General features: G+C 49.8%; 5 protein-coding genes across 8 annotated transcripts; 3 read left to right on the top strand and 2 right to left on the bottom strand.

Annotated features, from left to right (window-relative positions):
* Window positions 1-19,227: 19,227 nt before the first annotated feature.
* Window positions 19,228-35,090, top strand: POGLUT1 (protein O-glucosyltransferase 1). Of its 2 annotated transcripts, XM_072885710.1 has the most exons (11): window positions 19,228-19,350; window positions 19,871-19,961; window positions 22,638-22,781; window positions 23,219-23,354; window positions 25,943-26,064; window positions 27,615-27,674; window positions 28,705-28,804; window positions 29,580-29,638; window positions 31,760-31,927; window positions 32,459-32,515; window positions 33,147-35,090. In XM_072885710.1, the coding sequence occupies exons 1-11, from the start codon at window positions 19,266-19,268 to the stop codon at window positions 33,301-33,303; spliced, it is 1,179 nt and encodes a 392-aa protein (XP_072741811.1). In that variant the 5' UTR covers window positions 19,228-19,265; the 3' UTR covers window positions 33,304-35,090. The 2 variants fall into 2 exon arrangements, with proteins under 2 accessions (XP_072741811.1, XP_072741821.1); XM_072885720.1 differs by lacking the exons at window positions 19,228-19,350; window positions 19,871-19,961 and adding an exon at window positions 22,133-22,292.
* A 268-nt stretch (window positions 35,091-35,358) lies between these two features.
* On the top strand, window positions 35,359-43,253 carry TIMMDC1 (translocase of inner mitochondrial membrane domain containing 1). Its single transcript, XM_072885756.1, has 7 exons — window positions 35,359-35,517; window positions 35,655-35,820; window positions 37,149-37,237; window positions 39,122-39,189; window positions 40,085-40,163; window positions 41,593-41,703; window positions 42,274-43,253. Exons 1-7 carry the CDS (start codon window positions 35,423-35,425, stop codon window positions 42,371-42,373), a joined length of 708 nt encoding a protein of 235 aa, XP_072741857.1. The 5' UTR covers window positions 35,359-35,422; the 3' UTR covers window positions 42,374-43,253.
* Window positions 43,254-45,008: 1,755 nt separating this feature from the next.
* LOC140662356 (T-lymphocyte activation antigen CD80-like) lies at window positions 45,009-71,398 on the bottom strand. 2 transcript variants are annotated; one of them, XM_072885734.1, is made up of 7 exons: window positions 71,129-71,398; window positions 70,869-70,975; window positions 57,709-58,047; window positions 54,766-55,047; window positions 52,647-52,772; window positions 49,558-49,681; window positions 45,009-47,631 (listed from the first exon to the last, which is right to left on the bottom strand). In XM_072885734.1, exons 2-6 carry the CDS (start codon window positions 70,954-70,956, stop codon window positions 49,575-49,577), a joined length of 942 nt encoding a protein of 313 aa, XP_072741835.1. In that variant the 5' UTR covers window positions 70,957-70,975; window positions 71,129-71,398; the 3' UTR covers window positions 45,009-47,631; window positions 49,558-49,574. The 2 variants fall into 2 exon arrangements, with proteins under 2 accessions (XP_072741835.1, XP_072741843.1); XM_072885742.1 differs by having other exon boundaries at window positions 45,009-47,601.
* Window positions 71,399-88,043: 16,645 nt separating this feature from the next.
* Window positions 88,044-98,485, top strand: ADPRH (ADP-ribosylarginine hydrolase). Its single transcript, XM_072885698.1, has 4 exons — window positions 88,044-88,430; window positions 89,180-89,526; window positions 95,949-96,309; window positions 96,955-98,485. Exons 1-4 carry the CDS (start codon window positions 88,045-88,047, stop codon window positions 97,340-97,342), a joined length of 1,482 nt encoding a protein of 493 aa, XP_072741799.1. The 5' UTR covers window position 88,044; the 3' UTR covers window positions 97,343-98,485.
* Window positions 98,486-98,770: 285 nt separating this feature from the next.
* IGSF3 (immunoglobulin superfamily member 3) lies at window positions 98,771-200,818 on the bottom strand. 2 transcript variants are annotated; one of them, XM_072885676.1, is made up of 10 exons: window positions 200,363-200,818; window positions 172,301-172,678; window positions 136,886-137,296; window positions 135,625-136,014; window positions 133,534-133,935; window positions 129,486-129,890; window positions 110,884-111,294; window positions 108,711-109,118; window positions 102,552-102,983; window positions 98,771-101,739 (listed from the first exon to the last, which is right to left on the bottom strand). In XM_072885676.1, exons 1-10 carry the CDS (start codon window positions 200,403-200,405, stop codon window positions 101,489-101,491), a joined length of 3,531 nt encoding a protein of 1,176 aa, XP_072741777.1. In that variant the 5' UTR covers window positions 200,406-200,818; the 3' UTR covers window positions 98,771-101,488. The 2 variants fall into 2 exon arrangements, with proteins under 2 accessions (XP_072741777.1, XP_072741786.1); XM_072885685.1 differs by lacking the exon at window positions 133,534-133,935.
* Window positions 200,819-284,849: the final 84,031 nt, after the last annotated feature.

Below are 284,849 nucleotides of genomic sequence, written 5' to 3'. Positions count from 1 at the left end.
GGTGCTCTCCTTTCCTCCTGAAAGGTCCTCCCATCAGTATCCGGCCCGGGCATCTCAGATGACCCTGAACTAAACCAGCTCAAAACATCAGTACAACCACCCACCAAATCTCATTCACGCTGGATTTCAAATCTCATTATGATCCGAAAAAGCACAGGCAAGAATTCACAGTTTCGTTATCGTCCCTAGTATTTCCAGCACGAATGCATTCAAAATACCGCAAGAGAAATGGTGCCTCAGCACACTGACATATGGCAGGAACAGAAAAAGCTGCTCCGGTGCAATTGTTCAGCTCCATTTCATGGAGAGAGCTGCACAGAGGGAGGGCTGCGTGGCGGGGAGAGAAACAGAGAAACACGCCAGGCTACACAGAGCTGACGGAGGGAGCGGGAGGAAATGGAGAGGCAGGCGGAGAGGACAGCGAGAGACAAATGCAACTCAACGGGGGGGGCAGCAGCAACGACACCGCCCGCAAAGAAAAAAGGACAGAAAAAAGGGGGGAAATTGCAAGGGGAAAAAGGAAGAAAAAGAGGAAAAAGGGGAGGAAGGGGGGAGGAGAGAGGGGGGAAAGGGAGACGCCAGGTGCGCGCACCCCGCCCTCCCGGGTGCCCGCGGCAGCACCAGCGCGCAGGGCCGCTCCGGCCGCGCCGCCGCGCGGGAGGCGGGACCGCGCCTGCCCCTGCCGGCCCCGCCGCGGCGCGGGGCGCCCCCTGCTGGGCTGCGGGGCGCGGGCGGGCGGCACGGCCGGGCCTGCCCCAGCCCGGGAGCCCCTCGGGCCCGGCCCGCCCCGCCGCCGCACCCCCACCTCGGCCGGGCCCCCTCTCCCGCAGAGCCGCGGTGGGCGCCCCGCTGCTTTCTGCCTTCTCGCCCCATAGCTTGTCCTGGCGGTGTGCCGCACCTGCCTCCTATGGCTTCTCCAGACCAAGGGCCGGCATCTCCTCTCCTGCGGCACCTGCGGCAGGAGGACCTCCCGCTGCTTTTTCAGAGCACGGTAGCTGCAAATTGCTGCCCAAATCTGGGAAGTGTCTGGAGCCCCGGTTACCCAGGAAGGGGAACGGGACGGATACAGGAGCCCCGGTTACCCAGGAAGGGGAACTTTTGGAGAAGTAAGACCCTCCTCAAGGGCAGTGAAATGGAAACCCAGCTTTTCTGGGGAGATATGGAGAGAGTTAAGGTATCCCTTTTGCTATACAGGCAACGTAGCACCACCACCAGAGAGTAAGGAAGGGGCTGCCTGAGGAAGACGGACACAAGCTTGCAGCCCACATCAGTGGCAGACCTCAGCCTGCCCCGTACCCTTGCTCTCAGCACATGTATTGCAAGGATGATCCATGGGATCATCCCGTGGGATGAGGGCCGTGAAGCCCGGGCAAGGGACTTGGGGACTGTGGTGAAAAAGGCCACCAGAACTGAACAGGTCTTACTCCTACCATGGTGGGGAGGGGCATCTTCACTTACAGGGATAACACGAGGTGGCCAAGGTCTCTTGAATCATTACCCAAGTAGTACAAGCTTTGTGCCTTTTCATTTTATTTATTTTTTTCCCTCTTTGTGTAAGGGACTTCCTCACTACTCCTCCTCCAAGCAACGCGAGTAATTTGAGAGGCCGGTTCATCCCCGCAGGACGAGAATCGCCCTCAGCCCGGTGCTGGGTGCCCTTGTGCTGGGCGTCGGGCGCAGCAGCAGCAGCAGCAGCAGCAGCAGCAGCAGCAGCAGCGTGGTTAACTGCCCCCCGAGGCCCTCCCGCCTGGGTGCAAAGTGAAGAAGGCAACTGCCTGTTTACAGTGGGAGGGTGCAAATTAGCCTTCTGGGAGAGCCGTGCTGCTAATTTCCCCACAGCTCCGGGTTGGGCGAGGCGGGGAGAGACCTCCAGCTGAGGAAAACAACCAGGAAGGCAAGTATCTGCCATTTCCTAGGGGAAAGGATTCAGAGAACTGTCTGAGTCTATTAGCTGATGCTGGTTCCTGTGGAGAGATGGTGGCACACCGGTTTACTTCAAATAGTCTGTTTTCATCTCTAATACCACCTTCCAGCATTCAAACCCAGCCACATAAAACTCCCTCCCTGCTACCTTCTACAGCGTGTCTCTCGCCAACGATTTTATTTTCATAACAGGAGACCTGAAGCGGGGTTTGCAGTAAATGAAAAGAACCGTGTCCATTTGCATGGTTGCATAATCACATTATACAGGGATCTTTCAGATGCTGGAGAGCAGAGCGAGAGAGAGAGAAAAGTGGGATGTCATGAGCGGGAGCTAAAAGCCAGATCTCTTGATGAGATCAAGGAATAGATGCAAAGTCAGTCAGATGGAGAAATGTCTGGATAGCTCTTCCAAACGGCGAGAGTCGCAGGCTTAGCTCGGAACATAAACAAAGCAAGATGTTTCTGGGGGTTGGGCTAGGTTTTGTATAAACTCTGTTTCCTCTTCCATCATTGAAACCGGATGAGAAGAAGAGCCTGTAGCCAGGATCCTTTGCCTCTCTGCTGAGGGTTTACACAGGGCTCAATTCCCAGGGCAGCCAGGCCAGGACCTTTCACCACTGCAGACTGAAAGAAAAATCACTCCTGTCCGTGCTGCTGAATGAGAAGCTGAAGCTGAGCATCGCTGAGGAGCAGTATTATGTATTCCAGAATACATGCTTTCCTCTTACTAAATGGTAATTCACCAGCACTGGCAATTTTCCTTTTCGGATTCCCCAGTGACTGTCAGTTAGCCCAAGCCTCAGCCCGGAGTCACCAGAACCGCAGCCCTCTGAGACGGAAAGCATCACTCAAAACATAAACACTATTAAACCAAAATGGCAAATTTTCACAGAAATGAAATATTCTCTGGAACAAGGGAAACCAAAACCAGGCAAGTGTAGCATGTCCTTTCTAAGGATGAGAAATTTATTTTGAAACCTAGCATCACCCATGTACTTTCCGGTTACCTTAAAATTCCTGTCTCCCCTCCCTTACCCCGTTATTTGTTCTGATGTCAGTAGCAGGAGGGTAAGAACATCTCCACAAACATTTCATGGTCCACTTTGTAATTCAAGTACTTCTGCGAAATTTTTAAAATCTAGGACATCTACCCATCCAAACCATTTGAAATGTTTAACCATCTGAAGGATTTCTCAGCTGCTTCCTCGAGTGTGAAGTCAAACATCGCTTATCCTGCGGAAAAGGGAGAGTGGGAGGACATGTTTTTCACATGTTGTACCTCCTCGCCTCCTTTGCACAGTCTGATTTCTTGCTCACGGAGTAGGTAACGAATACAGTATTTAAAGGAGATGTGTCCTCAGCCAGAGAGGACAAGGGAGCCACAGGTGCCCAATCTAAATTAACTGTCTTACCCCTAGGTGCAAAGCTGTCATCACCAGCCCCGAACCTGTTACACGGAATAAAAGGCTAACGTGAGAGGCACAAGAGAGCCTTCCCTCCCCGGGCAACCTGCAGCATATGGCAGCGGGAGCCTGCAGGATTTCCAGTGGCACGAAGCACGACTGCCAGGGGCTGCCTTCCCTTTGACGCTTGGGCCTTTTTGCAGCATTCGGGAAGTGTGAAGAGGCAACAGGCGAAATGCAAACCTGGCCCGCTGTGCTCACATTAAATTCCTCGACATGTGGTGTTTCATGCGAGTGGGATAGCTGTCAGACATTGCCTCTTGAGGACACGTTCCTCAGTGGGCTCGGGCTGCTCAGAAAATCCTGGATTCCTCCCCCAAGCCAGGCAGCTCCCAGTTACCTGTCTCTGCACCACTGTGCTAGGTTCTGCCTGCTGCAACTGCACCGTGAAAATTGGGGCATTTATCTGTACCTCTGTGCTCAACGTAGACACAGCTTAGCTAAGTGTATCTCCTTTCACATCCTTACCACAGCTGCGAACTCCCAAGAGAAGCACCTAAACCTCCCAGGGACTGTGAACAACCCCAAGGGTGGGACTGAAAAGTAAGCTGAGAGGGGTATGTCCACAGAGCACGCTGCCATGAAGGGGAGGGATACCTGAGTTACCCACAAATGAACTCTTCCAGGCTCTGGAAGCAGCCTAGGAGGTACATACAGATGCTGCTTGCGGCTGCAAGCCACCTGACATAAAACATGATGCTTTTGGAACTAAAAAGGATAGGAACTAAAGGATAGGAACTAAAAAGGATAACAGATTTTGCAGGAAGTAACATATTGCAAACGCATTGCTTGAGATGTGAGGGGCCAAGTTACCTGCAACACAAAGGTGAATAGGACCTTTGCATCAAATTTCCTACTAGTTTTCTGGCTGGGATGTCAAGAGGAGGAATGAGACAGTATTTTTTCATTATAAGAATCTTCCTTTTTGGCCTGGACTGTGCCACATACACCTTATACACTGAAACAGGGATCAGGTACTAAGTAGGGGAAAGCTCTAAGCAGGACTCAGTGAGAGACCTTTTGAAGCTGCTACAAAGAGCTAACATCCCAGGAAGCTCATACCATGCCCCAGGCGAAGGGGTTAGCCTGAAGTTACGAAGGCACAGAAGTGAGGAGGAAAGGTGATTTACTTTGCCTCTGCATTGCTCAGAGGCTTCTGCTCTACTAGTGGCTGAGCATGTCTTCTGGGTGGCACCCATGAAACCGGTACAGAAGAGCACAAGGAACAGGCTCACTCCAATCAAAGCACGATCCACGTAGAGAGCAGCTTTTGCTGCAGCAGCAGTCCGGGCAGGAGACTTTCAGTAGCAGCAGGGCACCCCAGACGTACTGAGCTGTTAGCAATTGCTGATGGCTAAGGCTGACATTAGGAAAGCACATACCAAGGAGCTCACCAAGCGACACAGCCATAGAAATTCTTCCCACTGCAAACTAGCCATCTTGTTCATGATACACAAGTAGTGTAAACACCAGCAGACAGCTACAAAATCATCATAAGCCACGAAAACCAGCAGGACAGACTCCGTGCCAGGATAAGTCACAGTGAATCAGAGCTGCATGATGCGGCCAGCGTAGGAAATGGTTTTCCTGTTTCGAAAACCTTTGCCAGCGTAGCTGGAACAGAGGTAGGCAAATAGCAAATGTCTATGAGACAAACTGCCAAGGGAATAACACTTGGGTGTACTGGATCAGCTCTAAAATTGAGCACTTTCCTCATTAGTGCCACTGCAAAGATCACCAAAACCACCAGGAAGAGTAACACCTGAAGGGAGAGGTGGCATGGAAAGCCTAGGAAAATGAATACCATTGTCAAGGTTTGATTTCCCATTTATGCAATGATTATTTTTTTTTTAATCTACTGGCAAAAAGGATGCAAAAAAATTATCAGTGTGTAGACAGTGGGAATATCCTGTGGAAAAAACCTTAGCTTTTCTAAAGAAGTTTCCAAACAATGGGCCAGATCTCCTTCAAAGTGACATTTAATCAGAAGAAAGAAATGGAGCTACTCAGATTTAGTAAGGAAGTGATCCTATTGTTCTAATGTTATTTTGTTTTACTGATGTTATGAGAAATTGGCTCCTTCTGGTTTGGATTCTTCCAGACTGGCACAGGACAGATACAACAAATGAAGAACGCCAGTAGGACTATAAATGGAATAGAACTGTAGTTTCTACACTTAGTTATGCCTGTATCTCACATACCAGAACAAAAAAAAGGCGAAGGGGGGGAGCTATGTTGACATGGAGTTAGGGCTGAGAGTATGTGTTAGTAAATTTAGGCTTAAGATACATCCCAGAGCACTGTAAACCCTCAGAGCTTAGCCTTAACTTAAAAAAAAAAAAAAAAGAAATACCATACTCTGGAAATGCAGAGCTAAGTGCACCCAAAAGAATGTGATTTTGTTCTACAGTGCCACCGTTGACCAAGAGCATGATTGTAGTTAAGTCATGTTGACATTTGAAGCCAAGGACCCTACCCTCTCCTGCCAGCCACCATGGTAATTCCCCATGGCAGTGGGAATCCACCTCTGCATTTTCAGATATCTCCCTCTTTGGATGCCTCTTAGGTTTAACCTTGAGCCTGCATTGCAAAATTTCCATTCGTAGCACATCAGTTAGTTACTTCCATCCACCCACAACAGTCTTCTATCAAGTTTACATATCAATATATTTTCCAAATCTTTTCCATAATTTAAACATTTGAATATTCCCAAAGATACACGTTTCATAAGAGATGAGCTCTGCCACGTCAAAGATCTCATGCTCACCGATTCCAACCTGTCTCAATAAAAACACTCATGGGTATTTATTTTACTTAACCTTAAAGCAAAGCAGCTCAGCTTTGTTGTGTAGACGGTCCTTATATTTTCTTGTTTTTGTGAATTTGTATACAGATAAACAACATTCAGGATCCGACATTTCACTTTGATTGCAAGTTGCTGTAATTAAGAACCAAAGCTTTATGAATTTTAATCATCAGCTGTAAGTGGTACATTATCTCTAGTTCACAATGAAAGCAATCAAGTGGACAAGATATTTTTAGAGACATTACTGTGGTAATATTACATTAAGTAGCGGTTAGTACACTATTTTCACACCCAGTGATTTCACACATTAATGCGGCTATAGATCAGCGTTAATGACAAGAGAAAGTTATTTTTCAAGTAGTATGAGAAGGGTGGTTAAAAGAGCTACTGGGGATTTACACTTCAGCAGCAGGAGGGGCACCTCAGCAGGGCTGCAGCTGAAGACGCTCCAGCAGCAGGGGCTGCTTCCATTTTTCCTGGAGACCGAGGCAGAAGCCCCCGTTGTCCCGAATGGATATGGGTTAGTGACAGGGGCAGCATTTTCTCCCTGCTTCTTGGGAGGGAAAGAAGGACAGGACGGGAGAGCAAGACAAAGCACCCCAATACTGGCACTTAACCCCAAAGCTGGTGAGAGAAATAACATACCACATCTTGCCCAAGGCTGCCACTTCAGCAACAAAATGCTTCCTCCTTTCAAGGAGGGCACAGTAAAGAACAAATCAGAAACACCCTACGGCTTAAAGGAAAAAAGGGCAGGGATTCTGGCACATTTTAAAGTTTCAGTGTATGCTACTCCACATGGATACGACAACACTGTCTAGATAAACCTGTAAATACAGACATCTCTGCTTTCAAGGCAGGAGGGACTAACGCACAAAGCACACAGCCCCAAAAGGAGCACATTTAAGGTACTATTGTCTCGCCGAAGGATACCAGTTCATCCAAAAATAATTTGCCTGAAACTAGAGCTAATGGGAAATGCTGTTCTGGGAAGGAGAAATTCTTCCTTCCTCCTCGAGTCTCAGATCTGGGATAATAGGAGAAGCTCCAGCAGCCTCACCCCATACCTGCAGGCCCTTTTATTTTACTGCAGAGATCCTACGAGGGTGGCAGGGCTGGGATTCAGAGAGCTCAGCAGCTAGTTGTACCAGAGAGAGAGTATGCTACATTGTCTGGGTGTCACGGTGGCAGACAGCTGTTGTCACAACATCTCGAATTCTGTTGGAAAAGCCCTCACATAAAGCCAGTTCAGCTGCACAGAAGGTGGCAGTCGAGAGGCTGACACCTCTGCAGCCAGAACTTGCCGATACCAGCATCATGGCAGCACTTTGCAATTCCAGTTCAAACCACCTCGTTATGCAGGCCAGCTGTTGACGACAGGTTATTTGGAATATGTATATGGCATCCAGATGCAGTGATATAATGGCCTCTTTTGCTACTCTCCCTCACACAGCACCAGTTACATCCCAGTAACAGGTCAGCCCTCAAATTCGGTCCAGAATTGTTGGATGTTAGTATAGAAAGATTGGACCACTACTGCTCTGTGATATAGAGAAGCAGTATGGAAATACCCATCAGACTTTATGTACACGTTAAAATGTCCCTTACAATGTTTTCCTTCTTACTTTTGTTATAGGGTAACCCAAGCAGCTCTGCCACAGAATAACCTGAAGTCGGAGCACAAGCAGAGCTCCAGGTTTCGCACCCCAAAGTAAGAGAGGAATCCAACATTTGAGCAATCGGTAATGCTCTCTGACCTACTCATAAACTAAAGAATTATTTCTTTCTCAGGATCCTATAGATGCCTTCAGAAAGCAGTGTTTAACTACATATTGGGGGCCTATCAGACAGACTACATTCACAGAAGTGTCTCTGCAGTGCACACAAACACTGTTACAACTTGGAAAAAAAGGATGTTGAAATAAGAAATAGACAGAACAGGAAAAGATCTGCCTGAGAAGCTGAGAAAAATACACGCTGTTAATATACCTATACAGAAAAATCCAATATGCTCTTTGCTCATTGCCTAGTTTTTGAGGCTCTGCTGGGTTGTGTCCATGTGGAGAAGAAATCAGTTGCATCTGCAAAGCGTTTCTTGATACACAGCCTCTGTCTTTTGTTCCAGTCCCGTTTCCCTACACACTGTGGAAACACATGAAGACAGGCAGTTTCCCTGTACAGAAACTGGAGTCTGCCTTTGGAGCAAGCAATGTCTCTTGTCCCTTGCCAGGCCATGCTCCCAGCTCTTCCCACAGCCCTTCCTAGCAGCAGCTCCCCAGCTCCCCATCCCCTGTTTTTCAAACAGGTTGTTTGAAACTAATGGCTTACCTTGTGCTCAGGGCTGTGGCTTGGGGCACCGGCTTCATCTGTGTCCTCTCCCACTATGAGAAAGAAAATGCAATTGCTTCATCATTAGGTCAGAGTGGGGATGATTTACACATCCATCTTTGCCTGTAATTAAAAACAGATAATGATAGGAAAACATCAACAATAAAAATAATAATAATGGATAAAGTGTACAACTGAGTGAGAGCATTCCTAATTATGTATCCAGACCTGTACATATAGAAAGGTCTGCACTTACATCACATCGGGCTTTCTTCACTGCTTCCTTTTGCCTTTCCAGAGTTAGTTATGTGTAAAATGCTAATTTGGCATCAGTTGGCACATGTAGAGGTGTCTCTGCTAAGTGTGAGAGACACAGGGAACAGACACCTTTCTCTCATTCCCTTACATCAAAATGCAAATTCCTCCTTTGGACTTCTGTACAAACTGGGACTTAAGTCAGTGCCCTGTTTCTGATGGTGCCACACATGGATGCTTTGGAGGGATATGTAAGAATGTCCCCAAGAATCACAAAACCATTGAGGTGAGAAGTGACCTCTGAAAATTGCCTAGTTCAACCCTGGTCAAAGCAGGGTCAACTAGAGCAGGTTGCTTAGGGCTGTATCCAGTCAGATTTTTAATATCTTCATGGATGGAGCCTGCAACATCTCTGGACACCTGTTCCAGTGTTCAACCCCTTGTCACAGTAAAAAGGGGGAAAAAAGTGTTTTCTTATGATCAGACAGAGCTTCTTGTGTTTCAGCTTGTGCCTGTTGCCTCTTGTCCTTTCACTGTATACCATGGAGAAGAGTCTGGCTCTGTCTTCTTTACTGCCCCCCCATCAGGCATTTATACACATTGATGAGATCCCCCTGAGCCTTCCCTTCTCCAGGCTGGACAGTCCCAGCCATCTCAGCCTTTCGCCATTTAAGAAACGCTCCAAGCCCTTAATCATCTTTCTGGCCCTTTGCTGGACTAGTTCCAGTAGCCCATGTCCATCTCATACTGGGGAGCCCAGGACAGGACACCACTCCAGATGTGACTCACCAGTGCTGAGCAGAGGAGAAGGATCACCTCCCTTGACCTGCTGGTGATGCTCTTCCTAATGCAGCCCAGGAGCTGTTGGCCTTCTTTGCCACAAGAGCACATTTCTGGCTCATGTTCAACTTGGTGTCCACCAGGACCCACAGGTCCTTCTCTGCAAAGCTGCTTTCCATCCTCTCAGCCCCCGGCCTGTACTGGTGGCATGGGGTTATTCCTGCCCAGGGACAGAGCTTGGCATTTCCCTTTGTTGAACTTCACGAGACTCCCGTTGGACCGTTTCTCCAGCCTGTTGAGATCCCTTTGAACGGCAACACAATCATTTGGAATAATCTGCCTTCTGCAGAGCGTTCTTCCTGATACCAAAAAGTTAGAGGTTGGTTTAAATCTTGAAGGTACAAGGCATCATTCCCTTGAAAAATTCAAACACTCCTCTTGGTCATTTGAATGTCTAAGCACCCTTAGAAGTATGTCTGAGAAGTACTTAGCTACATGCAGATCAATGTACCATCAGTATGAGATCACTGTATGACTCAAAAGTCAAAAGTAGCAAATCATGAGAGCTTTTTTTCAAAGAAATAAAACCTTTAAGGAATTGCCAAGCTTTCTATAGAGGTCATACCTGTTCCAAAAGACTTAAATCCACAGGTTTTTTTCAACGATCTGCTGAGACTATTTCTGTAACACTCCAGCTTTAAGGCCAGGAGGTGTCTTGGCCTGGTAGCTGTCTGGCAGGGTGCCATAAATACTTAAAGAATTTCCTTGAGCAGATCATCTCCCTTTAAATGTTTATGGATTTTACAGCTAGAGCACGGATCTTCTACAATCTATGAGTAAATTCTGCTGTTAGGCATATTCTACACTTCCCCAGCCTTTGGAGACTTTTCTTTGTAAAAGATTTTAAACTTGGAACATTTCACAATCTGTGAAAGCAAATTGTTCTTGATTGTCAGTTGGGGGAGAGGGAAATTTCATACCCAGTGATGTTACTACTACTTCTCCATCGAACTGGAGAGATGCATCAAGCTAGATTTTTGTAGAGAACTCTCCCAAAACTTGTATAATTCAATATTTTCATTAATGACAAGAATGAAGGAACAGAGGCTGAGCTTATTAAACTTTTAGATGGCACCTTGCTGGGAGGGGCTGCAAATATGTTAGTATTCAAAACAGCTTTGATTATCTGAGAAGGTCTGGGAAAAAAAAGATGTTATTCAAAAAAGACATGCAAAATTCTACAGTTACTTAGGAAAAATCAGCTATTCAAATGTAGTAGACAGGGGTAGGACTAGCTACACGGGAGCTACAATGCCAGCATTGGAAGACAGGATTTGGACTTACCATGGAAGCAAGCCCAAAATGAGCCAAAAATTCCTACAAGTCTGAGCAGGCTCCGTCACTGCAAGTCTTTAAGAAAAGAGCAAATGTTGGTCAAGAATGACAGATGCAGCTACCCATGCTATCGGATAGAGGGATGGACTAGAAGGCATGCCAATGCATCTTTCAGTCCTACCTTCTGAGTTTTCAGTGATACTGTATTTGACAAGAAGAAAAGTTTCACTGCTTGTTTCAGACTGGTGAGCGTCTCTGAGCCATGCCCTATCATCACTGACAGACCGTCTCTGTATCCCTTTTAAGACAGATCTAGCCCTCTAACAATAGGAGATAACAAGAAAACAACAACTACTGCTTTTGGAAGTCTCTTCCAGAAGCTTTTATCTCTGATCAGTAAAAGCCTTTCTCAAATTTTCTACCTAAATAGAGTCAAAATAAGTCTCTACCTTTTCTCTTTTATTCCCCTTACTTTAATTAGCACTTGTCCCCACGCTTCCTACTTCTCTTCTAGTTTTCTCAATATATTTCAGTAACCAACAATGCTATCAGGACAGGATTTATCTTTGAATAAGCCAAGTGCTTTTAGCCTTGTGGGTACTCTACATAAGACAGCTGCTTGCAGCACATGGTCTAAGGGCTTGGATTCCTAGCCCAAGGATATTCTTTCCAGTCCTGTTACAAGAAGATGTCCTAGGTTGCTGTAGAGGAGTACAAGCCGTCTGTTGAACTCTGTGCCAACTGTTTCAGATCTCTTCTGGATGCATGCATCTCTTGCTCCTCAGATCTTCAATAGCTGGTAATTGTTCACCCTTTATAAACTGTAGGGTTTACCTGACAGGTAAAGTACAACTATTATTTTTGTAGCACAGGCAGCGCAGGGGGTACTCTGAGGCCATGTGTTCAAATTGCTAGCTTAGTGCCTGCTACAGATTGGCGATTCGTCTACAGGAAAACAAAGACAATAAGGAATGTACCTTATGGTCTGCAATGGCCTTGAAAGCTTTTGAAATCTCTGGTGTCTCTGATGACCCTTCTATAATTTCCTTATTCTTTCCCAATCTCCTTCCATGTGTCTCACCTTTTATTTTTCCAAATGCGGATAGAGACTGATCACCTTTTTCTACAACCATCCCCTTTCCTGTTGGTGATAGCTCATTCAAGGTGGCCAAGTCCCTGAACTGCTCTCTAACCATCTGCTCTATAAGAACGTCAGAGTAAGCTGTGATGCTCTGATGTTACAGCCAACGTGCTCGTCATTTAAATAGTGTAGTGGGATGCAAAGTTGCAGTGGAAGACTCAATGTCTAAAAGAGAAGTTCAGTTCTGATAACTGTTCAAGTAAATGGAACTCTAATAGGGATTAAGTTAGCCTAAAGACTTTCCTCATGGCAAATAGTTCTCAGAAAGCAGGTTGCTCTCTCCCCTCCACTCACATCAATACGGGTACTGAAGAATCCATCTGGTTCACAGACCAAAAGGTGTGCCCGACCTGAAAGAAGCCTACCACAAGCAAGAGGCTTAGTGAGAGGAAGGATTTTTTAAACCCTGGAGAAGTTCTGATTTCAATTTGCTTCTCCCTGATTTTAATACAAGCTTTAGCTGAACCAGAAAGAACATTCTAGATGTTGAGCTAAGAGGGGTATCACCAGGAAGGGAAGATGCTACTCCTGGGAAGACATGAACTAGTAATGCTTTGGAGACCTTCCTATGCTATTAGGTATGGAATAAGAAGTTGTCCATCTTACTCCCACTTGAGACCCAGCTCCTATAAAGTTTGAGGAAACTAAACTAATCACCATTAGAAAACAAGGGTCAGTAAGTGATAATTAAGTAGCTTGGGGATCTATTAAAAAAACTTTAGAAATCAATGTTTACACTATGTAGTTACAAATTAGCTGCAATGGGCATTGTTAAGAAACCATTTGTATAAGACAAACACTGAACGTGTGCACATTAGAAGAGTTCTCCCATGATTAGAAATCACAGCACAACTCATTTTATCCCATCCCTAAATTAGAAACCTAATGCCTCAGTTTATTAGCAGAAGGAAATTCTATTACATTCAAGCAATGTTAAGACACAGAAAAGCACAATTTTTGTGCAGCTCTGCAAAAAAAGTAGTTGGACAAAGCTGCTCACAATTACAATTCAATGCTTCAATGATTTAACAACTTGAATGAATTAACTTCTATGGAGTCACAAACATCTAGGAATTCTCCAGCGATGATGGTCTTCAGGAAACAAAGTAGCTGAAGCAATGACACTGGTAGTGACAAGTGCTGGGACTTTAGGAGGAACTAGAGCCCTCTCAACACTCAGCACTTTGTACGTGAACACACCATTTGTTGCCCGTTGAATTAGCACGTAAGAGCTCCCATATTCCACGTTGTTCAGGAACTACTCCTAACCAGGAACCCCAAAGAGCTTTGCATTAATCGCTGTCTGAGCTCTAGCTGATCGGTGCTGTTCAGTGTGAGCCTCTGCACAAAGGCAGCTCCTCTGAGAGCTTCTGAAAGGTGCAGGTCCCCAAAGCTTCTCTGGGGAGCCAAGTTCAATTACACCCAACTAATGGACAATGGCAAGTACATACAAGCTGTCTGCCCCCCCTAATAAACGTCCTGTTGTCCCAGATGTCCCGTGTTGTCACCTGTGTCCTCTGTAAAACCTGTACCATGGTTGGTTAGCAAAAAGCCTACTACTTCTAGCTGCTTGGCTTTCTGGAGTACAGCCACTCTAACCTGAGACCACCACTGTGAAAGGCAGCAATTTACACTCTCCCGCTGCCCTCTGGAATTTGGGAAATGTGAATCTATTTCTCCACAGCACGTACTGCCTACAACAACCACTTCACATGATCACAAAGTCTCCACAGAGCATACCCCATCTGTAATTGTTGTTTCTTGCTGTTACTATGCATCTATATCACTTGTGAAACACTGCCAATCCCAGACTACAAAATCATACTACGTTTTTGTTCCACTTTTTCTGTTTACTTTATCTCACCCAACCCACCCGTACTATGATATCAGTTTCTGCTAGCACAGATGTGACAATCCACTGCAACTGAGTAGTGCCAGAAGTGCAACAGATTGACACTGCCCCCTTTCTGGCAGTATTTCGACATTGCTTTCCACCAGCCTGGTAGGTTTGGGCACTGGGCATTAGCTGCAATACACATAAGCTTGTACTGAACTGTAGTCCATTGACAGACATTATTGTTATGTATCTGAAATCGACTGTTGGCAGATACAAGCGACCTGCTCCCTTATAATGCTGTAGTGCCTTCCGGTAAAGACTACCCAGCATATGAAAATGGCTGCTCAGGACTCCCACATCAAGCTGATGCAAGCCTACTTCCTTAACATCCTTCTAGAGGGTGAGTGTTTTCCACCAGCACGCACTCCTCCATTTAACATCACTTGTATTTCTGACTATTGAGGGAGGCAGAGATGTCTCGCACTGCCTTCAGGCTCTAAATGACTTTCTGTATCTTTATTTTCCTGCAACACTTCAAGGATCAGTTTTCTTCATGCCTCAGAGAAGTGGTATCTAAATCGTTTTAAACTGAAACAGGGACAGAATAAGCTGTGCAAATCATTTTCTAGTAGAACCTTAATTACATCCTGCAGTGTCTCGTCCTCAGCAAACCACTAGCAATAAAAGTCTGCATTTCATTTGAGAACCGACAGGGCTGGGTTTTTCTGTTTTGTTTTCCCCAATTGACATATACATAATCTAGCCTGGGACTTTGTTCCACAGCATTTTTGTCAAAGGCACTAGAGAGTATGCCTGCAACTACTAAATCTTTCTCAGGTTCGCATTCAATTTGCAAGTTATACAACTGCAGCTAAAGAAAGAGACGTTCTGTTTGCAGGAAGGTGTTTGCCAGATCCCCACTGGCAATGGCAAAAAGTGATTTATGATCAGTTTTAGTTAACATGGCCTCTGAAACAGATTTTAAAAAGTCTTTACAGCCATGGCCTAATGCCAAAGCCTTTTCTATAGGAATATACTCAATTTTAGCTTGTGTTGATGCCCTGTGATGCAACTGCAAAGGCAAATGGGTCCAAAAATTAAATACGTCCTCTTCATGAGGCAAAGGGCCTGATACGTTCCAAATCTACCAGATCCCACCATGCTCCACCATTACAAATCTATGCCTTTTCAGTTTGTTGTTTGTGCAGGGGTGTTGATGACTTTTAATCCCTCAGTTCATTCTTCTGTACAAAACAAGAATCCTCCATTTTCTGAACTCCTCCAAGAAAGGTGGATTCGTCTGTTCCCTTTTTAGGAGTACAAATAAAAAGACTTAAATATAGTCCTGGCCCCCCGTTTATATGTGCACTTACACATACAGTTCACACTAAACAGGTGTCCTTCTTCCCTTTTGGGGCTGCTACACTCTGTTGCCATTATGAAAAATTCTTTATAATACTGTCATCACTGCCATGAGCACAGGCATCCCCTGGCACATACAAATTCCTCAAGCGATGAAACCACTGCAGTTCTTCCATCTTCTCTCAGGCATCAGATGTAGTTGGTTTGTGTTGTTCCCACAGCATGCACAAGTACTTAAACTTTGACCTCAGGCTTGAGCTATAGACGCCTTGCCCACTTTTTCTTGGATCCTCCATTGTTTCCATTGCCTTCACAAACCCTCAGGCTGGGCTGAGGGCTGGGTTACTGACTTCCTTCACTGGCAGACTCACATGGGGTTTCACCAAGACCAACTCTGGGATCTCCTGCACTTGTTTTGCCCTGTCCAACTCAGCTGTTCTGCAGGCCCTGCAGAGTCTTAGTTTTAGCCTTAGTTCATGACCCCAGCCTTTACTGGGTGTCATATTCTGGTACTACACTTCCCATGCAGTACTCCAGTTGCTGTAACAGTTTCATAATTAGCCTCCTTTGCATAAAATAATTGAATATTAAATACCAAACATCCCCAAGCCAGGTACTGAGGATGTGGCCAGCTTTCCTGAATTCTGCAGGCACAGTCCAACACTTCCACAGGGCTGAGTTTTACAGGACACAGCTGAGAGACAAAGGGAAAAGAAGCTCCATGAGGAGCTCACCAACAGCAAACAATCTTGACTCTCTAGAAGTCGTGTGGCTTCTTACGGGAAAGACTGGGCTCAGCCCCAGAAGCCCTGGTAATGTCAACCACAGATTTTGAACTTCAGCAGCCTGTATAGCTTCTCTCCTCCCTTCGCTGAGCGTTGAGACTATCTAAGCCTTTTGCAGTGGCCTAGCCCCACTGATGATCAAGCACGAAAGCTATAAGAGCCACACATCAGCTACCTCACAACTATTGGAAGCTTCATTTATAATGTCTGGGCGTTTCCCCTTTTACTAGCATCACCTTTTCTACCTGCAAATAAACCTCCTCTAGTTGTCCATACTTCTGGAGAACTGCAGTGCAGGTAGGATGGCCATTCTTCATAAGAAAAAATTGCCATTCTTTGGGGAGTTCAGAAAACCTAGGACTTCCATTTAGCACAAAAGGATGAATTAAGGGAGAAAAGCCACCACGAGCACCCCTGCACAAGCAGACAGTAGTAATTAGAAAAGGCAGACCACAGCTCTGAGGGAAAGACAAGATCTAGAAAGCACGTTTCCTTTAGCTCAGTCTTATAACCAGCTTAAAGAACCAAACTCTTTCCCAAGCATCCTTCTTCTAACCTATGTTGAATATGTAAAGCAAGGACACCAAACTTACAGCCAAGTGATTTTCCACTCCAGGCACATGGAACATGATGAAAGTAAATTTGTGGGTGTTTGTGCTTGATTTGGCAGAGAAAAAAAATGAGGGAGGGATTGTGTTTGAGGGAGGGTATCAAAGATCAGAGCCAGATGCTCCTGCACAGAGCTCTGGATTTGCAGGAAATTAAGAAGGTAGAGAAGGTGAGGTAAAGGCTGTGTTTGAAGTGAGAGTCAAGGGGTTCTGAAGCTTACAACCATCCAAGGTGTTCGGATGCATGCCAAAACCACACCACAGTGGCCTGGGGTGCTTTCATTATACAAAGCCTGGGAGAGCAGAAGCTGTAAATGTAGCTTCAAAAGAAGCTTCATCTTAAAGTCTTAGCTCTCAGGGCCTATTAAACATTTATGCTGACTACCACTCCTACTCTTTGCCTCAGAGAAAGCACCCGAAATAACCTTTGCTACAGAGTGAACTACTACAGCTCTACTGGCTGTGTACAAGACTAGCGGGGAGCTGTGAGAAACAACCAGAAATGGTGTTGGAACAGCGTGCTGATGTCTCTATTCAGTCAGCCGGGAAAGAAGCAGGAAAATCTGGTCTGGAACCTGAGAGGGAAGACAGAAAACTGTGCTAGAAATATTGGGTAGATTAGCCATGTAGAGATGGCTAAGACTGAGTGAGGCCAGTGGAGGCAAATATAAATATCTAAGAGAATCGGCAATTTTTGCTTTTACCTTACTTAAGGTTCACACTTTTTTGGGGTAGTCTTCAGACCAGCCTCCAGTTTTGGATCTCTGACTACTGCAGCTGTGAGAGAGACTGCAGAGGAAAAGGAAGAAAGCAGACCCTATGCAGAAATCAAAAGGAAGACAGAGGAACTCTAGGAGAAGATGGAAAGGAGGGATTAATTCCCCTGATTTGCTTAAAAATTCTTTGGCTGTGCAACAGGAGTTTAGGATGAGGCAGCCAAAAGTACTCAAGGTTTTCGCTCTAGGAAGCTGTTACTACTAATAGCAGATAATACACACAACATTCACTTATTCCCTCATCCGTCACTTAGACAATCACCCAGTTACCCAGTTGGAGGACAACCCCAGCTGTATACTCAGCAAAGGGTTGTGCTGACACTCTAGCAGCTTCCAAGTGGGTGTTCAGGAAGTCCCTCAAAGTCATTTATTTCAGCGGATGTACACATAACCCTGCAGTCTTTCTCTGCATATAGCAGCCCCTGCCCTACAGTCACACAGCCCGCAGTTGATAACGGCCTTCACTTGTAGCCTTGCACAGATTGAGCAGGCACTTGGTGCCCGGAGTTTATCAGCTCTTGCAGATTCAGCAGGACTACCAGTCTCTAGAATTTATCAGTCCTCGGGAAACCTTCATGCTCCTTCTCAGCACATGCTTTTCCTCTTTGGTCTGTTTTCTGGTAACTATTTCTCCACCCAAACCTACGGATTCCTACAGGACCAATTCAGTTTCACACAAAAGAGGCCTTTATGACAAGTTGAGTTGGTGGCTTTTGGGGCTAATCACTCAGCCTTCATGCTGTAGGTACAAACTTAACATAAATGTGGTTCCTTCTTGTTAACGAGTAGCCACAGCACCTCCTCCTGGAATCCAGAACCACCAAGCTGGATCTGGGCTAGGAAAGATGGAGGTTTAGTGTTCACCATTTAATACATAGACCCCACGAGCACAGGACAGGCCTTCCCACACTCAGCCTAGGGAAGAAACATTGATCGACTGGTCTGGATTCATGTTAGGACAGTGTCTGCTTAGCCCCATCCTTTCTTACCTACGTTAATTTGGCTGCTTATCAGCATGGTTATTACATCCAGCACCGGGTTAATGAGCCTGTTTCCTGAAGGCTGACTCAAACGCTAAGTGGAGGGTAGTTTTGAAGACTGTATTATTAGAAACCATTTTGCAAAGAGAAGGTCCTACGTGTTATGTTGATGGCACTCAACCACCAATTCTCAATCCTGCTGTTTCTCTTCTTTCTTGTGGTCCACATCCCTGAAGCTGCAGAGAAGTTTATACAAATCAATCTAAACCTTTATACCATAATGATGAGATTCATGGCTTAATCCTAGATGATCAAATTGAATCGGGCCTTGGCAACAGCAAGGTCGGGCCAGGAGAAGGAGCCTCGTACAGGTTGGACAAAATGCTTGATGAATTCAGATGTCCAGGGAAGTCATCCGTCCCTCCCCCAAAACTCCAAAGGAAGCGAGGGCCACCAGGTATGCAAGACCTGCATAAGGCTCGTGGGACTCCTGAGGCGCACACGAGCGGAGCTAGGAGATTATTTGGAGCGACTATCACAGATGCACACTCAGATCTGCTCTGGGCAGTGGATATTTTTGCAGCACAGTCCCCATCTACTTTAGGCCCCCTCACGCCAGTGCCTTTATTTCCGTCAGGTACAAAAGCCGTCTGCGGTCACGACGTGGCCCCCGCGGGGGTCCCCCCACACGCAGCCCTTGAGTGGGGAGGGACAGTGCCGCCGCTGAGCCGCCGCGGGAACTACAGCTCCCATCAAGCGCTACCGCCGCCATCTTTGTGCGGGGCTGGCCACGACGGCCGCCATCTTTGGTTGGGGCATCACCCCCTCTACCCGCGCCCGCCGGCAGCGCATCGCGCATGCGCAGGGCGGTGCTGGCGGCGGCGGCATGGGGCGGGCGGCGGTGGCCCTCTGCGCGCTGGCGGTGGCCGCCGTGTGGCGACTGGAGCCGGCCGCGGCGGGTGGCCCGGCAGGTGAGCGGCGCTCGGGGTCCCTCACGTCGCCCGGGCGTGCGGGTGTTGCCAGGGGAGGGGGAACGGGACGCGGCTTTGCGGCCGGTGCGGAGGGTCCGTGGCCCGGGTGGGAGCCCGCGCATCCTGTGAGGGCGCCGAGGGAGTGTCCCCTCCTCCTCCTCCGCCCGGCCGGGCAGCTCCCCCGGCACCCCGGGACGGCCCCCGGGCTGCAAGGGAAGCCGGGAGGAGCCTCCGGCTCCTCCCGGCTTCCCTTGCAGCCCGGGGGCCGTCCCGGGGTGCCCCACCCACTGCCCCTTCCCCGGTCCCCCTCAGCTGGGTGGCCCCGCTCCTTGCCCGTGACGGCTCTTCTTTCCCCCGCTTGCTTTAGGCACGCTCTGGTTGGGCTGCATGGACTGGAGCAGGACTGGAGCGTGGTGCATTGCTATGCCTAGCTGGACCAGAAATCGTGTTCAGCTCCCACTAGTTGCTCTGGTAGTTTAATAGATTAATTCCTTTGACTTTTCCATCCTGTGTATTTTAGATGCCAAATGGAAAACAATAACTGACCAAATCAAGAAAGCAGTGGAAGTCTATAAGCCGTGTGTAAAGGAGAATTGCAGCTGCCACCAAAGGTGAGAGACTGGTTTCCTTGTGACTGCACAGGCCTCTGGCCATGAGAGGGAATACTTTTGCCAGCACTGATGGCTGGGAATTAGCTGTAGAATATTTGGGCTCTAAAGCATCACATCTGCAGCCATCATAGGTCATGGTGCTTGCAACAGAGAGGTTATTCATGGCACTGTGTGAAACTGGTTGCGCTCCGTAGTTCCAATAGAAGGTGTGTCCACCTGCAAACTGATCGCTCTCCTTGTTGTCCTCTGTGATTGAACAACAAACACTATGTTAGCATCTCATATATGATCACACAATAAACCTATACACAGTTGGTGATATTTCTGTGTTAACAATCCGCTTCTGCCTTCTCTCTCAGTGTAATGTTGCTAACAAGCCTTTCTCATGGGCTTTTAAAAGTGGAAGAAATCAAGTATGCACAAAATATTTTAAAATAGCTAGATTAAGAGAGATTGTTACAGAACACAGATTCATTTAGTGTGACAGTGTGTTGTACTTTGCTCACTCCCTGTGCTTGGACAAGGCTTCCAGTGGAAGAGGGGAGGGGAGAATTGGAGGAGTGCTCTTTCTAGGGAGTTTAGCTCACTGCTTGTGAGAATTGAAGTGGCAGTGGATATTTAACTACCTGATTTTCACGTGACCGAATATGATCCAAGAGGAGCTCATTCAGGAAGACATGAGTCCTGTTTATTTTTTTATAACTATGGAGCATTATGCAAAATGCCAGGACTCTGCCTAATCTTCCTACAGTGATACAGTGCAGAGAGCTGGAGACTTGTATGTGGATGCAAGATCACTGTAGGCGGTACAAGTGTACACATAGCCAAACCAAACTTCCCTTCTGTTCCCACTAGTAGAGCATGACTGCAGCATGGAGAATATTACAGGTGCATAGGTCATCACTGTTATGTGGGTAGCGACTGTAGGACTGGGTTTTTCTGGTATCTTTAAACAGTGTTTTTATTTAAAGGGGAAGAGGGAATACAGGGAAGAGTCAAAATATTCTTTTGTCCTTAAGATTTGGATTCCAAATGCAGAAACACAGATGCCCAACTTTAAGCCTCCTATTTAAAAAATACCAGGTGTGCTCACTCATTTTGGGGGTGAGAAGAGTGCTATATCGGCTTTTAATATCAGACGAGTCGTGTTGGGCAACTGTTTGTACACTCTGTTTGGAGTTTTTGATCTTCATTGCTCTGGAAATATTGATAAGGGAAAATCTCTTCTAGTTTAGCCTTCCAGGCTTTTTCCTCAGTTCCAGTTCAGATACAGCCTAAAGACATCTCCTAATCTTTAAACATACACTCCACCATCTCCTGCCCACCTTTGGGAAGAACAGCTTCCCAAGTGGTTACAACCTCCAAACCTGCTTCAGAACATGATAGGCAATAGTAACATGATGTTATGGTTGCTGTGGGGCTTGAAACCTAATTTTCACTAAATTTTCCCTGTATAACAGATTCTACTTGTGTCTAGCCTTCTGTGACTCAGTGGCCAAGACTGGACGGTCCGAACTTTTTTGTTGCTACCTTTCAGTTGTCACTTAGGTTACAATGACATGGATGTGCCATAAAACTGCAACTTTCTTCCTGTTCTCAAGCTCATTACATTTGCATCCCTGCCAGACTGCTTATCCTGTGGTCAGTCCATCTGCACAATGGCAATTCTTTATGTAGTTTTACTGTTTTCTACCTGATTACAAAATAGCAGAATCCTGGAGGTTGGAGGGGACCTCTTGAGATCATTAAGTCCAACACCTCTGCGCAAGTGGGGTTGCCAGGACTGTGTCCAGTCAGGTTTTGAACATCTCAAAGGACAGAGACTCCACCGCCTCTCTCGGCAACTTGTGCCAGTGTTTGGCCACCTTCAGAGTAGGATCACCCCTACAGTGTTGTACTGTTGTACTAAACCAAGGCATTGATGCAGTGTCTACCAAAAAGTGGGGAGGACGTCTCCATGGCTGTTACAATCTGACAGTGTTCATTAACCGCTCCAAGCAGTTATACCTGAGGACCTTTAGACTAGATTTATTATGATCCTTCTTTTGCATCCTTCTTTTGCATTTGCCTGTATACCTTAGGTTTATGCTTTCATACTGCATTCCTGGAGCTCACTGGTGATGTGCAAGATGTCACAGAACACATGCTACATAGGCCTCTCCTCCTGGGCTGGCTTTCACTGCACGCAGCATTATTTGGTGATGCTGCTCCTTGTGACTACACTCTTACCTTCTTTTTTATGTCTAAACAGCATGATATTGTCTGAGGAGTTTGGTCTTGGTGTGGCTCATCATTCATGGAAGGCCAGAGCACAAGCTTCGCAACTCAAAGGTTAAGTGAGCTGAAGGCTTTTACTTATAACCTGCCAGGGTATGTAAGGTCCTTTCTGGGAGAGTAACTAGAGTTGTCCATGTTGATTTAGCCTCAGAGTCCTGTGCTGGGCTTTCTGTTCGGGCAAACAGCACATAGATGGTCAAAGAGTGAAGCTTGGATCTTTGAGTCTCTGAGTAACAGCTCTTCCAAGTGACTTAAATTCTCCATTATGCCACATGTAGCAGAGCTCCTGGAAGCTACACGGAGCTTGTTTTAGCTAGAAGTCTGTTCTGTATACTGCAGTAATTTAATGCACAGTATCCTCCCTGTTGTACATAATAATGGCTGATTGTTTTGTTTCAGTGTCTGGAAGCAGGACCTGGCTCCTTTTCAAGGTGGCATTTCCAAGGAGATAATATCAGATGTGGTGAGCCGGAAGCTCGGGACACACTACCAAATCATTAAGAACAAATTGTACCGTGAGCAGGACTGCTTGTTCCCTGCAAGGTAAGAGCTGTGCAGGAGATCTCATCTCCCTAGCTGGGGCACAGGAGTACTTCCAAATCTGCCAAGTTGAAAGTCACTGGGCACAATGATATTTCAGAGGTCTGAATTCCTTATCGGAGCAGGAGCCTAGAAAATTAGGTAAGAGGCTTAAATGTAGCAAGAGGTAAGTGTCATTGTTGCACTTCAGGATACAAAGGGTTGGTTGGTTGTGGGATCTCAAAGCTGCAGATCAGGCCAGATTTAACAGGATGGGTTGCTTCGTCGGTGTCTGTCCTGCATTGGGGCTTAAAGGCTGCTATAGGCAGTTCTCAGCCTGCATCGTGGTATGGCTCAGACTCACCGTCTCTTCTGCTCCTGTGCAGAGGGAAAGGCCTGCAAGAGACTGCAGGATTCTGCCTTCTCCTTATAGCTCTTTGCCATGTGTCGTTTCTCCACAGATGCAGTGGAGTTGAGCACTTCCTTCTGGGGATCATCAACCGCCTCCCTGACATGGAAATGGTGATCAATGTGCGAGACTACCCCCAGGTCCCCAAGTGGATGAAACCCATTATCCCAGTCTTCTCCTTCAGTAAGGTGCGCATACCTTTAAAAGCTGAGCATTTCTGAGACATGCATGTCCTCCTTTCTCTTGGGAACGTATTTTTGAGGATGGTTCCCCACAGGTTTTCTGTGTGTCAAAATTGCTTGCTCTTTTTTGCACCTTATGTTTCCTTTTGCTTCCAGTTTTCTGGCAGACAGACTTACAGATTTATTCAATAGAACAGTTTTTTTCCCCTCATTAGCTCCTCTTCCAGGTCAAAAAATGTACCTCTGCCACAGTGGAATGATGTACAGCTGGATGCAATATGTGCCAGCATCGCTGTCATTTGCTACAATGCCTCTGTTAAAATTCTAGCTGTAGTTTATCAGCATTGTTAAGGATTTTTGATCATCAGTCAGCTGTCATACAGTTAATCTCATTTAATATGAACATTTGAGTCCTCTCTTTTGGTACCACAGATAAGTGTTTCTTATCTTCTTTTCTGTAATATTCCTGTCTCTTGTGAACCCTTTTCCCCTGGATTCCCTTTTCCATCTCCAAACCATGCACATGCAGGCAGAGGTGCACACACAGAGACATTAGTTCTCCGTGTCTCTCTTCCCAGACTGGGGAGCCCTCCCATGTGTTTTCCTGCCTCTCCCATTGTTAAACCTGACTGTAGCATAGTGTCTCATCCTTTCCAACAAAATACCGTTACACCTCAAGCTTCAGCTAATCTTGCTTTACCTTAGCGTACGCCCAATGTGCCCAAATCCTGCACCCTCACTACCTAACCCTGATTGTGATCCTGTCCTTGGCTGAAGCCCAGCAGACAGTAAAATGCAAAAAGAAGCAATAAACCATTTGCTCTTGCTAGTTCAGGTGCTATTCTGTTTTGGCTAACTTGTAGCATCTTACCCAGGTCTTCAGCTCATGCAGTCTGAACCCTGATACAATCGATAACTATTGCCTAGTCTATTAGTCTATCGCCTAAAACTCTCTCTAGAATTTCAGTACAGCATTGCAAGCGCTGTCATTCAAAAACCATGTTCACTGCCAGATGTTATAGTAAAGCTAGCTGTCTTGCCCCTTGGCCATCACACAGCCTTAACTCTAGCCAGCAGAACCCAAACTGATGCAGAGCAGGTTGCAGGAGTTTAATCTTTGCAGCCGTATTCATCATCCTGCCCCTGGGTGCCTTGCAGGACCCTGCAAGAAACTGAGTTCTCCAGTCACTGTTGTCCAATATCTGAACTGTAACCTCAGCTCTATCCTTAACTGAAAGCCAGTGAGCCAAGCACAGTTCACATTTAACCAGCCAGTGTTATTCCCTACCAGAATGAGGAAGACTCCAGGATGCTGGTCCAGGGTCCTTTCTAAGGCTGAAAGCATAAGGGATTGCAGGATTGTCCAGTTTGGCATCTTGCAAGGCCGACCTGCAAGGTGGTGGTGGAGCTATCATGGTTTGTTATCAATGCTTGTTTATAGCAAGACTGAGAAGGAGCAGATCACAGAAGCACACACTCATTTAAGTTGGAAGGGACCTTGAGGTCACGTAGTCCAGCACCTCACTCGGAGCAGGACCAACTAGGTCAGGGTGCTCCAGGCTGTGTCCTGCCCAGTCCTGAGCATCCCTGAAGACAGGGTGGCCACAGCCAGTGTTTGACCTCCCTCAGAATGAAAACACGTTTCCCAATATCTAATTGGAATTTCCCTTCTTGTAATCAAAGCCCGTCCTGTTGCCTCTCATTCTGCACTTCTGTCTGTCTTCTGTTCTGACAATGTCCTGTTGTCTCTGCACTTCTGAAAAGAGTCTACCTCCATCTTCTCTGAACTCTCTCATTAGGCAATAGGAGACAGCATTTAGATTCCCCCAAGCCTCCTATTCCTGTGCATGAACAAACCCAGTCCTCAGCCCCTGTTTATATGTCATGTGCACCAACCTCCTAGCTACCTTGGTGGCCTTGGACTCTCTCCAGTATCTCCAGGTGACAGATAGATGGATAATTGGATAGGAAGTTTATTACTAGTGCAAGGAAGTGGCCCATAGTCTGGTTTCATGAAAGGGTTTACCCTTACTTAAGTGCTGGTCTTCCCTCTGATTATATGGGAGTTTAAGCATCCAAATAGGAGTGAGGAACTGAAATTCTTACATGACCTCGGTATTTGTTACAGTGAATTGTTAAGTGATCTCTAGGAAGGCTGGAATGAACTGAAGTGTTGGAAACCTAAATGTCAAAGTGTCTATAAGTGCCTCTATCTCCAAGGAGATAATAATGCCAGCATTTGTAGCTACATATAGCTACAAGTCTTTAGAAAGGTGAGTGGAGCTCAGGTCTTCCGCTGTTTACTAATCAGCTATATCATGGATCTCTTTTGTTATTTTCTAACATGAAAGTCCCATGTTGTCCTGCAGCAAGACGTAGACTTTTTAAAATCATTGAAACATTTCAATATTGGGTTGTCTTCACATGAACCCCAGCAACACCGTGGTGACTGCAAAACTCTTGTGGCTGCTTATGGATCAGTAATGGAGAAAGCCAACAGAACTCCCAGAAGGGACGTTTATTACTGGCAGGCCCAGTCAGTAAACTGATGTAGATATTACCCTTATTCTTACATTACTCTTCTTTTTCTTAAGACACCTGAATACAATGATATCATGTATCCTGCCTGGACATTTTGGGAAGGAGGACCGGCTGTTTGGCCAATTTACCCAACAGGTTTAGGGCGCTGGGACCTTATGAGAGAGGACCTCAGAAGGTATGTTTTGGAAATGGTTATGTGGAGGGGGAGGTTTAATGGAAGACAAACTTACAGTAAAAGCCATGTAGCACTGGGCAGCATTAGGGCAACGTTGAAATCTAAGGCTGTAGGTCTCTTGGCCTGTGATCTGTCCTGCTGCCTCTCATTAACTACATACAGCCTCACTGCTGTATAAGAATTCTCCATGGAAACCTTGGATGATGTAACTAAAAGTTATAATTAGCTTGTCTGTTTCCACCACTTTAGTAAGGAATGCAGAGGACAAAGTATACACATTCTTCATGCTATCAGGGCCAGATTACTATCATTTTTGCTGGGTTAGGGTTTGTCAATAAAGCAGCAGTTATCTTTTGCCTGCAGAAATCTCCCCTGACACATGGAAATATTTTCCTTTGTTTCCAACGACTTCTCTAAGAGCTGTGGTTTGTTTTTTACTGCAGGGATGATCCAGGATGTTTGTATAAGCTACTGGAAGGGTAAAGGAAAGCCTCCTTTAGATCTGCTTTTACTTGAGTATTGTTGTGCAATAGAGAAACCTAGAATCATTCCCAAGAATCAAGAGTCATTACTGGGCTTGAGAGTAAGACAGAAGACATTTCTGACTGGGAGTCTTTCCTTTGGCAGGATCTTTGACTATTAGCAGCATAAGGGGCTGTTTCCCGTAGAAAGTGACAAAGTGTGCAACAGTGAGTGAATGTAGAAACGTAACAAGAAAAAAAACACTTTGGTGTCAATCACTTGACATCAGAATGCAAGGCTGAATGTTTCCCTCTTCAAAATCTGAAGATCTATGGGACTAATCATAGCTGAAGCCTAATGTGATATAATATAATGAAGGTCCAAGGCATTTACTTACCCTTTCTTTCCCAGTGAACCCCCCTTGTGTCACTGGGTTACAAGCAGATGCAGAGCTTGACCTGTGCAGATCAGTTTGGGGATCAGGACCTACATGTCAAGCTAGGTGAAACAAAAAAGTGCAACAAAGAGTTCCTCAGAGGGAGGCAGGTGACTGCACTGACAGAAATAAAAGATGTGCTCAGCTATTTTGAAGGACTCATTTAGATTTAAAATGAAAGTTATCTGGGAAAACAATGAACCCCTGTGTTTTAAGTGCAAAACGCTAGGCAGGTTTTTTTGTTTGTTGTTGTTAGTTGGATTTTTTTTTTTAATGGGAAATGGCAGTGGTTAGAAACTAGTAATTTTGCACTATCCATATTCAATGAAGTACAGAAAAATAAAGCAATAATGCAAAAAGTGGATGCAAATTTTAGGTAAATTTTAATACCCTTAAAGATTTGGTGAGGGGGTTGTGTGTAATTCACTGTTTTGGCTGAAAAGTAGCCTATGTCATGTTGCCTTAAACACAATATTCACAGGAAAACCTGTTTCCTTGGACCTGGCTGAGAGTTTTTTCTGCTGTAATGAAGAAAGTGATTTCCATCAAAAATGAAGAATAATAAAAAGAGATCATGCTGTGAAAACTGATGAGAGCACTGTTTCATGGTTATATTAAATCATTTATTGCCATGTATAAACAATATTTTCAGATCTGCAGAAAAATGGCCATGGATGAAAAAAATCTCTAAAGGATATTTCCGAGGATCCAGGTGAGCATATTTTCCTATAGCAGAAGATTCTACCAAAATATGCCATGACAGCTGTCTGTATGCAGAAATTGCTGTATCTCCAAGACCTAAACAAATGTAACCCAGAGTGTATTTTTTAAAAGTAAGGAAAGCAAGACATTTTGTACAGCAGCATTTCACCATTAGTGATTCTCCATAAGAATTGCCATTTGCAACTAGTTTATTATAAAAGTCTAATACTGGAAACAGAAGTTTTGATGGATTTGCTACGTTACTTCTTAATGGGTAAAACTGTCACACTAGGAACCAGCTTGTTTTGTTCTGTGAAGGGAACTGCAGGTGCATGATACAAATTTAAAGATTTGATATTGATGTGCATGCTTCTTGCCAGTGTGAATACTTTATTCGCTGTGCAAGTGCTCAGCAGTGAATCAACAAGTATTCTTGCATTAAATTACCTGAGTGGTGGGGGATAAGAGAGTAGATTATTTTTGCCCTCTCTCCAGTGACAGTTTGAAAAGAGTGTTAACCCCTACTCCTTGTTGTTCCTCCTCCATCCCCAATAGGGATGGATTTGATATCTTACTAGGTAGGCTCAGGAGATGATGAGGACTGAGTCTCAGGGATGTCATAACCTTGTTTATCAGTGGTGTTTTAAATTAGTGTCAGAGGGATCAAGTGCTGAAAATGCTTAGTATCTCTTAGCTCTCTCTCTGACTTGGAAGGGAGTTAAAATATTTGGCACCCATCAGGATAAGGCCTGAAGGAAACAACATTTGTGCTGATTTGTCCTGGGAATTGCTTAAATAATACTATTAAATATTCAGTAAGTGAAATAAAGAAACGTGGCCTCAAATAATCTCAGTACACATAACGCATTCTTTTCTGCTAGTATACCCTCAGACAGAAATACACTGTATGGTAGGCACTTAATGTTTTCGGGGCACACAGGGAGGTCAGCCTCATAAAGGGGCAGGGTCTTGAGTCCTGTAGTTTGTTAGGTGTGTTGGGTCGTGTGGATTGGCAATTACTGATAGCATTTCTTTCGCAGAACGAGCCCTGAGAGAGATCCCCTCATTCTGCTGTCCCGAGAAAACCCAGAACTTGTTGATGCTGAGTACACTAAAAACCAGGCTTGGAAATCTGAGAAGGTGCGTGGGTGTTGTCTGTCTCCTGAGTGTGAAGACCAGAAAGGGTAGCATTGCAAGACGGCTTTGATGATTGAGATGCGTCTTGTTGGAGAGTTGTGGGTGATCCTCTAGAGTGGGGAGGCTTGTAGTTCTCTTGATGGCTGCATCTCTCTGATGGATGAAAGGAAGGAGTCTCTAGAGCCTGGCAGGCCAAACATTTTTCTTCCATCTACACTTTTTGTTCAGGGAAACCAGCACACGTTAAGAAAATGAACCTGTGCCAATCCCCTCGTCTTCCATTACAACAAAATTAGCCAAATCTTCCCCTTGTAGCCCCAAGCTGCCTGTGTGGTGTTGTCAGTCTTTTCAAACCTTTTTCTGTCATTTCCATTTCTTGGTCTTGTTGTTGATTACTTTCTGATAACTTTTTAGTTCCATACTTAGTTTACAGTCCAGCTCTTTCCAGACAGTATTGGCTAATCCAGTTACACTTGGCTTCACATAGTCCATTGTGCCAAGCTGTTCTCCATTCTGTAGCTGCCAACTAAACATTATCATTTAATGTGTTTGTGCTGGCGTTTGCTTACAGGCAGTATGTAATTTACTGAACTTTTTTTCTTGTTTGAAGGGCTGGGAATTCTTCATAATGATTGTAAAAAGCCCACCAGAGAAGGTTTTCTCAGAAGTGGGAATGGAGGGTTTTGAGACTTCAGCTTTGTTTCTAACTGAGAAGGAAAACAAATATGAAATCACCATATAAAGCTTACTGATTTTTTTTAATTCTCTTTATTTTAAGGACACCTTAGGAAAGCCTCCTGCAAAGGAAATTCCACTGGTTGATCACTGCAAATACAAGTAAGAGTTTTGATTAGTAAAGCTGTTCAAGGGCTATGGGTTATTTCTTTCCTTGCATGGTGTAAAGTCTCATTTTATTTTAAGGTCTAATTCCAGCAACCAGCTCCATGCAGACAAGAAAGCTTATGAACAGACTTAAGGCAGTTGCAAATTTGGGAGCTTAGCATGGCCTCTTTCAGTGTCAGCTTTCCCCTGTCGGGTTAGGAGAAATAAAGTGCTTTGTGGAAAGTAAAGGTCTTAGATCACTAATAAACATATAGATTGAAAATTTTATTTTAATCAAAAAGGCTTTCTATCAATTTTTTTTTCTATTCTTGTACCAAGCTGTGTGTTCAAAATTATTTTTTCAGTGCTACAGTGATAGCATTACTGTCTTCAAAGACATAACGAACTAAAGAATCATGTCTTCATATGCATACTGGGGCAAGTGTTGCCACTGGATGTATACAGTAAAAGAGAGAACCTGAAATATGATTGAGCAGATATAGTATTGATTCATACTTTGTATGTTGTTTGGGAGAATGTGGTTTTGATTTACAAAGGTTTTTATTTTTAACTACTTTAGGGAGGGAGTTTTGGTGTAATATTCTTGTGGGTTTCTGTGTTAAAAAAAAAATAAAATATAAACTCGTAGTGTGTATGCACTTGTATGTCTGATGTTGTGCTTTTTCTTTTGCTTTAAAATTACCTAGTTACGATCCTACCAGCTAGAATCTGCTGATATAAAACTCAGTCATTTGGCTGGATCTGTGTTTTTGTGCAAATGTGATGGACTTGTCTCATTTTGTATTTCACTAGACTGTTGCCCAGATTTCTGCCTTCTGTTACACATAGACTTCCCAACTCCTGATGCTTCCGAAGTCCCTCGTACAGTATGGGCTGAGACATTCTCACACACTTTTGTTGTAGCCCAGGGTCTGGTAGGGTCAACATGAACTTCTCGCTTCTTCCTTCAGCGTAGGTGCTATAGCAGGCTGTCTGAGAGCAGCCCTCAGTGACTTGGCTGAGGTCACGGATGGTGGGAGCCATGTCTGGAATTGGACAGAGGCATTTTCTCACTTCCAGACCACTGTTCTTGTTACATCTCTAAATGTATTTGTTCAGTTCCTAATATAACGAGCTCCTAATCCCTGCCTTGAGCTCCTAGGTAATACAAAGAATGCAAAATACTTGTCACTTACGGCTGAACTAAGTTTAGCTGTAATTCCCATCTCACCCCAAATATATATAATATATAATCCCCATCTCACCCAAAATAGCTTCATTAAAGGAAGAACTCCCTTCCCCCAGCCTAAAATGCTTGACTTCAAAGATCAGTTATATGTACTGAGGGGTTTTACCCACAGGAAAAACAGCTTTCCATATAATTGGAGAAATGTGGGTTTAAAAAAGCAAGCAACTAAGCAAACAAACATCCCTCTGAGATACAGTTTGCTAAGAGAAATCCCCCACCAGTCAAGCCCACTTTACTAACTTGGCAGAAAATACTGAAAACAAAATTGTGGATTCTTTGTTATCTGCAAAGTCCATCTGTTGTGTGCTAGCCTGTTTAACCTCCTAGGGTTGCATTCCCAAGTTAATATGAAACAATTAGATTCAGATTAAAGCATGATCCCAAAGGAAAAAAGAAAAACGAAAAACCAACTGAGATAGATGTGGCAAAGCAGAGCAATGAACAGAAAAGCTCACTGCAAGACAACAGAGAACTGGGAAAAAGCTCCTTGTGGTAACAGTCTCTGAAGTGTAGAGTCACAGGGTCAGCGTCCATGTTGTGACCTTCCATGCCTTGTTGACAGTTGTCCGTGAGGCTTCTTTTGGTTTGTTGCGGGCAGGTGTCATTATCAGAGGTAAAGCAGCACGCCTTGATTTTCTCCCTCAGTTTTGACAGGCAGCAGAAACTCACCTAGCACATCCTTAACTTCAGCTCACCTTTCCTGTGAGGAGCTTCAGATAAATGTCTTCCCTTTGTTTTAGTGACTGGTGCTCTCAGTGTGAGGGAGACCCCCCCAGCTGCTCCCTGTGAGGCAAGGCTGACTACTACTCAGAGCCCGTTTTCTTAGTGCATTTCCTCACAAAATGCCAGGTGTAATCAGGTCCATCTCTTTGCTTCTTCTTCTAAAGGTATCTGTTTAATTTCCGGGGAGTGGCTGCCAGTTTCCGGTTGAAACACCTTTTCTTGTGTGGTTCACTCGTCTTTCATGTTGGAGAAGAGTGGTTGGAGTTCTTCTACCCCCAGCTGAAGCCTTGGGTCCACTACATCCCAGTCCGATCAGACCTCTCGAACGTCAGGTGTGAGACCCCAAGTGTGCTTAGTGGAGCATTGCATGCCACAGGAAAACTGCTGCTGTGTTTGGGAAGGTGGTTTGGTTTGTATTGCACTAGGAAGTGCCTCCACTCCTAGGCATCAGACGAAGGCTCTTGGAGGTCATGTTCTTTTCTCTTTATTACTGTCCCCAAAGAATCCTTTGCTCATATTACTTAGAGAGTACAGTTTCACTGGGGTATGGAGGTCTATCACCCTCACTGAAATCAGCAGGCACGAGGCACTTACATTTGCAAGTGGGCCCTGCAGCACGGATAAGGGAAAGTGGAACGTATCGCTGGGGCAAAAATGTGTTAGCTCCCAGATTTCAGCATGCTGTCCAGAACTGATACAGAACAACTGAGAATGGCAGGTTTCTTCTGTGCTCTGAAATGAGGAGCACCAGTCCCTTGCTCAGTTGTAGATCCTTAATCTCATCCTCCGCAATAGTTTAGCGAAGGGACAGTGTTCTCCATTGAGCTAGTTGTTTCACAGCATTTTTTTGGTCTTCATTTTAGGGAGCTGTTGCAATTTGTAAAGGAAAATGATGCCATAGCACAAGAAATTTCAGAGAGGTAAGTTGTGTGTCCTTTCTGGCTATCGGGTAGTCTTCTTCCAAAGCATTTTCTTATGCAGCTTTTGAAAGGGTTAGCTATCAAAGGCAGCCTAGTATTAATAGGGTGCAGTATAACTTGATATTCTGCAATAACAGCAGGAGGGTTGGAGAACTCATAACAAGCAGCGGTAGAATGGGAGAACAAGATTATTTGCTGAGGTCTTTGGTTCAGATGTGACTCATGTCAGGAACCCCACTGAAAGCTATCAGAAGTTGGGAGCTTTCGTCTCGGTGTGAGGTGAGTTGACCCCTGGGAACTGTCTGCGTTACAAGCATTATGTATCCAGGCTGGCAGCGACTGGCTTCTGAAGCAGCACGCATCAGTGCTGCTCAGGCTGTATCTGATATGTGAAATCTGATATTTATTATCCCAGATAACAAATACCATCTTGAGGATAACAAAAGCACTGCAACTGTCAGAGCTGTGAGCGTGAATGAAAAGTGTGAAATTAAAATAGACAGTACAGAGCAGTGCATGTTGTTCCTCATTTGAAACACAGAAGAGTGAAAGTTGATATACATATAAAACAAAACCAAAGACTCTTGTAGGAACTGGAAATTGGTTCTGACTGTGCCTTGTGTGTCTCTAGGGGACGCCAATTCATCACCGAGCACTTGCAGATGGAGGATGTCTCTTGCTACTGGGAGCATCTGCTGTCTGAATATTCCCAAGCCTTGACTTACAAAGTGAAAAGGAGGAAGAGCTACAGCGAGATCACTTCTGAATGGCTGAAAACAGAACTGTAGAGACTTCTCTGTTTTTTCTCTTCAGCTCAAACTGATCTCTGTGGAAATCTGAAGATCAGTGTATCTTCTTTCTTGTTCTCTCAGACTTCTTATCCTTTACACTAGAGCTACAGAGAACGGCAATAGGCTAACTTTGAAATTGCTCCCATACAGTGGGACTGGTTATACTGTCGCCGTAAGAACATTAAGTAGAATGTTGGATTATGGCTATTTAATGGGGTGGTTATGCTCATCTCTGGAAGAGGGTTGTTAGCATTTGGGACTTAGTTGCTACCTGTCTCAGAATGATCCTAAATCCCATTCGGTCAACGAGAAGCCTTTCTGTTCGTTTTACTGGACTTTTTACTAAGTCCTGTGTACTCGTGAGCGAGGTATGCAGACTGTCGGCTACACTCAGCTGGGAGATATGTGCCCCTTTTTTTGTAGATGGTCAATGTTTTCTCACCTGTGTGATAGCACTTGGGATATTAGGTGTTCTCTGACAGAAGCAGGTACTGGGATTTGGGGTAATCTTTTTAGATGGCTTAGAGCGTAATTTTCTGATGTTTATGGCAGGTTTTTAAAGAGGTTGATGGTAAGGCTTTGATGTGCCATCGAAAGGACAAATGATCCTTGCACAGTTGAACTACCTACCTCATAGGGGAGCGGCCAGTGATGATGATGTTGCTGCAGTGCTAAGCCTGAGTAGCAGACAGCCAAGCAGTTGGCAACTGAGATAAAGATGGTTCATCCTCTGACAGATGAGCTGGCTGCCTGTACAGCCATGCAGAACTGAGCCCTTATTAACAAGCTCTTCCTGGTCGACTGGCCAGACATCCTTAAGAACCCAGAGAAAGTATATGTGAAGTTAGTCAGCTCTTCTTTTTTCCAGGTGTTCACAGGTTCTTTGCTCTGATCCCCTTCTGTAATCTTTCTAGGGTTGCTTTTTTGTTTTTTTGCTGGGGTTTTTTTTGAGGCTGGTAACACGTCTGCTCACTTCAGTATTCACTTTTCTTTCCCACAGCAGTTACACTCCTTTTCTCATCTCCTTCAGTCTGGTTGAGGGAATGTCTTCAGCCACACAGTGGCAGCTACTCCTCACATTACTCACTTTGAGTTCAGTCACAGGTTGCTTGTGCTCACTGTATTTACGCCCACTACAGGCTGCTCAGCTCCGACAGAGTGCAATTTCTGAAATGCTCTGTGGCCCCTGAGTTGAGAGGCCTGGTAGGAGGCAGCATCTTCTCTGGCACCCAGGCAGATGCTCAGAAGAGCGTGGGCAGCAGCGCGGGATCCCAGGAGGGCTGCTGCCTCCCAGGTGAGCACCCTTGATGATAAAGCGGCCTCAAGGCAGCACATTAATGGAGGAGAATGATAGCAACAGCTCCTGGACTCCTCTGCAGTCAGTTTGGATCAGAGAAGAAGAAAACACTACAAGGAACAATAACGCTAAGTGCACCTACGCACTTATGTGCTTATGCAGAGGCCTCGCAGCGCTGCCAAGCCCTGGCACGGGGATGTAACTGCCAGACCTATTCGTCAAGTGCTGGTGGCCGGAGCAGCGTGCCAGTTCCGTGCCTGGGTTATCCCAGCTTGCAAAGGAAACAAATGGGGGTATTAAAATGGCCTGTTTTCCGAGGAAAAGAACTGTGCAAGAGTGGAAGCAGTTTTCTGGTTTTGTGTTTTTAGTCAATGGAGACAGAGTACTCTGAGAAACTGGAGCGGCTATGTTGAGTATCTTTAAACCGTTTTTAATGAAGTGCTTTTGGAATAAAACAAACGAAAATCAAGTTTTGTTGGATGTGTCATTGCTTAATCAGAATGGCAATAAAAGATGTGGATGGCCCCCAGATCTTTTATTACTGAGGCAGCGAAGCGTCTCTTTCTGTTTTTCCTCTTTCACAGTAATACTTGGGCTGTCTCTGCTTCCGCGGCGGGAACCTTCCTCCGGTCCCTCGCCTGTGCGCGCTGCGGGCTTTTCAGCCCGATTCCTGTTTTTCCCGCGTTGCCCTTAGCAGAGAGGAGCACACCCCCGCCCGGGCGCGCTCCCGCCGCTCGGGGCCGCGCCGCGCCGTGCCCCGCCGGGGGGCAGGGGGCGCTGCCGCGCCCGCCCAGCGCTGCCGCGGCGCCGGGCAGGGCCATGGCGGAGGGGGTCGGCGCTCAGTCGCAGTGGGGCCGCCCCGCGCCGCCGCCGCAGACGGGCTGGGAGCGCCTCAGTGAGCTCTGGCGCCGCGAGTGAGGGCCGGGCCGGGCCGGGCCGGGCCGGGAGGGGAGGGCGGCGGGGCGCTGCGGGCGGGCGCTGGGCCCAGCGCTGCCTGCGGGCCCCCCGTGCCTCTCCCGGCCGAGCCCAGAGCCCTGCCCTTCCCTTGCAGCGAGCGGGAGCGGTACCCGGAGGAAACGGTGAACATCCTCAAGTCGGCCTTCACCGGGGGGGTCGTCGGCTGGGTGTACGGCGGGCTGCCGGCCTTCTACCACGCCCGGAAGGCCTTCATCGACGGGAGCCACGGGGAGCTCTTCCAGAACCGCGCCGATGCGGTGGTAGGAGCCCCTGCGCCGGCCCGGCCCGGCCCAGCCCACCCGCGAAGGCGGGAGAGCCGCTGCGCAGGGGGGGTTGCACGGGGGGGAGCGGCCGGGGTTCCCGCCGGGGGAGCGCTGGGCATCGCCCGCCGCTCCAGGGGCCGAAGCGTCCCCGGGCCTACCGGGGAAGCCTGCCCAGAGCCTCCGCGGGCATGCGGGGCGAGGCACCTTGTGGAGGCTCCGGTCGCGGAGGAAGTTGGCGTTGGAGCCTGGGGTTTGTGGTGACACGAGAGTCGGTAGGAGAGCAAGGACCTCCTTTCAGTGAGGTGCGTGACGGGCGACTCTGAGTGGGTGTTAAACGGCTACGTAATCCATATGTCTTGGAAAGTCTTTTGGCTTTTAAGTTCTAGTGTGTTGGCAAGAGACTTCACTCCCTAGTGTCAAACCGGTGGTGTCCTCTTACGCGCCCGAGTTCGTGTAAGACCATTTGAAATTCTTTTAGCTTGTCGCTACACCTCACAGCAAAGAACATTTGCGACATTTCATAGCTGTGTCAGGAGTTTGTTCTTCAATTAAAGTGTTGGTTACCTGGATTATTAGGAAAAAAACCCTTTAAAAATCTGCCTAATTTTGTTTACATCATTCACTATTTAGATTTGGCCCCAATGTAGCGGCCTGCAAAGTGTCGGTGCCTGGCTTCACTCTGTCCTTCTGCTCGCTCTCTTGTGTATCTGCACCCGGGCTCAGCACTGACACCACAGGCACTGGAAGAGAGAATTTATTTCCTTTCATGGTATTAACCGGAATATTTTTAATTTTTATGAAGCTTCTCTTTATCACATCTTTTTAAAAGCTGCTTATTGCCAAACTTTTAAGCGCCAGTGCTAAACTGCAGAGCTTGATGGTCTCTTAACATTTAAAGTAGGTGGTTATTATTTACTTATTATGGTTGTTCTTTATTAGTGGTTATTATTTAGTAATACTTATGACCTCATAATAATGAAGAACTAGTTTCTAGTTTGTCCCCCCTTTCTTCTTCTCCACTGCTCTCCTGTACTGTCCTCGGAAAGCTCTCCCTGCCCCCCAGATGTGTTTCAGCACCGGGATTAGAAAGACCGGTTGACGTTACAAACTGGAATTAATTCTTGGTTTTCCTGTTGGTGGCTGGGGCGAGCGTGACCAGCTTTCCCTCTGAAGGTGACCGACTTGATCCCTAAGGGTCAGGGTATCATTCCCAAGTGACATCAGTCCCACGACCTGCCACGAATACCCCAGATCACAGCGGGCTGGTGGTGCTGGCGAGGAGGAGCAGGGCTGTGGTCTCTAACCTGTCTGCTTTCTCCCCCTAGCAATCTGCGCATCGTGCTGGTCTCAGGAGTTTCATCCGCTACGGCTGGCGCTGGAGCTGGAGAGTAGCCACTTTTGTGACAATATTCAAGTAAGTGTTTCCCAGTGGTAGTGGGAGAAGAGCTGGCTTACGCTGAAGCATGAGTGGCAAGGAGCCCTTTGTGCCGGCAGCGCTCGCAGCTCCTTGAGAGACTCCTGGTGATTGATTGAGGCTCAAAGCATTGTGCTAACAGTGAGTCTGATTGATAAGGCGTGAACATGAAGAGGATTTAACCTTTTATATTTATTCCAGAATTCAAATCTTCTAATGAACCAACACAAAAACTAAAACTGGAAAAGCCCTGTTCCTTGCATCTAATCCATGCTGTTGTTGACTTGCGTACTGCTCTTCCCTGTACTTGACGGCTTCTTTCTGCTTTTGCTTCATCTCTTTCTTTGCATTTTTCTCTGGGAGAGTGTTACAGTGTGTTGGCTGTTTCTGGAAGAGCTTTCTATCCCATGCTAATTTTTCTCCTTTTTGCTATGTCTCATTACTGCTAGTTTGTATACACTAGCATTACTCACAATTCTTTGTTCTTGTCCTCAAATGCTTGCAGATGATCGTCTTGTTATTAAGCAGTTGCTGAACATCAGACCTACCAGTTGTATGTACCTCTTTAGGCCTTCAAATTTTTCCTACATACACAACCAATGCAGAGGTAGTGTTCTATTTCCCTGATTTTCTCCCCCAGATGTGTCAGTGTATTTCTGACAATACAGCAACAAACTAAGCACGCTCTTCCGAATAATGCCCTTTTAAACTAGGAATATCTCCTTCCCTGACATTCAGAGGGGTAGATTTATGTGTAGTCCTAGACCTGCATTGACTATATCTGCAGGTATGTTCTGTTTAAATTCCCCTTCTGCTTTTAAGATACCAGCAGTATTGACTAGCATTATGTTAGATTTCTGTCTCCCTAATTTTTTTGTTCCTTTCTGAATTTCCTCCTTGATCTCTCTTGGTTTCTTTGGCTCCTTTTGGTTTAGTATCTGTTCTTAGGTTTAGTTAGCATACCGTTTGCTTTGTCTCCTGGAGCTTTTGATTTCTTTAGGTTTTCCTGGGCTTGACATGTAACCTCGTCATCTTCCACCAGATGTCTCCCCCGCAGTCAGATCATCCCCCTTTTTCACCACCCCTTTGTAAAAGGCTTTGAGAGAAGATATTTGCCACTCAGCATTAATTGTTTCTGTAAAGTGCAAGTTGAAGATTTCGTTGCGGTTGTGCGAATTTTGAGTTTTGCAGTTGAAAACCAGATTGTTTAGTTCTACCTTGTACAAAGGCTAGGGTGACGTTACAGCGTTGGGAAGGAGAGGAAGATCACTGTTGACTTGCAGATGTCATGCAGGAGGCTCACTAAAGTGCTGGGGAGGATGTGGCTGCTGAACTGAGAACAGAGCATGGTCTGGGGTTTAACTGATGCTTTTGGAGGAGGTGGTGTACCTACCCTGGTGGGAAATCTCATGCTGCAAGAGTAGGTGACCCTGCTGACATCATGAGTGTGACTTAGCTCTAGGGGTGGGGACTGTCTACATCAGGCAAGATCTTACTGACACACAGATTCAGCTTCTGGGGGTAAAGGCACTACGTCAAGACTGACCGACTGACAGGACCTTTTCATTGCTCAGTTCCTTTTATCCTTGAATATATGATGGAAAAAAATATCCTTGATTAAAAAGGAAAAGAAAGAATATCCCAGATCCAGGCAGGGGATCCTGGTGTTCCCCGGCCTCTGGCTCTGCAGCTGCCTGCAATAAAGTCACAGAAATCAAGGCACTTGTGGCTGGCGCGTGTGCGCTCTGGACAGATGGGCAACAAGGCAGTGAGAGGCAACCTGAGGGTTGGCTTAATGAAATCCAGCTTTATTTTGGGCTATGTTTTGCTACCTGTCTTTTTCCATGTGCAACTGCTGACTTCTTCTGTGCCTTATCTTTGCAGCATGGTGAGCACTGGTCTGTCTGTGTACCGCAATAAAACCACCATCAGTAATTTTGTTTCGGCAGGAGGTAAGACTGCTATAACCTTGTGTACTTTTCCCTTTATGAGCAAGGGTCATAAGCGGAAAAGCATAAGCAGAAATCTCTGTCTCTTGGATTTGAGCGGGTCTCTAGCTTCTGTGCTCCTCGGTTTTGTTTCCTGTTCTACCGACTGCCGTTGTGACTTTGCTCTGTTGTTTAACTGCCGCGTGCCTTTATTTGTAACAGAGGGATATCAGTGCAATTCTGAAACCATTGGGGAGTTTTGCGGTTATCAGTTCATCTTCAAAATACTTGCTGGAGTTTTTTGGGTGAAAAATGCTTGTGTAGGGTAAAGGCAACACTTGGTGCATAACCTGCTCTTATAAGTACCCATTTAGCAGGGAAAGCATTCCTTATTTCCACTCTTTATAACAGTTCAGTATGCTGTTTATAAACTACCTTTTTCATGCTAAGTTTTGCATGTCTGCTTTTGGCAACAGGGCTCTGGGTAAGTGATCTGCCTGTTCAGTTTTACAGGCTTTATTGCCCTTACAGTTGGATATGTGTTTTACTGATCTTTTCTGCCTTACATGGCAGCTACTATTATTAGCTGTTGTTGAATAGAAAAAAAAGGGGGGGAGGGATCATGCTCCAGCCTGGAGAGCGCTCGGTTTTACTTTCATAGATACTTTTACTTCTTAGCATTTCTTGGGGAGTTTTTCTGAAGCAGAAGGAGCTTTGTGCAATGTTTTAGTGCAGAGACCATGGTGACGGTATGGTGAGGGTCCCTCCCGCTGGCCACGGTGCTTGGTTTCTGCTCTGTTAAAAGTAGATAGATGTCAGCTCACGGAGAGGAGAAATGCAGCAAAGCAGCTCCTTCCATCTGTTTGTGATGGCTGGTGGGGGGCTGTTTGTGGTTTCAGTGGGTTTGTGGTTTTTTTAGCCTTCACAGGAGCCCTTTTCAGAATGCACTTGGGCCTGCAGGGACTGGCAGGCGGCTTCGTGTTCGGAACAGCATTTGGGTGAGTTGCGACTGCTGCTGATGAGTGATCGAGACACAGCTACTTTTTAAGGGTGTTTGTTAGACGGTGGCCTCACACACCAAGCCTTGAATCATAGGTGGGGCTACAGAAGCTTCCCTTCCTCTCTTGCCTTGAGGGATTTTCTGTATCTCTCTTGGGACCTCAGGACGATGACTTTTCTTCCAACCTTTAAACTGTTTTTTTTTCCTTCTTTTTTTCTTGCTTTGTGTTTTGCTGCTTCCTCAGTGATAAGAACTCGGTGCTCTCAATAGAGCATCTTACTTGCTGCTATTTGCTTCTTAGAGGAGACACTAACTACTGTTAAATAGGAAATTATGAGTATGGGTTATAGACATGTCTCCTGTCCCCCTTTCCTTGGTGTGGTCACTGATGAGCCCAATGGTTGTACACAGAACTGATGGACATCTGTATTGAGGAACTGTGTTGTCTGTGGGTAAAGGCAGGAGTGTAAGAGACAGCTTCGGGGCTCCCTTCTCACCTTCATCAGCAACTGCTCCTGTAGCAGCTCAGAATCCAGAGGGCGCACAAGGGGTGTTGGATGTCATGATGACACCTTTTGAAGAAGGGGCACCCTGGGAACTGCCAGCCCCTAGGTTAGGAATCTGTGTAAAAATGATTTTTTTACAAAATAAGCTCCATCAAAGCCAAAATGTGGAGCAGCATCCATTAGGAAATGCTGAGGAAGAAGCTGCGTGGTTGGGCTGCGCAACCCAAGGCTGTAAGGTGGCACATCTCTTCGTGTATGTCTTGCAGTCATGTATCTCCTTAAGCTTGCTGGGGCGTGGAGGAACCCATGGTTCTCTCTCCTGAGCTCTGTCCATCAGGACAATGAGCTCTTAACTCAGCAGAAGTCTGGCTTTTCAAGCAGAACTGGGATTTCTTCTCAAATTACCGACTTGTGACTATTCTCACAAGTGAATTTGGGGATCCTGCCCGGACAAGAGGATGAGCTTTATATGTGCTACTTAGCACCGTCAGGATGGTGTCAGCTGTGGGTATGCCTGGAAGCAGACAAGGGAACTTTACCAATGAAAACACAAGTACCTCCAGAGCTGGACAGAAGCTAAGCAGGGGTGTGACTGTCTAAATTATGGGTTAGGTGATCTACAGGGGTTGTTTGGGCACCTCAGATCCTTCCACCCCTTTGCCCTATGTGTGCCTGTCAATGAGTAAATTCAAAATATGTTATCGAAGGGGCTACAGTGCTGTGTTTGGTGGCTGACACTAGAACAGGAGTACCTTAGTCTGTGGTGTGATGTGAGTATTGGGGCACATTACGTTCTGCTGAGTGGAGCTCTGGTGGCTGCCCCCCCCTCCCCCCCCCGCATGCTCCTTTTGCCAATGCTGGTAAGTTATTACTGTTGTGTGTCCCCTGGATGACTTGTGACTTTTCTGCTTCCTCCTCTAGGATCCCTGCAGGAGGCCTCTTAATGATAATGCAGAAGCTTACTGGTGAGACCTTGCAGGAGAAGAGAAATCGTGAGCGCAGGGAGCTGTATGAACAGAAGTTAGCAGAGTGGTAAGGAACAGCTCTGCCTGTTCAAGTCTTTGGCTGGAAGTGTGTCTAGGTCTGTGTGGTTCAAACATTTAAAGAAACCATGACACACTAGGTTTTCTAAACCTCAGTTCTTCTGCTCTTGCTTTTTGGTGTGTTTCACATACCAGTCTGAGAACTGCTGATTTAGTCTTCCCAGCCTTAGATGTTGCTGCTTATTTTGTAACAAAGTATTTTGTTCAAAATTCATGCCCTGCCCCGGCCCAGTAACTCTGCATCAGTTTTTCACTTTCGCAGTGGCCGAGAAGACAAGCAGGACAAGCACATTAGTATTTCTTTACCAAAATTGAGAGAGGCAAGAACTCTGGTTTTTCCTTCATTGCTGCCTTCTTTCCATCCCTGTTAAAGAGAGGAAAGAAGGATAGCTGGAGGCTTTGGGGAGAAAAGGCTATCACAGTGGTTGTGTGACTTACTAAAACTCACACATAGTGCCAGTTCTAGAAGAAACTTTTCAAGGGTTGGGATTCTGCAGTGATGCCTTTGTCAGGAGGATACACGCATAAAATTACTTTGCGCTCTCTCTTCTCTCGTTAGGCAGTCCAGGCTCAGTGTGACTGAAGTCTTAGGCCAAACGGAAAGCAACGCCCAGGGAGGATCGGAGACAGAGAGAGCAAGAGAATCTAGGAGCTACTGAGTCTTCCCCAGATCTCTGTTGTAAGCAGCTACAAAGTATTTTGATTCTGCTTGTAAAAGTCTTCAGTCAAGGTGTCATGGAAGTCTTCTGTGAACGCAGTTATATCGTGTGCACTTGAGAAAAAGCATTTTGCGAAAAACATTGTTCGTGGATGCATATCACTACACAAGAGCTTGGAAGGGCCAAACCTGTTTCACCTGAGAAGGTGGAAATGCAGACTCTGCAGACTAGGAAGCATCATCTAGGTTTGGCAGGGGGTGAGGGCAGCCCCAGAGCCTTGTCTAGAACCCATTTCACTGCTGAAAATGTCCAAACCTCCAGCGATGTAGAAATATTCAAGGTAAAGGAGCCTGTGAATAGTTTGGATGCTAAAGGTACCCTGATTCCAAAAGCTAATTATGCTCTGGTGAAAGCTGCTCTTCACACAGCACCTGAAGAACTTGCTGTCAAAGCGCAATACAGGCAGCACCAGAGCAAGTGGTTCTCTTCCTCTTGCCATCCCCGTCCCACAGCTTGACTTGGCCTGGCTGGGACTGATGCTGTTTTGCTGACAGTGGTTTCTTCAGGCTTTTTGCAGAAAAACACACTTGGTTCCCACGGTAGTTGGGGTATTTTGCAATCAATGTTGAGGCAGGGTGGAGGAGCTGGGAATGATACGGAAATACCCTGAAAAAGACAAGTTTTGGGTTCCTCAATAGAAGTGTGGCTGAGGGGGCCACAGAAAGGATGACTTGTTTCTGGTGGTGATGGAAGAATTGGCACTGTGGACAGTTTTAACAACAATAAAAAGGCCTCTAATTTCATTTGAAGGTTGGAAATTAGGGGATTACCTTTGGGGGAAATGTGGTTCAAGACACTCAATAAAGCCATCTAGCAGTGGTGACTGTGTCCGTAAGCTCTTTGTTAGTACAGTATGTACTTTATGTGAGTACAGTATTTGCATTGGAGAAACGGACTTGAGCAATAGCCCATGAGAAGAGCTCTATCTAAGATCCCACCAGCGAGCCATGAAGTCCGGTGGCGGTGTCAGACATTCTTCTATCCGGGCAGTAACAAAGGCAGGAGCCAGCAGAGTGACAGCTCTGTTTATTATTTTGTACCAGAGATCAACTCTTAAGGCATAGCTGTTACCTATGGGTAGGGCTGAAGTTAACGTAATAATGGTCTGTACCCATCACCATTTCCCTCAAAGCAGGTCAGAATTCTGGTCCCCTTTCTTTGCTGGAGTTTTTTCTCCTATTATTAAAGAGAATTACATCCAGGCAGGGGGTTTGGGTCTCCTTCCCACAAGAAAAGAGTAGTCAGTCTGTTCTGGTTGAATGCTTTTCTCTGTTACAGCTGATTACTGTTGATTGAAATATGAACAGTTGATTCCACAGAGCGTATTCCACCCACCCAAAGCAGATTTTTGGCACAGCTTGCTTCCAAGAAGGTGGTGTGTTTTCTGACTTCTGAAACGAGCATTTTATTTTTTTAAGCACCTCAGTGTAGTTCATTTTTCCATTGAAGAAATAGTTGTGCTTCGGGGTTGTCATCAACCCACTTTGATCTTCTATGTGTAAAAGTGAAGGATCTGAATAAGCAGAGGTATGGATATGTCTCTCCCCTTCCTGTTTTAAGCTCTGCATGCATTGGTGACAGTAGTGTTATTGTCCTCTGCCCCTCAAAAAACCAAAACAGCAGGCCTTTCTGAGTCACATTTTTGCTATTGTGGTTACACAGTGATGTTATATCTCCCCCCCCGCCCCCTTTTTGTTTGCTGTTACACCCCTCTTACCTGTACAGCAGTTCTGCTGACATTTAGCTGTGCCATTACTCAATCTTTCTCTATTCCTATGTAGTGGTATTTGATTTGATGTCTAAAGAATACTAATTTTCTTGTGTCTGACCATTGATGCAGGGATGTTGTTCCACGGGAGGGTAGGCAGAGCCAAGGTGTAGCAGTTGTGTGGATTTCCTCTCCATGTAAGGAAGGAAGATGTCCTAGATGTCCTTACGCTGCACATTAGCAAGGGGAAGCAGAGACTTCCATCTACACTCAAGATTAGCCACCATTTTTTCACTCCGTGTTCTGCTGAATTTAGTTCCCTGCACTTCCTCATTTCTTGTATTCAAAGTCACTGTCCAAACGGGGAGTGAAGAGTTGGTTCAGAGCTTATTTTTTAAATACAAATGCAAGGGATTTTTCACACCCCCACTCCCCCCCCGCAAAAGCACAGCACTGAAGTTACTGGTCCTCCACGTTCAGAGTAGGTAACACACGTAGCAGGGATACAGTGAGACCATCTTACAGTGGATTTTGCTTTTGCAGAGAACCTCCCTTTTTGGGAGGGAGAAGGAAGACCTGTTGCAAATGCGTGTCGAGCACCATAGCTACGCCGCTCAGTTAATCCCTGACAAATTGACAGACATGAGGTATGTGGAAGTTACAAGCTGGGTACCTGAGTGCCATTTTGTCACTGCTGTTGAGCACACCGAACAGAGCTGTGTCTTGATGCCAGCTGTACCTGTTAGAGCTTTGTCAACCAGCTGTATCACCTACCTTGCTGCTACACAGCGTATGTTTTTTAGCAGCTGCAAAATGGTGGCTGGGGCTCATGTGGGTAATTGAAAGGCTCTACCACTTCCCAGCACATAGAACAGACATCTTTTATTACTGAGGAAAGGAAACTGAGTTTACTGTTTATTTTTTAATACAATTAAAGGAGAAACCCCTGGAAAAAATGTTACATTCAAAGTACCTGTGATAAACAGAGAAGCTCACCTGGTACAAAGACCCAGGTATTAAGCTGAAAAGGTCTCACAGAAACCATTTGTGTGCAATTCACTGAATACAGCATAAGGCAATAGAAAACATGATTCATAGTATAAGTGCTTAAGGAAAAAAATAAACCAAATAACGTGCCCATCAAGAATATGAAAACAAACTGATGCTAGACATACTTGTCAGTGAAACTTTTTGTTTCCTTAGAAGAAGTTACTTAAAGTGTCACAGGAGTCTGTTGTGATGTAGAAAGGTTTGGCACAGTGCAAAAGACAAACCCTGCTCCAGGAGGCTGTGCAATCATCAGTCAGGAGCAGAAGTAGAGCATGGGATAGTCAGAGGGAAAACATCGTGCCAGAACTACTATCAGAGCTGTGGTGTGGTTGGTAAGGTGGCAATGCATCGTCTTCATAGCAGGGAAGGAAGCACAATGTTGAAAATGAGCAAAGTAAATACAAAGAGAGTGTGTTCAGCCTGCAAGAAGCTAGTAGTTTGTGCCGGAAAGAACAAGCATAGATTGAAAGAAAAGGAAACTTGAAAAATATGAAAACACCATTGCCCATGCACTAAGTCCTGCAATAAGGTCAAGCTGCCTTCTGGAAACACTGCTTTCTGTGTCACCTATGTTCTGCTTGCAGCCAGAATGCAGAAGTGCAGAGTATTAGTTTCCTTATCACCCACCTTATCTCCTTTTCTCTGTCAAAAGACCCTCCATAAGAATGTTCTGAAGTTCCCATTTCACTTCATACAATGGGAAAGCAGTAAAAAAGCTGATGGGGCAGCATGACTCTGCAGGAGTAGAAAGGGAGCAGTGTCTTATTTTTTACTACTTGGCACTTGATCCCTTAGCCTCTCATAGCTCAATCCTCTACAAACCGCTTTTAGTCCTCTTGTTTCCTCCAGCAATTTCTCTCTCAATATAGCTGCTAGAAAAAAGTGACATGGATGGAATATTTCTTTGCTGTGTCCTAGCAAGATAAACAGCTCAAGCAACAAAACATCCCACAAAGAGAACGGCATGGTGCTTTCAGACTTTGGTCTGCCCTGCTAACTGCACACATGGATAGAGCAGTAAGGGAATGGGTACAGCTTGCAGTGGGACAGAGCAAAAGGGAAAAACAAACCTGTCAAACTCAGGGCAGGGTTGAGTCAGGTTAGTATGCAGAGCTGCTTAGGAAGCTTGTTGGGGTTTGGAGCTTTTTCCTCTTTTCCCCTCAAAATGAGAAACCACTTTTTCCTACACAGTAGGCAAGAATATCACCCAGATCAGATGAGTCCTATCCAACGTTAGCATCCTGTAGGGCACTTCTTTCAAGTCCTGGCTGGCTAGAGAGAACGCTGGCAGAAAGCAGCACCATTCAACGCAAAGAAAATCTCTATGTTGCTGTGAGACTCCCAAGAAGCTGGCGAGCCTACCCTAACAAGTATTCCTAGGCAAATGTACAAACAAAAGCAGACCTATGTTTATGAAGCAAGGCCCTGAGTTACATTTCATTACAGTAGATACATGTGAGATAACCACTGAGTGTTACAGAAATGTAAATGGGGATTGGCAAGTGTGGGTAGGAAGGAATGCATATAAAAGCTTGTACATGTGTATGCACAAAGGTGGGCACACTCACACGCACCACCACCAGCAGCCTGCGCTGTGTCAGATGTGCTCCTGTATCTCTGAGTAATTTAATGGATGAACTGTGTCCTGGTACCTGGGTTGGCGAGGCCATCCTTTCAGGAGAGAAAGGTTATGAGAACTTCTGTCACTGCTGTAGATAAGCAATATTAGTTAGCTGTTACGTGTGCCGTCAGTATGTATCATTCCCTAAAAAGTCTCATAGCACTGAAAATAAGCATGAGGCATATAGTCCCACCTCAAGGTGCTTTTTAATGAAAAGTGTGTGCATTATTGCCTCTTTAGGGGAGAAGTGACATATATCTGTAATGGTCAAGTCCAAATCCAAAGTCTTCCAGCACAAAGAACAGTGCTGGCAGATAACCCGTGCGAGGCTGAATATAAAAGAAGTTTTAGCTGCTCCCAGTCGCAACATGGAGGCACAGCCTGACGAGATTGTGTGTCGGGGTCTGGGGTCTCCCAAAGGCCAGCTCTGTGTTACTAAAGGGGTAGGTGGGCGTGGGCTACCTGCTAGGGCTCAGCAGGCCCCCTGATTTTCATAGAGGCAGCATCAAAGCCAGAGGATCCCAAACTCTTGAACTGGTGTGTCGATGCCGACGACGCTGCTCTTCTGCCCCATTGCAGGAACATGGAGGGTCCTCCCAGCTGGAATTCCAGCGACCCCGTTGTAACGAGATCACCCCACTGCTTCTGTGGCACAGGTGGGGTTTTGTATTCATTCACACAAGATTTTGTTGTCAGTCTTCTTGAGCAGAGTTTTCTACTGCTGTCATCCCCTTTCAGAGCGCCAAAGGGTCAATGCAATAAGCATTGCTGTACAACGAACAGTGGGAACTGCAGTGCGGAATACACAGGATAAGAAACCTGAGGGACCCAAAGAAAAAATTTTACTGATTTCTCCCCCCCTTCTTCTTAGTCCTAAACATAAGCCAGAATGTTGCAGAGCCAAGACAAACGGGGATCACCTGCGATAGCCCTCCACAAGAGGGCTCCTATTACAGTAAAGACAGAGCTGTTCAGAGCTAGACAGCTCAAGACAGGCACTACAGTCAGCTACAGACTGGCTCAATGCTTACTGTGAAAACCTCTGGACCATACAGAGGTGCTATCCCTCTGCGAAGTGAGGATGACTAATGAATGTGCTACCGTATTTAAGCAGCAATAGGACATGGCTCAGCGCATCACGCAGTTACAAGATGACAGTCAGCCACTAAGGAAGCACAGCTTCCATCCCTGTCCACAGTCAGCAGCCATTCCCGGCGCTGGAGCTGGGAAACACCAGCCACTTGCAGAAAAAGCCTGGCAAACTTTTATGACAAAAGAGGAATGTGGCAGAATGGATTTATTCAGTAGGTGAACTCCCACCACTCCCATCGCAAAACCCCCCAGAATTCATGCTAACCAAGGCTCTAGTATCTGTTCCAGATAGGGCCTTCCCCAGAGGAAAACATGAGTGGGTGGTCAAGTTTGGAAATGAGACGAGTGGCCTGAATGATAGTTTCCCCTCCTTTCCATCTCAAACATGTTAAGCTTTTAGATTACTGCAACGCACAGTGTGACAAATTCATGACTTCTAGGACTCTACAGCTGTTACCCTGGCAATTCAGCATGCTGTAGTGAGAGTAGGAAACGCACCCACCTGGATAATGATGCGAATAAGAACAGTTAGCTGCTAATCTTTCCTTAAGTCTCTTGACTTGAAAAATGTCTTTTTGGAGGACACAGCCCTGAATGCAGCTGAGCTTTCAAGCCAAAATGAATATAATGCTTTGTAGTCATAAAACTTTGCTAAGCCAGACTTTTCCCCAGCCCATCCTTCACAACACCTCATTATCAAACGTAACTCCTTTTAAAATACTAGTCTTTCCTGGGCAAGTCTTAGAGGGGAAACTTTTCCTGCTCCATTCCTCCAGCTGCTGAAGGGAATGGAGGTATCTCAGAAGTGGACTGGCATTGCTAATCTTACTGGGAAAGCTGGAGTTGTTCTCCTGTTGTTCACCTCTCCCTCACCACCATTTGGTCAATCCTTCATTTCTATCATCAGTGATGTTCCCATGTTTATGCATCAGATCAGGCACGTGGCTCACAGGGCATCAGCCAGAAATCACCTCTAGGGGATGAAGCCAAAGCCACATGTGGGACCTGTAGTAGTGATGAGCTACTGACAAATGAGTCCAACAGGACAGGAACGAAAAGACTGCCCAGTTCTTAGTTGGGAGGCTCAAAAAATTAGCACACGGGCAGTGGCAGGAGATGTCATTGCAGATCTTGACAGATGGATGACCGTGCTACAAACCCACCTCTCAGATATTAACCAGCTTCCTCACACAGGTTCAGAGGAGACACTGACAGTCAAAAGTTGTCAAATGTTCCTTTTCTTTCATCTCTCTTCATCCCCATTTAGTCCCTAAAAATTTATGTTAATTAAGGAAATGAATGCCACAAAAACTTGCACGACATCCATGCAGGGCCCATTCTGTGGAGAAAGCAGCTTAGCAGCCCAGGAAATTTGGTCCTCTAACATCTATCACTAGATTCATTTCTAGAAATTCGAAATAACCCAAACAAAGCAATGCCCACAAGCAACATGAGCATTATTCCTCTAGTTACCTGACCAGGAAACACCATGTGTCTGAGCTGGCAATAGGGCCCTACTACTTTTATTTACCCTAAAGGACAGCACACACTGATATTAAAAGCCATACATGGTTTTGTGAGCTAACATCTCATGAGAATCTAATAGTATTTGAGATGCTATTTTGCCAGGAGAAGAATAGGGAAGAAAACTACCTGCAAATGCGATCTGGTCATACAGATGATGTTTGAGATGTCACTTTAGAGCTCACAGGTGGCTTCATACATTCTTTCACACCCTCTTCCACTGAATCCTGAGGCTTACGACAGTGAGAACAGACTGAAAAAGAAGATCCCTCATTAGTATTTGGAATTCCAGAAGACATAAAAGTGCTGAATCCAAATGCCTCCTTCAACAAAGTAAAGTATAACTGAGAGTGGGAAGAAAGGAGAGAAGAAATTAAAGAAAAAGAAATCTTTTAGGTCCAGTTACCCCTATTTTTCCTTGGCAGGACCCATCCTTGCAGTGCATCTGTATATGGCTGGCCCATAGCCATAGTCTGATCTGATAGAAAGCTCTGTTTTATATAAATGTTATCTATGTAGCGTCATATGGATAAAACAGTTCTTATTAGCACATGGCTAGGACCTCAGTCTGGCACAAAGACAGATTGCTACATGCTAAGATAAGGTCAGAAGGGAAATAATGGTAAAAGTTACATGTCACTAAATGCAGTTTACCAAGCGAGTGAAAGAACACTGGTGTTAGAACCAGCCAACCAACTCTTTTCAGTGCTTTAAAAGGAGTTCAGATTAAAAAGGTCCCCTTAGTATCTCAGCATCTATGAATGACTTTTGTTTTAATAATTCCAGTTGAATCTCTGTGTGCTATTACAGCAAATTGTACTTGCACAAATTTTGCAACATGGATCCTAAGCTTGACCTCTAATCTTGGTCTAATCTTGGTGCTTTGCATTAAATTAACTGAAAAGCCAAAAAAAAAAAAATCTAGAGAGTTTCCATTCTTAAATTACTGCAAAGATAGGCTGTGAGCTCCTCAAAGTAGGGGGCTGTGAACCTCAACAAAGCATCTACATGTTTTGGTCACCACCACAATCACACATCTGAGAACTCTTATTTCCGTTTTGCTCTATCTTTCTATTCTTCCCTCCCACACTTCAGCTCTTTGAAGCATGGCTTTTTGAGCTCAGAAACCGCTCTTAGCATCAAGGCAGCTCCCGACTCAGCTTTCCATATGCCAGAACAGAGGCGCTCTCAGACCTATTCTGAGCTCCCACAATAGCTCTTGAAAGGTGACCTGTAGCAACACCAGCAGGAAGCACTCTTAGGACAGATATCTCCCTTCCCAGACAGGTGGCAATGCACAGCAGCACCGAAATGTGACAACTGTACAAACTGGGAAGTGGGATTGAAGCTCTAGCTTCAGTTTCTTACAGTATACGCCTGGTCTGGAAAGTGGCTGTACAAAATAGCACCACCTGACTCGGCAAATCTACTCCCTGTGCATATTGGGAAAATGGGACTGAAAGGGAAGTTCCAGTTTATGCAGCAATGTCCCATGTGGTTGCAGGTGATCACATTCTACCACATTGGTATGCTTTTTATATCTACTTTAAAAGCAATTTGGTTTCTATATAAAAGGCTATCTCAGAATGCTCCAGAATCTTACTAATTTAATGGTAAGGAACCTTTTAATTTCCAGCCTATATTTGTTTAGAGCCAAATCTTCCAATTCCAGATAATTTTCTCCTATAATTAGAAGTTCATTATCCACGCAGGTAACAGCACAGGCTGTGATCAGCTGTGACTTTCTTGGTTTCAACCTGCTTGCTGCTTTCCCATTGACATAGCCCCAGGGAACAGCAGGGGAGAACCAGGGGTGTCATAGGGGCACATGAGTGGAAAATGAGTAGGTGCACAGGTGTAGCCAAGAGCCACTGCCTTCCAGAAGCTTCCTTTCTTTGTGGTAAGACACCAAAAGAAAATTAGCCCAGCCTGACTCAGTGGTCACAGTGGTTTTTTGAAAGGGCGTGGTTGGTGAGGAAGGGTAAAGAAAAATAGTAATGCTACCTCCACACCTCTGACTTGGAGGTGAACTTGTCTGAAGTTGAAATAGAGGTAGCAGAAAACACAAGCATGACAAACTTACAAGTGTCCCTAAGTGAACCGAGTCCCTGCTACCTAGCAAATAACGTCTTTCCAACGGGGGATACCACTGCAACCGTGATGAGCGAAGACGCAGACTGGTGACTTCTGGTTTAAGTGGGCTGAACATAGAGCATTCAGTGTGGGATTCTTGTCTCCAGACTTGACTTCCCCAGTAACCTGACAGAACTTGATTGGGTGATATTTATAACATGTTGCAAGGCCTACTGTCTTTCTCCAGGACTGATTTTCAAAGCCGCTAACAGGGTGTGGATAGGACATCTACTGCTGTTGACTTTCAATACTGGCTGGATGCCTAGCTGCCTTTATAAATCCATTAGGTGCCTACCCACGTCTTTAGGGGCTTTCTGGCTAGGTCAGCTTAGACATGATTAGGAGCAACAGCTAACAGATGAGATTTTTTTGAGTCACACACACAAAAAAAATCTACTCGGCTGCCAGCTAACCCTGAAATGCTTGAGGTCCCCTTTGCCATTGAAAAACTCCTGGAGACATGTCTGGAGTTACTGAAGACTTCATAGGGTGGGACAGGGCACTTCACCTGTGCCATTTTTGGCCACACAAAGGTGACAAATCCATCTCTCCTGATTGGGGTTCTCCTAAAAGTGGGACATTGCTATGCTTAAGTCCTTTCTGTGGCCCTAGCACTATGTATTTTTGTAACTTTGGCTCTGTGACTTTTCTGAGGGATTGTCTAAGTAGAGTGTGTAGAGAGATCCCATTTTGAAACTGTCAGTGCACAGCTGTATCTATTATGATCACCAAGATTCTTGGCATCTTCAAGCATCTTAATACATAAAAATGGATCTTTTTGAATCTTTTCAGTTCTGTATACCCCTGATTTTGGAAATATTCTGATCTACTGTCAAAACTCCCTATCACCCCTTCACTCTCAAACCTGAACCCTAGTGCTGCCTGCACACAAAATGTAGGAAAGTCCTGAGCTGGACTTAGATTTTGTGACAGTAGATGCTGCATGAAAAAAAAAAAAAAAAAAGGAAATGAGAAGAAGGTACAAAAATACCTAGTGTGTCAGTATAGTTTCTATAAATGTGTATTTTACACAGAAACTCCACAAGCAGTAAGAGACTGTTTCTTGAAAAAGGAGCTACACTTACCATGCCTTGAGAGGTATCTTGCTGCTAGGGCGATAGCCAAAAGGAAGATGATAATGATGATACTGGAGGCAGTAATGACATTATAAGGTGGAGGCACAGTAGGGACAATGCAGTACTTTGTTTTTTCTGAGACAGAGAAATAAAACATAAATAAAGGGCCCAACAACATTTTGGCATTTTCATGTAAGAGTAGGTATGTGAATTTTGGTGGTTCTGGACAAATTCTAACTCAGATATTCAGCCTGAAAATTCCCCTAGTCAATAAACAGACAAAGCTGGCACCTAAATTTCTTCAATTCCCCCACATTTGTTATGTGCTGAAATTTTTAACACATCCACAGAATCTGAAATGCTGGGTCTTTGTCCAGAACAGGACTGAGACAGGCAGTATTTAAAAACACATAAGCTGTTTTTAAAGAAACTGGTTAGGCTTGGTGGAAAAGCCTGAGTCCCTATCTAGAAAACTTCCATTCTCAAAGGTACTCTGGAGTTTTTCTTACTGTTTTCACCAGATGTATGCCTGCTGAATTCACAGGTGATGGAGAATGATGCATTAAACAGACTAGAATAGACTTTTTTCTGCATGGCAGGAAAAGAGTGTTGTGGCAGAGTTCAGTTTCAGTGGATCTGGAGCCTTTGGCTTTTCACCACTGGAGATGACCATTCTGCCACTAGGACATTAGAGTAGATAATGGGCAGTTCTTGTACAGTACAGGAAAACACTAATTCAACAGGAGCACGTTCATAGATCTTCAGATTTTCATCATCTGCATCTGGCACAATTATTCAACTTCTAAGACACTAGCCTGATCCACTGTACAATCTTCCCCTCCACTGTAGGGTTTGCCTGCTACGTTTACCAGAGGCTGCATTCTGTCTGGAACTCTGTGTTCATGGAAGACTCGTTTGGAGGACCATTTCCATCATACCAAAATTGGAGTGGTTCAGCATCTTAAAAATCAAAAAGTGGGGGTTTTGCAACTGCTGTTCTCACTTTTGATTGCACCGTCCTCTGAGAATCTGTGTGACAACAGTGTATTACTATTATTACTTTTTTTGTTACTCGCCTTTTCTATGTAGTATGATATTCATAACCTTCTTCCATTACTGTCTCTAGGGACATTATGCACTATACATCCAGCAATAACCAATATTCATAAAGCACTAGTTTCTGGCATTCATCCTGAAGCTGAATGGCACCTCTCCTCACAAGCCCCTTTGATTTTAGTAAGGTTGATGAATAACATACCTTGATGAATAAGGTACAATTCCCTAGGAAAAAATAGCACTTCTCTAGCTTTCCTTGAAGGTGCCCTTATCTCTACAGTGAAAACATCAAACCCAGAGACATTTCAGAATACTTTTTTGGTAACAACATAAAAAAAAATCCTTTTGGCTTTAAGAATTTTCTTGCAAATCCCCTTCGACTGCAAAACATCTGGACTGTACTGTGCTGCCTTCCCTCATGCTGTTTCCACTTGTGCCTCAAGCTTTTCAAAGCACAGACTTATCTATTATGTTATCACTTTTAAGCCACGCACAGCGATGGAATTTTTCTCTGTATGAGTTAACCCTATATTAAATATGTGTATGAAAGCAGAATTTTGTCTAGACCCCAGCCGACAGTTTTCTGTCACTGAAGCAGGAACAAACATGCTTGTTAAATGAGGAAATTCTTTTTAAGTGCAACCTGTGTCTTTTAAGGCACACACATTTCTCAAGTCACTCCATTCGAATACCAGGTCTGTGCCACACAACTGGCAGCAAGACCGTGCTGGTACAGAGGGGCACTGAATGGTGGCAACCCCAACCTGTGGGAGCCACCGAGGCTGACATCATGAGATCACAACGGGATCCAGTTGCCCTCTCAGCCCAGCTGTGACTCTTAGTAAAGCATCAGGAAGGCAGAGCTGTCTCTGCTTGTCAGTCACTGGCGTAACTCTCCTCTCCCACCCCTGCTGTCTTACAGCCTTTGAAATATTTTGGTGTGCAGCTCACAGGCAGGGTCATTGGGTCATCCTTGCATGAACAGATACACAAAATCTACCGCTTTCTCAGAGAGGCAACTCAGCAGATTCAACAAAATGGTTTTGTAACACAAGCTATTAATAAAACCTACTCAGAAGCAAACTGGTGGACTTGATAAAGCCATTGTATTCAACGGAGCAAGTGAAGCTGACGTCTTTGGTCACGTTGAGCCACAGTTCACCAGTGACGTTGTACAGGCTGAGGCTGGACTTGGACACCCAGCTGTCATTCCACACCACGGACACATTGTTGAGGGCTCCAGAGATTTTGGGTTTGGGGAAACCTCCATGAGAAGAACATTTTACCACCACCTCAGTCGAGTCACAAGAATTAGTAGATACTCTTGCTGTTATGTTCGGCTTACTGAAGTCAGCTGAAGCAAGAAACATTTAGTTACCATTCTGTCAGATTACAGTGAGAGCTGCAGTCCTGATCACCCATGGTCAAAGCAAAGACTCCCCCACAGGGCATTCTTCCTCTATCATAATCTATTTGGCCTTTCTTGTGCCTTAGTGTTCTCCCCACGGCCTTGATGGGATATGGCCTTGGCCTTTGCTGCTTCTCCTCCTGGGCAGTACACAGACTTCATGACCCCACCCTTCCCAATGCCGCCATTTCTCTCTACATACAGCAGTTTGTGGAACAACAGAAGGAATCATAAAACAGGTAGGAAAAATACAGGACTGAATAAAAATCTGTATTACAGACAATGGTAGACAATTTCCTTTTCCCTCCCTTATTAGTCCCTTCCCAGCCAGAAGCTCACAGAGGTTCCATCTCTGCTGGGAAAGGAAGCAAGTCACATGTTGGTGTCTCAGCCAGTATGGCCAGCAAGAGACCGAATTACCTTTTCTGCATGAGAGCCCTTCCAGAAGGCGCAGCTGAGAGCAAGACCCAGTCATACTAGTCATTACAAAAATGCATAGCAATACACAGGTCCTCTCAGACCATGCTCTCACTGGACTTTTTTCACATTGCCAAAGACAGTTTTCAGAGGTTTCCCACCCAGACAGCTTGGTCAGATGTATTGCTGTAAGTGTTTGCGCGGCTGCATGGTGAAATCGATGAGACGACTAATATGAGTGAAGAAGGCGAAGAAAGGTGGTGTCATTTTTAGCCTGCTTCCCCTTGCCAATCTGGTTCATTGTGTTACTGTAAACAGTTACATTGGTACAACTGAGGATGCCCACGGGTTGTAATAAACAGCCCAGGGTGAGAAGGAGGAGGAGGCAAGGGGTGACAAAGGAGCTATTTAAGGCAACTCTCCCACTGGAAAAATTTCCATGGGACCACACCTTTAGAAAGAGAGGCACCAGTCAGAAAAAAATCAGCATGTGGCTTCCTGGTGGGTGTAAGTCACATCAACACCACTTCTGCCAAAGAGACCAAATTCTCCCTCCCACCTCTGCCAGCTGTAGGTCCGTAGCCTGCACACCCCCTCAGGCGCTAGCCCCAGCCATGGCAAGGCCAGGCAGAGAGCTGCAGCAGGTTGCTCAACTCACTGCAAAATGACCCTTTTCGGAGCAGCTAAGGTTTTGTCTGCGATTGCACGCTGCCTGACTCACTGTTTGACCACATGGCTGCTGGGATTAAGGCAGACAGCCTTGCAATCATAGCATGTCTTCCACAGCTTATGCTGACCACAAACCTGTGGTCTAGGCTACCGGGTAACTAGTGAAAGAAACTTGCTCAACATTGCACAGCCAACCAGTGGCAGACAAGCAGAGACCAGGATTTCCTTCCAGGCCCACTATCTGTTGAGCAATATGGCATTGACATCCAGTCTGGAAAGTTCTTTCAAACATCCCAGCTGACTTCACTAAGGCTCCCGGATCAGTCACCAGGGAGTAACACCTTTCTGCCTCTCTCAGGGTAGCCTGATTCCAGCAGGGGCAAGGGGAGCTTTCCCCTTCCTGATCCCCACAATAACTGATCCCACTTTTCCAAAGGGAGCAGAAGTCTACCACAATTATTACAATTGGCCTGTTAAGACAGCTAGGGGATTTCTGGAAGGAAAGAAACTGGAGTATTTGCAGGGAGGAAAAGAGATTCATTGTTTCACATTTTTCATGCAGTTTACTCCTCAGCCCTCACAGCTAGAGAGGGTGCTGGCAGTGCACTTCCCTTTTTTCATATCAGTTCCCAGAAAGATCACTAAATTTATCTCCTTGCACGTATGCCCACCACGCCTCAGACCGGCAGGCAATGGCCAAACCTCAGGAGCTTGGTTTTTTTTGCTGACGAATCTCATTCCAGATGGGGAATGCTCATTCACTGGCTTGTCTGGAAGATTCCTGGAACTCTCTGCTGCTGAAGGTATTCAAATGTATGTATATATTTATGTATGTTACCAGTATCTCTGCCTTTGGTTGAAACCAACCGCCACAAAAACAGTGGTAGAAATGGAAAATAATGTCAACGGAACTTTTTGTAGCCTCCAAGAAAAGATTCAGATTCATTTTGAGCAAAGGAACTCGGGTTGTTTCTTTAAGGTAAAAAGCCTCAAATCTCCATCTGAGTTCAGCATTAGGTTGTGGAGCGGCAGTGTACCCAGCAAGCTGGCCAGGCCCCCGGAGAGCCTGGGCTCCCAAGGGGTTGGATGCAGGGCTGGGATGCTGCTGTGGCCACAGAGAAGCAATGCCACCCCATTCCTCTTTCTGCTAGGACGCTTCCTGTGCACCAAGGACTTGGTCTCTGCTTTGCCCAAAAGACAGCAGGGGGCAGAGGTGGCCTAGGGCACCCACCAGCAGTGGTACCTGGGGAGGGATCCGGGGAGGTATCCTTGCCCAAGAGGGAGGCATCAAGGGGAGGAAGATGAGAAAGGCGAATTTTCTGTACCTGGGGTAGCTGTGGAAAGGTAAGGAGGGAGGCTGCTAGAATGGAAATACAGGGGCCTTAACACACCTTCCAGCACTCTTTTAGGTTTCCTGATGAAAGTCTATCTGCTACACTATGACTAAAGCTTGGAGGAGTGTCTCTTACCCCCAGAGGTTGGCACCAGAAAGCCCCAAGTGTTGGGAGGCAATCCACCTACCTGTAACAAAGAGGGTGACAGGCTCATCACACACAACAACTGAGTTCTGTGAAAATCTGAGGTGCTGAACTACACACTGGTAAGGACCATTGTCCAGGATTTCCACAGGGTAGATCCACAGCGTGAGGTTCCTGTCATCCATCTCTGTCCGGTTCTCATACCGCTCGTGCTCAGAGATCTTCTTCCCCTCTGCGTAGGCAAGCACTACCTCCGTGGTGTTCTTCTGCCAGTAGACCCGGTAATTTTGTAGACTTTCTGAGCTGGGAATTTCATGACAACATGGCAGGCCGACTTTTTCCCCCGCTTTGCTCTTGACTACTTTCTTCTCCAGAGCACAGCCTGTAGGAGGGGGGCAAAGCAAAAGTCAGTGAGACAGTGGTATAGCCTTGTGTCAGGATCTGCAGCGCAGAGCTCACCTCTTTTGGCTCTGTCTGTACCTGCTAATGTACCTCATCACCCACCAAGCTGTTTACAACATCAGCTCTGCACTGAGGGGAGGCCTACCTTGGCATTGCCTTTTACATGATGCTCCAGTCCTACTTAGGACCCCGAGCTAGTGGGCACACAATGATTTCTGCATGGATTACTGAAGGCAAATGCAGGAGAGTTACCTGCCTGAACAGAAATTTTGCTGGCCCCTTGAAAGAACCACACCTCAGAGTAAAGAATTGCCATTATTCATGTAAAGGGATGAAAACATACATGCCCAAACTGCTGTCTCTCTGCTCTCCCTTTTCAGAGCTCAGTGTTTTGAAAGTCTGTGTCACCCTCCGGTGGGTTCCATGCATGCCAGACAGGGCCACAATGGACTATTAGTTTGGGGGTTTTGGTTTTTTTTTGGAAGGGTTTTTCTTGTAAAAGAAAAAAACTCAAACCTTTCAAGATCCCAGAAGCTAGAAGCAACCCTACAATGACAAACAAAGGTTACAGCCACACTGTCATCAGTCTCCTAGTATTAGCAAATGAAGAATTTTGCCTAGTCTAGCTAAGACAAATTTATATTTGCGAAGGCCCATGGGCCTCCCTTGGGATTACTTGCAAACAGCATAGGCATTCCCTAACTCCTGCCCAGCGACCATGTCGGTGCCATACCCACTATACAGGCACGTGCTTACAATAAAAAGCTGAGGCCCTTGCAAGGGGGAAATTCAGTACAACTTTGACCAGGTTAGCAGTAACCCCCCTGCTTCGCACTCTGACTTCTATGCACGTGGCTCCTGTGATCAGCCCTGCTTTCCCACTCCCCTTCCTCTTTCCAGCAGGTAGGCGCTCGCAGGGGCCAGGACCTGACACGCAAGGGAACAGCCTAGCAAGGAGCTCCTGCTGTTGCTGGAAGAGTGACCCAGTACTGACACGCTATCCTGTGCTGCAGCAAGGCCAGGGCAGATGGTTGGGCTTTCGCCTGGGTTTGTGTAACCTTCAGGATGATGCTTATCCCTGCGCACCCTGCTTGTTAGTCCAGAAGGTTGAGTTGCTTTACATTTGCCCTGCTTGCCTCAGCCTCACTACCTTAGCACCCATCTCCAGTAGTGGAAGGGGGATACCGATCTGTTGCACCCCACTGATTGAGAGCAGAAAACCAAAGAAATAGCCAGCCTCAGGGCAGAGAAGATTCAAATTCCTGCTTCCTTCCCTGCAGAACAGATCTCAGTAAACATGTCTGAGAGAGAAAGCAGGAAAGTCCTGACCAGGCAGTCTGTCACTGATGGGGAGAGTGCCGCATCAGCTGAGGTGAGACCCCATGTGCAAAGCCTCAGCCTGAAGCGTGAACTGAACGCTTGACAAAGCTGAGCCTAAGAACTGCCACCCACCCCCAGAAAAATCTGGCTGATGCTGGCTCACATGTTATCATCACTGCTAACGCCTAACCGCAGCCACGCTGTACACAGGCACAAGAGTGCAGCGCTCAGGGTGTGACCAGGGTGCTGTGACATTCATATTCAGCTGAAGTGTCCAAGATAGCCACAAGCTCGTTGCCCACCAGGGCTTGTTTGCTTAGAGGTGACTCACAGCCCTTTGGGATGCCGTCGCACAGCCGGCAGCGAGACCCCTGCAGCACGCTGACCTGTGTCCAGCGGTACACCCTTTGCAGTCCTCCAGCTGCTGGTGTTGGAGGGAGGCAAGCAGATGCTCAGGCAGTGCCCTGGCACAGCCTGATCTTGGGGCAGCATTGGGGCTGCCTGATGAAGCTTAGCCCAGGCAGAGAGCCTGGGACAGAACGTGAAATAAGTTCTCACCCCTGTGACACACCTACCCCTGTCCCACCCACATGCTTGACATGAAATCCATAGGAAACACCCTGAAAAATACTGGGGAGGTCCTGGCAACATTATGGAATGCTTTAATACTAATTAAATAGAATATGTAATCAAATGAGCGACTTCTCATTTAACTGGTTTCCCTCCACTCAGCCACTTCATTGGTCTTCCAAAGGGAAAGATTCAAACACAATTCCCCCCCACCCCCCAAACCTGTACTTCCCCTTATAATGCATCACAGACCATGAGCAACCAGACTGGCGCAGACCAGGAGCCCACTCAGCCCGCTGACCTGTATCAGCCAGCAACTGGTAGCAAAATGGTAGAAAAACCAGTTCTTCCACACTGCACAGAATAAGAACTGCCATGCCCTGCCAAGCTTTGGCAGTCATGAATTTAGGGATTTCTTGACACTGGCAGTTTAATCCCTACTGCTAGACCTACCCTTCACTAAGAGATCTTGCCCCTTCAGGAAAGCACATATATTTTTGGTTTCCACAACATCCTGTGACCATGAGTTACATGGTTTGATTACATGCTGTGAGAAAAAGCATTTCCTTCTGTTCACCTTAAAAGCAGCCCACTTCAGGCTGTGATTCTTGAAGTTCCTTCTCCTGCGTGTCTGCATGCATTTGTGTGTGTGTTTTTTCCCTCAACCACATCTTCATTTGTTCTCATAGTTCAGCTCTTACTATTGTTGGAGAGATTCACAAGAGCAGCCAGTCAAACTTTGGGATTGTGGAGCCTGATAAAGATAATTTTCTATTTTCTTTTGCAGCAATAGGGGAAGAGTAGGCGTACAGTAAATGTCAGGGTGACATCGCATCATAAGTTGCACGAGGTTCTCCACGCCTTGCCCCTAAGAGTCTCCTTTGCAACCAAAAGGAGAACAAAAACCTCCTCGGCAGTACATGTGCAGGGGTTGGAAACTCCTGCTGATGTCACATCTACCCTTAAAAGGCTCTGCACCCTTGAAACTGCAACCTGAATGCTGCAAGGCTGAAGGAACCAAAGTCCACAAAGAGTCATTCAGCCCCACAAAAGTCCCCTTTCACTTTAAAGGTGAACTGCAAAGCAAAAATGAAAATTCAGTTCTGTCCCATTTCTGTGCTGAATGCTCTCCGTAACCAGGCTGTGGGGGAGGTATCCACCGTGGAAATAATTTTTAATTACTTTTCTAGAAAAAAAGATCCCTCCTCTTCCTACGTCCCCTGAAGCCCACCCGCTCCCTTGCTGTGCATGCACGTTACTCCGTCACTGGAAGCCCATGGTGTGTGGCAGTGCTCAGCTGATGAAAGGGCTGACTTTCTGTTACTCGGGCAGAAAAACGTTTCGTTCAAACTATGCCTGTGCTGCAGATGCCCCACATGGCAGGGCTAAATGAGAACAGAAAGGTGAGTGTAGAGGAAACCTGTCCTTTCTTGTTTGCTCCGAGAGTCAGCAAGCAGGAGAGCTATTGAGCCTGTATCTCTATTTACTTCACTCCTTGCCCAAGCCGTGTTTCAGACAGCTTGGTTATCCTGGCCACGCATACAGTCAGGCCATATGGGAGAGCAGATTGCCTCTGGGACAGAAGTCCTGCAGAGACATTTGACTGTAAAAGCAGTAAAAGACCATGCCATGCTTTAGAGAAGCAGCGCTGAACTGTTGGAAACCTTCAGATTAATTCCTGGTGAACGGAAACCCCAAAGCCATTCTCTTTCCCCTCAGTTTCCATTTCTCTGCCCTTCTGAACTGCTTTGCCTTTTTTTGATCTTACCTTGTGTCACCTTGCTTCGCACACAACCCACAAAGCAATGTACATGAAGGGAAAGGTCCTTCTTGGTGGACCTGGAGCCCCCCCCTCGCCCCATGTAAGCAGCAGGTAAGGCAGTGGATCTGCACATTTTTTCGACCGATAGTCCTACAAAAAGCTCCAAGGCGTATTGTTGGTGGCCCTCCAAAACCGGGAGGGTCAAAACAGCCTTGCGTTGCTTTTTTCCATAAGGTCCCCTATTTATCTTTGCAACAGCAGCTAGTCTCTCTACTCTTAAATTATGGCATCACTGATTTTCCCTAGGACTATGCACCTGGGATTCCTGCTCTGCTGGGGCACTGACACCTTTCTTGCCCTCTGCCTGCACATGGGCTGGAGAAAGGGACTTCAAGCAGCTCTGGGAGCTGGTGGACACCATGTTGTGGTGAGGCAAGGGCACTTCTGGTTACCAGGCTGTGCCAGCTGAGGAAAACATGTCTCGTGGAGCTGTGGCTTTCTCCTAGCGGCCGTCCCCTGGGGTCAGTGCAGGAATCACACCCGACAGTCCCCAGGTAGTTCTGCAGCTCAGGCCCCTCATTTAGAGTGAGCAGCACATTTACCCCAAACTTGCAGGATTTATCCTTTGAGGACAATGCTGTATTTTGTGGGGATTTACAAGCAAGACAGATAATCAGTTGAAAATCTGAGAAATTTTGAGAAGTCGAGTCTTTAAAGGACCAGACACTCTTCATTGCTCTTTTCTTTACCCCTTACTGGTGATATTACCAGTGAGGAATCAGATTTTCCCAAAGCTTTCCATGGAGTTAAAATTCACCAAATGTCCTGTGCTACACTGGAATACATGAAGAAGTGCTTTGTATTTAAGCTAAATCAGTGTTGTGACACTGTGAATACGCTGATCACAGAAAAGACCCCATTAGATGCCCAGATAAGTTCTATGTGGAGACATCATGACATTTCAGCAGTGCATAAAATCATTTCCTTCCTCTGTGTTTTGCTGTAAAGACCCCATGAAAGGAGAAAGATGGGATGAAACAGAGAAAAGTGGGTGCTGGCAGGCCCTGCTGGCCATCCTCTTTAAGGAATCTGTGACTGCATATTAACCTGGGCATGAGTGCCTGGCAAGCCTCCTAGGCTCCTTCTACCCAGACTCCAGCAAGTGGAGGCATGCAAAGGCAGGTCTCAGCATGCAGGGAAAGGAGGAGCAGCCCCTTCCCCTTGCACAACCCCAAGCCCAACCTTCTGCTCACAAACCACAGGCCTGCTGCTACCCTTCAGCTTCTCTAGGCTGCTCTGGCAAAGCAAAGCAAAGCAACTGCAAACCCAGTTTGCTTCGCTTATGTCACGGTGACCTCTTGCAAGGTCATGTTCCTTTACTCATCCCAAATGCGGTGAGAAAGAGGAGCAGAAGAGAAGGCGTCCTGAAGAAAAACAGCGACGCACTTCATTCGGCAGCAGTTCCCCTCAGTCTCGCTTCCCTGTACCCACTCACGCTAGTCAAGCACACCTGCGGCCATTAAGTAACAGGATTAATCCTAGTTTACGATGATGTCATGGCTTGCCTGAGTTAGGGAAACAGTTTAAAGAGGTTTTTCTAAAAGTTCAGCTCTGCTTGCTTCTATGCTGTAACCTCGGGGCGCCCTGCTTGGAGTGGTATAGCAAGGGCATGGCACCCCTTACATGGCTTTATGCACTTCCCATCTTCACATTGCCACATTCCTCCTAAACAAAACAGTAACCTTGGTTCACCCAGCTCTATACTGCGTGATTTGGCCACGATTATAATATCCCCACAGTGTTTTGGTGCCCAGCTCCTTCAGCAGCCTTTGTTCCATTTTAATGCTGTTTTGTTTCACATGCAAAGCCTTGAGTGAAGAAATCCTTGAAATCATGAAGCAGCTGTGAAACCAGATGACACCTTTCTGCATCTATAGACAGAAAGACAGCCCATCTTTGGGGGTGCGCACTAATCCCTTTTTTTTTTTCCAGCAGCATGTTAACTTGAGGCCTTATTGATGACAAATGAAATTATCAATCTTATTTGTCTCCCTGAGCATAGTTTGATAAGCAGTGATGCACTGTAGGTAACACTCATTTTAGAGTGGTTCACAGGGCGCTCTCATCACTTGTTGGTGTCCGATGTGGTCCCAGTTTCTTAGACATACATTACTCCCACTGAAGCTCTCCCTCCAACTACGGTTTGCTTTGCAGCTTGCAGACCAAATGCTCTGCTTTCTCCAGTCTTAATCGCTGCTCACCAGAAAGCAGATTTCACTCACCCCTGATAGCCTTTTGCCACGAAAGCCAGCAAGGCAACCCAGCCAGATGGGGAATGAAAGGAAGTGCCATTACTGAGTCACAACTCTGTCAAAAACCTGGCTTCAAAGGGAAGGAAACTCCATTAATCACGAAAAAATTCCATGATCTGCAATTAGCAACTGAGAAGACTAAAGGGAATCTGAAATACTTTGGTAAAGGGGCTCACTGCAGCACTGGGGCAGCTCCAGCCAGCCGGTACCCTCCTTCTTGCTCCTGCCGGTGCCCAGCTCGTGTTTCGGTACTTCTTGAGATAAAGATCTACTGCTTTCTGAGTCACCACTGCCCCAGCTGGGACAAGCCCACTGCCTGGGTATGTCCAGTCTGCTTTGTTTATAACACGAGTAAGATTGCAACTCTTTGCAAGTCAGTTTCTGGCACTAGCCAGGAGGTCAGATCCAAGCAAGGAGCTGGAGATGAGATGCCAAAGTACTTGGGGGTGAGGACTATATAGTGTCTTAAGATCGTCCTCTTTGCTGCGGAACCCTCCACATGGGTGTTGCTCAGGGAGGAGAGGAAGGAGAGCTTGCTTATCTCCCCTGCTGCATACCGGCGATGGGGACAGAAGGATGTCTTTTACTTGGGCAAAGAAGCGAAGGGAAGAGTCTTTCTGAACCTCCCCCTTTCTCTGTTCCAAGCGCGCGGAGTGGGTTACCCCGCTAGAATAAAAAAGGGCAGGGGGAGACACTAAATCTGGATGTCCTCAGAGGATTTGCATATTTTAGTTCCTTTCAAGATCAAATTCCTGCAGCTGGCTCAGCACTCTTACGATTTCCCAGTCTGGAGGCAGAAACTAGATGTGGCAGTTGCGTAAGACAGGCCTTTGGGGGAGATTTGTCGCACACAAAGACAGAAATGAATTTGTTAATTTTTCCCCCTGCAGACTCTGTCCCTTGCTGACTGGATCACTTTGCACTTCCTCTATATTTATCTCCCAGCTGAATATGTTTTCAGATCGTTTTCCTAATTCCTCCAGTACCACTACCATGCATACTGCTGTCCTTGCAACACAGCTTTTGAAGCTGAGGTCCTCCCCACTGCTTAAGGCCCCAGTTTTCTTCAGTGCTTGCTAAATCTCACTGCCTTGTGTGCTCCCCAACTAGCCAGCCAACTCTTGGAACTAATAGAAGGTGAAAGTGCCCAGTAATCAGGAAAATCAAGTATAACACCTCTCACATAAGCCCACTCAAAATTAGAAAAATGACAATTTTTTTGTTTTTGCTTCCAAAGTACTTGCCCACAGTCATAGCAATATTCACTAGCGGCCCTAACAATGCTACAGGCCTGCCAGCCGTTATCTTGTTACAAAAGCCTGGTCCCTGCTTGGGCACTAACTCACAAACGCTCTGTAGACAACGACCTTGACAATAACCCCGTGGCTGGAAGACTGCCTGGAGGAAAGATTAAACAGCGCTATATAAGAGCGCAGCATGGTGAATGGCAATTAACTGAACGATGACTAAGAAAACGAGACCAAAGCAGTCCAGAGGTGTCTGAAAGCTACAAAAGCTGCAGAGGGAGTGAAATGAGAGACTTGGGCAGGGGCCGCTGGAGGTACCGGCTGGGAGCATTGCAGGGCAGGGTGGCATGGGGAAGGGGCTCTCTTGGCTGGCAGGAAGCAGCATCTGATGGTGAGGTCTGTTCAGACTGAAGCACTTCCCCCACCGCAGGGATGAAATCCTTGTCTGCCAGGCATTTAAAACTACACTGGAGGGTACTTGCTTTGGGGAGAGCAGCGGTGCACAGAGAGACTTGCCTCGATAGTCTTTTCTAACAACTTTTTATATGATACGGTGGCGTTCTGGGCTTGCCAAAAGGTGAACGTCTGTGTGAATGTCTGAGTGCTGTATAGCTAGATATGCCACCATTAGCCAGCAGTCAGCACTTTTATTTTCAGCCAGGGAGTCCCCTGGGACCAATGATATTTTAAAAGCATAACAGTGAAAAAGCAGAAGCAAAGCCTGTGGCATTTCCGTGTTGGGAAAGATTTACATATTCTCAAATGACCTCCTGAGACTCCCAATGGTGATGTCCCTCTAAGGGGACAGAACAGCTACAATTAAACATAAAGTTCATCTATTTAAAAACAAAACCGACCTCCTTTCGCCAAGCAAACAGACTTTGCTGCGCTCAGCACATTTGCCTTGCCACCTCATGAAAAATACCACATCTACATGCGCCCAGCACTTATAGTAGGAAACACATGTTAAAAAGGAAGGAGAGCTTCTCTGAACATGGAAATTCTCCTCCAGCCTGGCACAACCTCGGGGTGCAGCCAGACGACAAACTGGCACTGATCTCATGCCTTCCCCACATGAGCACTGGGGATCTGGCTTCCCCTTCCCTTCCAACCTCATGTGTTCCCAGTGCTTTCCTTTTAGGGCTTTCCAGGGGCTGGTTTAATACGCCACATTGGTGTAAAACAAGGGGGAAAAAAAGAAACTTTCTGCTAAGCTAGAAGGCGAATTAGATCATCCAACGATCAGACACGTACCAGAACTAGTGCAAAGGAGGGGAGGATCACATAGCCAGAGCAGAGGAGAGAGGAGCAGGATTGCACCTTTCCATGGCAGTGACCTGTTTGGCCCCCTCAGCTGTGCTGCCTGTCTGCATCCCCCTCCGGGGTACACAGCATCGGGTGTAAAAGCAAACTGGCACTGAAGAGAGGGGGCTGACCCCCACAAAAAACTAACTCATCACAAGCGAGGCAGGGGGATAACTCCATCAGTGGCAGCCTTCATGTATGTCAGATTAATTACGCCCATTAAACCACACTTGTAACTCAGATTTGAGGCAGCAACGAGCACGAAAGGTGTGAGGACATACAGGGTGGCAACTTCTGCTGGCAACCTACAGCAGTGTGTAAAAACTTCAGCCCCAACCTTTGCATATTTAAATGCAGGAATGTCTGACATTCACATTGCAAAAAGGTTACGAATGTCTCAGCAATCCAAGAAATGCAATAAAGTTGTTGCCCTCAGACTACTGTGAGCTCACCGGACATCTGGGTTCATTCTGATCTAACTGGAAAAAGGAAACAATGTGGGTGAAAGGAATGTCTGACCAGTAGCTTTACAAACTCAGAATGCAGGCATATAACTGTATTTTGACTGTGTAAGAACATAGCTTGTCTATATTTAATTTTCTGTGCTTTTTTCTAAAGAATTCTTTCATTTAAAAAAACACAACAGAAGAAGCAAAACAGAGTCTATAAGCAAAAGCAGGAGCCTTTAGTTGGGTTTCTGTTTCTCCCGACAAGCTGTTACAGCAGGTTTCACTCTATATAGACAGACAGAAAAAGGAGTTCCTTAGTTCCGCTGCTCCAAAGACATTTCTTTTCTGCATGTCTGGAACAGGAGGAGACAAAAACTCATCCGAAAAAAAGAAAGTGAAAAACCTGCTGAAGGCAGCTAGAGCAATAAGACAGAAACTCAATTTGCATCCAGTGATAAAGTGGGCAAATCTAGTACGTAAAGAAAAATTTCTGCCATCTCCGCCACGAAATCTGCCCTAGGCACAACCCATACCGGAGCTGGCATGGAAATTAGCCACCAAGAACCTAAAGCTCATTCCTAGACACTTCAGTATTTCGGGGTGGCCACAAAACAGGGAATCTTTCTCGTTCTCCACCCTTTGTCCCTTGCTGAAACCCAGCTCCACTCCGAGCTCTTTATTGTCAGTAACACGCAAGAGGGGATTCCCAGGGTGAATTACTTGTGAGCCATCACTCACTCTCAATGCAGAGGGAAGTGGCTATTCCCCCCCGTCCCAACTCTCCAATAACTCAGAAAAGCTGTAGGGATTTTCCTCAAAACTTCCCAAAAAATTTCACCACTGGGAAGAAACCAAGAACTAGACAGTCCCCAGTGAGATGAAAAGACTCCAGGGAAGCCTAAAAGGAATACTCCATGGACAAAAAACAGGCTCGCTGGGGCCCTGCAATCAGTGCCTACACCATGTTTGCCACAGGACAGGGAAAGGTCGTACTGGGTGACTTCTAGCAACATCTTCCTGATAGAACAAACTGAGACTGAGAACATCCTGATATTCGTAGGTAGGTGTGAAGGTGCAATGGCAGGAGGAAAAACAAGCCCATGGGGATACTGGCAATGTGTTCAGACAGTAAATAAATACGTTTGTGCTGTAATCAAGGCTGTTCTGCCACTTTTCCACTGTGCTGAGACAGCAAAGTGTTCATGCATATCACTGCCTCCAGCAGCAGATGACATCTCAGAAGCAGCTCTAAATTACACTGGCATTCCAGTGGGTCACCTCAGGTGAACCCCAGAGTAGCAAAATTAAATTCAAGGGGAAACAAATGTATCTATGTAGCTTGGGCATACGCAATTTCCTATGAAATACAACCTTCAAATCATCCTTTTTAGTTAAGACCCTCTTAAAGCCTTCTTCTACTACTTTGTAAAAATTCAGCCTGGCATTCCCTATATTACTATTTCACTCATGTAGGGCATATGGAGAGCACCTGCTTTCATCCTAGCGTGCCACTTGACCTTTCGGAGCGCTATGGCATGGAGGTGTGTGAGCACCAGAACACCTGGGCTAAACCCAAGGATGCAAGATGTAGACACAGGCTCTGGGTGCCAGCTTTGACTGTGCCTTGATGTGGTCATGACCAGTCCCACGAGGTCAGTTCTGTGAATGCTGGCCTTGGTGACTCACTTAACAATGTGTGGGAAGTCACTGGCAGGGCCATGGCAAACTCCCTTTCTGGGCTTCACCATTTTGCCACGACAAGGTCAAAAGCTGGTCCTTGTGGTCCCTGTGGGTGACCTAGGGAAGGCATCACCTACAAGTGCCAGTAAAGCTTTTAAAACCACTCATTTGTGGGTACTGTAGCACGTATTTTCAAGGGTCACTAACATAGGAATACCTCTTTTTGCAGAGAAAGGCGGCAGGGTGTGTACACGTGCATACAGAGGGAGAAAAGAAAGCATATCAGATATGTTGTCCTTGTCAGCCTGCCAAGCAACCCACTCCCGAGGCACCAGGACTTCCACAGACTCATTGTGCGGGAAGCATCTAACAATTATGCCCCAAAAGCTGATATAATGCTTTTAAAAAACCTTTTTTTCCCCACTCTGCCTCTTGCAGAATTAAACCCCAGAATTTTGTGGTTGATCAGATTTGGAGAAATAAGTCTTCTCAGCAACAGGATGACCAAACCCTGCTGGCATATGGATTTGTGCCTTGTGTTTCCTAGCCCAGACGCCTCTCCCCACGCCTCCCGGCCCATTCCCAAGCCTTCGGTGGTGCCACGCTCCTTACAGCCCCCTCGCTGCTGCTTCCTGCCCTTTCTGTTGGCTGGGCATGAGGAGGGGCAGCATGGGCTCTGGCTGTTCAGGTGCTACCCGTGGCTAGCCAGGGGCTTCCATGCAGTGGGCGAGAATGCCACATCTCTGCCAGCTCTGCCTCCCTGTCAAACTTGGTTGAAACTGGGCAGGGGATTCGAAAGTTATCAGCAGGGGCCTAAAGAAACAGATGAAGAGATGGAAAGCAGGATAAACTATCATTCCCTTAGTAAGCCATATCAAAAAAAAGTACAACTATAGGAACACCTAGTTTTCTATTATCAAACTCCTATTTCTAGTACTGGATATCAGCATGCATCAGACTGTTATATCCAAGCATTGCCCATCTTTGGTCTTGGAATAGGCATCCTTTTTAGAGAAACTACATGACTGGCTAATTACCACATGCTTATAATTACATTAATAACATACCACAAGCTCTTACAGTACAGAGAGAGAAACAGCTCTGCACATTAGATTGCTCGCCCATTGCAGTATGGGCAAACATACATCTGTGCTTGACACGTGCTTCACAAGCGCAGAGGGAGGGGAAGGAGTGTGGGGGAAGACAGGAGAGCAGAGATCTCACAAGTGGCATTTGAGGTGGTTGCTTTCTTTACAAGTGAGCTCTGCAATTCAACCCCTGTTAAATTCTCTGAGTTTTGTTTTAAGATTCTGAGACTGAAACGCAAAATGAAACTCAGCATCAACTATCTACCAGTTTCACAACATCAGCATGAAAACTCCTAATTTTGCATCACTGGATTTTTAATCAAAGCCCGTGTTTGCTCCAGAGTATTGTTAGCTGCAATGAAACACCAAAATTGCCAATAAGCACAACGTATTTTGCATCCACAACGAATCCCAGCTGAGAAGTGAGTTTTGTGTGATTTCAAGGTTAACATTTCACACAGCTGAGGAGACTCGTCCCAAGCCTCTTGAGGTCAGGGGGGGCCTTGTGGACTTCAGCAAGTTTTGCAGTAGGACCTTGGAGAAGGATGGGGGAAAGCCATTGCAGTCCTCTGATGGGGACTTGTGTTGTTGGAGAAAGCACTCGCCGTGTGCTGCATGGGTGGCAGAGAGCCCTCCAGCCCACCACCCTGCCCTGTCTTCGCCACCATGCACTCACTTTTCGCCATCCAAAAAACTCCAGAAACTGCCCTGCCACCGAAGCTGAGGCCCAAGGGGTTGCACCACATGCTCACTGTGGACATCAGCCACCCCGAAAACAGCCTCCTCGCTCTCACTCCGGCTGGGATGGGTGACCACCTCACCCCTCTGGGAGCCGGCAGCCCGACACGACCGGCCCGGGGAGCTGAGACCTCACGGGTCATCAGCACTCGCCACCATGGTTAGCAAGCCAGCCACCCCCAAACCCTGGCCCAGCCGCAGCCCTGGCAGAAGACACCAGAAGGAGTGCCCTGGGGGCCACCCTCCCCCAAAGACCGGCAGGCGGGCACTGCCACCCGCTTGGGCCCAGCACCCCCCTCCCGCGCTCCCACGCCGGCCGCTCCTGCTTACCTAAACTAAGGCAGAGCAGCACGAAGAGCCCGAGCCCCAGCCACCTCCGCAAGGCCAGCGCCGGCGGGGCGGCGGGCAGGCACGCCATCCTTCCTGTAGCTCCTGGGCTGGGAGGAGAGGGGGACACGGTTAGGGGAACGGCGCCCGAGGAGCCACAGCACCCGCCGCCGTACCCCGCTCCTTCCTGCCCGCTGCCGCCCCGAAAAAACACGACCTCAAGCCCGGCCCGCCCCGCTTCCCTCCCCGGTGCCCCGGGGTACCTGCGGCTTCCCCGGGCGAGCGGCCCCGAGGCCACCCCCTGAGGCGGGGAGGAGGCAGGGGGCTCAGTGCCGGGCCATAGGCGCCCGGCTTCTGCCGCAGGACCGCGGAGACGCTCACTCCCCACCGGGGCGCGGCGGGAAGACCGGGCGGCGGGCGGGCGCTCGGCCTCATAAGTCGCCTTACGCCCGCCCACGGCTTCCTCGCGGGACGTGCGTAAGGTGCCGCGCCCGCCGCCTCCGCCGCCTAGGGCCGGGGGCCGGGGGCCGGGGCGGGGGCCGCCGCCGCCGCCGCCGCCGCCGCCGCCGCCGCCGCCGCCGCCGCCGCCCCTCTCAGCGCCGGTGTGGTGGATGCGTCCCCGGCGAGGGGGCAGGGGCTTCGGGTGAGGGGGCAGGAAAGGGCCCTCCCGCGGCTGGCGGGCGTCGAGCCTAAGTGTCGTGGCAGCACCGGCGCCCGTGGGGCTTCTCAGGTTGGAGTTTAAAATGCAACTAAGTCAAATGCTCCTGTGGGAATAATCCTGTACAATGATATTTGACATTAACCCCCCACACACACCATCCTTTCAGGCCCAGCTGGATGTCGTCCGTCAAGTTCAGTTACATAAAGAAAATTTTAAAAAGACCGCCGAAGCTGCATGTGTTGGCCGTCATGGCCGAGCAGCCGGACAGGGAGCAGCCGCCGGACATGTCACCAGGCCCAAACGGGCCGGGGAGAGCATCCATCAGCCCCGGCAGGAGAGGCGGAGGGAGCGCTTGCCTTCCCAGCGCCGGGTCCTCCTTCTCCAGGAGGCACCCACCGCTCGCCCATGGCACCCACCACCAGCCCCTTCCTCCCGCTGCCTGGCTTGCCCCGGCTCTGGGGACAGGGCAGGGGAGAGGCACGGCCTGTCCTTCCTCGAAAGCCTGGAAGGGCAGAGCCCTCACAAACCCGAGCGGCCAAACAAAACTAGTCTGAAGCAAACCCTCAGCAGAAAAACAAACCGCTTGGTAATTAAGAGCCCGAGGGAGTAAACATGTGCTAAGTGATGTAGATTTGTACAGATACTGCACACCCTCCTGCAGAATAAAACAAACCCCGGTATAGTGTAAGGAGTTATATTTAGCCGTAATAACCACAGCGAGAGGGTTACACACCAATGAAAACCTGATTTTCTTCAAGGGTAAAAAATAAAGTGCAAATGCAAATGAAGATTAAAATCATTTATTTGAATGCAGATTTCTGGCTTGCTGATTTAAATTACTTTGATTTAAAGCAAATGCATCCTTTTTATCAGAAATGATGTGCCACTATGTTCCCGTTTTTCTTCAGTATAGCCGCCTTGGATTAGGTGGAGTAGATGTATTGATGTGGAAGTGAACTGGGCTTATTGGATCGTAATACAAATCAGAGTTTTATTTTCACATGACTAACCAGGTAATATTCTATAGAGAAATCAAACGTCAGAACAAGAACAGGTTACAACTTTTCTGTAGAGAAAAAAGTTATGCTGTATGAAACAGCAGAGAAGAGTTTGCCATTGAGTCACACTGGGACTCTGTGTCTCCGTTGTAGGGTTTCTAGCACACGTGTTTGGTGATTCGGGCTCTGATTTAAATCCTGTACATTTGTACTCTGCCCATGCATTTTCTAACAGGACCACCAGCACAGTTTGCAAATGCAGATGACACTAGGACCATGTGTTTACATACAAGTGTTTTCATGCTACTCAGAGAAAAAAAAAATACCATGACTATATCATTCATCCATTGCTTCCCCAAGTCACAGTCCCAGCTCTCAAGCCACCGATCCATCCTCCCCTCACTGCATGTCCCATACGGCTGTGCAGCGTTTTAGGCAAACAGGGACCGTACCTCTCTGCAAGTCAAATGGGCCCATGCACTTTCTGCTCCTAGTCTAATCATGTATCCTGCATCATTACAGAGTTACTGGCAACCCTGTTATAGCTGTACAGTTTACCATCTCAATTCCATTTTAAATTCAAGCTTTTTTTTTTTTTTTTAACTATTTCTGCCATTAGCATATTACAACCAGAAAGAAACTGCAGCCTTTTAAATTCACCTCCGCATTTCTTGCTTGGGGTTTAATCCTGCTCTTAGATGAGCAGTCCCAGGGAAAGCGATTGAGCTCATCAGCTGCCAGTCTGTAGCAATCATACCCCTTCTTACCCACAGAGAAACCCAGGGCAGCTATTCGCTTCATTAAGGCTGCCTAGGTTTTAGATAGACAGCTAATCTCATGGGTACTATTCTCGGTCAGAGCTCCTTCTCTTTTTCTAGGTATCATGGCTCTTGGTATCTTCTCCTTTGGCGAGCTCCCTGATTGCAAGGAGACTGCAGTAACAGAAAGAGCGTAGCGGCCAAGTGCTTTGTTCTGCTTTGATCAGAGGCAGAAGTCATAATTTTTCCATCACTGAAAGTTTCCCTAAGCACATATCCTTGATTCTTGGAAGCCATCTCTTCAAGGGAATCGGTATTATGCATCCTTAGGTTGCTAACAAAGTTGAAGGCCTCGTACATATTGAAGTCACAGTTCAGAAGAGACCCGTTATATGAGCACTGTAGCGGGTACTGTAAGCCCACTAATTCACAGAGAAATCCCCATAGGAATAAGCTTTCTTGCACACTTTAATAGGCTTTCAGCATTTCACCTATATGTGCTCCAGAAACAGGTTTAAATGGGTAGAAGAAGCATTGCAGCCTGAAAAGGGAAGCTTCTATTTAATAAGAAAGGGCTTTTAAATTCTGCTAAAAACAATTACTGTGGAAAAGAGGAAGATGTGAGAGCATCACACCCCCCACATTTTTCCTTTGCTTTCACACAAAATCATTAGGAAAAAAGCAGAAAAGACAAGTGAAATTTTGCAGCGTATGTACTATGTAGAGGAAATTAATTTCACTAATCAGCACTTGTGGTAGAAATCCTTTGCACTCAAAGGGAAAGCTGTTCAAATATGTTGCTGCTAGATTTCTCCTGCAGACCCATTGCCATCACCAACTTCTTCCAAAATGGCAGAGCCACCGCTGCAGAAACGCAATTCCAGTGCAGTCAAACATCATTATTTTGAACATTTAGTGACTGGTAAAACCAAAAAAAAACCAACCTCCCCCTTTTTCTCAGTCGACATCTCAGAGAAATATCAGAAAGGGCAGAACTGGGTAAATACTGAAAACCAAAACACAGCACCGACTCTCCGGTGAGGATTCATAATTTCATTTCCTCCTGCAGAACTGTGATCCCTTTTATTGGTTTTAATGCAAACAGACATTCCCATCTGCATTAATCTGAACTAAAAGCACATCTGCACGCTTTTAATACAAGAATGTCCAGGTAGAATGGGAAGTATCCAAGATGTGTTTCCAGAGATGTACATCACCAAAAAATGGTTGTGCAAGTGCCCTAAAAACATCTTTGTCAGAGAAATGATCCCATTGCAAAGCAGAGTAACATTTTTAGGAAGTTTTTTTCATAGAATCATGGAATCATTTAGGTTGGAAAAGAGCTTTAAGATCATCAAGTCCAACCATTAACCTAGCACTGCCAAGTCCACCACTAAACCATGTCCCTAAGCACCACGTCTACACGTCTTTTAAACACCTCCAGGGATGGAGACTCAACCACTTCCCTGGGCAGCCTGTTCCAGTGCTTGACAGCCCATTTGGTGAAGAAATTTTTCCTGATATTGAATCTAAACCTCCCTTGGCACAACTTGAGGCCATTTCCTCTTGTCCTGTCAGCATTTGATGGTTCCAATACCAGCATGTGGAACACGAGGTATATGGAGTAAAAAACTGAATTCAGCTGATAACACTCATCTGTTCACCAGTGGAAGTAAATGACGCCCTTTTTTTTTCCTGTAAGAGAAGGACAGAAGGCAGCCTTACCAAAGAGGTCCCAGCATCCCGAGAAGTTAAGTTGTTGACACAAAGATAGACTGTCTCTTACACAATGTCAATAACAAAATAAAAAACCATGTGAGGAAAGAGGAAAATCCAACAGTTTCAGGTTACAGAAAATCACTTTCATCCTGCAAAAGAAAATAACAATAACAAAAACCCCACAGCTCAAGAGATTTCTTGTTCTTGTTTTTCCCCCTAGGCGTCCCCAACCTTCAGACTGTAAAGCTGGCAAGATTTGAAGAAGTTAAATGCTTCATCTCAGCACAGATTAGAGCTCAAGTGTGGTCTTGTTTATAGAAAAAAAAAAGAGGACTTTCAGGAAACAAGGGCAGGTTTCACTTGCGCAACCTGCTTTCAGCACAGCAGGACAGACAGCACCAACCCCTCAGAGCATGGGAGGGAGCCTCCTCCTCTTGTGCCCTGGACCCTTCACTGAGAGGCCTCAAAACTACTTTAATCCAAAGATGCTGCTGGGTGATGGCCCACTTCAAGGGGTTTGGCGTTTGATGTGCAATGGTGCTCAGGCCAACTGAAGGAGGAAACCTGGGGCAGTGTCCCCGTGCTGGGCTCAGTCCTCTCCCTGTGTTCAGCAAAGGTTGCTCGTGTTTGCTGGGGATGCCTCCCCTGGCATCATCCCCTAGGTATGGCGCTCCTCCACCACCCTGGGCCCAAGGAAGTCCTCACTGGACCTGTAAAAGCCATTTTAAACCTGGAAGATGGGCTCAGAGCCAGAGTTTGCACCCTTCCCCTGTACAGTGTTCTGGGCTTGGTGCACCGTTGTTCTGCAGCCCATCGAGCGTGATGCACGCTCCAGAGATCAGCGGTCCTCTGGCCTTCAAGAGTGGTTTGTATGCTGTGGCAGGCCTTTCAGAGAGCTAAGAGCTTTGCAATCAGATAACATCCAAGTTAGCAGACAGACTGTTTCCCATTATCACTCAGCTAGTCAAATCCACAGATTCCTTAGCTCGGTAATCTGAAGGGCCAAACTGCCCTCGTAAGACCAAGGCAGAGAGTCACAGCTACCAAAGTGTGCTGGGGACGGGACAAGTATCACAAGAACAGTGCCCAGCTAGGACCAGAGTCCAGCAATGCCCAGGGCATGCAGCACTGCTTGGCACTGGGCTGGCCATGCACAGACAGATAACGTGCTGTAATGACATGGCGCATTAGAAAGCACAGGTAGTATGTCTGCTGTGCCACGGTAAGTCAGCATGGCAAAGTTAAAAAAATCTTCTGAACTCAGGAACAGAGAGGGGGAAATGTGGGAAATTAATTCAAGTAAAGTAAATGCAAAATGCACCCACACTGTTTGGCAAGTGTAATCGGGATTACTGCGTGATTACATCCCGATTACTGCGTGAATATTTGATTTTTACTGCTCAAAGCATCAGGGCTTCTTGCCAAAAACAAAGTTGCCTTAATAATCTGGGATTAACCTTCTTCAGTTACCCTCACAGCAAACTTCTGTACAGGACCCACTTGATCACTGTACACTGTTGTTGTGAGGCATCACTGTTTGTGTACCCACCACGCAGAAGCCCAGCATGCTTATGTGGTCCACACAGGAAAGAGCGAGTGGGTCGCTGGCCCACAGCATGCAAGCTGGCACTCACAGTTGCCCTCATCCACCCCCTGCCCCCCAGGCTAGTTCCTGCAAGCTCTTCCCTTGCAGCAGAGGTGGCTCATCTGCTCATAAAGGAGAAACCGACCTCCCACGGTTTCCACCCCAGTGTGTGAAGATAGAGCAGCAGATAGATACGCTGGTTCTCCTCAACAAAGCAAGCTGCGCTGCCTGCAATGGCTGTGCCAGCCCTCCCTGCCAGGGAGTCACAGCCCTCGGCAGTAGCAGGCTGTGAAGAAGACACAGGGATGATTTTTTGTTTAACATTTGCACGAGCTATTGCAGCACATGGGTGGCTCAAACTCTGCCGCTGGCTGTACTGTGCTGTAAGTTACTATTTGTGCTGGTTTCTTTGTAGGCTTCTGCTGGCTGAAAAGGGGCTGAGAGCCTTGGTCCTGTTTTCACAAGCAGCTTAGGCTGCCAGGGCATGGCAGCTCTGCGGGGGGGAGCATGACTGTGGCTGAGATGGCCTCATCCTGACTACCCTCACTGTGGCCCCAGGACAGGGAGCAGGGACAACACGGCACCACATGCAGCAGCACTGGCTGCCGCACCGGGCGAGCGATCAGGTAGACCCTGCTGAAACGCAGCACCTGGTAGTACATGCTGGGCTGTATTTTCCTTTTTTTTGTGCTACTACGTGGGAGAGATGTAAATGCAGCAATGAGCAAGCATTGAAGAGGGACCTGCCTGACCTCAGAGGGCTGCTGCTGCGTGGTGTTGCACGTTTACAGCGTGGTCCCTGCCCTGTTCTCCTGCCTCAGAGGGCTGCTGGAGCCCTGCCTCTTCTGGCAGGCAGGGCACCTGTGCTCCCTGCTCTGGGTGTTAGCAGTGCCCGAGTGCAGCTGAGGACAGCCGGGTCCCTGGAAAGCCTGCCTAATCAGGCATTTTGCTATTTGGCACAAGTGACTGCATCATGGGGAAGATGATTTTCAATCTGGTTCCTATCCAGATAGGACAGTATTCCTCTGTGTTACCTGGGGAACAGAGCCTGCCCTTGCATTCCCTGGGGAAAAAAGTGTAAGGCTCTGAGCTGGCTTCAGAGTGGACCACATGGAGGAAAGGTCTGAGGACTTCAGTTCTAGAGGTTTTGCAGAGGTCCACGGAAGTTCAAGCTCTCCTAGTCATAAAACCACAGTGACAATGAGAAACTGGCACAGTGCAAATGTAAGCAAGTAAATGTTTAAGCATGTGTGTCAACATGATGATGTGCAGATATGAAAATGCTTGTGTAAAATGAATGAATCAAGGTATGAAGTAGCATGTTTGAGAAGTAGCTCTTTAGATCTGCCTTGTACATGAGGTCTGCTGGGCATTTGTCCTGGCAACTTGGGGAATTTGTCAATATGACTAAGGGCTCACAACCTGTAAGTGGGTTTTGCTCGTCAGAATGTTGTTTTGATTTTAGTAATCCACAGTTGATTCACATGGTGCTTGGTTTCTAAGATCCAGGCTTGCAAAAATCCCAAGAATTACTTCCATACGGTTGATCAGAGAGAGGAACAAATCTCACCCTGAAACATTTATCCCTCAGTGCCCCCTCGGAATCTCGTTCAACACACTAACCCAGCAAAGAAAATAAATAAAATCAACTTGCTTTTCTTGGCCATCTTTGTGAGTTGCATCAATTTACTGGAATATCAGACGAGCCCAAGAACCAGCATCAGCAGCAGGATCTGGTGGGCTGAGGGCAGAGAGAAGGGACAGGTCCCTGTTGGCAAAAGCCGGGCATTAAATCAGCTCTGACTGTTGTACGTAATATCACCCAAACCATTGTGTTCAGACCTCTCCTGTCTTTGAGAGTGGAGTAAGGCAAATCACACCCCGTGCCCACGAAGAGCATGTAAATGAGGAGTTAATGAGAATCGATGAGCATGCTGCTACCTCACAGCCCAGCTTCCTACCTGCAATTTCCCCATATGGACAAGCACAGTGTTTGCAAGTGTGAATACCATTCTGACACAGATTTGTATATATAATGCAACACTGATTTCAATAGGAGTCACGCCTGAAGAACAGAATTATACCCTCTGTTAAAAGCAGAGCTGAAAGCACTACCTGTGATCAGTGCTGCTAGGCATTGTTATCCTCTGCTTTGGTTGTGGTTAGGCTTCATTTTAAAGGCATTAGCCCTGCTGGGATGAAATGTTATATACCAGATATGGTTTAGACTGATCTATTTAAAAAATCTGCCAAAAAAAAGAAAAGAAACATCTATTTCTAAGACTAACAGTAAGAAAATAAGAAGCTTTTTTTCCTTGTGCGGAGGTTGTGCCTGTGTGTCCTTACCAGGCTCTGGCTTGTTTCTGCGCTGGAATAAGACATTAAATGATCAGAAGAGCATTGTCAGGGACCCTGCTTTTTCCGACCCTACAAAAAAATATGCCCATATGTGTGTTAAAAAGCAGCATTAGCTGGTTCCAGCTTACATGTGCTCAGCAGAGGGATCAGTACAGAAAGCCTCCAAAGCCTCCATCTGCAGTAAGGTTGTGCTGGCAACCTGCGGACTGGCCACTCCTCACATTGGAGTAGTTTTCTTGCCAAACACAACATTTTTTGGCAGATTTGCTTATTTAGAGACAGCTATGTATCTGTTCTTGCTGATGCATCCGCTGACATAGCTCACTAGTGTACACACAAATCAGACGGCAACATGGGAAGTGCAAATTCAGGGCTTTCAGGAAGCAAAGCTCAAAAGGACTCAATTCCAGAAACCTGCCACGTTGACATTTGAAGGTGGGAGGGGGAGTTCAGGAGAAAACAAACAAACGCAAAAGCCCCCAAAGCCTAAAACAAGAACCAAACCCAAAAACATTTGAACCTCAAACCTAAATGTGGTGTCCAGCTTTGGTTTGTTTCTTTTCCCTTCGAACATAAAAAAAGAGTAATTTTCTGTAAGTGTGAGCCATGGGACTTCCCCGTTTACATGGGTATCACACGTTTTTGACGGAAACCCTCGGACCTCTGGGGCACAGGTACCTTTTACTTGGTTGTGCCTTCCTTCAGAGGCACCATCCACTGGCTGTGAGGCTCAGGTGAGCCTGTCTGTTCAATTCAGCTCCTCCACCAATATATCTCGTCTTCCACTTTGGGCACTGGGACAGGGCGAACACCGAGGGGAGGCCTGAGATCTAAACGTGTTCATGAAAAGCCACGAGAGGAGACAAAGCGATCCCGTGGCACAGGTGCTGTGTTTGGCCTGTTTGGCAGGTGTGCTGCCTGTGCCCATATACACACAGGTTCCCTCTCTGGCATCCCACAGCTGAGCCCTGGTTTTCAGAAGTTTCCAACCTTCAGAAGAAGGCTGCACCATGGTGAGGACCTTCAGAAGAAGGTTGCAAGCACCACCAGCAACCCTAGGATTGCCTTTGGAAATAAGCCTGAAGCAAGCAGGTCTGGAAGAGCTTTCCCAAGCACCCAGCCCTGTGTCCCTACTACTGCGGGAAAGACCTACCCCTGGGTAAGGTGGCACACTGAGCAGCGGACACCTGGCATCCCCAGCCCTGATGGGTGAGTGTGGCTTTGCAGTGGGCTCGCGGGGAGGTGCAGGCTCAGACTCGCTGTCCCCATGCCCTGGTGAGACACCGGCACTGTGCATTTTCCAGCATCAGCACCCTGCTGTCACTGCCATGGAGCCTCTCCCACCCAGCAGCCATGTCCCTGCACACCTCTGGGCGCTGGTCATGCCTTTTTTATCTCTCCCCACACAGTGGGCTCTCCCCCCAGCCTGGCCCTCTCTGCCCTCTCCTCTGTCAGCCTGGCAGGGCTGCCCAGAGCCACCCTGCATGCCCACTGCAGGGGCCCTGCACCTCCATAGCCACCCAAAGGTTCCTTTAAACCAGCTGGGGAGATCTCACCTGTGGTCACCTTCTTCTTTTTCTCAACTACACTATGGTGAGCACTCATCATCAGTCAATCAAAACTCTGCTTCCTCTATAATTTCCGAATGGCAGGGGACAAGCTGGGAGCACTATGTCTTACAGCTACCCTCTGCACACGCAAGCCTGCGCTTTGTGCTGCTGACTTTCATCCTGTTTCCCCTATTCCAGTCCTCGGTGTCACCAGCTCTTCTTGTGCTGTAGCCTGAGCGATCTCTGCAGTGACTAGCCCTTCAAATCTGACCGAATATGATTAGAACTTGTTTTCCTGCTGGGTAAACAAGATCACCCCTTTGAGGAGCATCGTTAATAACCCCTTTCCACCCTGCTTGCTTCCCTTGAGGCACAACCTCCTGACATCCTTTCTTTAGGTAAATCCTTACAACGCTCACATAATCCCCTGCTTCTCCAGCTTAATGGCTTTGCCTATAGCACTGTAAGGACTGCCTTTTTGAAGTCCTCCGTCTACGTAGTCGATTGTCTTATCAAAATAAACCTACTACGATAGCCTGGCATGAGATAGCCTTGGTAAACTCATTTTGCACTTTATCTCATTTCCCATTTACCGAGGTCAGGCTAGTTGGCTGCTTGGAGATCCCAGCTTACATACCTCTCTAGCCTTGGTTTTTTAATGATAGCAATGACCTTTGCTATGCTCCTCTCCACTGGTAGAAATTCTTGCCACTGGACCATGTTTTCACATGCCAGTTCCTGAACTTGGGGATTATGTTGCCCCTCATTTCCGCCTACCACCACCCACACATACAACTGTCCCCTTTTCAGCAAGGAGTGCAATCAACTCTTCCGGTTTGCTTCTTCCTGGCCATGGCACAAGGTGCCTACGGGTTCCTCATACCAGCCTTGTTTATGGCTGGACACATTTGTGTCTGTCCAAGTGTGGCCTCACAGGTTTCACTATTGCAGCCAAGACAACTTAAGCCATGCATGGCTAGGTTACATCGAAGCAGCTGGCATGTCAGGGATATTCAGTGGAAAAAATGTGAAGGCTCTGGAGACGGAGGATTGGATAAGCAACATTTCACTTCTCAAACACCAGTCCCAGTGCAAGCAGATGACTGAACAGCATGCAAAAAGATCTCACACTCCTCTGCCTCTTACAGCCCCCCAGCTACTCCAGCACGATGGCTGCTTTGACAGACCGGAGACCAACATGATTCCCACACCCAGCAAACACCTGCTCTGACACAAAGCCTGACCCCTGAGCTCATGCTCTTGTCACATCCGTGTCAAGCAAGAAGATGTCCTGCGGTCCCACTGCTGAGGGTTTGGGGTGGAACACAGTGAAGGGGTCTTCGATACAGAACAAAAGCGCAAGTGTTATTTTATCCTCTGCTCCAAGCAGAAGTGACTGCTCGGAGGCGGTGCAGAGCCACTGTCATTGGGGGGTTATGGACCGCAGCAATACTGGACCTACAAGAGGGGCAGCATCCTTATTCCCATGCCTCTTTCTGTCTCCTGGAGTTGTGATTTTCTTAACTTTCAACTGACTTCTGACAACATGTGGTCTGACATGTATCACCAATCAAATATGTTTGTTTTTTTCCCCAAACCAGATCCTCTTACACTGTCTTGCAGCTTTGTGCAGCCACATACCTGGCAGATCAGTGACAGACCATCTCCTCCCAGATCTCAAATGATATCTCAGTTTTAAGAGCAAGAGCTTTCACAGTTAGCAGCTTCCTTTGCCTAGCGATTGCTGTCAGGAGCTTGCCCGTCCTTTCTGCCTGACCAGGGCCATTATGGGAACACACCAGAGGCCTAACCACAGCACAGCGGTGTCTTTGGCGGCTTCCTCCAAAGGCTTCATTCCCCTGCGAGTTTGGGTATGTGCATGGGGTGAGGGTGAAGCCGGAAGAGAGGAGGCCAGCAGTCGATGTCCTTACAACACCTCCCCGCTCGTCCTTCCAGGAGGACGTCTCCATGCATCAAGGCAATGTCACCATTGAATTGCATCACACCGAGTGCGTAAGTACAGAAGGGAAGCAGGCAGATACTTTTAAGCCTTGTTAGGCCAATGGCTAAAACAGAGCATTCAGTGGTCTTGTTCATATGTTCCTCTTCGGTCACACACCAGCACTTCCCAATTCTCTGAAATCCAATTCATGAAGAATGAAATGCAGAAGTAACCTTTCAAATGTCATGTTTTGCTGTCCCTAAGCCCCTTCCCACTAATTCTCATGCCCCTTGGTTCTTTTGGTATATGGCCAAAAGTAGGAGTCATACCCAGGAACAGCAGTGTTTTAGAGGGAGCTGGTGAAGAAACAGCCAGAAGAGAAAGGCAGGAGAGAAGGCTCAGGTCTAACCCAGCATCAGAGAAATCCCTGTGGTGGAAAATAACCACCCAATCAAGTAACTCAAAGCCACTACAGGGCTTTTCCTAACCTTTCATACCTAGGATTTTGCCTAGTCTCAGTTTAAGTCATTCAAGCTGAGGAAAGCCATCCTTCAGCCTGGCAGGTCCTGTGCTGTAAGCACTCCCCGATAAGCTAACGGGAATTTCTGAGCACCATTCCCATCCGCCTGCCTCCCCAGACCTCAGCTGGCACCTCCACCTCTTCCTCACTCAAGTTTAGCTCTCATGCCTGTACGCAACCTGTGATTTCCTTAGACAGCTTGAACACACTTGCAGCTTGCTGGCAGAAGAAAGAGAAGACCTTACTCCCCAGCCTTGTTCCTTTCCCACCCTTAGTTTTACGCTCTCTCTCACTTTCACCTAACTCTATTTTGGCAAGATGAAGGGCCAAATGGGCTTTATGCTGCAGGTGGATGACCCTCATAGCAGGAGGTGGATGCATGCAGCTGGGAGGAGGGAAAGCTGGAGGGAAAGAGGAGGACCACTAGTTTTTGGAGGGGCCCAGTAGTTAATCTACCTCCGCTGTAGTGTGGAAGCACTCATTGCCTGTGTGAACCAGACATGCTTGGCCACATCTGCTGCTGTTGCAACACCAGGAGCCTCAGCAAAGCTACCATCGGGATTGTGAGACGCACTGTGTTCTCTGTCCCAGAAGGCTGAATGCCCTCTCCTGTGGCTATTCTTCATGTTCCTTGCACCTGACATATCTTTTCTACAGCACAGCCTGCAATTATGTTCCCCAGACTGTATCTTTTCACACAGAAAGAAGAAACCTGCTCTCAAAGTGGAAAGCACGTTTAATACTTTAAATATTGCTGCTTCTGCAATGCAGGAAAAGCATCGCATTTCAAAACCTCTAGAATGATGAAACCTCCTCCCCTCCCATCGCCAAGCGGCTGGCCACATTTAACCCACACATCCTACTACGGCTTATCTTCATTGGCAAGTGCCAAGAACCTCCAAATTTAGCCTGCTGGTGGCTGTGAGGTGAGTTGAGAGTGGCTGTAAGGCAGGCTTGATGGGCCCCTCTGCTTGCAGGCACAACTCCCCTCCGATGGGCTCCCCTGGTCCCCACGATACACTCAGGAAGTACACGGATGCAACTGCCAGCAGCTCACAGAAAGAAAGCAGCAGAAGGGACAGCAACGCGGGCCCACAGACACCTTCACCCTGCAGGTGGGGAGCACAGTGCCAGCACTGGCACACAACTGAAAATGAAAATGCCACTTGATTTACATCAAGGAGCAACCAGCCTGCCAGCCCTGGAGCCTCAGATCTGCTGCTCAAGCCAAACCCCAGGTCCACAGGAGCCGGCCAGGATTGCTTCACTGCATGCCCAGGCTCAAAAGCAGGACTGGCAGCCTGCTGGGCAGGTCCCGGTCCCTACGCACTCCCGTTTACCAACAAGCCAACTATAAACCTAATGGAGGGGCAGTGAAGATGAGTTTGCAGTTCCTTCTGCCAGATGTGGACGTGGGAGAGGTGATCACAGCCCTCAGCTCACCCAAGAAATGTTCCCTGTGTCACTGACCTTGCGGGCTGTCCCAGGTAGGCACTGCAGTGCCCCTCTGTCTGTGGTAAAGCAGTTATCCTGCTTATCTTCTACCCTGCAGAATTATGGTTATTTGAAACAGTTAGACTCGGTGGGGTTTTTTGTATTTTTTAATTTTTTCTTTTTAAATCTATGTTAAAGAGGGCTTTTAGAAGCATCCTGGGGAGAGTGGCAGGTGCCACAATGCACAGATCACACTAATTTTCCACTGTTTCCCTTTTGCTCTGGGCAGCGAGTCAGACCCTCTCTTGGAGAGTTTGTGGAAGAAGGCAAGACTGGACAGAAAGAGGCAGGTATTTCTTCAGTGAAGTCTGGTTTCTCAATTAAGAGGCCAAAGTCCACTATTCCCTGAAACCAAGTTGGGCACCCAGAGGCACCTCCTCTGCTACCATCTCCAAAACTTGTTTCAGCCATGCCCTTCAAAACGTCTCTCACTATTCCCCAAATATGCCCACGCACGATCCCACGTCCAGGCAAAAGCATCTTTGCAACTGGCTTCCCCCAGGCACGGGCTGTGTTTGCAGCCAAGGCTCTCGCCGTCTTTTTCAGCCGTGCTTCCCTGGACAGGACGGAGGGAGGCGAGGGCCCCCCACGTCGTTACCACGGGAAGTCAGGCAACAAGTGAGGGTCACCACCCCACTCGGGTTAGCTGGAGAAACCGAGGCAGAAAGCGCCCTGCTGTGCCTAGGGTGAAGGAAGCGCAGAGCCAGAAGCACCTGCTGCCGCGGGTGCCCATCCCCTGCTGCAAACGCCCAGCCAGCGCGAGCGCAGCAGCCCCGAGCATCCTGCAGCAGCGAGCGCTTCCCTCGCACGTGCGTGCGGGGTCATGCGCCGCTGCCTCGCCAGCAATCGCTGCCCAGGCTCCCCACAGCGAGCCGGCCAGGTCCCGAGCAGACCTCACGTGGCATTTGCTGCCCCTGTTTTGAATGCCCCTGTTATAGCGTATTATTATTTACTGGCCAGTGACAAAGACAGACACGCACCTGGGGACTGAGAGTTAGGGTAAGCCCAGAAATATTCCCCACACAAAAAAATGCCTGCTGTCATTACAGAGAAAAAAGCGCTATTAAAAGAATGAGAGACTGTTAAGAGGTTGGCACTGGTCCAAAGCGAACACACTTGAGGGCCCCAGAAGATCCCTTGGAAAGTCACCTTTGAACCTGGGGGCCAAAGAGAAGATGAATAGGAGAGGTGAAAAAAGAGAATTCTGGATGTTCCCTTGCCGTCCCATTTTGGGGGCAGCTGTAGGATCTAGAACAGGGGCACTGCCGTGTTAAGGAGGGTACACGGTGCATTTTTAATGTTCACCTTCTTCCAGTCTTGGCCTGAAGGCCTCATGTAGTTCTGAGGAAATGTCCCACAGGGTCTAAACCAGGACATAGCTCCAGCGCTGCGATGCTACCCTTCGCAGCCCCTCCAAATAGGAGCCCTCAACCCTGGGCTCATCTAGAAAGGCGTATTTTTTTAGTCAGAAAGAATTACCCTTTTTTTCCAGATGAATATGAAGGAAAATTCTGAGTCTAAGTGAGTGCTAACCACAGGGTCCAACACATGGCAGGGGCATGTCAGCGAGCTGCTCCAAGGCGGTACTTTCCAGAAGGCATATCCTGGCCATTCGTCGACCACAGCCTAAATTTTCATTAAAAAAAAAAACAACAAAAACCCCAGAAAGGTGCAACATAGTGAGCCTTTAACTCTTTGCATGGCTTAGCACCAGAAGGCCATCCTTGCCAAGCGGGTGCAGTCGTGCCCACCTCCCTGTGCCATGGGGTGAGTCAGGGCAACGCTGCCCTGCACCATCTCGGAGCTGGAGGTGCTCCCCGACGGAGAGGGCTCTCCTCGCCCACCTCGTGAGCATCCCGTGGGACTCGCACAAGGAGATCCCTTTGGGATCAAAGCATGCATTTGAACCTAAAAGCTGCTGCCCTCCCCACCCCATGTTTGCAGGCTCCTGCTGATGGCTCCTCCTGATGGCTCGTCGTCCGCCGTCTGTCAGCGAGGGGCCCTCGATGTTTTTCTGTAACCCATCTCAGATGTCACTTAACGCCAATGCATGGCGTGGTTTCAGTTTTTAGGAAGCTGAAAGAGCTCAGGAACCAGGAAACAATGACGAGATCCAAAGACCTCAGTGCCGTACGAATTTTGTGCTGATGCAGAGGTGTTCTCCCATTTTCCTGTCCCTTTGTGGAACGCTGCAACTTTCCTCTCCGCTCCTCTGCCCTTTGGGCTGCAGCAGAAGCCCTTCCTCACAGATAGCCAGCCAAAAGCAGGAGGGTTTTTCCCCTCTTGCAGGCCTAAACCTTAGGAGAGAAAAACCCCGCCTTGCTTTTAAGCGCTGCACCAACCTGAGTAAATTCAGAGCCATTCTATATAAAACAGAACGAAGCAGAGAAGCAGAAAAGGTCAGCAGGCACTGCTGGCGGTGCCGAGACACCGGCAGCTTCTTTTCCCACTTCCTTTTCTGTTACTATTTTCTCTACCAGATGCTTCTCAAACGCCACGCTTGCAGCGGGGTGCAGAAGAGCAGTAGATATCTGAATGGGCACTGCATACCGAACTGCCGCAGCCGCTGGGGCGGGCGCTCCGGCACAGCCCTGCGCTCTCAGCTACCTGAAATCCCCCAGGGCCCCGCTCCAGCCCCCCACTCTCACTTGCCCCCAAATTCCCCAGGGACTCTGCTCTGACCCAGCGCTACATTCGTGATTGCCCTGAAATCCCGCAGGGCTGCAGCTCAAAAACTACCACCGCTTTTTCTCATGAGCACGGGGGGATTTTTTTTTTTTCCCTTCGTGTAAGAGGCGCTGGTACCTTCTGGGGTGAACCAGGGCTCTGGAGAGCTGGCGTGTGGCATGTCAAGTGGCCACCAGTCGGTAAAAAGGTTTGGCCTCCACAAAACACAGCCTGAGCCATGCTCAGTCCTTGTATTTTTGCTCCTGCTTTCGGCTGCTGTCCCTTCCCTGCCCATTCACTAGGTGCCCTCAGCCTCCTAACCACCACCATCATTAAAAATAAGGGACAAAGCAAGGCAACGGCATCATCAAGCGCCTCAAGACGCAATGTAAAGCAGCACCACTGAACATGGCAAAGACTAGCCCTGGTTTGGAGGAGGCTGGGGTCACCCGGGGGCTGAGCTGGGCCGTGGGGGGCTGCAGGGAGAGCGCTGCCCCGAAACTCCGAGGGATGGAGCAGGCACGTAGGCAAAGACTCCCGGTAATGGCTGGACACTCCGCTCAGGCTGCAGTGAGTGAATGCTGAAAAAGCTGAAAGAGAAACCAAGGCTGACAAACGATGGGGAACCCCCCCAAGGTCTGCCCCCGGCGCAGACCCCGAGCGGGGCCCACAGGCTGGCTGTGCTCCCTCACAGGAGGCGGCTGCCCCCGGCCGCGACTCGGCCTGGAGGACGGGGACTGCTCGTGAAACTAGTGAACGGTTTCAACAGAAAAAGCAGGGGAAATGCTGAAAGCGCCTTTCATTATTATTTTTTTTTTAAATAAAATATTTCATTTCCATGTGGTGATTTCACTTCCATGTGGCAGCTTCATTTCCGAGTTGACTGTTGTGCCTCCGAGGGCACCAACAAAAGAGACAATCCCGAAAATGAAAGAAAACACCGCGCTCATTCCCGAGCTCCCGGCCCTGCGGCCGGGGACCGAGCCCTCCGCCCGCGCAGGGGGCAGCGCGGCCGCGACACGGCGGCAGCGGGCCGGGGGGCGGGGGAGAGCTGGGGCCGGCCGCGGGCCGTGCCACGATCCTCCGGGAGCGACACCGCCGGCGCCGGCTGGCAAGGAGGTGCCTCGGCCACCGCCGGGCCGGTCGCCCCGCCCCGGGAGGCCGCGGAGCGGGAGGGCGGGCGAAGGCGCCTCAGGCAGGCATCGGCCGCCGAGGCCTAAGAACGTCCCGCCGCGCCGGATGTCCCCGGGGAGCCGCCAGTCGCTCCCGAGGCGGGGCAGGCCCCGGCGGCCTCTGCTCGCAGGACTGGCTGCGTAAGTACCCGCCGGGGCCGGGAAGAGGCCGCCTCCCCCGGCGGCGCGGAGCCCCGGCTGGCCCTCGGCCGGCCCCGCCGTCCTTCCCCGCCTCCGCCTCTCCCAAGCAAAAGAGCCCCGCCGTGAGGCGCAGCAAACCCCGAGGAGGAGCGTGGTTTTTTGGGGGAGGCAGCCCTGAAAATACCCGCCGGGGTAGCCAGCTCTGCTGTACCAGCGCCCGCCGTTGTAGCCGGCCTGCGGAGCAGGGGCAAGCATTGCCCAGAGCCCCTGTGCTTGCCGCCTCTGCCAGGCCCTGCTAAAAGGGACGAGCTCTGCCTTGTTATCCCCAGGGTGCGACACTGCTGGGGGCTGATCTGACCTTCTTGATCGTGTTGTGGGCTGCACTCAAAAAAGTGGTGAACATGGGTACGGTCACATAACCTGCACGTGTTCCTGCCGTCCTGCCCTTGCTTTTCGGTCTTTGACCTGGCTACAACAGGCAGCGTCGTCCTGGGCTGCTGCCGCTGCCCCGGGAGGACATGGCCGGCTGCGCCTGGCCCAGGGCAGGGCCGCCCGGCAGCTGCCACACGCTTACTGGTGGGTGCACGTGGCCTGAGGTCTGTGGGGAAGCACGTGCTTTGAAGGAATATATCTTCTGATGGAGACGCAGGTGCTAGGCTGGGTATCCAGCCTGCTGGAGCTTAGCAGTAGAGGCTCGTACTGAACTGGGAAAGCTTTTATTTTCAATTTCCCTCTCTTTTTTTGTGTAGTGTTTTCTGCATTGAAGCAGTCCTGGGGCAAAAATTGTGTCCTAAGGCGATGGAAAACTATGTGGCGTCGATGGTGCTGAGCGCAGTTGGTGACACGCTGGGCTATTACAATGGGAAATGGGAGTTCCTGCAGAGCGGCCCAGCCATCCACAAGGAGCTGGCAGAGATGGGGGGACTCGGCAACCTCAGCATCCAAGGTTGGAAAGTCAGTGATGATACAGTGATGCACTTGGCCACGGCCGAAGCCCTGGTAGCTGCTGGGAAAAACCCAAGTTTAGAGCATCTCTATTCCCTGATTGCAAAGAACTACAAGGAGTGCATGAATGACATGAAGGGCAGAGCTCCAGGTAACCCCTCTATAATGCTGTCTGGGCAGGGCTGTCCTCTTGCTAATGTCTCTCCCTTTCCTGCAGCTTGGAGCTGAGGCTGGCCCTGGCTCTGCTTTTGTCTGTTTATAGCATTAATCGTATTTCATGTAAAGGCAAAAGTTTTCCACACTCAGTACCTATTTCAGGATGAACTAAAGAGAATAGAATAAGGCAAGTTGAAGTGGTTTGGGCTTCTCTGAACCAGACGAAAAAGATACTATTTTGCCCATGTTTACAAAACATTCTTACAGGCGTGTTTGAGGCCTGGCCTTGAACTCAGTGGAGGGATGCTGGCTTTTGCGCTGAGGATGTGTCTTTTCCTATACTCAATGGATGAAAACCGCGAATTCAACCACGTATAATGCGCACCCAGAGATGCTGTGCTAAAGCAACACATTTAAACAGAGAATGAATATAGAACTTCCCATAATAAATGCAATAAATTGCACATAAAATATATTCAAAGGCACAAAGATCCTTGCTTGGAATAATTAAGTTTCTTAAACCCAAAGTCTGCTTTTGGCTAGCTCTGCATGTCTGCTTTCTGTGCCAGAACAGTCAGGCCACAATCGCCTTTTCTGAACCCTGTACTTCCATCATCTCTCTTTTCTCTGCATAGACACAGTGGTGCTGAGTTTGGGTCACAGGCAGCAGGGGATGGCAGTGTGTGGCAGCTTTGAGGAAGGGCGCCTTGACAGGCTGCAGTAGCCAAACCGTATGCAACGTATTCCTGTAGTTCCTAGTTCACCCAGGCCTGCTGACCCAGCTCTTCCCTGAGGACCCTGTTTCTCTGCGCTCATGGCCCAGCCTCTTCTGGATGCTTGAATTAAACTTAAATTCGAGCTACTGAGGCTGGGCCTCTGATTTGACTAGTGCAGGCCAGCGTGAAGTATCCAAGAAACTCTCAAATTCAGCAATCCTATGCAAAGTTTATACATTGAAAAGAAATTGCCTAGACATGCGTATTTGGAGTGGCCAGAATATATCAAGAATGTTCTGGCTTGACATTAAACATGGGAAAGGCCAAATCCTGCATTGCTCTCTTAGGGTCACTAAGCATAGTGTGACAGAGCTGTGCATTTCCAAGGTAAACCAGGCTGGAAACTCAAGCAGGAATTTATTCTGCTTACCTTTCCACAGTGACCTCCTATCCTCATGTAAAGAACTAAACTATCAGTATTCTTTAACACAGATAGTCTCAGTTGTTGGAGTAGCCTAATTAATAAAATATTTAGGAAGGCGTAACAATGCTTGCCAGGATAGCAGAAGTTGGCAGGTTAAACTTCGAGAGACTCACTGCTGTTTTGACAAAGGAGCATCTTGTAGTTCCCCCAGCTGATGGGGTCTGCCAAGGTGGACTAACCACAGCTGGCAGTGAGACAGCACCTGGAAGCTATTTTTGCCTCCGCTGTCTAAGCTTGGTGGCTAAAACCTGAGATGAAAAGGAGAAGAACCTAAAATTTAGATGTTAGTAATTAACTAACTGCAGCACACCTGCTGCAGTCCTTCTGTGAGTAACTGAACTGCAGTATGCCCAAAAGCAGTTCCTATTTGGAAGGGAAGGATTTTAACGTACATTTGCTATGGACACTAATTGGAGTGACAAGGAAAGGTCAGGTTATCTAGCTAAACAAAGAAATGCAACTTCTTTAGTGGGTCCGTGAACACTTAACCTTGTAAAATTTTGGGGAAAGGGGGTAAAGTAATGTGGAAAAAAATGGAAGTCTGTTGGGAATGTTCTTGCAACAGCGTTCTGGAGTGCTTCTGCTGCAGCTGCAGGAAGGGTGCTCAGCTCTGAGAGCTTAAATCCTGACACTTTACAGCGTAATGGCCACTGATGTACTACCAAAGGGAATACCTAATCCATATCCTGAAAAGCTGTCTGCAGTCTGGAGTCTCCATGCCATATTGATGAATCCTAATGACAGAAGTTGCATGTCAGTAACTTCTTTTGGCACTTCAGAGTAAATGGCATTAACTGAGAACATAACCCAAGGTGATGCTGTTCTGGCCGAAGTAAGTTCTCACCAGGGAATTGCAGCTCTTAAGGCTGAGAATGGAAAGTTGCTGCTGCAGCTTTCACCCAACAGAGAAGAGATTCCCCCAGAACAGTGGGGGAAAGTCACATTGCTCGCCCACGCAAGGGAGTCCAGACCTGAAAACCAAAACCCGCAGTAACAAAGGGATTCCCACAACGTTATGAGTCACCAGACAGTGATGGCAGGGTCCCTCAAGTATGCAGCCCCAGGAGAGAACTCACTGTCTTAATTCAATGGCAAATTAATCCCTACATCCATTATTGCTCTTTGTGATGTGCCACAGCCCCAAATTCATTGTTCTTCGCAGATAACGAAGCCAATGAATTAAGCAACATAAGCATGGCCATATTTCTTTCTTCATGGTACAACTACATCTGCCTCCACAGCTCTCCAGGAAACCTTGTGCTTCAAAACTCTGTCTTTCGGCCCAAGTCCTCTCCCTGTGGAATTATTTACTACTATGTGGTTGTTTTAACTCACCTTTTTTATGTGTATTGATTGATCCCAAACAACTATTATTGTCTGTGCTTATGAAGAGTCTAAATAAATGGAACGGAAGCCTATTCTAGAAGTAGTGTCCAGTTGTACTTGAAACTTTTTCCGGTTGTCTTTCTTCACACACTGCTTTTTGCTTGTATTTCTTCTTTCCTTAGACCAGTACCCTTCTCAGGTTACTTTTAGTTTGTTATTGTTAGTACAAAGAATCCCCCAGGATTTGGTGGATTTCCGAAACAGAATTTCCTGACTTAAAAACACCTACAGCAATTTTTTTAAAAACCTGTTTATAAAAAAAGACCTGACAATGTGATTTCAGCTTAGTCTTCCTAAATCGGCTTTCAAATGTTTTAATATGTTAACTGTTTAAAAGCATGAAGATCATACTTGTCATACTTCATAAATCACAAGAGTCTTAGCTGTTGTATACTGGTTTGTTTTGCACTTTTTTTTTTTCATTTGCAGGTTATCAGTAGTCATCTGAAGTAATACGCACAGGTTTAAAGCTGCAAGTAAATTGTTATTGCAAAATAACCACTCCTTCCTTACAGTTTAAGCCTTGTCATCTTCCTCGTTTTCTTTTGACTAAAGTTAATGCAAGAACGATCTCACTTTCTATCAGGGACTGAGTTGCCTGCTCTCACCTTCCCAAACACGTGCTGTCTTTCTCACAGTTCCAGCAAGATTACAGAGTTTGTTTTGCTTTTGTTATGCAGATTTTGATTTTAAGCTACCCTCGTCTCTTTGCTCTCCCCCCATCCCCTTGTCTTTCTGGCAGAAGGTCTGTTTTACCAGGAACATATGAATAGGGTAGTCGGCACAGCTTTTTAAAAATGTGGCTTTGTTTGACAGGTTCTTTTAAATGTCCTATTATAGGTCATAAAGGCAATGCTTAGTATAGTTAGATTTTTGAAAAAATGCCTCAATTTTCTGTTAATCATCATAAAGTTGGAAATTATACTGATATCCCTCTTAACGATTTTGATACGTAGCAGCCAGCACTGAATTAATAAACTACATGAAAAGCAGATTTAGAGGCCTGAACACGTTCCCGCTTTGAGACATCACAAAACCAAACTCCCAGGCAGTTCAGTTAGAGGTTGGTGGTGATCAGTCCTGGCAGAGCCTGGTGCTGCCCACACCAAATGCTCTGCCTACTGCTTCTTCCAGTAGAGAAACACGGCCCCGCAATTTTCACTCCGTAAATCACCGGGAAGAAGGATGTGTGAGGAACATCTGGACTGATCCAGAGGTTGGCTGGCCATGTGGCACTGCAAAACCAGGAGGTCTCATCTACTGGGAAGGGTGTGATGGGGGCTGGTGTGCCGGCATAGCAGGCATGGATGAGGCTGGGGAAACAGCAGGTCTGGTTCATGCCTGCATCACGCTGTGGGGAATTCATGAGAGCTGAAGTGGCCCGACGTTGTGGGTTGTGCTGTTTGGCAACCTGTTTTTTCCTGTGGGGGAGACTTGCATAGGCCATTTCCATTCTCAAAGCTGATTTCAGTTGACAGGCTTGCGGGGCAAATAGCCTGACAGCCGCAGGACCGAGCTGCTTTTTCAGTTTGAGACAACCGTTCACGGGGAGCTGGTCCACCCATTCATGCTGCACAGGGGGCTGTATCCTGCACCGATCTAATAAGCCTATAATGTAACAACACTGTCTGAAAAGAAATACGCTAAAGACACTTAGACCAGAACTATAAAAGGATCCATGTGACCTTATTCCTGACAGCAGCCAGCCATTATTTATTTTTAGCACATGTCCAGAAGCCAATCTTAAAGCTGTACTTGGATGTGGAGGTATTTCGGTTACATGGGTGCTGTAAATGCTGTGTGCAGGTAAAACAGAGTGCCATATACCAAATCCTACTGCCAAGCGTATACATGAAAGTGCAGAAGTGAACAGCAGTGCAGAGTACTTAGTGCAGTACCTAGCTGTGATTAGCAAGCTCCCAGATCATGGTGATTGAATTGCAGAGTTATGTGAAGTTTCTAGACTAGGCTTCTTCCTTGCTACTCTGTTCTACTTAGTTTGACTTTCAAAGTAACAGAGCACCTGCAAGTTTATCAGCTACCTGTCCCGGTTAGGCAGCAAAGTATAGGAGCAATGGTCTAATTTGGGTGCATGAGCATGTCAACTACTGCTGTTACCCTATGTGTCTGAGAGATGACTAGGCATGCTGTGGTTAGGAGAAGACTAGTCTTTTGAGTCCACTTTTGCCGTTGTCCAACACATTAAAACTTAAATGAAGCTGCTTGAAACCTGCCCTTGATTTGCCTTTCTGCTGGAAAGGAAATATTTAAGATTTGGCCAGAAGAGAAGACTAGAAGAAAAAGGCAAGGTAGAAGAGAATCAAAGATAATTTAATGTTTCAGCTTGTTTCCTCTTCCTTGCACACAAGCATTTGGGCTTAGCTCTCAAAATTTGTCATGGTCTTGGCTGGGGAAGCTGCCTGGGCTCTGAAATTTGGATGTTTGTGCAGATGGCTTTAGCCTATGAATGTGCTGGACTAACAAGTGAGTTTCTGAAGAAGCAGCACTGGAAGAAGCAGAGCCATTTCTTTAAAAAGTAAATAGCAGAACTGTGAAGGAGATAGTGGTGGGCAAGGAGGAGGTATGGTGTGGCTTCCCACCAGAAGAGAGGCAAAATTGGACTAGGGTGTCAGCTCGGAGCAGGAGAAAACTGAGGAAGAGGGGCAAAGTATATACAGTCTTGAATAGCATGGAGCATGAAAAGTCGTTATTTCTTGTGATGTAAGAATTAGAGGGGAATTTAAGGAAATTGTCAAATGTCAGTTTAAAACAAAAGGAAATGCTTTGCAAAACAAAATCGTGGCTCTGGTTACCATGGGATGTTAAAGGAGTCTGAAGGCATTAATGGGTTCAAGCTAAGGGGACCAGTTCATGGTGGCTAGGTCCACTGGGGGTTATTGAAGACAGCATTGTGGATCCATCTTCTGACTCAAGCAGGCTGTGCTCCTCTGTCTGCTGGAAGCCAGGTGGGTCTTCTTGGGGAAACATTGTACTTGCCTCATTTTTTATAGTCTTTCCATAGCTATCTGTTAGAGGCTGTGTTTGGAGACAAGCTAGTGGGCTGGACAAACCTTTGGTCTGACCTAGTACAGTTGTTCTTCAACTTATTGAAGAGGAGTACAGGAAAGCCACTTACACAGCCCATGTTGTGGTGAGGGAGATACTACATTCATCGCTTTCTGACAAACTTAAACTGCAGCAAGGGAGATCTGTAAAACATTTCGTATCAGTGAGGCAATGGGAAAGATTCCTGGGGAGCATGTGGGGTCACCATCTTTAAAGGGTCCTGTAAAGAGGCTAAACAACTGTCAGGAAAAATCACAGAGGTACTTAGGCATGCCTTGGATCAGAGATCGATGTGATCTGATGGCCCTCCAAACCTCCTTTGTATTTATATAGGTCTATCTAGATATCTAGATATATGCGTACATAATATACCTAATACATATAGCATATATGTTTTATAGATAAGTTATTAAATAAATAACATGAAATGTAAATATAAACAATGTCAATTACATAAATCAGCAGTGGAATGTTTTTTACTCCTCTAGACTTTTAAATTATTTTCACAAACAGGCATTATCAGGTCTGCTTGGGAATATGCAGGATGCAGCAGCAATTTAAGGCAAGAAACATGTGTGAGCAGACAACCGATGTTTTTACAGGGAAGCCCGCATCCCTTACAGAGAGTAACATTTCCTTCCCTGCTACGCTGCCTCTCTTCACTTGGTTCCTGAGCTATGTGACCCTGTCGCCTACCAACGCATGTTTCTGTTTCTTTCTTTTCTTTCCTCTCTTTCTCTCTCGGGCTCTGCTGCTCCTGTCCAGGTGCCATGTGTAAGGAAAGCGCGCTGAGGCTGGATCCGGGGCGGCCAGACGGCTGGAGGATCCCGTTCAGCCCCCGGGCGGGAGGCTGCGGGGCCGCCATGCGCTCCATGTGCATCGGGCTGCGTTTCCGCCACCCCACTGAGCTGGACACCCTGGTGCAAGTCAGCATCGAGAGCGGCCGAATGACCCACCACCATCCCACCGGCTACCTGGGGTCCCTGGCTTCGGCCCTCTTCACGGCTTTCGCAGTGAATGGCGTGCCCCCCCCGGCCTGGGGGAAGGGGCTGCTGGAGGTGCTGCCACGGGCAAAAGCTTACGTGCGGGACACGGGCTTCTTCGTGGAGGAGAACATGGGGCAATGGTGAGCTGCGCTCCCAGCACCGGGTTTTATTAAAATTAAAATGAATTCCCCCAGGGGAAAAATAGCTCTAACTTATTTTAAAAAAAAAAAAAAGTCAGATTGTGTTTGGGTCATGTAGTTGTGACATTTTTTGGATCCAGTATGAGGTAGCTGGACTTGTCATCTCAAGCAACTGTGAGCTGATGAAAGATGGGAAGCAAGGCTGGGGAACAGCACCAGGCTTAGGGTTGAGCTCAGTTTGAAAGTTATAACCAAATCTGGCTGCAGATTCAGTGTGGCTCCGTGCGTAGGGGCACACACAGACAGGGGTAGAGGTACTCTGAATTTGGGAGGATGACTCAGTTCTCGCTCTGAGCCTTTGAATCCTGTGCAGCACGACAGTAGCAGGTGCTGGGCTGCCTTCTCCCATGTGGCTGGAGGGAGGGGAAATCTAACTCACTGAAACATGTCCTTGTGCCTCTTACTGTAAATCATGACCCTAGTTTGACAAACGGGGGACGCCTACTATTTTGCCGAGCCATCGCTCTGGGCTCTTGACGTGGCATGTTTTCAGCTGGCACCCGGAGCGCCTGCGGCGAGCTCGGGCATATGCTTCTGCTGTGGGACGTCTCTTACAGCCCCTCCATCTGGTCTCCTGTTTTGCAGGCATTACTTTGAAGAGCAATGGGAAAAATACCTGGCGAAGAGAGGCATATCAAACAGGGTCTCGGCGCCCACCTTCCCCCCCAAGTACGGTGTGGAAGAGAGAGACTCATTTTACACCTCCCTCAGCTACGATGGCTGGGGGGGCAGCAGCGGGCACGACGCCCCCATGATCGCTTACGACGCGTTGCTGGGCGCAGGGGACTCCTGGGCAGAGCTGGCTCACCGGGCTTTCTTCCACGGGGGCGACAGCGACTCCACCGCTGCCATTGCGGCCTGCTGGTGGGGGGCCATGTACGGCTTCCGGGGGGTCAGTGCCTCCCTCTACGCCCACCTGGAGTACAGGGACCGCCTGGAGCAGGTGGCCAAGGACTTGTACCGCATTGCCTAGGCGGAGGGCAGCAGGACCCCCCAGGGGCGCGCTTACCCCACCTGCCGCCCCTCGCTCACTCAACGTTTTGCAAAGTCCGTTTGCAAACCCGCTGGATTACAGCATGTGCATGTAAGCCAGAGCCAGGCCTGTTTTTTCTGTTTGTGTGTGTTAGCTTCAGCGGGGAGGCCATTTTGGAGCTAGCAGCTTGGGGCTTGTGGGCAGTGGGTGGGGGAAAGCAGTTACAAGGGGGTTTGATGGGAGCATGCAACGGTGCGTCTGTCCCTCGAGCAGCCGAGCCCTGGGACATCCCTGCTTGTCAGCACGGTGGCTGCACGTCGTCTGGTCCTCAAGGGGAGCGGGAGCACTGCAGCATTGCTAGCGATGCTCCAGCAGTAGGACAGGCAGCAAAACCCACACAGCAAAAACCACACAAACGTGGGTCCTGCCTATACGAGCGTGTCAGAGGGGGTCAGGGATGCACACCTGACCGTAGGGAGCATACATGGGCTGGCAGAGATGCCTCCCGGCAAACCCATGATGGCTAGCCCACACTCGCCACTCTGTACTGCTGATGGGGAGTGCTGGGGACACCACTTGCCAGCTAGCACTGAACATGTGTAAAGCTAAAACCTCTGCTCCTTAGCACAGAGATTATAGCAGGTACAGCCCAAGACAACCTACTGGGGATGGGGGGAACAAACAGCCAGTTGTGTTCGGGGACAACAGAGTCTTCTCATACAATTATTTTGGTAGAGGATATTTTTTTGTTTTAAATGAATGTGGAAAAAACCCAAACCCAACCTGACAGCTGCGTCAGCAGTGCATTTTGCACCATTTCACAGCACTTTTTCTATACAGGTAAGAATGTATCACGCTACTTCCCTAATTCAGTTAATGGGGGAGTTCAAGACTACTGAACAACAAGTGGGTGATGAGAATTAAAGGGTTGCATTTTACATCAACTTAAGCAACGTCTGTAGTGATCTTTGTTCTTCTGCTTACATCAAGGTTACTAACGAGTATTCGCTTAACATTTGCTATGGATAATTCTATTAAAAATATGGTTTTTTTCTTCAAATCCATACTATGACACAGCAAAGTACTTACTATTTTCAGAGCAATTTCAAAAATGGTGTATCCCATTCAATAAATAGACCTGACATGCCTCTGTTAAATGTTATATTCTGTTATGGGATGAATTAAGGGATGGGAGAGTATGAAGAGCCAGTGGGTGCAAGGTGTCTGCAAGCTCCAGCCTGCAAGAGACAGGAGATGCACGACTGGGGCGGGAGGAGAATTGATGCATCAGGGAATAGGGGTGGCGGGAGAGGGAGAGGCTGCCTAAAAGGGGGAGCGGGCTTAGGAGTTCAGCACACCTTTATGCAGGGAGTGCACATAAAGGCATAATGAAAGCCCAAAACTGACAAAAACCAGCAGCAACAGGAATCACAATTTCAACACAGTTTACTACAGCTCTCAGGTGTGTTGTATAAAACATGTTTTAGTGCAACATAGTACAAAGTTTTTGTTGTTTTTCTTTTTTTTTTTAAAAAAAACCCAAACGTTTTTCCACATCATGCATGGATAGGGTATCTCTCTTTCTTCTCAGGTTTGTTACAGAAAGTTACAGCAGAGAGAGTGGTTTGAAAAGCTTTGTGTTAAAACTTGTTACAGGAAGAGTCTGCCTTATAAAAACAGAAGTTTGAGACTGGGCAACACACTGCCAGAGCAACGGAGAAATGTCACCGGCAAGGTACATTCAGGGACCACCGTGGGAGCCGCTCCCCAGGAAAGCCTGGGCTTGCTGCAGGAACTGCTGGGCTGGGAAGGGGCCCATTTTGGCCAGAGGGACAGGGCCACGGGACAGCCCTCCAGGAGAGCCTTGCTCTGGGACAGACAGGCTGGAGAGGAGGAGCGTGGCTCAGACACAGTACACTGCTCTCCCAGGAAAGAACGGCTCCTGCCGACTTAATTTTATCTTTTTTCCTTTAAAGCTGAAATGAGTTGCAGTTCCTGCCCGGGAGCAGTATGTACAGGAGATACTACATTTACAAAACAATATCCACTGGCTGCAGCTGCTACTGTTTGTGCCTCGGTTCTTCATTTCCATTCACTTCTCATCCCACTCCTCTCTTTGCAGACGCCTTATCCAGAAAGGGAAGACAAGTATGTGGGTGTGTGATACATATATATATATATATATATAGGAGTGTGATATTATGCATATGCTGGAGCCAGTAAGCAGTTACGTCTTGAGGAGGCAGACTTCGCAGAGGGATGAGTGAAATTTGGGTTTCCCAGCGGAAGAAGAAACCAATGCCGTTTGGTGGATGAGCAGAGGTGGCTGACTTCGAATGCCCTGGCACAGGGTGGTCTGCGGCCACATGGGTCCTCTCCCAGCTGGGAGAGAGGATGTGCGGTGCAGATCTCCCACCCGAGGCTTCGCCAACTCTGAAACATCAAGGCATCAAGGTCTAACCGACGAGTGCTACAGAGCATCTGCTGAGGTCCCCTTCTCTTCACAAAGGGCAGTCCAGCCCTCCTTGAAGAGGACGGCGGCTGTGGGTATGGCACCTCTCACACGAGGCGGGGCTTCAGCCACGCTGCAAAAAATAAATGGCCGGATTTGCCAGGAAGACATCAAGGAAGACAACAAAAGGCCATTTTTGGCAAACATTTTCTTCCGCCAGACGTAACGCTTTGGGCGTATGGGGGAGGAGGCGGTTTCCTCCACAGGACAGGGCAGGGGTACTTGGCATTACGGGGTACGGGAGCTCAGGTGTCCCACATGGAGACAGCCCTGGTTTGGTTCGCGAGAGCCATATCTTTCACAGAAAGAACAGCATTTCCTGCCACAGTGACTGCCTATGACAAGAGCAGGTGACTTTGCCAGGAGGGGGAGCTTACGGAGGAATGGTTTCTCCTCCTAAAGCCCCAGGAACAAAAAATGGCAGATGCACACACACATGCAGGGGAAGATTTCTCTTGGCCCAAGGGGACAGGGAAGCCCCCAGGGCGCCGATGCGGTGCAGGCTCCTTGCCTTGTCCAAGCTCACGTCAGGAAGTAGTGCAAGCTGTGGGGAAACTCGTGACACGTGGTGGTTAATTGCATGTCCCCGCTGCTTGGCGTGGCTGCAACTGGGCTCCTTGGCTGAACCATCCAGGGGCCGTGAACCCAACTCGTGGAGCTTCCCCTTTCCCCCTTTCTAGAGTCATTACTTTGGTCATGTTGAAGTCTTCAGAGACTGGATCCAGCCACCGGTCCCCAGGCGACTGGGGCACAGAGGGGACTCGCCTTGTCAGAGGTGGCAGCATGGACACCAGGGAGGAGCATGACTCTGGTCAGCTGGACCATACGAGGACCCCCTGCTACCAAAAAAGTCAGGGCTTTCAGCTGTCTTCCTTCCATCCCCCCCTTCAGTTCCTGGAGACAAACTAAATTGCTTTTGTCCTGACTGCAAGCGCACTGAATATTCAGTCTCTCCAAGACGGGGAATGCTCCCAAAAGGTGAATTGCCCCCTCCTGAGAGAACAGTAAGATGGAGGCAAGAAGATGCTGAGGCTACAGCCAGTCTTTGAGATGAACCTTCCGACAGCCCAGCTAACCCACTCCGGAGGTGGACCTGGCTTTGTCTGCTTTGGAAGAGGGAGGAGCTAGCTCGGCGCACCTTGGGAAAATACCTTCTTCACCATGGCACCAAGTCTGAGGAGGAAAACCACGGTCTGTTTTGGAAAGCATATACATTTACTTCCAAAGAGATTGTCCCAGGACCAAAAGCCCCCTCGGAACTCCTTGCTGTGTGGAGGGTGGGGGAAGCCTACAGTTCTTGGAGTGACCGAAAAAGAAATGACAACAAAAAAGTAACAGCCCAAAGGACAGCAACTGACAGGAGCAAAATTAATCCAAGGGGAACATCCACTATGTACAGCAAGCACAGGGACCCTCCGTCCATCGGGGTGATGGGGTGCGTTCCCACAGGCGCTGGAGAAAGCCTCGGACCTTCCTGTCCCCGCTGGCTGGGCGCTCCGCAGAGCTCAGCCGTTGTGCCGGAGCACAGACACTGAAACAAATGCAACAAGAACAACAAAAACCACTCTGTTCCTTAGTGTTCCTGGTGTGTCTGTTTTCTCTCTCTGCGCGTCCCCCCAGGCGCCTCTGCCTCTTTAGTCTATGGTTCCTGGGTGGATGCTGAGGACCGGCGGCTCTAGGCAAGTGGGAGAGTAGTTGAGGTGAGGCTCTTTGATCCACAGCAAGGGGACCCCGTTCTTGCCCTCCGAGTTCTTGCTGGAGTTTCGGCTCTTGAACCGCACCAGGAGGATGGTGATGATCAAGATGCCGAAGATGGGGAAGGGGTAGAAGAACACAAAGTAGAAGAGGGCATCGTTGGAGCAGATGACAGACTGCAGGGTGGAGCCTGGAAAGAGACACAGGACAGTCACATTTCACAGCTTCTCTGCAACGCATGGCCTACAAACTTCTTCAAAAAAATAAAAAACAGATGCTCATTAATCTGTGTCAATGCAGGAAGTGAGGCTCCGAGAAAAATCCAATATACCGAAACACCAAAAATCCAAAATACCAATATTGGTAAACAGAGCAGCAGAAAAAAGCTATTGCAGGGCATGTTTTGGCTTTATTCCCCACCAAGAGTTTCATGAGCGCTAGAGAGAGTCCTCCCTGGTGTGGATTTTCTGATATCTTATAAAGCAGGGAGCCTTGCAAAGCATCGTTTCCCTCAGCGGTGGTACAGAGAGGCAGCACCCAAGGGTATCTCCCTTAAGAGCCCACAAAGCTGTCATGACCTCAGCTATCTCTGGGGCCTCTAGACCATCAGATGGCTTCAAGAATTACTGGGAGAAGACCCTTGGGCCACAGCCTGTGCCCTTGTGCAGAGCTAAGCCAACTTCCAGGGTGTTTCCCAAAGGGAAAGGCTAAACCGCAGTGGGGGTCAATGTCCACCCCCCGCTGACCTGGGACACACCAGGCAGTAAGTGCTGTGGGATGGGCAGCCCCAGCATGGAGCTAAGCACAGCGCAGACGTGCAAGCCCAGCCAAGAGCTGGGCTACAAGCCACTGAACTGATTTGAAAAGCACCAGCACCACAGATTTGCCCCGGTGCAGGCAAGACCCAGTCCCACTCACTCCTTGGCCTTTTTATCCTGCTTGAACCAAAGACGCAGGGGATGCCAGGGCCATGGCCCCAGGAGGCTCATCGCCTCTTCTCACCTGCATCCTGCACGTGAACAGCGACCGTCCCCGACTCCTCCTCCGCCAGCCGGTACCACACACCGTTGGGGTCTGCCAGCCACTCCTCCACGCGGCACGAGTAGTTGCCTGTGTCGGCACCGCCGGCCTGCAGCACCGTCAGCCGGAAGAGCACAGCCGAGAGCCTCTGGAAGCGCAGGCGGCCCTCCCAGCGACCAGCCTCGGGGCTGAAGACGGCGTCGGGGCCCACACTCAGCACTGCCTCCCTCTCCTCCTCCTCCTCCTCATCCTCCTCCACACGGCCGCCTGACTCTTTGGCCCGCAGGTTATACCACGTCACTGCAAAGTGGGACTCCGGGCTGGAGCGGGACAGGATGCTGCAGTCCAGCGGAAAGGACTCCTTCTCCTGCACCGTGAGGTTGGCGGTGGCCGTGTCCACCTGCAAGGTGGGATCTGAGATGACAAAAGGGGAGAGGTGAGCGCTGAGCAAAATGCTATTGTCAAAGCCACCCTGCCCCAGTGCAAACTGACCGTCACGACTCCAGTGCTGGGCACGATCCAAACAAAACCCAAAGGCTTGATGCAGCCAAGTCCCACCAGTACCTCTGTGGTCAACCCTGCAGACGCAGCAACCGCTCACCTCACCTCACCTCACCACACACCACCTGCTGCGTGGTCAAACAAGAGCTGGCTGCGAGCGCCGTGCGACCCCCCTGCCCATGCAGACCCTCACACCAACTAACGGGCACGTGTGTGAGAGGAGGAAGCTGCTGCAGCTCATCCAGACGTGCTACAAGAACATGTCAGGAAATACTGAGGTTTGGTGCATGCGCTGACTACTCCCCAGCTACCGGTGCAAAGAGCATTGCACTCCATGCTTATTTTTTTACTTGAGAGTGCTCAAAGGACTTGAAAAGGAGATGAAGTTTTCCAGCAATTTGGGAAGTTATTTAGGTAAGAGGTTCCTCCATGGAGATGTCCTCGGCACAGACACAGCAAGGACACTTCCAAAAGTCTCCCTCTTGTTTTTTTTTTTCTCTAGTGCTTGCTGCAAGGCTAAAGAGATGTTTTTACCTGAGACACAGCGGCCAGAACCCCAGATGAGTTGATTAAAGGCTGACTTCAAGAGCAATTAACATTTGGTTTAGTCATTTTGCCAGGGAACACATTCTCCTGGGACTGCAATCAGTCCAGATCTAAGCTTTCAGTTAAAGATTAAAAGGCCCTTTCCAACGTGGGAGCTGAGCAGGAAGGGCAAGCCAATAGCTCACTGAAGAGAGAGGCGCTTTCTCCTCCAGCGAAGATAGCTGGGCAAGCCCTCCCTTGCACAGACCCTGGGTGTCCCTGCAGGAGGGGGCTGCTGTCCCCCAGCTCTTATCAGCTGCCGGGCTGCTGTTCCCAGTGGGGCTTCCCATTATAGCACCTGACTGACACTTTTTAAGTGGTCCCATAAGGAAAATCTTCATTAAGGCCAGAGCTCTTCAGGCCGTAGGCAACATGAGTGTTTTCAGTTCACGTCCTTCCCGGGAAGACCCCTGCGCAGACACAGGAATGAGGTAAGTCCTGAGATTTCGGGGACTACTGAGGTAAAAAGGAGGAAGGGAAAGAAATGGCTTGTCAAAACCAACACAAAGCCTCCCTGTCCTGGTTTCGGCTGGGATAGAGTTGATTTTCTTCCTAGTAGCTGGTACAGTGCTGTGTTTTGGACTTAGAATGAGAATAATGTTGATTGATAACACACTGACGGTTTAGTTGTTGCTGAGCAGTGCTTACACTAAGTCAAGGACTTTTCAGCTTCTCATACTGCCCTGCCAGCGAGTAGGCTGGAGGTGCACAAGAAGCTGGGAGGGGACACAAACAGGACAGCTGACCTCAACTGGCCAAAGGGCCAGCTGGCCAAAGGGCCATACCATACGACATCATGCTGAACAAAAAAACTGGGGGCAGTTGGCCAGGGGGCTGTGGCTGCTGCTCGGGAGCTGTCTGGGCATCGGTCAGCAGGTGGTGAGCAACTGCATTGTGCATCACTTGTTTTGTATATTCTTTTATCATTATTATTATTTTCCCTTCCTTTTCTGTCCTATTCAATTGTCTTTATCTCAGCCCATGAGTTTTACCTTTTATTCTGATTCTCTCCCCCATCCCACTGCGGGGGAGTGAGTGAATGGCTGTGTGGTGCTTAGCTGCCTGCTGGGTTAACCCACAACACTCCCCACCTCAGCAGGTTAAGCAGAAAGAGGAGAACTGCTGTCTGAAGGTGCTGAGAGGTTTTTTTTTCCCCCCTTTGCTCATGATTATAGTCCTGAAAGATGAGCATGGAGATTCTCACCAATGAGACATGAGTCACAAGCAAGTTTAGTCATTTTGTTAAGTGCTGGCTGCTACGAAAGAAAAACAAACAACAACAAAGCACTTTTAGAAAAGAAAAATCTTGAATTACTGCACCCAACTCCCTCTCTCCTTCCCACTCCACATCCTTCTGCAATTCAAAATGAGCCTCAAGGACTTCCCCTGCTGTTCATTCCTCCCTCCATCAGGGCTGGCAATTCTCAGCCTGGATGAAGAGCTGCACTTACAACCGTGTGGGCATGCAGGGCACAGGGATTGCCTGGGGAGGGGTCTCTGCTCAAGCCATCTTGGCCAGCAAGATTTCCCAAGCAAGGACCTGGTGGATAAGGGCTATGCTGTCCCCTGAGAGAGCTCCTCCTTCATAGTACAAATCTTCTCTGCCGGGAATGACCACTAAAACCTTCCCAGAATCTTACCCTTTTGCCAGCTCCGTTGCAGAGTTATGAGGCTGACACCTCGCTGGAACGGGCAGGCATAAATTACCACCGCAGCACTTGCAGAGTGGTTGCTTTACATGCTGGAAAGTAGCCAGCAAATGAAGACCATAACTGTTATTTGACCTACAGCCTTTAAGACAGACATTTAATCTTGAGTGATATGTCTCAAAAACTAGGGGATCTGTATTTTCCAAGGTAAACTGTCTTTGCAGCTTATCTGTTGTTAAAACAGATGAAACTTAGCAGAGTACCCTGGGAATCTGCTTGTGAGGGCTTATGAGTCCACGAGTGCTGGTCAGTCTTTAAGAACCACCTTTTAGAAGCTCAGGCAATTCCACCGTGTCATAAGTCAAGTAAGCGGGGCAGAAGAGCAGCTTGGCTGAACAGGGAAATCCTCGTGGAGCTCAAGAGGAAAAAGAAATTGTATGATCTCTGGAAGCAAGGTCAGGCTTTGCAGGAAGATTACAGAGCTGTGGTTTGTATATGGAGGGAGAAGACATGAAAGGCCAAAGCTCAGTTAGAGTTGAAACTGGCCAGTGTTGTGTCAGCTAACAAGAAGGGCTTTTTTAAGTATGTTAATACCAAGAGGAGGTCTAAAGAAAACACTGGACCGATACTTGTTGAAGATGGTCACCTAATAGGGATGAAGAAAAAGCGGAGGCATTCAATGCTTTTTTTTGCCTCAGTCTTTAATAATACTGATAGACCTTGGGCTGCCCTGTCCCCTGAGTCAGAGGACCACGAGTGTGGAAACAGTGACTTTCCATTTGTGGACACTGAAATTGTAATGGACCAGCTGTATCAGCTGAACGTTCACAAGTCCATGGGGCCTGATGGGATTCAGCCCAGAGTACTGAAGGAGCTAGCGGATGTTATGGCAGGACCCCTCTTGATCATCATCCAAAGGCCTTGGGACTCAGGGGAGGTCTCTGCTGACTGGGAGCTAGCCAATGTTATTACAAGTTACACGAAGGGCATGAGGGATGACCCAAGAAACTACAGACCTGTTAGTCTAACCTCAGTTCCTGGAAAAATTATGGACAAGATTATACTGGGTACTACTGAAAGGCTTTTAAAGAATAATGCAATCATCAGGCACAGTCAACATGCATTCACAAAGGGAAAGTCCTGTTCAACTTATTTAATATCCTTCTACAATAATGCCACCCGCCCAGTGGATGAAGGGAAGGCGGTGGATGTAGTTTTTCTGGATTTTAGTAAGGCTTTTGACACTGTTCCTCACAGCACCCTTCCAACTGTCCAACTGTGGGATGAGTGGGTTCATGGTGCGCTGGGTGAAGATCTGGCTGAAGGGCAGAGCTCAAAGGCTGCATCTGGCTGGTGACCAGTCACCAGCAGTGTTTCTCAGGGTTCAATTCCAGAGCCAGTTCTGTTCAATATATTTATCAAAGATCTGGATGCAGGAGTTGAATGCACCATTAGCAAGTTTGCTGATGATACCAAACTGGGAGGTGCTGTTGACTCTCTTGAGGGACAAGAGGCCTTGCAGAGGGATCTAGACAGATTGGAGCATTGGGCTTTAAATAATGGGATGAAATTTAACAACTCCAAATTGCCAGATTCTGCACCTGGGATGGAGTAACGCTGGGCACAAGTATAAATTGGGAGAGGAGTGGCAGGATATCAGTCTTGCAGAAAGAGATCTAGGGGTGCTGGTTGACAGCAGGCTCAATATGAGTCAGCAGTGTGCCCTGGCAGCCAAGAGGGCAAACCACATCCTGGGGTGCATCAAACACAGCATAACCAGCCAGTCAAAAGAGGTGATTATCCCACTGTATGCAGCGTTGGTGTGGCCTCACCTCGAGTCCTGTGTGCAGTTCTGGGCCCCACAATGTAAGAAGCATGTTCAGGTCCTTGAATGCGTCCAGGGGAGGGCAACAAAGCTGGTGAAGGGGCTGGAAGGAACGTCCTATGAGGAGCGGCTAAGGACTTGGAGTTTGTCTAGTTTGGAGAAAAGGAGGCTGAGGGGCGACCTCATTGCTCTCCACAGCTTCCTGAGAAGGGGACGTGGAGAGGGAGGTGCTGAGCTCTTCTCCCTGGTAGCCAGTGATAGGATGCGTGGGAATGGATCAAAGCTGCATTAGAGGAGGTTTAGACTGGACATTAGGAAGCATTTCTTTACCGAGAGGGTGGTCAAACACTGGAACAGGCTTCCTAGAGAGGTGGTCGATGCCCCAAGCCCTTCAGTGTTTAAGAGGCATTTGGACAATGCCCTCAATAACATGCTTCAGCTGTTGGTCAGCCTGAAGTGGTCAGGCAGTTGGACTAGATGATCATTGTAGGTCCCTTCCAATTGAAATTATTCTATTCTATTCTATTCACTTCACAGCCCTTCGAAACTGGAGTTTCCTCCCTGGTTTGAACTTCTGTAGCACGTTTCCCCATGAGATGCTGAAAAGAACAAGAAGCACCTGCGGCAATCCCTGATGCCTGCCTCCCTGTGTCTAGGCACAGCCAAAACGGTGGTGTTAGGCAGCAGGATCACCCTGAACCACTATCACCAGCAAGACGGTGGCCAGGAAGCCTGCAAGTACCCCCTTGTCCATACAGAGGCAGGCTCCTCATAGTCAACTCCTGCCCCACCAAGACGCCTGAGCCCTCGTCCCAGCTGACAGACGAACCCTTGGAGCTGCACACCCCGCACCTGCTTCCTCACCCGCAGAATGGGAAGCAGCAGCATGAGAAACTGCCTGGACACCAGCAAGGGTCTCGACCTCTGCTGCCCTCTTTTCATGCAAGGACCTTGCCCCTGGGGTGCACACCTGGGAAGCACAGATAGCTTCTCCCATCTCATTCAGGACAAGAGGAAATGGCCTCAAGTTGCGCCAGACTGGATATTAGGAATTTTTACTTCACTGAAAGGGTTGTCCAGCATTGGAACAGGCTGCCCAGGGAAGTGGTTGAGTCACCATCCCTGGAGGTATTTATAAGACGTTTGGATGAGGTGCTTAGGGCCATGGTGTAGTGGTGGTCTTGGCAGTGTTAGGTTTACAGTTGGACTCTACGATCTTAAAGGTCTTTTCCAACCTATACGATTCTGTGATTCTGTGATTCTCAATCAAAATGTGAATAAAATCGGAAGCCTATCCTATTGAATCTGCCAAAAGTGCTGTAAAAACCATAGATTTGCAGATGCAGTGGTGACAAAATCCCAAGCCCATCCAGCTGTGTTTGCAGGACTTGCTCTATGCTCCTCCCAGAAAAGCAAGGGTGGACCCAAGAAGACGTGCAAGAAAGCATCAGCACAGTCTGTAGCACAGCAGTCCTGCCCTCTGCCCAGACCCACTGTCGAGGACAGACAGATGCTGACTCATGTGTTCGGTCCAAGAGGGCAGAGTGCTGCTCAAAGCTGTTGGCATGAGATCCTCCTCACCTGGCTGCTTGACGGTGAGGGTGATGAGTCCGGAGAGGTCCTCTGCCCGCTTGTACCAGCGGTCGCTGGGGTCGAGAAGCCACTCCTCCACGCGGCAGTCGTAGGCCCCACTGTCCCGCACAGTGGCATTTTGGATGGAGAGGAGGTAGAGACCCGGGGACGGGCTCTCCAGGTGCAGCCGGTTCCGCAGGTCGCCCAGCGCCGCCAGGTCCCCGTAGCGCAGGGTGCTCTGCCGGCTCAGCCGGGCCACCGCCTCCTTCTCTGGGTGGCCCGGCCGCCAGACGTACCACTCCACTGAGAGCTGGGACGCGGGGCTGGTCCTGCTGCTGACAAGGCACTCCAGGGTCACCCACTGGTTCTCCAGCACCGTGATGTTCTTGTGGGTCTGGTTCACCTGCAGGCGGTTATCTACGGGAAAAGGCCATTAGAAATGCAAGGTGACCAAGGGCTGCAAGGGTCCTTTGTCTACCCACAAGCCCTTCCCACATGGCCACGATCCTGGGGTGTGATGGAAGAAATGAGGAAGGGGAGGAAAAAAAAAAAGATGGGGAAGAAAAAAAAAAAAGGAGCAAAAGAAAAGAGGACTTGTGTTTTTTAGGATCTTCTGAAAATCTCAGGCTAGCCACCAACAATGCCCCATTCAGCACAGGAAACTGGAAACCCACAATCTCCTAGTAGGACCTGCGGGGTCCTAAGTGCACAGACACCTTGTGAAGGGAGGTCACACCTCAATCTTTTCCCATCTTCCTCCTGGGGCAGGGCAGTAGCCCGGTCACACAGCGACCAGTAAGCCCTCCTGTTGCGGGAAAAGGGAAGAAGGCAAGGCGCAGAATGGACATCTGATTATAGGGAACCACCACTGCAAAATGAGAAGTGGCGTGAGGGCAGTCACACATGGTGTTTTGCTGCCTTGGGAATGTCCCTGGGTTTTGCTCCACAATTTCATTGATACATGGGGGGGGGGTGGCTGCAATCAGCTCTTTTATCTGAAATGACGTGTTGTACACTCCTAACTCCTTCACGACTTCCTTCCAGGGGCACAGTCTGGACTTCCCTGTTATGGCTGCTGCAGCAAGCGATGGGCACCGAACTTCCCAGAGAGAGGTGGGCAATGCAAAGGAGGGGACAGATCACAGCTCCCCGCTCCCTGACCGCCCCACAGCCATCTCAGGACTTTGCAGACAGAAACAAGGAGCTGGGACCGGCAGCGAGTGGCACGCTCTGGCCTGCTGTGCTCCCTGCGCAACCAGGCAAAGCTGTGCTGGGGACCATACTCAATATCCCTCTCGCACCCCCATCCACAGAGCTTGTGTCTAGCCAGCCAAATCTAGACAGAGAAAATGCATTAAGCATCCTAGTCCAGCCCTGCTGTCCAGGTGTGTCCCTCCCACCTGAGGGATTTTATCCTCCAGAAACAGGCAGCCGGAGCAAGTGGGGACAAGGCAGGCTTCCTTGTGAAGTACCGATGCTCTGCCTCAGCAGCACACAGAGGGTGCAGGCTGCTCTCAGAGACAGTGCTTGCCTCCCTACCTCCCCCCTTTGCACAAAATGAGGGCTCTGTCCCCAGCTTGTGGGGGCCATCTTTAGCTCCTCCATCAGCCCCCCCTTACCAGTGATGTCCGCTGCCACGGAAACAACCAGCAGAGCAGACTTCTCCTTTCCTGGCAGCCAGCTCCCCACCTCATTAAACTCATTACTTGCATCTCATGTGCACAGCGCAGAGGGAAAAGAGACAAGGCTCCCCGCGCCTGCCAGGATACAGGCACAGAGTAAAATTAAACTGTGTGCAAAACATAAAAATGCTTTCCCAGGCAGGCACACATCAGTTCTCTCAGTAGGTCGCTAGTCGACACTCTTGCTACGTGATGCTCTTGAAGATAAAGAAACCTAGCTGGATACAGAGGCCCTTTAGATTGTGGGGGATGGACAACCTTCACGTGGGGACACTGAAATGCAAGCCAACCCAGCCTAAATGGACGAGGGTCACATCAAAGGGGGAAAACGTCCCTCTTCGTGCAGGGACGTGCAGGCATAAGGATGCAAGGAGGGGGTGACAAGGCTGGAGCGGAAAGAAGAGCAGGAGATCCCTGTTGCCCCAGAAAAGCTCGTCAAGCTCACGAGCCGTGCACAAGAGCCGATGCCAAGAGGACCCCACCGGTGTGGCATGTGGTACCTGGCTGCTTGACAGTGACCTCTGTCCGCCCCGACACCTCCTCCGCCAGCTTGTACCAGGCGTGGTTGGGGCTGAGCAGCCACTCCTCCACGTGGCAGTAGTAGCTGCCGCTGTCTCGCACCTCCGCCCGCTGCACCGTCAGGCTGAAGAGCCCCCCTGACGCCGAGCGCTCGAACTGTAGCCGGCCCCGCAGTCCCTCCTCCTCTGCGTAGGTGCCGTACTCAAAGGCCGAGCTGTGGGTGGTCTTCAGGATGAGCTTGCCGTCGGCGTCAGAGGGCTTGTGGACGTACCACAGCACGGCGAAGTGCGAGTCGGGGCTGGTCTGGGATTTCACCGAGCAGTTGAGGGGGATGGGCCGGTTCTCCACCAGAGTGATGCTCCGCTTCGACTTGCTCACCTGCAGCTTGGTCACTGTGAGGGAGGAACAGAGAAGGATGAGGAGAGGTGGGTCATTAACATAGAAAAGAAACTCACCTGGTTTGGGGAGGACCAGAGAGTCCTCCCCCCGCTGCAGGCATGGCTGCTCTTGCCTGGGTCCTACTTGCACTGGACCTTTAAGACAAAGGTGTTGAGGTGTTCTCCTACCAAATCTTCTCTCTTCTTTCACCCCCTGCTCTACTCCTGGATCCTCTCCCACCATGTCCCTCAGCAAGAGGCTGCTTTTTCACAGTTTGTCCTTTCTCTTTCCTAATTCACCATGGTGTAAGGCACCAAACCTCGAAAGAAGACTACACCCAAACTCAGTGAGTTTTTTCATGGTGAAATCATACCACGTGCATGTCAGGGCAATGAACTGTTGACCAGTTCCAGAGAAAACCATTTCTAGGAAGGGTGAATTAAACGAGACTCTACTGCTGACACGTCAGCCACCTCAGTGACACGTAACCCACAGACACACAATAGCTAGGGGAGCAAATGCAGGCACAACTGGAAAAGAAGAGTGAGCACCAGACTGGAAAGGATCAGCAGGGAGCAAGCTCTGCTCCAGCAGCCAGGAGATCTGGCTCCAGGTCCACCACAGACTGCACAGCCCGGGACAAGCCACAGGCACGTCACCTCCCTTGGCTTCCCAAGCGCAACTGCACTTCCCACACGGGTAGCTCAGCAGTCACACAGCGTCGAGGATGACATGGCAGTGTCATTAGCCCTTGTCCCTTGGAGAGACACAGGAGACACAAGGAGAGACGCACCAGTTTCCGATTCCTCTCTCCCTGCAGGAGCAAGAGATAAAGCCTCCGCTGCATGTGCTCAGGCTGTGCCTGTCCTACAAGCCTTGACCCAGGGCATTCCCGTCTGCAGGGGAGGACACGAAGCGCCCTCCTGTGACACTTGTGCTTGGCGTGCCCTGGAGCCCTGCCGGCCGCAGGCCCGAGGAGAGGAGCAGCTCCCAGCCGGCCACAGCGCTCCTCCCAGCAGCTCTGCCACCACCGCCCCTCCTTCGTCTCTCCTGCACGACCACCACCTCCTCTCCAACGCGACGACGCAGGATGCCCAGATCTGACAGCTCAAAGGGATGAGCCCTTGGCTGAGCGTGCAGCACAACACATTACCCAGGACATCGGAGCACAGTCAGGAAAATGGCGGGGGGGGTGGGTGGTGTTCCCAGGGACGGGGGCAGCGTGCGAGGGGGTCCGGCAGGCAGCAGGTCCCCCCAGCACCCCTCCAAGCAGAGCCCCTTCCCGGTGCACCCTGCGACGGCAAGCACCGCTGCTCAGGCATGGCTTATACAGGGTGTCCCGACAACCGGTGGGTCTTCAACAGGCCGAGAGGCAGAAGGTGGGTACCCCAGTCCTGCTCCAGCCCAAGCCCTCCCGCTGCCTCACCTGGCAGCTCCCCTCTGAAAGGGGGCATGCTGCCTTGCTGCCGGGTGAGGGGATTCTGCTGACAACTGGTAAATCTCTTTACAAAACCTAGCGAGTGCCCTGGGCACGAGTGGCACCACAGAAGTGTGGTACCACAGGCACAGACAACTGGAGGCTGCCGGGGGAGCTGTGCCCATCCGCACCCTGGAAACCCGTCCCACACATCCTGTGTTTGCAGGGAAGCAAGGCTGTCTCCCCTCTCTCACTGAAGCATGGGCTCCTCTCTTTGCATCACACTTTGCTTCCAGCTTCCCCTGGGCCCCAGGGTCTCGGATGCCTGTCGGCACAAGTGATGAGTGACGGGGCGGAGGGAGAGGACGGGCACAGGCAAACAACACCAAATGGGAGGGAGGAACTCCCACCACAGCGACGCTTTCTGCTCTAACACAGCATCTGAGCTAGGCATCCTAGTAATGCATTAGACGTTCCCCTGGAGCCTGGATTGCCCGTGGCTTTAATCAGTATGCTAATAAAGACTCGATGGCTGTGTTATGGGTATGGCACACAGACAGTGGAGGGAGGGAAGGAGGGAAATAGTCCCTTGTTCTTCCTCCCCGCGGACTTCAACCTAATGGAGAGATTTAGCATCACCCTGTTGTATTTCTGCTGTAGCCCAGACACACTCCTTCCCCTTTGTTTCACTTCAGGACAGCAGCCTTAGCCACCCCACCCACACTCGTCCCACCTTTTTGGCTCACCATTGGTTAAGAAAGGTTATTTCAAGCATTAATCAATCTTCCGAGTCCCTGGGAGATGAACCAATAAAGGGGAAGGTGATTCTCAGCAGTTTCCTTTCTCCCCCAGCCCCCTTTCCAAACAGTTTATTTTTAATTGGTACTGGATTATTTTCTGCAACCGTTACTAAGGAAACCTCTGTTACTATAGCAACCGTGTATGTTAAGTCAGGAGCCCTATATCTATTAAAATGCAGTATATACACATGCTGCGTGTGGCGGGGTTGCTCAATATCAACACATACACACACGCAGCAAGCCAGGGTACGCACAGACCGGAGCTGCTGAGATGCAAGCATCCCTCCCAGTGCTCTTCCACATCGCAGCACATCCAGGAGACGAAAATGAGGACGACAGGAACGGAATATTTTTCAACCTGGTGTTTGGGGCAACCGACCTACACCTCGTACATGACAGATGTATGTCACTGAAGCAGTGAGGGCTTGTTCCCGGACCATAATCACGGCAATTCTCACTGCGTACAAACAGCATGGACCCCTGAGGTCATCCAAGGGCTTTTGGATAGCCTCTGTGCAGCTCTTCCTGCTTCCATTTGACACTTGGGAAGAAGATGTCTTCTTTTGTGGGGGTGAGGGTGATGGAGAAGAAATCTTATTAACTCCAACAGAAATGAGATCTTAAATTCCACGTGCACACCCCCAGCCCTCCAAGCCCTCCCTGGCAGCCATTGCAGCCAGTGTTCAGGAATTTGCCCACGCATGCACAGAGTCCCCCAAATCTTGATGAGACGATCACTTCTACTGCTGCTACCACTGGGAGCAGCAGGTCCTGGCAGGGAATTACAGGTCTTCCCTTTGCTAGACTGCACATGCTCGCACAGGTTCATAACACCATGTGCGAAGTTTCGTCTAGATTAGAGGTATCGGTGATATATAATGACACCCCTGCCAATGCACTCCTCATCTAACATGACTTATTTTCCTAACAGAGGCACACCACAGAAGGTGCAAGTGCAGGTTTTGTTTCCCTCCTACAGAATTAGAGAGGACATTCTCAGTCTTTTCCAATCTGTGAACACCAAATGCTTCCCCATCCAGGCACCAGCTCCTGCACAGTAAATGCGCACCTACCTCTTCTTCATTACCTTTTGCAGATCCTATAGAAATAATTCACGGCTTTTACAGACCACAGGCTGAAAACTGCTGAGTTGGAAACACTGTGGCACACAGGTTACCTTGGGGCAGCTTCACCTCCGGGCTGCAGGCTGGTTTGCTTGCTCACGCAGGGCAGAGATCCTCTGCTCACACTCTGCTTAAGACACGGGAAGCTTTGTGGGGCTGCTCACACTTCTGGTCTCCCACAGGGGGAGAGGAGGGGAGGACCATCAGCCACCATTCACAGATATGTAAACTAATCCAAAAAGCTCATCTTGCACTTAGGAACAACGATTTTAAAAAAAATTTAAAAATCCTGAAGTCAGGGGTCCAGGGTGATGGTGATGCTAATGGTACAATACAATGCCAGGGAGTCCATCTCTTTCCATCCTGGTGGTAAGTCTACTCCAGCGCAAAGCAGGTCTCACTATGCCCCGTGCAGCTTGCCAGGTCATGTTTAAAGATGCCTGCATGACAGAAATGATTGTAGCTGCTGGTGCATGAGTGAGATTGCAAGAAGACTGACACCTTAGGCGCTCAGCCAGCCAAACTTTGCCCTCCTGACATGGGGGAAACTCCCTTTCCTGGCTTGGGGATTTGCCTGGGCAGAGAGCCAGGAAAGGGCTTGGCCTTCAAATGCTGAGTTGATCCAGTCTGCCCCAGGGGCTGGGGTTTCAGTGTGTCAGGGCAGGGCTGCTCCAGCCCTCTGTCAAGCAGCGGAGGCAGTGGGAGCAGCGATGTGAACAGGCACGGTTGCACAGCATTTTCTTCTGCACTGTCAAGAGGCTGATGTTCTCTTAACAGCCTCCCTAACATCTGCTTAGTGAGGGAAACAGGTGCATGTGTCTAGGTGAAGTTATCGTGCATATCATCTGCAAACCATAATCCTGTTGCCACAATGTCTCCTGGCTCCCTGGAGGGTGCCAGTGAAGAGGATATCATACCTTGATGTACTGTAATTGGCCCTACATATGCTATTAAGGCTTTCGGTTTACGCTGGCAACAAGTCATGGTTACAACCCTCGTATTTTTTTTAAGCTAGCCTGGTCTCCCAGCCCCTGTGAAGCCATGCAACCTGTGTGAAGAACGTGCGCAGGCGCTGAACTCTGCAGTGGTGCTTGGGCAGGGGCCCTGCAGGCAGCACCGGGACAGAAGACATCAGCTCTCCGATGGCATGGAGACACACTCTCCCGCACCGCTGAGGGCATCCCACCACATCTGCTGGAGGAGCTCCGGGAGGTTCAACGTGTGATGACTCGCGCTGGAGCCTGGCCAGGACACGGGGGATGTTACATGCCTTTTAGGGTGGAGAGGCTGGCAAAGACGCTAGGTGTCCACAGCAAGCCCATACATTTACTAGACACCTCACTTCACAGACTGTCCTCCAGCATCACAGTCCCTTTGCACTAACTCCCAGGCTGAGGAAAATGTCCCCACGCATTTGCAGGGACACGCATTGTCTCAGGACACCTGCGGCAGCCTCCGGTCCTCAAAGCTTGCACCTCTGGGCTGGGGGGCCAGGTCAGACACACCTTACAACCACAGCAGGCTACGACATGGCTAGCTGCTCTCCAAGCTGATAGGTATGGTAGGGGTTTTCTACACGCCATCAAGCAGGCAATCAGTCTCCTCAAGCTGGGCATGTGGTAAGCAGAGTTATACAAATATTTGGGGGAAGGGAAAGCAGTCATCAGAGGAGGAGGATAGAGGCAGTGACATGATTTCACAGCTTTTCTGCTGACTTGCTGCAGTGGTGAAGCCACTTGGCTCCCTCCCCTCTGTTTCCTAATCATCAAGCAGGGGTTACAACACTTACCTTTACCAAAGCACTTTCCAATGTGTACCTGAAAATGCTGTGATAAGAAGATGCTCTGTCTCAGACTCCTTACATCATCTTCCCTTGTAGGCAGCAAGAAAATACAACAGCAGGAGTTCACTTCCCACCTGGGAGCCACTATTACCAAGTCCTGGGAATGGCGATGTTTAATTGCAGCTGAAGATACCCTCCCCCCAAAAAAGCCCCATACAAAACCCCAGCATGCTGCCCTGCAGCGAAGGAGGAGGGGGCTGCCGGCTGGGGAAGGAGCTAGCTCCGCAGGAGCCAGTGGCCATGGCACAGCAGGAGTGGGCAGGAGGACGGCCACCGCCAGCCCACAGAGTCCCCGGGAAGCCCTGTCACCATAGCAGGGAGGTGGTGTCCCACTTTGGAGGCTGCTGCCCTCTGGGGAGAGCTCCTCCAGAAGATGCTCTCGTCTGGAGAGAACTGATGAAGTGTTGCAAAAAGTTTTCCTGGGGAATGTCCTACTTTCAAAAGCTTCCATCGGGATTTCACTGTGCTGAGGTGTGTGTCGAGGGGGAGCAGAAATGAGGCCAACCCAACCTGAACCCAGACATGGTTTAATACCACACAAGGGGTTTAGCAGGCCGATCAGGAGAGACTCATTTCCAGGAGCATGGCCCCAAGGTGACTCTTCCTGCGAGGAACCCATCTCTCGCCGGCACCCTCAGTGTACAACACTGAAGGGCATCGGCCGGGCTTCTGGCACAAACTCAGCTGACCCCTCAGCCTGCTGTCACAACCCAGAGGTGCCTCCTCATTTCCCTTGCTAGGGCCCAAAAAGCACTTGGTGCCCAAATTCCTGCCTGGGGATGTTTGCCTGGGATTCAAGGGACCCATGTGCAGGTCACCACCCTGCCACAGGCTTAGACGTGCACTAACGCTCAGCGCCACTGCCAGCCCTTCTCCCTCCCACAAAGTAGGGCTGAAGAGCCTCCTCCACCTCCACACATGTTGCAAAGACACCCGCGTTAATGACCATGGGGAACTGGGGCAACGGGAGTCAAGCAAGTACATGCCAGCCTTCTGACTCAGTGTGGCGAGGGGTGGGTGACTCACGTTTACTAGGTTAGCTGAAAGCAAACCAATGTTCAAAAGAGAAAGATATGCGAGCCCTTTCAGAGAAGAGGCATCAGAGGAAAGGCATTCGCAGAAGGGAAGAAGATGAGATGCTCCTAGGAGGACCTTGCTCATTAGGCTTAACTGTGGCATAGAAATCACAGCAAAGACAAGACAAAGACTTCCAGTGCTGGGGCAGCCTCCCCAGAGATGGCAGGAACATGGCAGCACAGCTCCCGACTCCTGTTATTCTCTTTTAACAGAACACAATTCCTCCTGAAACTGGATTAGCAAGGCTGCAAATTGCATTAGCCAACATGGGAGGCTGCTGGTGCAACAGGAGCAGGAGAAAGGGAAATAGCATTAGACTTTGCCTGCCATTATTACTGCCATTATTAACTTGTCACTTTACTGTAGTGTTCCTATAACAATGAATTATTGCCTGCAAACAGGCTGACATGATTGAATTACTGGGAGAGCAGCTCCATGGGAAGGAGAGACAATGTTAACCCTTTCCTGAGGAAGGCTCAGCTGCTGCCCCCTCCCAAGCCAGCAGACAAAAGAGCTGAGGCTTTGACTTTGAACACCAACCTGCCATCCTGACCTTCAGCAGTGCTGGTTTCAGAGCAATGCCAAAAGTTTCTACGGTCTCCAAACCACTCCGGTCCTGGTTGCAGGTGGGCTACTCTGGGCTGGACATGCAAACAAAAGCAGAATATAGGTCCCCAGGCAGGAATTTGGGCGATAAAGAGATGCAGCTGGAGCTCTCCTATCTTTGCAGGTCTTCCTGCAGCCTCTCTAGCCTACTACTTTCGTAAGGCTAAATCCTCTCTTTTGCATGCTGCTCCTTTCTCCTATAGAGAAGATCGGTCTCTGGACAAGCGACCAAACCGACTGACTGCTAGTCTGGATGGATGTGGGTCACCTTTCTTCCCCCTCCCCCCTCTCAGGACAGAACCGTCTGCTTCCAATCAGACAGCCTGTTAATCCCACTCCGCTCTGCCCTGCCAGACTCCCCTGGAGAGACAGTGCGATGGCCCTTCCACAGAGGGCTGTGCCAGGGCAGAGCGGCTGTGTGGAGCGGGAAGGAGCGGGCATGCCTTCACCCACCCAGGCCATGCCCCGTGGCATCATGCTGGGTGCCACCCAAATGCTACCCCCACTCTCCCGGGGTTCGAGAGGCTTAAGCCTGCCTGCCTTTGGTCTATTCCTCCCTACACGTACTGCTCATGTTTTGCTAAAAATCAGCTACGTGACACTTCTCTCCCAAACAGTTCCTTATATGAATGCCGCAAATAATGCCTCCTGCAGCATGGACTGGTGGGTGCCCCCAGCCCCAGGAGCAAGCCTAGGAGCTGGCTGTGACCCACCTCCTCTCAGGGACAGAAAGAGGCCGGGAATAAACCACCAAGTGACCTGCATTTCCATACGTTCAGCAAGTTGCTGCAGAGTCCATAGCCCAGCAGGCGCAGATGTTCCCCAGCCTCACAGCCTGCTGCTGCAGCAAGACGAGCTAGGTACTTAAGTAGCTATGCACATCCACGGTCACCATCACCCATTCCAACAGCCCCAGCCCAAAATTGAGTCCCAAGAACAGGCAGGTGCCCCAAAGCACACTGTACTACTGTAACCTGGGGAAGTGCGGCTTGATGCACTCAAAATGCTGCCAGTGGGTGCTGGGGCAAAGCAGAATGGGCATCTCCCCCTGTGCCCTGTGGTGGACCTGCTTGCATCAGATGCTCTGCTGTACCCACACCAGCTTCAGCCCTACAGAAGGTGAGCACCGCATCAGCCAAACCTACTGTCAACTGGCCCAATGGCTCCCTCTTCCCAAAAGCAGCACAGTCAGACTGCTGACCTACCAAGCACACAGGTAGTGGGTCAAGTCCATCACTGCACACCTCATGCTGTGGCGTGAAGACTGCAGGGGGTGACAAGGACATCTGCTCAGCTAGGGGACAGCCTGGGATTACCAGCCATGCCACACCAGAGTCTGCGGAGCAGCTAACAAACTAGCAGGTAACCAAGCGGGGCCTCGGGGAAGCATGCATATGTGACCCAGAAAGTATCTTTAAAGCCCAGAAGCCATACATCTGTGAGCATATACGGAAAAGGCTGAGTGTGTAGCTGCAGGGATGGAGAAAGCCGGGAAGCCCACAGCCTCCAAGGTCTGGCCATGGATAAGCCAGAGACCACTGGCTGGGACATGCCGCTGGCCTGGGAAAAGCAAGAGCTTCCCCAAGAAACAGAAACCATGTGTCTCTGAAGGACAGTAAGAAACAAATACACCCCAAAGCAAAATGTCCCACAAACCTAAACCCAGAAACCTTCTTGCCAAACCCTGAAATGAATGTAAAAGTTCTGCAGGAGAGAGGAGGGGAGGGAGGAATAAAAGATTCCCAGCATGAGTTGTGTCTGCTGTCAGAAAACAATATACGGCTCACCAATCACTTGTAAATTAAAATATGGAGATAGGATCACTGGAAGATAAATTCAGTACCAAGCTACAGCGACTGAGGATAAAGAAGGAAAAAAATAACATACTGAGATATTTAATCAACCCCTCATCAGAAAGATTTCAATCAAAGGAGCGCTCCGTCAATTAGGAAAAAAAAGTAATTAAATGTACCCAAAGAGCAAGTTATAACACATACAGCAGCACCACACACAAACTCCCATGCCATTCTGGAGGCTGGCCATTAATGGCTGAATTTCCTAACAGGGTGTCAGAAAAATACTTGAAAAGTTTGTGTAGGTGCAAGCTAAGAGTACAACTGCACCCTGTAGCGCATGGCTGACTTCTGCACGCACTGTATTTGACTTGAGCATTTTCAGTGGCTACCGCTGAAAACCTGGCTGCTATGCAGAGATGCAGAGAGAGATGAGATGCTGAGGGTGGTATGAAATGCCATTTTCTTGCCATCCAGAGAGTAAGCTCTCCGGACAGACCTCAGGCAGTATCACGAGGTCTTTGGGATGCTGCCCGTATGAGCGCTGCCAGTCCCAGGTTGTCAGTGCTGCCCTCCGTGCAAAGATAAAGTCCCCTGAGAAGGACCAAACTGAATCCATCCAACAGCTAGCTTGCTCCACTCACCTTTAACTATTCCTTTCCACCGGGTTAATCTCTGCAGGTTTAGTAAACTGAGCTGGCGCACAGTGGGAGCGATGCTGGCACAAGGAATGGGACAGGACCATGCAGCCAGCAGCACACGTCAGGGATGAGGATCACCTCCTTCTGTGCAACCAAGTGCTAGATCAGCTCCACTTGCACCCTAAATGCTCATGATACTGCTGCCTCCATAAATTAACCGGCGAATCTGTCTACTCTGTGGAAGAACGACCAAGCAAAATGAGCCATCTGTCGTTTCTCAATAAATTGTCTTCTTGAACTTCTTAAGGACAGAGGAAGTATTACAGCAGGATGGGCTACAGATCCATCATTATCTGGACTCCCTGCTTCTCTATTATGTGGGACAGGGAAGGTGTAGGAATTTTCTTTAGCAGCATCCCAAATTCCTATTTAATGGCCCTGGGAGCCAACTTTTATGTATACATGTTAAAATAAAAGACCCTGAGCCATAGGTTCAGCGTGTCCGGAGCCTGCCGTTTTGCCGTAAGGAAGCAGATCGCAGGTTCAGTGAACCCAGGAATTTAGTCTCCAACCAATGTCAGAACAGGCAGAACCCCCAAAATAATCAGGCCCTTATGAACCAAGGTTCTGGAAAAGCATTCAGATAAAAATTGTCCTTGTTCATTCTGCTGACACAGAAGTATTAATCTCACAAGGTAAAATCACCATGGGAAGAAATGGCTGGGTTTATTTTACTGAAGTTGCTTCCTTTACACAGGCATTGCTGCACCACCTGGCTATGCAGGTCACTGTCACGTTGAAGAGCAAAGCCATTGTGTCCAGCCAGCTGTGTCCCACCAGTGAAGACACCCCCAGACCATCAGTTGAACCAACACTCATGAAGGCAAGAGGCAGAGGATTTACAGCAATTGGGGCTGGGCCATCTCTCTGCCTGGCTGTTCAGCACTGTTCTTCTCAAACCAGGACACAGCCTGCATGTGCAAAGGACTGATGAGGAACATGTAGTTTCTCATCCCAGGAGAAGCATCCCACGTGATACAGAAGCTAGAAAAATGGTACAGGTCCCATGCACAAGGATGGACAGCCAGAGCTGCTGCTCGGGCATGCTGGGAGGGACACCTGGGCTGCGTACCACTCTGACTGGAGGGCTGAAAGTGCAGCAAGAGGAAAATCGTGCTGCTGCAGCACTGAGCCTGCTGGCCCTGAGGCCATTCACCTTGTGGACACCAGTGGGGCAGCCGAGGGGCTGGGGCTCCATGCATGGACCGGGGAAGGAGAACGGTGGTCAACACCTGGCTGGAAACCTGCTCATCACCAGTGCTCCCTCTCCCCCAAGGGCTGCCCCTGCTGACTCTGCTTTTGAAGACTTCAAGGACATGAGGGGTGCACAAAGCTTTAGAGCTGGACAATGTCTAAGTACTGTTCACTGCAGAGGATTTTAGTCCAAGGATAGCAAACAGGGAATCGATGAGAAGCTAAAGTATGTGGAGAGAAGACGTTCAAGATAACATCAAAGAAGTTGCATGTGCACAGACTGCAAACAGGCTGACACCATGGTTCTGTATATGCATGCTGCAAATGGAAGCGGAAAACCGCTCAGGAGATATCAAAGAGAGAAGCAGAGAGTGCTTTGAAATAGAAGTGAAAAAATTGCTCCTAAAAAAGTAACCTTGAAGACAGTTAATTTGAACAGAGCAGCATATTGTGAATACAGCCCTGGTCTCCTGGCGTTGTCACTCTTGTTCGGGGGCTGAGAAGCAAGACTGCCTGCAGTAAGATCAATGGGCCCACACAGAGCAGGCTGAGCTGGGTTAGGGTCCCGCTAGGTGCAAGGATGCATTCCCACCCCCTTCACCCTCGTGAAATGCATCCGAGATGCTTCACACGTTTAAAATGCCACTTCTCAGGTTATGCCCTTGGGTGCATTTTTCAGGCTAAATCCCCAAGGGAAGCCCTGAACATAGCTGACTGCAGTCAGCTCAGCATGCTTGGCTCCCACAGAAACATTTCACGGGCAAACCTGCAGAGGAGCCAAGTATCACTGCTCCCAGATGGGAAACCAAAGGCAGGGGGAGGCAAAACACAGCTCGGACCCTGCAAGGCCAGCGTCAGCATCCCCAGGACAGGGTCGGGAACACTGCAGTGCATCCAGCACAAGCTCCCTCCCCTGCTGCTCACGCCGATGGCCTCATTTCCACGTGGCAATGTTTTTGTGGGATCAAGATGGCATTTGGTCTGGTTGCTTCAGCTCCGCTGACACCAATGTAACCTCACGCCCATGCATGACCTGCACTGGGGCAGATTTGCGCAGCTGAGTGATGTGGCGGAGCACCTCTCCAATATCCATGAGTGTGAAACCACAGCCAGCTTGACAAGGCCAGCCAGCAAGCGTCCCGCTGGGAGCGGGGCAGGGAGAGCATCCTCATGTGGATGCGTGCCCATGGGTGAAACCCCACCTCAAATCTGTATTTATAAACCAGTGCCCGACACTAGAGGGTATGTTATGGATGACAGCAGAAGCGAGAAGAGGAGGCTCACGGGTCTGTGTGGCAGTGACGGTACGTGGAGAAGATGAGGGATGGGGATGCTGGGAGAGGGGTGTGATGGCTAAGTGCAGAGAAAAAGCACCCCGGGGTGTTAGCCTGGGATAAATAACTATGCCAAGGAGGCAGCAGCAAGTCTAAGTGGGGGGAAGCTGTCCCAGGGGACCTGGCAAGTGTGGGGACAGAGCTCCCCAGGGCAAATGTCCAGGGGTAGGAGACTACCCGGGGTACAAGGTGGCAAAGCCACCTGTGCTACCTGGAAAAGAAAAAGGGCTCCAGCTGGGTTGCTAATGCAGGTCTATGCAAGGGGACAGCCCTGGGTCACGCAACACTGAAGCCTTTCATTTTGTCTGTTCAGTGTGCTGGAAGCCGATAGGAAAGTGCAGCAGCTCTGAGGCAGAACAGCAGGTCTTACCCCACTGGTGATGAAGGGAAAGGAGCAAGTTCCCGAGCACCCAGGGGAGAAGAGACTGCTCTGCGCCGCAGTTGCGGCTGCTGGTGAACAGCCTTCTGTCTCTCCTGAGTGCTCCTTGAACTCCTTCATCACTCAAGCACGAGTACAACTATTTGCCAGATGCAGCAGGCAGCTGTAAAGCAGGGAAGCAGTGCTATTCTACAGACCAAAACCACTCTGGGATCAAGCAAGCAGCAAACTTAAGTTTCCAGGCTTCACTTCTGTAAGGAAGTTTCCAGCTCATTATCTTTCCTTGTTTAACTTTATTGCTGGATGCTGCCAGCAGCCAAAAGTGTCAGGTTTTTAAGTAGGCACTTTGTGGCCCTTGAAAACACTTGTGTGAACCTCCATTCAAGAGTCTGGGAGAGGTCAGTATCCCACTGGACACCCATGGTAGAAAAGGCATCTTTTGCATCCATCCATGAGAGGGTTCCTCGCATGCAGACGTTACTAAGAAATGAGACAGAAGAAAGACATTAACAGTAATATCTGATTTTCATTTGTTAGGGAAAGCCTCTCCTTATCTTATGCAAGTGTCTTGGCAATTGTTTGAAAATCAGTCCTCCTTTCCTGACATTAAGCGTGCCATAAAGCAGCCTGTTTTTCCTGTTCTCCTCTGCCTCATCCTCCCAGCGTCCCCACGCTGTGCAGTTACAGCCATCACCGAGTCTGCAGAGGGAAGGACGAGCAGGACACTGAGCAGCCTCTCTGCAGCTGCCAGGATGGGCTTGAACCAAGAGGTAAGGGTCCTCTGCTCTCCGCTCCTTAGGTTTCTCCAGCCACTGCTACCCCAACGCTGTCAGGCTGCCGTCAGTGGTGGTTTCTCGTGGACAGCAAGAGAGCGGCACAGTGCTCTGCACCCACCCTGCTCCCAAAGTAAGGTTCAGGCACAAGTCTCCCCCTTCTCCAAGGCCAGCTGAGGAGCCTCCACCCTCCCGCTCCATGATGGTTTCAACTTGACAGCTCCTAATAAACCAAACTTTACGAAGCAGCCCCTGGAGAGCCCCTGGAAGCTAATTAATGCTCTAATGAAGAGCCTGACTGCCTTGTTTGCTTGACGGCTCCCAGGTCAATCAATCTGCCGTAGCCGGGCTTGCAAAAAAGCAGTGAGGATCCCAGCACCCCTGGCATCTGCTCGGTTATCATCCCCCGCCACCTCTCCCCATCCCTCCTCCCACCTTCATTACTGTCAAAAACCCGGCAGCAAGAGGGCAGATTTATAGAGGCGATTGCAGCTTCTGCCTGTGCGCCCGCTCCAGGATTAGCCACAAAGGAACCCACTGAGGGATGACGCGAGGACAGAGGGGTGGGCAAGAGCACAGAGGCACGGGGAGGTGGGTGCCCTGCAGGTCGGGATGGGCAGGTCTGTGCCTGAGTACAAAAGGGGTGAGGGGGTGCTCCGGGAGCTTTGCCACAACCTCCTGCTTGTGTGAAAGCTCTGCTTTTTTATTCTGCTGTTGCTAGAAAGACTCCTTAGCGCTCAGACCCCAGGCCCTCTCAAAGCTCTGCCAAATCACCCCCTCGCTTGTGCTGCAAGGGAAAGATAAGTGCGGTAATGCATACGGGGACAATGGCAATTTAATATACCAGCACAAATCTGCTCAAGCCTCCTTGCCAAAAGAGTCCTATCCAGACATCCTAGCCTGCCCAGATCACAGCAGAGTCCTCAGCATGCACAGTGCTGCCAGTGACTGTCTGCTGCCCTTGTCTGAGTCCCGCAGACTGCACGGGCTGCACCGCTTGCAGACAGCACCTCCCATCTCAGCCACTCCATCCCTGAAAACCTGGCAGGGAGAAGCAAAATCCAAGGAGGAGCCGGGTACAGAGCCCACCTGGCAGCCCTCGGGTCTCCCCTTGACCCACATGCATCTATCTACCACCTTCCTCCCTCGGGCAGGACCCAGAGCCCGGGCACCTCTTCCCCTCCACGCTGCGTGAGGAAGGGGGCAGAGAGCAGCAAGGGGGTACCGCTCAGCCAGCATCCTCATGCTGAGAGCTCAGCCTGAATCCAAATGCTTTCAGAGTCACTTGGGTTCAAAAGGAACTGCCTGCACCTCTGCCCCTCCTAAAACCCAAGATCAGCAAGTGCCAGGGAGTCACCACACCTGTCCCCTCCAAGGACAGGACACATCTGTCCTGACTGATCTCTTGCGGATCAGGCCGCTAAAGCTTGCATGGAGGATGTTCTTCTCCACCTGGAAAGGGGCGAGTGCGCAAAGGGCAAGGCAACGTCTCTAGAAGGGAAAGGGGTGGTAAGCCCTCGGGGCGAGCCCCAGCTTTCAGGGATGAAAGAACTGGGGTTTCAGAGGCAGGCCAGATACTGCAGCTGAAGGGGAGCCCCAAACACAAGGCTGTGGGTGGGAAGAAATCCCCACCCCTGCACTTGGGGCTCGCTCCAAGCTCAGCCTGCGGTCCTCTGCATGGTCTCCTGCCAGCTTTGGCTTCGGGGAAGCAGCTGTCATGAACCGAGCTGTACTTTTATTGTTCCTCCCCCTCTGCTGCAACATGAGCTCACCGAAAAAGAAACAACAGGCAGCTTGAAAGATGGGAGTAAAAAGGAGAGCACTGCGTTCTAAGGACACGAAACGGCCGCAGGCGATCTAGCCGCTCGCCAGTCTGGTCCACAATCCTGCCTGCCAGACACCCACACCAGCCTGGACTTCTGGCCCAGCCTACAGAACTTAACACCAAGCACTCACCCTACAGCAGTGCAGGTCCCTCTCCCTGCAAAGCACACACGAGCTACCTGGGGCAGCGTGCCCATACCTGCGCGCAACTCTCCCCCTACTTTGCAACCCAACTCGTGCCGGCCTGCGTGACAGCAAGGAGCAGGCCATGAAAGCGAGAAACACTGGAGCTTCAGATCCTACTGCTGCTGCTGCTGAGTTTTCACGAACCACCAAGTGATGGACAACATACCCTTGTGATGCCTACATTCTCTGTAAGCTCTCACATGTACAACCAGCATCCTTCATAGGGCTTTTCCTCACGCTGCCAGTCCTTATAACTGCTTCATGCCCAATGGGCCAGGAATGTCATGCTCAAATGCCAAACCTGGCTCCAGATGCCATGCAGAACACTTCTGCCATCCCACCTACAGGCCTTCACTTCAGAGGTGGGTTAATGCTGCCATTGCCTGCCTTATTTACTTCCTGCTTCAGGAGCTACGTGTTTCATTTCTCAAATACTGCTCGTTTCTTCCCAGGAGTAGGAAAGAAATGGAGTGTTTCAAGCTGCTGGCGTTTCCTCAACATTACCTGTTGGCCACGAGATAGCCATAGGCGAAATTACTTTGCAGCCACATTAATATATGCAACTCAAAACCAGCACTGCCAACTCTGCAGTTACCACTCAGCATGGATGACAACTACAATCACTACCCACTGCAAGAGCGACAAGGAGAAGCAGCCTGAGCACTGAAACAGCAAACCGACACACCAGGAGAAGCTCCAGCACCTTGTCCCTTGAGGATGTGGGATTTCACAAAGCAAAGAGATTAATGAAGCAATCAGGAAGCCACTATTTTACCTTTCTCACCTGAACACACTTTAAAGGCTGACATATATCGATTGCCATGTCTGCACCTGGAACCTGTCAAATAGAAAGGTCGCTCTGACAAACAGGGAGCAGGGGTTTAAGAGGAAACGAGAATCCCAGCATTAACTTACAATCTGGAAACACACGCTGGCTCAATTTGCCAAAAGACTTCCAGACAAGCCTTCTTTATGGTGTCCCTTAGTGGATCGGTAGTGGAGACTGTTCACACCAAACTCAATGGCATATGGGTCACGGCAGGAACCCATGGCCAGTGGGCAAAGGAAAGGAGAAAGCTAGGACTAAGACATCCAATAGCAGCCTCAAGTTATGTCGTAGTAAGGTGACTACAGAGCCACAGACTTAGGCTGACAGAGCTCTCAGGTGTTCAGTCGTTCAGGGGTCCTGAATGACCCCTTTTGAAGAAGCCCCGGGTATTAATCTGAAAACCCGTATCTGCTTCATCAGCACAGGTCTGACTGTGGGGGCACTAGGATGTGCATTCCAAGGTGACCGAGGAAGGTGCCTCCCACATCACCCTGGCTCCCCTCTGGGGATTATCCAGCCAAAGACCCAGCAACGACACGACACGACCCTCTGCAGCCTGCAAAACCAGAGAGCACCACAGCAGTCGCTGGTATGACTGCCGGCATTACATTCACACAGAACATCAACCACCCGCTCTCAGAGGCTGCCTGGGACATGGAAACAAAACACAGAGAGAGTGCAACCGCGGTGCTGGGGACGCTCTGAGGAGCCCCCCTGTTCTCCTCCATCCTCTTGTGGGTCATAAAACTACAAACATTAAGCAAGGCTCATTGGACTGACAGCTAAGATTTGTGTAGCCATAGTTTGTTGAGCAGCAGGGAGATAGGGAGAGGTAAAAATCAGAGAGACCTACATGACTTGTTCTGTTAAGGCATCACTTGATGGTTACTGCTCCAGTAAAGAAGAAGCAGCTGCTAGAGCATGGTTTAAATGTCCTTTAAATGTCCTCCTGGCCACCCTGAGCTGTGACACACAGGCTCTCTTCTGGAAGGTGTTATCAAGGATTTCTCTTTCTCTCTCTGTCTCACACACATATGCATGCACAGAGATGTGCCATGAAGAAGCATATTACTCCAGGGACCATAGCCAGTCAACGCTGTTTCCTAGGGAAATAAGCTAAAATGATGAACGTCACCAACCTGACCTTGCGAGCAGTAAAACATGTATTACAAGGCAGGATAATCAAGATAAATGGAGAAGATTAATTGGAGATGAGGGCAAGGAAGGAGGGAGGGAAGAAAGAGGATGGAGAGCTCATGAGGCGCCTGGAGCTCGCAGCATCCCCTGACTTTTCCAAAGACATGCTCAGGGTTGGGGAAGGTGAAGAGTATGAAAAGGGCCACTGAGGGGAAAAACACAAAGCTCAAGCCAGAAGACAGACCCTAGGAAGGAGTCCTTCTGCACAGAAACACGAAGGGAGGACTGACCATGCTGCAAGGCCCTGAACCAAGAGTCTTAAAGGTCCTAAAAGCCTCCCTCCAAACATCAACTCCAGCCCTAAGGCCAAGACAGCAATAAACCATTCAGCTCAGCGATGGCCCAGAGCTGCCCTGACCACGCATCTTTGCACCCTTCATGGACGAGAGAAGGCACCACCAAAATATCAGTGATAAGGCCTACAGAAGGCACCTAGCTCTCTCCACTGGCTGTCCATGGAGCACGAGCACCTTGCAGGTTTTCTGACTCTCCCTGCCAAGCCAGGTGTCTGTTGCCTAGCTGTTGCACACTCTGCGTGGGCACCCATAGCCTTGGTGACTTCCAGCTGGAAAAGGCTCAATTTCTGGTGGGGATGAAAGTCAGACTCTTTGATCGCTCACTGCTTTTGAAGATGCCTCCAGCAGAGCGAGAGATGCAGCCAGTCACTAGACAAGAGCTGCAGCACCTCACCTACGGCGCACGTGCACGTGCAGGCTTTTGGTGGGAGCATGGCTCTCTTCTTTGATCCTGTTTGCTCTGTCCCTCTTCTCTCTTCCCCAGGTTAGTCTGCTCTGATGAATGGAGGTGGCAACCTGAAAGCCACCTCTGTCCCACAAGAACAGCCCAGAGACTGGACCGAGCTGCAGTCACCTCACCTCCCAGAAGAAAAGCCCATGAACAGCACACAAGGAGCAAAGAGAGGACCCAGTTCCCCAGAGGTGGATAAGGGAGCTCCAACATATCCACGGCCAAAAAGCCAAGCAGTCCCACCTGTACCGTGCACAGATGTGAGACGTCAGTCACAGCCATGAGAGCAGTCCTCGCTCTGGAGAGACCACCACAGCACTGGTACGTACCCTGTCCCTGCCACGCACCCCCCACCTCCTCTTGCATGTTCTCGGCACTCACCTGGCCGCAGGACCCTGATTTCCAGCAGGTTGGAGGTCCTGTCTGCCAGCCGCGTCCAGCTGCTATTGTAGTTCTTCCTCCAGAGCTCGGCCACGCATTGGTACTTGCCAGCCTCTGTGTCGCTTGCCCTGCTGATGCTCAGGCGCACGTTGTTGCTGGACTCGGCCTTCTCGATGGCGGTGCGGGTCCGGAAACCCGCATACCTGTCGCCCCACTGGACCCCGCCGTCACGCGTGAAGGTGACCAGGTCATGAAACTCGGTGCTGCCCGCCGGCTGGAAACGCCACGTCACCGACACAGGTACCCACGATGGGTAGTGGGGCTTGATGATGCACTGGAGGTCGAAGGACTCGTTGTAGGTCACCCCGGGGGTGCGGGAGATAGCCGTGACAGCAAAGCCGGCCTCTGTGGAAAGAGAGAAAAGGGCTTTGAGAGACACCTGCCTAACACGGCCCTGCCATTAGCATGCAAAAGCTAGAGCATCGTCATCCAGTCACGGGCCTGGAATAATCAGCCGCTCGCGTTGTGTTGGCTCCTCGTTTGCAATTGCAAAGTGGCACGAAAAGCCGTGGCAAAAACACACTTCAGTGCCTGCGTAACGGTGACTGCCTGCGTGAGCGCTGGCAGCAGCGGCAGCAGGATCGTGCTCGATTTCTACCCAGAAGAGCGAGATCCCCTGAGAGCCGGAGGGCGAGCAGCCAGCCTCTGCACGCTGCCAAAGCCCCGTGTGGAAACGCAGCAGCGCAGCGGCAAGGGAGCAGCGCCAGGCAGGGCGGCTGCCCAGCACCAGCCTGACCGCTCACAGACCCCGCGATTCACATCCAGCTCTCGGGCAGAGGGTCCCCACCCCATCTCCCACCCCAGGTCTACGGCTGGTTGCTGCAGGTGAAGGAAAGATGAGGAAAGCGAGAAGTAGCAGCCTTCGTTCATGCATCAGAGAGGTGGCAGCAGTTACAAAACCCCAGGATGGAGGCAACTGAAAGAGATAAAAGCTGCTTGGTCCTGTTCTTCACACAGCACGGCTTTTCTTCTCTTCCAGATCACAGCTCCAGGACGGCTTTATGCAGTTATCCTCGCATGTGCACCACTCCACAAGCTGGTCAATACGTTTTGACTTGTCTACCCCCAGCACTTTGTTGTTTAGGGGAGTTTAAAACCAGCAGTCTATTAGTCATTTGAAGATAACATATTCCCAGTCAACTGGCTTACATTTTGGGTCAGGGCATTTCCATTGCTCAGTTGTTCCGAGCTTCAGAGAGAAAATATTTTCTCCTCTTCCAATCACTTCACTGCAGCCAGCAGATTTAGCAGGGACCTTGTTTTCTACCGGCAGCATCCCTAAGAAGCGCTCCCTTCCTGGGAGGCTCCGCAGGGTGTCCCATGGGTGGGAGGGACCCTGACCATCCTGGCACCCCGCACAGCCACCACCACAGGGGAGAGCCTGGCCAGTGCCCAGTAGAAACAGGAACGTCTTCTGCATCAGTACAGAACTTCAGCCTGCCACCGGCTCGAAATTACAGTTTGAGAGATGAGCTGGGAGTTCACTGCAACCCACAGAGCTGCTGCTACCGGCCAGACCGGCAGCGGCACAGACACTGCTAGATCTGCACACTTCCAGCAAGTGCCTCTGCAGCCCCACGGCGTCACCATGCCAGAGCTCCAGGATGTGTAATTACTGAGAAAACAGGTCAATCTTTGGGGTTAAAGCCTCTTGCAACATGGTCAGTGATTACCCAGGAGAGGAGAGCGAGACTAGGCTGTCTCCCCTGCAGGACTGCTGCATCTCATACCCACGTAAGCCCTTACCTTCAGACTCTGCAGCAGCCCTCCTGCCCCGGCAAGTGTGTTACTGGGCCCAGCTCAGAGCACCGCTGAGCCAGCGATGGCCCTAGAAAGCCAACTTGATTTCACCAAGACCAGCTGACTTCATGAAGTTTAATCTCCAGTTGGCCTGGGCAAGGAAGCTTCATGAAAGGACTTCTCTTGGCTGCTGTGCAAAAGCCAGGTGCATTTCTTAGGTCTTCAACTCAACCAACATGTTCATGGCACTCAGGTTGACACACAAAGGCCCTTCTTCCTTCGGGACTTGGTACAAAAGGAGAGAAGCCACAGATAAAAGTGGGCAGATCTTCTGCAAGATCTCCCTACAAGAATACAGCAGCCCCCTCTCACCCTGCCTGCCCCCTCCTTCCCCAGCCAGCCAGGGACTGAAGTCCCTGCCAGGCACTCGAGATCCTCAGAAGTTCAGGGACATCTGGTCTCATCCGACAGCACATCTCTCTTCTAGCTATTGCTTCTGAACCACCCTGTAGATAGATTTGTGGGTATGAACATCATCTGTATTGGTTCAGCTAAAGAGTTTCTTACCCTGGCAGAATGGCAAATGATTAGACCTTAACTTGAAATGTGAGTGTCACTAAATTTACTGCATTTTTTTTTTACTAGCAATTTCTGTAGCCATAAACCTCTCTTGCTCTTTCTTAGCACCTTCCATTTGAGTTTCTCAGGACACTTCAAAAATACACTGAACAAAAAATATCAGATTCAGCGGCAACGGAACAATACTCAATATTTTCTCCACTCAATTTTCATGAGCTACTTCAGCTTTGCTAGTTATAGGAAGAGGACCTAGGAATTTCTTGGGACTTGACAGAATGTGCTCAACAGCTGGCAATTTCTCTGGGACAAGGAGCAGAGGAGGAGAGGCAACTACCTTTCCATCACATCTTCTGGAATGCCTGGGCAATTCCGAGCATCTTAAATTTTAACAAGAATTAAAAGTGATGCATTTTAAAATCTCAACACTTAATCTCAACACTTCTACAAGTGGCAGAGTAAAGAGAAGGGCTGATACGTGGACTTATAGCAGGCCAAATGCTGCTGACCTCATAAGGAAGACACCATTGAAACCAGATGAGAATCTGCCTTTAGTTCTTCACAAACCAACGTCCCTACCTGCTTTTGGAAGCTATATAGCAAAGATGTCTAGCGCCAGACAGAACAGCCTCTGAAAGAAGGTCAAAAGTAAAGGGGAGGAAAGGAGGAAAAAAGCAGGATTTTAATCAGAATACGATACAATTTTGAAGTCTGGTCTCTCATACATCTTGCCAAAGCTTAAGATTAATACTGCAGAGAACCAAAAAAAAAACCAACCCCAAAAATTCCTACCTCGACCTTTCAATAGAGCTCCCTGATTGTTTATAGCCTTGGCATTCTGCAAATCAGTGGCCTCATAGGAGCAGTCATCCCCTCTTCAGTCTCCTGCAGAGCACTTTGGGAACTAGTCCAAGACTTAATATAGCAAGGCCTGAGCGGGACCAAAGTAATTCACAATCCGTGCAAAATCCCTAATGCCCTACCTGCCCTCTCCTAAACTGATGTGGTTTCACTGTGTTTGAAACGGAGGAGCTCTTTGGCAGAGCAGAGCCCCAGCTGCAATGATCCCAGGTCCTAGTCTGGCTTGGTCATGGACAACGTTGTGGTCCCGGGCCAGCAGCTCAGTGCCTCCTTGCAGAGGCAGTGAGGACCATTCCTGACCCGTGTCTTCTGCAGGCTTCTGACGCTGTCAGAGATGCTGGCCGTTTCTGGTGGCCGGGCCAACAGATGCCCAGTGTTTTGCTCTCCTGGTCTGGTGAGCAGAGGTAAGGTTTACCCAGGGCAGGCAAGGAGGCTTTGATGCCCACGGGCTGCTGATGGAGCACCACCACTGCACTGCCTAGAGCCTGGCTCCAATACTGGGGGGACACATCATGGGACTGGCAGCCTCTCTCCTCGGAAGAACGCTGGAAGCACTGCCCCTCTCCCTAGCCACCCCCTACTTTGCTCCTGCCACAGCCACCCCTCAGACTTTGCCCCGCATGCAACTGGGCATGCAGGCGTTCTGCACCAACCTACCGGGAACTGCAGGCGGGCTGCCAGGTACCTCCATTTTGCCGGCAAGCAAGGGCGGGAGTGCCAAGAGCAGCCCCGGTTATTCGCAAGTGACTCCTGGGGGGGGCCGGGCATGCGGGGAGCACGGCCCCATGGCCCCCGCGCCTCGAGTACTCACCCAGAGCAGTGATGGACACCGGGGTGCCCGCGTGCCGCTCCCCAACCATCTGCCACTCCCCATCCAGTGTCCGCGTCCACTCGGCCACCCGGCACTCGTAGTGGCCCTCGTCTGCCTTGACGCTGTTGAAGATCTCCAGGGTGAAGGAGCCGGGCCGGACCTGCTCCACCTGGATGCCCCCATAGCTGCTGCGCTCGGCGTACGAGGGGCCCGGCTGCAGGGTGCCCTCCCGATCCAGCCGCACAATTTCGCTGCGCCGGTTCAGCTTGTCCACCAGCTGCCAGGCGACGGAGAGGCGGCTTTGGGGCCCGAAGCCCGAGCGCACGTTGCAGCCAAAGCGCAGGCTCTCCCCCTCCAAGACATTGCTGGCGTTGTTGATAATCTCCAAGGAGATGCTGGTCTCTAAGGAGAGAAACGCATACACACAGGGGAGATGATACACACTCGCCACTTCTCGGTCTGCAAGAAGGACGCTGCCGGCCAGAGAGGCTTTCTACCAGGTGCAGGAAACTGCCCACGCATTTGGGTCCAGGCACATCTTAATCTCATGCGTGACCACATCCAAAAACAGCTTGTGGGCAGCGAGCTGCTCCTGGTGACTTGCACACTCAAAGCAGGTGTAGGCCAAAGCTGGGAGAAATCTCTCTGCCTATGGCTCATGAGACATTGCCGCATCTTCTGGTCGCAGGTCCGGGATGGGATCTCAGCAAAACTTGAGGGAATTTGTGTTGCTACAACACGCACTGCATGCAACCGGCTCTGCCAAAAAAAGCTTCCAGCTCCCTGGGCTTTTCAATTCATGTCATCCTGATCACCATCTTGCCATGTCCATTCCTACAACACCTTTTGGGAGAAGCTCTCCCAAACTCCCATTGCTAGTGACACTAGAGGTAGCTATCACTGTTTGGTAACATCAAAAAAACCTGGTATCCTGAGCTTCCCAGAGATGTAAGGCTTTACAGCTGGTTTTTCAGAGATACTGAGTGCTGGTTACTCCTGCTGTCTTCTGTCGGAGTTATGGACACTTAGCACCCTTGAAAAATTATCACATTTGTTCCTAGAGCTGGTGATTTATCAAATGGCAAGAATGAAATCTGTCTGAAAGGTGGCTGTGCCTAGAAGTACTACATTTTAGACATTTGTCCAGTGCAAGATTTCTAGCTAGAGTAATTTTCAAAGCCAAACAAGTGAGACCAAACATTGGTAGGAGAGAAAAGAAATAGAATTTCTTTTGGAGAAATGAGGAGGGGGAAAAAAAGCTAGAGGAAAGGGCTGCATTTCCCTACAAACCTAAGAGATAGAAAACAAACATTGCACAAAATCCTCTTGCAGCTACCCTCTGCCTGGTCAAAGCCCCCTTCCAGGGTAGCCTGGGCAACATGTGCGTGGTTCATCATGCTGCAGCTACCCGAGTGTCAGAGAGGAAAACAAGGAATGAGTCAGTGGACCCTCTCCTCTCACCCATTTCTGTATTTATCACGTTTGTCTGACAAATACAGAAGGCATTCAGGCAAGCCTCCGGCAGGGTTGTTTTCAACAGGGTTGGCAGACACATGGTGACCACAACAGAGCTCCATGCTGAAGAGCAAACCGGGGCTCGAGGAGCACATGAACCCTGGTTTCTGCCAGTACAGCTGTCTTGCAAGACAGCTGAACAACAGCCGCTGAAGGGCCTGCAGGAACCTAGCAGCTCTTAGGATAAACCAGGGCCAAGCTGGTCTCCCTGTTACGCCTGCTGAGCACTTTAGAGCACCCAGCTCCCTGCAGAGCAAGGCGAGGAGGCGGTGTGAGGAGCAAATCAGAGGCTCTCACATACACCTTCAGCTCAAGGCCAAAACTGCCAGCTTGGGGCCATTACCAAGGTGGGGGCATGTTTCCCCACCTACGAACCTGACACATATCCCTCCTTCTCTATCATCCCCTTCCCATAAAAAAAAAAAATCTTGCCAGTTGGGATTTCAAGCCTCCACGGCATGCAAACTCTTATCTTCCCTCTTCCCCACCACCAAAGTCTGGGCACATCACGGCCTCGCCAGCTAGCTGCCCAGTGGAGCAATGGCCCCAGGAGGGGATGGGCAAGCCTCTACTTACTGAGCGGCAGGACGGTGATGGGGATGTTCTTCGGCCGCTTGCTCTCCTTGTCGATGAAGTCCCCCATCACGGTCTTCTCCCGCTCAGTCACCCGGCAGTTGTACTTGCCACTGTCCTCGAGGCGGAGGCGGTAGATCTTGAGCACAAAAACGTTGTCGCTTTCTTTGGCTACCTTGAGCTGGCCCAGGGCCTCGCGCTGGGCAAACTCATTATTGAGCACCGGCACAGCGTTGGGCCCCAGGCTGGCAATGAGGGAGCTGTTGAAGGCCCAGGAGATGGAGAAATAGCGGTCAGGGACGTTCTGCGCCTCCAGGATGCACCGAAACTCCACCGGCTCACCCACGATGTATGTCCGCTTCTCCGTCTCCAGCCGGACGCTGAACTCCTTATCTGGGGAGAGACAGACCAACTCACGTCAGCGTGGCAAAGCCCACCGGGACAGCCAGCACATCTCATGCGAGGTATTTACAACTTGCCGCTCTCTGTGTAGTCAACATCCCTCGGACATGTGCATCCGCAGGTGGAGGGGTGAGGGGCCTGTTTTTGCTGTGAGAGCCCAGATCGGCCGTGCTGTAGGAGAGGCAGCTTGCTGCCCAGCACGCAAGAGCCACAAGGCCTCCCCAGCCATAACCCTCTTCCCCAGCTGTTACTCCTGGGAGCAGCTCTGCTGCAACACCAGCATCCAGTAGCACCGCGGGATGCATGGTCCTACTCGCACCCTGCTCAGCTGGGGTCGAGAGGCAGGGCCTTTGGGGATATCAGAGAGGAAGAAAGAGCTCGGCTGCGTATTTAGATCCTTAGCAGGAACCCATGCTGTGGGCTGGGAGAAGGATTTTGACTTGCAAATGGACCTCGTGCAATACAGAAGTGCTTGCTGAAAGTTTTCATTTTATTTTCTGCTGTGTCACTCTTATCTCCTCACTTACCCAATTTTTCGTTGCCTGTGCTAGCACCAAGTGCTTAAGATGTATGTTTTAGCTCCTGTGTCAGCCCCAGATCACTGGCCACCTCAGAAGACAGGGACTGCCACCCAAGCGCCCTTGCTGCCCCAGTGTCCCCTGGCTGCTATTTGCTGACACCTGCCCTGCCCGCAGGCAGCGCTTGGGCCGTCCTTTGCCCTCCTTCACCTTGCCAGCAGCCTCCCGAGCAGGGCACACGGCAAAGGAGGGAGCCAAGTCCCAGCCACCTAACAAGGTGCATCCCCGTTTTGCACCTCCTCCCACCACCCAGCCGAGCAAGAAAAGGCAGAGGAGACACTGACCAGTGGCTTGCACGTTGACGATGGCTCCCTGGGAACGCTTGCGGGTCATGGCATACCAAGACTTGTCTGGGTCCTGGATCCACTCTGCTGCCTCGCAGTAAAACTCTCCCTGATCTGATGGGTGGAGGTTGTAGATGGTGAGCTTTGAGGTGGTCTCCCCGACTTTGTCCAAGCGAACATCCCCCGTGGCTTGCCGCTGGGCGTAGGCATTGCCAGCCCGCAGGACGAAGTCGCGGCTGAGGGAGATGATCTCCACGGGCACCTCGCTGCCTCGCTGCCGGTACCAGGCGATGGAGACGTGGCTGTGCTGGGCCGTGCTCTTGGACACCTCGCACTTCAGCTCCAGGGAGTCGTGCTCCACTTTGTTCAGCGTCTGGGGGACCGCTGTCACTCGCAGCGAGTCGGGGATCACTGCAGCAAAGGGGGACGGGGAAAGACAGCCCAAGAGTTAGCAATGCCGAAACGCTGAGTCTAAAGCCCAGACGCATTAAAGGAGAGCTGGGGGAGAGGCTTCTTTTTACAGTTGTAATTAATCGTTAAGTATTAGCAAAGCCCTGTTAGCTCAGATCTAGCCCCCAAAAAGAGGAGAATCGTCCCCAAAGCCCTTGGCTGCGAAAGACTGTGACCTGCAGCACATACTCCAGCGCTGTGCTTAAATTCCTGCTCAGTGGCACAGGGTTTTCCATCACGCTGCAGAGCAGCACAGCCTAATACATCTGCTTCCCATCGAGGCACGTAGTCACAGATGGCCTCCCCTTCATCGCGTGCCCCCCAGCACGCTCCGTGACCCTCCTCCTGCCCGCACCCTTCAGCCACTCCTTAGCCCTGCACCATGGTCTTTGCCCCCCAGTCACCTGTGGGGCCAAGCTAAACATATTTAGTTCCTTTAATCTTCCCTCATAAAAAAGTCAGGAGATCCAATTCCCTTCTCCTTTGTTTATATCGCTTCATGTTTTAATGACCCCCTCAGGCCAAATGAAGGGGTTTCTGCATTCGGAGGGAAGTGGCTCCTCTGAGGGCAGCAATGCAATTGCAGCGTGCCCAGTGCCCACACCCGGGACACAGCCACGTCAAGGCACTTGGTAATAAAACTGCTGGCTACTTTTCCAGTTGATTAATCGGAGGAAAGGAAGTACAGCTGCTAAAATCAGGATGAAAAATAAATTGCAGCCCCCCAGCCATGCTTGATTTTAGCAAGCATCTTAATTTTAGCAAGAGGGTCTACCACCAGAAGATAGACTTTCTTAAAAAGAAGCCTTTCTAGACTTCGTCTCAAGAAAATTCTTCTTTCCATCACATGGAAAGAAGAATGCAAACCTTCTCCTCAACTCTGCAGACAAGGCAGTGTCAGCGAGCCTGTTAATGCCCATGGTTTTGCTGCGTACCGGTGGAATATAATTAACATATCTCAGTTCAGTTTCATTGACAGCACTGGAAGGTTTGACAAAATTAGCTGAGCTGCTGAAAGCTGCATCTGTCTTATTCAGGCACAGCTACAGAAAGCAATGAGCTGCAGTGAAGACAACCTCTGGGATTATTTATGGCAGAAAAGTCAAAAGCAGAAGAGGGGAAAGAAAAAAGCCATGAGATGGAGTCAACGAGAGGGAAATCTTCCCGCATCCAGCCTGGATGGGACCATTTGCTTTTACCACGTGTTCGCTACCCAGGGAATTTTTTTTTTTTTTTTTTTTTTACTGCCCCTGACAGGGAAAGTACCTGGTAAGGGCATTTACTTCACGGCCCATTGCCTCTGTCCCTATAGCCACATCTCCTCCTCCCTCCCTTCCCCTCATCTTCCTCACTGGGGTTCCACTGGGGTTCCCGTCCCCTGCTCACCAGCAATACCCTCTGGCAGACCATGGCCGGCATCCCGCCCCGCTTCGCTTTTCCCCCCTCCCTCCAACTCCCAAACCAGTGGTGACAGCAGCAACTAACCTTGCTGGTTCACGCCGCCTGCACAATAAGATTTAAATTTCTCATTTCAAACCTTTCTGAATAATCTCCAGAGCCATGCAGCTCCTTTCTCTTTGCCCTCCAGCCACGGGCTCTTATAACTTTTCTTAAGTTATTTACATAAATTAAACCTGATCATCATCTTGCTGGAGACACTTTCCTGCTGAGCTGCTTCGAAGGCAGAGCTCCCTGCTACACCAGCCTCTGCACAACAGCTTATGGGGTGAAAGCGGGTACCTGTGAAGAAAGTGTGCCCGCCAATTTGAGAGCCCTGCTCAGCAGCACGGCCACTCCCTGGCTAAGCACAAGGCAGGGAGCAGAAAGCTGCTTACCCTGGGAGCCTGCCTGGCTCTGCAGGACAAGCCAGGTCACGCTCGAGCAGGGGACAGGCACTTGGCTTGCCAGACACGGAGCTGCCCGCTCCCCAGAAGTAACGCTGGGAAGCCTGTCCGAAGGCTGGGCCTCATGCAAGCGCTTGCCATGCCATTCCCCGAGCAGGTTAGAGGCTGGCACAGGCACCATTTCACCAGCTGGAACCATGACTTCACATTTCCAGGTCATAACCTGGCTGGAGGGTTAGCATCTTGTACACCACATGGGCAAGCTATTGCAAAACGCATTCCTGGAGAAAAATCAGGAGGCGGTGGCATGCTGTTAAAGGCTGTAATTTAACTGTGGTAACGCTTTACATGCCGTGCTGCATTCCTCCTGCTCTTTTGGTTAAAAAAGCCAACCAAGATCCTCCCGGTTAGAGGAATCGCTAAGATCTTTTGGGCTGCAGGCAGCCTTGAGGCCATTGTCTTAAATCTTAATTCTGTCGGTGTCACCTTCCTAACCAGGAGGACTAGAGACCCGCTCGCTAAATGAAAGCCCAGTTTCCAAAGGATCAGACATCGGGCGGGACAGGCAAGAGCCCTGAGCTGGCCGGGCCAGCGGGAAGGCTCTGCGCTTCGCACCACCGCCCTCGCGCTTGGCCAGTGATGCAAAAACAACTGTTTCAGTTGCACTGCAAGATGCGCCTCGGGTACCAGGTTTGGGGAGGGGGAAGCAGGCAGGAGCAAGGGGAAAACGCTATTCTCAAGAGGCAGCCGAATGTGGCAGCAGGTCACAGCTCATTTCAGAAGCCCGACGAGCATTTCGTTCTGAGTGCTGCGGAGCACCGGGGACTCCCGCAGCGGGGCCACAGGTCTGCTGGGGCTCACGCACCACCCCAAGGCGCAGACCCCGCTGACCTGCGCCGACAAGAGGGCTACAGGCATGGCTCAGCCCATCAGGCTGGAGCAGATCAGGCCTGGAAGTCACGGAGAGTAAAGCAAGCAGGGAACGCCGTGAAGGCTCTCTCCAGGGCACGACGGCACACGCGGGGAGGTGTGTTATCAGAAGAGAAGTTCCTCCCAAGCTAGTTATCCTGCTCAGGCTTCAAGGACATCAGTTTGCAGATCAGGTCACAAGTAACTCTTTGCACGGCGTTCACCTGGGAGCCCTGGCTCCCCTGCCAGCCATCAGGCTGCCGAGCTGCCTGCACTCATCCCGCAGCCACCCGCCGCGAGAAGCACCAGGGTTTCCGGGGCACTCTGCAAGCTGACCTCCACTTGAAAGCAAGGGTAAGCTCAGACGAGAGTCGTCACTGTGCGAAGGGGAGCAGGGCCACACCTGAATCAGAGCTGAGATGGATACTGCAGGATACGTCCTCTTCCCCGCTCCTTCTCACCCAGCTCCTGCCTGTTTCTCCCCTCTTTTCAACATGCCTTCCAGGCAGCCTGTCTTGCACTTCCCCCAGCGTCCAGCCTTGCCTCCTCCTTGTGCCCCAATGCAAGTGCACCCCTGCAGCGGTCGTGACCCCCCGGAGGCGTCAGCAGAGCTCCCCTCTCTCCAGCATCAAGGTCAGGTTTGGCAGCGAGTGGCTAGACAGGGAGACGAGCGAGCGGCTGAAAAGCACTTGCTGGGAGCAAACCTACTGCGCTACCACCACCCCAGAGCCAGTCCGCTGAGTCTGGCCACAGCTGACAGCACTGAGCTTGTACTTTCAGCACTGAAAAAAGAGCAAGAAATACAGCGTTTCCTATTAGTCCCCAAGCTGCAGGTTACTGCAGAGGGCACTCGAATAGGTACTCAGCAGCAGGTGGGATGCTAAGCAGAGAGTGCTCAAAAGCACCCCTAAGTTTTCAGAGCTCCTGAAAATATTAAATGTAAATATTGCCACTAGAGGGTGTCAGGGACCCAGCTAGGGAGAGTCCCAGGGCCCTGCTGCTAGGACGAGGAGGAGGAGGTGGAGGGGGGAGCCTGGAGATGCTCCCCTCTCCCCCGGGGTGGTGCCCATGGGCATCCCTCCTCAGGAAGCCTGCACACACAGCTCCAGTCAAGCCCACCTCAAATGCACGCACGTCAAGCGATGAGCACTCGGTGAGCTACATAAAGTATTTACAAATAGGGAATTAAGGCCATTTACTTTAGGGTAAGGAACTGGCTTACAGTCTCCCAGAAAACAAGCAGGGAGCAGAGACCGGAGTTCCCAGGTCTGGCCTTGGCACACACCTCAAATTCTCCAAGGCACTCTCCTCCGAGCTCCAGGACCAGCTCCGTTTCCAGCAGCTCCCGGTGCCATGCTGAACTCTGCCTCAGGTGGACAAAGACAACCCAGGCGTCTCCCTTTTCCCCAGGCTGGCTCTGGTTTGTCCTTGGGCATCCAAAACCCCAACCACCCCCAAGGGGTAGGCTATCAAAGCTTTTACATGCCAGACACAAACCGGAGAGCTACCAACATTTCATCTACTCCCAGGCAAGGCAGCAAACCTGCCTGAGATGCCATTTCCCTGTTAAGCGATGCAGGAGGAGTGTCAGGCTGGGAGCCAGAGGCTTCCTAGCTCAAGCTGGTAAAACAACGCTGTGAAAATCACTTAGCACCATGGCAGCCTTACACTGTAGGCTCTTAAGGAGTAAAACAACTTACATAGGCTACCCAGCACAGCGGGACCATCTCAGGGCCACTGTAGGACAAGTAAAATCCACCAGCCTCTTCTTCCCTTGGATTTCATTACAGCTTTTACCCACTGATACACTTTAGAGGCACCCTATGGTGTTACCCTGTGTCCTCAGCTGCCCACTTCATACTACCTGGACAGGGCTGAGCTTGCCAAGTGTCAAGTGTGAACTATTTAGGAAGAACAAATACATGTACTCCCGACTCCTAGGGAGCTGCTTCTGGCTGAGAAATACAGCTCCGGATTTTGCAGGGAATTAGTGCAAGAGTTATGTTTCCATCTGCCCCACGACATCTTGTTGCCCTGCAGGGATCCCCAGCTCAGCGCCATGAACCTCCTTCCCCAGCCCCTCCGGTTGTGCGTGCAAGACAGAAACAAGCTGCTCCAGAGGAACCGCAATGCCAGTGCCATCAGTCCAGCGGCAAGAGGGCTGGCAGCCGCTGAACGGCACCGCCAACGGCACCGTGGGCGGGACCGTAGGGCGCCGGAACGCAGTGTTTCGTTACTACCCTGTGCAATCTGCTAACCCTCCTGCGGCCACCCGTGCCACCCCAGGGAAGGAGGGTCTGCCACCAGAGCCACCCCGATGCCACAGAAACAGCTGGAAGGGACCTGTTCTCTCCCAGCCACCGCAAGCTCTCAGGGAGCCACGCTCCTTATATCCCTCCCCCACACCACTATTGGTTTCCATTCCTTACAGGATCCAAATGGGTGTTGTGCTGGTTTTGGCTGGGGTAGAGTTAATTTTCTTCAGAGCAGCTAGTATGGGGCTATGTTTTGGAATTGTGCTGAAAACAGCGTTGATAACACAGGGATGTTTTCGTTACTGCTGAGCAGTGCTTGCACAGCGCCAAGGCCTTTTCTGCTTCTCACCCCACCCCACCAGCGAGTAGGCTGGGGGTGCACAAGGAGCTGGGAGGGGACACAGCTGGGACAGCTGACCCCAGCTGACCAAAGGGCTATTCCATACCATATGGCGTCATGCTCAGCATGTAAAGCTGAGGGAAGAAGAAGGAAGGGGGGACGTTCGGCGTGATGGCATTTGTCTTCCCAAGTCACCGTCATGCGTGATGGAGCCCTGCTTTCCTGGAGATGGCTGAACACCTGCCTGCCCATGGGAAGCAGTGAATGAGTTCCTTGTTTTGCTTTGCTTGCATACATGGCTTTTGCTTTACCTATTAAACTGTCTTTATCTCAACCTACAAATTTTCTCACTTTTACTCTTCTGATTCTCTCCCCCATCCCACTGCGGGGGGCTGGGTTGTGCTTAGTTGCCGGCTGGGGTTAAACCACAGCACATGTGCATGAGTGTGGCAGGAGGAAGGGGATGGTGATAAGGCAGGAATGTATCTAGATTAGCAATGTAATCCCCTCAAGCCCTCATGCCTGGCAATTAGCTGTACATGCCGATCCATACCTGCTGCAGCACACCAGACACTGCTCTTCCTCATCATCAATCAAAAGCTCGTGTAATGCCTTCAGCACGGAGGAAAACACATGCTGTGTTATGTTGCAAAACTGATGAAGACCCTCAAATGTCACCTCTGCAAGTGGACAAAACTGAGCAGATCATGCCGCTGGTAGTGTCCTTTGCTTGCCTAATTTTTAAGTCCCAGCTAAAAACTCGCAGGTGGGCTGGGGCAGGCAGAGGAAAGCTTTGTTCCTGTTGGTGCTGCTCATAAGCTTCCCCCACTGCCCAAGGTCCTACCTGGGACCAGAATTTGAGGAGGCAAACCTACCACCCCAAGATGTACTTTTGCTGTGACTGAGGGTGTGGGGTCTCCGTGCAAAACTTTCCCTCTTCTCTTCCTCGCCTACCAACACATATCACCAGGCTCCTGGTACCACAGGGAAAACGTAAAGCAAGTGTTAATATTCTGGTTGGTTTGGGGATTACTTTCCTTCCATAAGGCACCACCTGCACCTAGAAATGAGGATGGTTAAAGACAGGTTTAAATGAAAGGCAGCTAAAAGACTACTAATTATTTAACTAAATTAAAAAAGAAGTCATACATTTTCCTGAATTAGTCAGTGAATTCACTTCAAGCTCCTGAAGGGGTGAGCAGAACTTGTGCTGTGGTCTCAAGAAAGTCAGTCAGAATATACTTTTAATCCTTGTGCAAACATTTAAGCCTTGTTTTAAATGAGAATGAAGTCACTTTCAGTTGCTGCACAATCAAGAAATACAATGTGAAGCACTGCAGTCACCTGCAATTGTATCACCGCAACGTTCTGCAGTAAGAGCAGAAAAATAAAATAAAATAAAATAAAATAAAATAAAATAAAATAAAATAAAATAACACATCCCTAGTTTGCACACGTGCAGTTTTTTAAAAGGTCAGTTTGTTACTGATTCAGCTCCTGGCAGAAGGCAAGAGGGGAGCAGAAGAATTAAGTAAGATGGCATAGCAGTTGTTTCACAGCAGTAGTAATAAATCCTCCAATTACAATAGTATCCTTGTTGGAACATTAATAACTGGCTGGAATGATTATGCCAATAGAAATGCATCTCCCAAAGCAACTGGGTGAGTTCAAGCAGCCAGTGAGACAGGGCACAGGGGGAAAAAAAAGTAACTAACGTAGAAGAAAGGGGAAAAGAGAAGCAGACAGAAGATGCAAAAATTGGAAACTAGGTCAGCTTTCCGACTCAAGGGCCTGAACTTCTCTTTGCTTGCTGCGGGCTCCATTAGTCGCGCACCCAGCCCGCCCCGCACGCCTGTCGAGGCTGGCACTATGCTCCCTCCCAGGCAGCGGCAGAGGATCCCACTGCACAACCTGCTCCCGCTCCACGATGCACCTTGCAAGAGGAGCTTCCCGGCCAAAGCTGCGCACCCAAGCCGCATGGGACCCCCTAGCCAGATGGTGGGTCACAAGCCAGCGTGCCCACCCCGGGCCCACGAGGCAGCAATGCTCTCCCGCAGCTTCCCAAGCCCCACAGGAACCCACGGGGGTTGGCAGTGGGAGTCCCGCGGCCCCACCAGCAACCCCTTCCCTGTGTGCGCAGGGTGGGCGTGCAAGGGGAACAGATGTGCTCAGCCCCAGCTCCGGCTTGTCCTTGACGGACCCAGGAGAGCTACAGCTTTCTCAGCTGCTCGTGAGTCCTTCGGCTCCAGGAGAAAGGACACCCGCCCTCCCCTTTCCCCCTGGGCTTTACTCTGGGGCTCCAGCCCTGCCAGCACAGTGCTGTTCAGAGCAGTTCTCCGAGCCTCCTCCTGCCGGCAAGCAGCAGATGCTCCTCCAAATTGCTGGTCCCCTTCCCTCGACTGCTTTGGATGCAGTCTGGAGGGTGCCGGGATCACATTCACACCCACTGCCCCTGTTTTGTGCCCCATTGCCCCTCTGCCCTCAGCTAAAGCTGCTTTGGGGAGCAGGGGAAGGCAGGCTCCTGCTAACAAGCTCCTTCTCCTCTCTCCACCCACCCCATCCCAAAGCACCCCAAGGAGCATCTAGTTATTAGGACAGCTAATTTAGGTGGAGAAGTTCAAGTGACCTCATTAAAAGAAAAAAAAAAAAAAGAGGAGAAACCAGAAAGGTTTTCTTTATGCCTTTTCCTGTAAAGAAAAACCTTTTCTGGTTTTTCTTTATGCCTCTTCCATAAAAGGACAAGGCGGCACCCAGCAGGGAGAGTCATCATTTGTTCATTAAGCAATTCCCCTTCCCTGCAATGGGGAAATTTGTGCTTCGTGACAGCCTGGATGTCCCTGCTCTGCTACCCAACACCTGACAAGACACAGCTCCTCCGTGGGCTCTGTACTTGGGCTCTGTGGTCGCAGCGTACCCCATTCAGCAGGCCGGCACTCCAGGCAGACCTGGACGAGATTCAGGCACACTGCGGCACTGCCCCGCTCCTGCAGCTCTGATGAGGGTGACGCTCGCACGCTGGCCTCTGCCTGGCGTGTCCCTGGCCATGGGACCTCCCCGTGCCCCAGCTGCATTGCCCAGTGACATCTGGCCAGGCTGCCAGCCCAGCACAGCACTGCCGAGTTCCCCGCCGACCCCCTCTGAAACAGAGCCCAGGGAAGACATCCGGGGAGGGCAGCAGTGGGCTGCAGACCACCATGCACCACACCAACCGCTCACGTGCGGAGGCAATAACCTCCAGCAGCAAGCCAAGGTGAGCTCATAAATCCCTCCTTCTCCGTCTCCCTCCCTCTTCTACAATCTCACCTTCAGGAGGGTTTAGCTCTCCCGCTGATCCCAAGCACCACCAGCGAGCCACCGCAGCTTAAGGCAAGCCTAAGCCACTGCAAACACGAGGGCAGAGCACATCAGCACGCACCTCTTCCACCGAGGGTTAAGCCGATGGGTTTTACTTAACAGCACTTGTGAGCTAAGAGCGGGGACGTGGGAATTTGCTGTGGCTTAAGCTGGCACAGGGCAACCTGCTAAGCCACAGACTCCTGGAGCCTGCAGGACAGCCAGGGAAAGCAAAAAAAGCCACCCCAGCAAACAGGGAGGTGAGGAGCTGACGCAGCCTGGGCTCCTCCGAAGCTGTGCATGCAATGCTGTCTTGATGTTTTACACCTCTGAGGCTGAAGGTAAGAAATTATAGAAATGGGAAGCTTAGAAAACCTTCTTTTCTGCAATTTTTTAAAAGCCTTATTTCATTCAACCTAGCACACTTAGGCAGGCAGGCAATACAAACAGCTGAACAGGGAGAGAGTCGTGTAGTATCGTTTCAAAACAATCAAAACACATCTCAGGCCATATTCCCCCTGGACTATAATAATGTTTGTGGTGCTTTATAGTCAGGTGAGTCGCCCTTCTCAAAAATCAATTTTCAAGGAGGATTCTCCTCTACTTCAACTATACAAGTAAGAGCAGGAGCAACACTGGAGATAAGAGTGCAGAGCTGCTTTCAGAGATTAGTGCCCCTGCTTCAAGAGCTCAGCAGAGATCACACAGGAGGTCAAGGCAGGCACATGAGAGCTGTTTTTCCTTCATTTATGCAATAATGAAGGTTTTGAGACCTTGCAAGCACCTTTCTCCCATCTGCCTTCTGGGACCTGACCTGTCCCGAGAGCTGCAAAGCCTGGGACCAGAGCTTCCAATGACCCCTTCTGGCCAGTCACTCCTTAAGCTCAGCAGCAGGGATTTGCTCTTGCCTCTGGGGCAAGATGACACAGACCAAGACACGTTTGGGAGATAATTTTTGCAAGCAGCATTTTTTAAACTAAAAACTCTAGAGGCTCCCAAATGGAGAACCTGGGTCCATCCCCTCCAAAACCCACCTTCCTGCTGAACACACAAGAATGGAGCATTTCAGCCCTCACAAGCAAAGCACCGAAGGAGGCACGGAATTAGGCGTTATTCTCTATTACAGCCCAAATTTCTGTTCAGTCCAGGTCTGGGTCTTAAGTTCCCATGGGAAGACAAAGTGAAAATGCTGTCGTCCTGATGCACAGACAGGGAAGGAGAGACCAGAACTGCATCTTCTTCACATGCAGATTAGTGAGAGACATAGGGTGGCTAATAAGTAGATGATGAAAAGTTGAAATCTAAGAACAAAAAAATCCCCCATACAAACTAAGACAGTGGAAATCTTTTCTAACAGTCCTCTTTAAAGCATGGAAATTGTTCATAACATATTATACAAACATACATCTTCACCAGACAACAACCATCTACTGAGCCACAAAGTCAGCGTGAGCTGGAGGGATTTCTGGGAGCTGGAATGAAGGATGTTGGTTCTTTTGGATATTTCCAAGCTACTTTCCTCCAACAAGGTTTTGGCAGCTCAGAACCGTTATTCTAAAGCTGGCACTCCTGTGATGAATGAAAGGCACGGTCTGGCTCTTGCAGGATGGAGTCCAAGTTCTCCAACCATGAGGACCACCTGCTCTCCTCCTGCACTAGAAACTGTGGAAAGCAGAATTAAGACAAGTAATGCAAATTCAGCCAAACAGTTGACAGAATTCTGCCCTCTGATCAAGGTATCATAGATAAAACGAGGTAACATCCACTTCTGCAAATCTATTTTCCTGATGAGTTTTTTCTTCTACTGTACTTCCGCAATTTTGCCTCTTATGCACATAGCTATGGTCATCTCTCCTCTTGAAGCTCTTCATGGTGCAAGCTTCTTCTAGTTCAGGTGGTGGTCATTTGGAGGACAGAGGATAAGAAGAGGGGAGGTGAAATGCTGGGCTTGGAACGGCTTTTGAGACTGTGCAAAAAAGGTGTTCTCTTGCTCCAGTGTAGCAATCAGCTGGTCTGGAAAAGCTAGTCTGGCACACAAAACCAGTTGACTTTCTGAATGAGAGTGCTTGGCACCTTTATACTGAAATCTTGTAATAAATGTATTTATTTTTATATTCATTGATCTGGGCATTTCAAAGCATACAGTGCCCTTCCTTTCTCCCCCTTCTCCCATTCCACCTTCTCTCAGATTTCTGTGAACCTCTCTGGTTATCACCCCAACGACAGATGGCCACCATCAAGTTGCTCTCCCTGCAAAAGGGCACTGTCCGCAAGGCGTGAGCAGCATCCACACACGCAGCTACAGAAGGAGACATCACTTTTCCCTACAAACCGTGTTATATTTGAAAGAGATGAGGAAGATGACAGGGCATGTTGAGGCAGTGGGCAGAGCTGTGAACAGGGATCAGTTGATGGAAATAATGACGGCTCTCCATCATGAAGTTCTGCATTGTCTTGGCAAGGTGCGTGAAGAAACCCTTTTGTTCACCACCTCTAGGGCAGCAGCTCCTAAACCAGACAGACAGGCAGTAAGGATTCACTCAATAGTTAGTTCCTGCCATACAAACTGTATTCCAAATGTTTTTGGAATGGCCCTTGGACCCTTCTTATGTGGAGGGGGTGCGACAACTATCCAGGGGAAGCTTTGCTCTTCCCCAGCAGTGAGTGCTTCAAGCAGCCTCAATGAACTGACAGCAGTTAGCCACAGAGAAATCACCAGGTGGTCTTCCACAACACACGCTAAATGCTGAATAGCAGCATCATTTCAGAAAGAGATGGACATCTTCTCCAGCTTTACAGCCACTGGTTGCTTGTCCTGATCCCGCAAGGCAAGCAGCCCCGTAGGAAGATGGCTCGCTCAGAGCCAGCAGCACAGATGCACACCACTGATGGTTACAATCAGCAGGGAAAGATCTGAGTCTTGCAAAATACAGGTAGGTCTTCTAGGGCACAGTGCTCCAAGTTTTCCAGGATACCCCAAATCCTTTGCAGGAGCCAGTGAGCATATAAAAATAAGCATTCAGGAAATAAATCTCACATTAAAATAAGGAGAAGATGCTTTTGGTGCACTCATCATTAACCCAAAGGCACACACTGTATCAAAGTAGTGCAATAAAAAACCCCACTCAAAACAGTAAAGAAAATAAGTCACAAAATAAACTAGTAAATAGGAAGTTTCCATGATGTCTCCAGTGCAGGATCAATATCACCGACTCCAGCAGAATCCAGGATTTTATTTATAGCACTTCCAGCCTTCTGCTGGTGAAGCCTCTGAGTGAGAGCCAAGCACAGCTGACACACTGCTGTCCCCAGGCCTCCAGACAGCTCCAGTTCTCCCAGTTTCACCACTGCATCCGAGTGCAAAAGGCTCTGCAAGCTGTCAGCTTCCCAGCTGCTATTCACTACCCTGTAGGTAAACGGCAGGATGACCAGCCTGAAGCATTTCACTTGCGCTGCTGCTTCCTGGGAATGCCCTCAGCGGAGGTAGGCTCTAGAGTTTAACTGGCTGAGACACCAGGAGAAGCATGCCCAGGAACCGCAGCAGATACTCTGCTGGTCGCTGTCTGCTCAGCAGATTGAGGAAAGCACAGTGTAATGGAAATATCTCCAGCTCTCATCAGCCTGAAGAGACTCTTGAGCAGAAGGAGGGAGAGGGAAGCTCTTCTCAGCAGTTAACAGAAACAGGGGACCTCTACATGTCCTGGACTCCTATGAAAGAAAAGTAAAGGAGAAAGACCCAGAGATAACACTTCAGACTGCGGGAAGACAGGAGACAGGAGGCTTCTCACCACAGCAGTATTTTTGGACAGTATCTTCTTGCATCTCTACCTTTGGTATCAGCCTCTGGCTGGTAGGCATCCTGAGGTTAACCTCTTCCTACAGATACTTAGGCTTCAAGAGGAGACAACAACAGGAAAGATTTTCCTGGATGTGAAACATAGGTGGCTGAAGCTTTACAGAAGTGCCACCAGCTCTGCCTGATCTGCACCTCAGGCTGAATCTGCTCAGGGCCTGTTTCACCTTCTCCTGCACAAAGATAATGGCTTGTCTCACAAGCACCTGTGAAGTTTGAAAGCCCAAGATCTCTCATGCAGATGAGCTATAGCATGCAAATAAAGAACATATTGGGATCCTGATAAGATGCTTAGTCTTGCATCACCCTCGCTCTGTACTGCCTGTGCGGGGAATAAACTCCTCACAACTATCTGATCCAAGTGGCTTTTTTACAAGCAAGTAGAACTGGAAATCAAGACAGGTCGATCTGCAGAATTATGACCAATTAGTCGATGCGAGCCATCATCGTATTACCAGAAGCAGAGCACACCAATGGCAAATGGTCAGAGCAGATTAATTATTTAACTCATGGCAGGTGCACGGACCCACAACCCATTTTATAGCTTTTCTCCTGCCACACGAAAGGACCCTGTGTGGGAGCCTGGCTGATCCCTTCTTAGTACCACGCTGGGGACTGGAGTCTGCTATAACGCAGTCCCTGTGCACAGCTTAGCACCCAGGCGATGAGGCTTGCTGTTCATGCTGCACGCTCTGCAGAAGCATTACCCTTCTGCCTTAGCTGAAAGAAGAGCAGGATATGGTGTGCGTCCCCACTGATGAAATGAGACTATGCAATTACAGTGCGAGTGTGTGTGCCTGCCTCCCACCTAACTTTAGCAAGTGGCTACTGCTTCGAGAGTGGCTAAAGCTCTCAAACAAATACTGAGAGATGGATAGCAGTCTCAGAGTAAGTTCCACAGGCTTTGGGAGTTGCTGGAGAAGTAGAGGAGACCATCACATATTAATATTTCTCTGCAGGGAACAATGCAATGTTTCGTCAACCCTTAGACACCAGAGAAGTCACCTGAGAACCATGGGGATACCCCAATCAAGGAAAAGCAATGACTGCACTTTATTAGATACCTAGGAATTCAACCATGAAGCAAAACCCACAGGAAACCAAGCTTCACTAGTTCCTCTGCTCACATTTATTCTTCTTTCTTTTATAAAAGAAATCTTCTCCAAACTCAGCACTGGTATCGGCACGCTATTCTGTCTAAAACGGGGGACCCACTCATCCACTCAAACAAGAAACCCACTGAAGGTAGACTCAGCAGCCTTGTTTTGTGGCATAGGGAGCGCACGTCCTCCCTCCTTGCCTATCAGTGTTTTGTTCCCTGTAACCGAGACATACAAAGCAGGACAGTTTTAAAGACGTACTTCAGATCACAGCTAAATTTCTGTAAACACGACCTTCAAAAAGGAAGAAGAAAAGAGCTTTAGCCAGTTCCTTTTTCTGTTACATGAAAATGGCAAGACAGATTTTTTTTCCTTAATTATTCTGTCTTTTTTCCAAAACCCTTTCTTGAGTGCATTAGGTATTCAGGTCTCCTGTGCCCTGGCAGACTCAAGGGTGACTGAAGAACTAGTGGAATCACAACAGCACAGAAGGGAGAGTGGGGAAATCAATAAGAGAAGGGCGCTTCAGTCGAACTCTTACAGCTCCCAAGTCCCGGCTTGTTTCTATTAACAGGCACGCCTGGGAGAAAACTTCCTTGGGAAAGACTTGCTACCTGCGGCCTGTTGGCAGAGATGGGAGAAGACTCCTAGCTCACACCTGAGGCTCCAAACAGCCCTTCCAGGCACATTCTTCCAAATGCCACCACTCTATAGCAAAATGAATTATACGGCAATGCTGCACACTACTCCCCAAAATAAACAAGCAGTGAAGTGATTTAAAGAAGAAAAAACCAAACAACCTTGTTTAAGAGAAATGTTCATTCTTCTAGCCATCACTGAAAAAAAACCCTAGCATAAAAGAGACAGAAAGCTATTTCCCCTTAAAATTCATTGCAAGTTTATTTGAGTACTCGATCATCCTCAGACATTGTGGATCTATTAAGGACTGGTTTATGCCAGAAAAATCCATGCAAAGTGATTTCAGTTAAACTAATGCAGCCTCTTATACTTGTCTGTTAACACAGTTTTGCAGCAGACTTTAATCCATGTAGTTTACTTTGATAATTTAAGGAATTTACGGGTGTCCAAGTAGTGGGGGGGTAATAAGATTGTGGAAAAGACACACAGGCCAAATGCAAAACTCACTGCCTCATACATTGCAAGTGAAAAGCCAATTCCTTTCATGCCACCAATGCAAATTCAACCCCCAAGAGTTCCCAAAAACAATACGAGAAAAATGTGAAGATTAAATTCCTAGGAAGCTGACAAATGCTCCTCCTTTACCCACAGAGCTGCTGAGGTGCACACCACCACACTGAGAACATTGAGAGCATGGCCTTGCATCGGCTTCAGTTAACTCTGACGCAGGGGCCCCTTCCCACGGCCCACGGATGTTTGCACCCTGGAAACACGGGCTGAGAGTGGGGAAGAGGCAGCCGCGTCCCCAGCCGATGCACCGTGCTCACCCTGAGCGCAGCAGCGGAGCTGGGGGGACGGATGTGCAGCCTAACAGGGGCTAACAGCGATGACTGGCTTGCCAAGTTTCACCTCCACCAGTCTCCTACTTCCTTTTTTTATTTTAAGCTATGGTGAATTAGGTCCCTGTGATTCAACCTTTCTCCTTTAAGGCAAAGAGTCATACATCTGCTTTCCACCTCTAGAGTCCATGGCGACTGCTGCGGTCTTACCCTGGGCGTTGACTAATACACTGTTCACATAGGTTGCGAGCAAACAGGAGCAACCATGACAAACAGCCCCCTGCAGCCCAACACTTTTGGGTGGAGAACGGCAGCATTTTCCCAAGGTAAGATCAAAGTCCCTTTCCTTTGCTGCCTGGCAGGGAGCGCCTTGTTGGCTGTGCAACCCCAGGCAAGCACTGAACTGCTGCCTCTCCCGTCTCCCCGCATCTGGAGCGAAAGCCAGTGGTGCCCCGGGAGGGGCTGTGCCTATTATCGGCGGCAGCAGCTCCTGGCATATAGTCCCCCGGGAAGGAAAGGCTGGATCGTAACCTGCAGCTGGGGAGATCCACAAAAGGAGGACACCATCAGCTTTACATGCCCAGGAAACTTCACCTCACTGAAAAAATAATTGCAAGGTTTGGGCTTTGCTTGTTTTTACAAAGCCCCCGGTACCCGTCGCATTATTAGAGGAGATTATGGAGCATCTCTGCTGACACGCTCAACAGCATATACCTGCGAAAATCTCTCATTTTCCTTTTAAATATTTCCCTCCTTCCTGTCTTCCACTTTTTTTTTTTTTAATTTTCATTGTTTCTTTGCAGGCTCCTCATTTATCTTCATACTCAGCCACTTAAATTTTAATAAGAGGCTTCACTGTCTATCCCCTTTTTCTTCAAAGGCCCTGCTGTATTTTTCTGCCTCTTCTCGGTCCCCCCAGCCTAATTGTTGTTATTATTTTTAACCTTCGGTAGTTTCTTTTGCTTTCTTCTCCGTTCTAATCTCTCCCTGCGCCCGTTTTCCCCCTCCGTAGTAAGTCCCTTTCACCCCTCACCTCCCTCTCGCCCCTGGCCAAGCATCCAAATACATATGGAGCAAGTGAAACCAAGTGAAGCATAAATATGAAAGGGATCATCCAATTTCAGCAAAACGCTTTCCCCCACCTATTCAAATATTTGACTTGTAATGATTAAGTCCAAGAAGATCATAATTTTTTCCTTTTTTTTTTTTTTACAGAGCTCTGCAGGTCTTTAATAAACCTCAACTTCCACGGCAGCCAGGACTGCACTTGCTGAGCTGTTTCCTGTGCATTACAGCAGACTTGCTCCAAGGTAGGCAAGAGGGACGCCTGAGCTGGGAGCTTGAATTATAAGCGAGGAGATTTCATTCCCCAGTTGCTGGTTTATTGAAATTCAATGCCTCCTTCTCACCTGCCGCTTTGTTATGCTAACCTCTCCTGGCTGGCCTAAAATTTCCAGTCCATGGCGCAGGCAAGCAGCCGCACTTCCATCAAACCCGGGGAACTGCGCCCTGCAGCAAGAGCTGCCGAAGGAGGCACTGACACAGCCTCTTGCGGGGCACGTCTCTGTCCCATGGCCGAGCAGAGGGGCCACTCCTCCGAAAGGGGGGGTAGATATGGGGGTGTCACTAAAGGCTGACCTCAGTGCCAGGGGACACCAGGCAACGGTCACATCACGCACCAGCTGATGAGAAAGGCTGCAGGGAGCTCCTCTTGCCTTAGGGAAGGACCCACCGGGGTTTTGAATCCCTTACACAGAGCACTCGCCAGGGTCTTGCACTTTTATTGCACACAGCCTCGCTATCTTCCACGCAGTACGAACCACCATTTCACCCCTGAGGGCAGGGAGGAGGAGAAGAAGCCGTTTCCTGCTGGCAAGGTACAGCTCCCACCAAATTTCCACCTTCCGAGAAGCACACGGGCTTGCGACCCGCACCTGACAGCCCGCAGAGCAGCTAGGCTGGAGGAGTGCAGGGCAGAGCAGCCAGCTGGTGCCCGGGATGCCAGCTCCCCGTGGCCCAACTCCCCGGAGCCCTGTATCGCACGCCAACATCCAAGAGGAAAGATTAAACCCGCACGCAGCTCACAGTGCCCTGGGATAAGCACGTGCAGGAGCCGCCAGCCCCTTTCGCTGCTCCTCCGGGCCAAAAATGCAGAGGCACAAGGAGGGCACAGCGAGGATGCGGACAAGGAAGCCGCACTTCGTGTGTAACAGAGTCCTTGCTGGAGAGTCATACTGCACTTTGCAAACGTTTCGTCAAAAGTATGCCCTCCTGAAGGGAAGAAAATAGCATCCTCCTTTTCCAAAACAGGGGAAAACATGGAAAAACTGAATCATACGTGTCCCTGGGTGAGGCAGTAAGACAGAGCCCATCCTGTAAATGCCCACCACGGAGTATGACAGTTTTGACATAGCACTGCCACAGCACTGGCAAAAATACTGGGTTTGCAGAGTGGAATAGGACTGGAGTACGAAGTAGTCTCCTAACCCTCCATGCCCTCTCCCCCTTTCTAGAGGAGACAGAAGGCTGCTGCAAACAGTAGCGAAGACCGCTTCTTGCCAACCTGGGTGCACAAACCTGGCTGAAAAAGAAAACAGACTATATCTATTTTTGTTTTATCAATATTGTGATTTAATTCCCATACGGTCACCTAGGTTTTCAACTGGCTGTTTACACCTGCCCTCAGTAACCCGGAAAGCCTTGGGCGAAGATCTGCTAGAGCAAGCCTAACACACCCTTCCAGATGCTGCTGCCCCGCACCAGTGCTGGCAGGAGCCCTCGCCTGCCCGGCCCACACCCACGCACCACCAGCAAGCTCATCAGGCTCCGCAGGGAAGAAGGTGCTCACGTTCAGCGTCCCGCAGGGAAAGCAGGTCTTGCCAGTACAACCAGCCCCGCAGCAGCCGGCTGGAAGCTCCGCAGAGGGAAAGTTTTTGAAGACACCCCAAATTCCCCAGCATCCCCCCAGCTGCTTTCCCAGAGGGCAGACCTCAAACCAGTCTCTGGCTGGGAGGAAATAAATAAATAAAACAAAATACACCCGTGTGTGGGCTCATGCAATTTTAATCAAACTAATGTCTGCAAAAAGGGGGGTAGGGGGTGGGAGCAGGGAGGGATTACAGTGCCACTTGTTCAAAGCGTTCCCGTTTATTCCACATCTGCGATCCCTTTTGAGCTCCCCACAGCAGCGAGGAGTACGAGACGTACAAAGCGAGCGTGTGGCGCGGCGCTGAGCTGTCTCTTTGTTTTAGTCACCGTCTGCTGCTAATGTCAGCGAGAGCGCGCTCTGGGGATCGGGGATCGACGCCTCGGGTGCCGTGCCAGCTAATTACACACCGACGAAAGCACCCGTAGGGGGAGAAGTGAAAGAGAGAAGAAACCGAGCATCCTAAAAAACAATGGCTAACTTAACAGGGGGCCAGGAGCCAGGGAGCCCAGACCTGCTTCCCACGGGGCTGGAGGAGAATGGGTAAGACATGGTGGGTGGGGGACACAGCATGGGAATGGTCGTGCCCCACAGCAGTGCAAGGGTCCTGCAAGAGGGGACGGGGACAGCGTGACAGCCCTGCCCAGGCAGCAATACAGTGCGGTGGCAGAGGAACGCTGGAAAGGCAATTGCAGGCACCTCCAGGGGTCCCAGCAGAAGGAGACGGCAGCACCATGGAGAACAGGCCTGAAAAGTTTTGGGGACTGTTCCCTGCAGAAGCGCTGGGCAAAGAGCTGGAGCTGCAGGAGGGGAAGAGGAGCTGGTGGCTTGCGGGGGGTATAGCGATGTTTGTGCCAGCCATGTCAACTCCAGGCGTGTTTCAGAGGTGGAGGAGAGGAGCTCATGGCATGAGCAGGAGGAGGGGAGCTCTGTCCCTCGCCTGACCACGCAGCCCTGCAAGCCCCCATCCCTGTCTCTCGGCTGGCCTGCTGCTAAGCCGGCAATACCAATGCTCACAGGCCTCTCAGGGAACACGGAACACTTAAGAACTGTCTGTGGGAAGTGGCCTGTTCACTACAATACCTCCCACGGAGGTACCCGAGAGCCACTCGCCGCGGGGAGAGGCAGAGCCGACAGAGCTGCTCAGGAACGGGTTCCCGGGGGGGCTCAGGTATTAACTAATCTGCCCCTGGCCCCCGGGACCTGGCCACAGCTTCCAGATGGGGATTAAAGCCAGCAAAATGAGAATTTCAAACACACATCCGGCAAACCCATGTGCATTCCCCACAGCGGCAAATAATCAGGTGCCAAGCAGGAGATTAACCCTGCGGGTCTGAAGGAAACAAAGGCGTAAGAGCTGGTCTGTTTAAGAAGCTGCTGCTGCCGCTTCTCCCAGACGAACACACATCTGACCAGCAGGAAGGAGGGCAGCGCCTGCATGAGAAATACCAATTGCTAGGAAATATAAGCCTCTGATTTTATGCAGATCCACAACAGGCAGCATGAAGATCCCCGCGATAGCTATTACGGCAGAGGTGGTGAGCCATGTAGGCTCCTACCCGGGTTGTACCATGGGATGCATTGCTTTAGAGTTTATTTTAGCTGATGGTGAGCAGGCCACAGGGCCCCAGGCACCAGCCCCTGCCCCGCCGGCTGCCAGACTGATGGCAGGCAGCACGCTGCACCCTCGGGCACCGGCTGCCATGCCCTGACAAACAGGCAACGGCTCCTCGCTTGGGGTCAAAGCCATGCAGGCCACTGACGGAACAGCGGGGCTACGGGGATGTCCTTTGCAGGTCGCAGAGCCTGATTATTTTGGGGCAGGGGAACAACACCACACCAGCCAAGGCGGAGAGGTCACTGTACCTGCAGACGTGGAGGAGCTGCGTCCTGGCCAGCGTTCGCTCGTTCAGGGGACCACCCCTTCAAACCTGAGATGGGGCATCACGCAGTGCAAAACGAGAGGCTGCTCCTCATTTGCAGGCAGATGCAGCCTCTGCCTCTTTTGGGAGGAGGCTCTCCCCACACGCTGCTGGTAGGCGAACAACTGCAAGAGACTTTCACATGCTCCCTATTCAACAGCTGATGTGTGTCATGACAGGTTTCAAGTGACACATCCCTAACGCTTGTGCTGCTGCAGTGGGAACACGGTTCCCAGTCAAGCAGCCTCCAGCAATACCACCTTGGGCTGTGATCTTGTCAGGTTTCATAAGCTTAATCAGGCTCTGCTCCGGATGGTGTACGGGGGTTTCACCGGCAGGCCGGCTGTCCTGCTGCTCCAGACAGCAGCCTTACGCTCAACAGCAGCGCCGTGTCCTGGCCGTCAACAGGAGGATCTACATTTTGGTCTTGACAACTTCAACCAGCAGATGATAAGGGACAGGACGGGTGGCCCTTTGGGCATCAGCTCGGTAGACCAGTAATAGCACTTGGACTGTGGTGGCTGTCTCAAAGCCACTACACTTTAGCAGCAATGGAAAGCACCTTCTAGAGTTTTGGGGAGTGGTCCAAGGAGCGGAGGGTTCTGAGATGGCCCCTGGGGCACACATGTCATTTAAAACATCTCATTAGAGCAAACTTTCCACAGTCATCCAGCTAGACTTAGCCCTACCAGAGCATCCTGTGGCCTGAACACACCACAGGAGATGACAAGTCCATCTTGCTGTACTGATGGTCTGCGACAGGGCTGCCTGCAGAAACTCATCCCACTGCTGCCACAGGGCGGCTCAGGGTGCTGGATAGGTGCTGAGCTGGCACTGTGCTTATCTACAGCAACAGGCTCTGGCTAAGCCTGACCCCACGGATGCGACCCAAAGCCACTGCATGCCTCTGGCGTCCCAGTTTCCCCTCTCCCCTTCCCTCCTAGCGACATCAGACCTTCAGCAGGAGCCTCTCAAAACAGATGAGATCTGACGAGCTCAGCGTCTCCGAGGACAGGCAGGCAGCACGCACTGCTCTGGCCACAGACACAAGGGAGCAGAAATGATCTGGGAGTGCCAGGCGCTGCCATCTCGTTCCCTACCGCTCACCAGCCCCTGTGACTCACAAAGTCACTTCAAAAGGAGCTCCTCAAAGCGCGCCGTCGCTGCCTCCGACTTCCCAGTTGCAAGGGGAGAGGAAGAAAGAGTAGGAGGCAGCAGCGCAAAGGTAATTACTGCATCCCAACAGCCCTGATGGAAGACAGCACTGAAACCCCCATAGTCTGCTATGGGGTCAAGAGCCTGAAACAGCATCTAGGGCACTCGAAGTACACGTAGAAAGGGTGGGGGAAGAGCCCCCACAAGACACCCGCAGAAGGAGGTCAGGGCTCATGTCTCTGGTACCTTTGGGGCCTCTTCCCATTGCAGGAGGGAGCAAGGACACTTCTCCCACCCCAGCCACAGTCCCTCACTGGTCATCCCCACATGCAGCCCTCCCTGCCCCAGTACCTCTGGGGGATGCCACCCTCCTACACGCCCCGCTGCTCTTCAGGACACAAAACCTCCTGTCCAAGGTCTTCCCACCTGCCACTTCCACACTCCCTCCTCTTCTTGCCTTCACAGTGCTTCTGTTCCTGTTTTCCTTCCTGCTCCCTTTTCAGCTCTCTTCCCCCCCCCCCCGCTTTTTTTAACTCCCTCACCTCCAGTCTCCCTCAGCCTGCTCACTCTCTGCCTTGCACACCTCCATTCGCTCCCCTTCACGTTGCCCAGTCCAGCACTGGGATGACTACAACCTTCCCATTCCCCAGCAAGGGCAGGAGCCTCTTGAGTCCTCCTGACCACACTGCAGCTAAAGGGCTCCATCTTTGGCTCAACTTACCCTGCACCCCAGGCCCTGGCTTGGAGCCCCTCATGCAAAGGGATGCTTATCCCCCAGGGCCACCTGCACCGGCCACTGTGTTCCTCCAGATATACTCATACACTTACGTGGCTTCAGCTGTCAAACAGCTTGAGTGGAGCTTTTTGATGATGGGCAGTGCTCCTAACTTTACTCAATAGATAAGCTCTGCAATGCCACTGCATAGGTTTGGCCTGAGCAGCATCCCCCGTTGGTGACACATTGGCCCAGGATATCACTGCAGAAGGGAAGAGGCTGGCAGCATCCCTGTGGCCGTAGTGCATCTCCGTGCTGTCCCAGAGCCGCTGTGCCTCTCAGGGCAGCCCTTCTGGCCAGCACCCGCAGCCAGGGAGCTCCTCCGAAGCACAGAGTCTCTCCAAATGAACGGCTCATGCCTCTGGCAACCTCACCTCTCTACCAGCTTCCCCTTCCCTGTAGGCTAGCATTGCTGCGCCAGTGCTCCCAACTTCCAGCCGCAGTGCCAGGTGGGCCATCCGTCATGCACAACCATCACCTGCAGTTTTTCAAGGAGTCCTATCTGTGGACAGGTGGCATCACTACACCTGAGAGCTCAAAAGGTGAGAACAGACTGCCAGAGTGCCTGTGGTCATCTGTGGCATGCTGATGCAATTCTTCCACGGACAAGGCTCAAGAGCTTCACATTAACCCTCTGATAAGTAACCTGCTGCTTTGGGATCTTCTCTTCATTTCCATGCAGCGGCACAAAGCCGTAAAAAAATTGGTCTCTAAGTCTTCTCACCCTCAGTAAGTTTGGCATTACAAGTTACAGTCATGAAATGCATTTGGTAAGAAATGGTTTTATAAAAATCTTGCTCTCTTGAACAGGCAGCTAAAGATGAAGAACAGCAGGGTCTGAGAAAGTTAAGCGCTCAGAGCACATCGTGCCTAGGACAGAGGCATCCCTGTCCAGAAAACCCTGCCTGCAGTGACACACTTCCCCAAGACAGGCATCCCTAGCTACAACATTTCTTTGCAGAGCCCTGAGTTATCATTTTAAGTAGTACGCAGTAAGGAATAAAGCCCTAAAGGGCGCAGTATGTTGAAACACAGCGTCAGGGAACCGAGCAGGGACACTGAAGGGTATCCAGCCCATTAGTACCAACTCTGCCAATGATGATCCCTTCAGGCAGAGGCTCATTCAGATTTTAAATGGGGAGCAGAGCAGCCCTACCTCTTGCCTCTGTAGGGCCAGAGGGTAAAATCACACTTCTCTCTGCATACAAAAGCACCTTTGTTCAGGTTCGTCCTGTTAGCTCTGGCTTTGCTCCTCTTTGTAGGCTCTCTAGAAACGTTTGTTGTTGATGGCAAGGGCAAGTGGGGCGGCTAATCCCATCCCATTAGCATCCTCTGAAATACTCCAAGGACTGTGGGCGCTGTCCTGGCGCAGGCAGCCAGAAGGCGGCTCTTGCTAAGCCAGCACGACTTCTGGATGTGTACGCACAGCCCTGGAGCCGTCCGCTGTCCATAAAGCCTGCTGGAGGGAGGGAGAGGATAAAGAAACAGCCTACATGTGGCTTGAAAGGAAACTTTTCTCCTACAGGCACAGCTTTCCCAATGCCAAGGGTCGCCACTGCTCTTCTCTTCTGAAGGCGGCACGAAAACCTTAAATTGGGGGGAAGATGTCGGTGTCAATCTGACCGAGCGCGGTCCCACGAGGGCTGGGGAGGGTGCACGGGGCACCCCCAGCCCCCCCGTGCTCCTGGGGGCTGCAGCAGCACAGCCTCTGGTAGCCCAGGGGGCAGATCCATGGCTGACAGAAGCCACCCCCTCCTCAAATGATGAGCCAGCACTGCCTGCAGCACTCTCACGTTCCTCGCAGCTCTCCTTCCCATTACATCTCCTATTTTATAAACAGCTGTTTGGCAGTATTACTAATCAGTGGCGTGCGGAATAATGTTACATTTCCCTCAACATTACTATTTTATCTTCTTTCCTCCCCACCTCCAGCTGCTGCTTTCCTTCCACCACCCCCAGCCTGGAAAGCAATAATACATTCCTTCATTTTATGCAGGCTCTACTTCTCTGATAATGTAAACAATTTACTTATAACCCATGCAAAAAAAAATTTTAAAAATTAAATACTGTTAAACCCTCTTAAAATAAATACTTGCCGAAGGAATATCAGCTGGAGACTGCTCTCTGACTTATAATAATCCCACTGCGCCCAGGGAAATCCTCTTAAACCTATATCAGATAAAGATTGTAAAACTGTTATAGGGCTAAACTGACAGGGCAGCCACAGAATCAAGATGGAAAATTTTTCCTCCCAGCTTCTCCCTACCGAGGGGCAGCTCTGTCCCAGTGCAGGTCAGGTACATGAAGCAGAAGACTTGTGCTGCAGAGCTCAGCAGCGTGGGACCCCGCACGGCCTGGCAGGAGCCGGAGGGAGCAGGACAGGCCAGTCCTGCCGGGGCTTCAGGCTGGAGGAGGAGGAGGTAGGCAGCCTTGGGACCCAAAGCCTCCCTCTGGAGCACCGAAGCATTGCTCTCCCCTTCCCGCCCCTCCAGCAGGCAGCAGAAGCAGGGCAGAGACCCCCTCTGATACTTTAAACTAGAAGAAATCTCCCCCCCAAGATGCTCAATAACAACATCTCTAAATTAGCAGATACGGGGCCCAAACCAGAGGGGACCCACTTCTGTTTCTGAGCCCTCCTGCAGAGCAGGACAGAAGCAGTAGGCTTTCAACTTTTCTGCTATCCTATCTGATAGGACAAAAAAGGATCTGATGTACGATCGGTAATGCTGCTAGAGGCTTTTGAGTTTGTTGCTGCTCTGTGTTTTGCCGGAGCACTGGCCCCCAGTTTGACTTTGTTTTGTAATTCTTCAACAAAAAGACGTGCACCCACACCACAGTGAGCATGCAGCTTTGTGGCACAGAAGCAGACTGGCTCAGCAACAGGCACTGCGCTTCCCCTCTGCTACGCAGGGACTCGATCATTCGCCACCAGACTTAGTTGTTCTCCAAGACAACCCGAGAAAAGCATTGACATCAATGGCAGAAACAGCTGCCCCTGCCTCTCAAGGCAGCAGACCGACAGAAATGCAGAGCAACCAAGTCTAAGGGGCTGGGAACTAGAGAACAAATAGAGCAATCCCCCAGGGGAAACAAATTAAAAAAAAGAGTGGGAAGAAGGAGTAAGCACAGCAAAAACCTCCCCAAGGAGGCAGCAGGAAAAACAGGCAATGTGGAACATGAAATTTTCACTGGTAATCAAATAACGGGCTGCTCCATCGTAGGACTTCTCAGCGCTGCAGCTGGCTAGAGCCATGGGGACCATATTCCACTTTCAGAGTTCACTGAGCAATTGCTAAGGCAGGGGACGGGTGCCATATGTTACCAGCTGTGCTCACAGTTATCGCTTTCCCCATTTAATGCTGAGAGACTGTTTGGAGGCATAGAAGCAGAGAAACCTGCACACTTCATGCCTTTCCCCCACCACCTGGTATTCCGGCAAAGCTGCCAGAAATGCCAACAGGCTCTGCCGGTGAGTCTGGGAGCAGGTCCCCATGCCAGGGAGTTGCCAGGCTGTGCTGGCAGCTCAGCCCCGCTGGTACCCATCAGAAGCAGGGAGGCACAGGTGGAAGAGACGGATGCCCCTCAGCCGCCCTCCAGCGAGGTGGTCGATGCGGCCGGAGGCAGCACCTGGAAAGCTGCCGAGCGCACAGGAGGCAGGTACCAGGCTCTGCCCATCCCACCTCACAGCCCGCTGGCTCCACCACCTGTTCTCCTGACCCAGCCTGGCTCCTTTTGGGTCTCCTTTTGTGCTCTTAATTCTTTTCATCCTCCAGAGCTTCTCTCAGTTGTGCATGTAGTGAAAAAGTAAAGGGGGAAGAGGTTGGGGGCTGCCCAGAGCACACTGGGAGGAAACGTTAAATTCAGGATGGGAGGTGGCACCAGACTATTTCTAACACCAGACGACCTTTTGCTTCCCATGATTAGCAAGCAGAGCCTGACCTGAAAGAGCTCTCTCACTTGCCGAGTTCACTTGCTTGGAAGAGATGGAGAGCCTAAGATTTGAACTCAGGGTCCCGAGTAATCCACCGTGGTAGAGATGGCCTTCAAATGCACCAGGATCTCTGGCTAAAGATTTTTCTATCCTAGTTAAAAACCTTTGCATCCTTTACCTCCTATCAGCACTTAACACCCAGACATTATGGCAATCTACACAAGCAGCCTACACCAATGATCGCTCTTCTCAGAGGGGCAGACCGAGAGGCATCCTATAAATAAACAGGACATTTAGGACTACCAAATACTTCATTTCACCGGGAACTGGCAGAGCATACGAGAGAAGAGCCGGCAGGACAAGCAAAGGGGTGTGTGGGCTGAGCAGAGTGTTGCTTTTGCAGTAAGTCCTTTCAGGGCAGCAGAGGACTCCAAGACTTGCAGCCTCCAGCCTCACCGACACCGAAGAGGCAAAGTGCTCGGGGGAAGAGCGAGCACTGCAGTCCCATCAACCTGAGAGATGCCCAAGTGGAGCCAAGCACAGCTGGAGCCATCGAGAGAACAGACTAGGGCAAGACTCCGAGCCTTCAGAAGAGAGCCTTTTGCAGGAAAGACTGCTTTAGTTTTCAAAGATCATTTTAACTGACTGGTCTGATTTTACTATTCAGGCTCAGTGCTGCACAGAAACCTACCCAAGCAAAACACTGCAGCTCTTTACAGTCTGAAGGCAAGTCAGCATTTGGGCTTCTGTGCCTCCCTTCTTGACAGGTAAGAGAAATAGAAAGTCTGGAAGTGAGAGGGCTCATTTTAAAGACCAGCCTAGATTTGCGAGCAGAGGGCTGTGCAATTGCCTGAGGCTGTATTCATTTACATTTTTAGAAAGCATTTTAGAATACTTTTTTTTTTTTTACAATGCATAGTGTACAGACACGCATAAAAAAGGACACATTCTTATTGTAAACCTTCTCCACACACACTAGCTAAATTTAAAAAAGTATCTCTACCTCAAAAGGGACAATGTAGGAAAAACATACGGAATACAGTGATGTGCCCCAAATATGTCTAATGCCAGTTTTTTGAGAAATGGGTAGGTGGACGGGAAAAAAAGAAAGCATTAGTTCCACACCTGAGAGCCCCCCCTGTAAAGCATGTCATGTCACCAAGTTGCCTGCAGTTTTGAGGGACAGGGCAGGAAGGTGAGGGAGGAAAAACAACAGCTAAGAAGGGAGAGAGTGGATACAACGGATTATCCATTTTTTTTCAGGTATGGTCTGCCTAAAATTGGTTCCGTTTCTCCTGTGCAGATAGATGTGGAGAAGGGATGTCAGGTAATACAACAACAAAAAAAGTAAAAATCAGGCAAGCAATTCCAATGGAAGAGAATAGAAGATGGTGTACTGCAACAAAACAGGAGTAATTGGAAGTGTTTAGCAGGAAAATATAACAACAGGGGACGAGATAAAGATACACAGAATAATGAGTGAACCTTGTCTAGCAACATGAGGACATGTACAGAGATTTCTGTTAAAGCTTTCTGTTATAGCCTGAATGGTATCTACAAAGAAGTGTTTTAAAAAGCACAAGGAAGAACTAGCCCATGCAATTCATTGCCAGACTGTATATGACTAAAGCCAAGATTAAAAAAAAAGAAAGACCAAAAAAAAGAGACGGTAAATTTGAACAGGTCTTAGTGCCTTCCTCCTACCAGCAGGAGTTTTAAATCTAGAAGGGGCATGGAGCCTCTGGACTGGCTTCATGCATGCCCATGCCGCAGCAGGCTGTAAGGAAGCGGTCCCTCCTGCCAGCTCCAGAGCCACCGGCTCCAGCGTTGCCTGCACTGGGCTCCCACGTACCTGCCCCCGGCACTGTGGACCACCGGCCCCCTCAGTCTGGCAGCGCTTATTAGCCTCACAGCTTCTGCAAGGGCAAAACTGGGTGAGCTTAAGCAGCTCTACTTTCAAGACATCAGAAATGACTAAGGAGGACTGGAGATGAATCCTATTCAGCATCATTACCAGGCAGAGCTGAAATATAAGCCTTTGTTTCTAACTCCCGCTATCTGAGGAGCTCAAAGCACTTCACAATTATTTAGCTTAGATTTTGTGAAAGGCTTGTACGCTATTATCCCTAATTTTACCAGCTGGAAAATGGTGAGGGAGACAGAGAGCGCTGTACCCAGGGACACGCAGCAAGCTGGCAGCACGATGTCTGCAGCCCCCCAATGCTCCGCAGCAATCGGGTACTCTGGTGTGCTGGTGCAAGTCCCCAGGCTGTGCCCATAGGAACTGCCAGAGCTAAATCTATTTACCCCTCCTTATCCCTCCCCTGTTAACAAACACTCCCTTTACATCCGTAGCAGGAACAGAAAGAAAAAGCAGAGCAGCATAGGTCAGATTTTTTTTCAAGGCTACTACAGAGAGATTTAGGCATGTAAAGGAGGACAGTAAGAACAAAATACCCTGTGTCTAGCTGCAAAGGACCACATAGGAGAAGGCGGGGGGTTTTTTGGTTTTTTTTTGTTGTGTTTTTTTTTTTTTTTTAATGTCAGCTAAAGGGGAATCTAAAAGTGAAGGACATTTTACTCCTCTGGGGAGCTAATTACTGCAACAAGCACAGCCCAAACAGGCAAAGATAAATGTAACACACAAAGCAGGAATTTCAACAATACCAATCCTAGAACTCACTTCGGTTAACTGACGGCTTGGCCAAATAAAACGCACACATGCTTTTCAGAGGTAGCAAAGCCGCCAAGATGGCCTCAGAGAGATTAGGACATCTGAGCTTAGGATCTCCAAATTCTGCCTTCATACACCAGAGCAGAGCAATAGACACAAACTCCTGCGACCTCTCTAAAGAAGTAAGAAACATATGAAATACAAAAAAACATGCCGAAAAAAAGAATTTGGGGATGTACCATAGGTCCTTGCTGTTCTCACCTGGTTGAGATCACCAGTGTTATGCCATTATTTAGCACGGACATCGCCACTATACACCATTTTACACCTTTCCTTAAACACCCTCCCTCCAAACTGCTGCCTAACAGTGGTTTCTACTGCACAGCAGCCAAGCGGTTCATCATGGGATCACAGGACAATTCAGGGTGGAAGGGACCTTGGGGGCTCTGTAGCACAACTATGGGGCCAAGCAGGGTCAGCTATAAGGTCAGACCAGGCTGCTCAGGGCTTGATCCTGTCAGGTCTTGGAACCCTCCAGAGATGGAGCCTGTGCAACCTCTCGGGGCAGTCTGAACTGCTCTTGTTTCGATTTTTGCTTGTTGCTGCACATCTGCAAAAAAGCTTGGCCTCCCCAGGACACAAGCTGCTTGCTCATGTACAGCAACAAACACTTTCCCCTGTCTCTCAGAAGAAAACAGCAGCATAGAAAGAAGAGCCCCCAAAGACTTCTATCAAAACTGGTAGATCCTTGTCTGCAAGACTGCCATCCCTTTCTTCGACATCTCCCTCAAGCAAAGCCACCTTCAGCCCAGTTGACAGCTGGAATAAATTAGCAGCCACCGAGGTCCACGTGCCCCACATGAGCAGAAGTGACTGCTCTCAGCCCGAGCTCCCCCAGGTTGCCAGGAGCAGACAGTGCTCTCCCAAACACAGCAAACCTGCGACATGACTTTCTCCCTCTGCTCTGCGCACAGACAGATCACATATGGCAGCACTTGACGAAGAAGAGGGGAAGCTGCTGGCAACAAGCAGCAACAGCTGGTACGGACTAATAAAAGTTCATTTTTTTATTTTTTGCCTGCTATATGCCTTTTAGCTCTCCAAAGAGAGATTCTGGAGATTTTTGGTTGCAAGTTCAACAAGAGAGACCTGCTTTCTTCTCTTGAATGCTTGTCTGATACATGCAGCTCCTTCCCTTCCAGTGCTAAGTGAATGGCCTGCATAAATCTTTCTTCCACCTCCCGTGCCACCAAAGCCTCTCAGATACACCCTACAGCTATCCTTCCCGTCCCAGCCATGGGCTTGCAGCTGGCCACACCGTCACATGCCACAGTTCAAGAGCACAGAGGACCCCTACAAGACACACTCCTAAAGGCATGGTCAAAATATCCATGGACGGAGCTCTGGTCTGCAGAGAGCTGCAAGTGACTTGGGCAGCTCAGCATTTGGAGATGAGACCCCACCAAGCACCCAGCTGCAGCCAGCACTGACCTCAGGCAGAGGCAGATGGCTCTTCATCCCACCAGTGCCCTTGCCCACCACCACCCTCAAGCCTGACCCGATGCTGAAACTTCACCACAATGGGGCTGCCAGCCAAAAACACACACACAGGCCCTGGGAGCCATCACAGCCAGGGAGGACCTGGGGGAACAGGTCAGAGATCAAGGCACCAGCCTACCCAGGCAGGGTGAGACCAGTGAGAAATAGCAGAGACCAGAAGCGTGGCCGGGCTGAGAGGGTGGACAGAGGTGCCAATGAATAGCACCTAGCTAGTGTGAATCTTCTCTGTCCCCCTTTCGCCTACTCCTGGCAGGAAGGAGACACTGGTGACCATCCCTGCAGGCACTACCAGCTCCACAGCAGCTCCTGCCTGCTGCCGAGACAGCCGTGTCTGAGCACTGCTTGTTTCTCAAGTCTGCACCAAAATTGCTCCTTCCCACTCTGCAGTACCATGGAGGTTGTGGTCTCTCCCTTCATCCAAACCCCTTTAATTTTCTTGCTTTAACTCATTTAGGATTGATGCTGTAAAGCTGCTTCCCCCAAAATAAAGAGTGCAAGAGCTGCGACCTCCTCAAGTGCTTTGAAACCCTTTCTCCCACTCTGTCACTACCTGTTTAAGAAAAACCTCAAAGCTTGATTTCTTCCATCAAATCACTTACTCTGAAAAACAGCTCAACATTTTTGGGAGCGCAGATAAAAAAACAACACTGACATAAAAGTCTCAAGCTTCTGAAGAGGTTAGACCTGAGCCTCTTCACTGTTACCTAAGGGTACAGGCACACAAACAACTCGTTGCAGAGATATAGTGGAGTACAAATTTGCAGTGACTCACGCACTCTGAAGTAACTGCCATGTGCTCACTTCTACCCCACAGCAAAACACAAGTTTATTTACCCATCAACATAAGATGAGAAGCACAAACCAGCATCTCACATTGCACAGCACCCCTGGAGCTTTACCACCTAAATTACTGCACAGAAACCTCTTCTTCTGCTCATATTTCAAGTTATTAAGACAAGGGATAATTCCAATGACAATCTGGAAAATACTGCTGTCCTGCCAGTGGTGATGCTATGTTACCGGGATGGTGCTTTCCTTCACCTGCAAATTCTTTGCGGTCCTTAACTTCTTCAAAAAGCGAAGGAGCAGCCCATGTACTTCTTACAGGCAGCAACAAGCAGGCCAGGACCCGGATACAACTGCCAGTCAGGTGTGCATGGTCCCCAGATCCCCCATTTCATCGATCCAGTTTTGTAACTCCCCTCTTCAGTATGCCCAAGTGCCTTCCCAATTCAACCACAAAACCAAAATTTCCATCAGTTGTTTAGGAACCCCGTGGGGGAAGTTTCCAAAAGCAGCCAAGTCTTCAGCCACTACTAGAAGAATTCATTTCACTCAACATCAGCTGCCCAACCCAAGTTTGACATCTAGGCTCTCTTTAGTCAACTTAGAGAAGGATGCATGCAGTTTAAACAAAGATGGGTTGCTCTCCAGACTTGTCCCTCTCTGTCCTCTGATCGCAGATATTGCCTCAACATCTACCTTAGGCAACGTGCCTGGTGTTAGATGAGTGGGAGGCCACTTGTGCAATCTAAAAATCTTTTCCCCCCCACTCTGAGTAGAGTAAAAAAGCATGAATTAGCCTCAGCAGTTTCGTGTCAGCCTCAGGGAACTGAACTCTGACGGCAAACAATGGAGTTGCAGACTTTGTACATGGGCTAATCCTTTCTCAATAAATCAATCACAAGGCCACGGTTCCACCACATCCTGAAGAGCTGCACCCATTTTTTTTTTTTTTGCCACCTCCCTCATCCCCTGCAACTCAATCTGAGATGTCCTAAATTCTTCCTCCTAACACAGCCCAGGTATAACTCCTTCTTCCCAATGATGTAGCTCAGGAGGAGATGAGAAGAGGGGTAGCAAGATACAAGATGACTTATTTTTGAAGCAAGTGAAGTAAATTGAAGACTGGTGAAAGTGATTAAGCCTTGATACACACTTCCGCCCAGCAGAAAGCCCTTGAACCACATTACTGGCCTCATTCCTAGCTTCAGTGAGATTAGCACTTGTGCTGCATGCCTAAATTCAGATAAGAGTCCCACAAAGTGCCTGGGGAGCACTTCTTACTCCAGGCCATCAGAGACTTCAGGTCCTCAGAGTGGTACTACATCCTGGCCAAGATCTCGATGAACAAAAAAGAACCTCAAGTGGAGACACCAAAAATGGGAGAGGGACAACCAACCACGCTTGCTGTTCATGAGGTGGATAGAAATGTACTTTCAAGCTCAACCAGCATATCTTTGAAGCTGACAAGACTTTTTTTTAGCAGCTGCAGAACCCTGGATACATAGCCCTCGACGCTGCTCAGACGGCAGGAGCAAAGACACATCCCAGCTGCTCTGCTGCAAGCTGAGAGGTCCATAGTGCTGCACCAGTGCCCCATCCAGCTCCCCCATCACAGGGCTGTATCGCCCGGGTGAAAAGAGGAGCCTCTTCCTTCAGCTCTTCCCTTAAACCACAGGACGCAACAACTCAAAGCTCCCAGAGCAGCAAGTCTAAAACCAACACTGCTCCAAACCCATCCATTTAACACAAAACCAGAGAGAATAGAGATGCTAACAAACTTGTCTCCCTCCAGGCTTTGCTGCTGCCAAAAGAGACACTCAATCTAATGAGTCAATTAAAAATTCGTAACTGGATCAAAGAAAAAAAAGTTTGGTTCTGTTTCTGAGAAAATGAGAACAATAACTCTCATTTTGCTCTCGTGTACCTCTTCTTGCATATTGTCTGCAGCAACAAAACCAGCCTGAAGACCTAGGACCTGTAGCTGAGAGCTTAAATAACAGGGAAAAAAAGGGCACGTGCTCTGCCCAGCCCTGCACAGAGGAGCCCGTTTCCCTGGCAGGACTTCAGGGTCTGACAGGGCCGAAGTCAGCACCGGTTCATGTGATCGGGAGCCAGACAGGAGGCCCTCTGTAAGGGCTTGTTGTCTACAGGTCGTCGCAGGGGGGACTCTGGAAAATTCGGTTTCTGTCAGAGTTTGGTTAAACCACAGAAAACACCTATGCAGGTACACACATTCAAGACACAAGTGACCCTAAGTCACTTCTGAAGTGGATTTTCAGAAGTGAATCAAGCTAAACCAAATTAGGGCCCCAAATTCTGAGCGCAAGCATCCATGAAGGGGCATAATGTGATTTAACTAATCCACTAAAAGTTACTTTAGATCAATTTTTTTGAGCATCCCGGACAGACATAAGCCCCGCAGCCAATGTCGTCAAAGTACTATTCATGGGTGTCTACGGAGTCCCAAATCTTACGTGCCTTGTACCAGTGGCAAGGGTGGGACAGAGCAGAAGTATCTCACCCAGCAAGCCACAGGCTGGCCACCGAAGCAGCGGCTGAGCTGCAGTTAAAACCTGGAGGGCACTGGCTCCCCAGCCCTGGGGAGAGCAGCGGAGGAGCTCCACGCTGCCCAGCCATCGGGCACGCTGGCCACGCTGGCCCGCAGTCCCATCCTGCGCTGTGCCCCACGCCAGCGGCTAATGCAGCTACTCTCACTTGCTCTTACGGCTCTCCTGTAAGGGCCCCAGCTCACAGCCTGGTTTCCACATGGTGCAGCTCCCTGGCAGAGGAGCCCAGCTGCAAACCCTGACTACTGCAACCCCACCCTGCACCCAGGCATGTTTTTTTTCCACCCAGAGTTGGTTTTCAATGGGTTTCGCTCCCTGAGGTGACTTTACAGCAGCAGCAGCGCTGACTCAGACTTGTTTAAACTAAAGGAGGAACTGCAAACCTGGACACCTGAAGCAAATCACGGAACTACAAAAAAAAAAACAACAAAAAAAGAAAAGAGTATTCAGATGGGAAAGCAGGCAACTAAACAAGCACCTGTACCCAGGCTATGGGGCTTCACCTGGGAGAGTGGCTGGGCTGGCACCTCCCAAGGGAAGGAGCCAAGGTGCGCAGCCCAAAGGAGGGCTATTTTGACTTAAATTCACACCTCAGCTCCTTTCACTATGGGTTTCCTATGTCAACATGGCCTGAAGCAGCAACACCCTGACTGGCTAGCACGTCTGGATAATGCCAAAGTGGTTTCCAAACTGGAGACCTGCAGGCTCACAAACGTCTCCCAAGGAAAGCAAGCCTGCTGTCTGCGGGCTTAAATTTGCTAGAGGGGTGTCTCTGCTGTGGAGGAGCTCTTTTAGGAGTCCTTCAGCCAAATAGTTCAATGGAAGCTATTTGACTGCTGTTAGCCAACTTAGAGACTTCAAATCCAATCCCATTTTGAGATACAGAAAGCAAGCTGAAGCTTGAAAAGGTCAAATCAGCTAGTCAGAGAGGCGCTGTGGAAATACTCCAGATTTTAAAGAACCTGTTTTCGATTTTTCTAACACAGACAAAAAAACAAAAACCAAACCAACTCCCCCACATTCATCTACAGACAGCTCAATTTGATCGGTGTGCTGGTTTCAGGATGCATTCAGCACTGCCCTCTGTTAAAAGCCTGAAGATGACCGTCTCTCCCGTTCCCTTTACGTGCTGCTTCTTATGGCTGCTCTCTTCCCCACTCCGCCATTTCGCCACCTTTGGCACAGGGCTCTCTCCTCTGCAGCTTATGCCACCTGGAGCAGCCTCCCTACCCCTCTCTCTGCGTAAACCAGTTCCACATTCCTCTTGCTTTCAGGCATGGCTTCACACGTTTCTCTCTCTGGCTATGCTGCCTAGTTTCTCTTCCTTATAAGGGTCTTATTACTGGAGAAAGCTTGATTTCTCCCATGTCTCTATACCATGATTCCCTGCAATTCACACCGCTGTGCTGCCTGCTCTCTGCTCCTATTCTCCTCACTGGTGTTTCTTCTGATGGCTTATGTGGACTACATGGCATGAGAGGGGTTTATGGGTTTCTGCTGCATGCCAGCTGGGAGATGCCCCGTTGCCCCAGCCACGCCGTTAGCAGGACAGCTTACCCACAAGGTTCATCTTGGCGCTGTAACTCCCAAAGTACCTCTCGTCGGTGTTGGGCGTGTGGCACTCGTACTCCCCGGCGTCCCGGTCCTGCAGCTCGGTGATGTGCAGCAGGACGGCGTCCCCCTGCACCCGCTCCACGTAGATCCCCCGGCTGCGCACGCGCTGGGTGTAGATGGCGTAGGGGAAGGAGGGGTCCACGGTGCTGACGATCTGCACCTCCCGCTCGGGGGCCGAGGGCAGGTAGATGGACCACTGGAAGTTCTGCTCCGCCGGGCCCTGGTAGCCGCTCACCTTGCACCACAGCGTAACGTGGGACCCCTCCGTGCGGTAGAGGGGACCTTCCTGCACCGCCACTTGCCGCTGGGCCAAGGCCATGCCTGCGGGAGGAGAGGAGCCCAGCGTTATTTCTTGGCAGGCGGCCCCCGAGCCTCCTCCCAGGTGTACCAGTCCTAGCCCTTCTGCAGCCGCGCTTGGCAAGGCAAGCCCTCACGCCCCATTTTACAACTGGCACGCTGGGCTCTGGCACAGCACCCCCCCCAGCCACGTTGCAGCTTTCTAGCTGACCCAAGTGAAGGGTTTTTTAAAATGCCCCATGAAAAATGTGGTGTTGAGATAACATAAAACCTTTCTTTGGTCACGATAAGAATCCAGGCACGGAAAGGTACTGTGCCACATGGCAACAAACCAGAAACTCAAGCTGACAGGGCTTTGTTTGCAGTACTATTATTTTCCAACCCCATCATCCCACGATCCCAGGCACGGGTTGCTGCCGGAGGGCACTAGGAGGTGGCACGCGGCTGCTCTGCAGCACCCCAATGCCACTGGTGGGGCTTCCCAGTTCGGCAATGACTCCCTCTCCTCCTGGCACAGCCCAACCAGGACCGTCTTCCACCAGGAGAGAGGCCCACATGCAAGCCTGGAGGCTACGCTCCCTCTCCTTGGGTTTCTGGGCCACCCAACAGCAATGCCACAAGCACCTGTCCTCCGTCAGCAAACTATCCGGAGGCTTCAGCTGGTACAAAATCCCATTCTTCTTCCCTCAACCCAGCATGCCTTCTCCAGTCTCTCTGTTACGCTTGTAAAGGCATACGGGGAAATACCATGTTTCCGGCACTGCCGTCCCAAGCCCATTTGAAAGGAGTATATTTGGTACATAACAAAAACAATTAAAGTTAATAGAGGGAGTGGGCATATTACACTAAGACTTACTGCCCCTGGCTGCTGGAAATTGAGACCCGGTACTGTGCATTGTACACACGCAAACTCTTGCGGCACGGAACAAAGACAATCCTGCAGCACGGCGACTGCGATCTGCTGTATTTTTACACAGATTATGGATGGCTGGCCCTTGGGCTCATGGCACATTACCAGCGCAGCCCCCCAGGGGCCAGATAAATTACAGCAATCTATCTTGTTTGTTGCTACATCAAAGGCTTGAGGTCTGGAGACCACGGTGGGTGTTCATCGGTTATTGAGTTACCAGCAGCATGTGCGCATGGTGAGGCCAATCACCCTGGCTTCTGTGACTGCTTGCTTACCATCATAAAACAGCAATAAGCCGATTTAAAGCGGGTCCTGCATAATCACGTTTGCAAATTTCATCCTCTGTGTGCGTGTGCACATTGGGTTCCCCCCCCCGCCTCTAATTTTCGACAACAATGTTCAAGTCCAGAGGAGAATTTAATCTTTCAAAAACTAGCAACTTGCAGGTTGAAGAGGTAGCCTGGCATCTGGAGATTACTGACTCAATCCCACCCTCTGGACATGGATGTCCAGATACAAAGTTTTTTCCCCACAGCCAGCCTGGACTGGAGCCAGGAGATGGTTCTCACCAGCTTAAAACAAATTGTGAAAAATGGGTTCAGAACATCCATCAGGCCATGCAGCTGAACAGATGGAGTGCAATTCGAGCTATTAACTTGGGCTCAGCTCACTGCTCCTCCAAATTACGTTTCTTTTTACTCTTTATGAAATAATGTGATTTAAGGGGAGGACAGGGAAAGCTAGCACGTTCGAAACGAACAGGGAGAGGAACAACAGAGGCAAGCACTCCCCCACTGTTTGCTGTACCAATCTCTTCATCCTGAGGAAAGATACCGCTAGAGACGACTGACACATCTAAGGTGCAGACAGCCTCTTCTCTCACCCTGTAAAGGCCAAAGGACAAAGCAAATACTACAGCCTTTGAAGTGAGCTGTTTTTAAAGCAGCAGGAAGGGTAAGATCTTTATTGCACACCTAAAGACAGCTCATAATACAATTTCTGTATGCACATGAAGCCTTGCTACAGCATACAGATACCCTGCACGCAATGACACAATTAAAATTGCACCACAAGGCAAACATGCAGCGGTAGGAATTACACACACACTCATTCAGGTGTTGCTCAGCTGAGTGCACGACCTTGTTTTGCAGGCTTTTAATGCAGTGCTGGGTTTTTTACATAGGAATTCTTGGAGGAGTTTTCCAACTATCCAGTTGAAGAACATCATTTTATCACAGACACATATTGGCCTTTCCAAAGCTCGCTGGCAAGATCACGACCTCAGGGACCCACAGTGCAGATCTCTGCGCCCTGATGCACGCAGCCTTTTGGTAGGTGTCAAATCCCACCGCTCTCATGGCCAGCACTAATGTGGGCTCCCTTCTTCCCCTGCCAGTGGATTTTGGGACTTTGTCTGTAACCCTACAAGCTGGAGTCCTGCTCCAGGTTTGGAAGAGACCCACTTTCTACATTCCTCCTCTCCTATTCCCTCTTGTGCTGGATTGCTGCACCTTCCTGACCCAGCCAAAAGTGAGAGAGGTAGGAGCCCAAGAGCTCCTTGCTTCCCCTTCTGGCTCCAGGAGCCCAAGCAGCTGAGGGACAGAAGAAGCCGGTGCAGAAAAAGCCCTGCCCAGTTTCAGCGTGGAAGGAAGACAAAACAGTCGGGGTTTTGCTACAACTTGCAGCAAGTCGCCGTTCAGCCTCCGAGAGGTGAGGCACAAAGGCTCAGGAGCTGGCTGAAGCGGGTGGATCTCCAGAGGGGCAGGGAGCAGCACACCCGCAGTGCTCTTCCCCCCGCCTGGCCGCAAACTCCTGCTCCAACACAGATGGGCACAAATGCTTTTCAACACTTAAAACCCCCCACACAGCAGAGGCAGAGATACTTCTCCAATTAATCATTTTAACTGCGAAAGGGAAGGAGAAAACCAATCAGCCCGAGACGGACATCCACCACTACAAGTTTTTGCCTCAAACAGTTAACTTTTTGCACTGTGAAGGGTGTTTGGCAGTTTTCAAGCTCTGGGAATTGCTATATCCAGGAACACGCAGTGTCAAGAAAAGAACTGCACTTCTTAGCGAGCAAGCCTTCTGATTAACAAAAATAATGTGCCTGAGATCCCATTTTGAACTCTCATCTTTCCCTCTCGAAGTGAGAGAAGAGCTCACTGGAGGAGGAGCTGTGTGCTCCACACCTCCCCGAGGACGCCCAGGAGACAGTTAGGGTGGCATTTGGCTGGTACTTCACTGGCACAGCTGGCTTTTAATTGCAAATCCAATATAATTTACTGACAATGCAAGGGCTGATACGGAGGAGGTAGCGAGCCAAGAGCTACTTTAAAATTAATAAGAAATGATAGGTTTGAGCATCTGTTTTTTTCCAAAAGGCAGCAAATCCCTTGCGATAAGGAGGAAGCATTCCCTGATCCTTATCCCCTACAGATGAGGGCTGTTGTCGCCGGCCTTTTAAGCTAAGAGCAAGGCAAACAACAGCCAGGCAGCTCCCAACGCTTCCGCTGGTGTACCCATCTCCCAGGCCCTGTTTGGGAGACAGGAGGTGCACGGGGGAAAGGGGAGGCGGCAGCGGCATGAGGAGGTGGTGCAGCCAGGCGATTAGACTCAGGGTCAAGCAGCAAGGGGATCGTGCGGGACTCGGGCACCAGCAGATGCCCGGTCCCACCGTCTCCTCTACGCCCAGCAGGCTCCAGGGCCATGGCAAATGTCATGCGAAGCAGCTCTGAAAGGCAGGTGAAAGGCAAGGGAGAAATGCAGTATCAGAGTCACCCGGCTGTTTGCGTGTCCCTTGTCATATCACAGCCAGAACTTCAATGCCTCTCCATTCAATCTATGGGCAAGAAAGGAGCGTCGAGCATCCCGGCCAGCCAAGCACCTCACCCAGAAGCGCTGTAGCAGCTCAGCTTCTGAGTACGCTTTGCCGCTGCAAAATCTGCACCCTCCCAGCAACGTCAGCTGACTACAACAAGATCTGACCTTTCCACAGGGAGACATGTAGAGCTCAGAGCTCAGGTTTTCCAGACATCACTGGTCATTTCAGGTGCCTGATTTGAAATACTTTGAAGATGTGCCATTTCAGAAAGTGCCAAACACTCTTTGGGAAGGAAGTGGACCTTCAGGTCCCTTTCAGAAGAACAGGTGTGCAAAATTGTATCCGAGAACACTGATTCAAGGCTTATCGCAAGGGATAGGGGAGCGTAATGAAAGAAAGGATGCCTGCGCACAGAGAAACTCTGCCGCAGCACCGACACACCAAAAGAATAAACAAAAATCAGGGACAGAATGACCAGGAACCTCTTGCACACACACTCTCCCCATCTCTGAGAGTGTGGGTTATGCCAACACCACATCCAAAGGCACCACAGCAAGTTGCATCGAGGTATCTTAGATATCAATAATCACTGCAAGTAGACCTTTAATCTAAAAGAGAAACTTGAGCTCTTGGAAGGAGTATTATCCTGGATCTCTAATCATTAGAGAGCAATTAAAAAAAGTCTTTATATTTTCCATATCTTCCAGAAGCGTAGAGCTGACAGTGCTGAACATCAAATGGATTATGTGGCTTGAGGGGATGTTTCTACCCCTGCAGCTTTACAGCAGTTTTCCTTCACTTGGAAGCTCTAAAGCAGTATTTTTCAATAACTGATAATGCTAATCCTAAATTTCCTTTAAAAATTACTTTGTGCCTTTGACTACAACTATTACACAGAAAACATTTCCAAAGAGATCCCTCTCCCACCTCTCCCCGTCCCTTGCACGAATACATAACACACATTTGGGTTTTTTTTGTTGTTACCATTGTTTGCTCAATTTATAAGTGCTCCTGAAGAAGCATCAGAGAAGAGCAACAATGATGATGAACACCAGGGAATGGCTTCTACGTAAGAAATAATGGAGCAGGCGAGGACTCTGGCCTGGAAAAAAGATGCCTTTGAGAGCATTTGGTAAAGGTGTATACAAATATGCATGCCAGGGAGAGGATGGTCAAGAACTGACCATTTACCATCTCTTCCAGTTTAAAAACCAAGGGCCATCAACCAAAAGTGGTCAGATCCAGTTTTATAACAAGCGAGGCAGTTCTCGCAGCTGCACATAGCAGACCTGGGGGATGTCCCTGCTGAGGGATGCTGTGGATACGGAAAGTTTACACGGTTCGAAATGCGGGTGGGACAAGTACTTGAAAGAGGACTACTAAGTAGGTAGACCACATCAGGTCTGGGAGGCTCCCAAAACAAGCTACAATTGCATAACTGTCACCTACAGCTTTTTGAGATGTGATACTGAGCTCGATGGAAGACCCTTAGTCTGAACCGGTACAGCTGTCCTCACGCCCCTTCACAACCTGCGTCATTGCAGGCTATACTCTTCAGCCATACGGGTCACATCTGGTCTCCAGACTATGCATTAGCTATACTACAACAGAAGATAAAAAAGGCACCATTTCAGCTTTTTCTCTAGAAGCATGGCTATCCCCGCTCTGAACATGGCCAACTGAACTGGTTCCCCCAAAACACCCTCAGAACTGAAGCAGGAGCCTGTGCCCATGTGCAGGGAAGGAAGGGAAGCGTGCATAAATCCTATTTGGCTATGACAAATTAGCATCTGCAGCAGACCACAGGATCTGGCAAAAAGTCCCCCGTAATGAAGACAATTCAGACTCGAGTGCTAACGAGCAGTTATGCTAAAGCGCCTACTTCCTAGCGTGAGAGAGAACCCTGGGCACGCACAACCCAAGAGCAGGTGCAAGCATCAAGAGCATCACAGGCTGTGGCAACTGCTGCCCTCCCGCAGGTCTGGGGCTCACCCAGGCGAGAGCGGTGCAGGAGCCCAGGCTCGCCACCCGGCTGGCCCTCGCTCTCCAACGCACAGCACGGTGCAGTTTGAGGCAAGGAGAGTGCCAGCGGACTCTTCCTCTGCCTGCATTCAGCGCCTTCAGCCTGGCCCAACACCACAGGAGGCAGCAGGCATACCTGCACCCCGCTCCGACTGCGGGGCGAGGAAAGGATGCCGTGCCCACAACAAGGAAACAGCGTTTTCATCCAGCCCAAGAGCGCTGTTGCTTTATTAGCCAGTGTTGTTAATTTGTTGCTTCCCCCCCGCCTCCCATATGCTCGCAGCCCACCACAAACAAGGCAGGCAGCACTGCAGGGCAATGCCACAGCCTGCAGCTCACGGGCAGCAGACCACGGGGAACAGCAGAGCAGGCAGAAGCAGCCTTCGAGCTGCAGCAGTTCGTGCCCTGGCCGCTTTCACAAAGTAATGGGGCACGCACAGTTAATTGTAGCCCAGCAAGGCAGGGCTCCCCCGCAACTCGCTCCTCCTCAGTGTTTCCATTCCCCTACCCCAAAACAGGAGCATCGTGCCCTGCACACGCCTTTGCTTCCAGCAAGTTGCTCAGGGACAGTTAACATCTTCCAAGCTCACATTCCACCTTAATTCAGATTAATTTTTCTATCTCCCTTAGGCATGATGCTTCCCAGGGGATGGCCCTTCCTCTCTCCCTTCTGTCCCCCGGGGAGGACGCAGACAGCTCTTGCCAAGACCAGCCCCTTACTTAGCCCTGCTGTGGAGTCCAGAGAAAAAGCAGGGACTGATGCCTACAAAACAGTGTTTCGTTTCAAGAAGGCTCTTCCAAGCTCACCGTTGTCCAGCCACTGAGAACACTTCCTCAAGTGGCCGTCTTGCTTTTCACCGGCTGAAGACTAACGTAATCTCTATGGGAGACTCTGCCCCAACAGGCAACACCAAAACAGAGGCAATCTTCTAGCAACACGCGCCTGCTATTCTGTGAAGTCTCCTGTTAATGCGCACAAATAAAAATCAGGTTCGAGCTTAATTTTTGCATAAATGACTCACAGCAGGGACAATCTCTGTACACTGCAACCTGCTGCCAGATGGAAAAAAAACAATGCTATCGGAAGAAAACATGTGGTAACCCGCCCTTATTACTGTAAAGCCTCATTCTGGGAAAATACAGTATTTTGCTTGATGTATTTTTTGTCATGCCAAGAGTTCACTGTACTGAAAGGCTGGCTGGAGCCACCTGCAAAACAACTCTGTCCCTGTTCTCCTCCCTTATGCTTTGATGTTTAAATCGTGCTACCAAGGGTGTCTGATCCCCTATCCTCCTCCTCCACTCCTGCCACCGTCCCACCACTCCCAGCACATGGACCGTCCCTTCCTGAACCGACTCAAAAAGCTATTCATTCCTCATTCAAATTCCTCCCACTGCTGAGCCAACTAAGGATGGCTAAGTAGAGAGGTCAGCCAGGAACAATTTATACAATAATTGGTATGGAAATATCACAATCAGTGGGGAAATATCAAAGCACAGGCAAACGAGACAGGAGCCGCCAATGAAGCCTTTTGTTCTTCCAACACAACTGCTTTCACTCATCTCTGCTAGCTGCTCTGTCTCACAGCCGCTCACTTCCACAGCAGATGTTTACTGTCTTTTAAGAAAAATTTTTTCAATAAATATGAAAGAGGTGACATTTCTTTTAATCACCATAGATTGTTCTGGCCTGTGACTAGCTTCCCAAGTTCTGACTGCAAAAGAGGTCTTGTACCTCTGCTATAATTATGCATCCAGTCAGACATCCAACCCCCTCGCCAAGATCAGAGCCATTTTTCATCCTTTGGTTCTTCTCAGATCTGGTCCTCATATTGACAGACGACTTCCTCACTTTCCCCAGTACGGCATTGGTATTCTACAGCTGCACAGTGTTAAATGTGATCTGCCCTTGTGATTTTTATTTTTTTTTTTAAGCAAACCTCATACTATATGGATGTCACATTCCTCTAACTGCTCCTTCTCTGTGTCTACAATTAGGCATGTTAAAATATGCTAGTTTTAACACTGCTTTAGAATGGCATATTCTTGAGCCACAGATCATCTCTATTACTACAACCTTTAAACATCTAAAAACGCTGGAAGGAGGAAGGAATAATTCATTATCTATGTTGGACACTGAGAGGACAACAAACAATAGGCTTGGATTTGAACAGCAGAGATTCAGGTTGGACATGGGAGCTAGGTATATTTTTAACTTCCCAGCAGCAAGGAAAGTGAGGCACCAGAGAGACTGCTTTGTGAGACTGAAGTCTCTCACACTACATCTCCCTCTGACAGACATTTACCTTCTTCAGGAATACCATAGGTAGAGATGAACCTGCCCCAGGGGATGCATGACACCAGATCTCTCTGCTCTTACAGTTCTATCATTTTCAATCATCCCGTCAGAAAGCAGATTTAAAGTTACTTGGCTGCACTGAAGTCTGAAACTACTCTTCAATCTAGTACAGCTTTACTTTGAAAAGTCATGGAGCCAAGCATCCAGAAGCCAACTGGCCACGCCTGTGGTCGGAGAAAAGAGCAATACCCCATATTAACAAAAGGAAGGAGGATGGCAGGGCAGCCGTTCTGCACACAGGTCCCTGAGCTCGGCAGCTCGTGGTACACAGCCTCCTTACTTCACACGGGCTTTGAAGAAGCTGGTGGATCAAGGTGTACCTGATGTAAAAGGTGAATAACGATACGTGCTGATGTACGAGGAAAGACTGAGCTGACTGTCCTGCTGGCTCAGGTTCATAATGGTAAATGACTGCTGGGGGCTCAAGTATCTTGGTGCAACACACCTACTGCTTATTATAGCTTGACTGTTTTCCTGCAAAGATGCTGAGAAAGAGACACCCTTAGAATTTGCAATCCTTGTATTCCCCATAGGAGACACCAGTTTTGACTAATGCCACAGAACAGCAGAGAGCTCCAATAGCACTATAGGCTCTTTTCTGTACTTAAGGTAGAGCCCGTCCCATGAATCTATTTAATCAACTATTTCTCTTCCTCCAAGGTCAGAACAGAACTTTCCCAGCCCTTTTCCAGCTCTCAGATCAGCATGTTCTTCATATACCATACCATCATTATCCTTATCATTATGGGAAAAATACACAAGCAGAAGCTCCCTGGCAGATTATACTTATACTGGGAATACGCAGGCAGGAAGTCTTTGTTGGTTTGCCTACGCGCTGCTCCTAACTTGCACTGCTCCTTGCGTCTTATCCTCAGGAGTTTCTTCTTTCCTACAGCCCACTGAATACATGCCCTAGTGACTGCTGATTCCAGGTCTGGTTAAGCATTACAATACACAGCAGCATTTACAGTGGCCTGCTGGAATGCCCAAGGCAATGCCTACTTTTATTATTTTCCAATGAAAAGCAGTGATGGCTTCATTACTGCCTTCCCAGCCTGAGCTTTGAAGCTGTAACCACAGGTACTCCACTGTAAGATTTAGTGTGGACCTGCACAAAAAGTGAAGTCTCCCAAGACTCCTAAGTGTGTTTTTTCTTCTGTTCTTTTAGCTCTTAAATACATGTAAGGACACACCATTTACCCTGGCATCTCTAGTACTGCTCCCAGACCTCTAAAAGATTCAGCATTGTCGTGCTAGTACCAAAGCTATGAATTGCCAACACACATTTCAGATCGCTGAACTCTTAGCTTGCATGTGTTCCCAGCCTATCAAGAGGAGGGGGGGAAATGAAATTGCTCGAGTGCCAAAGCTAGGCAGGAAATTTCTGACATAGTTCATTATGCCCTGCAGCCTCTGTACTTCTTTTTATTATCGTTCTTTAGTCTTCAGGTCCTACATGCTCAACAGCCAGGGTCACTCTTAGAATTGTCAAACGTTATTCCCTGCACGATCACTCACTCCCAGACAATAAGAAACTTCATTTTCTTTCACAGTCAATAATGTTTTAATGTCACTTCTTTTTTCATTTTCCTGCATGCTCTGCAATCCCTCCCAATATTAAACAACTGAATGCCCCTGTTACTGCTGTAATTCACCTCATAACTTCCCAGATGCTTAAAATACTCTCCCAGGAGAAAAAAGCGTAGAGTCCCAGATCTCACCTTCACATTATCCTTGCCAAAAGGAAGTAGCATTTACTACCTGGTCTTTCATTAACAGAATTCCCTCTCTTTCATGAAGACGTGTCTCAAAATGCTTCTGATCTACAGAGAGCTTGGTTCCTTACCTTCCCTCAAATTTGCTTTTCTTGAAGAAAAAGCAAAGCTTCTTGCTCTCTTCGTTTGAAACAAATGGAGGGAGGGAGCACACACAAGTGACTCCCTTTACCTCCAAAGAGCAACTCCAGTGTTTTGGCCCATCTTTCCATACTCCTGGAAGTTGCTTATTTGGCTTCCATCCCCTCCCCCTTGCTCTGAGTGACTCTAGGTTTTCCCTTACTTTGGCAAGGATGACATTTAGGAGTTCAGCACCCTGACTTTCTCTAGGACCTTTACTTGCATGCTTGTTCTTCTGGGCTAGGGCCAGAGCAGAAGACTCTGCCCCTAACTCCTAATCAGCTCCCTCAATTAGCCATTTATGAATTGCTCAACCCCAAATCGTTTGCTTTCTGAGAAGAGAGACTTAACAATAATCTGTTAGATATGGACAGGTTTGAAGAGCTGATGACACTGCTGCACACCCCTCCCTCCCAAACCACACTGTTCCTCCAGCACTCCAGCTGTATCCTTAGGCATGGGCTCTGCACCTGCTCCCCATCTCCTTTTGAGCACACAGTTCTGTAGAAGTGGCACTGCAAAAAGTTATGAAGTGTAATATCTAGAAATGAATGCAGCCAGGAGCAATCTCTCCCACTTCCTTCTGGCATGCTAAAGAAACATTTGTGCCCCTCAGCCATGGCCATTAGCATGTGAGAACATCCAATTTGCAAGGCAAAGCTGCCATCTTGTACATCTTCAGCAGAAAGAGCTTGCAGGTAAACAGCAAATTAAGTTATCCCCAAAGTCAAGTGTATTGGCTAAAAGCATGCATTTCTCTAAAGCAATTTTCCCACCCCACCATAAAGGATCACAAGAATACAAAGCATGGCTGTACAATAGCAGACAGTTTCCATTCCCCCCCCAGATTCTTCTGGTTTCTTCTCTGTTCACTAAGCACCAGCAATATGCAAGATGTTGCCTCTCAAACCTCTTGTGATACCATTAGACACTGACCCTGAAAGAGAGACACAGATCCAGGGAGATTCTTCAGCTACCTGCTGCCTCTTATTGCTAATTAAGATGTCAGAATTCTTCATCTCCTTACACTGTAATTTATTAGTTTGACATGCTACAGAGACTATCAGCAGTTGTCACCAAATTACCAAGGCTCCCATTTCAAATGGGAGGACAGGTGCTTTCTCATATTTGGAAAGGGCGGGGGGGGGGGGGGGGGGGGGGAGATGCAGAAGCATTTACGTTACTATTGCTTCCAGTCTAGGAGGGAGAAAGGTACAATCATTCCCTCTATGTGCATTCATAACACAATACTATTACCAAAAAGGAAGAAGGACAATCAGATGCGATTCTCCTACCTGGGGAGGAATGACCCCATGCACCAAGAGGGACTGACCAGCTGGAAAGCATAAGAAAACACTTAAAAATTTTTATTTTTTTTTTTTTTAAAAACTGTCAGTGGTGACTGAGCACTGTCACAGGTTGCCCAGAGAGGGTATAGAGCCTCCATCCCTGGAGATATTCAAAAGCCATCTGGACATGATCCTGAGCAACCTGCTCTAGGTGGCCCTGCTTGAGCAGGGGGCTTGGACCAGATGACGATGACCTCCAGAGGTCCCTTCCAACCTCAACCATTCTGTGAAGGACACTCCAACAGGATTCCATTTGCTGCTGCTACAGGCTCTTACTTAGCTCAGCTCAGCACCAAGCACCTACTCAGGGCAGCCTCATTGCACCAGCTCCCCTACAGAGAAAACAGCAGCAGAAACACCCTCATCCCAGAAAATTCTGTTTAGAAATGTGGTTTCACAATGCAGTTAAGCTGATGTAGGTACCAGCTGCATGGAAAAAAAAGCAGTCTTGCTTTCTCACTCGCCTTATTCCTAGCAACATACACACTCCTCTCCCTGTGCTTCACCCCCATAGTGAGCCGAAAGAAGAATGACCTAAGGAAAGAGTTATTTGTTTCCACTAAGACAGCAAGAACACTTTTTTCTTTGGGGTTCGGGGATGGGGGCAAACAACGCTTTTCATTAGCAGCTGGGATATTCCACCAGCTCAGCCATACTGTGAAACAGCACCTGCAGACAGGGGCCGCAGAGGGGCCGAGAGAGGCCGGGCAGTAGGAGAGAGCGAGGAAGTGCCGCGGTCTCTCTCTGTGGGCAGACCCGGATGGCGTGTCTCTAACAGGCCTTGCGGCAAAGCATCAGGTGAAGCAGTGCTGCAGATGCTTCTGCAGGCTACTCCCAAGCACACGGAAGAAAACAAAAGGGCTCCAAGCCACCATTTTTAGCACACAGCCCTCACAGCAAGGGACTTAATGAAGCCTGGCTTCCTATGCCATCATGAAGGAGGCTGTCTCTGAGACTAATGATTTGACTGCGAGCTTCAGCTGGAGCTTTTCCTATGGCTGGCACAGTCATTTGGAGGCACTGCTAGAGCCCTTGAAGAAAACTGTCTCCTTCAGTCCCCTGCCACCCCCCCGACTCAGTCACCTACTCTTCACAAGACTTGCAGGAACTCGTTTATCTCCAAGCTCTCTACTCCCATCAAATTTGCGTGAAATTGGCCAAAGGGCTGCCAGGTTATCCAGGAAGGGGCGGCAGACGAGGCAGCACGATCAGATAAGCCATCTTTCTCTGAGAACCCAGCCTGAGGAAAGCCAACAAGAGGCAGAGGCTAGGAATACAAAAACCATGCAGAGGGAAGAAGTGCTAAAAAAGACAAGGTAGAACAAGGCTAAGAAAAGGGCTTTTAAAGGGAAGACAACCATCCTGCATTTGGCAGGGCAGAGGAGGAACAACTAATGTGAGAGCTCAGGGGAATGAGCAGACAGCAAAAAACCTGAACAAATTTCAGAGGCATAGATGGATAGGAAGTGCTAGAGCTTACACTTCTTAAACAGAAAGACTCAGGTGAACATGCACATAAGCAAGCACCAGAGACAGAGGTCAAGATTTTAATTTGAACAGAAATATGAATTCATAACATCAGCAGAGAGAGGCCAGTCTAATTTTTATTACTGGATAAAATTACCAAGAGGCAGGGACTATAGCAAGTGGTGGACAGGGTCACAGAAAGAGCCCCTTATAACCACAGAAAACCAGACCCTGAAGCTGGGCAGGGTATACTCATGAGGATGTAAGAAAAGTTCTATTAGAGAGGCAGGAGAAGGCAAAGACAACAGGACTCGGAGGAAATCATTCCAGAAAAAGACCAAAACTGGTTATCGCAAAAGCAACTGCTAAGTCAAGGAAGGTAATGCTGGAGCATGACTGAGACGTAGAGCAGTGGGGGCTATTAAGAAAACCCTTGCGAAGTAAATCACGGAGACAGACTAAACTGGCAGAGAGCTGGGAGGCAAGAGCTCCAGACAGAGCATCCCATGGGGCCTGCAGAGGACAGAGCAGCTGCTGAAGGAGGAGGGGATAAAGCAGCTTTGCGTTGAGAGAGGCTATGAGTAGCAAAGCAAATGACAGAGACAAGGGAAAATGAGCTGGGACCCTTAAGGCAAGCAAAAGGGTTAGAAAACCTACCTTTGTGAAAAGCAGGGAGAAGGAGGGGAGCACAGGGCAAACCCCCAGGTAAAGGCACGCCCTTACTTGTACGCTAGTCCTCTTTGTAAAGTCGCTAAGGTTTGAGGAGCAAATCTGAAGGTGGAGAAGGGGCTATCCAAACTGAGGGGGGAAAGTACCATTAGCAGTATTCAGTGAAGCAGGAGAAGTAAAAGCGTTTATGAAGAACAAGGCAGAGGGAAGGAGCTGAGCACTCTCCGAGACGGGTAGGTCGGCGCGGTCGGGGGACTCATGCCGGCGGCAGGCCGCTGCACGACTGCAGGAGCAGAGGCAGCAGATGGTGGGGCCGGGAGACGGGAGAGAGGGTGGAAAAAGTGTCCCGGGGGTGGGGGCAGATGCTGCTGTGTCGGTGGTGTAAACAGCTATGGGACACAAATACTGACAAAGGAAGAGGAGTGGGGGAAATCCAAGTCCGGGGTGCAAGAAGAAAGGTGGCACCAGGGGTGGCAGAAGAAGGGGAAAGCAGAAAGACCCCAAAGGGGGAGAGCGGTGTTGGCTGAAAACCAAGACAAGCAAAAGCCCGGCTGGCAAGCCAGGTACCTCGTTATGGCATGTGGGTGACCCAGGCACAGGGAGGAAGGACCCTGGACTAGCCAGCAGCATTTGCTGAATGAGAGGGGCCCCAGCCTTCGGCACCGAGACAAGAACTACACACAAGAGATGCGATGGAGAAAGGGACACGACCTTAATGACCGCAAGTCTCACTTGATGTATGGAGTCTGGAAAAAGCTGCAAGTTGGATTTTTTTTCAGGATTACAGCATCAGCTCAGCAACACCACACCTCGGGCCCAAGTCCAAACGCCCTCCTGCCTCCCAGAGCGACGCGTCTCGGCACCCACATGACGAGATGGGGCAGCGCGGCCTGAGAGATGCTCCAAAGGCGATACACCCCGATTTCAGCAAGAGCAGACTTGCCCCTTTGTAGGGCTACAGGTTTATCTGAAGGTCTGGAAGAAAGCACAGTCCCAGCTTCTAGACACAGACTACGCGTCTGAGGGTGACTAAACAGCATTTGTCACTAAACAAAAAAATCTTTCCCAATCAACTGAGAAAAGGAAAGGGGGAGGTAAACCCTTCCTCTGCCGATACAACACACTGGTTGTCCTCCTGCCTACACTCCCCGATGAGCAGACGTATGCAGAAGTTTTGATCTTCAGCTACTTACTTAGCAGAGCCTAGTCCCCTCTGATCAGGGAGTTAAGGAAAGGCTTACGTAGCTACCAGGGAGGGAGGCTTTTTATTTATCTGATTTCAACATGCCTAAGTTATCAGACTCTAGAGGAATTCAATTAATGAGAATAAAACTCTTGTTTGATGCAAGTCTGGAAGGGTGGTTTGTTTTTTTTTTTCCTCCTGTAAATAGCTGCACCCCAGAGATTTTACACTGATTATAAGCCTTAACAGTGACTGACTGATCTAAGTTGAACAGATACAGCGACTGCACCAAAACGCCACAAAGGCTCCAGACCTGTCGGGGACTGACAGAGCTGGAGGAGACCAGCGCAAGGACAGGTGGAAGGGAGGGAGGGAGGGAGAGGCAGGCAGGGCCAGGAAGCTGGGAAGAGCAAGCCCAACGGAGCTGCTGCTGCCATCTGCCCTCCTCAGTTTACCACAGCAGACTGCAAGTGGTGAGGATTGACACTGGTTGCATTTAAGCACCCACTAGCACAACTTCCCGAGTAGCTGCCCGCGGCAGCTATGAAATACCACCTCCAGACACGGAGGCAAAATTAAATGCCATACATAAGCTCACAAGGCAAGACCGGGGCACCACTGGTGTGTGGCTGCTCCTGGTCAGTGTCCCAAGGCACGCAAAAGCCACCCCCAGCACCCACAGCCACGGCCATCCCGGGCTGAGGGGTGCCCCCAGGCCCCCTGCAGCTGCCTGCTCCCCGCCAGGCCCCGGGGAACCTGCCACTCCCTCCTGCCAGGGCTTCCTGCCACCTCAGCATCCCCCGGGTCTCCCCATGAGGAGGGAGGACGACCCGAGAAGGCAGCGGGAACAACAGGACTGTGGCACACATTGCCTCAGATTTCTGTCTCAGGCCAGGCCATGAGGGGGAAGGCACCAAGTTGCCTCCCCCTGGGACAGAGCTGCTGACAAGGGGTGCTGGCAGCTCCGACGTGGCTCCCGCCTCACAGCTCTCTGCTGGGGCCAGGCCCGCTTGTCTGCTGCCGCCCAGCAAAGCGGCATGAATGGGGCTCAACCTGTCTCCCAAGGCAGGACCGAGGGGCTCCGGCAAGCCCAGGGGTTGACCCCAGCACGTTAGTACGGCAATGGGTCACCCCTGGACCCGGGTTAGCCACCGGCACCGTGAAAGCGAGGGAAAGAAGGAACTCCAACGGCAATATAGGCTTTGGAGAATTTTACTTGGATAATCCTCTCCTGAAGTTGGCCGGCTGGCTTTAAAGGGAACATATGGAGGAACATTACAAATCACTGAACCGATGGGAACCAAACACAGGGCACAAAACTCTTCTCATACAAACGTTTTTTTAAAATCCTGCCCTGAAGATAAGCACAGCTCCCAACACCAGCTTCCAGGCGGTGCTCATCCTAGGAGATTTACCCAGTGTTTATTCAATGCACATTTCACTAAAACCCGCATGGTTCTTTCCAGCCAGGAGACCGAACAAACATCCCTAATTTCCTTTGACACCTCCTAGCTACGCTGCTCCGACAAAAACAACCAGAGGCACCCAGTACCATTCCATACCAAAGAAGAAAGAAACTCCAGCTCCCTTACTAAACCCCTGCAACAGAGCAAGTGAGCGAGAGGAAGGAATCGCAGGCTGAACCAGCCAGAATCCATCAGCTGGTTAGGACAGCACCAATAATACCTCCTGGCTGTATACTTGGGAAAGAGATGTAGGTGTTTCTATAGACTACTTACGCAGAAACCTCAGGAACTCTTCCTCCTCTTCCCTAAGGGAGATTCAAGACATTTGAGGTTTAACAGCTGCAACAAACAGTCTCCTCTTACAAGAGAAAATATTCAGGAACAAGATAACAAGAGACACAGTTACTGAAACAGGATGAAAACACAGAAAAAGCCTCTGGGGTCTAAGCACTGCCCTAATGACTGCAGACTGCTACTCAGAAAATCTGAATTCCAGTATACAGCTCTCATCACCACTTGCAGATCAAACAGGAATGGCAAGATGCAAATCTTGCTGCCTGCAAGAGAGGTAATCTAAGCCACCATTTGCGAGCAACCTGCTAGCAATGCCACAGCCCCTGCAAACACAAAGAAATAAAAATCTGCAAATGCCCTTGATCTTGTATTCATTCCCCAGTAGATTACTGTGCTGAACCCAAACATCACTACTTTTCTGTTTGGGGGAGTTGAGGGCACAGTCTTTATTACACTTGAAACAGCAAGGGAATATAGTCTCTATTCAAATTTGATTGCAGACATGGGAGATGGGTTAAAAAAAGGATTAGAAGGGAAATAATGCCAGCTATGCTCCTTAAAATAGTTTTAAAAACAGTATTTTACTTATTTCACAGCCAAGAGGTATAGTAGTTCTACAAAACCAACTCAAAATTAGCAGATACATTTTCCCTGTACGCTAGAAAAGAATGCGGATGCTAAACCCATTATATAGACAGCAAAGTGTCATCAGAGCAAGGAAGGTAAAAATAGCGAAATTATCTGTAAGATGACTAAGCAAATGGATTTTCAAAAATATGCTTTCAAATATGACACCCTTTTCTTAGAGCTGCATACATCCGTTTAGCTTTGTTAATTTCTCAATTCTTTCTTTTGATAATTTATTTTTGGCCTCCCACTAGCATACTTCCCCAGAAGCCTTGCTTCACCCTACCCACACTCAAGACTCGCATCCACGTACGGAGAACGATTTAGAAACTGATGCTGATCACCTACTGCTGCTGATAACTACAGAGAACCTCTACTGCAGCACTTTTACGATCACATATGTGCATTTCTTTTACATCCATCCATCCACTGGAAAACTAGATTCCTGCTGTCTCCCACCCTCATTTCTATCCCTTCCTCATCATCCCCACCTATCTCGGGGGTCTTCACGGCTCCACTGGCATCTTCCAGGACTGACGAACCCTCCCTTCTCATGCAACCCTTGCTTCCATCATTTCTGCAGGTGAGAAATGGCTCGCCTCTTTTCCAGGCCACCGCCAGTGCTTGGAGGAGGAGAAGGCTAGATGCTGCTACCTCAGGAGCAGCAGTGGTTAGAAGAAATGGGAGCAGCAGAGCCACATACAGCTCCTGCAGCTGGGGTGCGAGCCACATCCCCCAGCACCTCTCCCTCCCACGTGCTGCCAGCGGCCAGGCTGCTGGCCTCAGCTATGGCCACGCTCCTCTGTGCATCTCCCTCTCTTCCACCAACACCCAGATGTCTCTCTAAAGAAAATTACCCTTTCCTCAGATTACATCTCTTTAGGGACTTAGTTGGCCTCCACACAGCTGCAATCGCTGGCAATCTACATTTCCGAGGTAACAGCGGTAGTTGGTGCTTGGCCAAGCCTCCCAAGTCATTCCTCTGCTACGCCAGAGCCCTGCGTATGGCTCCTTCTCACAGAGGGATGGGTACCTGCTGGCACCCCAAAGAGCTGGCTCCTGCTGCCTGCCCCGATCCCTGCCGGAAACCCAGCCCTCCTTCTCCAGGAGCCGAGCACAAAGCCCTGGGCTGCCCTTCCCAGCAAGCAGGTTTCCAAGGCTCAAACCCATTACATCCAGATCATTAGGATGCTTTTAGTAACGTATCCCAGTGGATCTGCTAGAGCAGCTATTAGGTATTTGACACACAGTAAATCTTCCCTCATGCTCACCTCTCTCATCCCTCCAAAACAAGCCAGCCAAAAGATGCGGTCAGACTGAACTACACAGCTTTGTGATCCCAGTGAGAGCCAGAAGTAGGGTGGCACCAGCCCAGCATGGGCAGGCCTCCGAGAAGAGGCAATAGACCTCTCCGAGACCAACCCCTCGCCCACCCTACATGACCCCATGCAGCTCAGGGTGGTCTCACATGGCCTCCCCCTTTCTGCCAGGAGGAAACCAACCTCCTTCCCACCACACATTCACTGCCACCTTCTCCCCTGCAAAGGCTGAAAAAAAAAAAGTCAGCCCAAGCACCAGGGCCAGGCACAAATCCGAATAACCGCTGCAGTAAGAGCTGCCCTTCCTTCACATGGTAGCAAGGGTCCCCTGCCAAGCTCCCTGGGAGCACCCAAGCCAAACCAAACCAACGGCAGATCTGTGTGCATAGTAACTGGCAGTCTTCATCCTTTACTTTTGCAAAGTTACTCCATTTAAAAGATAAATGGGATGATCTCCCATGACTTGCCCCACAAAGGCAGAGGAAGCTGCAGTGGAAGCAAGTTTTTAGCCTCACCTCTCCCACCTTCAGCAGCGGAAGGAGGTGTACGTCCAAGCACATCATAGGAGAGCTCTCGCTATGGAGGGGAAAGGGGTGAACCTGCAGCTGCAGAGGGACCCTGCAGGCACAAGTGGAAAATTCAAGAGGAGGGGATGGGGTGCAAGAGCAGCAGAAACAGTTAAGAACAAAACAAAACTAGGTATCTCAGGCAAGACTTAAACACATGCAAGAACGCAGACAGGGTCCCTCTATACTCTAATGACGATGGCAGTACATGAGAGGCCACCTCTGAACACACCTCTCCTTACATCCAAGCAAGGGGAAGGAGATGGGAGAACGAGCAATGCAAGATGAGAAAAAGGAAGGTGGTTTGGTATCTACATATGAAGATGAGCAGGTAGATTTACACCCACCTTGCTGCCCTTCAGACTCCGGACAACCTCTGCCCCTCTGCAGTACAGGCATCCGAGACTGAACTCTGATCCCTGCTAGCAGGCAGGGCACCTGAAGCTGATCTTGTTCAAGTCCGCTTTATTTACAGCAGAAAGGAGCAAGTGCTTGGTGATTTAAAGCATTTGGCAGCTACACACCCTGGATTAGATTTAACTGCCTGCTAGCTCATGGCATGGGACTGATTAGACATAACAGCTCCTTACATGCCAGTGACCCACGGACTAACTGTGCCGCTGTAACACTGATGGCCAGAATGAATCACAGCAGCTCCAAGTTACACTCACGTGGGCTATGCCCCACGAGCGTAATGGGGTGGCAAGGAGAGGCTGGTCCCATTCACATGGGATAAGCAAGAGAGCTTGTGCAGGTAAGTAACACCATAGAGCTCAAAGTAAAAATCAATTTTCTTATTTTCCTAACACCACGAGTGAAATCAATCAGGGCATAACAACTCTTCCATGCTACGCTCCCAACATGTATAAGAAAAAGCAGCCTGCTTGCTTAATGACAGGAAGCAAAACCTCAGCCCTAACACTGCACTTTTCCTCAAAAAAAAAAAATCCCATGACACCTTTTAAGCCACTCTCTCTACTTCAAGGAACCAAGAGCAGAGACAGAGCAACTTGCCTACAATTATATCACAAGTCAGAATGAAGCACTGGAATTTGCACGCTGTGACTTCTGCTGTAGGCGCCGGATAACACTGCAGGCATAAAGGTCAAACCCTTCAGCAGGAGCTCTTAAGATATTGTCTGCAGGCCACAAGCAGTCAGCAGAAAGCTGGGAGACGGCACGATGCCAGCCCAGTTTCTCTTGGTATCCATGCCCTTCACTGCAAAGCGCCTTAGCACCTGGCAGGGTGGTTAAGCAATCATCCCCTGCAAGACAGAGCAAACATCCCTCCTCCATAACGGGATTAGACAGCAGAGTAGGAAGACGGAGTATGGGAACCTCCAGCAGAGGAAAGCAAAGCTTAACAGCATATTCAGGAGGTGGAGGAAGCTGATGACCAAGAATTGTATTGAGAAGGGAGGGAGCAGAAAGCACTGAGCCAGGGAGATGAAATGATATGGTGAGAGGGGGCAGAGTACTTTGAAAGCACACCGGAGATAAATGCATCCAGATAATTGCTTAGAAGGGAATAAATATTAGTAAGCACTGTAATTACCTTGAACACTTTACAAAGCCGTAAGAAGAAAGGCTGGCACACACACTCATTGGGAGCTCCTATTTCAAGCTAGCAAGAAGGAACCAAGAAGGCCTGACACCCAGGTTGGTAATTTCAGCCTGGCAGCCAGCCACGGTCCTTTGGCTAGATCCTAGGTACTGGGTAACTGGAGTTAATAAGTACCAGATTCCAGCAGTACGGTTTTCCAGAGTAAAGAGCTTCTGGATGACTTCTAGCAACAAGCACCTGCTTTCTCCTGTGGCTCTTACTCAAGGTCCAGCTCCACTTTGAGAGATTTGGAGAAACCTGGGCAGATTTCTGTGTCCCTGGTGATGGTGCTGAATGGAGACAGAAAGATTCATCCAAGTCAAAATCTCAATTTATCTAAGCAGCCGAATCGTGATACCCACACTCTAATGAGAGATCAAAGCTCTTCTTCCCCAGAGAGGCAAACAGAAACCTTTTTGCTTTTTTGGGGCTCATCTTCATCTTCAAGCTCATCTCATCTTCAAGCGTCCTGTTCTCTAAAGGCCTTAGAAACCATCCGTTTCACACAGCAGCCTGGGTCACTGCTGAGCTCCTCTCAGACGCCGGACAGACTTCTAGTGCTACAGAGTCCATAGAAGAATGTATCTACCTCACCCCATGCTCCCAGCTCCCTTTAACAAGCTTATCAACTTCCATACAAAGCCCAAAAGCCATAAAAATGACAGCATGCCTCAGGCAGAGAGATCAGGGATGAAGCAGGGGGGGAAACACAACCACCAAGAAAGCAAACAAAAAAAATCCCCAAAAACCCAGATGCATCACCCATTCCCTGCTATTCCCCTGTAATCATAACAACTCCAGAGGGGAACTCATTTGCCAGGAAGCAAAGCTATCCGTTTTTGTGTGCAGAGCAGGGAACCCCGGGCGAACAACACCAATTCCAGACCCACGCCACTAGTTAAAACAAAACTTAGCAGTGCCACAACAGCTGTACATCAAAACCACCTCCAGCCACGTCACCCTCTGATGAGCTGTTCTGCAACGGCCAGAAAAGCAAAACCCAGAACACCAAACCAAACAATCGGCATTAGAGTAACGCTCGACAGTGCTAATGGCCATGCAGTTGCTTTGTGACATATGCTCTGGATTCGGATGGATTCTACTGTTCCGACAGAGCCAACTTTGTTGCCAGAAACTGCACAGGAATCTCCTTATTCCTGCACTTCAGCAGCAGCCTCAGCCCTTCCTGACTGGCAAAGTCTTACGGCTTCCAAGATCAGAAGAGACAGGAGAAGCGCTAGATGATTTTTCGAGTCCCAAATGGGATCAATAGCTTGGTAGGAAAGGAGAAGTCAGCCAAGAACAGTGGTAAGTACACTGTTCAGGAACAAGAGGCCAAATACAGATGGATCCTCACTATCTCAGTTTCTTTTGTACTCAGGAGTCTTTGATGCTGTAAAAGCTATGGGTGTGGTGGAAGGCCCAGCATTTGGTAGGATCCATCCTCCAGAGCCCGTTCTTATCTATTTTTCTTATCAGTTGGGTTCTTCACCTTCCTTCTCCTCCTAGTGCTTTCCCTTGGCTCCTCTTTTCCCCACTCCTCCACTTAACAGTGGGCCACGTCTTCCTTCCCTGTGGACCATCGCCCAACAAAGAATGGGAAATGGACCTGGAAACACCAAGGAACCACCACCAGCAGAGTAAAATCAGAAAGGAGGAGCCATAGGAGGGTACAGGCAGTGGCTTCAACCAGAAACTGCAGATTAAACACTATGCAGGGCAGAGCAGGCAGCCTCTGTCAGGAGCCGGTAACAGTTAAGAGTGGCTGTGGTCAAGCACTGGACTCACCTCACCCGTTCGGCAGGGCTGAGCAACTGGTCGCACACCCTGGACCCATGGTACCGAGGCCCTGGTGCATGAACAGCAAACTGGGGTAACCCAGCCAAATGAATCCAGCATGCCCTTTAGCCATTGCCTCTGCAGTACCCCCCTTGCCTTGGGCCCCCATAAACATCTGCAGGACCACATGAAAAACAGATCTCCTTTGAAGTCAGACAAGCTCCCCAGTCCCTCTATGTATTTACTGGTTTTGCCGAGTTACTTTTCAATCCAAGCAAGTCCCTCGAACCAGTTCCTCACGTGAGCACCCTGGCCTGCACCCTCCCCTCCCCACGCCAGGCAGAAACCAGCCTAGAACAACTCCCTTCAGGAGCAGCGCTGCTTTTTAGTGTTTGTGCAAGTACCATGCAGCAATAGCACAAGTCCTGAGTGTCAAAGCCTCTCCCTTTTCAAGAAAAGCTTCCCATCACTTAGCCGAGATGGTTTGGTTTTGTGCTCACATTCAATTACTTATTGAAATGTGACTTTAGCAGCAGCTAGAAAGACAAGATTTCCTCTTGTCTCATTGCCATTTGCCAATTAAACCTCCTAACGACAAAAAGCTTACTAACATACATCATTAGAAACATGTTCTTAGTACGCTGATGGAGACAGGGTGAGCAACAGGTTATAGCTGGAAATGACATATATGCCCGCAGACGTCCTAGATCCACCAAAGGCAGCTGCAGATCCAATTTCTTTGCCTTGCAATTTGATCAAACCCCACTTTGTCGAGAAAGGCTCTGATTTAGTCTCTCCATAGCTGATAAGAAACAGACGCTAAACGTCTCCTAACATTTAACCAGAGAACTATTCCTTAAGAGGATTTTATATGACTAGGAAAGAGATGCCAATATAAAAACGGAGTCGCAACCAATTTAGCAGGTTATCATTAAGGAGTATTTAGCAACTTAAAAGCCAGAGGCAAATCACAATACTGCAGTTTTCCAGACACTGGCTGGAGGGCCTAAACGCCCTTGATACCGGCAGGCAACGTCAAATCACGAGCAGAAGATCCCTAGCAACAAGAAGAAAACCCAATTGTGCTTGAAAAGCTTCCCCCTTCCTTTCAGGCAATTTTCCTGGTGCTGTAAGCTTCTGGGCAGGGTCTGCAGATTGCTAACTATCAGACAGCGAGGAGCACTCTTTCAGGTTGTAACACTGATTCGTCAGAGTTAAAGCAACTAAAACACCTCTGGCTTCACACTAGACTGTATAACCTTTAGAACAATGGCTGAATCCATGACTGATTTTGTAGGGGTAAGAAAGAAGCCAAGATACACCGAAAGGATGAACTTCAAAATAAAATAAAAAAAGCAGCTTCCTGGTCGAAAAAAATTCAATAAGCCTCCCAACACAGAAGCGATGCTCTCCTTCCCAAGCTCCCTGTGACCCTCTCTCTCCCACCCCACTCCCCGTGGGTCTGCAGGGCTGTTTATTCTGCCTTTCACCTTATATAATGGGCCTGGTAAAAGTGTTCCAAGTACACATTCGATTTACAATAAAAACTCCTTTAATAAAGGCAGCTAACTTGACGGAAGGTCAACTAAAAGACGACAATTTGCAAAAACCAAAACCTCCTGTGGAAATAAACAGGATTTGCAGGAGCCTCAGGATGTCAGGCAGTCTGGCCAAGACTGCAGGGAGGGAGTCTCCCCGTGAAGAATTACATCTGGGGATGTGCAAGAGCGGAGCCTGCCAGCCTGGCACCGACGGCCGCGGCAGCCTCCCACCACACTCGGGCAACCCAGAGAGCCGGCTGAAACACATGCAGAAATGAGGCAACAGCCAGGGCCATCTGCAGAGCCCCCATCCAACATGTTCCCCAAAAGAAGCAGAGCCACAGCCCACCCCAGCACACACAGGATTGGTCCGGGTCTGGCACCGCACACCATGGTCTAAAGGCAGCAAACATAGGGGTGACGGCAGCTCAATCGGCGTGCAAAACGAAGCTCGCGGCAGAGCACTTCGGGCAGACGCAGATGGAGAAAGCACGATCTTGGCCACCGTTGCTAACAATGCATCGAGGAGCAGATGAGGCGCCAGCAACACTCCTGGGCCGCTAGCTTCGGTAAACAAAAACAACCCGAAACCCTGTGTGTGCAAACACCCACTCTGCAGTTTTCTCCGTCTGTCCCCCTCCAGCCAAGCAGCCTTCAGCTCTAGCACATCTAGGCTTGTGCTTCAGCCACTGTCCCCCTCCAACCCCTGCGCCCGGGCAGGCAGCAGAAGCCCAGGAGGGAGCGATAGCAGAGCACTTGAGCGATAGCAGAGCACTTGAGCGATAGCAGAGCACTTGAGCGATAGCAGAGCACTTGAGCGGCAGTCAACAGCACACTGCTTCTCCCCAGCCAGCACCCCTTCCCCTCCGGGAGACAGGCCTTCAAGATCATCCCTTCTTCCTCCAAGAGTCACCTCTGCATCGTTATTTCACTCAAGTGAGCTGCAATTTCAAGACCTTACGCAGGCTCTACTCCCCTCTAGGAATCGCAAATAAATCACCAATTACTATGCATGAATAGAGAGAGGAAGAGGGTAATGAGTCTATATACGTATATACATATGCAATGTTTGAACACAAAGAGCTGTAAATTGCATTCACAGGTGGTATTCTGGAGACTGCAGGAGACTCAAAGCAGAACTATTCATAAACCAGTCACTGGCATGAATGAATTCAGCATTCCCCAGCAGCCCATTGTGTTTCCTATATATTACACTATAAATATGAGGAGTATCAGACTTTGCATCCCTGCAAATAAGAAGGTAAATCTTGCAACTACACATAGGATTAGCACTGGCTGGCACAAGTATTAATGGTCTCATCGCTGCATGAGGATTATTTACAGCACTTGCTCTATTTTCCCATTTTGTACTTGCTGTGATGAAGTGCCACTTGTTTAAAGAACCCTGTAACAAACACTGCAGCAAGAGGGGAAAAAACAGCAGAGATCTACAAATGTACACCCACATGCCAGATGTGGGTTTTCAAACCCTGGTTTTGCAGTTACTCTGATTCTGGTAGCTAGTTAATGCTTGGTATGTTACATTAAATCATCCACCAGCTCTTTCCATAACCACGATTACTCCTTCAGCAATTCTAATGAGTTTGCAAAAGGATAAGGAAAAAATTGACTTGCATTTCTTTTTCTGCATACTCAACCCATAGTACCTTATCCATATATTCTAGCATTAACATTACTTGTTCAGAAAGCAAAAGTCTTTCTCTAGCCAGTCAGATTTATGTTATGAAATAAGGCTTTTTACCCCAGCCTCTTCCCCACTAAGTCAAAGGACGTCTCAGTTTTACAAACAGCAACTTAAAGCACTTTTGTGCAACTTGAGGCTTTGAGGCACAGTCGCACATCCCCAGTTTTGTTAAAACCAGCAGCTGGGCAAGTGCAGATCAACTGTCTAAAGAAATCCAGGTGAAAAACACCAAGAGAAAACTAAGTCCAGGCATACACATAGTACGCTTTCTACCTTTAAAAACAGCCTCACATTTAACGCAAGGAGGCCAGTACAATGATTTTACAAACTAGATACATCCATGGGATTTGGGGACCATCGAAAAGCAACCGATTCTCCAGGCGATGGAAGATACCTCGCAGCTCATCCCCCTGGGGAGGGCGAAGGCACGTTAGAGCCAGTTTTAGCTCAAACCCAGAAAGCCAGTTCCTGCAAAGCAGAGAGTCGGGGCGGCCTTGGCAGCCGGCCAGGCACCGGGTTAGCACCGACACGGGGTGTACAGTGCAGGCCTGGCAGGTCCCACTTCTGTACTGCTGCGGGAAGCCTTCGGAAAGACGATGCCCTCTGCTGCTATGCCGCCGCATCAGCCAGGCGCGCTTCAGAGCGGCGTGCAAGCAACCGACCGCTCGCTCGCTCCATATTAGGAAGACTTAATCCAGAATGGTGTTATTGTTCTTTAACCGGAGAGACTGAGCGTGCGAAGCCACGGCAGCAAGCGATTGCCATTCATCTACACCCATCTTGCAGGCTACGACAGACTGCCTGTAGTCGCGGAGCAAAGTCACCCTGGATAAACTTAGCTTTAAGGTGGTTTTTTTCAGGGAACCCAAGGAAGAAAGCTACTGGTTAAGGGAAGTTTGAACCCTCTCCAAAGCCATTTCAAAGAGTCATCTCCCTTCCTCTTTCCTAAAGACAGACAGAGAGCACGAAAAACCACATGCACACGCAAATTAGAGGCATGGAGGCACGACTGCAATTCAAGTAAAGATGCTGTTTCCAAATTGGCAGAGCAGGTATGCGACAATTCTCAAGACAGTAAAATTGTCAGCCTTGCTGCTTCTTCCCTCAATAGCATTAATGCCAGCAGAAAATCTTACCAATGAAAAGGCAAATCAAAACAACTCCAAGGTTGCTCTGTACATACACAGGCAGAAAGCAGCGTGAGGGTGGCATGCCGTATTTTCCACAAACGTTCCTATCAACTCATCAGTACTAAGCCAGGCACATGGGCTGCTGCAAAAAACGTAAGAGGCATTTTAATTGTCTCGTATTCTGCTTTTCCCAAATTTGTAGGAAGGGATCTTGCATGGCTACAGCATCTCTCACCCAGCGACGGGATCCCGAAGGACTTCAGAGAGCTGCGCACAGTCAGCCCCTGGGCAGGCACTTGTGGGATGGGACAAAACCACACGTTTAACGGTTCACAGGGTACAAAACGCAGGCAGGAAGAGAACAAGGGACTACAGGAGGAGTTTGGAGAGACAGCACAAAGCAATCAAATTGCATTTTACGAGAGCAGGGACTGCCTTCCCTCCACGTTCCAACGTACTCTTCCAGAGCCAAGAAGACGACTTTGTTTCTGCAGCCTACCTTTCCCCAGGCATCTTCTCTGCCGTCATTGTGCAAGCTCAACACCGACCCGTAACTCCCTACCCTCACGATTCGCCTCCGAGCCGTCCCCCGAGCCCAGCACGGAGCAGCCCCTGGCCGGCCGCTCGCTGCCCCCAGTTGATCCCGGAGCCCGGCGCGGAGGAGATGCCCGTCCCGTCCCCTCCGCTCCTACGCCCGCTCCGGACCCCGCGCCGCGCCCCGGGGCTCGGCGAGGACGGTCACCGAGGCATTGCAGGTGGAGACGAACCCCGAGTTATTTTTTACGGAGAGATATATCTGTTTTTCCCTCTCCCCCCTCCGCCCGCAGGGACAGCGCGGGCAGTGACAACTCCTGAGGGGAGGCGCTGGGTGTTTTCGGCAGGGGTGACCCTCCCGGAAGCCCTGCGAGGGAGGGCACCCGCCGGGGGTCCCGTCCCGTCCCGCCCCGCCCGGGGGACCCCCGTCCTGTCCCGCCCCGTCCCGCCGGCGACCGGCACTTACCGAGGAGGAGCAGGGAGGCCAGCTGCGGCCGCAGGGTCCGCATGGCTGCCGGGGCGCGGGGCGGCGGCCGCCCTTACCTCCCGCCGCGGGGCGCCGCGGGGCGCCGGCTCCCGGGGCAGGCGTTGCGCCGGGCCCGGCGGCACAAAGGGAAGGCGGCGGGGCCGGCACGGGGAGGCGCCAAGGCAGGCGGGGGCATCGCCCCCGCAGCGGGGCGGCCGCCGCGCCTCCCCTCCCCTCCCCGCCGCTCCGCTCCGCTCCCCGCCGCCGCTCTGCGCCGCCGGCTCCTGGGGGAGAGGCAGGCGGCAAGGGAGAAACCGCCTCGTCCACGGCGCGGGAGCAAAAACGCGGGCAAGGGGGGGGCACGAAGCAACAACAAAAAGACCCCACGCCCAAAAGTTATAAATATAAGCGGGGCGCCGCGCCCCCGGCGTGCCCCGGCCCGCGCCGCCCTCACCTGCCCGCCCGCCCGCCCGCCCGCTCGGCGCTGCCGCCGCCGCCGCGGGGTGCCCGGCGCTTCCTCCGCGCCGCCAAACTCCTCCCCCGGCCCGCCCCGGCCCGGCCCGGCCCGCCCCGCCGCCGCCCCCACCCCCACCCCCACCCCCACCCCCGGCGGCGGCTGCCGGGCGGCGGGCAGGGCGCGCTGCGCGGCCGCGGAGCCGGGCAGGGGCCGGGGGTGCCCCCGGCGTGTGGGCGCTGCGGGGACGGGCGTCGGGGACGGCGCCGCGCAGCCCGCCTTTTGGAAGGGCGGGCGTGGGGCTGCGAGGCCGGGGTCGGCGAAGAGCGCAGGGATGAACCGGGTTCCTTTGTTTTAAGGGAGAAGGAGAGTGCTCGGGCGCTCCTCGGAAACCCGGCTTCTTGGGAAACGGCACAAACGCTGCCTTTTGTTCCCATGCAAACCAGAAATAACAGCCGGGCGTTCCAAGTTTCGACCAACTCGTGACCGTCCCGCTGCGATGCGCTGCTACCGAGACCCGAATCCAGGGCCGGTATTAACGCCAGGTTGCCAGATGTGAGCCCTCCCCATGTGCAGGCGCTGCTGCACTTGGGATGCTGCCCAGGTAATCGGCACTACCACGTGTTAACGGCAGAAGTGCATCAAAACTACATCCAGGAAACACTGAAATGCACAAATATGGCAAGACTGGGGACTGGGGTTTACGTTGTTTGTAAATAAAAGATGAATGAGAAAGCCCTTCTCAAGGGCGCAGGTGTTCAAATGTCCTTAAAACCCCCAGGTGCTTGTTTGCTCACAAAAATAAGAGAAGAGGCCAGGAGTGACAGCAATAGCAGAGTGAGGTACCCTCCTAGTGCGCCGACCCTGCAAGGACCCTTTGCAGGAGACCCTTCTGCCTGCACACAGAGTCCCCAAGGAAGTCTTGGAGATGCAAATGCAGGAACCCAACCCTTCTGTGCCCCAGAAAGGCAGAAACCAGCACAATCCCAAGCCGTCTAATAAAAGATGCCAAGTCCTTAGAAGCTGTACCCGGCAGAAGTCAGAAGCTGTCTGTATTACCATATGGACTCGCTTCCCACCATGGCTGTCATGGCAGATGCGTCGGTAGCCAGCTCCTGGTGACCCAGCAAATTCTGTTTCTGCAGGCTAATAATGTTAAGCTGTGCCATTTTCAGAGTGGGAGGTTTAATTTGCGGCTTTGTCATGCTCCCTGAACGGAGGAGCCAAAGAGCAGAATAACCAGAGACGTGAGGGAGGGAAAGGGTTAGCATTGTATTTGCACTGAAAATGAAACTCACGCTTTGGCCCTTAAGCTTTAATTACATCAAGACTGCCTTCAAGTGAGACTTGGAAAAGGAACAGAGGTGATGATAAGAGTTGATAGAAAATACCAGTCTATTTGCCTTTTCTCTTAGGTGATTTGAAGGCTGGAACGTCATCGAGTGTAATATCACTCAACTTGCTCAATGTTTTTCACGTGCAGTCTGCTATTACAAGTCCTCACAGACAAGCCCATGAGTATTTGGAGCAAGCGCTATGGGGCTACTTTGAAGTAAACTTCCAGCATCTTGAAATGGATGCAGGGTAAAGATTGTTTACTCTAATGCTAGCAAAAGAAAAAAAAAAGGCAAATTAAGACATACAGGGCACAGGTAGGAAAAAGCATTTTTTCAGGATAAACTTAATAAAAAGGAAGCATTAAAGCTTGGTGGCAGAAGAAAGCTTTTCTAGATGGCAAGGGATATAGACCACGGACCCACTACATTCCTATATGGACAAATTATTTCAATCTCCAGCTGAAGAGACGGGGAGGAAAACACTGGCATGACGCAGGTGAGCTCCCGGCACAGGTCAGGGACAAGCCGGGAGCAGACCTCTGGTTTCTTGGCTCTGAATACATTGCTTTTGCCAGTGGAGCCTGTCGCGAGATAATTCAAGATGAATTTGGGTGCGTTCTTGCTATTTCCAGGCACTGTGTGACTTCACAGCGTTACGAGCCTAGCAGGAGCATAAAAATACCCTGCAAAAATGTTATCAGAGATTCTCTAAACATTCACATCCTCTTCTCAGAGCTCTTGCAGGGTATTGCATTAATGCATGGTAACAATAAAAATATAAAAAGACCATGGAAATGACATTATAGCATTATAAGATTAATCCAATTCCAGTCAAATTAGATTAGAATAAGAACTGTGTGTGCTAAAGACTATTAATGGGAACCTGTGTTTCAAAAGCTTCATCACCTTTGCGCGTGTTCTCCTCCCTGACCCCAATAATAAAAATAGGTTGGCGTTCACGAGAGCGCCCTTCTTCAGGGGACTTCACAAACAGTCTCTGGCCTTTTGAGGAAAACATTGGCCTCGCTCCTGCATCGGTGGGGAAACTGAGGCTAGGGCTTTCTCAAACCTAGGGAGGCAGCCAGCCCTCCCGCAGGCTTGGCTCCAGCGTTTCGAGCTCCCGTGGTGGGGCTCTGACTCCCTGCGGACGTCCGTCCGCGTGGTTTGTTCACGTGGCTGAATGGGAACAAACACCACAGTCACCTCAAAGACAAAACCATTTCAAGCACAAGGTTACTGTGAAGCAGCTTTCCAGGAAGACAGATCTGGGCTGCCTTGTACTCCCAGCACAACTGAGTCATTCAGGAGCACCATCCTTAGCAGCAGCCACATCATTTTGGTCGGGCCATGCGGTTGCTCTTTGGCAATGGGATCGCTGTAATAGCTGGAGGCAGACGGGTGTGACTCAAGCGATGCCGATGATATACACATTAGGTCGCAACCCACACCGCCGTCTTTCTTGTTGCTCAGTCACTGCCGGCAGTCTGCTCGGGCTTGCTTCCCCGTTGTTCGGCTCGGCAGGCAGGGTTAGAGGCTGGACACTGGCAGCACGGTCTCGGGGTGAAGGGGAAATGATCCTGCATGCTGCCATTTGCTGAGCTGCTCCGTGCTCATACCAAGTCGCAGGCGCTTCCCGTCGGCCTTGCCTTTTCTAGCAGGAGAAGCACAACCCACGGGTGCCTGCAGCCTGGGCAAGGGGCGAGACTGGGCGGCTGCTGTGTGGCCGAGGGCCATCGGCGTAGATGTCTCCCAGACCTCTGGGCTGCCAGAGGCTGCTGTAATACAACAGCTGTGACTGGGAGCTGCATCCTTTGCCCTAGGGAAGCAAAGCGACGTCAACATCCAGACTCCAAGCATGCTGCTTGCCCGATACGCTTCCCGTGACCCACAGATGAAGACTGAAGTTAGACTATTGTCCGGCCCTCAGAGAAAAGGAGTTTGGCAGAAATGCAACATATTTACATTATGGAATAAGAATGTCGGTCCTTCTTCAGGACAAAACACTGCACGCCCCCAAGTACTAGACCCAGTGGGTATTTACCCCACTCCTCTGGTCAGCAGGCGGGGGAGGGAGCAAGGCCCAAGACAGACTTGCAGCCTTTAGATTTTGGAGCAGGGGGTAACCTGCATGGCTAATGGTAACAGAGTACAGCAAAAAGGGGACTGGGCTCAACCAAGCAAGGGAGGTCCCTGTCTTGTTTTCAGCAAGGCAGGAGACTCCTGACTCCTCTGCAAGACAGGAGGAGGGATTTCCTTCCTGTACGGGAGGAAACTAGATACGGGGAAAAAGAGGAGGGGGAGATTTTTTTAACTGCAGTTGCAGGAGTGACTCCCTCCCTGGGAGCAGCGACTCCGGCCAGAGCTGGAGGACAGTTTAAAAGGCTGTATCGCTCAGAGAGGGGGTGTGCATCCGCATCTCCCTCCTCTCAGAGGCCACCTGAGTGTTTCAAATTGAGCAATCAGAAATCAAACCATCCAGAAACAGAAAGCACTTTAAAAAAAACTTGTCCCATGTGATTCGCCCAAGATCAAGCAACACAACGCACAGAACTCAGGGTCTTCTGGCTACTCCAAGATGTGCTTGGGGGAAGGTCACAATCAGGTCACAGCTCCTCTGCCACATTGTGAAAGGGAGAGGAGATGCACCTAGAGCTCGGGGCTAAAGCATGGAGGAATGGCCAGAACCATTTAGTTTGACTGAAACATTGCCTAAAACATTTTCTCCAGACCTTATTTACACTGCAAAGTTTTGAACATCAGCTTCACCCAGAGGAAAAAGAAGATATTTATATTTAATGGCCAACATTTAAGCTCCTTTAAAATGAGCTGAGAGGTTGCAGTTGGAACCGAGAGAAAATCGAACTGCTCTGGCACAAAGCAGCAGTGCTGCCATTGCAGGGAAGCTGGCATCTGTAACTCGACTGAGGTTTTGGGTCTAGCTCAGCCGAGATTGCACCCCAGGACCAGTATGCCAGTCCGCGGATGGCACCAAGGCAGTTCACAGGCAGCCCCGTGGATGTGAAGGAATTCCCATTTGTGTGCCCTGGGCAGAGGGATGAGGAGACGGAGAAGGAGGGAGAACAAAAAAACCCTCTTTAAAGATAGATCGACACATTTCCAGATTTTCAGGACATCTGTCAGCAAGCCCCAGAGTGTATGGCAGCTAATCCCTTTGCAGATTTTCTTTTAACTGTTGCTTGACAGAAGAGTATGCCAATTTTTTCACAAACATCCCTATGTCTGAAGTTGCGCTCCACCTGAGGTTATGATCTATCTGCAAGGAAAAACATTATACTACCAGCTTGGGAAATGACATTAGGAAAATATCTCACTGACAAACATGCAGCGGCTTCCAGCTTTGCAGTATGTGCAGAGCAAAAGATGTTTCCTCAAGATGAAGAAGGCCAGAGGCGAGGCAGCTGCCTGACTAGATAACCACAGTGCTCGCACCTTCTCCAACACCCCTGCCGGCTGCCGGCTCGGTTCCCGGGTTGGGCAAAGCCAGTGCAGGGGAGAGGGCTGGTGCTGCAGGGCTGGGCTGACGGTCAGCTATGGCTTCAAACCCCTGCTAGAAAGCTGCAGAAGTCCTCCTGTATGTCCCCTCCGGACACAGCTGGAGCAGCAATGCAACTTGGTGCACACTTCAGGATCTGCGAGAGCAAAGAGCTAGAATAATGCAAAGCTTCATTTGTTTCCAACTTACTTCTCAAACTCGGTGTTTTGTGGAGTTCAGCTGTTGCATCGTTCATCTGCTGAGAGCAGGCAGAAAGCAGTCCATAGACTGTTCTTCTTCTAAAGTGTCTTGGTCCTGACGTGGGCATGCACAAATTACAGGGGCAGAGCGCCCTTCGGTGCCAAGAGGACTGGGCTCATTAAGCAGGGATGACACAGGCAAGGCCCCAGGTACTCCTCAGCAAGCTGCTGTAGGCTCTGCTCTGCGGCCAGCCAGACCTGCAGCTGCTGCTGGGACCTTCCAAGCTTCTGTAGGCTCTGTCTGAAGTACACGCAGGAATGAACACATTGTTTTTCTGCTTTCTAATCCTACCTACCAAAACCAAGCTCAAGTCCCAGTTTTGTGATGTTCTGCCGGTTAATTCAGACCTCCCCATGCTTTGAGCGTGTGCCAGAATAATGCGAGTGAGTAAAAGCTTGACTCCAAGCCTCATGATTACTGATGGAGAAGCAGTTTATCTTTGTTTTCTTTCTCCCAGGGAAAAGTGACATAGAAAAATGGGCAAATGGACATTTCCATTATCAACCTTTTTCAATGGCAACGAGCAAAAAAATGGATGTTTCAGCAGTAAAAATAGAAAAAAAAATCACCTTTGCCAGTACACTTTTAGCCTCCCATCCCACAAGACTTTCAGCTCCTGGTTGCACTTCACATTTTTCCACAGAATCATTTTGAGGAAAGAAAATCTATTTCCTGGCCCGATCTAACAATGTGAGACTCTTTGGGTGTGTCTAAATTCTTTCTAACCAGTCCTGGGCAACTGTACAAAAAAAAAAAAAAGCAGTCTCTCAGCTGCTGTCATTTATCTTAAAACATTTCTTTCATCCAGTTAGCTATGATAAGCACTTTGATTGTTACTCTGGAAGAAATATGTAATCATTAGGTTTCAGAGTCCACACCTTAATTTCTGTGATTGAAGCCAATTCAAACCTCTCTCAGTATTGGCCTGACAGCAAGATAGCAGCTGATACTGGAAGAGAGCAGCAATTCTGCTTGCATTTTGCTGTGGGCGTTGGTCATAACCAAATGATTTGGGACTCATCTAGGAGGGAGAAGTCCAGGATGCCATGCCCTTACTCCCAGGATTGTTTTGCATTTTACATTTAAGAATCGTTATATAAACCCTAAAATATTCATGACAGCAGGAATGAAAGCCCAGGAGTCTCACCTTCTACCAAGGTTCCTGAATGTTAAATTACGAGACTTGCTCCCCCGTTCATCCCCTCTACCAGCTTGTTCTCTTTCTCCCTCAGCATTTCATCTCCCACTCCAAGGAGCACACCTCCATGGGGTTACCATTCCCAAACAGAGCAGGCTTTGCTATCTTGCTTCCAACCCGAACTGAAAGCACACAGCACAGGCAGCCAGCTACCTGCCTGCAACACAAGCAAGCAATGAATGGCTTCTCTACTACTCTGCAAATGACTCATCGCCTCCAAGTTTTCAGCTCCCAGAGTCTCCCGAGGGAGGCAACAGGTTTGTGCATTAGCGCTGCAGCCAGGTATTTTAAATTAGTGCACTGGCAGAGCAGACACTGCCCCTTCTCCTTGCCATGAGCTATAGGTAGGAGCTTGCCCAAGCATCCATGTGCTGCCCTTACAACAGAGCAGGCAGGCCTGCAGATGGAAAAGCAAACCTACACCCCCAGAACAAAATGGAGTCAAAAGCCCTTTCCAGGGAACCAGGAATACCTCTCTCCCCGTCCTCTTTACCATCACCCCCTTAAATTCTGTGCAAATGAGAAACTGCGTTGGGGACAAAGCCACTGGTTTCAGTATGGAGCAGGGGGGACCTTGGTTCACTGCTTTCCATCTTGCCCACCTGACAATATCTTGCACCCCCAGAGGCATCATGCCTGGGGGAGGCGAAGGGGTCATCCTGCTCCAGGGCTTCCTCAGCCCTCTTGGCTGAGCCTGCCGGCAACGTGCCCATGAAACGTCAACAGCCAGCACGGTTTTGTGCCGATTCTTCACTTCCCAATGCCACTCACTTGCGTGCTGGGAAGAGCTCCTCCACCACACGGGTGATGTGATATTTGCTGCTCAAGAATAAGGAAAAAATAGCTTCCCGTGTCTGAAAGCTTGTTTGGTGTCGTACCCCCCCACACACCCTGCCACTTCTTCACAGAGGCCCTGGCCGTGGGGAGGAGGGAGCCCAGGCAGCCTTCTGCTGCTGCCCTCGCCACGCTCTGCCTCCTGCCCCGGCAGCGGCCGCGTCGCTGGAGTCGAGGCGGGCGCAGGGCGAAGCTGGGAGAAGAGGCAACAGGTTTACAGGATGCTTATTGCCAGACTGATTTGCTGTCCTCAGCAATTTGCTGCCTGAAAGCAACTGCTGTGACTAAAGCTGGCCCTGATACAGACGGTTACCAAATCCTAGGGATATTATCTTACTCCCACTTTACCCTGATGGAAAAGACAGCTTAAGGAAGAGAACAGGAGAGAACTGAGGTCACGGGTTCCCCCGAGGCAGGATCCGGTCGTGGCCCCTTCACAAACACCCAAGGGATGCCGGCTTTGGCTCGCTATCAGCCAAATCACCCTGGCCAGCCAGCGTGGACAGGTTTTTGTCTGCAGCGCTGGAGCCATCCAGATCATCCTGCCCACGTGGAAATGTGATTTAGAGCAGGGCTGGAAACCGAAAATCTGAAACGTTGCTCCAGTAAAACATATGCCAGATTCCCTTGCTAACGTCCCTTGACAGATAAGCTGTAGCAGAGCCTTCTTCCCCAGGGGAGAGGGGGAACCGTCACTTGCCCTAAAAAGGCTTATGGCTCCAGCCAGTGGAGTTCACCAGCTGCTGTTTGAGAAGAGCCGTTTGCTCTGCTTTGTTTTCTTTCGAGCGCTGTTTGAATTCCTCTGCAGACACGCGTTTCAGGCTGGAGCTAACACTGCGAGGGGCGGCCCGAGCCGAGGAAGGAGTGTCATCTGCTGCCTGGTCGCCAGCGCCAGCCCCCAGCCCAGGGGGGACAACAGAAATGGCAGCAGCCGGCCCCAGCAGCCGGGACGAGGTCGGCCCGACCCCTGAGCTCTAACCTCGGCTTTCCTCCTGGCTTGCTTTAGGATAATCATCTAGCTACTGCACCCCTCTTTGCCTTGGTTTCCACCCCAGTAGGAAAAAGTAATGCTCGCTGCAGTGTTTCATGAATTTTCTGGCAAGCACGCCTGCCAGAAGAGGAAGAGCTGCCAGTACCTGCACTAGCACTCGGACCAGGCTGCATGGACGCAGAGACAGACCTCACCTGAGAGGTCTCGAGAAAGCCAAGAAAGACCAGATTTGGTATCATTATATTCCTGAGACAAAAAACAATGAGAAAAAAATCCCCAAAGCACTCTGTTAGCAATACAGCAAGATGGGATTTTTGCACGTGTGTCGCAGGCCAGCGGCAGCGCCGGAGAAGGAGCAAGGCAGGAGTTTTGCAACCTGGTTATAAGCTAGCTCCACTTTCACCTCAGCAGTCAAATACAACGGCATTATAACACAAGCATGGTGTCATCATGTTATTTCACAATTCACAGGGATGGGATGGTCCTTACCATTCATAAGAGTAAGCTTCCTTGTACCAGCAGGACATGAGTCGCCCTGTTTCTGGGGAATGGGGTGATTTTGGAAGCTGTCATAGTTCCTAGGAGCAACAGGCATGGACCGGGGCCCCCGTGCAGGTGGGGCAGAGAAGGGAAGAGGAAATGCCCTGGTTCACAGTTATCGATTGGTAAGCAAAGCAACAGCAGATGGATGCGGATAGAGGAGCAGTAAGAAGCCATGAGGCAATGTTAGTCATCGTGATTAAGCCACAAGAGTGTCTACATTTGCAGTTATTTAGTTTACTTGTTTGCAGACACACGACACGAACTGAGAGGAGATGTGAAAAGGGATGACAACAGAGTATTGTGGATGTCCACAGAGGTCTCCTCCCTGGCAAGAATGGTCGTACAGGTACAACCCAACAATGGTTGCGTGAAGAACTGCGAAGGGAAGGCTGGCACAGGCCTCCATGCCTCCCAAGTTATTTGGAAAAGGGCAGCCCAGGAACAGCTGAAGAACTGTGAAGGGGTGGGAAGTCAAGGCAAACGAGGGAGAGCCAAAAAGCCAAGCACAAGGGGGATGACCCAGACCAGCATCATTCTGAGGGGTGTCTTCAGAGCTCCCCTGTCAAGGCCGGAGGAAAAGGCGCTGGCCGTTATGAGATGTCAAGAGTCTGGATAAGCGTTTCAGCGTGCAGATGACTAGGGAAGACTGCACATCAGCAACGTGATACGAGACAAGGTTGTGTGGATGGGAAGACAGCAAGGCAGCCAGGGTGGAAGGACCAGGTGCACGGTGGCCCTGAGTGCAGGCCATGTGGTGTCGTGTGGGGAGACTATGAAAGGCATCGGTGGGGAGGACTGTGGTCAAGAACGGGCTGGTGTTAGCTTTGCTGAGCTTGAGCTTCTGACAGCCATCCATAAAGAAATTTCTTGGACTAAAGAAGATGGATGTAAAGATGAGACACAGATTGACTTGTGTTCAGCGTAAAGGGAGTGGTTGGATTTTTGTTGGTAGATGAGGCTGGGGAGCTGAGACAGGTCCTGTTCTACCCTCTCAAAGAGGCAAGATAGTTGTTGAGGAAGGAAGGTGGCAACCTGAAGGGTAGTAGGTTTACTCAATCTCCACAACAGCATTTCCACCTGAGGTGCCCTGCAGGGCCTGAAATGAAAGTGCCTATGTTGAGAGAGAGAAGGAAAAACTACAAGAGTGGGATGCACAGCTCCATATTTTGTGTATCTTTCCCTCTCTCGCAGGTCCGTCAGCAGCAGCCCTGCAGCAGGTACATCCTGAAAAGAACAGCAGCTATCCTTCGCCTTCAGCACACAGCGGTCCTACATCTGCTCGGTGAAACCACCAGCCCTCTTGCCGGGCAGCACATGCATCAAGTTTTGCAGGATGGGGCTTGGAACAGGATGTAGTGGGATACGTGTTAGGAAGGACTCATGACACTGAGCTATCCCATTTGCAGCATGGACCTCGCAGTCCTGCCAGACAGAAAGCAGCATAACTTGGTAGAGCTTCCCAGAAGGGAAATTACAGTCCAAATGTTTTCTGCATAGGAAATCCAAAAGAAGAAGGAAAAAAAAAGAAGCCCTTATCTATATTTATAAGATGAAGCTTTTCCTACATGAATAAACCTCTTAACACATTTTTCTGGGTGCTGAGGTTATATATTTAATAGGTTTTTCTGGTATCACTTAAAAGTAGATCACCACTATGCAATGACGCCTGCCACACTCTTTTTCTGGCATCCTCACTAGCTCCCTTCACCCGTGCCCCCAGTAACTAGAGCACCGTGTGTTATTCTCACCAGACTGCGAGAGAGGATTTTTCCTTTACTTAGGAACTTTTGCTACAGAGCTGCTTGCTCACCTCCTTTTTTTGGTCCTCCATGCTTTCTTCTTTCCAACTTAACAAAGAACAGAGGAGACGCTCTCCAGAAGAGAAGGGAAAGCACATACCCCACTGAAACCCTCCTCCTAGCTCTTCATTATCATCCTGGGGCTGCAGATCAGCTATTCTGCCCTCGAGTGCAAAGCACGGGTAGCAGAAACGTGCACAGGCCTCCAGTCAGCCTCAGTGCAAACAAGAGCCCGGCCCTTTTGCCGTGGGCAGTGTGGCTAACACCTTTATTGCACCTTTACAGAAGTTTATAGAGCAGTGGAAAAGCAAGTAGCTGCCTTATCAGCATTCCCAGGTTTTTCCACTCCCTACTCTTTAACTACCTCCTTATCCAGAGAATAGGTCTCGAGGCCCCAGGAGCCCTTCCTGTGCATCGCTTGCTTCCCCGTCCAGATGAGTGCTCCAGCACAAGCATTCTTTCGAGCAAGGCCCTGCAAATTACTGATGGACATATTAAAGTATATAAACCAGGTCCCGAAGAGCTAAACCCTGCAGGACTATCTCACCCCTGAGCCGAGACTACTTTGGTTTCCTCCTTCCTAGTCCCCGCAGCTCTGCATTGCAATGCAAAGAGCAGAGCTCTTTTGCACGGCAGAAAACTTTAATGGGAGAGATGTTGGCTGTAGGTAACCAAAGAGAGAGCTCATCCATCGTGTGCAGGGCCAGCTCTGTGGAGTAAGTGCTTTGTAACCAGTACACTCCTGATTTCCACTTTTCAGACTTGGCATTTGGACTTTTGTCTAACCTCTTTCCCCTTTCTGCTATGCTGTGGGCAGAAGTATCATTTTGTTGCTTTATTGTCTCTCACCTCCTTATTAAATACAATAAGTTAAAACCTCTGCCTTTACAGCTATCTCTCAAGAGGGAAGAAGTGAGTTACTGTGGTGTCAGTCCTGTGTTCCTGACCTAGGAGTAGAAAAATTGTGGGACTGCTGTCTTTTGCCTCTGCAAGGAATAAATATCTTGCACTGATTCTTAAGCTGTAGCTCACTGTAGACTCCTCTCTGTTTCCTCCATCCACTTCCCACTCTTTAGGACAAAATAACTGCCTCTTCATCTCAAGAGATTTATCTATTCACTTTCGTGCATGGACAGAAAAAACATTTCTTCCCCCGCAACAATGCAGCTAACTCTGGGGTAGAGCATGACAGCTATTTCACAGCACAGAAGGAGTGGCAGGGAAAATGCAGTTGTTTTTGCCTGCAGAGATGGAACAGCAGATTGGAATGGCAAAAACTGCAATTTAACTGGAACCTTGAGAAATCCTTCACGGTTTTCATAATTTAGCCCAAAGAAAAAAACCTGCCTGTAAAGGCTGGATCGCCGAAGCACGGGCTGAGTCAAAGGGAAGGGCTCTGTTTAGTGAAGTACAACACTATCTACCATAGCACCCACATATTTCTTAGAAGTCTTTTCATCTGCCTCGTGAGTAAGCCCATTTCTGCTTACTTGTGCAACCAGGCAAGCTCAAAGGCAGGAGCACAAGGGTTGCAGGTGAAATAGCAAAGGTGTGGGTCGCTGCTCCTTCGCATGACCCAGATGCAGCTCACAAGGCAGCCATCTCATCTTACCTGATTAGGGGGTGTGATACTCGTGTGAGAGCTGATCACAAGCACTTTTTCTCCTGGTATTATTTCTGACAGGTAGGCATTAGCCAACACTTCCCCTTCCCCCCACCATTTCCCTGCCCAAACCTGCTCCAGAAAATGAAAGCTTCAGCAGAACTGTATCCCCACCAAAGCTGGTTCAGGGACTGCGCCTGACTGAGAGCACAGTAAGGTGAAAGTGCCCAGGTATCACAGTGATTAGCTCAATATAATTATGTGCTCAAGACATTACAGATAATTTGGGGGTTCTGAGCTTCTGATCAAGCAAAAGCAAACCCTCTCTACACTGGTAAGAGTGGAAGGTCAGGACATGAGAGAGGTAGGTTAGTTAAGCAAAAATCAGCCCTCAGCGGGACCTCATATATCAATGTTATTCACGTATACAGTAGTAAATAGAGTAGATGTTCTGTGCATATCCTCAAGGAGAAATCCAGCTAACAGCCCTGCGCTCTCCCTGCCTGCCACCTTCACTCTCTGCTCCTGCGGTGGGAGGCACACCGGGAATTACACACAAACACATCTCCCCATGACACTGGGAGCCAGAAGGGGGAATATGCTCCTCGATTTTGCACAACAGCAGGAGTCCCAGCTCCTGTACAACTCAGAGGAGCACTGTACATCCTTGCTCTTCCTGATAATGTCTCTGTGGTCCCAGCCTCCTTCAGTGGCCAGCAGGAGCAGGGTGGTGAATGTCTCTGCTGGAGCTAATTTTCAGTGCAGCATGCTTCTCTGCCCAGCAGCTTCATGCAGCACGGTACCAAACATCTACCGCACGAGAGCGGATTGGCAGAAACACACCATGCAACAGCTCAGAGTTATCGTCTCATCCCCAAGCATGGCTATTCTGCTTTTCATATCATGGTCCTAGCTCATAGTCCTGGCTCTTGCATGTTACAGCACAGGGCTGTGTGAGAGGGCTCCCAGGAGACAAAGCAAAAGATCGGGGGACGCCTGGGGATCGGGGGATGTTATAAACAAAATCTGAAGACTCAGAAAGGCAGACACCTCTCCCACTGCCAGAAATCTGCTCTAGGGAAGATGCAGGATGCAACTTCCAGTTACTTCCAAGCCATGTGTGCCCTCTCTCCAGCCCTGGCCATTTTTTTTATTCATTTGCCTGGAAGTATTTTGCAGCAGAGGTCTCTGACTGAGCAAAAGAGGCTGGATCAGAATCGAAAGAGTGACTGTTGCATTATGCAGCATCCAGTCACAACAAGGGAATTAGATTTTGATCTGCTTGCTGAAGTTTGCTATTTCTGTGCTGGTACCTGGTGGTCAATTCGTTGCCAACATCTGTATAACATCAAACATTTGCGTCCATATGGAGAATGTATAATTAAAGCTTGCTGCATACAACTGTGAAAATTTTCTCATATCCTCCCCAAATTGCACTGCAACCCCCAGATGAGGGCTGGGAGCCAAAATAGAAAAAGTCTGGCATAAATATTTAACTAACTTGAGATACGTATTCCTCAACTATTAGCTAATTATTTTGTGCCAGCCGTAAATGGCAATTGGTTCATTAGCACAGGACACACAAGGATGCTGCAGGTTGGACACATAAGTGGGAAATGAAATGTGACTCCATGCTAATTAATATTAATGAATGGATCAAGAACCAACATCTCTTTGAAAATATGAGCTCAACAGGAGCCCGAGTGTGATTCATTATGATTATTGCTGGGGTGACAACCATTACCAATCTCAGAAAAGCCTCTATTTCATGTGGCATCTCTTTGGGGAGGACTTAATTGGCTTCTGGAAGAAGTGAGGATGAACAGGGGAGGTGGTTTCAGACCATCCTGCAGGTATGTGTTTGATTATCACCCTGGAATAGGAGTAATAGTAACAATTCCTTTTGTGTGTGTGCGCTGAGGTTCTCTTGCTTCGGTTGGCTTGCCGAGGCAATAGCTGTAGCCTGCTGTCAAAACCCTGCTGTACTTATTCCTGTCCCTCCAAACTCAGTCCTTTCTTTCAGCCCTCAGTCCCTCTTCCTCCGAACTCGGTCCCTTCTTCCCTAGACACCACCCACTTTGCTGTTGTTTCAGACTGCCTTGGCAGCCAGCTAGCTCAGCTCCAAGGCCTTGTACCTGAATTGAGTGTGTTTCGCCTGGGGAGGAGAAAGTTTGTCCTCTCTTTCACACAGCATCTCCCTGGGATGTGCTCACCATGGCGCCAGGGGGAAGTCTGGATGGCTACCAGGGCAGTTTTCTTCCTTAGCTAACATACAGCCATGTGATAGGAATTGCCACACAGTTCTGTCCCCTTAATTCAAGTCTATGTGGGTTGCTCTCCATTCCTGAAACACGCTAAGGCATTACCAGAAATGTTTATCCTCACATGGAGATCTTGAACAATCATCATTTGGTAGGCAGGTGCTTTGCTTAGCTATCATGTCTGTACATCACTTGGCTCTAGCATTGAGCGCCTGTGCTGATAGATCTGCAGCTTTAGCAGGGCTCAAAAGGAAATGCTAGACCCTCTTTCTTTGGTTAAGGCTGTTCAGTAAAGGAAAAGGTCTCCAAGTTGGTTTCTGCCCTTGAAGCAGCTCCTGAGCTTGCATTGTTATATACATGGGGAAGTATACTGGGTTCTTGGATTGCATCGATCTTTTTGCTACCTAGGAATTACCACTCATCCCATCATTCACCAACTGTTTCTCTGCTGTGTTCTCCATTTCTCAGTCAATTTTCTACTAACAGCCGACTAGTCCACCAGCTAATTTCCCTCCGGTCTTGAACAAACATCAGCAAAAATCAGCTGAAGCTGAAAGCCTGGTGCTGCTTTACACTATAATTTTCCTGAATCAGGCAAGTCCCAAAGACCCACTAGGATGAACCATCACTGCAGTTCCCATTAGTACAGCTTTAACATTGCCACTCCTGCGTTATCTTCACCACTCTCTCAAGGCTTTGTAAAATCAGTCATGTCACTGAAGACTAACAGAGAGAGAGAGCAATCGATGTGCAACTTGTGTTGTGGGCTTATAATGGGAATCGGAAACTGGATCTAGGAATCCTTCCCCAAGGTAGTCCATCATGTCCTGTGACTTTATGTAAAACCCTTATATTTCCTCCCATCTTGCTCAAGACTGGATGGAAAACTGGGTTAACAAAAATGTAAAGAATCCCTCAATGCAGCAGAGACTGCTTCAGAGCCAGGCTTCCCAGGGGAAATAAATGGTGAACAAAAACAAACAACAGCACAGCTCAAATGATTCCTCCCCTCACCACAGTCCTGAGATTTCATAATTGCTCCCTTCATGGCCATTTTGGTTTGTAATATGCAGAGTAAGGATTTCCATTATAGCTGTGTTTACTTAATCACGATAATTTTTTTAAGTGAAGTTCAGGCTGTTGAAAGCACCAGACTGCCAGCCCCAGCAAATTAGCCATCAGCTAGTTGCACTAGAAGCTGCTCTGCTGTGATCCTTAGCAAAGGGTTTGCTCTCCAGCAGTCTCTTGGTTCTCAGATGGATTACCCACCTCTGGGAGTGAGAAGGCTATTTACTATGTTATGCCCTTGGCCTTATCCGGCAAGATAAGGAGGCTTTTGTGTATGTGTGTGTGTATGTGTCTAAAAAAGTCAGTCTCTGGGAATGGGATGATCATATAGACAACTGGGACTAGTTTGAAGTCCATCAGAGGGAAGCTGGAAAACTGACAAATGCAGAATTCATTTCAGAAAGCAGTAGGACATTGACTACATCTGCAACATAGTCTTTCCAGTGAGGTTACATTGAATATTCTCATCGTGCATGGCAGAATATCCTGGCATGAATATTTAATCACGCAGGGCAAATACAAGTAGACTGAAATTCTAGGTGACGACAACTTTCAGATGACCTGGGCCCAGACTAGAATTTATTATTTCAGATGGGAAGGCTCCACTTCCCATTCCTGTCCTCCAGAGCCATTGATCACCTGGCACATGAATTGGGAAACACCTCAGCCTTTATAAAAGCAGCAAGAGCTACTGCACCGGGGACTTAAGCAGGACAAACATGTGGAAACAGAGTCAATACCTGCAGCTGCTGGAACGAAGGCACTTCCTTGGTTGGGGTGTATGAGATTTGCTGTCACTTGAGGCAGTCAGCAACGTCAACATTTTCTTGGCAGTCTCATGGTTTCCAGCATCCCAAATCACTATGCTCAAAACCAAACCAGATTTCCATTGCCATTTTCAAGCTGAATTGACCTGAACTACTGGACAAAGCCACCCCATCCTGTGTGTTTATAACCTTTTGGGAATAAAAGATCCAGCCTCTGAAACAAAACCCAGGAGTGCAGTAGATGGGCTTCCTTGGCCCTAGTGGATCTAGGATCCCCAACAGAGATCTCAGATTAGTCTAGTGGGCCTCCTTCACATAGGCCTTTCTGCAGGTGCTCCACCCTCATGCACCACACTTCCCAAAGTCTTTACAAGATGAAAGAGAGATGGGAGAAAAAAGAAGTGCATGTGCATTGGTTTTGGGAGAGACTGTAGACCAGCTCTGTCACCAAAGCAGGTGCCCAAATCCCATAGAAACAACAGAATGCAAACAGCTCAGTTCTTCTGGCCTGAAGCTACTACAGCACTGGGACCCAGGGCATGATCAGACAAAAGAGATGTACATTGTCAAGAAGACAGGGCATTAACAAGCCTATTCCTTTCTGTAGTTAGAAGTGCAAATGCCTCTATTCCCTTGTTTAAATAACTGTAACTCATTTCATGCTTTTTGCTGATAGGAGTATAATTCAGTCATTTCAGCAAGGTTGTCAGGCACCATGAATGGTCTCTGCATTGACAGCTCCAAGTATTATCCTCATTTCCTAGTGGGAGAGATTCAGAAAGTTCAATATCACCTCTGTTTGCGGAAACAAATCCACATAAAGTGAAACTATCATAGCAAATTTTAGTGAACATATTTGCGTCACAGAGAGGTGGAAGGGGGAGGCAGGAGAAATCTCACTGTGCAGGCAACAGGCAGAGATTAGAAGAGCACCAAGTGGCCAGGTGGTGAGGGAACCCACTTCTGATTTACAATTGCAATGATTGCGATGAATAGGGAGAGTCTATGATTAAAGACATGTCTGAAAATAACAGTAATGATTTCCACTTGTACGCCTTTGATCAGACAATCTCACTGTATTGTATAAATGAAATCTCCCAATATCTCGGCAAGGTTGGAAAGCCTTCTACTGACATGAACATGTCAGAAATAAATAGCAGCTGAATGGTGTTAGACAGGTGACGGCTTAGATAATTCATCCTCTCTTGGAAGAAGAGCTTCTAGAGATGGAATTTGCCCCAATTATAAGAGAAGAATAGATCCTCAATATGAGCTATATTGGACTACATGCATAAATTACCGTGCAAAATTATCATCCAGCCCATTCAGTTTTCATTTCCGTAGGTGAAAGTGCCAATAAGGGAACTAATCACCTGTCTGTAAGGATGATTTTAAAAGATGGAGTCACTGCCCATCAAGAACACTGCTGGGACTCATCAGCACTGTTCAAACAGGCTGCTGGTAACCACCAGGAGGTAAGAACTGTACTTTCAGTCACTGTCTCCATAGGATTAATTTGAATTAACCATCTGGAGTGGAAAAATGTATATCCGTTACCACGCCCTTGTGCATTACATTCCCCAGAACAAAATTGTACAGGACCATCACATGCAGCCATAAGCCTGATCTGGAGAGTCCTGGACACGTCACCCCACCTGCCTCTTTGGAAACCAGGAGCCATCTAGGCAGCTTTTGCACAGGTTTCACTGGGCTTTGCAGCTAAATCCCATCCAAGGGCAGGAGACAGCACTGAATATTTCTCTTGCAACAGGGGAGGTGGACCCAAAACTGAACAGAGTGTATTGTTTTCTGTGGTAAGGCAATTTTTATGTTTGGAAAGCTTGAAACAGTTATGTTTGATCTTGCCGGAGTGCCTAGAGGGTTAAATATGGCTCGGCACTTATTTTGCTTATGATTATGTTCGTCCTCCTCTCACCAAGAAAGAACCCAAAATACATTCTGATATTCAGATCTGGCTATTTTAGTTTGCGCTTTTCTCTATTATTCAGTGAATATGAAATGACTTTTCACTGGTTCAGAAGCTTTTTGTACAGTATTTTTCAAGGATAAGTTGTAAGGGTCAGACACCCCAACTTCACTGTTACGGTTGATAACCATAATTCCTGGTCCTCCTCAAGAGCCAGTAATAAGCTGCCTGCATTAATCCTATTTAGATGTTTGATTTGGGTATAACTGTCAGCAGACAGATTATATAAATACAAGGTTTGATGAAAAAATCCTCATACTGAAATATAACCAAGTGCAGTTTTACCCTTGGTCAAGAAAAGGAAAACGTCACCCTGCTAGTCAAATGCCAGCGGTGCTCTCCAGGTGGCCAGAGGGACCTCTCTCCAAAAGATAAGGCAGTCCTTAATCTATTTAGGGCAATGTCAAAACACCACCCTTAATAACTTAGAATTTAAATATATTTCGTGAGGAAAGACTAATTCTGCCTGAACTCTCTGCAAGCCTTCACAAAGGAGACTAGATCTAAAACCAGTGTGTTGTTCTTCCCTCGCTGCCACTGTCCCCTTCCCTGGGGACACTCTTCTCCAAGCAGGCACAATGACATGGATAAAACCCAAATCTGTTCTCACCCATGTGCCACCAGCAGCAGCTGCAGTTTCTGGCATACACACGTGCAACAGCCCAAGCCCCACTACGTGTTGCCTGTCCAGGTCCCCCAAGCCTGCCTGGCAGAGGCACCTCTTTGGCTCCTTCCTTGACCTGTTTCACTATGAGAAACCCACAGGAAAATGTCCACTTGCTTTTTGAGGGGTCTTTATCTGCCAGGTTAAAGCCCCAAGCAGGTCAGACAAAAGCCAGGCAGGTTTCAGCAGCAGTGTTAGGCTGGTTTAGCCACCAGGCGAGAGCGATGCTCTTGGTCAGCTTTGGGGGAGGAGGGCTGGTGGGTATGTAGCCCTGGCCCGTGCCATGGCTGCAGTGAGGGGCAGGGCAGGCAGTGGCCCTGGGCATGGTGCAGAGGTGGGGTGTCTGAAAAAGCGGGTTGGTTTGGCCACAGCAGTGGAAACGCTGAGACACCACAGAGCCCAGAGCATGGCTGGGGCTGCAAGGACCAGGTCCAGCCAGGAGGGGAGATGGATGGGCCACGTGGCCCAACACCCGCTGCCACGCTATCTGCAGAAGCAGGGTGTGCAGGCAGGGATCCTCCACCCCAACATTTTGGGGGCTGTGAGAACCGGGTAGGCTCAGCACCCCTCTGCACGCAGAAGGGATGTGATCAGGAGCAGGCTGCTCCACGCTCTCCTGGAGCAGAGCGAAGGCTTTCCACCAACAGCAGAGAACTTATTAGCTGTGTGAGCCCTGCAGCCAGCCAGCCCGGAGCAATGGCTGTAGGAGCATATTTGAGCCCTCTGGTTTATTTATTTGGTAAGCGGTCGCTAGCAGCACTAGCCTCAGCGAGCATCAAAACACCCTTGGCTCCTTCTCTCCCAGCCTCCCTCACCGCTCAGCTTCGTGTGCTCCTCTTTGAGCCTAGCCAGCGTTTGTTAGAAAGAGTAAAGCCGCGCAGTTATTGCTCTCTCCGCCCGATTCATCCTCTTACCACTTTCTGTTCCGCTAATGGGTGCTCTGTTAAGTGGGTCCTGCTGTGTTTAATGGTCTCCCCCACCCCCATGTAACCTACTTACATATTTTCCGTGAGCATGCTGATATTCTAGTTGTATGGTCCTGACAGCTGCTCCAGGAAGGGTCACGCGGATCCTGTAATTAAAACAGGGTGAAAAGGCAATTCCTCTGCTTACCCAGAGGAAAAAAAAAATGGGGATGAGGGGAAGGAGATCCTTAGCTGCTAACATGAGGGATAACAAGACAAGGCTGGAAGGTCTTTAATTTAATTGTTAACACAGAGTTGCACCAGAAGTCATCAGGCCCCGTGCTATCAACAGATCACTCAAGTAACATTAACGATTATGCTCATATATGGAAAAAGTATGGTCACGTTTGATTCCTTCTGGCCTTCTTCCCTCTCCCTCGCTTCCCTGGAATAACTCACCAGTCTGGCACACCAAGCAGAGACATCTACTTCAGTTACACCCCTCGTTGGCACCCCTGGTTCTGCAAAGAGCAGAAGCAGCACTCCTTAGAAACATCATTGAGCACAAATCTCATTTGAGTTTGTCCTGACAGTTCTTTACCTGGGCTTTTTAAAGGGATGTGTATATGCTGCTACCGTCCTCTGCATTTCTTCTAGTGTACATCTATGTCTGACCTTGGTGTATTTCAAGCGGAAACTTTCTGTTCCAAGAGATATCCTCCTGTGTAGCACATGTACACCATGTCCCTGCTACTGGGAGAGTCAGGGAGGAATTTCCCAAATGCACAGGTGTTCAGCTGGTGAAAGATCCAGATCGGTGTTGTGCCAACATTGTCTCCATCCTCTGGACCAGCACACATTGGTCTCCCAGTGAAAGTGAACATTACATGACCCTATTTGACATCATGGTGGCATTGCACATTGTTAGGGGCCACCTTTGTATCTGATTGCCCATGGGATGCAACGCGGGGTGTGTGGGAGCTGTGCTGCAGAGCAGCGGTGTTTGTAACGCGCACTGTAGAAAGTGGGTGCGTTCCTGCTGGGGTGGTGGCACGGAGAAGGGTACAACAGCTAGGTTTCAGAAAACTGAACGCCGAGATGCTCTGCTAGAGAGGACTTTGGGCATGACTGAGTTGTGAAAAGGCTGGGAGAAATATGGGACCTGAGTGCAGAGGGAAGAGTGGGATGACGCTAGAGAGAGCTTTCATGAAAGGGAGGCAGCCACAGAAGGGGACCGTGAGTTTAGAGCTCACTCCAGGCTGATGCTGACAGCTGGTCCGTCTATGCAACGTGAGGGAAACCTCTGTTCCTTATAACCTGACAACAGGGGGAGATGGCCCTATGCCAGGGGCTGAATCAGTCAGAGGCATCGTTAATACATCTGGTGCGGTCTCTGTGGGTGTCCCATAGGGTAAATCAGGTTGTGGGTGTCAGAAAGAGTGCATTAATTAGGGGGGGAGGGGGTTGTAATCAGAAAAAAATGTACAGGACTTTTCTGCAGGTTATTGTGAAATCACTTAGGAGAGCATGTTGCAAATCATTCTGCTGAGGAACAGAGGATCCAAAAGAGAAACTACTGTAGGATGCTGAAGAACTCATATACTGAGTGATTTGGAGAATGGTGCAATGGAAGTTTATGAGTACCCTTCAACTGACTGACTTTGAGAAGAGATGGAAGCAGAGGCTGAAGAACTAGGAGTGCAGAGTCCCTCTTCTCAGCAGAGCCGTCTGTTTTCAAATAAGCTTGCAAGTACTCCATTAGTAGTCTCACAAATGCCAGATGGCTGCAGCAATGCCACTCTATAAAGAGAGACCCTAAATTAGCATAAAATAAGGGGATTCTGGAGACCTGCACTGAAACATCATGAGTCCCTGTAAAATCCCCAGTGATACCCTTCAGCACTCTATTTTCACTCTACAACTCTCCTGAAAAGACAGGAACATAAATAATGGACTGTAAGGAAAGGAGGGGTGGCTTCTTGAAACTTCCCTCTGCCAGGGAGAGCGTTGCTAGAATAAACCCTCGGTTCGGGTATTGAATGAAAGAAATCTGGATCTGGTGGGCAGGACGGAGTTAAGGTGGCAGACAGATGTTGGTGGAGCCTTCTGCTGTTTTCTCTCTCCCTAACCTTGTTTCCAGAGATAGTAATCAGATGTTTAACTTTTATTTTGGCATAGTAAACTAACCTTGCTATTAACTCTGTCTGGTAATAAAATGTGGTCTCTCTATAAAGCAGATTTGCAAGTCCCTGTTTTTTTACAGGGCTTAGAGATCTTTTTTCAGGAAGAGTAAAGTGTTTTCCAAGTCTTTCCCAGACAGAGCTAATTGTGGCATTCCCCAGAGCTGGGACACAAGTTTTACATCTTCCCGCAAGGGCTGGGGCCCAGCAACATTTGTTGCTACACCGGGAGGAGGGAATTTCCTTCAGTGTGTAGCAGGAGAGGCAGGAGCATGGCTTCTGATGCTGAGAATAACCTGCTCATAAAAAGCGACTGTAAAGGATCCTCCAGGCTGGGGGAGCTGAAGGTACTGTATGTGCTGGACAGGCTGGCCCCTATATATTAGTCCAATGGGCCATAAGGCTCAGAAGGAAATTTGGCCATTATTCCTTCTGACAGGGATGGAGGTGGCATGGGGCCCTAGACACTGAGTTACCCATCCTGCCACAATAACTCTTCCCAAAATGCCATCATTCCTGAAGCCATTTAGCATTTCGGCAGTTGTTCTGATCTACTCTGGGCTAACACTTGCTCAATAAACTATAATAAACCTATTAGATAGGTTTGCTGAAGTGTACTGCCAGACTGGGCCGGGGAATCTTAGAGTCATTTTTCATTGCATTCAGTTACATCCAAAGTAACGGACCAACATGAATTAACGTTGATGTGATGGGAGTGGTGCGGTCTGAAAATAACCTTTTCCTTTTATACTCACACTATTTTCTGAAAGCTCTTCTGTGGGGCAGAGCTGGTCTGCATGCCACTGCAGAGGGGTCTTCTCCCCAGATGTGACATGCAGCTGCTGTTATCCCGGTTGTGGCAGTTTCTAAATTATAAGAGAAAGAGATTTTTTCTCCTCGGTATCTGAGGGCTTTTAGTATCTACAGTGTACCCTTTTCTTTATTAATTAATGTTATGTTTAAAACATAAGTAGGTTCTTATTTCTGCTCGCTACTTATTATAATGCCTCGTCAGCACTTCAGTGCCTTTCCTTTCCCGTCAGCCCCGGAGCTGGGTTCAACCCTTGATGTGTGAGCCCTGGTCAAAATTGCAGCTTGCAACACCGGCACCCGTAAGGGTCGGGGTAACTCATAACCCGGCAAGGCAAGCCCTGGGTCTACCTGCACAAGCGTAGACAAGGAGTACCCGGCCCCGTGGCTGCTGCAGGGCGTCCCGTCCCTGGGCCCGGGGGTGCCCACCGGGCTGCGGTGCCCCACGGCCTCTACCCCTGCCCGGGGGGGGTGGCCCGGGCCACCCTGTGCTCCCTGCTGAGGCTGGCATCTGCGGCAGGGGGATAAGACCAGACCATATATTTTTTTTAGCTTGTTAACTAGCTGAAGTGATGTCCAGAGGCAATCTCTTTCACCAGTCTCAGTGTTACACCTGTTAGGACTAATGCAATTAGTGCACTTTTTGCTAAAAAAAAAAAGGGGGGTGGGGAAAATCCCCCCTCCTGGGTCAGGCTCGGCACACCCAGGCAAGCCACCAGCCTCAGCTGGGCAGGGCACTGTCACCAGCCGGGGAGGGGTTTAGCCACCAGCCGAAGAGGCTTGGGTCTCATCGTCGCCCTTCTCCAGCGAGGCAGGGCACGTGGGGGACGCGGGACGCAGGAGGTGCCGCGTGGGCCCCGCCGCGCCGCTGCCGTCTGCGTGGCCCCTTCTGTCCTCGGCGAGGAGAGACCCCTCTTTACCGAGCAGGGGACGCGGGCAGACGGGTGGGCGGGAGCTCGCCTTCCTCCTTTAAAGCGCAGCTATATTTAGAGGCAAATTGCAAACAAAGCCATAAATTATCCAGCTGCGTGGGATGCGGAGGGGCTGGCGGACACCGCCTGCCGCTTCTGTGCCGGTGGGAGCAGGAGAGGGGCCAGCAGGGAGGAGACGTTGCCTCCCCAATACTTGTGAGGTTACCCCCACATTGCCCCGGCCCCCATCTCACCCACGCTCCCCCTCCCCGACCAGCCCCGGCAGCAGGAGCATGGGTTCAGCAGATGGTTGCCATGGGTTACCTCTGCGCCGCAGATACTCCCTTCCAAAATAGCAACGCTAATTGAAAACAGGGGCTCCGCACCGTCACTTCAAGGTTTGCTTCGGCAGGCTTGCCCTCCTCGCTGGCAAGGCACAACCGGCGCTCCTCGCCAGCGAGCTGCAACAGCACTGGCAGGGCTGGCAGCCCCCGAAGCCTCCTCAGAGCCCGGGCGGCCTCGCAGCGTTCCTCGCGGGTGACGGACGTGCTCAGGGCTGCGGTTGCTTGCCCACGACATGACCTGGCCCAGTGGAGAGGGCCATCACAGCACAACGCCTGGGGAGTGGGGCCAAAAGAAGGGGAGGGTGATGGAGGGACAGTGACCCTTGGCGTGTGGTGGCCCCACTCTGCACAAGAAGCATCGGGCTGTGGGTAGCAGTATCTAAATGACAGAGGTGAGGGCCATGCCCAGGGTTGCCCAGGGGGTCAGCAGCTGAGCTGGGAGTAGATCCCAGCTCTTCGGGGCACGGCCCCGTGCTCACGCTCCCTCTGGTGAAACAGTGCTTTGAAGAGGAATTTAGTGGGGCTTTTCAAGACGCTTTGCCACGCTGACAAAAAGCTGGCAGGATGACCACAGCACAGGGGGGATGGTAAGTAGAGAGCCGGGGTACTGGAGGAGGTGCCTGGTGGGGTGCTACAGGGATCGTTGTTAGGCCTCGTCTTACTTTAACCTATTCCTTTTTTAGGATGATTAATGTGCGATCAGTAGGCTTGCAAAATTTAGATAGCATAACCTGCTGCCACCAATTAGCAAGATATTTCCATTCTGCAGAGGATTCTCAACCTGTAGCGTGGACTATCATTACAGGCACAACATCTGCAAGCAACAAGGAAAGCTGGCCTCCTGCCTGGGGGAGAGACCGCTTCTCTCCATCCCATGCTCAGCGACTTCCCGGCTCCTTTCCAGGCTACGTTCCCCCCGTGCTGCGAGGAGACGTCCCTGCCGGGCCCAGGGCTGCTCTGAGGGTGAGCTTGGAGACAGGCAGTACAGAAGGGGCGAGCACGGGAGGGTTTGTGCAGCGCTGTTCTTGCAGTCTGAGCATTGATTGAACAGCAACGGCATTTCTGCATTAAGTTATTACACTTCTCATCTATTCAGCTCCTGCACTAGTAACATTTACCTGAGGCTGCACCACTTTGCATGCAGATAAGACTTTGCCGCTAAGGTGGCAGATAGCCCTTTCGGTCTATCTCTTCTTGTGTGATCCCTTCCAAATGCTCAGCTCTGCATTCCTTGATGCCAAACCAAACCCTCTCACCTCCCACTGTTTCAGTGCTAAGCACCTCTGGGTTTGATCCCCAGCACTGCAGGCATCTCCAAGGTCTGCTCCAATGTCTTGTCAGGGTTTCTTGGTCTTTTATATGAGCTGAGGGACATTTGCAAAACTCTGCTGCCAAAATCAGGGCCGCAAGGCTACCTTAGCATCCCTTCTTGTCACGTACCTAAAAATTGAAAGTATAGGAGACGTAACTTCAATCTTTTCATTTTGTCAATCATTTTTGGGGAGCAAGATCCTTGTTGGGAGCTTTGGTGCCCTCCCAGCACTGCCCCTCTTGTTTCATTGCCCTGACTCCACAGACTGCCCACAAGATTTGCAAGTTCTGCTTTAAAAAAAAAAGAGCTACTCCAATTACTGCTATGCGATCTTAACCAGCCCTCTTAGCTCCTGGAGGGTTTGCTTTGCCCTCTGCTCGCACAGACAAACATTGGAGGTCGACACTGTTCACATTAGAGAAACCCATCAACAGACAGAAAGGCGTAGCATGAACACGTTAAGTTATTAGATTCGTTCTGCATGAGGCAATGACATCAGGAGCTTGACATCATCTGTGACATCTGGAAAGCAGAGTGTCTGCAGTGCAGAGCAAAGTCGCTTGGCAGCACTGCTGGGGGAATTATGCTGCTTGCAATGCGTTAGCACAACGGGTGATGACGTGCTGGACTGTGGAGGCATTATATGATGCACTGGAGGATGACCGGTCTTTCTGTATCCACGTAGGCTGCTAAATATGATCCAATGTGCTATATTGTCAGAAAAGTATTATACTGCTAGGAAAGCTCAGAGGGGGTTGGACTTAGCAAAAACTGCAAGAGTTTAAGATGTCTTTCTTGGGCAGATGTCAGCTAAGGGTGTATAAGATCCTATTCTACAAGTATCCTAGGAGGTATAATGACCACAGTGGGAAAGTAATTGCATCCAGAAACCAAAAGGAGAATTGATAAATGGAGCAAGATGAACTTGAGTTAAAAAAAATTGGATAAAGATTTTCCTAACAGCTAATCTGTTGAGCCATAAAAGAAGGAGCTCCCCTGGTTGAGCCATTTAAGAGTAGACTAGAGGACACAGCCCACGCTGCTCTCTGAAGCAGAGCATGGAGTACATGCCAAGGAACAGATCTTTTTCTTTAGTCACAAGCCTGTATCATCAGGAAGACAGCCTTTTATTTCCCTTTTCACAGCCACCAGAGAACCAGCGCTGGATTTCCATGTCTACCTAGCTCAAGTCTGGCAGGGCATGAGCAAATTTTAGGGAAAGTAGCCAAATCTTACAGCACAGCATTGCCAATTACTCCCCAGAGCAGTCATCTCTTGCTCTCAAAGGCATGCGCTGCAGCGCGGGGCTGAGAGCAGCAGGGCCATGGCCACTTTGCTGGCTGGCTGGCTGGGCCAGCGCATCTCATTAACAGGGATTCATCAGCACCGTGGTTAATAATGCAGGAGCTGCTTGTCTCTGGGGGAGTTCCTCAGCAAAAACTGCGCTGCTTCTGTATTTCAAACACAGCCTCTCCTGGTGTGATGGGCTTCCACGCTGACAAAGCATTTTGATTATTTGTTATTCCCAAACGGTATCTCAGTGCTGAGTGGTGACCAAGCTGAGAGGTACCTCCAGAGCAGAGGAGAGCAAAGCCAGCCCTGTGCCAGTCTTGGACCTACCTGTGTCTTGGCATCAGCAGGGACCAGTGTGATTGCTGATGAGAGAGCTCTGGTCCTGAGGTCGTCTTTGGGGAAGGCAAGAGCAGGAGTTCGGTCTGCCCTGGCATTAACCCTCTGCTCCGGTCACTCCACTGTAGGGAGAGGGGATGAGCACACAGTGGTCCTGCTATCTCTGACCTCCTCTTCTTTTAGGATGATCTCCCTGCAGCCTTTGTGGTGGCCTTTACAGCTCTGCCAGCACGGGAGAAACTGCAGCTGGGGCCAGACTCTCACATGAAATTGCTTAGTCCTCCCAGTATTGCAGCCTACGTGATGGATGGAGCAGATGTTGTAATTCCCTGTTAGAATCCCTTGGAAGCCTTATTTTGTCATTACCCACTTGTATATGGCAGTGCGTGGGATAAGGGATAATTTCGGGCTGTATGATAGGATGCTGTACCATGCCCTCTGTAAGGCTAGCCTGCCTGCGGCCAGCCTGTGAGTTCTGCCGCTGGTGGGGCTGGGCAGTCTCGTGATGGAAAAGGTGCCCTTTAACATTCGCCCAGAGAGGAAGCCTAAGAAGAAGGGACTTTAAAGTGAGCAACCTAGCAAAGCAGCCTGTAAAAAAAAACCAGACAAACCTGCCCTTTGGCCGCTGTAGGCTGTTCTCCAGCCAGGCATCTTCGGGCATGCATAGAAGCAGCAATCCCATAAAGAAATAATTGCCAGGGCCTGTACAGTGGAGTTCCCCAGGACGCGTGAATCTCCAGCCAGGGCAGCACGCCCATTAAAAGCAAATGTTTTGATTGAGGTGAGATACCACCATCCCCTGGGAGGGCTGAGCATGCCCTCTGTCATCCTGGCCTGAAAGGTGGAAACAGCTACATTTCCTGGCTCGGCTGCAGGGACGTCGCATGCTGGGGTGGGTCTGGACACCTCTCTTGTCGGAGTTGGGGAGATGCTCGACCCCAATTACTGTGGGCACCCAGCACAGCAGCCGGCTCGCATGCAGGAGGTGTGCGTGGTCCGTGCAAGCTACCCGGTGCCTGCTCTGGTACTAGCACAGAGGTTGCATCGCTCTGCTCTGAGCCATCGCACAGGGCGATGAGGGCAGATGGCTGCATGGATCAGCCCGCCATCTGGGACTTTGTCATACCTCCTGCCCTGCCACAGAGATCCCTGCTGATGGGACCAGTGTAAAGAAGGGAACATCATGGGCCAAAACAAAGAAACTTATCCAGTTTCAGGGTCAGCTTGGTCTCTTGATGCAGCACAAGGTCCTCGGACCACCTCTGTTTCAAAGCACATTTGGTGGTTCACCCTTAGAGAGACAAGACCTTCCTTACAGACATGTGGTGCGCATGGATGGGCAGCCCTGGTGGCAAGTGATGTGATACCCTGCCTTGGGAATGAAGGCAGTGGCATCCTGGCCTTTCTCGGATGAGCATCTCTCTCCCTTTTGCAGTTAGACCAGCAAAAGAAGGGGGGGAGCATTGCTCACAGCACTCTCTGAAAGCTCTGAGGAAACTAACAATGTGATTGTAAAGTCTTGCAAAAATTCAAACTATTGTGATGACTTTAGCGAAAAAAAGTCCTTACCTCTAGGTCTGGGTAACGCCCATCCTGCTGCTGAGAGGGCAACGTCCGTGATGCACATGGACATCTCAGTGGACACAGGGAGGACATCAGAAGAACAGCTGTGGGGCCAAGCCAGCCCAGCTGCCTGGCAAGAGTTTCATCAGCTGATCATATATTTCTGTAAGGAGCCAACAGCAGTGCAGATGGGAGCCATACGCACAGCTTGTCTGAGGAGCTGGGAAGTTCACCCTCTTCTAGCCCAGGGCCCCAGCTCTGCTGCAGCCCTGCCTGGGGTGGGAGCAGTCTCGGGCTGCACCAGCATTGCTGGCCTAAGACCCCAAAATCTCAGTGCCTGGGAGGAATCCACATTTCCCTATGTGGGATGGGTCTGTGCTAAGGCATAGTCAGACAACGGGCGGCTGCAGACGACTCCTGCTGGGAGACGACGCTTTGCAGAGAGCGGGCACTGCAGCCCTTCACACCTGCCCAGCTCTGAACTTTGCTCTGGCCACCCCTGTGCTACGGTCCCTGTCCCACCACTGTTTGTTTGGGCAGGTCAGGTGAACAAAGGTGCACCTCTGCTCCATCATCCAGATCCCCATGACTCCTCTCTTTGGTGTCCATACACCTGTCCTGGTATCCCAGCGCTTCTGTGGCTTCTCCTGCTGTGCCCAGGTCACCCCTGGCAGGCTGCCCTCCTTTATGGCACGGAAGCAAGGCTTCGGGAGCTTTTAGCTGGGAGCTTTGAAAGAAAGGCCTGGGGTCTCCCAGTGTCCTCAGGGTATGCTGCTTCTCTTTAAGGAGGAAGGGCTGCACCCCCTGGGGTCCATTCAAAGCCCTTTCCATCGCTTCTTTTACCTCTCAGCAAGGCCCTGTGGCCATTCAGGGAGGATGCCCTGAGGTCCTTGCTGTACCACTGCTGATCTATACCAGCCCACAATACTCTGGCTGCGCTCTGCCAGTGCCTGCAAACCCGCTGCCCTCCTCTCCGCTCTACCCATGCTACTAAGTAAACCATATCTAAACATAGAAAACTGGCTATCTTGGGTTTGGGAAAGCACCCAAGAATTCAGATCGTTTCCATTCCCTCATCACACCCACAGAAAACTCACGAGCTGTCCAGCCCAGTACACCAGGCACTTTACATGCCAGGCTTTGAGAAATTACCATGAATTCTCATTTTAGCTAGGTATTAGCACAACAGCACTAGCCTTTCACCGTTGGAAAAAGAGGAAATATAAGGAAACCACAAAAAAGAGTGATGTGAAAAAAACCATCAGAATCTTCCTAAAAAGGTCCAAACATAGGCACCAGTCTGGGAAGAAGAGCTTATTTTCTAACCTCTCCCTACCAATGTAGTAACTCAGGCTCCTTGAACTCTGTATCGGTGCCTGGCAGCCCACAAAAGTAATGCCTCGTTCCCACAGGGACTTTCCAGTTCAATGCTTGGAAGAGCATCCATCGAGACCCTCAATTTCTGCAGAGCCTTTGAATTTGCATGCTCCCAGACACTGCCCGAGGCTCCCTGGGAAAGCTTGTGGGTCAGTGGCAGCAGAAGGACCCGGCTGCTCCCATGCAGGCTCCCAAACCTCTCCTTTCCCAGGCCGGGGTGGCACAAGGAGACAATGCACAAGTGGTCTTTCCCCATCGGGACTGACTAACGAAGCTGTGAATGCCAGGACTGAATACTGTAACCGTGAAAGCTAGTTGCAGTAAGAGATCTTCCTAGGCACCTGTGGGACCACTTGTCAGGTGCCCACTGTTGATTCAAGCTGTGGGGAAGACCCATTTTCTCTACTGGTTTCTTGGAGCAGGCAGAGGGAGAGCAAGGTTCATCCCAACAGAGGTTAAAGTTGGGAGGAAGGAGGCAGAGAACAAGCCCTCGCTACCAGCCCTGCTGCCGGGACTGTACGTGCCTGCTTTCAGAGGCCAGATGCTGCCAGGCAAACAAAGATCTCCTTACGTTAGTTTTAAAGCTTGAAGAATCTCTTGAGATAAACATCCTAAATTAAAGATAAAAGAGCTGTGGGTTTGCCGGCAGCCTCTGTCCTCTCCCTGGGGATAAGCTCTTGCCCAAGTCACACACACATCTTCCTGCTGTGCGCCCTGACCAAGGATTGCACCCAAGGGTGCCCCTCTCCAGGGGGCCTGGGAGGTAACAAAATCCCTCTGCCCCGCTGCCTCGGCTCCTGCTGACGGCAGGTTCACCTGGAGCAGTGCTCTGTCCCAGTTTCCATTTTCAGGGTCTCTTGGGAGGATGTTAAATCCCAGCTAGCCCTGGCTGTATTTAAAGTGATTGTAATTCACATGGATTGGGCTGTGGTTATAAACTGAATTACGTTCCGATTTAGCAGCAGGGATTAAGTCTCTGCATTTTAACTTATTAACCCAATCCAAGTTAGGAGAATTCCTCTTGCCGCCCTGCTAAGCTCCTGTGCAAGGAAAGGCAAGGCTACGTGGGGGGAGCAGTGGGGATGGGGAGGGATGGGAGGGCTGGGTCATGGCTGCACGGCTCCCGCGGCAGGGGGAAAGCAGAGGACAGGAAGCACACAAAAGGGGCTACAGCAGCTGTTTAGTCTTCCCTATGCACAGGAAATTTCCTCTGCATTAAGCCTGGCAGAAAGGGGTACATGAGTGGTTAATTCCCCAGCTAGCAACTAGGGAGTGTCTGCTGCTTGCACTTGCTGCTCCAGCCTGGGCCAGTGATGCTCTGGCCCTAGTACCTCAGTTGTCTCCCTCCCCTGATCTCTCGCTGGAGATGCCTATGAGAGTTAACTCTTCTCTTTGGGCCGTACCAGTGCTGGGACCGCTTGCGGAGACACTTGCTGCTCTGGCTGAAACAAGCAGGAGCTGCACAGGCAGCCCAGCACACAAAGATACCTGTCATCACGGCTCCTGGGCGGGAAGCCCTGCACCTCCAGACCCAGGGTTACCCCACTTGGCTTCTCTCTCTTGCTGTCACACAGACAATTGAAAACAGCCCAGGCACACTCTGGAAAACTTCACTCCATTTAATATTTAATGAAAACCCAGTGTAACTGTCATGTCCTTTTCTGTTTTCTCTCGCTAACGCTGCTGGCTGCACAGGTATCTGATTGTAAACAGAGCCCGTCTCCTTTCCACTCGGTTGCATCTCTCCAGCTCAGGGCACAGCTTGTGATACCTGCACTCACCTTCAGAGGATCTCCCAGGGCAGCCCTGCCAAGGACAGCATGACTCCCTGCACGGTGCCCTCACGGCTCTGGGCATCTGCGGGCATCTCAGCCCAGCCCAGAGAGACCGAGGGGTGGCAGGGTCTGCAAATCTCTGGCAAATCTGCAAATCTGACCCACCATCACAGCAGGGAATTGCAAGATCGCGGCAGCGATGTGGCATCCCGCTTGCTTCTGTGCCAAGAGCCCAACGCTGCACGCCACGTTGCTTTCATCTCCAAGCCCTGCAATTATTGGCAAGGAGGGAGGGAAGGCATTGCACTTTCATTCCCCTGCCTGTGCTGAACCGCTGGGTCGTTACACATCCTGCTTGTTCCCACAGAGTGAGTTGCAACCAGAGCTGGGTAGATGATACGGGAAGAAAAAGTGCGATGTGTTTTTATGAAACAGTTTCTCCTCACAAAACTAAGCAGCAAATGGGGGTGGGGTGGGTGAAAAAGTTTTATATTTGTCACTAACATTTTCAATTTCATTCAAAATAATTTTATTTTCAAAAAAACAACAAACCCCAAAACCCCAGCATGAACAAAAAATGGTAGAGAGGAAGTTTCCTTCCATCCCTAAACATGTTATCACAGCTACTGCACAGAGATAGCTCTGAACCATTCTGCCAGCTCAAGGGGGGACCTTTGGACCAGGGCTTACACTGTGATTTGGAAGGTGGTACCAGGCAGAGGCCCAAGAGCACCACTGCTCTTCTTCATATGTATGCAAAGCTGAGTTACTGGGCCCTGTGGAGAACTGGGGGCTCTGCCCAGGAAGGCAGGAGGGGATCTGTCTTCTTCTGCACTGAGGTCTTCCTGCCCAGGGCATGGAATCGCACTGAGTCCAGGGCAGGGAATATACCACATTGCTCCGCCACGAGACCCCTGTTTCTCCACACCCCATGCATAAGAGTAGGGCTGCAGAAACCCTAAGGCTTGGTCTAGAAATCCCAAATCTGTTTGCAGCCATGCCTCCAGTTTCTTGCTTCTTGAACTAAGTGCTTGGGGGGTAACTCCTGGCATTAGGGAGGAAAGAGAAGACCTCATTTCATGCCACCCTCACCTTTTCCCCGGCCCCAGAAGAAAGGGATATGCATGAATCCTGGCAGAGGATGCTCCTGGCAGCATTCCCCTCTGCAGGACAGACAGAAGCTGTGGGAAGGAGTCTCTGCCACGCACTGTATAACCCTCTCAGAAGAAGCAGACCTGAAAAGCATGTCTGCTGGGGAAGAGCAGAAGCAAAAGCAGCACCTGGGAAGTGCTTTAAAGGATGGGGCTGCCCCCTGTGGCCTCCATCCTCTTGAACCCGGGGTAGAACATCGCCATTGCAAAGCATCCATGCCAGAAAACCATGCCCAAACCAAACCATAAGGGGTGGGGGTGGCAATGGACCGGGACAGGGACCCTTCCCCATGGAGGCAGCTGCCACCGACGGGAAGCTGAGGCATGCTCTTGCATCTGCCGGCTGGTAAACTCTCCCTGCTGTGGTCAAGCAGAGAAATGCCATCTCCCAGGCCAGTCTGGCATGTCTCAACAACAGCAAATTTACTTGAAGAAGAAAATGCCTTAACTAATCTTTGGTCACTCAGCTTAACTTCTGCTGCTGACACAGCAGGAGGTACTCACAAGCCCAATGGCTTTATTTATTTAAGTGTATTGATTTTAGCCTAGATTGGCGGATAAAGGGCAGGCGGATAAAGGGCAGGAAATTCCTCAGCTGTGAGAACCACACAGAGTACTAGAAATCAGATTTAAACTAGCAGATGAAAATACATTTGCCAGAATAAGGTAATGAATCATTCTGCCAGTAGCACAGAGATCTGGCCAAAAGCCAAACCCTGCCCACTTAAAAACAGCAATTTGGGGTATTAAGCGGTGACTGCATTCCTATCCCTGACCATCATTTAACGTAGCAGCAATGCTCAATGGCTCCCCACCAGAACTCAAAGCCTGCTTCATGAAAACAGAGCAAAACCTGTCAGACCTTCCCCCAAGACCTTACTTATAATCAATGGCCTCAGAGTCAATCGGATTCAATAAGGGAGGGCTAAGCAAGAAGAAGAGAGGAGGACAAACCCTACCAGAAGAAGCGTACTCCCCTACACAGGCTGCCGTGCACAAGCAAACCGCAAAGAGTACCGAGATGTGCAGGAAGATGGCAAGGGGAAGATTTGTGGAGGGTAATATTTGTTCATGTGTCTGCTCTGATTATCTGAGTAACTTCTTTGTGATAGCCCAGTGGCTGGGACTCCACGAGAGAGGTCACCAGCTCTGCTGCTTGTTGTCACAGATCTTGCTTTAGCTGCTGGTGCAGTGTGACATTGTCCTGTGGAGATGGACAGGGAAAGCAAGGCACCTGAAGGGAATTGTAAAATGAAATCCCAGGGGGTAGTGGGAAATAAACATGTGCAGTCTCTGAAACTGGTTCCTACCTTCTCTGCCAGCAGGGAGACCTTGAGCAGCTCAGAACGAGAAACGGGGCTCCAGGTGCAAAGTCCTCTCCTTTCATGGAAACCTCCCGAGAGCCTCTGAAGATGTGGAGATACGCTGAAGCACCCATCCCATGAACATAAAGGCACTGCTCAGTGCAGAAGATGGAAGAGGCAGAGAGGTAACAGAGGTGATGGGATGGCAGCCCTGCCTTGAGAGATGAATAGGAAGCACACACTGGATTTCTCTTCTTCTCCCAGCAAGCGCTATGCTCCTTCCAGTGCTGGCGAGGCCTGAGCATGCTTGCCAGTCACCTATGGCTTTCACTGCTCCTCCTGCATAAAAAGTCCTTGGCACACCCAGTTAATATGGAGGCAGGAGCGGGGCTGTCCCCAGTCCCTCAGACCCACGGTGGAGAGCCTGCGCCCAGAAGCTGAGGGCCTTGGGTTCCCTGTTTGCAGGGATGGCAAGAAGCTATTCACTGCAGAAGGGACAGCATCGCCGAAGCCAGGAGAGGGGCAGCATTCGGCTGAGCAGGGCGGCAGAAGGAGCAACAAGAGAGGCACCAGCTAGGAGCATGTTTGAAAGCAGGTAGCAGTACAGTTGCAGCAGGATAGAGCTCCAATTTTTCCCAGCTGTACAGGGAAATTTCCCTGGTTTAAGGTAAAATTTTGCATGGCTAACGAGCTGTGGACTGCTATGCTTATACTTATAGCAGTATGTGAGCAGCAAGCAAGCCTGCCAGAGCTTGCATCTCTGTACCCTCAGAGCAGGCAGCCAGGGAAGAGCCTCCCCCGCCTGCCCCATCTCCCCATGCCCTCTGCTGCGAAAGGCCTTGAAGGCAGGTGACTCGCAGCTAGAGATGGAGACTCTCTTCTGTCTTGCAAGGGCAGAAGGGATTCTCCCCAGCAAGGTCGGGCAGGTTATTATCAGAGCTAACCGATATTCCCATAAACACTCATTACTTGCTGCCCTGCAGGCACTGCAAAGGGCAAAGTTTGTCCCTGTTGTCAAAAACAAAGATAGGAGCATCCGATCTGATTTTTACAATCTGAAGCCCTACCGACCCATCTGAGCCCAAGGCAAACACACAGCAGGAAGAAGCTTTGGGAAAACCAGATTGCGTCTGTGGAGCCAGAATCCAAACCGAGATATGCAAAACCCAGATACCTGCCAAGCAGTGGACCTGGCGTCTTTTAGTTACACATTTGCTAACCAATGTGCTGAATTGTAAAGATATTTTCCGAGCAAATTGTTGATTTGCCTCCCCTGCCACTGGAAAACCGCAGGTGAAAGACACTCAGCGCAGCACTTTGTGAGAGCCTCCACTTAACCCGGAGCTGCAGGACTGAGCTTTTTCACAGAAGCACCATCTTCTTCTCACACCTGAGCATCACTGAGGAGGAAAGTTCAGTTCTCAGAGCCAGGGGGAGCTGCCTTATTGCTTGGCAGGGGTTTGCACAAACCTTATTCTCAGTCCGCACAGGTTTTCCGTCTCTCAAGCTTTGTTTTGAATTCTGTATTCAGGACGAGTCCAAAACTTCAGAGCAACCGCAGTCTAAAGGGGCAGATTGATCTGCTCTTGCATCAGAGTTGCACTCAAGCGGTAGTTTCTTGTAAGGAAAGGTGCTGTGATGCCGTTCATCCAGCACGGTGGGAACTGGGTTAAAATGCTAGTCTGCAGACAGGGTTAAGATGGAACTCTATTTTAATCTACCATTTTTCAGATGTCACTAAATTTGATAAAAATCCCCCAGACTATGGATCTAACCTGTCAAACCCACAGCTTGCCCACAAAGGACTCAGTGGGAATCGTACGTGCTCAGCACTTCTGGAGAAAGGCAGGCAGGCCCTGTAAGCCTCTAAGCAGGCAGTAGGTCAGCCTATGTTGAAGTGGCCAGATATTTTCCTTACACAGAGGGACCACCATGTTGCAAATGGTGCCCCAGAAACGTATGCCTTCATTGTGCGGGGAAGATTTTCCTCCTGCCAGCACCGCTTGGATCTGGGCCCAGGTTGCACACCTTAACAAATCCTCAAAATAAACCATGGGCAAATTTGACTTTGTAACAAAACCTAATGCCGGCAGAGTTTTGCTTCATTTTGAATGCTGCTGATTTCACTCTTCAAGCCCTTGACCAATTGGGAGAAATTGGCAAAGGGCTCCGTTTAGCGCTGCACACATAACTGTGCTCAGCGAGGACACAACGCAATGACAATGAATGGAGAAAAGTGCTTTTTAATTATTTAAATACGTCCTCTTACACTGTGCTTTCGCCTAAGAGGAGGTAATGGTCCAGGCTCTTATTCGCACAAAGGTACCGTGAAAAGGGCCACCAGAGAAGATGAGCACCATGCCCAGCACTTGAAGTCTGGAGGAGAAGGTCCTTTCGGGCTGTTGCTAAACAGCATGTTACTGGAGCATTACACTGGTGTACCTGCTGCTCTGCATCTCTTGGCCGGATTTTTTAGAGGTGCTGGATATCCAGAGTGCTCCAAAACCTCTCTGATTCACAGGCAGAGCATCTCAAACCACTTAGCCACTGAGGGGTCTTCCTGGATTTCTGCAAACCTGGCCTTTCTTGCCAAGTATGTTAAAGATTTCTGGGCATTTCTGGACTCTCGGTAGCCTCCTAAGTTCTGCTGAGAGAAAGCTCCTTTAACAAGAGGCACAGCACACAACTGAGAGCCTTTGTGGCTTCCAGAAGGGTAGGAAAGACACTTCCAAAGTGTCCAACACCAACAAGCGGTCTCAAAACCAAGCGACACCCAACAGACATGTGCAGGTCCTAAGCACCATCATTCTCTTGCTAATTTACTTACCAGTGCTGCTGAGCTCCGTGGGAGCAGTGTCTTCAGACACCTTGCAAGGGTTCATAAGAAAAAGCCTCCTTGCTGCTGATGTACCCAGCTGGCTTTCCCCACCCCAGCAGGCAGCAGTTCTGCCGCGGGGTCCAGGCAAACATGGGCTCCATGCTGTCCTGCCCCCGTGTTGCCCCAGAGCCCTCCAGGCTCCTCATTGAAATCCAAACAGCTTCGCCTGCTAAGGCAGCGTTTCTCAGTTTTAGCTGGCAGCGAGGGACTTCCTTGTGCTTGCTCTCCCTGTGAGGAGCTGCTGCCAGGCGTGGAAACGTGACCCTGGAGCTGCATACCATACTGTACAACTGCCTGCTCCTGGCCCGGCAAAAAGCACCTTGGGGTAGCTCTGAGCACCAGGCTGGCCGCAGCAGAGGATGTGAAATGCAAAGCTTTGATTGAGGGTGTGTGGCCCCTCATGCCATCGGCGAGCTGGGCTCACTTCTCAAGAGCTCTTTTGGCCCCAGGGAAGGAAGAGGGGTCCCTCTGGGTCTGCTCCCAGCCCTGCCCTGGTTGGTGCTCTTAAGCTGGCACAGGCAGTCCTGGCTATTAGGAAGGCCCCCAAATGACACTGCCCTAGAGAGGGCTGGAGGGACTTAGGGCTGTCCCCTTGGATAAGCTATAGCAGGAATGCATGGCCAAAAAGTGGGGCCACAGCCGTGGGATGAAGCTCCCTTGCAGAGGCATTACCAAGGGGCCATAAGGAAAGTCAGCAGGTGACCCGAAGCAGCTCATTGCCACCTTGGTTAGGAGCATGCATGCCCGACCTCCTCCTTTGCCGCAGCCTTCCCCAAGCGAGATTTGGGCAGTCCCCTCTCTAGCTCAGCGTCCCCACCTTACCTTACAGTGCCTGGAGAGAAATCGGAGAGATTTCACGCTTCGGGATGATTTTCGGTACGTTTGCCCAGCCAGCCCAGTAATGAGCACAAGAGAGCCTGATGTACCTGACGGCATGGGAGCCCGGTGCTGCTGGCAGCTGCGGGTGGTGGGGAGGCTTGAGCATCTCCAGAGGAGGGGGTGGGAGGATAGGGAACAACTTCACCAGCCTGCAGGGAAAAAGCTTGTGGGACTGAATCCAAAACTTCAGGAGGGTGGTCTGAACCCACCTTTGCTTTAAGCAGCCTGGAAGTTAGCAAAGAGGAAGGATGGGGTTTTGCTAATTGCTGAAGTGGCTGGCAGCAGAGAAACAAATTCTGGCAGGGGAGAATTTATCCTCTAAGCTTGTTATAGTGTCAAAAAAGGAGGTGAGGTTAGTTGAGGCTCATTTGTTTGTGATGAACTCCTGTCTCTTACTATTTATCACCATATGCGATTACCAGCTGACTTAAGCCGAGTGAATCGTAGTTATGACGAGGCCGGTGGCAATGCAGAGGAGGGGACAGGCCCCCAGAGCATCGCCTGTCCCCCAGCTGCTGCTGCACCCCCAGATTCCCCCAGCACAAGGTCTCTCCAGGCTCCACCATGGGCCAGAGAAGCACATGGCATCACTGGTCTTTTCAGAGGGGAAATGTTCAGTTTGGTGCATCGGTCTGAGGTTTAGTCTGGGGATGAGCGAACATCTCCTGTAGGACTGAGTGCTCTTCAGTGTCCTCTGCTCCCCCAGAGCCCAGGTTTCCGCCTTGCACACACCAGAAGGAGCAGGAAGATTAGATGAATAATTACACATTCAACTGCCTTTGGAGACAGAAGATATTGAGGACCACAGGCAGTATGTCCAACTTTCCCCAGGGACTGCTCAGGCTTGAGTATCAGGCACGCTCCCCGACTGAAGATGGCCACACGCTGACGCTGTGTGGAGGAAAGCTGCAGAAAGGGAAAGCTTCATTTGGAGGGCAGCGAAGCTCCTTCTGCGCTGAAAGGCGTGGGGGCACATGCTGAGGCAGCAACAAGCCCAGCAAGACCGTAATGAAGTTCCCGAGAGTTTCATGGTGGGTCTCAAACGATGGCAAATCAGAGGATAGGAATATATTTAACAACCGGCTCTGCTAGTTTTGTGGGCCTTCTCTGATGAGATGACACATTTACTTGACACGTATCACACCTACCACTTGACTCCAAGGCTGACTCCAAGTCAGCTTTAGGGAGGACTGTTGTAAGGCATTTGACATTCGACTGTACAACATTCTGATTCAAAAATTAGCAGTATATAATATCAATAAATCACATGTTAACTGGATTAAGTGCTGGCTGACAGATCTCAACAAGTAATTGTCAGTGGTGAATCATCTTCAGATGGGAGTGTTTCTAGCAGGGTTCTTCGGGAAGCTGCTTGAGGCCTGACACTTTCCAGCATTTTCGTCACTGGGAAGCAAATGCAAATCTCAGTGCTGTTACAGTGCATAAATGACAAAGAGATTCAAAGTGATGAATAATGAGGAGCACAGGGCAACCATGCAAAGCAGTCTCTACAGCTCAGTGAGCAAAGCCCACTTAAACAAGCGGCATTTTACTGCAGAAAGTTGTTCCTGGAATAAGGAGTGCCAGGCAGACTCCTAGGGTGCCATGTCTGGAAAGCAGAGGCTCTGCGAAGGATTTTGGCGATCATGACAGAATATGAACTAACAGCATAAAGCTGTGGCAAGAGGGTGATAATGCACATATGCTCTGGGAATAATGAGTAAGCGAGTTACATACACCTTTGATGCATGTTCACAAGACAAATCCCAGCTCACTGCCTCTACTGTGGTGACAACACTCTGAAAAGATTGCTGGAAGAAGGGAGTATAGAAAGGAGCCAAATGATCTCAGTGCTCCACGGGGACAAACCCCAAACCTTTCCAGCAGACTCGTAAAGCACTCTATTTTGTTTATCAGAAAGAAAATTGAGAGTTGACCTCTCTCTCTCCTCAAAGGAAGGAAATACCAGGTTGAGTTCTCAGTGGGGAGAAGGATGGGGAACAAGAAAGGAAAGGTGCAAAGGTCGCTAGGGATGAGAATTAGGAAGTGGACATTTCCAGCAAAAGGCTGATGTGCTCAGCTGGGCGAAGGGGACAACCAGAGAAGCTCCAGACCAAAACTCAGAGGGAGCTGTCAGGATAAACCAAGTTGCTGGTAGCAGAGGTTTCTAAAGTATCTAGCAAGTAGGGGAGGAGGAAGGGTATGGTACTGGAAGACTGAAGAACAGCATGGGATGGATACACAGACATGTGCACACAGGCGGCACATAAGCACTAAAGCCTTGCATACCTCATGTGAGGGGAAGGCCTAGATGGAAGACAAAGGTAAATAAAAATCAGATGCAAGGTGGGTTTTACAACAGGTAAGTCATGTTCTGCACAAATGATACTGCTTTGGTGAAATACTTTCCCAGACAAAGGCACGGCAGTAGATCTCATCTATCTGGACTTCACAGAAAATGTCTGCTAGTGGAAAATTCACAGTTAAGCCAGCAAAGCTGAGGATTAGTGCAAGCACTGGAAGATGAGTAGCAGCCCGACTAGAAAGGAGCTGGTAGCGGGCAGTGTTGAAAGGAGGACCGGATGAAACTCCTTTCAGTCTGCTGTTCTTCTTGTTTCGTGTTTTTTAAACAACCTTAGCACAGAAAAGGCAGGGGTGTGCTAATGCAATATTTTGGTGACAAAGGGGAGAGCATTGCCCATAGGGTGGAATACTGAAATACGCAGGAAGGAATAGATCACTGTGAGGAGCTTGGCAACTAAAAACAAATAAAAGACGGCAGCCCAGAAGCTAAGGTCTGGCAGCCAGGAACAAACAGCTTGAACTCCTCTCACTCACTAGAAGAATAGCAACTGAAACTGGAAGCAGAAAAAAAAAAAGAGACTTGAGTTCATTAGCATGCTTTTTCTCCACTGGTTTCCTACCTGACTTACTGCTGGGCTGGATGGGACTGCCTGACAAGCACAAGTATAACATTGGTTTAACCTTGCTATTCACAGAATGCGGCCATGTCCCCCACCTCCTGCATGCTGCCCCGTAGTCTCCCCAAAGACTCAATAATCTCTTTGGGGGCTATTCTGCTGAGATCATGCTTACAGCATCTGGGTTCCCATCATGTATTAATGAGTTGATTTTCACTGCAGCCCTGTAAAATGGAGCAGAGGGAGAGAGGGGTGAGACTAAGACACAGAGATATCTACTAGTTTTGGTAACACAAAATGTCTAGGTAATGAGTTTTGTTACCTAACACTTGATATGCTCAGACAGCTCTGTACGCCTCCAAAGGAGACCCCAGCATCTCACAGCATGCAAAACATGAGGAGCACGCAGCACACGCAGCACACGCAGCAGAGGCGGCCGGCCGGGCATCGCTTCACGACTCCGTGTGGGAAGTAGGTGCAGGGCTGACTGCGGGTCTCCACTAGGGCTGGAGATGCTTGCATTTCTCAAGCATAGCAAGACTTCTTATGAACATATTTTCCCTTAGTCTTGCTCTGAGAAACAACTGAACCAATTTTGCTGAAGCTTCTGTTTAAAGGAAAAAAATAAATTAGCCTGGGGCAGACATTTGGCATGGAAATATTCAGCTGCAACACTCGGGGTCTGGCAATACTATGAGCGACTGAGAGGAAAGCCTCGGTCAGCAGTGTTTGTCTCTGGCATTAATGGGGGCACCCCCAGACCTGCCCAGAGGAGTGGCTCGGTGCCACCAGGGCTATGTGGCTGCTGTGAGCCCGGAGGTTCACTTGCCCTTTCATGCCCCTTGGCTGAGACCCGAGCTGTCAGAGCATTGGTGTTGCCTTCTGCCTGAATAATGGCATTTCCAGCAACACAGCTGCGAGGGGGCAGAGGTCTGGCATTGATCAGGAGGTAAGAGCTACTTATTGGATTAAGGCTGTTTCCTGGAGGAGTTCGCTCCGGCAGTCCCTGACCAAGAGTTAGCTCCCTATAATGGACCTGTCCTACGGCGAGGGGCCTCCCACCAGGAACCTCCAGACACAGGCATTAGGATCTACATTTCCGGAGTGTTTAGTGCTGTTCTGGCCAGTCTTTTTTAACTCAGACTTTACAGCAGCACAAAGCAGCGCGGGAGAGCACGTTGCCCCGGCACACGGGGGGTGAGGATGCTGCGTACAGCTGCGGCAGCCCGGGGTGCAGAGATCTCATCCCCTGCCTCCCAGCCACGCAGGAGGTGGAGCGGTGCGGGGAGCCAGGAGGTTACTTGTGCATACCCAGGGGCAGCCATTTGCTCAGCAGTCTGTGCTGCAGGAATGGCAGAGCCTTTTCGGAGTGGTTTCCAAGGCAGGATGCTGCTTTTTTTTTAATGATACCCATGTGGCTGTGATTCACAGTCATGTCTGGTCTCCCTTTTGGGAGGAGTGTGGTCAAAGCTCAGAGATTGAGAGCTTCACTCAGCCACTGCTGTGTTTGGGGGAGATCTTCCTCTGCCCAGCAGAGGTGGGAAAGTCAGGATGGCAGTACGTGCCCAGAAACCCAGCTGGATCGCTACCTCCTGAGCCAAAGCCTCCAACCGCATGGCTGCAGTGTAACTGGTCTCTCTATGCATGCTGCATCCAGCCAGGGCAGGACGTCAAGGGGGTCAAGTGCGAGAATAGGAGGAGCCAGCCCTGATGCTTCTTTTTTCCCCATATTGGAAGTGGGGCCAAGACCTCTAAATCTAGCCTGCAGAAGTGGGACAAATCTCCCTCTTTCACCCAAACTTTCAAAAAAAGCCTCCCAAAACAACAAATAACCCCAAACCAACTGCAACACTTTTGGAAGTAACCAAAATAATTTGCCAGCTAAAGTTGCATTTTTGTGTGAATAAATACATTCCTCTTCCCTGCATCCCACCAAAGATCTGCTGAGATCTATCCAGGACTTCTGCTGTGAGGTGATTTGCAGATGTGTTTCCCTGCAGAAAAGGAAACGAAACTCACGGGCTCCAGCCACAGAGCTTCTCACCCTTATGAGCAGTGTATGCCTCAGGTCTCCAGGTTTTGAAAAGCTTAAGGCAAAACATCAAAAATCCTATAAGAGCAAGGCTGTCTAGACTAGATGAGTAGAAGAGGGAGGCTGGAGCCTTTAGGGAGAGAGAGAAAATGGGAAAGCTTTCCAGCTCTCCTCCCAGATGGAGGCAAGCAGAGCAAAAAATAAAAGCTGTGGGTAGGATGCTGGTCAGGACCTGACTCTGGCTGCATGCTCATAACCCATGTCCTCTCCCTTCACTTCAGTTTTACAACAAGCAAGGCATGCCAGCAAAGCAAGGCTGCACCGCTCCTCCTCACCAAAGCATCAGTGCAAGGCTTGCTGCCGACAGCAGAACTTACCAGCTGTGCCCAGGTCCTTGCTTCTGTCCTTGGAGGGACTCAGGAGGGGACAAGGCCAGCACCAGAGCCGAGCACGGGCAGGAAGAGCTGTTTAAGTGTGCTTCAATATTGTCGCATGGAGGAGATGTCTGCCTCCGAGCCCTGGGCTCGCTGTCAGGGATGCCCTGGGGAGGAAGGGAGCCAGCCCTTGGCCAGATGTCCCGAGGCATAGGGCAGGTGGGAAGGTTGCCAAATCATGACAGGGCGTTAATTAAAACCAGTAATAAACGTGGCAGCGGTAACATCCACTCCTCAGAGCGGATGGCATCGCTCAGCTCGTGGGGCAGCTGCCCCAATCTGCCCAGGATGCACCCATCTGAGCAGAGGGACGGGTAATGTCTCCTTCAACCACTGCAAAGGGATGCATGAAAGACCCGTGCGGGTCTCTTGGCCAGCAGAGCTGCCAATCCTCCGCATTTCCCAGGACCTTTCATACAAACAAAAATCCACCTCTGTAGCCTGACCCAGAAAACTGTTGTTCCCTCTCTTCCTTCACACTGCTGTGCAGCTGCACGCTGCCCTCCCTCCCAGAGGCAGGGGGGTTTCTGTGCCAGACCTGCCTCCTGCTCCTTCTAGACCTTGCGTGATGGAGTGAGAGTTCAGGGCTGGAAAACCTGTGCTCGAACCAACCAGTTGTGCTGTACCTCTGTTTTTCCACGCAGGGGTAATATTTATATCCCTTTGTGAAACATCCAGACCCTCTAGAAGAAGTAGCGCTGCTCAGGCCTGAGATGTTAAAAAAAATAAATAGGTAAGGAGAGCAGTAAACTAGCCTGGAGAAATGTTGACATTCCCAAGTGCTCATTCAGACAAAGAAACACCTCCTGCCAACTGTTAGCACAGACCTTCTTGCAGGTGAGGGACGTGCCAACCCGTCAGGTGGCTGCACAGACCAAGACCGAAGCAGATGCTCCAGCTGTGGGCCTTGAGGGACCGCCTGCACATGCCCCCTGCGAAGCCTGGCTGGCTATTTTGGGGAGACACACACCTTCCCTTGCAGGGTGACCCCCGCTGCAGGCAAGGCAGGCGCTGCGGCAGCAGTCTGTGTGCTCAGACCTGCGCTGCCTGCTCCCCGGCTGTGGGGGATCACCCTGGGCTCCTCGTTGCCTCCACGGGCTGGTTCGTCCCAGCATGGATGCTGTCACTATCTGTTTCCCTACTGAGACCTACAGGAGCCGTGTGGCTCTGGCATGACAGCTCTTTGACCTGCTTCCCCACAGAGCTGAGATGGCAATGAGGTGTAGGGAGCCCCGTAACACCAGGGGCCGAGGCTGGTGAGACGGCTTGCTGCTGTGGGAACGGCTGCTTTATTAATGAGGGAGCTGAGCTGCCCTGCTCAAGCCTGCCTGGATCGCCAGGACACCCCTCGCACTCCTCCCTGCAGGGACGGCCTCCAAATTCATCCCCCTGCCTCCTCCTCCTTCTCTCTGGGCTACCAGCAGCACACGAAGCATCCGTCTGACAGCTGGGGCCAGCACCCCCCCCAGCCCATTACTCATTTTCCCATCAAACCCAACAGGACCAGCATGGTGACTAGAGAGCCTGAGTCTCCCAGTCCACACTGGGTTTCTATCTATCTGGCCCTGCTCCTTCACGCAGGGATGGAGGTCCCACGTCCAGCCCTTTCTGAGCGACTCGTCTCTCGCCAGGTGCTTGCTGGTGGGAGGCTGCAGGCGATACTTTGCCCGAGCGAGACCTGTGTGTGCAGACAGCCAGCGGCCACCAGTTGCCCCCCTGGCAGGGGGGCAGCTCCCCATGGCTTTCACCAGGCAAGCACTGCCGCGCAAGCTGGAAACGCAGGGACCTGCTCTCTCCGGAGTGGATCAGCCACGCTAGTGCTTCAGCGTGCAGGGCTGCGCTTCCCCGCTCAGCCCTGGGCCAGCCGTTTGCCCTCCAGATCAGGGAGCAGCGGGTTCCCACTGCTCTTGCCCCTGCACGCCTCAAACTCCACATTTCAGCGCTAGGACCCTCCATCTCCTCTCTGACAAAGGAAAGGCAGCTCTTGGCAGGCCCTTGTTATTTCAGCTAAGGCTCATCAACCATCCTTCTGTCACTAAATGCCTTATTATGTGCAATTAATGGACTGACTGAGAGCAGCTACAAAGTCATTCTCCCCGTGAACCGACGGAGGCAGCTGGGTTACTTCTAGTGACTTTCTAATGCTGCCAGCTTCATTACTAAATGCAGCTGTGCAAGGGGAGAGAGGGAGGGAAGGCAAGCAGGGAAGATGAAGCAAACGAGTTAGCTCAAATCCAGCAGTCGAGTTAGCCCAAATCCAGCAGTCCTGCCTTTCAAACGCCTCCAGGCAGCATGGCAAAGAGACTCCTGCCATCCCTGGGGCCAGCGCGTCCCTTTGAGGGACACTGTGTCACCATCCACAATTACTTACAGGCAATTGGTGGCTCCAGCCCTGCCCCACACACATAGGTCTTTACCAATGTCTTTAACTTTTTTTTTATTATTAATAATACAACAAGAGGAAAGAGAGATAAGAGCAAGCTGACAGTGTAGGCTGAAACAGCTAATTTGACTGTAGCCAAACTGCACTCAGATGTGCAAAGCAAGAGAATAATTTCCCCTCTCTGATCTCTCAAAGATCATCCTCTTAGATGTCATGATTACATTTGAAAACAGTCTGACTCCACTTGAAGTCGGTGTCCCTTGACAATTAACCTATATGTGCATACCCTTCGTGACTTCTTGCCGCAGCACGGGTGTGTGTTTTGAACCACTACGAGACTCCCCACAAACACAACTGAAAACAACAACTAGGTAGCAGAGGGTTCCCAAGCCAGGCACAGACAAAAGGACACTGGTCTCATTGGAGCGAGGCACTGAATTAATCTGCCTTTAGTAATGCCTTGTTACCGAGAATAAGAGAGTTACAGCTGGCATTTACGCAATCAATTCTTCCACTGTGCTAAGGCAGTTCCTAAGTACTGAGTGATAGGGAATTTGTTGTAGCTTATTTAAAAAAAAAAGAAGCGTTTCATGTATTTTAGGTCCCTCTGCTTTACTTTCTCTATGTAGAAAGCCACGTGCCCATCTACCAAAGGACATCTGATTTTTTTTTTTTTTTTTTAGAATGGGAACTACAAAAGAATATCAGACCTGTAGATACACAGATTTTGGGGCCAAATTAATCTCTGAGCAAAACGGACCTAAGCCCTTTGAAGTAAAGGGTGAGGCAATTGCTTAGATTAATCCTAATGACCCAAGACAGAACTCATGGACAAACCCTTGCAGGGTTTCCAGCTCTTGAGCAAACGTAGCCTCAGCAGCTGTTACATTTTGGAAAGCAAAATGAAGCCCCAAGGATTTGCCTTAAAGCAATTTACATCCATCCTAACAGTAAAATGCTCTGCTTTGAATATTAACAAAGGGGTGGCCAGCCTGCCACGGCTACAGCTCTGAGGGATGCGAGTAGCTCTTCCTCTGCTCTGCTGGACTTAGACTAAAGACTGAGAAGTGGGGAAAGCCCCTTCTGAAAACTCTTATTGGGATCCTCATTGAAGTTTGGCAGGAGTTAAGATGGCAAACATGGGCTTTTAGAGTAAAAGCTTCAAATAAAATCAAATTATGAAAGCTTTCCTTAGAGAGGAAAGGCAGTGCGAGTACTGCATGCGGGGAAGAGCCACGCAGCCGCACGTCCGCTCCGGCACCGGGTGGTGAGGAGAGGCACCAGCTGCACGGCATGAAGCTGATGGGAAGCTGCAGCCTTCTTGCCCCTTCCCTCTCCCTGCGCACCGAGGAAATCCTCTCCTTTTTACAGAGATGAGGAGAGGAAGCATCAATGAACCTCAGTCAACCAGCTAAGCAAAATGTCTGGGGCAAGGAGCTTCCCAGGAGGTTTCAATGGTAATGCGTCCATCAAGGGCCAGGCTTCGCTCTCGCACCCAAGTGCACAGCAGCTCTCCAGCACTGCCAGTTCCAAGCCCAGGCTTGCTCCCAGTTATTCTGGCATGATTCAGGACACGAGCTGTCTGCCTGTGAGGTAGTTTTATAATCCTAGCCCTCTTCTCCCTCCTGCTCCCCCCAGCCCCCCTACAGTTTACCTTTCCTCAGCTGAGAGGACTTTTCATGGCACCACCTAAAAGAGTAGCAAAGGGGCTTTCTGCACATGTAACCCAAAGGAAAACATGAGATGCTATTTTCCAGCTCAGCCAAGATGTCTTTTTAATACTATGCAAGCTGGGAGCATCTTCAAGGCTTTGTTGTTTCTTAAGCAGAGGGGGAAGCACTAAAGGTTGAATTTGAACGCTAAAAACATTTCTTTGAACTGGCGAGATTTACCAGTGTGCACATGGCTCCCAATACAGATGCACACTTGAAAAAAAAGAAAAAAAAGAAAATGGAAAACACATCTATTCCCCCTCGGTTTCTGTCACCATTTGATCCCACCGCACTGCAGTTTTACCAGGGAAATTATTGGGGGAAAGGGAGTTAGACAGCATTTCCCTGACAGCAGCTTGTCAACCTGTTCTTTGAGCGTCAGGAAAAAGAGCTGCATCTCACGTCTTTCAAGTGCCATTCTGCCACGCCAGAAGGGGAAGACACGCACCCGGCTTCCCTGGGGCCACGTGCCCGTCCCCCCTTTTCCCTCACCAGAGCTGCTGCGTCCCCCCAGCCGCTCGGCTGCCCAGCCCCAGGGCTCTCTGGTTTCTCCTCGCCCTGATCCCAGCCGAAAGCTCACCACCAGCTGTGTCCAGGGGTGCCGTGCCTCTCCCAGGGCTGGAGAAACAGGCAGGGATGCTTGGCGCTATTATCGCTTACAATGCAGCGTGAGCTTTTGTCTTCCCTACTGGCTTGGCCCTGGCTGGCACAGAGAGGAAATCGGAATGGGATTCTCCGATGTCCCACTGCCGCCTGACATCACGTAGTATATAAGGGGAGAATAAGAAATGTTTCTGATGAGAACAACAGCACGAGGTTCTCCCACTGTGAGCAGAGGCACGTGATCCCTGACAGCCCCCTGGGACAACTCAGCGCACCCCTTTTTATGGTGGGTCTTAGAGAGGAGGCTCCATCTATCTTATCTGGAGCGTACAGCACTGACTCAAGCTCGTGGTGCTCTGAGCTGATGGCTCCAGAGAGCCTAAGTATTTCAAACCCGGAGCTGACACTGTACAAAACCCCCATTGACGCCATCCCACGTTATCTGGATAAGGTCGCGGTCGCTCCAGCAGCCACCGATATTATCGGAGCACAACGAAACTCTGCTGCTGAGCCGCTGCTTCGCACATGCTTTGAACCCAAAGAGCAAGACCTCCCAGATAGTTTCATTTCAGAAGGAAATATCTTCCGGGCTGTAAATAACGTTATTTTTCAAGTGCCTGCTTTCTAAAGATGAAATACCCCAAGCTAGGAGCGGGCATTTCTGGAAGCGTGGGTTTAGCACCAGGAGAGGAAGGGATGCAGCTCACAGCTGCGATCAGGTTATCTCCCGCAATGTTTCCCTGGCAACCAAAAAGCTCAAGGTCTGGGTGACAGTTGCAAAGTGTAATAGTTTTTGAAAGCCAAAATATACATATTTTGTCAGTTAGTGCTGTGCTTCCCTTGAGATAGGCCAAAGGATCAAAAAGAAACTCCACCGAGAGCTGATTAGCCTCCATGTAAATAGGGCAGACAAGTAACTTATCAACATACCCCAGCACCTGGGGGTGAGCACTATGTTTCTATACTGCTTGCGCACCCAGACAGCTGCCAGTTATTGAGGACCTCAAGATACCATTTAAAAAGTGTAATTAAGGGAAGCAAAATGCACCTGGGACACATGCAGGAGCTACCATACAAACACCAGGCTCGAAAGCCAGAAAGAGGGCAGGATGCAGTGCAGGAGACAGGAGAGGAGAGAGAAGACTTGCCTGCAGCAATGGAGCGAGTGAGCGGCAGTTCCTTGATGAGGGCTGAAGGTCTCCTCATCTCCACCCACGCTATAGCCAGTCCAACCAGCTACTGCCATACTTTCACCAGAAGAGTTTGATCCCCACCCCAAGTGCTCCTGTAGGACTATACCAGAAACAAACTCACCATAGGCACCAAGGCATATATACGTACCCTTTGCATTGCCCTTCTCTGCCTTATCTTGTGACTAGCTACAGCTGTCATGAGAGGGCACCCAAAGAGGGTACAAGGCCAATCAATTCATGTTCCCACCCCTTTCCACTTCTTGCTGCAAGGGGTGCACTAAGTTATGAGCAAGAAATAGCATTTTTGTCTTCCTACTCCTAGCCTTTCTACTGGGAACATTTGTAAGGCAGCAGCTCCAAGTGGTTTCTAGCTCCTTTATACAGGCACTCAGAGCAACCATGCGTTGGGCCCTCAGCATCAAGGCTAGGTCAGCTTTTTTTCACAGGGACGTGTTCTCTCTGTTTTTATGCCCCATATTCCACTGGAGCTGCTGTCCTTGGAAAATTATTTTGCAATACGAAGTTTCCCATCTATTTCTGAACAGTGGCAGGTGTGTGAAGAATCACCCTCCAGGTGATGCTGCCCACAGCTTAATAACAGGGTTATGCATTTCTTCTCAGATGAGGTACTGAGGTGTGAGTTGTAGCTTTCAAGACCAGAAGGGCTTGTGAAAACAAACTTCTGGTGGTGGTTACATCAAGGGCAAGAAACTCAAAGCTCTCCTGCAGTGTGGGCAGAAGTTGGCTGCTGCGACCTAAACATCTGCGCGTGTGTTTCTTTCCCCTCCCTCCCCATCCCTCTTGCTTGGTTCCTTTTTGTTCGAGGAGGACCTGTGAACAGGAGCTCCCAAATGCCTAATGACCTGATCAGGTACTATTCTGCTCCACAAACATTTGCCTCTGGGAGAATAAACAAGCATACGTCTGGCTGCGTACCAGCCATATCTCCAAGCTGCTGTCTGTGGTTGTGCTGCGTGAAGGCTCAGGTTGGGTGATGCTGAGGATGCGCAGCTAAAGGACACAGCGTTTGCCCGGCTCCTTGGCTTTGAGAGACTGCTGAACAGTAAAGCGTAGACCGCCCTTGTCCCCAGCAATGTGTTGGGGTCAAACTGCAGAATTATGGGCGTAACGCCAGGGCTGTGCTGCTCCCGTGCTTGTGACGGGCAAAAGAAAAGCAGATGGTGCTGGCTTCCTCCTTAGGCACGTGGCTCCGGTGCCAGCCACGCAGTCTGGACGGGGCAAGAGGTGCCTCCGGAGAAGCGCTCCGTCCAGGTGCACGTGAGCTGCTGTGTGGTCCCTTTAAGACAGTTTTGCTGCTGTGGAAATATTTATAGGAGGCTCATCACCATGGTATCTGAGCACTACTGACTAATGGGGCGTATGAAATGCGCCTGGTTGTATTTGTTATTAATTTCTTTAAGGGTGGATTTTTTGACATTTTGTTTTTGTTCTCTGCTTCAATTTGGACGTACTGCTTGTGTGTATAGCACCTTTCATAGTGGTGTCCCTTGAAGGCACCACGGAAGAGATGAGCATTGGGAGCGAGGATAATTAAAGGGATCCTGTCAGCCAGTTCCATCCCCAAGGTTTAGAGGTGGTTTAAAAAAGGAAAGAGGAGGGGAGGCAGGGATGGTATTAAAGCCATCAGGAATTAAAATGCTTTCATAGTTTAAAAATAAGAATTCAATGAAATGAGTAAGTCACCATTTCTCTCCACTCCTGGGATAAAAGGAGGAAAGTGACGCTGAGAAGCCGGTGACCGCTTGGGCCAAAAAGAGTGAAGGGAGGGGAATCAGCAGTGGTACCAGCCAGGACGAGGGATGCTTTTAAAGTGTATGTCTTGAACACGCTAGGATTTTTTTTTCATGTTAGCTAAAAAAAAATTATATTGGCAGTGGTCCTAGAGTAATAAACCCTGATGAAAAACTAGAGTCAAAACTATGACTTTTCTTTGAATAGACAATTTTGCTGGTGCAACTGCGTAGAGCTGAATACTTCCGTTAGCCCCTTGGCCAGATCTGGCCAGCTGGCAGCTCCCTTTTGCCAAGGAAGCCTTTTGTGAAGACAAAAAAAGCACATTGCAAAAGGGAAGTGGTGTAGAGCAAATCCTTGCTGCAAGATCACAGTCACAGGGAAGTATTTTACAGTTTTAGCCTTTCCACAAAGGGATTGCTGGAAAAGGCTCTTGATATGCATCCGTGCTCTATGCTGTTTTGTGTGACGGCCCCCGAGGGCTGTTCCACTAAGCACCTGGATCAAAGCATGCCAGCTACGTCCACAATTCTGGCCTTTCCAGCTCTTCCCAAACGCATCCACATTGCCCCTTCCAGCATTTACTGTGCCCCTGACTCACCAGCACTACATGCACTTCTGGATGTAGCGTGACTGTCACTAGAGCAATAAACCACTCCTAACAAGAAGCGACGGAGTCAGAAATCCAGGGGATTGCCCCATGATTTCGACATATTCTGTCTGCTCTAGTACCTAGTAGGCAACAGAGGGGCAAATGCCTGGCTACCCTAAGCTTGCTTGAAAGCTCCAGACCTTGGAGGCTCCAGGGCTAGAGCACAAATCCCACGCTGTTCCTGGTGTACGATGGAGGGATGAGGCACCCTCTTCCTGGGGTGCCTGCCCTTTTCCTGGCCCAGACTCAGCAGATCTCAGAAGCCTCCACAGTCAGCAGGACAGGTCCACCAGCACAACCCACGTCTTGCATCCAAGCAAGCCTCGTTCCCTTTGGGCTTGTCTCTCCTGGTGAGAAAACAAGGGGGCCAAGAACCCTGCACTTTGGAGAGGAAATAGCATGTGTCAGCATGGCAGCTTGCAGCAGAGGGCAGCTTATTCCACTCATCCCTTCTCCGTCCTTGAGCTGCCTAAAACTCAGCTCTGGTTGTTTCTTCCTTTGCCTGTGAGCATAGGCCTGGCTCTGACTCTCCTTTACTTCCCAGGTGCTATCAGAGTCACAAATCCGTCAGGTCCTGGGGAAACGGGAAAGAGATTCCACCTTACTGCGGCCATGGGAGACGGCCAGACTGCCAGGTTAGACCTGCAGATTTGCCTCTGCTTAGAGCCATCTTCCAAGCTTTTCACAATGGAGTCTTTAATGCTGTGTCTGAAAGGTGCAGGAAAATCAGTTCAGATCCTGAGAGAAGCCTGACAGGTTTCTCTGCCTGGGCCATGTGAATGTCCCTGTAACCCCTCAGCTTTCAACAGCAGAAATCAGATCCTGAAATAGACTGGGTAAACACAGTCAGTCATTTTGCAGCCCTATTTAAGCCACAGGACTCCTTGCACAAATCCTTACAGTGCGATCAGGTTGCCTACAGAGTCAAAAACAGCCTTGCAAAAGGTGAAGATAGGGTCCAGCTCAAGGACTGAGAAATGAGCTGGAAAGGCTGCAGTGGCACACCTGCAGCACTGGCACTTTTGGAAGAAGCCAGCATGAACGCAAAGGTCGCCTTCCCCTGGAACAACCACGTCTGGGGCTCCACTTTTTGTAATTACCTCCTGCTTACAAACACAGACCTGAAGCATGCCCTCAGCTCATCACTACCCACCTGGAGGACCTGCTAGCCAGCACTACCCCTTGGGTAGCTCCAGAGCAGCCAAGTGGCAGGGACGTGGCAGAGCACTTGCCAAAGCAGCGATGGCTGAGGACCGGTGAGAGCGTTTGAGGCGGGAAGCTGGTAGGTGAACCTGGATTACCCCATCTTTTCCTGGCCCTTCAGCACGCCCGACGTGCAGCGGAGCAGCTGAAATGAGAGGAGACAGCTCTGACCTGGAGCAGCCGAGGAGCACGTGTGTGTGTGAGATGCTGCCAGGTCACAGCTGCCTGCGCTGCAGGCAGCGACCGTGCCGCGGAGCGCCAGCAGCGAGCTGCTGCCTGATGCCGGGGGAGCCAGTGACCCCACCGCCGGCCCTGCACTGAGCCCTGCCAGGGCAGCTGCAAAGGGGCTTCTCCCGGCTCCAGCGTCGTCCCAACAGCTAACGCTCACAGCTTCAGGGTGGAAAGCCGACTGACGATGCTCTCTGTCCAAGCAAAGGCACTGGGGGATTGCCATGCTCCTTGGCCCAGGGATTATCTCCTACTTTTTCGCCCTGGGAGGAGTTGTTATTACTGTGTGGTCTGATCCTCCACCGGCTCCTTCTTGCGTGTTTCCCTTGCTCTTATCTTTATAATCCTCGGCTGCTGGTCTTCAACAGCTACGGTTTGAGATTGGGAGTCTTGCAAGGCTTAAAATTGTTTTAACTCTTTCTTCCCAACAGAAAGCTCATTTTAAGTTGTCTGCGTGACAGTGCTAATGGTACACAAACTCGCCCGGACAGCATGGCCCAGAGGACCCCCTCTCCTGTCCCCTCTTACCTTGGCTCCCCCAGCTCCTTGGGATGGGTACAAGAAGGCATCTTTTCCACTCTCCCTGTCATTTTCATTTAGTTTCATCTTCAGACCTACAGTCCTCTGTTCCCTTTCCTTCCCCACTCTCCCACCTTGTCTACACCCCAGCCCCCTGCCAGGGGCCAGCTCGTGCCCCCTCCTGGCAGCCATTCCCCCCGTGGGGAGCAGGGCTGACACCGAGGCAGGTCCGGAGCAGCAGAGTGGTCCTGCCAGCCCCGTGGGGATGATGGCAGGCAGACCCACCATCCCCAAAGAGAAAGGCTGCCAAGTTTTCTCCCAGCTCCCCGCCGAGCCCCGGTGTTCCTGTCCCCTCGGGCTCAGGTGCTGGGGAGGCAGGCAGCAGTGGTGGCACAGGGGTCCGATGTCTCGCTCTCGATCTAAGCAAATCCATGTTTTGTTTTCTGTAGCACAGTCCTTTAAGGAGCTCATAACCTGGGATGGGCTACGCTCCTTAGGCAGATAGGTTATTCCACTTGTGGGAGGGGGGAAAAAAATAAAATGCCATTTTGCAGCAACTATGCTAATTCAGCAATTCACTGGTAAAACATTTTCTGATTTGTTTAGCTGTTTCCCAAACATCTTGAAGTGGTGGTGTTTCAAGACAAAGCTCTGTTCTAAAAGAGAAAGAGAGACATCCAAAGAATGCAAACAAAATGTCATTTTAAACCTCAGATATCCACTTTTCTTCAGTCCAAATTTTTAATTTGGTCACAAACAAAAAAAAATAATCAGATTTTCACACAGCTTTATTCTGTGAAAGGCAAGGTATTAACAGGGGGAAGACGATTCTGTGCAACTCACATCCTCACCTTAGCGCAATTCTTTCTAAAAGCACCCAGGACAGATTAAACATATGAACGCTCACAGCACCTCAAACTGGGAATGTGATTAGTAACTGATTTATGTCTTCTGGTAGCAGGGCAAAGGCAACCTAAGCAGCAAATAAAAGCAGATTCTGTTTGTTGGCTTTGTTATCTGCTCTTCTGCAAACACACTAGCAAGAACTAATAGCAGGGAATTTTAACAATCTTGTGTTCATTAAAATAATTTTCTTACTATTTATTACACATAATTTCAAAATCCTCTTAGTCCCGCCACATGGAGAGGGTACACTGCTGACCCCACTGCTCCTTTGTATTGGGGATGACATTTTGTTTGGCTCTGCTTCCCATCCTCCTATCTTCTTTGGAGGGAGAAAAGTCCTTCCATGGAGGTGTGTGCCTCAAATCACTTTCATTGCCTGGGCATGGACTTCTTTGCCTACTCCTCCCAAGGTCTGGGGTAACATCTAGCCTATAGTGCCCATGAGAAAAAGGAGAAGGTGCCATAGTAAGCACACGCTAACCTGTCAACATTTTGTATTGTTGAACATGTGAAAATGTTTTCAGCATCCTTTTTTAACCTCTACCTAAAACACTTAGTATATTGCATAGATTTTGCCCACACAAGCGTACCTGCCTGGATAGAAGAGACTTAGTTACAGCAGGACAATTGCTGTGTGGATGTGATTTGAATTCTTTTGCTGCCAATCATCACAGGCAAAACAACGGCAATAGCATTTGCGTATTGACACCAGGGATTTTGCAGCATAATGCATAATTCAGTCGGTTAGGTGTGCGATATTTCTCTCCTGACACTGCTAATTCTCGCCAGCTAAGACTCACCCTCTCATCCTACGATTTGCTTTTAGCCACTGCTTCCATCAGACAGTCCACGAGGATGCAAAGAACATATTAAAGAGCTTACAGTTAAATCAGATCCCACAGAAACAGGCGTGCCATGCAATTCCCTCCCACCCCAAACGTGTATTTCGTAAGAGAGAATGGTATTTGTTAGGATTTTTATATTTATCTCTCCCCATTAGGTTCCTTTGAAGCTGCTCAGCTTTTTTTTGGGGGGTTCAAATCCCAGCACACTGGCAGGAGTACGTGCTCAGCCAGTTCAGTGGTCCCCCTTTCAAAAGCATCTGCTTGCTTAACAGGGAAGCATGTTTGTTCAGATGCCCTGGGAGCCCACCCTGGTGTGAACTCACCTGGAAGGAGAGTTTATCTGCCTCCTATGTTGTGTTTGCCTAGCTCCAGAGATAAGCTATCAAAAGCGGTTTCTTTGCTGGGGGAGGAGGGAGAGGAGGAAAGGAGGAGGAGGAGAGGAATCAATACGGGTATCATTTGTCAAAACATTAGGCCAACTGATGCCTTTGGAAGCTCTTGGGAATGCAGGCAGGCTATTGAAAGGCATCATTTTGCAGAAATTGATGATTTCAAATTGAATGAGACACAACTGTGAAATGTGGCAAACAAGGAACTTCCAAAAAAAAACACCCCAAACCCCACCAAAACCACCCACTTGTGACTAGGTGAGGGCACAGTCCTTCCTGACTGGGTGACGTTCCTCCTCAGCAGCCTCACTGGCTCCCAGAGCACCCAAGAAACCCAAGAGATTTTTGCCTGACAAGCCTCAGGGACTAAGCTCCACCAAACCCCCAAAATACAAAGATGACAGGTGTAGGATGCCCCCATTACTTTTGTAATGGAGTGCCACCAGGAAAACCCGCCTTGCCCTCTGCTCCCCACCATTCAAGGCTCAGGCGCTTTAGGGTATATTACTCCTATATCATGCCAGCTATGTCTGCCTGCAGGTGATGTGGGGAGGCTAGGTGATGTGCCCAGGGCCACCTGCCCTCAGGTGCCCACAGCCACTGCTTGGTCCCTCAGTTATCACTGGCTCCTGATGCTTTGCCTTCACCCCAGGGGGACCAGGGCTGCTACAACATGCTTCACGCAAGGCCAGGTGCCTGCCACGAGCTGTGCTGGATTTGTCCCCAAGACCTGTGAAGGACAAGCTGTCCTCTTGCCCCTGCCCCAGCATGGCGAGCCCTGGTCCTGCCTCCCGCACAAGCGCCTTGCCTGCCCCGTGCAGCTTGGCTCTGCACCTCTGATTTAGGGCAGCCAGCGCGTGCGCCGTTAGCTTCAGTCGCCATGTAGCATACTGTGGCTGACAGGAACAATAAGGGACCGGCCTGAAAGCTAGTGCATTATAAATGATTTATTGGTCTAATAAAGAGCCTCAAATTATCCGCCGCCTCCTTCCTTTCCCCCCTCGCCCCAAGGACCGATACAGCTACTGTACAAACATTTTCTACCTCACATTATGTAATGTCACAGAGAAGAAAAACAAGTATACAGCCCCCCGGAGAGCCACCCAGCTGGCGGCCCCCCCTTCCCCACCAGCAGGCTGGTAGGCAGCAGCCTCCGATGCCGCGGCACAGGCATCATTGCCGCACAGCTGGGGCAGACACAGATCGCTCCACGCTCCGTCACAGGAACCGTTTTGCTGCTCTTCTCTTCCTCTCCATAGTGCCCTTGCCTTCAGCATCCCAGAGGAAATATGAGTGCCCTGCCCTCGCTGCTCCCCTTCGGGCTGCCGGCAGCTGGGGGTATCCCCTCCTGCCCGGCCGTGCAGCCCCTGCCTCTCGCCCCGTGCAGGGATGGGGCTCTCGCGGTCGAGGGTTTGTAGCCCCAGAGCCCACAAGAGCCAGCTGTGCTGGCGGGGCAGCCAGGCCGGTGACTGGAAGCCTTCATTTATTTTAGGAATGAAGGATTTTGCCCCCCAGCGTGGGAGCCCTGGTAGCTCATCCAGCCTCCTACTCACCATCCTCATCTCTAAACCATATACTACTCCATGACCATCATTTTCACAGCAGTCAATGCAAATCTTTGGTTGATATGGCCTGGGAGCTTGTTATCTACTATTACAAATGTAGTTTTTCTGTTCAGCTCCTCGGGGACCTTCCCTCCTCTCCATTTAGCCTAACCTCCTGCCTGCCCTTGTGCTGATTACTCCAGGCAGAGCCCTTTCTCGGGACACGCAGCTATACGAGCCACGCTACGTGCTGAGAGAGCGCAAGGTCTCTTTCCCCACGGTTCAAGCCCACAAGTCCTGCCTCTCCTTCCAGCTCACTTGAACAAGTCACAACTTCTCACCATACACAGAGCGGGAGTAACAAATTAACCTACTTTAAATGGCTTGCAGGCCTCAACAAGTAACCGTTGCTAAAGGGCTCGCGGGGCCTCAGAAAGTGGCACTGTAAAATAGCAGAATATTATCATCCTCCTCATCATCTGCTATTATCCTGAAGATCATGAGGTCAGATGAGGTGAACTGAAGACAACAAAACAGTCTTAAATATTCAACATCAAATTATTTGAAGTGTGGCAAAGGAAAGGGGGGGGGGGAAGATAAAGAAAAGCTACAGCTAAGTCGTCCTTCCAGGCATTTGAGCTTCAGCGTGTGACAGGAGCACCACGACTGTGACGCTGCCCTGCCCTCTCCTCCCCTCTCCTCCCCTCCCCTCCCCTCCCCTCCCCTCCCCTCCCCTCTCCTCTCCTCTCCTCTCCTCTCCTCTCCTCTCCTCTCCTCTCCTCTCCTCTCCTCTCCTCTCCTCTCCTCTCCTCTCTCCCCGTTCGGCAGGGAGCATGGGTGCTGTCCTGGGAGAGGTGGGCATCCCCGGGCCCCTCACCTCCCAGAACCCTCACCAGGGCTGATGGCTTCCCACACACAAACCTGTACCTGAGCCCACTAGGTCTCCTCAAGTCGCACTGGGCCAGCAGGACCCCAAAAATGCTGTTCACTAGACAGAGAAAAAAAAGGACTGGGAGGCGATGCAGAGATCTGTGAACTGAGGGACACCTATCTGGGGCCTGAATTGCTTGGCCAGAGTAAATAAGAGAACAAAAATTCTGGGAACGATGCTATAAAAGGTGTATTTTGAGTACTTGCATTCCTCACAAGGCTGACCTATTTATAAGCGGAGGGACTTTAGCCCCTGGGAAAAATTAAATAACACTGTTAGGGAACAGGGAGCACAGGGACAGAAGCGACCCAAGGTCTCTGCTGCACGCGCTCCATGGGCAACCACACGGAACTGTCCCCACGGCTGACAGTCTTCTCCTACCTTTACGCTAAAGGCACACAGCTACGCCTTGGCCTGTGGTAGAGCTGAGCACGGTAAGTGGCACCGCCCTTGGGGAGGAAACACAGTCAAAGAGGAAACTTAAAAGCCTTTGCCGTGTTGCCTCTAATAGACCCAGCCCTCCCTGTCTTGATTACCACGCCTGGTGCAAGGGTGCGCGCAGGGGGGACCTTGTTTCCAGACGTCTCCGTAACAGCAGATCTCTACACATAGTTGTGTCTTCATGTGTTTTCTCCATTTGAATGGGAAGATGGCCGAGATGATATATTTTACCAATCACGCTACATTATGGTTTCTGACGGTACTGACGGGCAGGTCCCAGGACTGAAATCCCCAGCTGGGAAGCAAGAGAGGACTACGAAAGAGGCCACAGCTGAGCAGCTGGGGGTGTCGGAGCACCCCTGGGGCACGTGCTCTTCCCACCGGTAATGGGGGGCAGCCAAGCCTCAGCAGGGGCACCCCAGCTCACGCCTCTCCCGGCCTTCCCAGCGCCCAGCCTCAGCCTGCCGCCACGCCGCCCCAGCACCGCGGCCCTGCCATGTGGTTGCCGGAGCCCACATGCACCATACCTCCTTTGCCAGTTATTTAAATGAGTTTTGCACCTCATCCTGATTTCAGGCTTAAAGGGTCCCGTTTAATCGTGCACGATGAAATACAGCAGAAGCCCACTTCCCCTCACTGGGAGGCCTTGATGTGATGTTTTTGGGCGGTGGTGGAAGGAGATGCAGTTTGATTTTCTCGTTCTCTCCTACCCACTCCCCAAAGCGCTTGGTTCTTTTCCAGAGTGGAAAGATGCTAACATCCACACTGTTTCCAAAAACCTCTCCCCTGGGTATCTGAGATAAGGGGGAATCTACACCTCCCCTGCTCCTACGTCTCATCTCCTTCACCAGAGAGATGCCAACTCCTACCTCCATCGGTTCATGTGTCATATTTTCAGAAATGCTCACTGGTGCTTTCTGCCTTGTTGTCCCTCACACTGGAGAAGACTTCCCACAAACATCTGAAAAATCGCCTCCTACTTCTCTAAATCCCTACTATAGCACACCTGAGGACTGCACAACACTTCGCAAGCCCCAGGCTGGTGCTGTGCCGAGGCTACTGCATATCACGCTGACCGGCACAGTCCCCTTGCCTTCTTGCGCTTCTTCCTCTTCTGCCTGGAGTCCTCCCTTACCTCTCCCATTTACTGTGTAGGCACCCTGTGGCAGGAAACATCTTCTCAGGTTTTGATTTTATATTTATATTTATATTTATATTTATATTTATATTTATATTTATATTTATATTTATATTTATATTTATATTATTTCCTTGCGGAAATAATCCAGTTTCATGTTCTGAAATACGAAGGGGCTCAAAGGCACTAGGCAAATGCATGGAGGCTGGACCTGTGTGGAGTTATTCCAGCAGAGGGTCTAGGCACGTCCATTCGCTCGGGAAGCCTTTGAACTGGTTATTGCCCGAAGATGGGAAGGTTTGCCTGAGGACACATCAGTCTGCTTTTGCCCTCTCCACGTGCTCCTTTCCTAAGCATTTCCTATCAGTCCCTGACAGTACACCACAGCTAGTGCGGGGTAATGGTTCAGTGGGTCCCAGTATGCCCATTTGCGTGTTCTGTTAAGTGGGGCTGTAACAAACGGCAAGCAAGAAGGAGAAGCCTGATTATTAATAATTGCCTACACCTGTCTGCTCCCTTCTGCAGTCGGCCGCTGCTCTACACGGAATAGGCGGAAGAAGGCCGAACTTGCCTAAAGCCGTAACAGTAGATTTCAGTGGCCAAAGGGCAAAATTTTAGGATGCTAATTTCTCTTAATCTACACCTTTCTCTCCAGGAGAGAGAGTCCTATGGGAGGCACTCAGACTCCAGAGCATAATTTCTTATTACTTTATACTTGACAGCCAAGCCAGAGAAACTGCTAAAAGCAACAGAGATAAGTAGAATATAAAAATGCTACCAAATAAAAACACTTACCTCTGTATACTCATCAGCTCAGTATAAAGGACTGGGTCTGAAGAGCACAGGATCAGGATCTGGGACTCCAGGGAGTAAAAGGCAGCATGGCGGGCTGTTTCCACTGACAGTCATGAACTCCTGGAAAATGCCGGGGAGGTGGCTCTCCACACGTGACTCTAGCATCATCTCCAACCTCAGCCAGCTGCTGCACTAACCTTCCTTCTGCAGATGCAACCAAAGATCCTTCTTTGAACAGGCGGCTTAATTACACCACGTGCCCCTGCCTATGTGCAGGTACCAGGAGGCACATTATCCCCCATGCTCTCCCCAGACTCCCCTCCACCGTGGCGGCACGGGGCCATCCGTGCATGGTCCCTAGCCCCGGGCTGAGTTACGACCCCGCACAAGCAGAGCAGCCCTGGGACCCAGAGCAGCAAGCCCTACGCCCAAAGGCATGCCGGCCCCAGTGGCAACCTGCATGCTGGCAGATTTGCTGCCCACAGGAGGCAACCACACCGGCTAATTGGTTGCCTCCCTGACAGCTCCAGTCTTAATGTTCACGCTCCTTTACATAACCTGGGTGATATGAAACTTGCTATGGCTGGTTTGGGATTGCTAGGGAGCTGGCACAAGTGTTGGTGGAGTTTTATTATTACTGTTATTTATCATTATTTGCATTACAATAGTGCCCTGGGGCCTCTGTTAGGATTAGGACACAGTTGTCCTGGGTGCAGGGAATATTTAGCCAGAGACGTGCAGCTGGGAACAAGGTGTGTGCTTAAACTCCCTTGGAAGAGCACTGCTGTGAATACAAAAGAGTCTCTAGCCCAGTGGGTTTTAGTCTTTCCTATTGCCTTAATGTTCCCGCTTCTGAACATGGCACCTCCTGAGAGGCACCCGCCTTAGGAAAGGCTTAGAGGCCAAGCAGGAGTGCTTTTATTTCTGATTAATGGAGGATCGCGGCCGTTCCCTCACCACCCCCAGGATTAAAAGGCAGTCCAGAAACCAAGGAGACACATCATAAGGTCTGCCAGGACCCCCAAATGCAAAGAAGAGCCACGCTTGTGTTTGGGTTGGCAGCACCTCTCTGCCCTGGCACCGTGGCAGGAAGGTGGTGGGCATGACCATGACTGGTGGGGAACAGCTCTTCTCTCGCAGAGCAGCCCGTGGGCTCCTGGCCAAACTGCTCAGCTCTCAGCACAGCCGCGGGGAAGGAGAACAGCATGGAGAGAGCGTGATCTGCCTTGGCTGCTGCCCGTCTCCCGAGCGTCCGTGTGGGTTGTATGGACAAAACCGAAGCCAGAAGAGTTCAGCAGCTGTTCTCATTTCCACAAACCAAACACGCCAAAGACCCAGGAGCTCCTGAGGCATAATGTGGCAGATACCTAATGGCACATAGCAGCGCCAGGCAACAGCTTAAGAAATGCAGTAATGATTGCCCCGTTACATTATGACCACCCTTTGCTATTTATTCAGCCCCATTAGCATTTGTCAGAGCAAATGGAAACCAGTCACTGTCCCAAGGAATTCAGTCTCTTTCAATTGTCAGGCCGTAAAAATTCAAGATGTGGGATGTGGGGATAAGAGCTGAAATACCAGTTGAAGGGGTGAGGAGATCTGGTGTAATGTGAATGTCATTACACACATTAAATCTGACTAGGACATCAGGCTGAACACCACTGTGCTTCAGACATTGACAAGAGCGTGACCAGGTCTCATTTGGGTCATCATTTCTGCACCCGTACACCATTACAGCCTTTGCTTAGTCAGCAGCACTGCCACTCCTCACAGTGGCCAGGACCTCAGCCGGGTTACAGAGCAGAAGAAAGAAGCCTGTAGCCCCTGTGGGACAACTGCAGCAACAAGCAGGTGTCTGCCTCCCACCCAAACGCTGAGTCTGGCCAACCCTTGTGAGGTATTAAAAAATCTGCTGAAATTATGCCTATGGGAGAGAAAGGGCTGAACCTGGCAAAGACTTTCCAGACTGGTTCCAGGTCGCAGTCAGACCAACACTTGCAATGTGAACGTCCTGCAGCTACGCCCGAGCAGAGCGAAGTGGTCAGGGTCTAGCTAGCGGGGTTGGGCACCTTGTTTCCCCCTGCACCAAAGCTGCCCCATGCACTCTGTCCCCTGGCTCTGAGAGCAGCTAACTTCTTCCACGATCAGCCACCATGGGCAGTACTGTCAGACTCTTTGCTTTTTCCTCTTCCACCTGTAGGTCTCCTCCCTACCTTTAGGACCAGCAAGTGAACACAGCCCTCCCTGCACAAGAGAAGCTCCACCCGGATACCCCATGCTGCACTCCCAGACACACGGTACCAACTCTGATGTGACTGGATGCCCCTGGATAAAAGATCATTTAAAATGCTCGGTGCTGAAGGGTAGTCAAGTAAAAAGCTTCCCCACTAGGCTCACTCCGCAGTAAATTTATTAGCAATGGGACTTCCTAGATAATGTAGGTGGGAGAGGGCAACTTGCTGGTACATGGGGAGAGACAGGTTTCCACTGCTCGATCAGCTGGCAAACCTCAGTGGGGACCATGCCTCCAGCATTCAACAAGCCTGGCTCAGCATGGAGTAAGTGAATCTTGCTGTATTTAAAGAGACGGTCTCAAGGGTTCCCTTTTAATCTCATCTCTGTTTGCAATTCCCCCTTCTGAGACTAAGAGCAACATTTCTTTCCCCTTCAAGTGCTACTCTGCTCTGTTCAATTTTCTCTTCATCCCTCCCTGCCCTCTCCTTCCCTCCGCTATCCCCATCTCCATGTTTCTTTAATGGAGCTTGAAATTATAATACGGTGATTCAGCTTCCTTTCATGTCTGCCAAGCGTCAATGGCACAAGCCTGGAAATAGGGCTTGCTGGTTTTCTCAGCCTGGTCTGCAGCAACCTCTTTGCTCCCACTGTGAAGCTGGGACCTTCTTCCTATCTCAGGTGGCAAGGAGAGGAACTTCCCCAGGAGTTCCTGGGGTTGGTCATGGCCCACTGCGCAGTCATGGGACACAGCACACCAGGTCCAGAGTTTATTCCTTGCTGGACATATGCATGTGGATTTTCTGGGGGGTGTTTGAGCTGAAGGGCCTGGGAGGTGCCAGGGGATGTGCCAGGTGGAGTCCCAGTGCTCCCTCCCCTTCCCAAAGCCTCATGCACTGGCTGCGTTGGGGCTGGAACTCACCCAAAGCTGAAGCCTAGACCTGTCTCCTGAAAAGCTCTCAGGGCCCCCCCTCTCAGAGATTGACTTGTAGCTCAAAGACTTGCCTCCTGAAAACATAGCCTCTGTAGGTTACACACAGGTTACAGCCTTTCCTTCTTTGTACTACAATGGCAGAGCTGCAAAGTCATAAGGAATTTTCCTTCTTGTCCCCTGATGCCCATGGCTGCCCTCTGACACCTCTCACGCTGCCCTGCACTGGTCCTCATTCTTTTGGCTTTCACACCAACAGATGTGCAGCCCCCTGTTTTCTCTCCTCGCTTCTACTCCCTCCTGCACGGACCTCACACTCGTATCCCCAGCTTGCCTCAATCCCCAGTTAACCACTTTCCCTCTCCCACCAGCATGGCACGCTCTAGGGAAGAAACATCCGCCAAACACCCTCTCTGCCAACAGCCCAGTCTTGCGCTAGTCTTTTCTTTCTTTCTTTCCTTCCAAGCAATATTCCTCCTTCCAAGCGGAGAATTTCTTGTGCCACCAACTCTTTGCTCCCTTTCATTCACCAGCCTCCAGGTGTTCCAGTTTTGGAATCACAGTGTTGACACTCTCCTGGAAGAAAGAGTGCGCAGTCCAGCTCCTACCAGTAATTCCTGCTTGTCTTCATCCTTTCTAGATGAGCGTGTTGTCTTGGCTTCATTTTGTCACCTTCTTTCCCACTTGCTTCTCTGCTCAGCCCTTTCTCTTGCCTTTCCACTCACTGCCCATACTTTCTTACTGCACATTTGTTCATAACCCATGCTCTCAAAATGCACAACATCTCCTTCCTTTGACCTCACCCCACTTACCAGACCATTTTCTCTCTTGCATCTTCTTCATCCGCAGTCTGTTTGCTTTTCTCAACCCCTTCCGCTGCAGCATCCGTGCTCTCTCCCCCCCTCCCGCAGGATGTACAAGGCTCTCGGGGGACAAACACGCTGCGTCCTGCCCCACTTCTTCCCAAAGCACGGTGGCGTTGTGCTGGCCCCTGTCTGTGCTCTGTTCTGGACGCTCTCGTGCCTTGCTGAGTGGCAGCGCTACGTTCAGGTGTGCTCCTCTGCGGTCCACAACACCTCTGTCTCGCCCCGGGATGAATGCCAATGATTAGCAATAACGACTTCTGCCAAATTCCCCTTTACCTTTGATGGCAATGATGTCTGTCAGCAGGCAGTTAGCCTTTTCCTCCATGCAGTGAGCAGGAACAAAGAGGCATTATATGGATATGTGCGCGCATGAGGTGACCATTACCTTGAGGACTTCCAGAGTCAAACAGCATGAATTTTATGGCTTGAGCCTGAAAGCTGGACTGCCTGCTAGAGAACAGGCACACGTCCCCTGTGGGTCAGCTGCAGGCAGGGAGCTGGCATCTGCTGAGCCGTGAGTAACGAGTACACGTGCAGCAGTAGGGATGTATGGAGTGAATGTATACGTGCTGAGTAGGAAACGTCATTCAGCAGGCCGTCAGCGTGGCTGGGAACATGCGGGGAGTAACAAGCGTGTCTGTGGGTAGCATACCACTACCCACAGCACAGACCGCTGCGGTGTGCGAATGTGAGCGCGTGCACGTGCTTAGAGCAGCCTGGACGTGTCTTCTGGCCTTTCAGGTTAATTGATTTAGGAAGTAGTTAGACTTTTCCTCCATTAGTGAGGCAACCGTTCCTCCCTAGAGCTTACCCAGGGACACTTTCCAGTAACTGTTCAGATAACAATAAATGATGCATGAGCTAAAGATACTATGTCAATAAGGAGAGGTTGTATAATAAACAGGAATTACATGAAGGGAAGGGGAAATAAAATCCCTAATTCAATTCATAAAAGTGAAATCCTCTGTATAAAAGGTAGAAAGCTGGACCCTTTTGAAGAACTGGCCATTTTTAAGAAGCATCAGTAATCCATCTCACCTCTCATTTCTTAAAAATCCTATATAATGGTAGCTCAGCCAAGGCAAGACTTTGCTATTGGTAACATACAGGAATGTGAGCAGCATCACTTTGAATAGACTCAGAGCCCCGTAGCATCCCTTAACATCTCCTGCGTGCCGGCAAAGGCAGAGAGCAAGAGCTAGTTGTGCCCCCATGTAGGGAGAAGACATCGCCGTGGGACAACCAGCACATCCCAAGCCAGGCTCGCTGATCACCAGACTGCTCTTGGTCCCCTGTATGTGCTGTGAAGAGGTGAGTTTGCTATGTGCACTCAGGCCTTATAGCAGCTGTCTCAGAACTCCAGGTTGTTGCTGAAACTAGACCCAAATCAACACACAATTACAGAACATGCCCCCAGGAGATACCAGAGCCATGGCATGGAAATCCCAGCAGAAATGCCTTTAGTCACGGCCCGTGTGCCTCTCTGCCCCTCCTGTACTGCTCAACACAGGGAGCAAGGACCACGGCAGTACCCAGAAATCCAGAGATGGGGGTTGATGGTTATGCTGCACTAGAAGAAGAAGGGTTAAACTATCAAAAAGCGCCTTTTGTTCCCTCCTTCCGTCTCATGCAGAACCCTCCTTTATCGAGGGACACAAAAGAAGGCAAGAAGGGAAAAAACATATGCATTTACTAGTCCCTCCGGAGCTGTAACCCTAAGGTCCATCAGTTAAAAACCTCATTTCAGATTATTTTAATTGCAGGTAGACTTGTTTAATGGAGAATGTCAAACGGCTGCTGGACACTAAGGTCATGTTTGCATGAGATAGGTGCTGTGCTTTGGCTTACTTTCCTTGTTGCAATGCACAAGTTGCTTCACATGAAAGTGTCAGCTTCAGCAATTTTGGTGTAATCCAGGGGTGGAGTCACAGTGGGGGAAAGGGGAGTCCCTGTCCCTCAGAAAGGCTGCAGAGCCAGGGATTGAAGAGCCTCTTCTGCCTCCAGGAGATGCTTCTTTCTCATGCAGGCTCAGCTAGCCTGCCAAACAGAAGGAACCCCCCCCGCCACTTATTTCTTACTCCACTTCCTTGCAGCTGCTAAGAAGACAGCCCTGCTCCTGCAGACCTGAGGACACCTGCCAGAGCAATGTCAAGAAGGAATTAATTATGGTGACAACAATTCTCACCACCATATGGTGGTCGGAATTGCTCAGGAAGGGAGAACACCTCTGTTTTCTCACTTTTCTTTCACCCCAGGAGAAGCTTCATTTCTGGATGGTTCACGACAGGGTGACAATAAGTGTAGAGCCTGTCCTTGCACATAGCCCTTCCTCTTCACCCCTTAACATGAGGCTGCTGCTTTCTGGCCCACTGGGTGATAATATTTCTCAACACCCCACTCAGGAGGAGAGCCACATCACAGGTAGGCCAGTGGCTCATTCCCTCTTGCAGTCCCTGCCCAGGAGGAGTTTGCCTTGCCATTGCACTCGTTGCCTTCCTCTCCCTCTCTCCTCCACTGTTGTGTCAACATTCTTTCCTGCTGTCTTCTCCCAGAAGGACGTGGGGGAGTCTGGATGGCCTGAACCTCATCTCCTCCTCAGCAAGCCTGCAAGAAATCTTCGCTGTGGCCAGGGATGCTCTCTCAGGTCCATGGTGATGGACTAGACACTGATAACATGGCTGGTCTTTGCCCGAGCAATCCATCTCAGGGACTGGGAGAGAAATTTCTGTCTGCTTAGTTGTGTGGTGCCATTGTCTCCTCAAAATCATCCTAAAATTTGGAAGAGCAGGAAGGTTATTCTCCTATTATGTCACCTTCTGCCATGCACTAAAAGGCCCATACTGGTTTCGCTAATCTGCTTTTCTGTGCTTTAGCTAGCCCCAAATCCCCCTTTTCATGTATTCCTCCCTGGTTTCTCATAACCTGTGGCTCAGGGGCTCTCTGAGCAAGAAGGCATGTTTTTCTTGTGTTTAATAGCCCTAGGAGTTTTTTTCCATGAGTTTGTCCAAATGCTTTTTGACCCATGTAAACATAAACCCATAGCATACTGTGTCAGGTAGTTCCCCAGATCAGCGGCACCTTGTATTAGGCATCAATCCCTGTTGTGTGAACATCCAGCATGCTAGCTTCGGCTGTTACCCCTTTATCCTTGTAGGACAAGCTAGGGAATGGATGTTCCCTGCTTGCCCTCTCTGTGCTGCTTCTTATTTTATGGACCTCTATCAAAAACTATTCAGCAAATTCTCAGCTGAAGAATTCAGCCCTTCTCAGGCAGGCTGCATTGATTTATGCCAGCTGGGGTCCTGGCCCTCTATCCTTACTGAAAATGCAGGATGACCTCTAAAGACTAGGTAAGCTTTGTGAAAACTTTTTGTGTAGTGAAGGTCAGTGTGTGTCTCAGGCATTTTCTGTTCCTGCAACACATATACAGCTACAGTTTTCAGCTCAAAAATTTCTTTTCAAGACAAAAATGGCAAGTCAAAGCAGGCATGAATCCACTGACCAACAGCTTGTTAGAGAGAAATTTGTTCCACGGCATTCAAGGGATGTTTTGAATGAGATGATCAGAGTAGCTCAGGCTTAATACCGCTTTACATCATTAACAGTTAATGTTGAGCCAGAACAGTGGAGTAAGCCGTACTTATTGCTAGTCAGATAGTCTGCAATGGCCAAGGAGAAAATAATCACTAAAGGCAAGAGGAGATTAAAGTGAGGTGACAATGTCTGAGCACTCGCTTTTCTAAAAATTGTAGATTTACTTGGCAGTGCTCACAGCCCGTTTATTCACTAATACTCACAAGAGGAAGGATAATCCTTTTCCTTCACCAGCCTGTTTATAGCAAGCCATCTCCCTTCCTTAACCTCAGCTCGAGTGACTGTGGGCACACGAAGCATCGGGCACACGTCAGGAAGGGACTGGCCGCCTGCTTCACAGGTGGCACCAGGAGTCCAGGACATGGAGGTTCATTTCCCACCAAGGGCACGTCTCCCCCATCTTCTGCAACCCAAAGGAAAGAGAGAAGGAGCCACAGCACAAACATAAGAAAAGCAAGGAGGAAGAGGTGCTGTATCTCCCTCCCAGCACCCCAAGCTTGTTGGACACGCTGCCACAAGCCCCTCGCCAGGGAGACCCTCACCAGGCCACTGTGGGGGGCAGCTGTGGGAAACGGTGTCCCCGTGAGCCTCCCCTGAAGCATTGCTCCCAACACAAACCTACAGATAGATGATGTCATTTGGCCCTGAGGCATCACGGTAGGAATACAAGATGCTGCCTTAGCGATGCGGCAGCTTGCCTTTGTTTTCCAGGGGGAAACCAGGAGGCCAGATGCTGCCCTCGTAATGCCCCAACACCGCAGCAGAGAAAATCAAGCTCCTGAGGCTACCAGCTTGTGCGAGATATAAACCAAGGGCCACTTCCCCTGCTACTGGCTGCTCTGCCATGCGGATGCCTATACTGCTGGAGGAAAGGTTGCCCTGGGTACCAGGCTGGAGTTAATTTGCAGTGCTGGCAACAGACGGAGGGTCCCTAACCCGTAGGTGAAACCTGACGTGGTTTCTTGATTTAAACAGTCTCTGAGCATGGCAGGTTTTTGTGCTAATGATGACAGCCACACACTTAACCACCGCCACCCCCTCTTCTTGCAACAGTCCTTATTTAGAAAATAAAAAGGAAACCCAAAGAGCTCAAAGCCTGCTGATTGTTAGCGCCTGTGCTCCTCACCCACCTCCACAAACCACCACAGTGTCTGACCTCCACCGTGACTGGCTGTACTGTGCCTAACCATGTGTGGTCAAGCAACACTTTTTTGTGCCAGAAGAAAGATTCAGGAGGGGAAATAGCCCTTCTGCTGCATTTGCAAGCACAGCTTAGCCAGCAAACTACACAAACCCGGCTCTGAGAAATAGCGATGGCACCCTGCAGCATGGCTAGCAGCAGGGAATACAGCCAGAGCATCCAGAGTCCAGCTGAGGTTTTATCCCTCCAAGCTGGTGAACCCGGGATGTACTGAAGGCAATCAAGCTGCTTACATCAGAGAGCAGAAACAAAAATCCCACTTGTGAGCGTGGCCGGGGAGGAAGATGAGACATGGGACATGGGCTGCCTCCACCTGCCTCTGTTCGCCACAAGGGATCTGTGCTCCCGCGTCCCCTGCGTAGGGCTGAGATCCTTGCTTACAAACCACAGGCTACTCACATTTCCTGATGCTGCCCAGTGTTTCCAAAGGCATTCTCCGGTTCAGGGCAATTCATCTGCAAAGGATGCATTTATTTTGTGAGAGCTACCAAGCAGCTCTCTGTCCTGTTTCAGGAACTAAAAAGACTCAGATCTTTAGCGCACCTCAAAGTGGACCTATAAAGACAGAGCCCACTTTTGGAAATGTGGGCTGTGATGCCAAGAAAGGCTGAGGCTCTTGACAGGGATGCAAGGAGACATGCGCTTTCCTAGGCAGGTGGATATTTAGGCTGGATTGGCATTGTCCGATTGGCACTAGAAATAGAAACTCTTGCTTAGCCCCTGCAGTCCAAACATCTGCTTCACACCTCTTGACCCCGGGACCTTGAGCCCAAATTCCAGTGCAGCTCACAAAGGCAACATAGACCTAAGTACCTCTAAAAGTAGTAGACAGAACTAGGATTTCTGCGTGTACAGGACATACGCAGCAATAATTTTTATTTCAAAAGCACAAACCTTTCAAAATATCTTACAAGTGAGATATCCAGCAGCAGGACATTTGTATGTGTCCATGCTTCGGTAACAGCTGTTTGCTGTCCAGGTTTACCCGTGAGGCGATCCTGAGATGTAACAACGCACCATTGGGCCACACAGTTCACACACAAGGGATCCCCTTTATGTGAAAAGAGTTATACTGAGGCCCCTTTACCCCTTCACCAACCTAAGTGGTGAAGCCAAAGCACTACTGTGGCCTCTTTCAGCTTTTATCCCTTAATAAGAACCTGAATAGACACTAATTCTGGTATTAGAGTGCCTTTTTTTGGTTTAGCTTATGCAGCTTGTGAAGGGATTTTTGCTAAACTGAAGAAACCCGAATCCTCAGTCACTGGCACCCTGGGATATAAGAGCTCAGGGCGGGATGTGGGTTGCAGCAAGGTAAAACCCCACCTGAGTAGCTACGCCTTAGTATCTGGTAAAACAACTGTGTATAGACAAGGCCTTAGTTTCAGCCCAGGCTTATCCTCTCCAGTTGCGTGGTCTCCCATGCCGTGCTTAGCCTCTAGTTTGACATTTCTAAAACTGTCCCTAGACTTGCCTCTTCTAACCCATCTGCCCCTCTCTGTTCCCCTATGCCTCGTTCACAGATAGGGTCCTCTGATCTGGTCCTTGTTGCTGTGGTAGACTTCTTGATGTCCGCTGCCACTCAGAAGAGCCTCTGGCCTCTTTCACTGAGCATCCAGTCCTCCTAAAACTCCCACCACCCAAAACCATTTTTCTCACATGAGTCTGTTCTCCCTCTCCTTCCCTTTCCAGGGACTTGAACCTACCAGGGACACAGGTGGAGTGAGAGATGCCATACGCACTGAAATACTGGGAAGCCCACAGTGCCCTTGAAGGGCTGGAGAACCAGGAACTCCCGGGCTCCAGCCCCCACTCACCTCTGTCTTTTTGTACCTTTGGGTTGAGCGCTTGGACCCCCATCAGATGCCAACGCAGTGATTGAAAGCTGCTTGGCGTTATTGCTGTCATTGTTTCACATTGCCCTCCTTGACGGCGCATTAGATCTCGTGCTGAACAAATGCCTCGGTGCCCGCCGGAGCCCGCTTTCCCTCCCCGCAGCCCCCTGCCAGCGCTGGCTTTCAGGGTGCCAGCTGTCACTCGCTCTGCATCCTTCCTGCCGAGACGCAGGCGTACCAGGGCAGCAGCAAAGGCACACAGGCAGAAAGACAGAGGAAGGCATTTGGAGAGCTGGAGTGGCACCAAGGGAGCGAGGAATAGCAAGCGAGGAGAGCTCTTCAAAGAGGAACATCAAAGCATCAGAGACGGGGAGAGAGCTGCGAATGACAGATCTGGTTTAAAGAGCCATCTATCTCCCAGCTCTTACTATGTAAATTACTCCTGCTCACTGGCTGCCGCTGCTGCCAAGGTAATTGCTGATATTTTTTGGAAGCACCTCCTCTGTGCCAAGACACCAGGCCTTCTGACCCCCTCTCGCAGCAGTGTCGGTGGCAGGGATGTCCCCCGCTGCGTGGGAGCCATGCTGTCCACCGCGTGCTAGGGCAGCGAGCTCCTCCTCGGGACGGGGCAGCTGCGCCAGCAAGGGTGGGGGGCCAGCAACCTGCTCTTTGGTTAGCCCATTCTCCATCTGCCCTCCCCGGCTTCCAAGTCTCTCCACAGGCTTCTCACTGTGCTGTTACCTTCAGTCCTCCCATCCCGTCTGCCCACATTATTGCATCCTCTCCTTCCTGTCCTCCTCCATCCCACTCCTCCTCCCGCTTCCCGCTCCTCATCCTCCTATTCCCGTCATCCTCATCCTCCTCCTCTTCTGGCTCCCTCACACCCTGGCCCCTTTCTGCCTGCCGAGCTGAGTACAAGTCTGCCAGGAAGGTGCCTCCTTCCATGGCCTGAACAGCACAGTGGGGGGAAACGGGTGCTGGCCAAGGCTGGAGTAAGCAACACTAAAACGGAGAGGCTGAGGAAACCCTCCGTGCTTTCTCTTGTCAGGTTTGCAGTGCTTGAATCTCCCAGTTGAAATGGAGGCAAGAACGCAGCACCCAGCCCAGGACCAAGGAGGTGAGTATTGCCTTTTGGAGTCTCTGAGTCAGCCTGTTCCCCAAAGCCAGAGCTTCTTTCTTTTGGAGGAGAGCTGAGCATTTTGCTAACGCCACTGCTTTGAAGTGAGCCAAGCCAAAGCTCTTCACCAGAGACCTCCCCTTTCCCTCTCGAGAAGACCCGACTCCAAGGCCAACCACACATGCCCTCAGCGAGTCCCTTCTTTCTCTCGGCCCACCCTTTTCCCCTCTCTCAGCTCCAGTGCCTTTACTGAAAACTGGATACCTTCTCCCTTCTTCATAAGGGCACGTCCCGATGGTCCCTTTGCCCCCTTCCACATCTCAAGCACCCTCGGGCTCCGCATGAACTCTTCTCCCCATCCCTCCTCCTCCAGTTGCCCTTCACTGACTACTTCCCATCCTGGGGAGGGCTAAGCACAGCTACAAGTTAGAGGAGAAAAGCAAATGAATATCTGGGGAGGGTGGAAGGCAGGGGGTTACTGCAGGAGGAGGGGGGAGGACACAAGGCTACTTGTCTCTGGGCGTCTTCCCCACCCTTGACAAAAAAAATCGGGGATAATGGCTCACCTCAGTCCCCACAGAAAGTAGTGAGTTTGGATGCACTGCCCTCCCAAGGGTTAAGACGTAACACATTTTCTTCCCTAACTTCATCTAGCTCGGTGGAGGGAATGAGGTCCTGAAATTCACCTTACGGGCTGAAAACGAGCATGAGAAATTGCAGCCCAAAGGGTCAATTTTCCAGAAATATCTAAGTACCCAGGAACAGGGGCTCGAAATGAAAGTGTCTCTCGAGCCATCTCTTTCCTTCACCGCTGTGGTGTGATAATAAGGTGCTTTTTATGTAAGTGACCTATTTTCCAGGGAAGCCAGTTCTGCGAGTGGGGAATTGGAAAATGACTAGTGCAGCAGTTCCGTACTTTAATATGTTTTCGTTCTCTGCGAGCAACAAGCAGCTACAGTACCCAGAGGACGGAGGAACTGTCTGCTCTCATCAGGGATGCTCCCTGGTGCCCAGCCCAGACAGGAGGCGAGCCCACGCCATGTGCTGTGCAAGCCCCTGCCAGGCAGAGCCGGCAGGCAGAGCTTTCCCCTCGTACCTGCTGACAGAAGAGCCTTCCCTCCCTTCCCAGCCCATCCCGGCTATTTTTCTATAAAAGCCACTGATGTGAAGCTGAGGGAGGACACTGAGGAGCCAGAAAGTTGCACGGAGGAGGAACAGTGAGCTGGCTGCGGGGTTTGGGATGAGTTGGGAAGGGGCCATGGCTGGTGGCGAGCCCTGGCTGCCCACCACCAGTGGAGCAACGTGGCAGGGAGGGTGGCCAGGCATGCTGAATATAAAACGGGAGAAAAAGGGGGCTGTAAAGGGAGGGAGGTACAGACACCCCTGTAGGAGGCTGAGCACCGAAAAGACACTGCCCGCTGGGAGACAGACTGGTGTGCTTCAAATTTGGTATAAGCCCAGAGCGTGGCTTTAGGGCATGAAAGGGGTTGCTTTCCCAGCTTGAGGAGGGCGATTCCTCAGGATCAAACCCAAATTGCCACCCTCATCTCCCAGCAGTCTCGTGTGACGTGAGGGCCACCGAACACCAGAAGTCAGCCCTCCCATGTCCTATCTCCTAACTAAAAACTGCAATAGCCAGAACACTGCCCGTGAACCACCTGGGTGGCACAACCAGATGATGCTCACAAGGAAGATGAAGCCAAACTTCCTAGGCATGAGAAGCCCTGTTAAGGCTTGGGTCCACCCCATAACTGCCAGCAAGAGTGGAAACGTAGCGGGGAGGGATCGGCACAAAGCCTCTGTGCCAAACACCTGCAGTTCACTCCCACAGTGATCCCGGCTGTCGCATGGCTGCGACGCTGTTACCACGCTTCCCCACGCGGTGCCTCTGCCCCCGATGCTTTGGCGAGCACAGTGGACCTCCTCTACTTATGAGGGGTGAGGGAAGAGGTAGCGGCGGTCCCCCAGCATCACCCACCACCCCAGCATCACTCCCTGAGGCTGTCAGAGAGGTGTGAAGCCTCCCTGAGACAAGGCTTGACCTTCCTTTGCCAGCTGCCTTGTGCAACCCCTGTGGGTCCATGCCCACTTCTGGCAGGTCAGCGCAGGAGCAGCGGGACACACGGCACCCTGCTCCTCCCCACCACGTCAGCTAGGCAGGAAAGTGCAATTAGATTTTGTCCAGCAGTGAAATAGTGCCAGCATTGTAATTCCGTGTACCCCAAGGAGAAGGGGGAGAAGTACGTGTCTCTCTCCCAGAGGAGCTCCCTTCATATGCAGGCATGCAGCATTGCAGCAGTTACACCCCGCTCACATGCTAAGGGTTCTCCCTTTGCTAAAAACTCACATTTTTAAAAATTAAAAGCCGTGATTCTGGCATGAGAGATGCATTCACCAGGGACAAGTTTCAGCTCACCAAGCTGCTGTGAATCAGTAGACCCCTTTGCCCCAAGGCATCAAGAGAGATTAAAAACCATTAGTACACTAGAAAGACAACAGCGGTTTAATCAAAACATCTTGGGAGCAGCTTACGAATACTGTTAGCAGGCAATATTTTCTAGTGTATTTGTCTCTCATTAAGAAGAGCCTAACTTAAGCAGCTTCCTTTTGAGTTTTTGCTTTCTCAGACTTGAATTTCGTTTAATTGCTAGCGCACAGGCCTGGCTGGTCACTCGCTGCCTTCTGTTCCTCCTGTATCCATCGCTGCAGTTCGGCATTCCTGATTTTTAGCCAGGATGCTGATTATGGCCTCTTTTGTTTACTGATTTCCTTCCCCTGGTATTTGCAATTCTAAATAAGTTGAATATTTATTACCAGCTCATCATTTTATACCGAGGACTGGGCTCCCCCCAATATGCACACCCAGACAGGCTCCTTGGGGTGAGGGGTGCCTTCCTCTGCTCTGCCGTGGCCCCACAGGCAGTCGCCAGGGATGCTACCTCTGGATTCACAGGGAGGAAAAGGGGTTTCTCAAAAAGAAATGGCCAAGACTGCACTCACTGTGTGTGCCCCAGGAGGCTCTGCAGGGCTGGCCCCTTCCCGCCTGGTCCTGACCAGCTGCCACCCCAAACAGAGGTCTCGTGTGCCACCGCTGACATAAGGTGCAAGCAAGCACGTAGGGCCAGTAGCTGGTCTCTGCAGCCCGCAGAAAGCCCAGCACCGCTGCTGGGCTTGGTAGAGCCAGCTGCTGTGGCAGGGTGTCCAGAAATCTAGGGGCTTGCTGCCATCGCACAGGGGAGGGGAGTCAGGAACCGGCTGTGGACTGAAGGAGGCTACCACCGGAGAGATAGACCCTTCATTCCGAGTGCTAGGGTAAGGTCTGCCTTGCTCGCTGGCCAAGCGCTTGCTGCTGGCCTCTCCCCCTGGCTGAGCTGATAGCAGCTGGCAACACCACACACAGGCTGGGAAAAGACATGCCAGGACTATCTACCTGAGAAACAGGGGCAGGTAGGAAGGGTAAGGCTGATGTGATGAGGGATGGCTTCGCAGGGGAACAAGGCTGGGAAATCCTAACCACTGGGCAGTTGCTTCCCTTGTCCGCTGTGCACGGCTGCGGGAAGCAGCCCTGCTGCTGTGCTGGGGCTTTCCAGTAGGGCCATGTATGGAGGAAACTGGGCAGCCCAAAAGGAAGCCTCTGCAAAGCAGCATCCAGCAAGGTGGTACCCACTCTTGCGCTGTGCACCAGCTGATGGGTATCTGATCTGTGCCCTTCTCCCTCTCCCCTTCCCCACATCTGACAACCACAGAGATGCATCCTTTTGTACAACTAGCACAGAGCGTATCTAAACCTGTGTTGTGGGAGGCTATCCTTACGGGGTGCAGGTGACCTTCCTCCAGTCCCTCTTGTGTCCACAAGAAAGTGCACAAGCTAAAACTTCAGAATGAAAATAATTTATTTTTCTATAGGATTAACAGCTAAAGAAACCTCCCCTTCCCGAACAAAAAAAAAAAAACAAACCAAACTTCCTCCTAACTCTCCAAAGGACAGTAAGCAACATTCAGAGTAAAGTTGCTGAAAATGGAACAGCATGCCCTTCTGTCATCCTTTTTCTGACAAAATTGCCACCATTTTCACACCACTAGGCTAATATACACCATCTAGCATTTGTCCAATCTTTTTTTTAAATAACCCAATCGTGGAGAAGCTTCCATCAGTTCCCCAAGATGCTGTTTTACAGCCCTGATCTCACCGCTAAGAAATTCTCCCATTCTTCAGCCTACATGTTGTTATGCTTTATTTCATTGCTGTAGTTAGTTCACCTGCCAGACGTCCAACACACCATCAGAGGGCTGCTCAGTTATAGCACCTTGACATGCCACCCTGTGACTTCTGTGAAATATAGGGCTGAAATTTAATCTACATGCCTGTAGCCCAAAGCTATTAAGACCAGGTTGTAGATTTATAACAACACACTTTTTCTCCTTGTCACTGGCCCAAGGACTCGGTGGCTGCACCTGCACTGCGGTGACCCCTGGGACCCACGTTGTTGCTTGCACGCGCTGCCTGCCTGTTCACTCGGCTGGGACACGGGAGGAGCGGCGAGGGTGGAGTAACCCTTGTAGGTGCCACCCATGACCCGGCAGGCCTGTCCCATCTCCCCACACAGAGGTATCAGAACAACACAACAGCCCTGGCAGGCAGCAGGCACAGAGGAATTTGGGGTTAGGCTGCCCCAGATGCGGACAGCACAGGGGTCGTGTCTTGGGTCACACCAGGACCAAGTTGGTCAATATAGTCATGCAGATGATTGCGTGCTTTGGGTGACTAACAGCATGAAGGGTTCACGCTGACCTTCCTTCCCCACTGAGAGAGTCACCAAGCTGAACAGTTATCTCTCCAGACATGTCCCAGCTGCATGTCTCCATCCTCCTTAAAGTCATAAGACCATGAAAGGTTTGAGAGTCACTGCAATAGCCATGCGCAGCGAGCTTTGGAGCACCCCAGCAAATGGTGAATGTAGAGGGAAACCACTCCTCTGACTCTGCTCGTCAAAGAGGCTCCAGGTATTCAAGGCTCTCAGAGGATGAGCTGGGCAACTTGCTCCCATCGCCTGAGCTACAAATGCCCTTTTCCTGCGCCTTCCAGCCTGGCACGCTGTGGGAGAGGCTGATCACCGCACAGAAAACGTGAGTTATCATATTCATCAAGTTATAACATACCTTCCGGCTCCTTCACTGGATCCCATTTTAGGAAGTCCTCAAAATCCAGATCAGGGTAAGTCCCTGGGTAATAGTAATGCTCCTGAGGCCTTTGTACTTTCAGCCAGCAGAAGATGGGACAAACTCTTCTCTCAGAGAAGCTGCTTTTGTACCAGGTTACATTTTCCTCTCTCCTGAGGAGCCATGCAATGGGCAGGAATTCACTCATCCACCACTTGACCATCCTGGGGCTGTGGGTCACAGCTTCTCCCGGTTATTTCCCCCCCCCCGGAAGTTATTGTATAGTAGAAGAGAGAGGATGTTGCATGTGTCCAAAACACATTTATTAATGATGATATGGAAGATCAGGACGCAGGAGTGGTGGCTCCCAGATTACAGCATGGCATGCCTCAGCACTCACAAAACCCACTTGGGCTTGCAGAGTGGCTTGTAGGGCACAGCATGCCATTGCCCTGCCTGTACGTCCCAGGCCCACTGCACAAGGCAGCACTGGCTTTGCAGATGAGCCTAAACTCCTTGCAAACCTCTAGCGGCTTTAGCGGCTGGGATTAGCCGCCCCTGCAGCACAGCACAAGGCGTTTTGTCTGTAAGAATTAGGGGCAGCGTGGGGAATTTCCAAACACACGCAAGAGCCCAGCTCCTTGGAGGCACCATCTAATCTGCACACTTGGCTGCAGCTCTGGCGCTGGTGGGGTGACTCCACCCTGCAGACCTCTTCTAATGAGCAAAGCCTTCTGCACATTTCACAGATCCACCACATATAAACAAGTAGGTCACTCCTGTAATCTCTCCAGCTGGGTATTAAAAACCCTGTCCAAATTTAAGCTTGGGGTGTGTCAGCCTTATTACTCCCAAGGGCTTCTGTTGTGTCTGGCAGAGGCAACACCAAGGCTGCTGAAGTTTCCAATGGCTGATGAGTGCCCTGCATCACGCTTTCTCTGCCTCTCCGGCCAAAACGCACCTGCAACAGAGCGCAAATGCCCCAGTCCCAAACTGGGGACCAGGGAGCGGGGGACTGGACAAACAGGCTGCTTTTTTTCCAAGCTCAGAGCGCTCTGAGTCCACAACGAGGGACTCCCCGGCTGCTGCCAGGAAGACAGAATTTTTTGAAAGAAACACTGCCTGGCATTTAGCTGCAAAGACCCTGTTTTTATCAGAGAATATAGATGCATGTGAACGTGTGGTGAGTGATGGAGCACGAGGGCGAGACCGGACTTCGTTAGCAGCCCAGCCTCTGGAAACCGGAGCCCGTAAGGGAGCCGACTCCAACTCAATATCACACAGCAAATTGAGGGTGCTCGTTGTGCACAATGCAGTAATTGTATTTGGGTCTAAATGAAGTCAGCAATCACTCCAGGATATAGTTATTATTACGGTTAACGGGAAGGTAACGCCGGTTACTGCTCCGAAATGTACTCTTTCCTTGTCTCCTGATTGGGTACCATCACTCTCTTGCTCCTAACAGTGATTGCTTTCCGCAGCCTCCATCCATTTTCCCTGCAACAAATACAGCTGCCTTGGTTTTTGACTCTTTCCTCATTGCATGGATCTAGCTCACATTTCTCTCCCTCCAACCCACAGGCACCCACAGCCTCCAAAATATGATGCCCAGGCCAAAAATCAAAGCAGTAAATTTTCACCAGGCAAACGTACATCTAGATGCTGTCACTCAAACACAGGTGACATCACACCACTGTGGGTATATGCCACTGGTCAAAATCCATTTACAAGCCAGTAAGTGCTTATATCCAAAGAACGAGCTCAGAACAGTTTTTTCAACATAAATTCCTTGCTCTGGCGTTTGAAATGATACTGCTGTAAGATTGCCTGTTGTGGTCTACTGACAGAGTCCGGAGATTTGCCTGCTCTACCATTCTTCCCCAGCATCTAGGTCAGCATTAATGTCACCCCTTACCAAAGAGGAGAGCAGAGCCCCAGAGCTCAGTGGCTTTCTGGGGGATGCAGAATGAGTTGGTGTTGCAAACCCTGGCCCTTATTTTCCCCAAATGCAAAGCCTCACTTGCTACTTTTGAATGTTCACTTTCAAATACAGCATCTCTCTTAAGGAAAAGACAGTTAAAGATTTCAGAAATCAACACGAAACGGCTGAGATTCTCCTCTGAGGTACACACTGACCCTGGCTTCACCTTCAACAGTATATACATTTCCATAAATGTTGCTGTTCGTGTCAGTGGTGCAGATAGCTGCTTAAAGAGCAGTTGGCTGGTTTTGCTCGATTGGGGAGCAACGCCCGGGTGGCTGACAGGAGCCTAGGCAGCGGATGGGCGCTTGGGCTGGTGACAGCCCTTGAAGGTGCAGGTGGAGCTGGCGCAAGGCTCACCTCCACAGAAGGGGAGCTGGCTCGGGCATTCCCTCCCATGGCTCACGGCCAGAGGGCAGTTTAGGACGTGGACATCCCCTGTCTCTGTGGCTGGAGGAGAGAAAGGCAAGGAGAACCCTGCCCTATCATCATCGACCTACACACTGGCTCTGCTGTCCCCGGACCCCGCTCCTGCACTCTCCCCGCAAGGGTTAGAGAGCCAGCGAGGAGCAGGGAGCGTGGGAGGATCACCCCCCTTCCTGCCGCTCCACCAGCAGCCTGCTCCACACACACACGCGGCGAGCGCCCACGTATGTTTGGGGTGTATGGAGAAACAGAGCGCGTTTCCCCATCATTTCAGGCACAGGCAGGCAGGTGCCCCGGTGGGTCCTCTCATAGCCCGCATGGCCGGGATGATGCAGCAGACCAGGCTGCGCAGCTACCTCAGCTGTGCAGCACCGCCGAGCCCTTCGCACCAGCTCCTTCCCTGGGTCTACAGGGCTGAAATCCCGGGCAAAAGGAGCGGCCACATGCGCTGGCGCAGCCGGGCGCGCAGCAGCCCCTGCGCTACCGTGGCCGCCCGGCGGGGGCTGCCCGGGCACCCCCGCTCGTCCCCGGCCAGCCTCGCCACTGACAGTGCCTCAACGCCCTCTCTTGGCAGCTGCATTGGCGTCTCCGCAGTTTCAGCTCCTCTGCCCGTAGGAAACACCGGCTCTTGCTGTAAGAGAGGGGCAGGGGTGCTTGCCGGGGCCAGCAGCGAGGGCCACAGAGAAGCAGAGAAACCACCGGGAAACCGGGCGGCCAGAGGGTGGGAAGATGCGGGGGCCTTGCCTGACAGCTGATGGCGAAGTGCTAGCAACAAAGAGAAGAGGACGTGGCCCTGCGTTTCCCCTGCTTTGTGTGTGGGACAGGACATTCACGCTCGTACAGCATGCAGGGCGTTAGACACCCACCAGTACCGGGCAAGGGAGCTGTGCAGCGAGTGCTCGATAGCGAAGGATTAGACCCTCGCAGCAGCTAGGGAGCCTCCGAAGGAAATGTCGAGAAAGGGGGAAGACTTTTGTTCGTTCTGAAATCAGGGAAGGGTTTCATAAGCTGCTTCCCCTGTAAAGCAGAGCTAGAGCACCGTGGTACCGCCTGACACCTTGCTGGAATGGTCTGCATGCTACCATTAAAAGCCCAGGCTGTCCAAGCAAAGCCCTGCTACCGCTCAGGCTGGTAGGTGCTGGCCACTGGATAAAGAGCTGTGTGGCAGCTTGCTGGTGGCTGGGTTTCACCAGAGATTTCTCCTGGGCAGCTCTCTGCAGGGGCTGCCCCAGCCTTGCAAGGGACACAACAAATTAAAGGAGGTTGGGTCATTGGCTCCCTCCGTCTGCTGGTGAGACACCAGGTACCCAGCCCCATAGTGCCAGCCAACCAAGTTAACCAAATAATGCTTAGCGGACCAAATAATTTGCACCAGTGTGATTTGTCTGACTGCATGGGATAGATCCACCATCAGCCAATTTGCCCGCAGAGGCGGAATTTGCCCGCAGAGTCAGGCAGCGGTGGCTGGAAAAGCCCAAGTGCAGAGTGAGACCAAGAGAGAAAAAGAATGGAGAAAACCCTGTGCGTTGACAGATGAGGATTTTGGCAGTGGGGAAAGCAATCACTGTGTGTGCCACGTGTACCTCATGGCATCGTTGCCAGGCTTAATTAATTAATAAGGGCCCTGGGAAGGTCAGGTGCTACAGGAGAGCAAGGCAACGGCACCGATCCTGTGACCACCACAACCAGCAAGGTGAGCTGCCCCGGGGGCAGGGGGAGAAAGACATCGGTCTTATTTAGATCAGAACAATGCCAATGGGCTTGACTGACGCAGGAGGAGGAATCGCACCTCTACTTCGGGAATCTTCTTTATCTGTCTGGTTTGGGTACAAATAAGCATAGAGAGATCATTTCGACAGCAGCGATGAGATTGCTCAGAAAATGGACCTGTGAAAATTGATTTCTGAGCTCACTGTTATGGGTGGAAAAAAAGAATAAGTTCAGGCTGTCCAGAAATGCAGATTTTTTCCAGTTTTCTTGCTGACACCTACCATGGAAAAAATAAACACCGTGGGTTGGCTAAATCCTTGCTTTTGACACAAAAATTCAATGCCATTTACTTCATTTTCAGGGCTTGTGTTTTGCTTCATGCTTTTTTAAAAAAAATCATATTTCACAACAGAACATTATTTCCAAATGAAAGAGTGAAATGTTTCGTTTAGAAACTGTGGGAATAAAACATTTAGATTGAAAAAAAGCCACCCTCCATTATTTAAGCCCAAACTATTTGTTGAACTTGACATGCATTTGCAAATGGATTCAGTTGCCCTGAAAATTGAGGGTTTTTTTCCTTGCTGATAGCTGCTTCAGGGGGTGGAGGGAAAATAGCCTATTTCTGCCTTGGAGTTCATTTGTTCTTGAAGCTCTTTAACTCAGCTGGAGTCAGAAATGTTCATCTTCGCTGTGGGAATGACCAGGCTGGGAAATCAGCCTCGAGGCGAGGGGTGACAAAGGTGCATTGCCCCAGTGCAGCTCCTTGCAATACGCTCTGGCATGGGGAGGGCTGCAGCCCCTGCTTCTGCTCTGGTGCCCTGACAGCTCTCCCAGGACACGACAAGATTTGGGATTGCACATGGAGACCTGTCGGGGAAAGCCTCTGGGAGCCAGAGCTCCCTGGAAGTCCTGTTTTGCCACGAAGGACGCAAAAGCATATTGTTTCCAAGCGGAGTATCTCATCAGAGCTCCTCTCGGCACAGGGCCCCTGTACCACGCCATTGCACTCGGCTGGATGGCTTTCGTTAGGAGGAGCAGCAGCGAGGTGAGAAATCTGACTGCAGGATATGGCGACGCGATCCTCCTGCCCTAACACCCCTTCCTACCGGGAGCGTGGCGGGGCAGCATCTCTCTTTATGGAAGCGGTCTTCAGCACTTATCCAACATTTCTGCTGTTTATCCTACTTTGGCACTTCTAATTAAGCTCCTTATTAAAGCAATTAATTCTCCAAACACAAAACTGCAGTGAGTGAAAATTATTACCAACCAAAGGCTGCTTGGTGGAGTGTGGTAAATGAGTCGCAGAGCACTGTAGCTTAATCCTGGTCCCCATGGATGAGGATTGTTGCAAGAAAGCCTTCCCCCACTGCTGGAGGGGTTTTTTGCTGGGGCTCAGCAGAGGACAAGGGCAAAGAGAAGCACAGAGACCCTCCTCCCCTGGGAGCAGCACTATGGGAGCCTCCAAACCTCATCCCTGACAACACAGCGTGGGCATCCTCTTATTTTGTGAAGTGCTACATACATTAGGGTTTAATAACAAGCTCAGGATTTGGGGCTCCAAGGCCTGAGGGCTGCTCTTCTACGCTAGCATGAGAGCCATGCAGAAATAAGACAGGAGGCCGTTCCTCCCTCCAGAAGCCATCCCTTCCTCTCCACACCTTTCTCACCCCTGGCTGTCGGCTCTCCTAGACCTCACCCTGGCCATAGCTTGGAAGAACTAAAGCTTCTTCTTTTGCTATTTAGATGTGATTACCTTTTACAGCATAAGGAATCTTCTCCCTACAAATCTACCTTTCCCAAAGGCAGGCTGTGATAAGCCCTACCCTTAATTCTGGTCTCCTCCAAAAGAAAAGAAGTGGGGAAGAAACAGCAAAACAAGAAGGATGAGAACTAGCGGGGGCTGACAAGCAACCCATCTAGCACAAGGAGGAGATTCCCCTGTACTCTGACTGCCCTGCTTAGAGCATCCCATGATTTGACTGAGCAGCAGGGCAGTGAGAAACATTTATAATATGGTGAGCAACAAATGTAAGAAAACTCCTTTTCCCATCCTCACCCTGTTGATACCCGTTGTGTGGCATTCAAAGAGTACCTGCTCTTTTTTTAGGGCAGACCCACCTGACCAGCTAAAGCTTTCTTTTTCTCCCTTGAGCATCTTCCTCCCCACTCCAGACCTGCTGGAGTGCGCAAGGCACCTTTCCAGGCACCCACAGCAAGCGTTTGGCAACCACAGTGCCTATCAACAAAACTGAGAGAGGACGAGCCCCAGGACCAGCGAGCCAGCAGCCCTGCTGTCCTTTAACTTCATCCATCCCTTCCCCAAACCTTTAATTCTCCAGTTCTACCACGGCATAACCTCCAGTTGGCAGATGTCCCTTTCCCACCACGTGGCCCCATTTCCCGGGGGGATGCTCCCCACTGTGGTTTGGCAGACAAGGCAGTTCCTGAACTGGGAGCTGCCTCAGGGCCGCTCTGTCGCCAGTGCATGGCAGGGTTGCCTATTCCTGTCTCCAAGTCTCCCCCCCCAGCTCT

The sequence above is a fragment of the Ciconia boyciana genome, chromosome 1 (genome assembly GCF_034638445.1).
Source record: "Ciconia boyciana chromosome 1, ASM3463844v1, whole genome shotgun sequence".
NCBI classification, from domain to species: Eukaryota; Metazoa; Chordata; class Aves; order Ciconiiformes; family Ciconiidae; genus Ciconia; species Ciconia boyciana.
Note: the sequence above shows the minus strand (reverse complement) of the source record. Positions and strands in the feature narration are given on the sequence as shown.

Coding starts and splice junctions, on each gene's coding strand:
- ADPRH (XM_072885698.1), top strand. CDS start 88,045: ATGAAAGAAAACACCGCGCTCATTCCCGAGCTCCCGGCCCTGCGGCCG. Junction 89,527..95,948: donor CATGAAGGGCAGAGCTCCAG/GTAACCCCTCTA, acceptor GCTCCTGTCCAG/GTGCCATGTGTAAGGAAAGC. Junction 96,310..96,954: donor GAGGAGAACATGGGGCAATG/GTGAGCTGCGCT, acceptor CCTGTTTTGCAG/GCATTACTTTGAAGAGCAAT.
- LOC140662356 (XM_072885734.1), bottom strand. CDS start 70,956: ATGGCGTGCCTGCCCGCCGCCCCGCCGGCGCTGGCCTTGCGGAGGTGG. Junction 55,048..57,708: donor TGTCACCCTCTTTGTTACAG/GTAGGTGGATTG, acceptor TTCTTGCTTCAG/CTGACTTCAGTAAGCCGAAC. Junction 49,682..52,646: donor AAGATACCTCTCAAGGCATG/GTAAGTGTAGCT, acceptor CTTCTTTTTCAG/TCTGTTCTCACTGTCGTAAG.
- IGSF3 (XM_072885676.1), bottom strand. CDS start 200,405: ATGCGGACCCTGCGGCCGCAGCTGGCCTCCCTGCTCCTCCTCG. Junction 136,015..136,885: donor CGTCAACGTGCAAGCCACTG/GTCAGTGTCTCC, acceptor GTCTCTCCCCAG/ATAAGGAGTTCAGCGTCCGG. Junction 109,119..110,883: donor GGTCACTGTCAAGCAGCCAG/GTACCACATGCC, acceptor CTTTTCCCGTAG/ATAACCGCCTGCAGGTGAAC.
- TIMMDC1 (XM_072885756.1), top strand. CDS start 35,423: ATGGCGGAGGGGGTCGGCGCTCAGTCGCAGTGGGGCCGCCCCGCGCCG. Junction 37,238..39,121: donor ACTTTTGTGACAATATTCAA/GTAAGTGTTTCC, acceptor TTATCTTTGCAG/CATGGTGAGCACTGGTCTGT. Junction 41,704..42,273: donor GAACAGAAGTTAGCAGAGTG/GTAAGGAACAGC, acceptor TTCTCTCGTTAG/GCAGTCCAGGCTCAGTGTGA.
- POGLUT1 (XM_072885710.1), top strand. CDS start 19,266: ATGGGGCGGGCGGCGGTGGCCCTCTGCGCGCTGGCGGTGGCCGCCGTG. Junction 23,355..25,942: donor CAGTCTTCTCCTTCAGTAAG/GTGCGCATACCT, acceptor CTTTTTCTTAAG/ACACCTGAATACAATGATAT. Junction 29,639..31,759: donor GTTGATCACTGCAAATACAA/GTAAGAGTTTTG, acceptor CTTCTTCTAAAG/GTATCTGTTTAATTTCCGGG.